The sequence below is a fragment of the Pristis pectinata genome, chromosome 9 (genome assembly GCF_009764475.1).
Source record: "Pristis pectinata isolate sPriPec2 chromosome 9, sPriPec2.1.pri, whole genome shotgun sequence".
Lineage (NCBI taxonomy): Eukaryota > Metazoa > Chordata > Chondrichthyes > Rhinopristiformes > Pristidae > Pristis > Pristis pectinata.
The window spans coordinates 13,246,196-13,471,458 of record NC_067413.1 but is presented as its reverse complement, the minus strand read 5'-3'; the positions used below and the strand labels follow the sequence as shown (position 1 = coordinate 13,471,458).

General features: G+C 40.6%; 2 protein-coding genes across 4 annotated transcripts; both read left to right on the top strand.

Annotated features, from left to right (window-relative positions):
- Nucleotides 1-10,903: 10,903 nt before the first annotated feature.
- Nucleotides 10,904-161,622, top strand: ankrd12 (ankyrin repeat domain 12). Of its 3 annotated transcripts, none has more exons than XM_052022995.1 (13): nucleotides 10,904-11,123; nucleotides 93,941-94,092; nucleotides 109,175-109,322; nucleotides 123,543-123,611; nucleotides 133,755-133,919; nucleotides 140,690-140,890; nucleotides 144,932-145,074; nucleotides 146,345-146,498; nucleotides 149,265-154,177; nucleotides 156,172-156,270; nucleotides 157,405-157,548; nucleotides 158,341-158,436; nucleotides 159,312-161,622. In XM_052022995.1, the coding sequence occupies exons 2-13, from the start codon at nucleotides 94,006-94,008 to the stop codon at nucleotides 159,495-159,497; spliced, it is 6,405 nt and encodes a 2,134-aa protein (XP_051878955.1). In that variant the 5' UTR covers nucleotides 10,904-11,123; nucleotides 93,941-94,005; the 3' UTR covers nucleotides 159,498-161,622. The 3 variants fall into 3 exon arrangements, with proteins under 3 accessions (XP_051878955.1, XP_051878956.1, XP_051878957.1); XM_052022996.1 differs by having other exon boundaries at nucleotides 10,922-10,963; XM_052022997.1 differs by having other exon boundaries at nucleotides 10,928-11,123; nucleotides 133,755-133,913.
- A 9,403-nt stretch (nucleotides 161,623-171,025) lies between these two features.
- Nucleotides 171,026-211,344, top strand: twsg1a (twisted gastrulation BMP signaling modulator 1a). Its single transcript, XM_052023199.1, has 5 exons — nucleotides 171,026-171,234; nucleotides 173,793-173,963; nucleotides 196,756-196,855; nucleotides 201,173-201,439; nucleotides 208,843-211,344. Exons 2-5 carry the CDS (start codon nucleotides 173,838-173,840, stop codon nucleotides 209,022-209,024), a joined length of 675 nt encoding a protein of 224 aa, XP_051879159.1. The 5' UTR covers nucleotides 171,026-171,234; nucleotides 173,793-173,837; the 3' UTR covers nucleotides 209,025-211,344.
- The last annotated feature ends 13,919 nt before the right edge of the window (nucleotides 211,345-225,263 follow it).

Genomic DNA, 225,263 nt, shown 5'->3' with positions numbered 1-225,263 from the left:
AGAGTTCCCTTCATCTTGAAACTGGCATTTCATCAAGTTAGAAAGCAAGGAAACTGCATATTCCGAAGTCAGTAAATTCATTTCACAAGGAATAGGTGCCATTTTGGGCAAATGAAGGCTAAAAGATCAACCACAGCATGGCACTACACTGTCTCCAAAGACAAAGATAACTCAAATGGCATCTTAATCCTCCACCACAGCTTTTTAAACTAGTGCAAATCTGTTACTACTAATTTTCAAACTTAAATCAATGATCAAAAATTGCAATATACACATGCTTTGTCAAAATAATTTATACACTACAGATCAGTACCTAATTATCAAACTTCTAGAAAGTTGTTTTTATTACTAGAATGTTCTCTATCCCTTGTTACTCTTGGTGTAGTGATCCACCCAAACATACTGCAGTCACTAATATAAGTATTTTTAAATAGAAATTCAATTATTTTCACCTACTTAAAATTAACATATTTAACTTCAGTCATAATGATGTGCAACTTGGAGGTGGTATTTCCATGCAGCATCTGCAGTTGTTCTTCCAAGCAGATAAGGGTGCATCTGTAGATGGTGCTATTAAGAAAGCTTCGAGTTTTTTTAAAAAGCGCCTCAGGTAGCTGGTTAAACTGAAGCCACAGTGCATTGGTGGCAGATAGTTGTCAAACATTATTCTTTGTGGATGATGACAGTTGATTGTTGCATCCGTCCAAGTGGGTGAAAGTTGTAGCTTCCCCATCACACACGTTTTCATCAGAAAGCTTCTGACCGCCAAAAGCTAAAGCACTGCTGTTAGAATTGAGCAAGTTAATGGAAAATCCTACAGTAATTGTTTAGGGTTCAATTAAAGTAACAGCATTGAATACTAAGGAGGGGCAGTCAAACTCTGGATACTGCGTGACACAGACAGTACATTAATTATTTGAGCCTTAGTGGGAGCCTGTTTCATTTTGTTATGAATGGAACTGAACACTGCAATCATTGGTGGACAGTCTTATTACTGATCTTGAGCACATTGTAGTTGAAGAAAGCTGAGCTTCAGGCAACATCCAAGAGTTGAGATGATCTTCATCCATTAGTACCAAGTTTGACATCAGCTGTGTGAGATTTCCCTCTAATCCCCATTGACTTTAGTTTTAAAAGACTTCTTTGCTGATCGAAAGCTTTTTTAAAAACGGTTCCTTTCACCTCCACCTAGAACCATTTATGCCCAGGTCTTATTCTATACAAAGTTTCTAACATACCCAAATCAAACTTCTGGATTAGACACACTGCTTGTGCACTTCTGAATTTCTGTAGTTTCTACAAGTGACTTCAATTACACAAATGTGATTTCTGAAGACTGAATAGGACATTCAATAATCTTACTTAGTGCTGGATTCTAAGATCTTAATATCTATGAGCTAGATCTTTCTATATACTTGCAAACAGGTGACTAACAACTCAAATAAAACTGATTCTGAATGTATTCCAAGAAGCTACAGACAGGTTTAGCAACATTGACAGTGGGGGAACTGACTTACAGATCTTAATTAAAATAGCTTATGCAACATGGTTCCCAGCATACTAGCTCATAGCATGCAGTTGGTCGACCCACAATAAATTTGTAGCCAGCTAGAGAACTCCAGATGTATCACTGCTGTATTAGCTTAATATTTAATCAGCCACTGTTGTCAATTTTTAAATCTGTATGGCTTTAAAGCCAGTCAAATTTGTTATTCAGCTGTGCCCAAATTTAGCAGAATCATTTGTCTATTCAATAAGCAAAAAAAAACTGCAGATACTTTATCTCCACAAATGCTGCCTGACCTGAATATTCCAGTAGTTTCAATTATAGGTTAATATACATTTGCTAGTGTACCATAAGGACCACAATTTACACAAATGCAGGGAATTTAAAATAGAGAGACAAGAGATTCTGCAGATGCTGGAATTTGGAGCAACACACACACACACACACACACACACAACACACACACACACACAGTGCTGGAGGAACTCAGCAGGTCAGGCAACATCTGGAGGGAAATAAACAGTTGATGTTTCAGGCTGAGACCCTTCATCAGGACTGAAAAGAAAGAAGGCAGAAGCCAAAATAAGAAGGTTGGGGGGGGGGGGGGGGGGGGAGGGAGGGGGGGCGGAAGCACAGGCTGGCAGGTGACAGGCAGAGTCCAGGTGAGAGGGGGAAGGGTAGGTGGGTGGGGGAGGGGGAGATTCAAGAAGCTGAGAGGTGTTAGGAAGAAGCAGCAAAAGGCTGGAGGAGGAATCCAGTAGGAGAGGGCAGTGGACCATGGAATAAAGGGGAGTAGGGAATAGATAATTAGTCACATGACATCAAAACACAGTGAAATGCATCTTTGCATGGAATGTTCTGGGGGCAGCCCACAAGCGTTGCCACACTTCTGGTGCCAACATAACCTGCCCACAAGTTCCTAACCCGTACGTCTTTGGAACATGGGAGGAAACCAGAGCACCCAGAGGAAACCCTTGCAGTCACGGGGAGAATGTACAAACTCCTTACAGACAGTGGCGGGAATTGAACCCGGATCACTGGCACTGTAATAGCGTTATGCTAACTGCTACACTACTGTGCCTGCCCATGATGGGCACATGAGGGCAGGGGAAAAAGGGATGAGGGGCCCACAGGAATGAGGGAAGATGGTGGTGGGGGGGGGGGGGTACTGGAAGTTACAGAAATCGATGTTGAGGCCATCAGGTTGGAGACTACCAAGGTGGTGTTCCTCCAACCTGCATCTGGCCTCAACGTGGCAGTAGGGGAGGCCATGGATAGCCATTTCAGTATGAGAGTGGGATGTAGAATTGAAGTGGCTAGCCACCAGGAGATCCTTGCTTTTGCAGCGGACAGTGCTCCAAGAAGCAGTCACCCAATCCGTGTTGGGTCTCACTGATGTAGAGGCTGCCGCACCAGATGCAATAAATGACACTCTTGGATTCACATGTGAAGTGCTGCCTCACCTGGACGGACTGTCTAGGGCCCTGAACGGTAGAGAGGGAAGTGTAGGGACAGGTGTAGCACTTAGTGTGGTTGCAGGGATAAGTGCCAGGAGGGTCATTGGTGGGGAGGGACAAGTGGACAAGGGAGTCGCGGAGAGAATGATCCCTGTGGAAAGCAGGGGAGATAGGGGAGGGAGAAGAAGATAGGGCTGGTGGTAGGATCCTGTTGCAGGTGGCAGAAGTTGTCCCCTTGTCCTCGGGGAGAGGGGAGAACAAAAAAGAGAAAATGGAGTGAGGGCAGACATGCAGGAAATGGAGGAGATGCAGGTGCGGGTAGCACTGTGGTGGATAGGAAACCCCATTTACTGACAAAGGAGGACATCTCAGATGTCCTGGAATGAAAAGCCTCTTCATGGAAACAGATGCAGCAGGGGAACTAGGAAAAGGGGATGGCATCCTTGCAAGTGACGGTGGGAAGAGGTGTAGTCAAGGTAACCGTGGGAGTCAGTAAGTTTGTAGAAGATATCTGTGGTTAATCTATTTCCGAAGATGGAGACAGAGAGATCCAGAAGGGGAGAGAGGTGTCGGAGATAGACCAAGTAAATTTGAGATCAGGGTGGAAGTTGGAGGCAAAGTTGAAGAATTTGACGAGCTCAACATGGGTGCAGGAAGCAGCCCCAATGCAGTCGTCATTGTAGTAGAGAAAGTTGGGGACCGTTACTGGTGTAGCTTTGGAACATGGACTGTTCCACGTAGCTCACAAAAAGGCAGGCATAGCTGGGTACATGCAAGTGCCCATGGCTACACCTTTGGTTTGGAGAAAGTGGGAGACAAAAGAGTTGTTGAGGGCAGGTACCACATCTGCCAGACAGAGGAGGGTGGTGGTGGATAAGAAGATATTTTATTAGTCACATGTACATCGACACACACAGTGAAATACATCTTTTTGCGTAGTGTTCTGGGGGCAGCCCGCAAGTGTCGCCACGCTTCCGGTGCCAACATAGCATGCCCACAACTTCCTAACCTGTACGCGTTTGGAATGTGGGAGGAAACCGGAGCACCCGAAGGAAACCCACACAAAGGGGAACTGATTGGGTCTGTTGTCAAGAAAGAAAATATTCTAAAAGCTATATTCTAAAATATAACTTTGATTTTACTATTCCATTCTATGTTCAGTGTCAAATGCTATATGGAAAAACTTGCTTTATGCTAACTGCATTGGCTTAAAGTGGCAGTTCAAGGACAACTATGGATTGACAATAAATGCCCGCCCTACTAACAATAACCATATCTGGTGAATAAATGGGAAAAGATATTCATCTGTAAAACAGCTAATGCATATCAGCATAACATTTAACATGCAATTATTCAAGAAGTGAATAGCCAATGCAGTTTTTACTTTGACCTCTAACAAGTTCATTATTTATAGCTACAGTGGTTTTTTTTGGTTGGATAAAATAGCTTGATAACCTTCATATACATCTAGAGGACATTAGACACAGAACAGAAGTGAATTGACATAACAGCAAACAAAACAAGCAACTTCCATGGGATTCATTGCAGTGCACATTGCAGTCCTTCATTTCTAAAACAAAAAGATTAGCTTCACCTTGGGGAATCATTAGAAGTGGTACTAAAGATCTTTTCATCCTTGGACGAAAGAAAATAACAGCAGATCACAGCTTTGAAGTGGAAAGAATTTGCCCTTCAATGAAAACAGTGACCCAAACGGAAAACAAAAATCTAGCCTAAAAACATTTGGCATTTGTTTTTGACAACGTTGGAACTAAGAACAATTTCAAATGTGATAAGTGGGCAATAGAACATGGAACAGTACAGCACAGGAACAGGCCCATGTTATGCTGAACTAATTAAGCTAATGACACCTTAAACCTGCTGTCTGCACATGGAGCATATCCCTCATTCTCTCCTTAAAGCACATACCCTCTAATCCAGGCAGCTTCCTGGAAAACCTTGTCTGCACCCTCCATATCCTTCCTATAATGGGGTGACCAGAATGGAATGCAATAGTCTAGTCATAGTTTAGACAATAGATATCGTGTTATTAACAGTCCAGACAATGTGCACAAAATGCAAAAATGCTAATTTTGAAATGAGAATTAATTTCTCCATATTAAAGCCTCAAAATGGCCTGTAGATGTACAAAATTCATACATTTTTCATGATTATTATACCATATTGTTTATGAATACTAGGCACAATTTGCATCAACACAGTGCCATTCCCAGTGGCTCCCATTTCCTCATGGTAGGGAATGGCTTTTTCCAATAACTTGCTTATTCCCCCTCCCTTAAATATGAACTTAGACATGAGCATCATTATAACAGAAATAAATGTGGGACCTTCCTAGTCCAGTGTTCTACAAACACTAGATTGTGTGTGTGCTAAGCTGAAAAGGGGAAAGAACCAGTAGTTTCTGATGGGAACAGCTCACCATCTTTAATGAAGTACCTAGTATAACAGCTGAAATGGAATCAAAATATGACAAATGAACTAATGCAACTATATATTTAGTTTTCATGACACATTGCACAAAAAGAACAAACTGAATACATTTTATGATACATAGGATCCAGAGAATGAGAGCCAGGTTTAGCCAGGACCACTCAGTTCTAGATTTGATCATAGCCTTGGTCCAAATACAAGCCATACAACCAAATTCCAGAGGATGACTGCCCTCGACATCAAGGCAGCATTTAATCCAGTGTGACATCAAGGAACAATGGTATACCTGAAGTTCATGGGCATCAAAAAAGATACTTCAATGGTTGAAGTGATATCTTGCAATAAGAGATGGTTAAGGTTGTTGGAAATTAATCACTACACCACTAGAACATCACTCGACATTCTCAGGGGACAGTGTCCTAGACTCAACCATTTTCTGCTGCTTCAATGACTTTCTTTCCATCACAAGGTCAGAAGTGGGGACGTTACCAGAACAATCCACTTTCAACTCCTCAGCAAATAAAACAATCCATGCCTGCTTGCAGCAGGATCCAGCATCATTCAGGATCTAATGATAGGCAACAAGTAATACTTCTGTCACAAAAATGTCAGACAATTATCATCTCCAACAAATGTCATCCACCTACTCTTGATAATCAATGCCATTACTATCTAAAGGTATCCCACTATCAACATCCGAAGGTCACTATTGACTACAAACTAAACTGTACCTGCCACATATATACTATGGTTACAAGAACAGGTCAGAATTTAGGTACTTTGTAGCAAATGACTCATTCTCCTTCCACCATTTAAAAGGCACGTCAGGCCAGACTGAATACTCTCCACCTGTCTGGATCAATGAAGCAAATTATCAGCATTCAGGACAATACCTCCCGCTTGATCGATAAAAGACACACAGTTGCTGCAATGTGCGCCATTTAAAGAAAAAAATGCTTCCAGGCTACTGCAACAGCACTTCCCAAATCTACAATCTCCACTACCAAGACAGACAAGGGCAGGTGGCACATTGGAACAACAATACCTAATGGTTCCCCAAGTCACACACAAGCCTGATCTGGAAATATTGGCAGTCTTAATTGTCACCGAGTGTAAATCCTGGAAGTCTCTCCCCAACAGTACTGTAGAAGTACCTTCACCAAAAGGACAGCAGCAGTTCAAGGTAGCAGCTCACCACCTTCTTTAAGAACAATCAAGGATGGACTATAAACATGTCTTGCCAGCAATACCCACATTCTAAAAATAAATGAAAAAAATTAAGTAACGTCTTCAAAAATATGGACAAATTGAGAGACTACATCGAGAGAATCCAAAAATGCAAGACAAATAGGAAAGAGGAAAAATAATTAATGTACAATAAATATTATAATGTCATCATTTCATTCAAGCTGTGAGCTAAATTTCTGCTCATATTAGCTTTAGCTTCACAAACGGTACACCCAAGTCATTAACAAAAACAGTGATCCTTGTACAAACCCCTGGGAACTCCACTTTCTTCCTTTTTTTAAAAAAAAACCAAATGCTTCAATACTACTGACTAGTTTCACTTAACTAGTTTTCCATCTATGTTGCTGCAGCTTCTACAATCTTGTGGCACATTAATAAATGCTTTTGGAGCATTTACCACATCAATTGCATTGGTACACATACATCAGCCACAATTCCCTTATCAACCTTCCCTTACTTCAAAGAAAAAGCCTCAATTTCCTTTTAATAAATCCATCTTGTTTTTCTCTCATCAGTGTGTTCTTGTCCAAGTTCTAATTCTATCCCCAATTCTTTCTACAGCCTTCTAGAACACAAGTGACAATGACTGGTTTACAGTAACCGTGTTTATCCTTACCCTCTTTTGAACAAGGATGCAACATTTGCAATCTTCTATTCTTGACATTATCCAACTCTACAGGTATCTGGAAAATTACAGTCAAGGTCTCTGCCAATTTCTTGCTTCATTCCCTCAGCACCCTAGGATGCATCCCATTCAGAGCATATGATTTATCCAGTTTCAGTGCAGCTAGATTTTCTTGCAACTCTATTGTTTAAATTTAACCCATCCAGAATCTCAACCAAGTCTTCCTTTACTGAAGCTCCAGCAACATTTTCTTCTTTGGTAAGGAAAGTGTCAATAATTAAAGAGGAAATATCTAAACATTTAGGAAAATTGTATGCAATCAAACTAAAATCAACATGGTTTTATGAAGGTCAAAGTCAAGTTTATTGTCATATGCACAAGTATGTGGATGCACAAGCGCAATGAGCATCACAGGACATAGTATCACATAAGCAGCATTCACAAGAAAAACATAAATTATACACAATTTTTACAAGAAAGAACACAATTAGAACAAGAAGTCCATTTTAGTCCAAAGTGATCAAAGTAGTCAAAAGGTAAATTATGTTTGACGATATGACAGGAAGAGGTGATAAAGGGGAACCTGTAGATGTAGTGTATTTAGATTTCCAAAGGGCATTTGACAAGGTACCACACAGGACGGTGGTGCATAAGTTAAGTGCGCAGGATGTTGGAGGAAGTGCATTAGCACGGATTGAAAACTGGCTGTCACATAGAGAAATGGAATTCAAATAAATGGGTCCTTTTCACGATGGAGGGATGTAACTAGCAGAGTTAGCCATAGATCGGATCTTGGCCCTCAACTGTGTACTATTTACATTAATGACCTGGAAAGAACAAAATGAAAGCTTTCCAAGTTTGCTGATGATACAAAAATAGGTGGAAGGGCATGCTGTGATAAGAACATTGTGATTCTTCAACAGGATATAAATAGATTAAATGACTGGGCAAAAACCTGGCAAATGGAGTTTGCTATGGGGAAGGGCAAGGTCATGGTCATGTACTTAAGAGGAATCAAGAGGCAGAATATCTAAATGGAAACTGCAAAATGAGTGGAGAGAGGTGTTCTCATGCACAAATTGCAAAGGCAGGTCCAACAGATGGTTAAGGCAACAAACAGCATGTTAGCCTTTAATGCGGAGGATGGAGTTTAAGAACAGGGAGATTTTGTTACAGTTATACAGGGTGTTGATGAGGCCATATCTGGATTATTGTGTAGAGTTTTGGTCTCTTTACTTAAAAAAAAGGATATAATAGCATTAGAGGCAATCCAAAAGAGATTAACCAGCCTAATTCCTGGGATGAAAGGGTTATTCTGCAAAGAGAGGCTAAACAGTATTACTTGGAGTTTGGAAGAATGAGGGGTGACCTTACTCAAACAGAGGATCCTAAAGAGCCTTGTTTGGGTAGATTTTGAGATGTTCTCACTTGAGGGCAAGTCATGAACTAGGTGACATAGGTACAAAATAAGGGTTCAGTCATTTAAAACTGAGGTGTATATAAGTTTCTTCTCTCAGAGGGTAGAGAATCTCTGGAATTCTCTGCCATCCAAGGGAGGTGAAGGTCTGATCATTAGATATATTTAAGGTTGAAATAAATATTCAAGTGATTGAGGAATTGAGGTTTGGGGAACTGGCAATGGACAAGGCCAGCATAAATCAGCCTGATATTGAATGGCGAGTGAGGCTTTAAGAGCCTAGTGGCCTACTCCTGCTCCTATTTTGTGTTCTCAGTTTTGTAGCTCAACCATGCCTTTTGCCTTCGTAGATTTCCCTTTCAGTCTCTGTTCAATGAGACCTGTCCTCTTACGGCCCTTTTTCTGTTTACCCGCCTGCAGAATATTTATGGAATCACTTTCACGTTTTAATAGTCGTTTTAAAAAGGGCATAAAAGGAAAATAATTGACTGCATCTCAACCAATTTAAAATGGTGTTTGCAGTCAAAATGAATTAAACATAAAAAATAAGTGAATGCAGATTGTCACTGAAACTCGGGCACACGTTTATAGATCGATTTTGTCCTTTTCCGAACATATTGTAATCGTTAAAAATGTTAGATGATCAACTGTCTGAAACCCACGTCAATATTAAAAAGAAAATCACAAGCCATGTTAATATTAAATTTTTTTTATTAAACTACACGGAACCATACAGGAAATAATAAGGTCTTTAATAGGCCATGTGCATAACAGGAAGTACATACTTTAAACAAAAACAAGTTTTCAGAGTTCAGCTAAAATAATTGCATTTTCCCCTCTACACGACACTGGCTTTTGTTTTGAACTATGGTAATCAAATACTTGGGGATTGGAAAACATGCCCTTAATTTTATTTACACTGCAACGACCACAGTACTCCGGATCAAGCCCGTGGATTGCCGTTTCACTTTCTCCACTGCAGACAGCCCAACACCGCACTCCCTTCCCTGCCCTGCCCGCAACACTCCCAGGGATCGCGCATGCGCCCCGCCATCCGGCCGCCAGGCTTCCCCCTCGCTCCGGCAGCAGTCGTCTCCAACACTTTCACTAAGATAACGCTTCATAAATAATTCACAAATATATTTCCGTGACATTTGAACGCCAAGCAGGACAACGAGGAACATCCACCAAGCTCCGCACTCGATCACCCCACCCACATCAATCCAGTCGGCGCCAGTTGATCTCCCCCACCCCGCGCATGCGCGCACCGCCGCCAAGAGCCGAGGAGGTTCGTGAACCTCTCTCCGCCCCCCCCTCCCCCAACGCTTGCCCCTGCTGCGCCTGCGCAACGCTGCGACAGTCGGACAGGACGCCCCATCCCCCACAACAGCAAGGCAGGCTACCGCCCTCCGCGCCTGCGCAGTCACTACTCCCTCGCCCCCACCTCTTCCCCCCCTTCCCCCCCCCCCTTCCCCCCCCCCTTCCCCCCCCCCTTCCCCCCCCCCCCTCCCAGTGAGTCTCCCTCCAGGGCTGGCAGCCGGCGCGCATGCGCACTCGCTGCCTTCCTCCCCACCCCCCCCTCCGCAGCATCGCCGACCACAAGCAAGCTACCGCATACAACAGCGCCTGCGCACATTCTTTCTACACCCCACCATCGACAGAGGCACAGCACAAAGCACCGTTCCGCATTTAATCCCCAACCGCGTCCTCAGCCCCATCTACACACATGACCGACATCAAAATCAACATTCATTTTTTTTAAAACCAACCGTCTTGCAGGTCAATCTTACCCACCGTGCCACCGAACCAACCTGCACTTAAAACAAATGCAAAAGCCACTTTTATGAGACAACTGCTCGGTATTCTTTCGGTCGTTGCAGAGCCCTTTTTTTTTCCCTTTCTAGAACTTTCCAGTCTCTTCGGAGACGTTACGTCACAAATTATCAAGCCCCGCCGATGAATGCCGGGAACTGTGGCCTGCTATCATAGTTCTTACACTTGTAAGAATACAAACCGTTTTAGAGGGGGGGGAATAACCGAGGCACATCCTAGAGAATTGAAGATTGTTTTTACATTAGGTGCTATTAAAATTGTAAATCGATGACAGGGCCCGGCTGACGTGCGACAGTCGACCAATCAGACGGCCCGTAACAAAAGCCTTGGGTTTGTGGGTCACGTGAGGGCGTTACGTCCAACCAGAGGAAACGTTAGGGCCGCGGAAAGTCAAAGGCCGTCCCGGAGATGGAACCTTATCAAAGGTCTCGCCGTTTATAATTTCTCTCTTTTTGATGTTATATATTAACAAAAAAATACGTTATAGTGTCCGTAGTGCGTTTTCCGGTGGGACTACAGCGTGTGTTGTTTGTTTGCAAGTCCGGAAATTTTTCAGCGCGTTTCCTCACACGTCCCTTCCACAAGGTAAAGGCCGAGAGCGATGTGATGTTTTAATGGAAAGAGCGAACGGAGGCCCGCAGCAGCAATCGGATATTGTGTGTTGTGCGGCTGGGACATGGCTGAATCAGGAGGCGTGTATGAGCCTCACCTACTCCTGTGCTGAACGGCGCATATCTACATATTTCGAGGGGGGGAGGGGGGTGGAAGAGCGATTTACATTGTTTAATGTTACCGACAGCTCGCCGTTCTTTTTGTATTTCCTTAAGGTCTTGCTTTGGTGCCTTTCCCAGTGGTTTAAGGGGCTTCTCTCGTGATTGTGGAGTACATATTTGCACGGATACTAATGAGTACTGCAGTGACTGCAGTAAAGAGGTAGATCCGTTTAAAGCTCTTTGTTGATTGAATATATGCTTAAATGCAGTCGAAGAGATTTCGAGGTTGACGTTGACAGAAGTGGTTTGGTGTCCTTTTTAAATGAAGCTAGTAAGATATGATTCAACAGCAGCTTCTCTTAATGCTGCAGCTTTGTGAGACACAGTGGTGGTGACGCGTCTGCAACTGAACTAAAATGGCTTTATGCTTGTAGTCGCTTAGTGGTAAAGCAGTATTGTATATGGGCTGTCCGAATCCTTTTGACAAATAATACCAGTAAAACAGTAATCCCATAATGACATGATGCTGGTGTAACGAAAGGAAGAAACGAAGTCTTGTCAACCATTTCCTTTTAAGTGTTGGATGATTGAGGCGCAGGATGGTTGAGACGTCGTGGTGGGTGGTGTTTGGGGAGAGGAAGGGAAAGTGATTCCAAATTAATCTGTTGCTAATTGGACGTACTATTTTATGTTAATAATGAGTGAAGTAGATTTAATTTAATTCTTTAGACTTAATTATGATCAGTAGTCCGGTAGCATGAAATACAATTGTCCCAGGAATGTAGACATTTTAAATCTCAAAAATCGTGATTTTTGTTTTTGTGTGTACATGTCTGTCTGTGAAATCGGATTTAGATCACGAAGGGAATCGGGACCAGTTTTACTGTAAACAGGAAATGGTTTATTGTTGCTTTTAAAAGCTTTTTTCATAGCGGCATAAAAATGTGCGCAAATAACTGCTCTTTCAGTGAGCTTGAAATGCAGGTTCTGGCTATGAAATAGTTCGTACTGCAGGCTTTAACAGACCCTGATGGCGTTAATTTATTTTCACCCCGCCCCCCCGAGAATACGCAAAGTGGGGCGGGGGGGGGGGGAAGAATATCTTGATACTATGATCGCGCATTTATTGTAAAGGATCTAATTAACAGATTTGTTAATTTCTGCTTTTTAGAACAATGCAAATAGCATGTGGAAATTTATGTGAAATCTTGTCTTTTGTCATTGAATAGCACATTTTTCCCACCCTGTAGCCTGTGGAAGAAGCCAAATTTCCTTGTCTTTTATTTTGAGCCACATTTGTCACTTCCCTGTGTCTGAGCACATTCGATATATATCAAGAGAGTTAATTTAAAGTGGATGTATTTGTTACCTATGCTGAAGGCTGTTTTCTTAAACTTTTATGCTTCGAGTGTAGTAGCATTTAGGTAGATTAGAAACCGTACGCATGGTTTCCTATTCACTTTTTTATATTACACCTTTCTGTCACCCACAAGCAATGTCAGCTTTTGTCACAACAGGACCCCAACTCTGTCTTTACCATTAAAGCAAGACCCTTACTTGCACATTCAAATATCTGATGATTAATCGTTGGTGAGTCAAAACTTAAACCAAACATTGGTAAAATTAATCATTTAATCTTGTGGTATCCCTCATACCAAACATGTGGATAATGTCACAATGGGCTAGAACATAAATAAAATGTATCTAGCTGTAGGAAGCAAAATAGATTGAACAGACCTTAAGAAAATCAAAAATACTTTAAAGGAGCATTGAAAATAAAAGGTTTTTAGTGTATCATTGAATCCTGGATGAGCTCATGTTTCTTTGACTGTAATGCTGATTAAAAATGAATGTTTCTCTTTGGACTGTGTATTTGCTTCTGTCATATGAAGCAGGAGTAGGCCATGAGGTTCCTTGAGCCTAGTCCTCCACCAGTAAGGTTATGGTTGATTTGATCTGCATCTCGCATTCACTTCCTTGCCTGTTTCCCTGTAACCCACGGAGCCCCAACACAAAATCTACATGGGCCTTAAATATATTTAATAATTCGGGCTCCACAGCTTTCTGGGTTGAGATTTCCAGAGATTCATAAATATTCCCAGAGGAAAAATTTCCTCTTCTGCTCCTGTCTTAAGTGTGTCCAACCCTTTTGTTCCAAAACAAGGCAGATAAGTTCTAGATTCTCCCATGAAGAGAAATGTTCCCTCAGCAAATACTTAGTCAGCTCCAAGTGTAAGCTGTATCTGCTAAGTGTTTAGCAATTGGTCAACTCCCTCATCCAGGAATCAACCTGTTGAACTTCTGATTGCTTCCAGAAGGGCCTTTTTTTTTGGTCAGTTTCATCGGTTTTATCATTCTTAATCCAGATTTGGGATAGCCACATTCTGTTTAAGTTTTGCATAAACTTTGTACCTCATGTTGTCCAAGGTTAAGATGCAGAATCATATAGTACCAACTGTGATCAGTAGTTTTCAATGTGTTGACTGTGCTAGTGTTGTCTTTCCATTATTTCCATGCCAGCAATTCATTTAGTCACATTCCTCTCTTTCTTCTCCACAACCCCATAATTATTATTTTTGCTTTGTGCTTGTCCAATTTCTTTTTGAAAGCTTTGATTGCTTGTTTCTATGAGTCCTTCCTAAGTGTGGTGACCAAAATTGGAAGCAGTGGAAGAATTGTGGTTTAACCAGTGTTTCATGAAAGTTGAACATAATTTCCTTGCATTTGTACTCTACATTTCTCTTAGATCCAGGAGCCCTTATGTTTTGCTAACAACGATCAACATTTTCTGCCATATTCAAAGATGTGTGCAAATGTGATTGCAAAAGCTATTTGATATTTACAATTAATTTTAGGATATTAGTAGAACATTTTTTGCAAAGTCATGGTATTGCTGATGAAATAAGTGTAGAGGACAGGTTGGTCCCTTTGATATTTATTGTGGTGCTCACAAAAGCTAATTACTTATTCCACTTCTCGAGAATGAGTTCAAAATTCAGTTTTAAAGGTATTTTTTCTACAGTTTAACCTGTGTGGATTTTAATTTCACGTTATATAAAGTCAGCGATAATAAATCTGATTCTGATTTCAATAGCACTTATTGTGATGTTGCAGATATAGATTGAATGCTGTGTTTGCCTTTGCAATGACTCTCGCTGCCTATGCTTCAGAAGTAGCTAATCAGGTTGCGATGTTTTGGGATGTTCTGAGATCATGAAAGATGTCATATAAATACACATCTTTTTATCCAAAATATTCACTTTAGATTTTACATTTATTCTAGAATTATGTTTTCATTTTGAACTGCGAATGAAACTAGAGTTAATCAGTATTGAGCCCAAGACAAATGCTACTTTAATTGTTCTATTTTTGATCTTTTTACCTGATCAAATAGATTGATAATTTGGAGTATAAACTTTTCTCTCGGCATAACAGTGTAGGTGTAGCATAGGATGTCTTGCCACAAAGTAGTTGACTTCTCCCAATTTATTTTAGTCCAAGATCAAACAAGGTGCACTGTTTGCATTTTTCATACCAGCATAACTTGCTGTCACTGAATTGCTGTTTTATGCCAAATTATTGTTATTCTTAGCTCGTAACTTCTTGCTACTGGATGTTAGCTATCAAAATTAGTTTCCTGCTGGACCCTTGCAGTGATTACAAAGATAACCTAATTCAGTCATTTCATGAGACCGATAAGACGGGTTCAAGTCTCAGAAAGGAAACTGTTTCATGTAACTTCATTTTTTTTTATTCTTCTGGATTTCTTTTGACCATTTTAATTACTTTTATAAGAAAATGCAATTGTTTACAGGGCTATTGTTGAAATCCACTTGAGATAGGTGGTAGTGTTTAAATAATGCAGGGAGGCTACATATATTTAGAGTAATCACGTTATGATGTATCACTTGCAGGTAAAGGAAGTAGGAATAAGAACGTAAGAAACAGGAGCAGAGTGGGCCATCTGGCCTGTCGAGCCTGCTCTGCCATTCAATAAGATCATGACTGATCTGGCCATGGACTCAGCTCCGCCTACCTGCCTTTTCCCCATAACCCTTAATTCCCCTACAATGCAAAAATCTATCTAACGGTGTCTTAAATATCTTTAATGAGGTAGCCTCTACTGCTTCCCTGGGCAGAGAATTCCACAGATTCTGGGAAAAGCAGTTTCTCCTCATCTCTGTCCTAAATCTATTCCCCTGAATCTTGAGGCCATGTCCCCTAGTTCAAATCTCACCTACCGGAGGAAACAACCTTCCTGCCTCTATCTTATCTATCCCTTTCATAATTTTATGTGTTTCTATTAGATCCCCTCTCATTCTTCTGAATTCCAGTGAGTATAGTCCCAGGCGACTCAATCTCTCCTCAAGCTAACCCCCTCATCTCTCTCAAATTTGTTATGCTCTAACAAATTAAAGAGAAAAATACTGAACATATGGAGAGGTACTGAAAATGATAATATAGATGATGTGTAGAACTCCATGCTTAGGGTGTTGCAATAAGTACATCTGTATCTTGGGAAATGAGGGAAACCCAAAATTCCCTCATTGAATAGTCTGTTATTAAAGTTCTGGTAACTTGTTAATTGGGTAAATTGACTTGACTGGGTATGTTTTCTCACTAACCTTTGGTTCAGTTCCTTATGCAGCATGTGTATACTGTAACTGAAATATTTGGCTTAGTACTATGTTTAAATCCTATTGATCTAGGCATTATGTGAAAGGAGATGGGAACCAGTTGGATATTTTCCTGTTTTACCTCATATAAACAGTGCATTCAAAACTGTAAAAATAGCATTATGTTTTGAAAGGAAAACTGCTTAATGTATGCATTAAAAGCATATGAGCACATTTGGTCTTCAATGCCTCATTCAGATTTGCAATTTAAGTAAAGCATAGGTGTTCAGTGTTTTAAAAAGACATTTAATCAGGAAGGGGATCACAGATGTTCATGTGCATCTTGTGTCTTTCAAACACTCAAGTCAAGCAATGATTTTCAGGTTTTAAATAAGTCAAAGTTTTACATCTTCAGTTTTCAATGGCACTGTTTTAATAGGTACTGTTGTATAAGATACGAGTTGTGTTTGTTAATTTGTGGAATTTCTTATTCTTAACGACACTTATAGAATAAAGTTATTTTTTTCTTCTTTTTGAGTGGGCATTGTTTGTCAGTGCAGAAATTAATTGCATTTTGTTTTCCTTCTATCTAGTCCTTTCATTGCTGTCTATACTCAGAACTCAGGAAATGTTTGAATATGGTTAGTATGATCAGTAATGATGTCAACAGAATTGCAAATCAAACTCATTTCTATCTTTGTCAAACATAGTAACATAATTAGAAGCAGGAGTAGGCCATTGGGTTCTTGGAGGATCAAGGCTGATATTCTTCCATAGCTCCATTTTCCTGCAATATTCCTATATCCCTTGATTCCCATAATACAAGGGCTTCCCGTGACACAGTATATATTGCATGAGTTTACTAATGGGTAGTGTTAGGGTGTTTATTCAATGAAATAAAAGAATTATTTCAAGTATGCGATACGATATGGGTACCTGTAGAAAATGGACGTTTCTGACTTGTGGAGAAGTTGACTCTTGGAACGTTCTCTGGAATGGAACCCAGGGACTGCCTGTATCATGAAATCTTTTGATCTCCGATTTGAGAAGATTGTCAAGTTTATTCAACTCTCTGGTAGAGAATTCCAAAGGTTTACCATCTACCAAGTGAAGACGCTTCTTTTTGTCTTAGTCGTACGTGGCCTACACCACAGGAAACTGTGACCCTGAGTTCTAGGCTTTTCAGCTTTGAGAAACATGCACCCTGTAAGATTTTTGTAGGTTTCATTAAGATCATTTCTCTTTACTCTAAATTCTAGAGAATACAGGCATAGTCTATGCAATCTCTCCTCAAACAGCAAATCCATGATCTGAGTGACCGTTCTGATGAATTAAACCAAGATTTTTTTCAAAAATCAGAACTGCACAGTTAATACTAAAAACGCTCAGCAGGTTGTGCAGTATCTGTAGATAGAGAACAGGGTTAATGATTCAGGTTGGAGACCCTTCATCAGAACTGGGGAAGTAAGAAAATGGGTTGTTTTTAACTCGTAGAGGGGGCTGGTGAGGAATGGTTAGCACAAAGAAAAGATTTGGTGGGGTAAGGCCGTGGTTGCCGAGGTTATTCTGTTTATGGAGCCGTCTGGTAATTAAAGAGGGCAGTGAGAGAGGAAAGAAACAACAAAGGGACATGTTAATGCTGTGCAGTGGAGGTCAGAATTCAGAACCGGGTTTATTATCACTGACATATGTTATGAAATTTGTTGTTTTGTTGCAGCAGTACGGTGCAAGACAGACAAAAATTACTGTAAGTTACAAAATAAATAAATAGTGCAAAAGAGGAATAACAAGGTAGTGTTCATGGACCGTTGAGAAATCTGATGGCAGAGGGGAAGAAGCTGTTCCTGAATGCTAAATCTAAAAGCAAAAAGAGAGTGCTGGAAATGATCAGGCACTGTCTGTGGAGGCAGTGAAGCCAAAATGAGCAAATATTATAGATGGATAACCTTGCAGCAGAACTGGCAAGTTTTGTACAAACAGAAAAAGCAATTAATGGAATTTGTTGAAATCAATATTGAGTCCTGAATGTTGCAACAAACCCAAGGGAAGATGAGGTGCTAAATTTTTTTTTAAAACTGCAGAGGCTGAAAATCTGAAGTAAAAACACAAATTGCTTGAAACATTTAGCAGGTCAGGCATATCTGTGGAAAGAGAAACAAAGTTAACGTTTCAGTCAAAAACCCTTGGTCAAAACTGGAAGAGAGGAAAAACAAGTCAAAAAGCCAGAGTTGGATGGAGAATTAAAATGTCAGGTAACCAGAAGCTTGGGGTTGCCCCTGCAGAGCCAGATGACTCTGTAAACAGCACAATTCCTTGGCAATCCTGGCCTCGCCCTTTTGGAGGTATTAATCTTTGTTTATCCATCCTTCCTCTACTCTCTCTGCAACTTAAAACTAACCTGCTTTCTTATTTTCCCAGTTCCAGTAAAGGGCCTTCAACCTGATGTGCTAACTGTTTCTTTCCACAGATGCTGCTTGACCTGCTGAGTATATCCAGCATTTTCATTTTTTAAAGGTTTTTTTTCCTTCCTGCTAGGCTTAACTCCTGAAGTTAACTGCATTCCCTTTGCTCTCACAACCCTGGTAAAACACTTCCTTCACATCACAATGTTTTAAATACCATTTTGGTAAAAGGCTCCAGTTGCTTCTGTGTGCTTTATTTAATAATCTATGTTGTTTCCCTTCTCACTACTATTCCACCTGTTGAGAAAATTATACTGCTAGTGATTAGTGTGTGACCACAAAACTTAAAAGGACAGGTTAATGTTTTCTCTGTGTAGAGTATCAAATTGTTTCCTTCCTGCTGATTTTTTTTAAATTGAGAAACCATGAAGGGAAAAAGCATGTAACACAAAAAGCTGCCAGAATGACTAAGAGTGAAAGGGAAGTTAGTATTATTGGGAAGTAGTGGAGAAGTAAATAAGCTTAATGTTTTTTTTAATCACAAAAGGATAAAAACAAAATGGAATCTCTCAGCTTTTAAGTGCTGAGAAGGTAAAAGGCTACATTTTAGTTTTGAAATCAGTAATGTTTCCTCTACACCAAATACAAACGATTGTTCTGTATTTACTTGAATATGAAACTGGGCTATCATTTATCTAATTCTAGCTGCTGTACATTGTAAACAACAGTTTCCAATTGGCTTAAAGCTGATACTTGGTGATTTTTCAGTTGAATTCCAAAATTGTTCCAGTAGGCTAGCATGTAAACAAGCCATTACGTTATTTGTGATGGAGTTCGCTAGAGTCCTGAAAAAAATCTATTTTTTTATTCTCTCCCCCCCCCCCACCCCCATTAGTACATGTGATTTAATGTTCCATAAAACCTCTACGAGACTTGAGTGCATGTTTGATCGCTTAATTGTCTTTCAGCTCTCTCTCCAGTTATTGGCAGAGTAGTTTTTGATTTTACTGGTCAAAAATTCATAAAGGATTAATGCAGAAAAGAAGGGAAAGTGGAAAATTGAGGATGAGAAAGGCAGTTATTAAATATCACAATTTTGAGGTATGGTTAATTTCAGCATGATGCAATAGCAAGAAAATGATTTTGTAGGAAGTTGAGCAGTTCAACTAGTAAACTGTCTGGAAAAGATGTTTTGTGAGATTGTTCGTTACCATGTGGAATCTTTCCTAAGTGACATGAATAGATATAATGGATCATACAGTCATGTTACTAAAGTAGAACTTAACTATTAGAAATTGAATGTGAATGAAAACTGCAGATGCTGGAAATGCTAGGCTGGTCAGGTTAGGAAGTCCAAACCCTATCTTGATTTTTAAAGTGAGGCTTGGTGAAAGGGTAAACAAAATTGTGTGTGTGGGGGTGGGGAGGGGGGCGCGGTGGTGGGGGTGGTGGTGTTGCTTTGAATGCTGTAAATTGAGCTTCAGGTTTCTGGTTGTCTGAACTCTCAGAACCTTGATCAGTTCCCTATTGAATGCTTGCAGAAAATTCGCACGATGTGCATACAGCAATTTATTCCAGAGGTGTGTCATTGCAAAAGAAATTTTTTCCTCCTCTGATCCAAACTAATATTATGCTTTTGAAGCTTGTACTTAGGACTTCATATTTTTTTTATGCCTGTTTGAGCTTAAATAGCCTATCATTTTGGACCATCTAATTATGTCATTATTTACATACTTCAATCAGAGCTCTGAAAAGTCTATGTTTGCAAATATGTATTTAAAATAAAGCACCCCTTAAAGTGTGAAGTGGTATAGCAACTACCTTATCTCGCCTAGCACCCTACATTCTCACAACAGCATTAACACCATCCTAAGAATAAATATGAAAAAGCTCAGTGATTTGTACTTGGAGTGTTGGAAAGGGCTTTCTATACGTGATTGGCAAGAATTCCAGGGCTAGTGAGTGGAAGGCAGCAACAGCTGCACACAAATGATACATTACTCAAATAGATTTCTGGAAGAAATTAAAACCAGTAGAGCATGAAATATTTCTTATGAGAATTCAAAATTAGCTCCATATGTACAAACAAAAAAAAGGATACTAGCTTTAAGAATCACTTTACAAAGAAGACTGAATTTAAAAGATTAACAAAATCAACAATCTGAAATATCCCTGAATGAGTGTATTACAGTAATATAAAAATGGCAGCACAAGCATTGTGTCAGAACTGTAGCATGTGGATATTTGTGGAGAGTGAACTCTTCCAGAACGGCCACACCTGTGGAAAATATCTATGTTAAGTCAGTTCAGCAGAGTTGTTAAGCTGAAGCACAAATTAGTCAAATCACAAAGGAGCTGGATAGGAATCTCTGGATAATTTACTCCAGATAAGAGTCTGACATACATGGATCTCCACTGATTAATTAAAGATTTTCCCTACTTCAAAAAGCCAGAATTGAGGTTGTTCACTGATGATTGAACAGACTTAAGTTTGATATGTAACACTGCATAATAAAGCGGCCCATGGCTATATGTAGCAAGACTTGGACGATATCCAGGATTGGGAGAATAAGATTTATGCAGCACATGATTACCCTTGACTTCAAAGAAGCATTTGGCATCGAAGATCCTTTATAAAGCCTTCTATAACGTATAAGTAAAGAGTGCCAGGATGAGTGCGGCTCCAACAGCACTCAAGAAACTCAATGGTATTTAGGACAAACAAGCTTGCTTGATTGTCACTGTATTTTCCACACACATCAGTCCTTGAATAACCTGAATAAAGTGGCTGCAGTGTGCATCATATACAAACTATACCAGGAACTTGCTAAAGTTCTGCAGCACTTTCTAAACATGTGACCTCTACCATTTTTAAGCACAAGGACATCAGGCACATGGCATCACCAAGCAACTGCATGTTGCCCTCCAAGGCACACAATGTTCTGATGTTAAATGTTATGATGTATTCTCTAGTCTTGGTGCTCCGTTGCTAACAATGCTGAGGGAATATCTTAACCACAGAGACAATTGTTCAAGAAATTGGCTGGTCACAGCCCTATCAATGGGCAGTAAATGCTGGCTGTGCCAGTATCTCCACCCCATCACCTCCAACATTTCCATTGATATTCCCACTAAAATCATACAGGAAGTGAGTTTTCAAATATTTACCCAGTTTTATCACTAAGCCAATATCCACCTCTGTAACCTGACTCCCTCCTTCCTCACATTAACTCACCTGATGTTGGAATGCTGGTCTTTGCATTCGCTTATCTCCTAGTCTTGAATTGCAAGCCTGGTCAGTCTCCCATCTTCCATAAACTTGAATTCATCCAAAGCTCTGACTATATCCTTGCACCAATTCCATTTCACTCCTTACTCCTCTGTTTGCTGGCTTCACTTCAGTTATTAGAATTCGCATTCCAGTTTTCAAATCATTTCGTCTACCCCTATTGCTGTTAAATCCATAATTCGTCTCCTTGAGAATCTTTGATTTTAATCACTCTTCTATTGGTGTTATGTCTTCACCTACCGAAGTCATTAGCTCTGAAGTTCCTAACACTCTCTGCTTCTCTTTCCTGTTTTACAACACCCTTTTCAAACCTTTTTGTTTGACCAAGCTTGGTTAAGTCCCCCAATAGCTGATTATTTGGCTTGGTGCTGAATAATAAAACGCAAATAACAATTTCAGTAACACCCCTATGAAATACATTTCATTAAATTAAAGGTGATGTATAAATACAATTGTTGACTGGGAAAGATGGGTTTAGTAATGGTGGTGGCATTAGATATCATAGCTGCTAGAGACCTGATAGTCGTAATAAATAGTTCACCACTTCACATGCTTTAATATTGCTTGTAATATCTGAACTTTAGTATCAGGTTGGTAAAATTGTTTGTTGGTTTCTAGATGGTGGAATGCTTGCACGTGTATTCTATCCCCACTATTATTCAATCTCTACTGTGATAGAATATTAACCAATTCCCTGGGTGGGGAGGAGGAATCCAAAAAACACTCATCTCAACAAATTTTATTGTTGGGCCTTTATTACATTCATGTTTGTGGAAACTTGCTGTGCCCATTAGCCACTGTTTCCTACTTCATAATAGTGGCTATAATTTAGAATTGCTTCATTGTTTGTCAAGTGCTTTGAGATACCATTCAAGTCCCTATTGTGATGAATATAATGTTCCTTCATCAGGAACAATTATTACTATGCACTGTCTATAGAATGGACTGAAGCATCTTGGCAAGGTTTTCTCACTATACTTGCTAAGCCCATGATGATCACCTAGAACAATAGGAGTAGAGTGGGCATGAGAACAAAATTACAGACTTCATTTATACTAAAATGTGGATATATTGTCATTCTTTTGTTTATTGCTGGTTCAAAATCCTGGAGCTCCAAACCAACAGTATTTAGAAGAATGTCTGGCTCACTACCACCTTGAAGATGTCAGCAACTATCATATCCTGAAATGATTTTTTAAAATTTGAAATGTTGCAGTAAGAGACTATGAAAACAGTGAGAGGGGTGGGGGAGAATGGATAAGATGGTAACAAATTACCTACAGAAATTGGTTCTGTTGAACTAATGGGTGAGCAACAAAACTTCAGAAAGATTAGAAGATTAACTAAGATACTGATGAGTCAGTTCTAGAGTGAGGTGAGTAAAAGAAGCAAAGTAGAAAATTTGTATTATAGAAGACTTCATCATAATGATGATGAAGAGTATTCTTTGCAGTTACAAAGATGACTAGAATTGTGTTGCTAACCTGTTATTGGGGAGGGATATCTCCCAAGCAACTGGAAGAAGTGGGGTTCCTGATAATGGTGTTACACAGTGCAATAGGTCTATTGCCAAAGACAACCAAGTGTGACTTTGTAAGTTTAACTTGTGCAGGCTATGTCATCATCTGAGAGAAATTAGAGCTCTTTGGTTGGAAACACCATCATGATTTGAGGATAATCTGTAAAGTACATCTACAGGCATTTGAACACTGAACAAACTTGTAACCTAAAGGACAGGGGTATCTGCTGGTCGAGGACACACCCCACTAAGAACAAAGAAAGGACGAAGACTCTTGAAGGATTGTGAGGTGGCCAGAACCTATTAAAAGGAAATCCTCAGTTGGAAAAAGCCAACCAACAACAACTGGACTAGACAAAATCCTTGCTGAAGTACTAAAACATAGCAGTCATAACCACCTTAAAAACAGGCGACTTCTGATTGCAGTGTTTTGAGAAGTTTTCCTGCTGTAATTGCAAGGATTTTCCTCAACTTCCTCCTCCCAGAAGCCTAAGAGTTCTGCCTATGCAGTGATACAGTGAACAAGATACTCATTGTGTGAGAAGTCCAAGAAAAATATAGAGAACAGCATCAGCTTTATCTTTTTTTTTAACTTCAATAGCTTCAACCCTCAAATGAGAGGAATTGAGCAGGATTCTTCTCCAATTTGTCATTCCACCTTTACATTATCCTTGCCAACAAATCCACTGCAGACTCAATCAGGTGCAGACAAGAGTCAAGCAAGGTGGTGTTACCAAAACAACTCCTGTCTCAATCTTTGCTGCAGTATTTCACCTCCCCTCAAGTAAGCTCCCTGCTAGAGTGGAGCTAATTTACGAGACCAGCAGGATGTTGTTCAGCTATTGTGGCCTACATTCCAGAATAAAATCAGTCCAACCTCAATCAACAAATCAGAGTATATAGACAATGCTTATGCACATGGACACCAAGCAAAGTTCTAAATCATGACTGGTTCTTCAGCTGTTCTTCATCAGCCTGCCTCATTGCAAAATACTATTCCTGATTATCAAGAAGTCTAATCAGATCCTGGTCAACTTAAGACTATTTCTCTATCTCACAAACCACCTCTCAGTGAGTACAGACATTGGAGATAGTGGTAGATTTCATCAGCAATGTGCCCTTCACCTAGCTGAAGAAAAATGTATGTGAAGGCCAAGACCTCCAGGCCCTGCACCAAGCTTGTGTTCTGCTGAGCAGCAATGACCCCTGCCCTCCTATATATGGAAATGATAGGCAGCTAACAGCATGTATTTCAAAGTACTAACTAATGCAGCTCCATAACCTTGTCAAAATCTGCTGGTATGATAGTCATACCAATGTCCTCTTCCTCCACCAGGCCAGTTTCTCCAGCATCAAGGCTCTGGATGCTTTCAACCAGCTCCTGATGCCCAGGCCACAATGTCTGTTTGCATATCAGACTTCTGAACCTCTATCACAGCAAACAATAGATTAAATACTTCAAGGACATCCTCAAAATCTCCTTGAAGGAATGCAAAATCCTTGCTCACACATTGGAAACCTTTGGGCCATAGCTATTTTAATGGAGAAGCATATGGGAAGACAATGGTGTCTCCAAACATGCGGACGCCAACCACAAACAGTGGAAGGAGCGCACAAGATTCCAAATAACCTACCCTGTCTCCCATTAAGTAAGTTCCACTTCACTCCTCTGCAACAGGATCTGTCGATCCCACGTGGGATTTGTTAGTCACATCAGAATAATAATGGATGCAAGTTGTCCTTGGTTCCAAGGGGTATACTAGGAAGAACAGTAATGCAATAAATTTTGAAATGGAGAGGTGGTACTGCAAAATTGGAAATGCTCATCAGACAGCGCCTATGGAGATAAAAACTATCGAGTGTTTCAGGTTGATGATACCTACTGAGTGTTTCTCATGATAAACTCAACATTGTTGCAGGTTGCATATTGAAGGCGAGGGTTAATAAATTGATTTATGTGTGGATGGTGCTTATCAAGGTGGTCAGTGGTTCTACAGTTACTTTGCATTGCTGATTGCAACTTGGCGTCAGCAGCAAGTTTTCTGGAGGTGTAAGCTTCACCCAAAGAAGTGGTTTTTGCGGTGCAGCTGAAAGCACTAGCTGAAAATAAGGGAGTCCATTTTTTCTGACAATTGTGTGCATGTCAGCAGGCAGTTTTCCTCTTGGTTGGCTGCAGGTCCATGCTTTAAAATATGGTTTTGAAGCAGCTTTGCTTTTGAAGACTTGTGGCTATACTATTGATTTTTCTGATGCTGGGGAATTTTATTGTGCAAAAGCAGTTTTATGCATTTGACAGCCTTCAGATTGCAGAAGTGGTTCTGTACTATAACTGCAAAATCAGTATCTTGCAATTCTCAGCACTCAGCACATTGCGATTTGCAAACATTTTTGTTTTTGTAGTACATCCTGGCTCTTGCTTTGCTTTAAACCATATTGTTGGAATTGACTTCTGATGGAGTTTACAGATATGTTTGGGAAAATCAACCACTATGTGGCTGGCACGTGTAGCTGTCTGTTGATCCCTCTGCATGTGACAGAAACATTGTAGTTAATAAGGGATTCTCTCCCCACTGTGGTTGGATTTAATTTTTGCTCTCCTCGTCTCTGTTCAGCAGCCAGGATGAGTGCCCATTGACTAGGAAGTCATGAAGATAAGACAAGTAGATAAGTAAGTAGTTTTGTGTTGGTTGGCCGTAAGGATTCAGAAATGGCAGTCACTCACATGGGTGAATAATAAACTCCTGATTTGTTATCTGCGTGGTGTCATGGATGAATGGCTATGTATGGGGGGCGGGATGGAGTTAAGTTATGGCCAACTGAAAGCACAGATGCATTAATTTTGGGTCTTCATAGAATCATACAGTAGTGAAACAGGACCTTCAACCTACCATGCCCAAGTTGAAGACAGTACTCATCTGCACTAATACCATTTTCTTGCAATTTCTATGCCTTCTCAATTCATATGCTGGATATTCAAGTGTTGTGAGAGTCTCTATTTCCATCTCTTCAGAAATGTGTTATAGATTCCAAACATACCCTGGGTGAAAACACAATTCTTCCTCACCTCCCCTCAAATTCTACCAGGAGGAAAGTTTTTTTGTTTTACTGTCTATCCTATCTGTGCTCCTTTATAATTTTGTATACTTCAATCAGGTCCACCCTCAGCCTCCTCCACTACAGGGAAAATAAATTCAGCCTACTTAAACCCTTCTTTATAATTGAAACACTTAATTCCAGGCAATATCCTGATGAGTTTCCTCTGCACTCTCTCCAGTACTGTAAAGTCCTCCATATAGTGTGGCAACCAGAATTGCACACAGTGGTTAGGCCACAGCTTGGGTAAAGTTGTATGAAAATGTACCATTAACCCCTCTGCTCTGATATTCTCTACTCTAGCTCATAATGGCATAGCCTTGTATACCAAGGTCGCTCTGTTGCTTAATACTCCCTAGGGCCCACCATTCATTGTGTATGTCCTAGCCTCCTTAGTCCTCCCAAAGTGCATCACCTCACACTTTTATTGGGATTAAATTCCATTTGCCATTGCTCTGCCCATTTTGCCAATTGGTCAATATTGTCCTGTAACCTAAGACTACCCTCCTCACTATCAACACCACCAATTTTTGTGTCATTTGCAAACTTGCCAATTGTACTCCTACATTCCCATCCAAATTTGTTAATGTATATAACAAGCCGTAAGAGTCCCAACACCGATCCCTGTGGTACACCACTGGTCACAGACTTCCTATTACAAAAACAGCCTTCCATCATTGTCCTGTGTCCTATTACTAAGCCAGTTTTGGATCCAATTTGCCAACTTGCTGTGGATCCTATGCCTCTTCCCTTTTAGACTAGTCTTCCATGTGGGACCTTGTCAAAAGTTGGTTAGTATTCCATAAAGATTCCCAAGTCAGAAAATAATTTTAAATGCATTAATGCTAGTTTATGGAGCAAGGAAAGATCAAAAAATAGTAAAAGGCATGGAGCTTGTTTTGATTATCCATGTGTTTACATAATGTTGGTATGTATCGGTTAGCGTAACGCTTTACAGCACCAGTAACCTGGGTTCAATTCCCGCCGCTGTCTGTAAGGAGTTTGTACATTCTCCCCGTGTCTGCGTGGGATTCCTCCAAGTGCTCCGGTTTCCTCCCACATTCCAAAGACGTACAGGTTAGGAAGTTGTGGGCATGCTATGTTGGCACCGGAAGGAAGCGTGATGACACTTGCAGGCTGCCCCCCAGAACACTATGCAAAAAATGCTTTTCACTGTGTGTTTCGATGTACATGTGACTAATAAAGGTATCTTATCTGAGGACTCCATACAATGCATGATGTTTGAACAAAGGATCTTCCTCCTATTCTTAATCAACATTGTACTTTGTAAATGCTGTTACATTTATTCCTACAATATTTTGTTCTTAAGTTTCCAGTACTTGGATTTATAGTTTTTCCAGTTTTAAATTATACAGATTAGAGTTTGCGGTGTACTTTGTTTTTTGCTTCCAGCTCACAACATGCTTGTCCATGGAATTGTTGATTTATGTTTAGTTCAGTGAAAAATATCATTTGGGCATCTAGCCTAGTCAGAAATTTCATCAGCATTCATACAGAATTGGAGATGATGGTTCTAGTGATTCCTCTACATCTGTCAACATGCTGGACTCACTTAATTGGGCCTGTGCCTCAGTCACTTCCACCACAGCAGCCTCTGGCACAGCATAAATAACTATTGGACATAATGATCCTTCACCAACACTGCAGTAGAATCAAAACTCTCTTTTGGCAGTTACAACTGAGAGCTCAGACTTCCAGTGTTTGAGTTTGTATTGGTGCCTGTGTAGAATTCTCAATTCTCTCAGTTGCAGCTGCTTCCTCCATTTGTGGAATGAATTTATAATAATGAAAGGAGTTGTCAAAAATCTACGCTTGCAAGCATCCAATGTAAATGGCACTTTGGTGTAATGCAAGACCATCACTTTTTGTACCATTGTTGCTGGGATATTAAATTCTTTGTATAATCATGCCTGCATCTGATAGGTAGATTGAAACATTGGTCTGTTAGTGAGAATATTTACTTCAATGCATTTAGACACAGACATTTCCTCTGAACAGCCCCATTATATTTTTTCTAGATCTTTCTTCAGGTTGTATAGAGGTTCTCTTTTTATTTCCCTGTTGAGAAATTATGAGGAAGGAGCAGTCTGCAATGATGTTGTGTAAGTCTTTACAGTGCTGAGTTGTGGAGATGTAATAGAGCATCAGGCCATTTCTTATTTTAATTTTACATGGTATAACAAAACAATCTCAGGATGTCTTTGTTTATATTTAATATTTAAGCTATTCGTTGCACAGTTCTTATCAGTAGATAATATTTGATAGAAGCATAAAAATTGTAAAATTTTTAAATTGTAAAATTATTAAATGCTTTGCCCTTAAAGTGCACCATTTAGCATTAATTCCCAATCTCATTGAAATTGGCCAAAAAGATGCTTAAAATGGTGCAAGGGTGGTTTACGCCTTGAAATGCATGCTGAAGTGAGACCTGGTGACTAGATGACATACAGATGCTTTGCTATGTTTCATTCTGAGAAGAATAGCAGCCCTGAAGTGTACACCCCATGACAGGCAAACAGCAGCAACCTGTGGTATGGCTGTCATTAAGAAGTCTGAGGCTGTAGGGGAGAGGAAGGGAATTTTTGCATTTATTTAAAGGGACTTGCAAATTCTAGTTAATCAGATACATGCTAGGAGGGAGGTCCCAGAAGAGTTAATGAGTGATTGCAACTTGGATCAGTGCTGCGTCCTTGAAATTTTGCACTTGTATATAAATGTCTTGGATGTAGGCACAGAAGGAATGTTTGCTATATAAATAAGGTGAAGCACGTGGCCAGAGATCTGATGAATGGGATACAATGTAAGAAAATGTGAAACCGTCCTCGTTGAAAGGAAAAGTATGTAAATAAAAAACATTACCTGAATGGCAAGAGGGTGCAAAAAGATCTCGTGCATGAATCACAAAAGGCTAATATGCTGATATAGCAAGTACTTAGGAAAGCTAACAACATTAATGTTACTGGAGAAGGGAATACCAAAGTAAGAAGGTTCTCATTCAGTTACAAAAGGGCATTGAGACCACATCTGGAGTACTGTGTATATTTTTGTCTGTTTGAGGAAGGATGTTAATGCATTGGAAACATTTCAGAAAAGGCTTGGTTCCTTATTATGTCATGGTAGGAAGCCATTTGGTCAATCAGTTCTGTCTTGATTGCTAACAGAGCAATATCCCATTTTCCCCATCTTTGTATCCCTGTAGCTTTGCAATTTATTCTATGTCACATGCCTATTGAGTCCACTTTTTAATTCTTTTTGCCACTTATCTATACCAAGAAGCAACTTGTAATAGCCAATGGACTGACAAACACACTTTGGGGATATGGTAGAAAACCAGATGTCAGAAACCCATGTGTTCCCAGGAAGAACTTGAATTTGGATCAAACCCAGGTCTCTGGAGCAATGAGGCACTTGCGCTATGTGCTCCACCTACATGCATACTAATACCAGGACTACTTGGGTTGTGGTACAAGGTAAGTTTGGACAGATTAGGCTTGTATCTGTTAGACCTTTTGAAGAGCAAGAGTCCTAGAATTATACACCATGGAAACAGGACATTTGGCACAACTCTGCCAACTAAGATGCCTATCTCAGCTAATCCCATATGCCTGCCTTTGGCCCATGTCCCTTTATACTTGTGACTTACTTGAAATATATAAGATTCTGATGGGTCTTGAGTGGTTATAGAGCTAATGTTTCCTCTTGTGGGAGAATGTAGAACCACGGGTCACTGTTTTAAAAATAAAGGGTCAGCCATTTAAGACAGCTGAGATTAAATATTCTCTTTTGGAGGTTCATGCGATTTTGAAACTCTAGTTGCATATTTTTAAGAGAGAAATGTAGTAAAACTCTAATATGCTATCCAACTATTTGGAAATCCAATGGTTTGCCATCTGGTTTACCTGGTGATATTTGCCACACTCTCTTTCCACTCAAGGAAAATGCTGGAATTGTTCAGCAGGTTAGATAACATTTGTGGGAGAGAAATAGTTAGTGTTTTAATCTTATGACCTCCTGCAGGTGTGGTATATCTGACAATTTTGTATTTCAACACTCAGAACAGTTGCAGTAAGGCATTACAGTTTGCCTTAGGATTCATTTATTCATGTTGAATAATCTGTTAAAGTGAACACACAAAGCAGTTTGTGAGGATTTAAATGTCGGTTTGGCCTTCTCACCTGGCCCTCCACGTTGGTAGTATTGATTTTGAGTACGGAGAAGGTCATAGGGTTTGCTTTAAGGACTATGATTTTGATGACTCATGAGCGTCTCCCCCCCTCCCCCCCCTCTCCCGAGAGAGAGTTCCTCATATCCTGTGCAGTTAATGCCTGCCTGGCTGGGAGATGAGGTCGTGGCTGCTGAGATGAGATGTCACTGCCAATCTTCCTGCTCTTTTGCATGGTGCTCTTTAGGGTCTGCTTTACGGTCCTTTGGTTACATGTCTCATTGCTGCACTTTCTCTGCCAAGTCTATTGTATTTGCAAGATTATGCAGAATGCCACAATGAAATCTCTGCATCCGGTAGTCTTAAACTCCATCATGTCCCTAGATTGTTGAAATAGCAGAATCTCCTTTGACAAGATATGTAAAATTTCCCCACAATAATTCTGGTACTTGCGTAGTACTTGTATCTGTGCTTGGCTAACATCTGTCTGTGTGCATTAGTGTGGAGCTCCAGAAGTAGAAAGAATCTCCTAATCCCTCCGAGTAGCAATTTAAAATGTCTGGCAGTACCCGATGAAGACATTATGTGTGCTTCCAGTGCAGGTTGCATAATTAATGAGGAATTATGATCCACAAAACACCTGCAAAGTGAGGTGCATTTCTCTGGTTTAAAAAGTCCAGGTTATTAAAACAGAGTGCTTCCTCCAGCATTTGCCAAGATAGCAGGCAGCAACTTGCTGCCCTTATAAGATCATTAATAAATCTATTCTCCTTTTTTCTCTCATCATGGGTGGATTGTGTGGATGCATAGAAAGGGAAACTATATTTATAGATGACTCGAGGCAGTTAAAAATAAACTGACAGGTTTAGGTGAAGATGGGTACATTTGTAATAAAACAGGAAGAATGGAATAAAGTGAAGGGCTGTTGCCATACAAATTTGGCTAAGTTATCCAATTTGTCATTTTTTTTAATCAGCAGAAGAATACTGTATTGAAAACTTGTTCTAACCTTATTGATGAGCTTTATTACATCAACAAACAATGGGCAAAACTGAATAGAAAGATGCGGGAGTGCGATGAATTATCAGGGAGCTATGAGTATGGTGTTGTGTTTGGAATATCCATCATTGAGCTTTTATTTGCAATTGTCAGTAAAGAGCTATTTTTGAGCAGTTTATACCAGTAGTACCATTCTTTATATCAACTGAAAATTGCAAGTACTAGCAAAATATAAACATTTTTCCTAAGGCACTTGGGGCTTTGTGTCATCTGTTTTTGCACCAACCTATTTGGAGATGACACAAAATATGGCAGAGTTGTAGATGGTGAGAAAGGTGTCAAAGAATACAGCAGGATATTGATCCATTGAAAATTTGGGTGGAGAAATGGCAAATGGAGATTACTCTGAACAAGTGTGAAGTGTTGTATTTTGGGAGGTCAAATGTAAGAGCAAACTATTACAGTCAATGACAGGACTCTTGTGAGCATTGATATTCAGAGGGATCTTGGGGTGCAGGTCCTTAACTTCCTGAAAGTGGCAACACGAGTGGATAGGTTGGTAAAGAAGGCGTATGGCACACTTGCATTCAACGGTAGGTGCATTGAGTGTAAAAGTTTGCAAGTCACGTTGCAGCTGTATAGAACTTTGGTTCGGCCACATTGGAGTATTACAGGATGTGGAGGCTTTGGAGAGGTGCAGAAGAGTATCACCAGGATTTTGCTTGGATTGAAGTATATTAGCTAGAAGGAGAGGTTGGACAAGCTTAGGTTGTTTTCTGTGGACCGTCAAAGACTGAGGGGCGACCTGATAGAAGTGTATAAAAAATATGAAAGGCATAGATAGGGTAAGTAGTCGGTCTTTTTTTTAATTCCAGGATAGAAATGTCAAAAACCAGAGGTCACAGGTTTAAGGCGAGAGGGGGAAAGTTTAAAGAAGATGTGCAAGGCACATCTTGAAATATGCACAGAGAATGGTAGGTGCCTGGAGCATGCTACCAGTGGAGGTGTTAGAAGCAGATACAATAGCAATGTTTAAGAGGCATTTAAGACACATGTACAAGCAGGAAATAGAGTGATACAGACCATGTGCAGGCAGGTGGAATTAGTGTAATTTGGCATCATGCCCGATGCAGACATGGTGGGCCAAAATACCTGTTGTGCTGTATATTTCTATATTTAGTTGTAGGACAGCCCTTTGTCTCAAGCAGCACACATATTGGTTTGCCTTTTTCTTAGTTTTTGAGTCATGTGAATAATTTTCAATTTTAATGCTAAGATTTATTTGTGTTCTTTTGCAAGAGTCATTTTCGTACATTATCTGTAGGAAATATCTTTAGTGCATGTCTTGCTATGCATTTGTCTGGTCTATTCCATTTTTCATGTGTATTATTGCTCAAATGATTGTCTCTGGGGTGGGAGGGCTGGGACTTGATTTTATTTTTGTATAATCAGCAACAAATAAATGACAGCCAGAATAATTTAATGAATCTAAGCAGATGTAAGTAGACTGCGTGCAACCTACTTAAAGCATTCTGTTTCTAGAGTTTTAATAATGTATTTAGTAATTTGATCTTGCTAAGAAACTCAGTAAAATCTAGTTTAGTAAATGTTTCATTAAGTCCAATAATGGCCCACCTTCTCCCCATGTCACCCTTTACCTGCTCAGCTATGGCCCTAAGAAGATTTATAGATTCATTTTCATCCCTATATCTAGCTGGGGCATAGTAGCAAAGTTCTTCTGTTCAAACCATTTAAATAATCTGAATTAAGAAGCTAAGTAGTGACCATGAAACCACAAGATTCGTATTAAAAGCCTGTTGATTCACTTGCATCACTTTTGTTTAGAGAAGGAAGTCTGCTGACCTTAACTGGCCTAGCCTAGATTTGACTGCAGATCCACAGCAATGTGGTTGATTCATATCCGTACCCAAACCCACTCCCCACCCCCTCCGCAAGCCAAATGACTGAAGCAAGCCACTGAGGATAGGTAATAAATGCAAACACTCTCTTTGTGGTTAATTTTTGAAAGAAATTCAACCCATGCCCTGACTTTCCTTCTAACTTCCTACAGTTCTATAAACCTTCCAGGACTCTATTCTGAAAGTTGTGACCTGTTGGGAATTCTCATGCTGTCATTTAACTTTCTTTTGCTTGGTGTCATTTTTTTTCTTGGTCAGCTTGCACTTCCTATTGTGTTTAAACATCCCATAAAAATACATGCCATTGTTTAAGGCCTAAAGTACATGTCTCAGCTGAATAGTCTTTAGTTGTTCAATGTACACTCTGCTCCTAACACATTTATTTTAAGTTAGTTTCAGATTTTTGGATCTCTACTTTTGACCTTCAATTTCCAGTAAGTGTAAATTAAAAATGTAATGCAAGCTATCTTTAAGTAAATTGGTAAATTTACTTTAAGATATTTCACTTTACATTCTTACCCTAACAATTCCTTCCTATGCTTCTGTTAGGAGCATGGCAGAAGCATCATTTTACTCATTACGCAGAATGTCCACTATTTACTCCATAGTTCATTGCGCATAGTACCCATGTGAATGCTATTGTGTTTGGTCTGATATGTAGAGAGCATTGTCACAGGAATTTCAGTAAGCCAGAGTGGTGAGCATGTGAATTTTTTGTCCAGTTGCACTTTATCCTTTTTGCACAAGCGGATTTAGACAAGTTTGCATGATCATGTAAATGCAACAATGATCCTTTCAAGCCACATTTAAAGTTTAAACAAATATTTCCATTAATTTGCATGTCACTGCATTTGTCAGTTTGAGATGTATAACTCAAAACTACTTTTTGGTGACACCTGAAAGTTGCGTGTGAGGAAAGAGCCAATTAAATGTTCTGCTATTTCTCAACTATGTATAAGTCACACGTCGTCTTGCTTCATTTATGACTTTGTTTCAGAAATAATAACTTTTCGGAAATCCATCTGGACTGGCCTTGTTTTAAAGATTTCGTATCAAATGTCCAGTAATTCTCCATCATATGAATTCTTTTTCTCTCAAATACTCAGTAAGCAGGCTAACAATTCTCTTTGGCTTACTTCAATACTGCTCTTATTTGTCACTCTACAGTGCTCTTGATTCTCTTTCCATATTACTTTGGAATACACAAAGTCTCTCTTTATATTCTTCACTATCCTTTCCAGGTACTCAGACCCAATGACATTCCCACTGATTTGTCTACCTTAAGTTTTAGTGATTTTTGTATCATTACACTCTGAATGATTTTCAGTAACTGGAGTATTCCTAATCTGGTGATACCAGAATCCTAATAGCCTCCTTTATAAATGACACTGACTATTTAAAAAAAAAAGCCTCCACTACTCGCTCCTTGATTACTTAAAAAAAACTTATTTCTAAGTATTACTACTGCAGTCTCTCAAAATCCTATCAATAATGCTGATAGATTACTTCATAATCTAATTTATAATACTTCTATTATATTACCTCTTAATTTTTTTGTTTTCCTTTCCTGTAGTTTGTCTGTATTTTAACTTGTCTTTTGTTTTATTCTACAATTTAAAAAAAAATTACTTTCAAAAACCCATACGTGATCTAGTTAATCCAAAAAATGGGTAATTGAATGGTACAATAAAGGATTATTTAGCCATCATTTTCTGTGCAGTGACAGAACTGTCTAATTATGCCCACTCCCTTGCTTTTCTCCATAACTTGCAAAGTTACTTCTTTTAGGGTTTATCTAATTTCTTTTTGAAAGTTCTTAAAATAATTTCTTTATAGAAATGTGTTCTTAAACATAGTGACTCACCAATTAATTTTTGTTTTTTACTCCATTAGTTATTTTGGTGATTTTTGTTTTTTAATAAATCTTTCCTGGTTATTGTCATTTCTATCACTGGATACTCATTTCCATTATCTACACCCATGATGAGTTTGATTACCCTTCAAATCATCTGAATCTTTTTTGCCAAAAGGAGAGCTCAGTTTTTACAGGTTCTCCACATAACAAAATTATCCTCCCTAATTCTAGTTCCCCTCTCTCTACCCCCCTCCCCGCCCAATTTCTCATTTCTTTTTCTTTTTTCCCTTTTCTTTGGAGCAGACTTGATGGGCCAAATGGCCTACTTCTGCTCCCTCGTCTTGTGATCTTGTGGGTCCAGTAAATTTTTAAGGCCTTGATGTAATTTCTGAAGCGTAAAGTCCAAAGCCGGACAGGATACTTCTGCTATGGTATAATCATTGAAGCAATAGCCACTTTGCTTTATGTATTCTTGGATTCTATGTTTAAACTCATAGATGTTGTAGGCCTTGTTAGTAGTTACTTAGCTTGTTCTGCCTTCAAAATCTTGCCTACTTGTATGCTTTGGTCCATCTCTTTTCCCAATCTCTTTCTTCCCCACCCTCCCACAATTTTAAATTCATTCATTGAAATTTGGTTGTGGGGTGGAGGGAAGGCATGGGTGATGATGTTAAAGGCCTTGAAAATTTAATAGATTAGAATTGATCTGAACAAACTATAGAAATTTAGCTTTTTTGTATTGCCTTTCCTCATTCACCTTATTAAAGCGAAATATGAATTTTTAATGCTAAAGTTCATGTGCCATTAATATGTCTATTTTTACCAGCCCTCCTATTGCCATTTTCCTTGCTCTATTATACATCCTGAATGATTGCGGCCCCAACAACACTTGAGACAATGCCCTCCAAGATAAAGCAGCTGCACTGATTAACATCCATCAAATGTTCCATCGTGGTTGCCGGATCTAAATCCTGGAAGTCCTGATCCAATAACAGTGTGAGAGCACCATCATCAAAAGGATGCTAGTGGTTTAAGAAAGTGGCTCGCCTCACTCGAAATTAAAGATGGGCAGTTAATGCTGGCTTTGCCAGAGATTTCCCCACATCCTGATAAATGTTTTAAAAATTGTGTTTTTGTGTCAGTTCCATAAAACCACCATAAAAAAGACTATTAGTATAAAACTGTTGATTACGCATCGGGCTTGGACATGTGGAGCCCAGTTGATTTTGCAAAGTTCACCTAATATTAGAGAGGTTTTACCAATATTGGAAGACCTCTCCGAAATTTAGAAAGCAACACCCTTTGACATAGATTAATAGTGATCAGGAGACTGTCGAACTGTTGTAAAAGCCCACTGATTCACTAATTTCCTTTGTAGAAAGAAAACCTACCACATGAACTCTTAATTTCCAGATTATTAGTCCAGAATATCATTATTATGTGATTGTTTGGTGAATGTAATATTGGTCATAGTCACAAAATAGAAAGTAGGAAGGAAGAGTGTAATGATGTCCCAAGGGTTCTTTAAAACTCTGGAATTATTCTGGCATAGAATCATTCCTATTTAGCACACATCACTATCCTGGTTGAACAGTAGGATAAAAGTGTCAGCATAATTGTGTTTAAAAAGGATATAATTGGAACAAAATCTTCATCTCTATTTTGGATAATGACAATATTGAGAATCCTTAATGTTGAATCATGCCAATCATGGACATGGAAACTTGCTTATTACCACATAGTACCCCATTTCCAGCTTGTGAATAAAGAAAGGTAGGACAGCAACAGGATATGGATCTTCACTAACTGCAGTATTCATTGCAACAAATAGCTTCATGATATCACTACAGATCAAGCTGGTCTTGTCTTTTAAGCCCAGCCTTGCAATTGTTTCTTTCAGTAGCTGGTGAGAAACCAGAGAGGGCTAGTGCAGTCCTACTTGACTTTGTACCAATCTACCTATCACAAGATTGACTGTCCATGTCAGTGTTTGTAGGAATGACTAGTTCCCAGTGGCAAGAGTCTCCTGTTTATTTTATTGTATTACAGTACCGCCATCTTAAATGAGAGAGATTGAGAACACTCAGGATCTAGAAGCTGAAAAATGGTACCATCCAAGAGGTACTGTGAGGAGCAGCAGCAGCATTCCACCACTATCTCTTATTTAACGGTTTGTCATATTCCTTCACTATTGCCATCAAGGCAGTGTACCACAATCACAGAATGAATAGAGCATGGCAGGAGGTCATTTAACTCCAAGTCTATGCTGGCTCTAAGCAAGATTGATCTGGTTAGTACCATTTCACTACCCTTTCCCCATAGCCTTGCAGATTTTTTTCCCATTCAGATACTTATCCAACACTCTTTTGAATCTGCCTGCTATATTGCCCCTGGCAGTGCATTCCACAGCTTTGCCACTTACAGCACACAAACATTTTTCCTCATGCCACTTTGGTTCTTTTGCCAATCAGCCTGTATCCTTGACCCGTCTGCTAATGAGAGTGTTTTCTTTCTCTTTTCTCTGTCCATAATTTTCATGATTAAATATTATCTCCCTTAGATCCCTTTGTGACCTTTTCCATTCCAAGGAGAGCAATTCTTGCTTCTCCAGCAGTAAAAACAGAAAAAAGGCTGCAATCTTAACATTTTGGCTTTCCACTGATGTTGCCTAACCTGCTTAAGCATTTTCATTTTTTTTACTTTGGATTTCCAACATCTGCAATTTGTTTTTCTTTTTTCCACTTCAGACTATCTACTTAACTAAAGTCCCTTATTCCCTAATTCATTTTGCTCAATCTTGGCTGCACTCTCTCCAAAGCTTCAATTTATCCACCAATAAGGAATCAGCCTTGATAATAGATCTTCCCAAGCCAGCAAAATTTGAAGTAAATACAAATTGAAACTGGCCTTGATTTTGCTGGACAGAGTCTAACATCCACACTCACAACTGACCTGCACTTGCCTGGTTTCAGATCTAAAAGTTGGAATTTGTTGACCAAAATCACCCTGTATTCTTCCAGTGAGGCCCTGTGCACTGTCGGGGCCTTAAGCAACATAATCAGGTTATTTAGGTAGACCAAACAAACCCTGTCCACAAAACTGCTGAGAACTTCAACAGATGCCCGCCTCTCCACCCCTATCCCAAATGTTACTGTCAAGCTGAAATTCAGAAACATATAAAGCTATTAAAATTATTTAAAAACTCATCTAAAAACACTAAAGCACTTTCCAATAAAAGACAATTACACAAAAAAAGTAACATTACTTTTTTTTTCTAACCACAGCTATAGAATCTCCCTTGAAATAAATGGGCGTGTGGATCCTGCACCAATTCTAATCTAGCGCTGAATACTTGCACAGGTTCCCCACTGGGTGCTGCAGAATCTCAACACGTTCAGCCTCTGCAGTTGAGCTCTGTGGAATGGCCAGACAAAATCTGTCAGCAAATTCAGAAATTCACAGTTTGGATGAATGTGTCCTGAACTTGCTTGCATCTTTATAAGATAAGATGTCTTTATTAGTCACATGTACATCGAAATACACAGTGAAATACATCTTTTCGCGTAAAGTGTTCTGGGGGCAGCCCACAAGTGTCGCCACACTTCCGGCGCCAACATATCATGCCCACAACTTCCTAACTGGTACGTCTTTGGAATGTGGGAGGAAACCGGAGCACCCGGAGGAAACCCATGCAGACATGAGGAGAATGTACAAACTCCTTACAGACAGTAGCTGGAATTGAACCTGGGTCGCTGGCGCTGTAAAGGGGCCAGTTCTCTGCCACAACTGCTGGCATTTACCAGCAGGATTTAGGAATCAAGCCCAACATTGCTGTAGACGCAAGAGACTGCGGATGCTGGAATCTGGAGCAATACACAAAGCGCTGGAGGAACTCAGCAGGTCAGGCAGCATCTATGGAGGGAAATGGACAGTCGATGATTCAGGTCAAGACCCTTCATCTGGACTGTTGGGCTCTGTGGAATAGCCAGGTGAAATCTCTGTGGAATAGCAGTATATTTCTGTACTCAAATTAGTTTGAACTTTGATAAATAGCTAATTCACATCTGCATTGAAAGTTGTTTCAAATTAGAGTTACATCCATGGAGAGCATTGTGTGTAGTTTTAAAACTAAATTAAAATGAGATAATTGTAAATTTGTCAGCAGTGTCCAGAGTATTGGGAGCTGTTTGAAGTAATTAAGATCAGTGCATGGACACAGCAATAATGCTTCACTTTGAGAGTTGTAGTGTCATGGATCAATGAGGATTAATTATTTTAAGTTACTACCATGCATTGCATTTATACATGAACTTATTCTGTAAAATACTTTGCAAAGTTTTTGCTTTAGATGTCAATTTCTGACTTAAGAGTTAGTTTTGATCTACTCACTGAGTGTTTTTTGTTTTTTTTCTGGGTCAAACACAATTAACATTACACTTAGAAGCTTTTGATTTAATGTGATCATTTTCTGTAAGTAATGTTTGGGTGACATTATCAAAAATATTTTGATTCAACTACAGTTCGATTTTTAATTCTAGAAAATCCACTGTAACTTTGATTCACTGAAGGAATATAATCATAACAGGAAAAGCAATTAGCTGATATTCCACATTGTGACGTGTGGCCCAGGTTCTCTGTTGCCTTGGCTAACTTGATCCATTGGAGTTTATCAATAGTAAATGCAATTGTCCTGTGTGGTTTATAATTCCTGCCCATTTCTTTCCTGCTTCTCCTTTTAATAAGTATTTCTTGTTGTGCTTTATGGTTCTAGCTATCCCACACCTTGTTCCACCATCTCTTTATTATGCTTACGGTACTGAATCAATGGTCTAGCTTGTAGCTTTTCATCAACAACCAAGATGTAATAACCCTAACAATATTTTTGGGTGCATATTTTAATGCTGTTGCTGAAAACAAAGTAAGGCACCCTGCTCCTCAAACCTGCCCCTGCCGTTCAATATGATCTATCCATGGCCCCAACTCCCACCACTGTGCCAGATCTCCATAACCCTCAAGCCCCTGATCTTTAAATACTTCTAATGAGCTGACCTCTACAACTCTGTGGTGTAGATAATTTATTACTCTGCAAAAAGACATTTCTACATAACTCTTTTAAGTGACTGACCCCTTAACTCGAAGCAATCCCCCCTTGTTTTAGACTCTCTCATGAGTGGAAATATCTCAACATCTACCCTGTTATGCCCCACCTTCCCTCCCCAGCCAAGTATCTTGTATTATTCAATAAGATTACTCCTTGTCCTTCTAATCCCCAAGGAATACAGACCCAACCTGTTTAGTCTCCCTTGATAGGTCAGTCCTTGCGTAAGGTGACCAAAATTGTTTGTGTTACTTCAGGTCTCACCAACAGCTTATACAATTATAACAAAACTTGCCTATTTTTGAATTTCAGCACCTCTGCAATAAGGGCCAATATGCCATTTTCCTCCTTGCTTGCTGCTCCTGCCCCTGCCCACTAACTTAATGTGATTTGTGCACAAGAACACCTGGATCCCTCTGTAATTAGTCTCTCTCCATTTAAATAATCTGCCTTTGAATTCCTGTTACTGAACTGCATGACCTTTCACTTTGCCACATTGACTCCATTTGCCAAGTTTTCACCCCTCACTCTATCCACCTTCCACCTATTTTTGTGACATCAGCAAACTGATACCTTCTGCTCCTCCAGATTAAGATCATTAGTAAGTAATTGAGGGTCAAGAATTGATCCCTGGATAAGTCTGATAGTTACATCCTTCCAACCTGAAAAATATCCATTAATTCCAACTTTGTTTTCTATGTGAAAACCAATCTTCAATCCATGTTGGCACACTTCTTTCATCATCATGAGTGGTGAACAAGTAAAGAGCTCTTTCACGTGGCACCTTTTGTCAAATGCCTTTTGGAAATCCAAATGCATGACATCTACAGGTTCTTCTTTATCTATTCTGCTTGTTACATCCTCAAAGAACTCGAGCAAATTTGTCAAACATTATTTGCTTTTCATGAAAACATGTTCACTTAGTTTGATTATATTAAGCAGAATTCATTGAGTTTTGGAAAAACTTCAACCAATAAGTCCACGACCTCTGCAGACACTTCCTTTTAAAGCACTTGGGTGCAGGCCATTGAGTGTTGGTGATTTGTCTGCCTTTAGTTCTGAGAGGTTTTTTTCCAATACTTTGTCTGTTGTGATTAGAAATTTTACAAATTCTTTGCTGTTATTTGAAGCTAGCCCATCTGTTATCATGGGGATATTTGCAGTGTCCTCCACTGTGAAAACTGATGCAAAGAATTGGTTTAACATTTCTGCTATTTCCTTGTTTCCTGATATTAAACATTTTGTACAGACCCCTCACTGTCCTTGGCCACTCTCTATTCATTGAAACTTTCACTGTTCATTTTTATATTACACACACACATTTTCTCAAAATCAATTTTCTGCTTTCTTATGAGCTTTTTGGTCTTTCCCTGATGGTTCCTAAAATAATTCCCAATGCTTTGGTAAACCATTAGCCCTTGCTACTTTGTATGCACTACTCTTTGATCTCAGCTCTTTTAATCCTTGACCTCCTTCCTTAACCCCAGATGGTTTGTCCTTTTCATGGAGTCCTTTCTAGTTGGGATAAATTTCCATTTAGCATCGTGAACTAGCTGTCTAAATAATCTGCCACTGCTCATCTATTTCTTAGCTTATTTACCCTATCTACTTTGAGTACTCCACTTTCATAGCATTATAATTGCCTTTATTGAAAATGCACTGGTTTTGGACCTGGTCTATTCACCTACAAACTGTATTTAAAATTCTACCATGTTATGGTCACTACTTCCTCAGGACTCTTTAACCACAAGATCTCTTATCAATCCTACGTGATTACACATGATTAAAATAGTATGTTCTCGGGTAGGTTCTGGAATATACCTTGACACACTTCATATTCTTCTCCTTGCCAGTGTGGTTATTCCATTGGATATGCAGAGTGAAATGTCCCATGATAATTGCAGTTCACTTCATTCGTGCCTTTTGATATTTCCCATTAATGCTCTGCCCTGGTAAGAGGCCATACTTTGGAGGCCTGTAGATTACTCCCACCTGTGTCTTTGTTTCTCTGCTATTCAATATTTCCACCTCTACCGATTCCATTGCACCTATATCACGATGAGACCACTCTGATACCATCCTTGATCAATAAAGCTACCAGATCACTTCCCTTTTAGCTTATGCTTTTTAAGCAAGCTTTGCTGTCTTGTGGTTTGGTTGACTTGTACAAAACTAATGTTACCTAGAGTGCCAGAATTTTATTTCTATCTTTCCAATCAGTTCCAGCCAATTCAATTTATAACAAGTAACAGATTTTAATTTCCCACTGAGACTTCATAAGAATAAATATACTTTGAATGTAAGTGGTTTTCCCCATTATAATATCATCCCATTCTATTTGTGTATGATTTAAGCCATTTTTAGCATGCCATGAATAGACTTTTATAGTTTTGCTTCACGTTGTTATGACCCCATTACATTAGAAATTCTGATTTCTCAAACTGAAAGTAGAATTCTATTTGGTAATGCGGTTCCCCTTGATCTGATTTGGTCTCCTTCTGATTATCAGCTATTGGTGATGGGAAATATAATGCAACTCCTTTGGGACTCCACTATGATTAGAAAAGTAACCACTAAGATACTTTTTGTTTTTGAAAAAATTGTCTTGGTTCAGAAGATTACAAAAACTTCTGATTATACTTTGATTTATTATTAGTCAAAGCTTAATCATGGCAGAATCAGAGACACATCCTTGATTCTTTACATATTTTTCTGCAGTCCAATTCTATTCTCATAGTGAGCTGTCACTTTTTTTTAGAAAGTAGTATAAGGCTTTACCAATGAATATCTTGACTCTGCTTCAACAATCATTTGGCAATGAATTCCACATTGAACGATTTTTTTTATAGCCTCACCTTTATAATTGATATTAAATTTATGCTTCCCACTTCTTATCTCATGGACTGGGGGACATAAGCTGCAGTTATGAGATCTTCAGCTCTGCTGCTATTAAAATGATTTGTATGATGTAATTGAAGACCAAATTTAATTTTACAGCAAAACTTTATTTTTTCTAAGTATAGTTTGACCTCAAGGCCACTGGGAAAATTGTCTGCAAATTTGAAACTAGATATGGTAAAATCTGATTTCAGATGAGAGTTGAAGTGTATTTATTGGATTGTAAGCAAATCATGAGGGCATTGTATCAAGTTCTATTGATCTGTAACTTTCGTTTTGCTGGGAGCTTCACAAATAGTCAGCTACCACTTGATCTGTTTCCACTGTACTTTTCATAGTTATGTTCTAAGTTGCATAATGAAAGGAAGTTAGAACTATTAGCTTTTAAATAGTTATGGAGAAGGATAAGACTGGTGCACAGGTTAAGGTCCTGAACTGGGGCAGAGCAAATTTTGGAGCCATTGGGCAAGATTTTGCAGGGGTTGATTGAGAGAGATGGTTTGCAGGGACAGGAGCATCTGACAAGTGGGAGGCCTTTAAAAGTGTGATGTCGAGAGTTCAGAGCCTGCATGTTACTGTTAGGGTGAAGGGCAGGGCTGGCAGGTTTCTGGAACTCTGGTTGACGAGAGATAGTGAGGCTCCGGTTAAGAAAAAGGAGGCATACACCACACATAAGCAATTGGGAACCATCCTGGTCATGCCATCTATTCGCAGCTACCATCGGGCAGGAGGTACAGAAGCCTGAAGTCTCACACTACCAGATTCAAGAATAGCTACTTCCCTTCAAGCATTTGGATCTTGAACCAACCGCCAAAACCCTAATCACCACTACAGTTTAGCAACACTATGACCACTTTGAACTAAAATGGACTTTGTTTTTGTTTTGATTTAATTGTTGTCTTCTAAAAAAAAATTGTTTACTATTTATGTTAAATTCATGTTTTTCTTGTGAATGCTGCTAATATGTGCCTGTGATGCTGCTGCAAGTAAACTTTTCATTCCACCCGTGCATACACATAGTACTCGACTTTGACTCTTGATGGCTACAAGAAGTGTAGGAGGGCACTTAAGAGAGAAGTTAGGAGGGTGAAAAGAGGATATGAGAAGGATCGGGCAGGCAAGGTGAGGCAAAATCCAAGAGATTTAATAGGTATATTAAGAGTAAAAGGGTGGCTAAGGAGAGAATAGGCCCCCTCAAAGATGAGCATGGCCGTCTGTGTGTGGAACCAAAAGGAAATGGCAGAGACTTTTAATGAATATTTCTTTTCAATTTTTACTGTGGAGAAAATGCTCCCTTTGCTGTTTGTAATTTATATAAACTATTTGGATGTGAATGTACAAGGAGGCATGGTTAGTAAGTTTGCGGATGATACTGAAATAGATAGTGTTGTAAACAGTGTAGAAGGCTTTGAAAAATTATAGGGGAATCAGCTAGGTATGTGGGCTGAGGATTGGGACCGAGGAGTTTAAGTGCATAGTTCGCTGAAAGTGGTGTCACAGGCAGATAGGGTGGTGAAGAAGGCATTAGCACACTGGCCTTCAGGGTATTGAGTATAAGAATTGGGAAGTTATGTTGCAGTTATACAAGATATTTACCGCACATGGAGTGTTATATACGGTTTTGGTCACCCTGTTATAGGAACGATGTTATTAAACTAGAAAGAATGCAGAAAAAATTTACCAGGATGTTGCCTGGATTTGGGGGCTTGAGTTGCAATGAGAGGTTGCATAAACTAAGACTTTATTTCCTGGAATGTAGGAGATTGAGGGGTGACCTGATAGATGTATATAAGATCATAAGGGGCATAGACAGGGTAAAAGCACACAGTCTCTTTCCCAGGGAGGGGGTGCTGAAAACAAGAGAGCATAGGTTTAAAATCAGAGGCGAGAGATTTAAAAGGGACATCAGGGGCAGCAGCTTCACTCAAAGGGCAGTGCATATTTGGAATGAACTTCCAGAAATAGTGGTTGAGGTGGGCATGTTAGCAACATTTAAAAGCCATCTAAATAAGTACATGGATAGGAGAGATTTAGAGGGCTATGGGCCAATCGCAGGCAGATGGGACTAGCTCACTGGGCAACACAGTCAGCCTAGACTGAGATGGGTCAAAGGGCCTGTTTCCATGCTGTATAACACTTGAAGTTTACACTGAGCATCAGCAATTGTTTCTTTAATCATTCTTCACCTTTGTTCCAAAATGGCATATGTACTATTTGAAAGAAAGTATAAGTGCACAGATATCAGTAGTATTCTTGCAGTTTTTGTTTAATGTTATGCTATGTTGATTGGCATAGGTGTGTAATGAGCATAGCTAGTTATAATTAGTGATTTTTTTACTGGAGATATCTTCAGTGTTGTATTATTTGCTCTCACTTGGTATGCATTTTTGTGCAAACCAGGATATATTATGTGTACATGTGGGAGTATTGTGTCAAAAATTGGCCATTGCTTTCATTCACTGTAAAGTAATCACTTGCACTTTAAATTCCAAAGCTGTGTAGAAATGTTGTGGAATTTCTGGTGTGGATTTGTGTAGTGCTTTTCATAATGCCAAGAAGTCCAATGTTTCACAGCTATTGAAGTTTAATCATTGTTATAATGTAGGGAAATGTGGCCATCCAATCTGTTCACAGCAAATTCCACAATGATTAGCAGTTGATAGAACAACATAGAACAGTACAGCACAGTATGGCCCTTCAGCCCATGATGTTGTGCCAACCTATATAAACCTTATCCCCATTCAATCTATCCCCCTCTCTACTTCACCTCCCATAACCCTCTATTTTTCTTTCATCCATGTGCCTATCTTATAGTCTCTTAAACGACCCTATTCTATCAGCCTCTACCACCACTCCTGGCAGTGCATTCCAGGCACCCGCCACTCTCTGTGTAAAAAAAAAACACCTTACCTCTGACGTCTCCCCTAAACTTTCCTCCATGCACCTTATACGGGTGACCTCTAGTATTGGCCATTGCCACCCCGGGGAAAAGGTACTGGCTGTCCACTCTGTCAATGCCTCTCATAATCTTATATACCTCTGTCAAGTCTCCTCTCATTCTCTGTCGCTCCAAAGAGAAAAGTCCTAACTCACTCAACCTCTCCTCATAAGTCATGCTCTCCAACCCAGGTAACATCCTTTGTAAATCTCCTCTGCACCCTCTCCAAAGCTTCCACATTCTTCCTATAATGTGGTGACCAGAACTGAACACAATATTCCAAGTGTGGTCTAACCAGATTCTTATAGAGCTGCAACATTACCTCTCGGCTCTTGAACTCAATCTCCCGGCTAATGAAGGCCAGCATACCATATGCCTTCTTAACTGCCTTATCCACTTGTGAGGCAACTTTGAGGGATCTATGTACTTGGACCCCAAGATCTCTCTGTTCCTCCACACTGCTAAGAATCCTGCCACTAACCATGTACTGTGCCTTCAAGTTCATTCTTCCAAAGTGTATCACTTCACACTTCTCCCGATTGAACTCCATCTGCCACTTCTCTGCCCAACCCTGCATCCTGTCTAAATTCCATTGCAACCTATGATGACCTTCTTCACTATCTACTACACCATTAACCTTTGTGTCATCTGCAAGCTTACTAACTCATCCTTCCACTTCCTCATCCAAATCATTTATAAAAATCACAAGAGCAGGGGTCCCAGAACAGATCCCTGCAGAACACCACAAGTCACTGACCTCCAAGTCGAATACTCTCCTTCTGCAACTACCCTCTGTCTTCTATGGGCAAGCCAATTTCGAATGCACACAGCCGATTTACCATGGATCCCATACCTCATGACTTTCTAAATGAGCCTACCATGGGGAACCTTGTCAAACGCCTTGCTAAAATCCATATATACCATATCCACCACACTACTTTCATCAATTTATCTTGTCACTTCCTCAAAAAAAAAACTAAGCTCGTAAGGCACAACCTGCCCTTCACAAAGCCATGTTGACTATCCCTCATAAGACTATGCTTCTCCAGGTACTCATAAATCCTGTCCCCAAGAAACCTCTCCAATAGTTTGTCCACCACTGATGTAAGACTCACTCGTCTATAATTCCCTAGATTATCCCTTTTTACCTTTCTTGAACAATGGAACAACATTTGCCATCCTCCAATCATCTGGTACCACTCCTGTGGCCAGTAAGGACTCAAAGATCGTCGTTAACGCTCCAGCAATCTCTTCCCACTGTAGCCTGGGATATAGCCTGTCTAACCCCAGGGAATTATCTAATCTAGTGCTTTTTAGTAGCTCCAACACTGCTTCTTTCTTAACCTAGATATGCTCCAACACATTTGTCTGTTCTATGCTAACCTCACATTCATCTAAATCCCTCTCCCTCTCCCTGGTGAACACTGAAGTAAAATGTTCACTTTAGGACCTTTCCTACCTCCTTTGCCTCCAGACACATTTCCTCCCCCCCCCCTAAAATTCCTGAGCGATCCTATCCTCATCCTAGTCATCCTCTTGTTCCTCACATATGTGTAGAATGCCTTGGGGTCTTCCTTAATCCTACTTAAGGCCTTCTCCTGTCCCCTTCTAGCTTTCCTAAGTCTCTTTTTAAGCTCCTTCCTGGCTCCCTTCTAACTCTCAAGAGGCCTATCTGATTTTTTTGCTTCCTAAACCTTAAATATGCTTCCTCCTTCCTCTTGACTAAACGTTCCACCTCCTCTTGTTAACCATGGTTCCCTCACCCTACCATCCTTTCCTTGTCTCAGCAGGACAAACCTATCTAGAACCCCACGAAAATGTTCCCTAAACAATCTCCACATTTCTGCGGTGCATTTACCAGAGAACATCTGTTCCCACTTTATGCTCCCAAGTTCTTGCCAATTGTAATTTGCCCTCCCCCAATTAAATACTTTACCATAATGTCTGCTCCTATCTTTGTCCATGGCTATGCTAAAGATCAGGGAGTTGTGGTCACTATCCCTGAAATGCTCGCCCACCAAAAGGTCTGTCACCTGACCAGGTTCATTGCCTAATACCAGATCCAGCATGTCTACTCAGCTGTCCACATACTGTGTCAGGAATCCTTCCTGTACACAACAAATTCTGCCCCATCTAAACCTTGTGCACTAAGGAAGTGCCAATCAATATTAGGGAAGTTGAAGTCACCCATGACAACAACCCTGTTATTTTTGCACCTATCCAAAATCTGCCTACTTATCTGCTTCTCAGTATCCCGATGGCTATTTAGGGACCTGTAAAATACTCCCAATAGAGTGATCACTCCCTTCCTGTTTCTGACTTCTACCCACACAGACTCAAGAGATGATTCTTCTATGATGTCCTCCCTTTCTACAGCTGTGATATTATCCCTGATTAGCAATGCCACTCCCCCTCCTCTTCAATCCCCTTCCTTATCCCTTTTGAAACATCTAAACCCCAGCACCTCAAGCAGCCACTCCTGTTCTTGTGACAGCCAAGTCTCTGTAATGGCCACAACATCGTAATTCCACGTATTGATCTATGCTCTAAGTTCATCACCCTTATTCTCAACACTTCTCTTGTTAAGGTAAACGCATTTCAACCCATCTAACTGATTTGCATTTATACCCCGTCCTCTGCCTATCCTTCCTCACCTTCTCTGTACACATCACATCTACACCAACTGATTCATCCTCTAATCTGACACTCTGTTTCCCATCCCCCTGCCAAGCTAGTTTAAACCCTCCAAACCTGCCTGCAAGGACGTTGGTCCCTCTCCAGTTCAAGTATAACTTGTCCCTTCTGTACAGGTCATACCTACCCCAGAAGAGATCCCAGTGATCCACAAATCTGAATCCCTGCCCCCAGCACCAACTCTTTAGCCACTCATTAGTCTGCTGTATTTTACTATTCTTTCCCTCCCTGGTGCATGGCACAGGCAGCAATCCAGAGATTACTACCCTTGAGGCCCTGCTTTTTAGCTTCCTAAATCCCAATACTTGCTCTTCAGGACCTCATCCCTTACCTTACCTATGTCGTTGGTGCCAGTGTGCACCACGACTTCTGGTTCCTCGCCCTCCCCCCTTAAGAATGCTGTTCACTCGATTTGAGATGTCCCTGACCCTGGCACCTCGGCGGAGGCAACGTATCATCTGGGAGTCTCATTCTTGTCCACAGAATCTCCTGTCTGGCCCCCCTAACCAATGAACCTCCCCATCACTATCACATTCCTCTTCCTGCCCCCCATCTTTCCCCCCCCCCCCCCCCTTCTGAGCCACAGAGCTAGACTCTGTCCCAGAGACCTGGCTGCTCTGGCTCTTTACTGGTGACTCATCCCCCCAACAGCATCCAAAGCAATATACTTGTTATTCAAGGGAAATGGTCACCGGGGTATCCTGTACCAACTACCTATTCCTTTTCCCTCCCCAAACAGTCAGCCAACTACCTACGTCCTGGACCCTAGATGTAACTGCCTCCTGGTAACTCCTTTCTATCATCTCCTCAGCTTCCCTAATGATCTGGAGTTCATTCAGCTGCAGCTCCAACTCCCTAATGCTGTCTGTATGGAGCTGCAGCTGGATGCATTTCCTGCAGGTGAAGTGATCAGGGAGACTGGAGGTCTCCCTGATTTCCCTCATCCTGCCGGAGGAGCATATTTCTGCCCTGACACTGTTCTGCCATTCCCACTGTTCTCTACAAAGAAAATTACAAATAACAGTGAAAGAAAGGGAACTTGCCAGAAGTCTCCACTTACCTACTCTGGCTCTTCATGGCGAAGCCTCAGCTCCCCACTCTAACACTGTCCATTCCAACAATGGCCAGTCTGGTTGACCCTAACTTCTTTTTACTGGCTAATTAGCTAATCAACAGGCCTGTCAACTCACCACAGCAACAAGAAGAACAACAACAGACCTACCTTTTCAAACCGCTTCCTGCTCTTGCTCTAGTTCTCGCAGTACTTACCACAGCAACAAGATTTCCCACTCCTGTACTCGTACTACTCAATGACAATTAGATTGTTTAGGAATTTGTTGAGGGATACATGGTGGTGTGGGTACTGAAAGTGCTGCTTTGTTCAGCTTTATACAATGCTGTGGAACCTTTGTGCCCAACTGAGAGGGCAGATGTGACTTTCATCTGACTGGTAAAGGAATATATACTACACAGTCTGGAATATTCTAACAAGAAATGATTATATAGATGGGCTATATTATTTGGTGAGGAATGTTTGGGCTGTCACTAATAGCAAACTGATTACTTTGTCATGATAATTGACTTGTTGAAACTTCATATTTTCTCTTACCCACCTCTGCCTTTCCCACTCCACAAATTGTATTAACTGTCTTGCTGATTAAGAATATCTCAATTTCCCTTATTCTGAACTCTGTTTTCTTTCCATTTGAAATTTGAGTTTTTTGTCATCAACCTTAATTCACTTGCTTTGTCCTTGAAATGTATTGTTTCTGAGAAACGGTGAGAAATCAATGAGAAATAAACTTTCAAGGACAAATACAACAATGGACTGCTGGAATCATGTCCAGCAGTCCCTGGGACCCTCTGGTCTGTCAATTGATGGCAACTTGGATAGGAAGCACTTTTTAAAATTCATTTTGGATTGTAAGAGCACAGCAGTATATTTAAATTATTTTTATAGACTGATTCCCTGGCAGCTTAATGAATATTCTAATTTGGTATTGAGGCTGGTCTCAAATTTTGTATATTCTTGCTGGGGTTATGGGAAGAATTACAACAGTTAGCTTGGGACTAGTGAGACATTCTGACTGAGTGAGTGGTTTCCCACTATTGCTGTCCTGTCATGTCATCCTTCTGAAAATTTGAAGGGTTGTTATATGGTGAGAGACCATTCCCAGAATGCTGTTGGATAGGAAATTCCATTATTTATTCACAGTAATAAGGAAAGAAAATGTATTTCCACGTCAGGGTGGTGTTTCACTTAGAGGGGAACTTTCAACCTGTTGTCCTTGTTGCTCTAAGTGTTTGGGAGGTAATGTTGAAGAAGTCTTGGGGAGGCAATGCATTGTGTTTTTCCACATGGTGCACCAATATTGAGTTGCAGCTGATTTTTGTCCTGCAGTTGTCATGTTGTTTCAGCATTGTTGAACAAAACACAGAGGAGCTGGAATTACTCAGTGGATCAGGCAGCACCTATGGAGGGAAATGAACAGTCAGCCTTGGGTTGAGACTCTCCAGTTGCTTTCAGTAAGCAAGTGAATAGACCTCCATTGCATTCCTGCCTTGTGTCTTGCAAATTGTGGCGAATTTGCAGTGTCACTCAGACTTTGACTGCTCTTATAGCTGCAGCATTTATGTAGATGCACATTTAAGTTCTTAGTGTACAGTAACTCTCGATGTTAATAATGAAGAAATTGACAATGATGTTGAATGTAGAAGTGTCCTGCATTCACTCTGAGTTTTACATTTTAAATGCATTCTTGCTAGCCAATTACGTATGTATAATCTTGTAAGATTCTGTAACACTCTACAATGAATGACTAATTGCATGAGTGTTAAAATGTCTGAAAGGGTGCATTCTTTCACATACCGTTTCACTTTTCTGAGATGTTCTTATTTTAAGAAATTTCAATGAATGATGAATATTGTAGCAAGACAGATGGCTTGCCATATGTTTGGGATTACTGTAGGAAGTTAATGCCCTGCAGTGCTTATGCAGGGTAACTCTGTCAGTATTGTTAATGGAAAAATGTATAATCTTTGCATGGTTATCAGAAATCTGCCTGCACATTTACACAGGATATACAGATGTCAAAAATTCAGATTTTTGTTTATAATGCAAGGTTGGAATCTACCATTAAGTTATACAGGAACAATGAGGTAACTTGAGCAACCACAGTGAAATTAGGAAAATGCTTCCTATCTATGGTATTTGTTCAGGAGCAACCAGTACTCATTTATTGGAAAAAGGAATCTAGATCAGGCTTAGCTCAGCTGGAAATAGAGCATTCTTACGTTGCATCTGACTTTTTTTCAATTTCAGGAATGCAGAGATGGTGAAGTTGGAAATAATTATATTTTGCATGTCGGAACTAATATTTGTTGCATTTAATTTTCAAACTGAATCACACAGATTTTCAATTAATAAAAAGTCGCATGGTTGCTTTAGTTGTCAATTTGGAAGCCAGGGACTTGTTTGAAGAATAAAGGAGTTTAATTTTTAAATTGGAGTACAGTAGGAGTAGCAAATGGAAATGAGTATCAAGTTAAAATGTATTGGCTTGTCATTCTTTGGAGAAGAACCATATTTCAGATATGGTGGAAGAGGAGCCATGCCTAAAACTTTTGGCAATGCTTATTTAATTACCTTTAAACTTATTAATTCTCAGAGTAAGTGTACAGCTGGCAAATCTACTTTTAGTGTTCTTGAGAATGCGGTGAATGGCTGCTTTGAATTACATTTCTAGAAAGTTCGTAGGGAGGCAGTTTCAGCGTTTTGAACCTGTGATGTTGAAGAAATTTGCATGTTTTTCCATAGAGACATTGCTGCATAGAAACAGACCCTTTTGGCCCACCCGGTCCTTATTGACCATTTGAGTACCCATCTAAACCAGTCCAATTTTCCAGCACTTGGCCTATAGCCTTTTATGCCTTGACACTTCAAATGCTTGTCCAGATACTTAAATGTTGTGTGAATCTCTGTCACCATAAGATGAGATATTTATTAGTCACATGTACATCGAAACACACTGTGAAATGTGTCTTTTTGCATTACGGAGAATGTCGTGGGGGCACATTTTGTACATCTCAGTTGGGTGTCACCTTGCCCTCCTCCGCTACAAGGAAACAAACACAGCTTATTCAGTCTCTCTTCATGACTGAACACTCCATTTCAGGCAATATTATTTGCAGCTTTCCAATGTAATCACATCTTTCCTATATTGTGGTGACCAGAACTTCACATAGTACTCCAGCTGTGGCCTAACCAATCTTTTTTAAGTTGTGCTATAACCTTTTTGCTCTTGTATTCATAGCTCTGGCTAATGAAGGCAAGTATCCCATGTACCACCTTCACCAGCTTGTATACCTCTGCTATCACCCTTTAGGGATGGTTTGACTTGTATAAAGATATAGTGCTCTGTTCCTCAATACACCCTCGGAGCCCTACCATTCCTTGTCAGGATGGTCTGCTGCTTGGAAGGAAACTTAAAGTTGACGGTGTTCCTCTACACCTGTTGCAACCTTTACCATCTAGAAGGACCAATGTAGGCTTGGGATTGTGGTGTATATATTTTTGTATCTATGTCACAACAATGATGTGAATGAATGTTAAGAGTGGTCGATGGATTGCTTGTTTGGTTGGCTGGAGGCTTCTTGAGTGTTGTTGAAGCTGCATTCATCCAGGCAAGTGGAGGCTATTTCACAACAAGCGTGGACTGGGGGCAGTCAACAGATGTCTCTTGCTACAGAGTACTACTGACCTGATCTGGTAGTCAAAGTATTTGAGTAGCAGATGTATTAAGTTTCTAGCCAGTAGCAAGGCCCAAGATATTGGTGGGGAATCAGACAATTTAATAGTTTTATGAATGTCAGTTGAAGGTTGTTAGACTGTCTCACTTGAGATCGTTATTGCCAGGTATTTGGCATTGAAGAATGGAAGCCACTGTAGACTTTCAAACCTGGTTTGATATTAAGATGGCAGGATTAGAGAAGCCTAGTTGATGAGGGATATTGAGGCCTTGGTCAGAAAAAATAAGGGGCGGATATAGGCAGCTGGGATCAAATTAGTCCCTTGCGTTGTAGGGGTACACTTAAGAAGGAAATCAGGAGGGCAAAAGGGGGACACGAGTTATCCTTGGCAGATAAGGTAAAGAAGAATCCTAAAAGCTTATATTAAGAGCTAAGGGACAACTAGGGAGAGAAAAGGTCCCCTTAAGGATCACTGTGGTAATCTACATGTGGAGTAGCAGGAGATGGGAAAGTTCTTAAGTGAATACTTCTCTTCAGCATTTTCCATGAAGAAGGTCTTGGAAGCTAATGAGTTCAGGGAAATGAACGCTATTGCCCTGAAAAATATTGACATTATGAAAGAAGAGATGTTGGCAGTCTTCAAGAGCATTAAGGTAGATAAATCCCTAGTGCCTGGCCAACTGTATCCTTGGATGTTGTGAGCAGCATGCGAATAAATTGCTGGGTCCTGGCAGAAATTTTTGCATCTTTGTTACCCACTGGCTAGGTACCGGAAGCTAGTTAATGTGCCTTAATTTAAGAATGGCTGCAAGGACGAGCCAAAGAGCTACGGGCTGGTGAGCTTGGCATCAGTGGTGGGAAAATTAATGGCAGGAGTTCTGAGAGAGAGAATCTAACTGCATTTGGAAAGGCAAAGGCTGATTAGGGATGGTCAGCATGGCTTTGTGACTGGGAACTTGTGTCTCATGAATTTGATTGAGTCTTTTGAAGAAGTGACCAAGAGGATTGACAAGGGAGGGTGGTAGGTGCTGTCTCTGTGCACTTGAGCAAGGCCTATGACAAGGTCCCACATGGTAGATTGGTCCAGAATGTTAGATCATATGGGATCCAGGGTGAGCTGGCCAATTGAATGCAACATTGGCTTGGTGATGGGAGGCAGAGGGTGGTAGTGGAGGGTTGATTTTTGGATTGGAGACCTAGAAGGGTGACTAGTGATATGCCATAGGGATTCGTGCTGAGTCCCTTGTTGTTTGCCATTATATCTTAATGTTTTGGATGAGAATATATGTGGCATAGTTATGATAACAAAATTGTTAAGATGAGATGAAGGTAGAAGAGGATGCAGAAAAAAGCCACAAGGGTGTTGTTAGGACTGGAGAGTTTGAACAATACAGCACAATAATACAGCACAATACAGGCCCTTCGGCCCTCCATTGAGTTCTAAGGAGAGACTGGATAGGCTAGGGGTGTTTTCTATGGAGTGAAAAAAGTTGAGGGATGACCTTGTAGAGTTTATAAAATCATGAGGGGCGTAAATAGGGTAGATAGTGAAGTCTTTTTCCTAGGTTAGGGGAGTCTAAAACTAGATGGCGTAGATTTAAGGTGAGAAGGAAACAATTTAAAGGGGACCGGAGGAGTAACTTCACGCAGAGGGTGGGTGGGTGAAACAAGCTGCCAATGGAAGTGGTAGAGCTGGGTATAATTACAGGGCTTAAAAGACATTTAGACAGGTGCATGGATAGGAAAGGTATAGAGGGATATGGGCCAAACATAGAGAAATGCGACCAGCTTAGGTAGGCACCTTGTTTGGCATGGATGAGTCTGTCTGAAGGGCCTGTTTCTGTGCTATATAGCTCTATGACTCATATGTATCTAAGATAACAACTGGTCCTGTGGGTCAGGTCCAATTTTCATCCAACCCCCATTTGGTGCCCATATTTAAAAATGCTCAAGAACTCAACATCTACAACCCTCTGAGGTAGAGAATTCCAAAAATTTGTGGTAATATGTATGGTACAGATGCAAGTTAAAAGCCCAAGTCAAAGTGTTGACTAACTCGTGATGCAGGTGCTGCAGCTGATGTTGGGCCGCAGATACTGCCTCGAGGAATATTTTCAACAGTGTACTGTGTGAAGTATTGCTTGACCCATTGAAGTGCTTTCCCCAGATCATATTGACTTCGCTTTTCCTTGTCCTTTGTGCCACACTAAGTCAGATGCTGCATTGGTGTTCAGAGCAATTAATTTCATATCAAGTTCATCTTTTTCCATTTTTGGGCCAGAGTTGAAATTAAATTTGGAGCCAGCTGATCTTGGTGGAATCTTAAACTAAGTTTTAGTTAGCACTTCCATTGATTTGAGCATAGACTGATGGGCTAGATTAAATTTGCCAGCTCATTGTTGACACCAGAAAAGATTTGAACTTTGAAAGCAAAACAGAAAATGCTGGAAACATTCAACAGGTCAGGCAAGAGAAAAGGTTAACATTACAGGTCAAAGAACCTTCATCAGAACTGCGAAACAGGAAACAAGTTAGTTTTAAGTTGCAGATAGGGTGGAAACCACCCTTTGAGATGGCGAGTTGGTGTTGTTTCAGAGAGGGGTCAAGTGCATGCATGTCCCAATGCATGGCATTAAGCATGGATCTTAGGATACAGTTAGAACAGTGGTTTGAAGAACTTTGGATAGCTTGAACATGCCTGTGATCTTAGGTAAATTTGAATTAAGGAATCTCTGGAATCAATTAGAGCTGAAGATGTTTGCTAAGGAAAGAAATGTGGCTGTAGAAGTGAGTTTTAGTCAACGCATTAAAAACAAGAAGGTGACAGAAACCAGTGAGGGTAAACAAGGCAAATGAGGCGGTTAGAAATCTTGACAAAGTGAAGTACCAGCTCTGCAACTTGCTTTTCCCCTTTCCCAGTTCTGGCGAAGGATCTTAAACTTGAAATGTGAACACTGCTTTCCTTTTCCACAGATGCTGCCTGACCTGATGAGTATTTCAAGCTTTTTTTGTTTTTAGTTCAGACTTCCAGCATTTGTCGTTTATTTGACTTTCAAAATTTGAACTTTGTTGGGTAGATGCTAATGTTGCAGGTATGCAGGAACAACTTGGCTAGAAGGGCAGCTAATCCTGGTGCACAATATCCAGAATATTGTCAGGGCTCTTGCTATATCTAATAATATAACATGAAACGGATCAATTTTTCTGAAGAAATGTGGGGACACTGAACAGAGTATGTGCAAGTTCATTGTTTTTCATTTGAGTTTGTAAATATGCTTGGAATCTGTGACAACTAATCTATTATAGTTCCCCTGATTTTATTAGGTCAAAAATTGCTCTACTAGTACTTCATCCACCTTGAGTCTGCACAATGCAAGGATCTGTGTTGTCAGTAACTATAACAGTGCGTTCAGCAGAATTAAACTTATTATGATTCCAGATTTTGTGGGGGGGGGCAATGTTTGGGTTGTGTATAATAAACTTTCATTTGTTGTGGTCTAAACTTAAAAGCAAATTTGGAAGGTTGTGCTATTGTTATATATCAAACTAGCTTACTTTTACTGTAACATAGTGGTTTTCCTAATGTAAAAGGATAATGGAATTCAATACTGAGGATGGATGTGTTAAATTTCTTTACATTGTTTAGATGTTAGATATGTGATCTTAAGAATTTGAGCTATACATTCCCACACTTTCACTGTGTTTGTGTCCAGCATTATTTATTCTGATTTACAGTATTTGCACAGCTTGTTTGAATTATCACTTGTTAATTATTAACTCTGTTAAACCAAAATGGTTGAGTGTAATTCTGTCTGCAAACCTTAGAGTGTAGTCTGTTTGCTTGGCAAATTACAATAAAGTTTTCTGCAAGCGGAGTTAGTTGTTACATCTGGGCTATATAAGGCAGGAAGTGAAAGATTCATTCAGTTGTTCACATAGTCCATTTATGGCAGCTGCCTTTGTGCTTTTGTAGCAAAGCCCAAAACTGCAAAAGGGTGAAAACATGATTTGTGTTCAATTCCCTTTAACAACATGAATGGAGAAAAGCCAGTATTTCCCATCTATTTTCATTGGAAACGTGTTCTGCTGGCTGGATGAAAATAAGCATGGTTCAGTAGTTTAAGAACATGATTGTCATTCTTTTGGGTTCTCCAAGCTACTGCTGCTTGGCAACTGCCAATTGCTAAATGTTGCCATTTATATAAAAAAAGCAAAACTGTGGTCAATAAAAGCCTTCCCATAGAAAATACAAATTCTGCTTGCAGTATTTTGTAGTTCCTTATATAAATAGATTGGATGTTTGAAAAGTTTAAGTGAACAGCCATGGGTTATAGCATGCTTGTTTATCTTCATAAATATTGCAATCTTTATTTTTGTATTAATCTCTTTTGATCTTGACTTTCCAGAGCTGCTTCCTGTTCAAAACTGTCTTGAAGTGATTATAATACTGTATTTTATTACTTATAAATACAAAACTGCGGACAAGGACATAGTAATATAGTGATCCTGTCACTGGATTCCTTTTCTGGAGTCTGTTCTGGGACCTCTGCTCTTTGTGATTTTTATAAATGACTTGGATAAGGAAGTGGAGGGATGAGTTCGTAAGTTTGCTGATGACAGGAAGGTTGGAGATGCTGTGTATCGTGTAGAAGGTTGTCGTAGGTTACAATGGGATATAGACAGGATGCAGATTTGGGCTGAGAAGTGGCAGATGGCGTTCAATCTGGAGAAGTGTGAAGAGATGCACTTCGGAAAAACTAACTTGAAGGCTGAGTACAAGGTTAATGGCAGGATTCTTAGCAATGTGGAGGAACAGATGGATCTTGGGCTCCAAGTCCGTAATCCCTCAAAGTTTCTGTGCAAGTTGACAGGGTGGTTAAGAAGGTGTATGGTGTGCTGGCCTTCATTATTCGGGGGATTGAGTTCAAGAGCCACAAGGTAATGTTGCAGCTGTATGCAACTCTGGTTAGACCACACTTGGAGCATTGTGTTCAGTTCTGGTGCCTCATTATAGGAAGGATGTGGAAGCTTTAGAGAGGGTGCAGAGATGATTTAGCAGGATGCTGCCTGGATTAGAGAACATGTCTTATGAGGAAAGGTTGGGTGAGCTAAGGCTTTCTCTTTAGAGTGACACAGGATGAGAGGCAACTTGATAAAGGTGTACAAGATTATGAGTGGCATAGACGGAGTGGACAGCCAGCACCTTTTCTCTAGGGCTGCAATGGCCAATACCAGAGGACATCAGCTTAAGGTCAGAGGAAAGTTTAGGGGAGACATCAGAGGTAGGGTTTTTTTTTACACGGAGAGTGGTGGGTGCGTGGAATGCACTACTGGGGGTGTGGTAGAGGCTGATACAATGGGGATATTAAAAACTCTTCAGATAGGCACATGGATGGAAGAAAAATGGAGGGTTATGGGCAGTGTAGGAGGGAAGAGTTAGATTGATCATGGAGTAGGTTTATATTGGTTGGCACAACATCATGGGTTGAAAGGCCTGTACTGTTCCATGTTCTATGTAATTAATTTGAAAAGAAATCTAATTCAGTGCTAGTATTGGTAGTGGTGACCATGAAATTGTTCAACTGTCATTGAAAATGCACATCTGCTTCAAACAGCATCCTTCAAGCAGGAAATTTGCCATTCTCCCCTACAGCCTGTAGGTAACTCTAGATCCAAAGCAATATGAATTGACTCTCAAATTGACCTTATGCACAATGAATGTTCAAACATTAGAAGTTGAAATAAGTTGAGTTGTAACAGAGAATTGTGCAACTAAACTTAAGCATTAATGTTTTGACAAATTTGATTTCCTGTGTCAGTAGGTTTGTTTGTCACAAATGAGCTGAAATTTTTATATTTTTGGCTTTATAAATGATACACCATATTGGTCTCAAACAGGAAAAATAGAAGCAGGAACAGGCCATGAGACCAATTAAACATGTTCCGTTCAATAAGATCATAGCTGGTCTGATCTTTGGCTGCTAATCCTCATTCTTACCAGGTTCCCATAACTCTTTAACCTTAAATTTCATATTCTACCTGTCTAGCCTTGAATATACTGTACTTAATGACTTGGCACCATAAATCACTGGGATGTGGAATTCCAAAAATTCACAACTCTGAGAGGATCTCCCTCGTCTCAATCTTTAATGAAGAGTGTCGAGTACTAGTTCTGGATTCCCACACCAGAGGAAACACTCTGGGCCTTTTCACAATCTTAAATATTTCAATATTACCTCTTACTGTTTTAAACTTCAGTGTATGGATCCTTTACCTTATCTTTCCTCAAGGCATAACTCGCATGTTGCATACAGTTGTAACAAAATTTACATATCTTCATATTCCTTCCCACTTGCAGGGAACGCCTTTCTAAATCATTGCTATACTTGCATGCTACCTTTGCTTCTTTAATAAGGCTACCAAAGTCTCTCAGAATATCAGGATTCAACAGACTCGGATGATTAAATATTCTGTTTTTCTATTCGTCCTACCAAAGTGGATAGCCTCTCACTTCTCCACAAAGTTTTGAGCACAGTTAATCTGTTCATATCCTTGTTTATGTGCATTTTTTTTCAAGATATGGCTGTTGATGACAAGGTCAGCATTTATTGCTCATCTTTAAATTGCTCTTGAAAAGATGGCAGTGAGACCTCTTCAACAGGCTGAAGTCCTTCCAGTTAAGATGCTTGCAGAATTGAATAGGGATTTCCAGGATCTGGGTCCAACAGTGATGACAGAATGGAAGTATGTTTCCTAGTCAAGACCAGTTGTGTCACTTAGAGGGGAAGCTATGGGTGATACACCACCTGCAGTACCTATATGCCTACTGCTTTTATCTTTGGTGAAAAGAGGTTGTTGGTTTTGGGGGTGCTGTCAGTATAGCCTAGAAGAGTAACTGAAGTACATTTTGTAATTGACACCGTAGTGGCCACTGTGTGCTGGTGGTGGAGGACATGAATATTCACCATTGTGGATATAGTGCCTGTTAAGGTGGCTTTATTGTCTGGGTGGTGTCAACCTTCTCAGCTACAAGTTTGGATTATAGTGATGACATGATGGCTAAATTTAGATCCCTCTATTCAGTGCCCCAACTAATGAAGACCAGTTTCCCATCTGCCTTCCTAACCCCATTATCTATCTGTATTGCCACCTTCAAGGATCTATGGACTTGTACTCCAAAGTCCCTCTGTTCCTCAGTACTCCCAAAGACCTACCGTTCATGATGTATGACCTAGCCTCATTAGTACTCCCTAAATGCATTGCCTCACATTTTCCCTGGATTAAATTCCATCTGCCATTTTTCAGCCCATTTCACCACCACATCAATATCTCTCTGCAACATCAGACTTTCTTCCATACTATCAACAACTCCACCAGTCTTCATGTCATCTGTGAACTATTATAAACAGCAAGGGTCCCAGCACCGATCTTGGTCATCACTAGTCACAGGCATCCGATTGAAAAGCAACTCTCTACCATCACCCATTGTTTCCTAATTTTGGATCTGGTTTGACAACTTGCCCTGGATCCCATGGGCCATAACCTTTTGAACCAGTGTGCCATGTGGGACCTTGTCAAAGGCTTTACTGAAGTCCATATAAATCCTATCTTCTTTCCTGCCCTTGTGCATTTTGTTACCTCTTCAAAGAATTCAGTAAAATTGGTCAGACAGGATCCGCTCATGACAAAGCCATGTCAGCTGTCTCAGATTCATCCCTGCCTTTTGATCCTGTTTAAGTATGCTTGGTGGTTTTTAAATACAGTCTTGGATTCCTTTACTTTTGGTGTTATTTATTTGGCTTTTAGTAAGTGAATTTAATGTGATTTGAAATTAATTTATCATAATTTCATTTTTTAACCAATAATTTTATTGCCTTTTTTATTCTGGGTTCTGAGTTCATTATACATGGTTACTGACTGCATCACTTTCAAATCTGCTCTATTTATTCATTTTGTCTCTTGCTACTGTTGCTGCTCTTTTTAAATTAGCAAGGGGTTCTCCCCTGCTGCAGTTCTTCTGGAGGAGTTAACTGATACGATGTTAGTTTTTTGTTTGTGAAAGTCTGGGGACTGAATTTCTTTGAAATCTCATTCTGTTATATAGAACAGAGAAACAAATGGATTGATATCTGTTTAGTAAAATCTGCGGATCTGCCAAAGATGAAATGAAGACATTTTATGTCTCTAAATTGATATGTCTGGTGATTTTATCCATTTCAGAGAGATGACAAATACCGTAAAATTGCCGGTGATGTCATCTTTAATATCATCAGCAAATGGTTGCATAGTTGCTTTTTGTTTTGATGTATTTGATTTGATAAACTATAATCTGCTGTGCTGTTTATTTTGGTTATTCAAGACTTGTAATAAACTTGCTCTGCAGTTTATACCTTGTTCATGTTAGTTTCACAGACTCTTAGAAGATTGTGAGAATGCTTGCAAGGGTTTTTGTTGAGCTGCTGAGAATTGCTGAAAGGGAAGGGTTCCCCCCCCACTGTTCACATTAAATCACACTTCAGTTTATATGTGAATTGAAGTTTTATAATTCTTGCCATGAAGCACAAGAAATGAGTGTGAATCCCAAAAATGTAACATTAAATGCACTCTGGGTTTGTTGCAGAAAGGTTTTTTGCCTGTTACTCGAGGCTCAGTTCAGCTATGTGCATCCATATCTCTGGGTGGTCCATATTGTGAATTGCAACATCGCAGGACTATTACTGCATTGATTTTTTTAAGGAAAGATGACTCGTTTAAAAAAAATTCCTTCTCTGACTTGTTCTGCATAAGGAACAAATGAATAATCTTCAGAAAATATATATTTTCTTGCATTCTACAGGGAAATGTGGTTTAGCTCTGTGTGAACTGTTTCCTGTTTTCTATGTCATATTGATTGCTACTGCTGCTTGTGCAGTCAGCTATGTCTGAGGAAAGGTTTTGTATAACACTTTAGCCTATTATGATGTATTTGATATAGGGGCGGGTCTTCTGTTGCCCTGAAATTGCTGGCCACCTGCCCCACGCCTTGCTGTTTGGTGCAGTGTTCCACTGGGTGACCAGCTGTCAGCACATTGGCATGGGAATGTCTCTGCTCGGATAGTTTGCTGCACTCGCAGAGTGGCTTTGGCAGCAGGTGAGGCACAGCTCCCAGATTCACTGGCTGCCAAAGCTGTTAGTTTAGTGAATGCTTGTCAATGTCTTGGGCTGACATTCAATTACACTATACAAAATAAACTTTTAAAATTTATTGATAAATGGGTATTGATAAATAGGTAATTTTCAAGTTTGCAAGCCATAACCATTTGTATGTCACAGGTTTCAATGCTGGAACTAATTTAAAAAATGAGATAGAGGCCATCCCCAGGTTACGAACACCCAATTTATTGACACACATACGAACGAGCTCCTGTAATATTATTAAATTTAAATGTCCGATGTACATAAAATACTTTTCATTCTTACAGACAGCAGAACTAGTTTTCTCTCTCTCTTCACTTTTAGTAATTTTTCTTATCAGTCTTGTGTGTTTTTGATGCCATTCATTACAAGACTGTGGAGGTACAATTACCATATTGAGTGATTTTTGTGTATTTTCTGACTTATTGACAAAATCAACTTATGGGCATCTGTAAAAACGGAACCCATTCGTTACCTGGACCCACAAAACCATTTCATATCAGTGTTTTCTGATGACATAAAGGTAATTGGGGAACCATATTATGAGAAGGATGCAAAATCTGTGACAAGATATAGACAGATTAAGTGAATGAGCAGAATGTGGCTAATGGAATATAACGGAGAAATATGAGATTCACTTTGGCAAGAATAGAAAAGTAGTATATTAGGGTAATAATAAACTATTGAATGTTGGTGTTTGGAGTGGTCATGGTGTCCTCATATCAGAAATTCGCATGCAGGTACAGCTAGTAGTTCGGAAGGCAATCCGATGTTGGCCTTTTATTACAAAGAAGTGGATTATGAAATAATGGAAGTGCTGCTACTAGTTTAAGCATGGATATACTTGCCTTTTGGCAGCAGTGCAGAGAAGTTTCATTAGATGTTGCCTGGGATGGAAAGATTGAGCAGGTTGATCCAATACGCTGCAGTTTATAAGTTTCAGTGTAAGCCGTTACTCATTTAAGGCAGAAATGAGGAGAAATTTCTTCTCTAAAATGGTTGTGAAATTTTAGAAATTTTGTATTACAGAATATGGTGATGCTGAGTCATTAAGTATATTCAAATTTGAGATGTTAATTTTCTCAGCTTTGGAAATGCAGGGTTATGAGAAAAGGCAGGAAATTGAGGTTGTGGCTAGGATCAGATCAGTCATGAATGGTGAGTAGGCTCAAGGGTCTTCATGAACTACTATTGAGTTCATTTCTTATTCTTTTCTTAATATGTTCTTGTAAAGTCTTATCACCTACATGTCTTATGAGGAGGAAGCTAGGAGGATGAGAGGCGACTTGATAGAGGCGTATAAGATTGAGTGGCATGGATAGAGTGGGCAGCCAGCACCTTTTTCCCAGGGCAGCAACGGCCAACACCAGAGGACATCCGTTTAAGGTGAGTGGAGGAAAGTTTAAGGGAGATGTCAGAGGTAGGTTTTTTTTTACGCTGAGAGTGGTGGGTGCCTGGAACGCACTGCCAGGGGTGGTGGTAGACGCTCATACAATAGGGACATTTAAAAGACTCTTAGGCATATGAATGTAAGAAAGATGGTTATGGACTGTGTAGGATGGAAGGGTTAGACTGATCATGGAGAAGGTTTATATAGGTTGGCACAACATTGTGGGCCAAAGGGCCCATACTGTGCTGTACTGTTCTACGTGCATGATTCAATTTCTAGGAAGCTTCTCCAGATGTACAGTTCACCACTGTTTCTTAAATTCTGGATTCTAGGCATTCTGCTTGCAGGATTTAAATTGCCTCCCTCTCTCTCTCCCTCTCCTCCCCCTCCACCCCCTTTCCCCTTTACATTTCAGACTCCTTCCACAGAATTAATTAATTTGCTACTCTGTTCTTATTTCTGTCAAGCTTGAGTTTTGTGTGGTAAAATGCGTGTTGCTAAAACACAGTAATAATTTATAAATCAGGAAAATGTTGCTACCATAAATTTAGCTATCATGTCAGCCACCTTATTTTTGGCAATACCAGACAGCTTGAAATGATCTTTGTACTAATATTTCCTGATTTATAGTATTTTGTTCTGGATGGATTTAAGACTTATTAAAGCCACCTAATATTTTTGTGCCTTTTTTTCTTTTATTTTACCTTGTAATTTGTGTTTTCAAAATATCTCAATTGAAATTCGTCTATTTTCGTTTTGAGAGGCAAGGTCCCTCTGATATGGAAAAAGTGGAAAATAACATGCAAATTATTCTATCATTTCAGCCAGTTCTGAGAATCCTGTTGCTTAGATTAATGCTTAGGAATTATTAAAATCAAATTTGTAAACACTTGCTACAAGAATTCATTTTCTTTTCTGGCTTTCGGGGTACTAGGGAATTCAATTTTGTCCTAAAATTTGGTGACTATCGTACACTCGATTTTTCAGTGGAAATAGAAACATAAGCTGGACTTGCTGCTTCAGGCACAGCTATCTTGTTTTTACGATTTTATATCTTTTATTTTCCACTGTCATTCCCAGTACAGTTGGGAGCAAGGGTGGCATTGCATGTTGTAGATACCTCGCTGGTCACCTCCATGGCTAAAGTCATCACTCTAAAGACTCATGCTTATTCAAGTTTTGCATTAACCTACTTTCTCAAATCTATGCTATCAAATTTCTAGCATTGGGTCTCTTTTGGAATTGGAGTTTTCTTCATGCATGATGCATAACTACCTAGTTTTCTGGTGTAGTGCTGCTTGTTTTATGTTGAAGCATGTCATGAGACAAATGACATCAGAGGTATGAGGAGGGAGTGAAGATATGATATTGAGGTAGAAGATCAGCCACGATAGTACTGAATGCAGATTAGGCTCGAAGGGCAAAGTGGCCATTTCTGCTCCTATTTTCTGTGTATTATATGCAAAATAGAAGGAGGAATTATTTTCTTTTTATAAAGGGTCTTTAGTACATTGATGCACAAGACCCCAAAAAGAAAAAAAATTCTTCAACTATTTAGGGATAATTCAAAAGTTCGGAGATCCTTCAATATGAACTTCTAGTGAAACTTATTAATATTGTGTCTTGTTTAAGCTGCTTGTAACTTTTTTTATATGCATAGAAATGTTATCTCATCACATTAACTAAGTAGATTGAGAATACAACATACAGTCCTCATGTTTTCCGCTCCCCCTCTTTCTCCCATCCCACCGACTCCAGCTACCACAATCTGGTTTGTTGTCCTTGATAATCTTGTGCATTTACCTTGCACATCCTCAGCCATTTGTTGGGTTGTGCCAAATTTGAGGGAGGAATGTTTTGACAATTTAACTAAGTCTTAGGAGACTCTTTAAAGCATTTTACATGATTGTGCCTAAGAATTATACATTTACACTTGATCCATTATGTAACTCCTTTCCAGTTCTGAACTGATGTCAATTACCTTTGTAGTTCATTGATTGTAGGCCAGAGATCATCCTTGATGTCCTTCGAAGTACAGTGCTTGGAACAATGTTCTGTATGAGTAGGGTAGGGCTAAAATTGTGCCAAGTGCTCCAAATAAGGTCTTATTAATATCTTTCATAATGCTATGATCATGCCTCCTAGTTTATCCCTGGTGGGACAGGGTGTGATGCAGCCTCTTAACATTGCATATGAACTTTGAGATTGGCCATATTTTCTGCCAGATCTTTTGACTCCTAATTTACTTTTGTATAGAATCTGACATGGTTTTCTGTGGTTCACTGTTTTGAAGATCAACAGCGGACATCTTGTGTCTTGGATAATATGTATCCCATAGTTAATGTTACAAAATAGATTATTGATTCATTACTACATTGCTTTTCATATGAGTTTTCTGTGTGAAAATTGGCCTCTGTGTTTTCCATTATTACATTTCTAACTACATTTTAGAAATATTTCATTGGCTGGAAAGCATTTTAAGTGCCCCTGTTTGCTAAAGGAGCTACATATATGTACCTCTGTCTTTCGGCCTTACACCATGACCTGTGTACATGCCTACATTGAAAGCCATTTGTCAATCTTGAATCATCTTCGTATGATCAGTTGTAATCTCTTCCTTTTTTTAAACATTTACAAACATTGTAGTTTTATCATCTGCAAATTTAGTGACTGTTGACTGTGTCTGTCCCCAATTTTTCATGAAAATAACTTGGCCAATTTCAACAGGAAAATGAAAAGCTGCTTCAACAACTTTTAAGCTGCTTTTTAGTTTCAATTTGAGGTAGTTTGGTTTAATTTTGTCTGCAGCAGCATAAAGAGGTTGCTAAAACTCTCCAATGAAGACAAAATGTCTTGTACAGAAATGGATGTGGAAACAGTGACATCGAAAGTATTTGTTGGTTGAGAGATGCTTTGGGACATCCTTGGGTCTTGAAAGACGTATCTTCATGTCTTGAAGTGGTGTGTCAGTCTTTGGTTTTTACTGGTTTCCAATCTCTTGATTTTCTGAGCTGAAAGTTCAGTTTGAAAACGGATAGAGAGTCCATAAAACTTTCCTCAAAATAGTGGTGGGAGTAGCACCAGGTGCACTTAAAAATGAGGTGCCAACAGGGTCAAGCTCCAGCACAGCACAATGTGTGTATATTATGCAACAAAAACAGCATTCTAGGCATGTAAGCAATCCCATAATCAGTGAATCAAAGCTCTGTAGTTCTGCCACTGGTAGTTGTGGATGGTGGTGGGCAATTAAACAGCTAGCAGGAGAATAAGACTAAGAACATTCCCATTGTAACTGTTGACAAGACCTGTTATATCAGTGCTAAAGAAAAAGTTGAAGCATTCGCAACCATGCTCATCTGGAAATACAGGGTCAGTGATCCATCTTGTTTTTTCCTAACATCCCCACTGTCATAGAAACCAGTTTTTAATTCAGTTCACTCCATACGATCTCAAGAAATGGCTGAGAGCACTGGATACTGTTACGGACTCAGTAAAAGTCCCTTTAAGATAGAGAGTGTGTGTGTATGTGTGTGTGGGGCGTGCTTACGTCAATAGAAGATAAAGGACGTAATGACGTGGTTGAAGAAGTTAGAAGAAGAAGGAGAGAGAGAGAGAAGGGAGAGAGACACCAGCCTGCTTGTTTTCTCTATCGATGGATGAGAAACAATAACTGTGTTTGCCATAGAAATCCATGTATGGAAGTTGGAAGTAATCCGGTGGAGTTCACTTTGTTGCTGACCTGTAGAAGGAAACAGGTATTTGTGTGTGGACGATCACGGTTCGGATGCTTTCGGGGTGAGGAAGTCACTACCGAGTAAGCACTGAAGTGTCGTTTGGGTTCCATCGTGGAACATTTGGATTTCGTATGTACTCTCTCTGTTTTTCTACATCTACATCTTATCTTCAGACAACGGTGGTTGTTGAAGAAGCCCTTGCTCATGTTTCACCTTATGGCTTGCGGAACTGAACTTTAAGAACCATTCCGGAACTGGGAGTTTTGGACTTTGTCACACACACACACAAAGAGTTTAGTTTTGGGGTTAACGTTCGAGGTTTAACATTCTTGAATTCTAACATACTAACATTTTTACTTTTATTTTACGTATTATCATAAGTAGTGATTAATAAAATAGTTTTTAACACTAAATCATGCTCAGTGTGTTTCTTTTGTTGCTGGTTCGTGACAAAATTGGGGGCTCGTCTGGGATCGTTCCCAAGGTTAACGAGATTCGTCCGGGATCCAATCCAAAGATTAACGAGTGTCGTCTGGGATCGTTCCCCAGATTGACAAGATTTGTTCGGGATTCAATCCAAAGATTTTTGAGGGAGGTCTGATAAATTCTTTTTAATTGGCTTGCGTGTGTGGAAACAAGCAGGCTGGTGTCTCTCTCCCTTCTCTCTCTCTCTCCTTCTTCTTCTTCTAACTTCTTCAACCACGTCATTACGTCCTTTATCTTCTATTGACGTAAGCACGCCCCACACACAAATACACACACACTCTCTATCTTAAAGGGACTTTTACTGAGTCCGTAACAATACACAAAAGGCTAAGGGTTCAGAAAACACCTCTGGTGTAGTATTGAAGCTTGTGTTTCAGAACTGAAAGAAGCTCTCGCCAAGTTGTTCCAGTACAGTTACAACACTGTCCTCTACCTACCGATGTGGAAAAATTAACCGGGTATGTCTAATCCACAAGTAGCATAGGAAATAGGAGCAATAGGTGGTCATTTGGCCCCTGTGCTTGATCCACCATTCATTAAGATTTATGGCTGAATTTTTTTTACCATGCTGCTGTTTTCTATGCTGCACTTTGTCCTAGATTATTTCACATTCTGTTTTCCTTTTCCTATCCATGATTTGGCCTTCCATTGCTGAATTCCTGAATTTTTTCCAATCCTTAGACTTGCTGGTTTTTTTTGTTGTAAAATTTACCTTTTGATCTAATACTAACTTTTATTTTCTCATTAGCCACAGTTGCTAAATTGGAGAAAGGCTAATTACAACAGTATTAGCCAGGAGCTAGGGGGAGTAGATTGGGAGCAGCTGTTATTGGATAAGTCCACATCTGACATATGGGAGCCGTTTGAAGGCCTACTGGTCAGAATTCAGGACCAACATGTTCCTGTGAGGGTGAAAGGCAACGATGGTGAGGTTCAGGAACCTTGGATGATGAGTTGTTGCAAATTTAATCAAAGAGGAAGCATATGTAAGGTTTAGGAAGCTGAAATCAGACAGGGCCTTTGAGGAATACAAAGGAAGCAGGAGAGAACTTTAAACAGGAAATCAGGAGAGCTGAAAGAAACTATGAAATGTCCTTGGCGAGTAGGATTAAAGAGAATCTCAGGGCATTTTATACATATATTTAAAAACAAGAGGGTAATGAGGCAGAGGGTAGGACTACTCAAGAACAAGGAAGGTTATTTATGTCTGGAGCTAGAGGAAGCAGGCGAGGTACTAAATAAGTACATGGCATCGGTATTCATCAAGGAGAAGTACTTGGAAGATTGTGAGATCAGGGAGGGGTATGCTGTTATTCCAGGGCATGTTGATATCAAGCAGGAGGAGGTGTTGGAACCCTTAAAGAACATTAAGTGGATAAGTCCCCAGGGCCTGATGGGGATCTGTCCTAGTTTATTGAGAGAGGCAAGAAAGGAGATTGCTGGGACTTTGACACAGGTTTTTGTATCCTCTTTAGCCACAGGTGAGGTCCCAGACAACTGGAGAATAGTCACTGATATTCCTCTGTTTAAGAAGGATAATAGAGACAAACCTGGAAATTTAAAGGCTAGTGAACCTTGTATCAGTGGTAGGAAAATTATTGAAGAATTATTGTAGAAAATTATTGGAGGATTCTTATCCTATCTCTAAGAATCTTCTCCAATAATCTTCTGGAAAAGCAGAGGCTTATTAGGGATAGTCAGCATGGCTTTGTGCAGGAGAGTTCATGTCTTACAAACTTGATTTGAGTTTTTTGAGGATGTGATGAAGGTGATTGATGTGAGTAGGGCAGTGGATGTTGTATACATGAACTTTGGTAAAGCTTTAAACAAGGTCTCTTACGGTAGGCTGATCCAGAAGATTAGGGCACATGGGATCCATGGAGACTTGGTAGATTGGATTCAAAATTGGCTTGGCCAAAGAAGTGGAGGGGTGTTATTCTGATTAAAGGTCCATCACCAGTGGTGTTCCACAAGGATCATGCTGGGACCTCTGTTTATGAAGCATATAAATGGATTGGATGAAAATGATTGGCAAGTTTGAAGACAACACAAAAATTGGAAAAGTTGTGGATAGTGAGGAAGGTTGTCAAAGGATTAAGCAGAATATACACAAGTTGAAAATGTGGGCAGAGAAATGGCAGATGGAAATTAATCCAGACAAGTTTGAGGTATTGCACTTTGGGAGGTCAAATATAGAAGTATAAATGGCAGGACCCTTAGGAGCATTGAGGCACAGAGGGATCTTGGGCTCCCTGAAAATGGCAACACAAGTAGCTAAGGTGGTAAAGAAGGTGTATGGCATAGTTGGCTTCATTATTCAGGGTTGTGAGTATAAAAGTCGGGAAGGTTGGTGGGTGGGATCAGAGGGTGGTGAATCTGTGGAATTCATTGCCACAGACGGCTGTGGAGGCCAAGTCATTGGGTATATTTAAAGCGGAGGTTGATAGGTCCTTGATTAGTAAAGGTGTCGAAGGTTACGGGGAGAAAGCTGGAGAATGGGGTTGAGAGGGAAAAATAAATCAGACATGATCAAATGGTGGAGCAGACTCGAATGGCCTAATTCTGCTCCTATGTCTTATGGGAAGTCATGTTGCAGCTGTATAAAATTTTGCTTAGGCCACATCTGGAGTATTGTGTGCAGTTCTGGTTCCACATTACAGGAAGAATGTGGAGGGTGTGGAAGAGGTTCACCAGGATGTTGCTTGGATTAGAGAGTATTACCTATAAGGAGAGGCTGGACAAACTTGGATTGTTTTCTCTGGCGCATCAGAGGCTGGGTGACCTGATAGTACATAAAATTATGAGAGATGTGCATAGAATTTTTTTTTCAGAATTTTAATGTCAAATACTGGAGGACATAGATTTAAGGTGAGGTGGAGAAAGTTTAAAGGAGTTTTATGAGCAAGTTTTGTTTTTACACAGTGGTAAGTGCCTGGATCGCACTACCGGGGAGGTAGTGGAAGCAGCTACAATAGCAACCAGGCACATGAGCAGGCAGGGGATGGAGGGATATATCATGTGCAGGCAAATGGGATTAGTTTAAAATGGCATCATGGTGGGCTGAAGGGCCTGTTCCTGTGCTGTACTGTTCTGTGGACCATTTGTTTTATGATGGGTTTTTGTGTCTTGGAGGGACACAAAATTAATTCTTTGAACATTAGCCATCTCTTGTCTACTATCGTACCTTTTTAATATAGTTCACAATGAGCTGTAGCTAGTTCGTGCTTAAACTTTGTGGTTTGCTTTATTTAGACTTAAGACCCAGGTTTCACATTGATAAGATCACTTTCGATCTTAATATAAAATCCTATCATTAGGATCACGTTTTTCTAAAATTTCTTTAACTTATTAATGAACCCCTTTTCATTGCACAATGCTTGAACTAAAATAGCCTGTTCCCTAATTGGTCCCCCAGTGTTCTGATCTAGAAAACCTTATTGTATGTTCGTACTCCACACTATTACTGCTGATTTGGTTTGCACAGTCAACATTGTGAATAAAAGTCTCCTGTGATTATTGTATTAACCTTATTATGTGTCTGTAATTTTCTGACTGATTCTATGCCCAATGTTACAATATCTTATGCATGCAATCTCTCACAAATGTGAAGGAGGGGCAACATGGGAGAGAATTGGGGAGACTGAGGAAGTTATTAGAGGTGGTATCTGGAGGTAATCATCACTAACCATGAACAGTTAAAGAATGTACTTGAGGGAAGACTACAACTCGCCAGCAGTAATTTAGGCCTGGTTGAGTTCTTTAATACCAAATCAACCCTAGATTTGACTTGATGGCTGCATTGTGCATGGACCTTGTGATTAGGAGAATTTTGTGCAAGTAGTATCAGTCAAAGTTTTGTATGCATGAGACATCACTACACATACCCAGTGATCTCTGTGCATATGGCATACAGATGGAGGACCGGATTAAAAATATAGATGTGTGCTGCCAACACACGTGTTGAGGTTCTTAATAAATTTCTATTGTGTAACAGCTAAAATTTTGTCTTGTGTGATAGAATTTCTTTGGCAGTGACTTTGCAAAAACCTACCTAGTTCCCAGACCTTGAAGATAAGTATATTTGAAACCTTTAGTTTAATAGCCTTTTGATCCTGCCTATTCCTGATGTCCATACATGAATTTCTAACAAGAATTACTAGATACCAAACAAGAGAAAGAAACCTAGCTGGCTCCTTCCCAGATTTTCCTCACCAATCTCTCAATGTCAAAGGTAAATGTTGCACTAAAATTCCTTTTTGGTTGAGTTTAACAAACTCAAGTGCTGGTTGATACCATAGGTCATTTCCATAGCCGGTAGGGTAGAATATGCTGTTAAGAGTGTGGGTTATAGTGATATGTCTGTTAAGCACCAAAACCATAAACTTGAAATTTGTCATCATTTTATTTTTTGCTTTGGACAGTGGGTGATCTTCAGGAATATAGTAAGTAATTTCAGAAGCATTCCTGTACGTCCAGCATGACCCATTTGGAAGAGTCTTTTTCAAAAGGAAATAAATCAATCATTTGTAGTTTGACAGAATATTGATTGTAAAGTTTTTGAATGCAACTTTGAATTTTTGTCAGTTATGTGGAAAAGTTGATTTTATTTTTGCTTGGACACAGAAGAGCACACCCTGTTTTCTATGGATAAGTGAGCTGGTATCCAGAAATTACTTTTAAAATAATTGACAAAGGAACTGAGCAGAAATCAGCATTGTATTTTTAAACTGAACATCATTTAGAATGCACTTCCTGAAAAGATGGAATCAAGTTCCGTAGAAATTTTTAAGAAAATTGAACAGGTACCTGGAAAGGATTGATTTGTAGAGTAATAAGAAAAGGTCATTGTCTGTGACCCTCAGAGAATACAGTCAGCTCTTTCAAAGAGATGGCACAGGTATGATAAAGAGATTGGGTACTGCAAGATTTCATGTTGCTTACTAGGTACAAATTTTTGTTGCAGCTGGTCTTGCCTTTGTTTCCTTCTTTTGTCCCTGTCTTTGTTGCTGCCACTTCCCCAATCTGCAGGATCTGTTTAACTTTAAAATTCATATTATATAATCAGAATTTCACTTGAGTTGCTTATTCTGCCAATTCTTGAATCAAGTGCCGCACTAACCAAAAAACTCTCTTTTAACATATCTCTGCATAGTTTGTAATTTTGCTGATAAAATGGACTCTGATGCTGGAAAATTCCAAGGGCAAGCATTCTTAGGTTTACAATTTTTAAATGAGCTCATACTAAAGAATACAGCCACACAGCCATCTGAAAGTGTGTTCTGCCAATATGAAATACACATGAAAAACATATACATATAGGAAAAATGGCATAATTCCTCTTTTGCAGTAAGTCCTGAAGTCAGACAGTTTGTGTTTGTGCCCCATATAAATCAAACTGTCATGCTTGTTGCAGGAAAAAAATGAGAGTATTATTTCGAACTTGCAGAATTTTGTCAGTATGCACTTTCTCTTTTGTGCTGTAGTTGCATTTGTCTGACTTAGCAATGTTTATGCTATGTAAACAAAAGAAGATGGAAAATGCCTATGTAGCAACATGAACCAAGAAAACTTCCATTGAAATTTCCTCTGCCTCTGCTAATTTGTGTTGACTGTAGACTTCAAGGATTGCAGCAACTGCAACAGATTTATTCTAAATCTAATGTCTCTCAGATGTGTGATACACCAATGCATGCAAATTGATTGACTTGGTATTTTCAAAGTTATGTTCGCAAGACATAGCCAATAGTGTGCAACCTTTTCATTGTGAATTTTCCATTAGCTTGACAGGCCATCTTGGATAAAATTTGAGGAATAAACAATCATGACAGGGGTAGGTTTAACAAAAGATATCTTAATTAGTCGTATGTAAACTGAGAAACGGTGAAATGCATCTTTTGCGTAGAGTGTTCTAGGGGCAGCCCGCAAGCGTCGCCATGCTTCCAGCGCCAACATAGCATGCCCATGACTTCCTAACCTGTACGTCTTTGGAATGTGGGAGGAAACCGGAGCACCTGGAGGAAACCCACACTGTCATGGAGAGAACATACAAACTCCTTACAGACAGTGGCCAGAATTGAACCTGGGTCGCATGCGCTGTAATAGACCGGCACCATCAAGAGCAGTTCAATTTTCAAAGGAAAACCTTATTTACTGTGTTAATTTTAAAATAATTTTTAGGAGGTCCTCTATAGTTGTTTTCCCTATTATTATTATCATTACTACACCACCATTCACCCTGAAGTCAATCGATTTTTTTTTCTACCACACAATCCTATCGGTTGCACACAAATCAAGTACCCATGCTTCGAAGTCCCAACGTATTTAGTTCATTTGAGCTTACAGATCACCCACACTCGGACCATGCCATTTCATCCACTCTGTTCCTAAGTGCAGCTTTCTATCAGGAAGCCATTTCCTAATTTATCTCATTCAAAAATAAATCTCCCAGGAATACTGGAGAACAGGGGGTTCAGAGTAAATGAGGAAATATGAGTTGTATTTGTGTTTTTAAAAAAGAAAGTACTGCCACGGAAGTTAGTAAGCCTGAAAACCACTATGTCCTAATAACCTCCATCCCAGAATTGCTATAGAAATAATGGATGCTCTGGTTATCTTCTTACAGAATTCAATTTTTCCTGCATATTGGAAGATAGTAAATGTAATGCCACTATTTAAGAAAGGGAAGGAGAAAGGAACCAGAGAGCTATTGACACGTTGGGCTGACAGCAGAAGTCAGAAGAATGCTGGAATTTAGATAATGAAAGTGATATCAAGGCATGAATATCAAAGCATGAATATGTCGAAGGGAAATCATGTTTGATTAATCCATTGGGGTTCTTTAGGATGTATCTAGTAGAGAAGATGTGGGAGCAGTTGATATCGTGTGTTTGGATTGCAGAAGACTTTTGAGGTCTCACACTGAAGGTTGCTGAACAAGATTAGGGAGTAATATATCAATGTGGATTGGGAGTTTAACCAACATAAAACTAGAAATAAATGGGTCTATCTAGGGTCGGCAGGCTATTAATAGTGGGGCACCATAGCATCTATGCTTGGGGCCCCATTGGTTTGCAATTTATGTCAGTGATTTGGCCGAGGGGATCAAATGTAACATTTCCAAGATTATTGTTGACATAGAACTAAGTGGGAATGCAAACGGTGACAAACATGCAAAGAGGCTTCAAGGGGGTATTGACAAGAGTGAGTGGGCAGATAGATCTTAAAGCAGGATAAAATGTAGGCACAACATTGTGTGGGCCGAAGAGCCTGTTCTATGCTCTATGTTCTAACACAGCAGATGTTCAGGAGTTCAACCCGGATAAATGTGAAATGATACACTTTGGGAGATCGAATTTGAAGGCAGAATACAAGGTTAATGGCGGGACTCTTAGCAATGTGGAGGATCAGAGGAATCTTGGGGTCCACGTCCATGGATCCCTCAAGGTTGCCGTGCAGGTCAATAGGGTTGTTTAGGAGGCGTATGGAGTGTTGGCCTTCATTAGTCGAGGTATTAAGTTCAAGAGTCACGAGGTGACATTGCAGCTCTATAGAACTCTGGTCAGACAACACTTGGAGTATTGGGTTCAGTTCTGGTCACCTCATTATAGAAAGGATGTGGAAGCTTTAGAGAGGGTGCAGAAGAGATTTACCAGGATGTTGCCTGGATTGGAGAGCATGTCTTATGAGGTTAGGTTGAGCGAGCTAGGGCTTTTCTCTTTGGAGAGAAGGAGGATGAGAGGTGACTTGATAGAGGTGTACAAGATGATAAAAGGCATAGATCGAGTGGACAGTCAGAGACTTTTTCCCAGTGTGACAATGGCTAACACGAGGGGGCATAATTTTAAGGTGACTGGAGGAAGGTATAAGGGGGATGTCAGGAGTAAGTTTTTTTTTTACACAGAGTGGTAGGTGCCTGTAGAGGTTGTGGAGGCAGATACATTAGGGACATTTAAGAGACTCTTAGATAGACACATGAATGATAGGAAAAATAGGAGGCTATGTGGAAGGGAAGGTTTAGATAGATCCTAGAGCAAGATAAAATGTTGGCACAACATTGTGGGCTGAAGGGCCTGTATTGTGCTGTAGTGTTCTATGAAATACTTTGTGGAAAACTGAGCTCGTCCACTATGGTCAAAAAAAACAAAACTGCTGAATTTTGTTTTAAATGGTGGAAGAAATGGAAACAATATTCAAAGGGACGTGGGTGTGCATAATTCACTGAAAGATAAAGCGCAGGTGCATCAGGCAATTGGGAAGGTAGATGGTATAATGGCTTTATTGCAAGAATTTGAATAATGATGTTTTATGACAATTATGTAGTACCTTGCTAAGACCCCACTGTATACAATTTTGGTGATCTTCCCTAAAAACAGAGAAACTTTCCATAAAAGGGAGTGCAGCCAAAGGTTCATTAGACTCATTCCTGGGCTGGTGGAAAACTAAAACTGCAGATGCTATAAATCTGATATAAAAAGATTTCTGTTGGAGAAACGGATCAGTCAACATCTGTCGAAAGAGGAGCAGTTAACTTTTCAGGTCGAAGACCCTTCATCAGAGCAGTTGACAAGAGATCTTTGACCTGAAACAGTTAAATTTCTTTTTCCACTGACGCTGCTGAACCTACTGATTTGTTTCAAACATTTTCAGTTTTATTTTTGGGCTGGTGGACCTCCTCACATAATAAGGGATAGGGTAGATTAGGCCTCAGTTCTCTGGAGTTTAGAAGAATAAAAGTTGACCTTATTGAAAGCTACAAAATTTGAGGACTTGACAAGGTACATGCAAGGAGGGTATTTTCCCCGCATAAGGAGTTCAGGATTAAGGGTGGTCCATTTAAGGCTGGAAAGGGAGAAATTCCTGCAATAAAGGGATACTGAATCTTTGGAATTGTATACTCCAGAGGATTCTGGAGGCTCGCTCATTTTTTGCATTAGGAACAAAGATTACTTCTGGATATTGAAGGAATCAAGGAACTTGAAGAGGCAAGTTGATGGTGTTTGGAGAAGTTAAATCATAATCTTGAATGGCAGAGCAGGCTTAAAGGGCCAAGTAACCTACTCGTGCTATTGTGTTACATTGACAAAACAAAATCTGAAACACATGGGTGCTATTTAAGCATAAAGTTTTAAATTCAGTCATTTGGATTTTTAATTACTTTAAAAAAAACAAACTCGCAGACACATCATAGTGAAATTAAATGAATTAACTCCAGTAATAAGATCCACCATTCAATAATGAAACCATTCTTTGAACTGCCATTTCTTTCTTCCTGATTTTTAGTAGGGCTTCTGTACTTGTCAGTTGAACGTGAAACTGGCTCAGTGTGCTGATTTTCCAGCACAAGAGCTGGGAAATTAGAGGAAGTTTGCACTGCCTGGTTAGATTCCATGAAGAATCTATCAGTACAGCACAGGTGTCCCTGGGCTGACACTTAACTAAATGATAAACTGCACTTCATTGCCCGAGGCTTACTCACTCTTCACAGACCCCTAACAGCAAGTTCAGCTACAGGATTAGTTAGGCAGCAAGCCAGATCAAGTTTACTCCAGCTCAATATATTCACTGTGCTGCTTCCTTGTGTGTGCCCCTTTAGTGTTTGCCTAATAGTGAGAAGGCCTTGCTGAAACAATTCTTTGCTGTGTGCATGACTGCTGTGTTGCTATATTATCACACTATACATTGTAGATTCTTCCTGCTTTCTTCTCTGCTATACTTTCCAAAGGTCTTGCTGATTAATCCAAAAGGAAACCTCACTCAAACCAAATTTTAAGTTGTAAGAAATGCTCACCAGGAACTTTTCAGTTCCCTATATTTATACTTTGCACATTCTACAAGGCACAAGCCTGGAGTATGATGCAATACTCTTCACTTGGCAGTGCAGCAGGTAATACTGATGCCTCACAGCTCCAGTAACCCAGGTGTTGTCTCTGTGGAGTTTGTGTGTTCTCGTGTGACTGTGTAGGTTTCTCTGTGTGGTCCAGTTTCTGCCACATCCTAGAGACCTGGTACTTCAATTGATTCTGTAAATTACCCGTCATGTAGGTGGTAGGAGCATCAGTTTTGATGGGCATGTGAGAGAGTATTATAGGGAGCTGAATTGTTTTTTAATATCATAAAGAAATATGGATATGACAAAATAGCCTGGTTTAATTTTAATATTTTGTGGGGAGAAAAAAATGGGTGTTTTTTCAAGTAATAATAAATAAATGGAATTTAAAGAGAAATTGAGAAATAATTGACCCATAATCAGACTAAGTTTGAGTTGAGACAAACCAGTGCAGAGTACTTAGCAGGGTCTAGTGATGAGCTATTTTTGGCACTTACTTTCCATATTGTAAACAAAATGGAAGAATAATGCCTTATACAGAATATTGAGTAAATTATTATTCCATTAATTTGTTTATTTGAATTGTATAAAACTGAAAACTTGGATCAAATAAATATTCCTTAAATTTCCCTTCAGTTGAATTTATAATCATGCTCTTTGTTCTCAATTTCACAAATCACTTGGCTAGCTGGTGATGTTCTATATCCTGTTTCTCTGAGCAGCCTGTGCTCTGCCTTTTCCAAATAGCTTTTGTTTTAATACCTTGTAAGATGTGCCTTCCTTATAGCAACTGCCTCTTTAATGACCTAGTCAAGATTATAAACTATGGAAAGCCTATTTAAGGACTGCAGTTTCCACAATGATGTCAAATATGTAGGTGTTTAATGCTTCCACATTTCTTGACTCTTTTTTAATCTTTTATGACTAAATTTTATTCTACTGGAAACTTTTAAAATGTTAAAACAAATTTAAGTCATTAGTGGGAGTCTAGTGGGACAGTCATGAACCAGGGGATATAGCTACAAAAAAGTGGTCGGCCACTTAATACTGAGGTGCATAGAGTTTAGTGAATCACTGGAATTCTCTCCTTCCAAGTATGGTGGAGGCCAGATGTTTAGATATATTTAAGGTGGAGATAGATTGATATTTGAAAGATTGAGGGTTATAGGGAACTGGCACAGAGACCAGCCTCAATCAACCATAATCATGTTGAATGGTGGGGCAAGCTTGTGGGGCCTGCTGGCCTACTCCTGCTATTTTCTTGTATGTTCCAGTTCCAGGAGAATTGTTTAATTTGGAACCACCTGAGTATCATCATGGATGCAATGAATTCCTTTCACAGGTTAGTATGAGGATGTTTGCATTACGGTATCTCATTTCTTCTTCTCCATCAATCATTGGAAACACAAAATACCACAAGAATCTCACACTTTGAGAGGCTAGTTTTTCTTTAGAAAATAAAAGATGGAGAAGTAATGTGATAGGCAGTCTTTGTTGGACAGACCATGTTTTCTTTCTGGGGGTAGTCTAAAACCATGGTCCATAAGTATGCCAAATCGTCTTTGACCTGAAATATCAACTATGTTTCTCTTTCTGCAGAAGCTACCTGATCTACAATTTCTGTTTTTTTTATTTCAAATTTTCAGTGTCTGCAGTTTTATAGTTTCGATAAATGGAAAATATTTACTACTAAATCCATTAAGGAATTCAAGGGAAGTTCCTTTATCTAAGATTTGATAGAATATAAAATTACCTCACTATGTAATTAAGATGAATATATCAGTGCATTTAAGTGGAATTTAGAGAATTTTTTTTGGAAGAAATGATGCAAGGCAGCGGTGGTGAAAGAAATGGAAGGATATGTTGACCAAGTGGAATGAGGCCACGTAGAATGTAAATACTGTAGATGTTGTGCAGCACAGATTTTATGAAAAAAGAATTGAAACCATTTGCAAGATTAGTTTGTAATTATAATTTAATCCTTTTATTTAAGGTTACTTTTTATGGAATCCGGATACCATTTTCTCATTTAATGGGTGTAAGGATATGGATAGGACAAAGAAACATCTCTGATAGGGTGAGGCATTTGGTAATGGGTGACAACAACTTGCACCTGTTCATGCTGGTGAGTGATGCTTCCCTCTTGCATTGGCATGTCAACAAAATCAATTTGGATAATTTCAGTTTAATTTTGAATTGGCACAAGTCTACAGCATTATTGTCAGAACTCATAATACACTCAATACAAAGTCACTTTGGAATTGTTATGGGTACCATTTGAAGTCACTGCTGTAGCATATTGATGAGGCAAAGTGAAAGGAGCTTTGTCCCACTGCTATCTTTTGAATTTTGTCTCTTATCTTACAAAGGAGGCTAAAAGGGTTAATAAAATAATTGATTAACAAAACCCAGGTGATATTCAACTGTTGTATAAACCATGAGCTCATGTGGCACAAAGTATGTGGAAATCCACATCTTGTCAAATTCAATTCTGCAGCAGCATATTTACTGTATTTTAAAAAGTGTCAAAGCTGTGTGAAACTGTAGAAATCCAAATAGTGATTCAATTTCTAAGTTGGTCCAAAACTACCTTAATCCTAGAGCCAGACTAATTTCCTTTGCCAAGCTCAAAATTGAGTGCATGTTTCAAAGAATGCAGCTAAAATGATTTTCCCTGTATTTGGCTTGGGTATTGTAAATGATCTTGCTAATGAAATTTCTCATTAAAAATGTAATTCTGGATGAAAAACAAAATCATGGCCTCACCTTGTATTTTCTTTTGTCCTATTCATATCCTTACACCCATTAAATGAGAAAATGGTATCCAGATTCCATAAAAAGTAACCTTAAATAAAAGGATTAAATTAAAATTACAAACTAATCTTGTAAATGGTTTCAATTTTTTTAATAAAATCTTTGTGCTGCAGAACGTCTACAGTATTTACATTCTACATGGCCTCATCCCACTTGGCTAACATGTCCTTCCATTTCTTTCACCACTGCCGCCTTGCATCATCTCTTCCAAAAAAAACTTCTCTAAATTCCACTTAAATGCACTGTTATATTCATCTTAATTACTCCACGACACAAGTTCATATTCTATCAAATTCTTGATAAAGGAAAAGGTCATTTTGGTTGTTTTAAATTTTTCACTGAAATTCTTCTAATAATTAACAGTAATTGTAAAAGGGTGAACTCATTTATGGAAGTAGTTGCAGTATTTCTCCACTGGCTTAAAAGTCAAGAGTATAAGAGTTTATAATAAAAGTTACTACAAAGATTGCCAATAGTTTGACAGAACCTGGACAGTTGTGAATACTTTAAATGGAGTTGTCAATTCTAATCCTATTTGATTGATCTTATCCTGCGACCTCATGCATTCCTTAGCAAATGCTTATTCAGTTCTCTTAAAATGTTGTTCTCTTTGCCCTCGGTGCCCATGTACCCTCGGCAATGCCATTTTCTTATATAAATAAGAAAAGTACTGGAAATACTCAGCAGGCCAAGCAGGATCTGTGGAGACAAACGAGGTAATGTTTCAGGTTAATGATTTTTTTTGCTTTTTGAGGCTTGTGTATAAAACACTTTTTTCTTTAAATTTGCTATTTACTTTTCGTGGATCAGTCATACATTGTGTTTTCATTGTCCATATTTCTCAGGTATAGAATCCCACATTTCTTTCACCTTCACCATTTTAAGACCTGTGTACGAGCAATTCTGAATATCTTTCTTCATCATGTCTAAGAATTTTGCCCCATAGACCACACATTCTTTCACTTTTTTCCCCAAAATATACACTCCTATTGACATCCACCTTAGATATAATCGCTGTGTACAGCTTTAACTATTAGCTGTACCTGCTCAAGTAAATAGGAAATATGTAAACTGACAGTTTTGTTTTCTAGTTTTGAGTGTATAACTCTTTAAATGTTTAACATTTGAATAATTTGCTCTATTTAGTTTTCATAATAGTTTTCATAATTTGCATGATATCACAAATATTTTTTATTGGTGTAGTGGTAAGATTGAAATCTATTGAGGCTGAAAATATTCCAAGGGATGATGTAAGGGAAGACTGTATCAATTGGCCATCCCTTGTTGTCCTGAGAGAATGGTGACCAGCCTCAAGTCATTGAAGTACCTATTTCTATTTCTGCATGTTCTGCCTTAGCTCATCTGCTGCCAGAGCTCACTGTTTCTGTTGTCTTCAGAATCGACTACTTAACAATGTTATGACGAACTTTCACCTTTGTATAAATTTCATTTCATCCAAAGCTTTCCTGTCCATGTCCTAACTCAAACCAAGTCTAACTCGCCCTGGTTTGAATTGTCATTCTTATTCAAATCCTTGATGATATTCCTCCTCCTTGGCTTTGTAATCTAGTCTTCCGAGATACCTATGCTCCTCCATTTCTGGCATGTTATGCAACCTCAGTTTTAAACACTCTGGCTTGTACCTTCAGCGCCAGTTTTTAGCTGCCCAGACCCCAAGGTTTGTAATTTCATCAAATTTCTCTCCCCCTTATTTCTCCTTTTAAGATATTCCTTTAAACCTACCATTTTGGTCACCTGCCATAACATCATTTTATATGACTTGGTGTCAAATTTTATTTGGTTAAGCATATTGGTGTTTATCTAATGAGTGTCAAGTTGCCATCACACACCTCGTGTAAACCTTGTAAACCCCATGGAATGGTTATGCCAGTTATTTCAGTGTATCTGAACTTGTTTCCATTTGTAGTCTTATAAAGAATAAAGCATTAAGCTTGCTGGAGCTGAGAACATCAGAAATCTTTTAGATTATGAGTTCTTTGTTTTCAGTAGAAGGTATAGCAGTAACAACTGACACAAATGTAAGTTAATTGCAATAAGATGTGGGGGATCAGAAAAGAAATTATTAGTTAAAGATTCATTTTTTGGAAATCTTAGCTGTGTTGTTAGTGGGGAGTTCTATCCTTCTGGACCATTATTGCCTCCATTTTTTGCTTTCTTTAATTTAATTGTTTACTTCTGCCTCAGATTCCTTACTATGCTGAAGATTTTCATAACCTAATAGGATGCAATGAAACGTCAATGATGACGTTCTAATGCCCCAACCATGTTAATGAGTGCAGGCTACTTGGCGTGGGGGAATCAAAATAGAAGCAATCCTGTTTTCACTTAAACCTAAATATTTGAGTGAATATTTTCAGCTGGAATCACTCAGCATTAATCATGGTTGGGAACCATTGTTTCCCAAGATGATCTACTACTGCTGCAACTTCATAGCTGCCAAACTGCTTTTGATCTGTAGTCACTGTTTAGCAAGCAGTTTGTTGACAGCAAACAGCAGAGATCTATGATATTGATTTGTGACTGGATATTAATCATGACACAAGGAGAAAATGCCATGCAATCTTTTGTGTCAACCCAACCACACAGACAGGACCTCAGATTTATCATGACAGCTGAAAGATGACCATTTGGGTTTTGTATATTGCTGATGGACTGCAATGAGGTGTTAACTTCTGTAATATGCTCAAATGCTAGTGTAAAGTTTGAAACTAGTATTCTCACTCAGAAATAAGCAGTTGAGCTCTATTGATTCTTCAGGGGATATTTCTAATTTGGAATGGGGAATTTTCTTTTCCTCATTGGCTGATGTATTGTTCATTATTTTCACTTGAACCCAATGATAACTAGGAGATTTGAAAATAATAAAAAAAGAGATCTGGTGGTACTGTGCTGCCATCTCTAATACTGTCTTTCATCTGAATGCCACCATCCCCTAACCCCATTTAAAATCTTACATTGTGTGCTAAACAGTTAGTTAATTAGGCTAGGAATCCATTGAAAATATAAGATCAAAGCAAGGAATTTAAATTTGGTTATAAATTTGAACTACCTGGTTGTTGTTCTTTTGGGGAACAAAAAGCATCTGATTCACTTTTGTCACATCACAAATGTGGTCACTTCTTAACTGAATTCTGAAATGGCAAAGCAAGCCATTGTTATAGGAAAGATCTACTACAAACTACAACATGAAAAAATCAAGTAAAACATTCATCATCAAACTCTGCACTAGATTTGATGAAGACCAAGACATTCCAAACCTAGAAGATTCTGTCTTCCCTTCTGACATCTAGGGACTTGTGACAAAATAGACATTAAAAAAAAATGACAGCCATATTTACACCTTCTAGTTGATATCTCAAACTCCTTGATGATCATCCTACCCCACTGACTGATCAAATTTGCAAGATAGCAACACAGTGGGATTAAAGCTGTGAGGGAATAGACCTGGGAATTTCTGGCATTGACCATTACCTACCAGCCCCTGGTTCATCCCTCCCTCTCACCTGTTTGTACTATCTTCCCTCTACACTCAGTCTGGATGCAGAATCTCAACCTGATACATTGACCTTCCTTTTGCCTCCACAGGTACTGCTTGACCCACTGAGTTCCTCCAGTTTTTTTGCTTCGGATTCCAGGTTCCAGTATCTGCAGTCTCTTGTGTACTCCAATGCTAATTCCTTCAAGAGATGCTGACTTCAAAGAAATTCTCCTCTTTTCGAAGGGAATTCTATGAGTTCCCCCCCCCCCCCCCCCCCCCCCGTTCTCCCACTGTTTTGATTCTCTTCAACAAGCACTATGGCTTCATTATCAGGATAGAGTCTGCATATTCTGCAGCAGGTTACTCAACTCACTTTATGAAGTTACTGAGTCCTGATGCAGCATTTCGAGCCAAAGCATCGACAATTTCTTGCCTCCCACAGATGCTGCTCGACCCGCTGAGTTCCTCCAGCAGATTGTTTGTTGCTCACTTTACAAAGTAATTCCATCATATGACAAGAACATCCTGAGTGTGTTACCTCGATAAATGCTCCTATAACAATTGAGCTTAATAAACAGTGTTGCCCAGATTGATTCCTAGGATGGTCAGTTTGTCGTGTAAGAAGTTAAGGGGTATTGGGTTGATATAGGAATGCAGCTTTGAATTTAAGGACCACTTGTAATTTTTGGAGTGGCAACAGGTTCAAGAGGCAGGAATGACCTTTTGTATCTCTTTGTGTCCAGGACTAGATAACCACTTGACTGGCATGCATCTTCTACCTGAAACATTCCCCAGTGCATCAGTTCTACCAATTTCATTGCAGAAACTTGCCAAGTCTGCTGTCCCTCCCATCTAGAAGGATAATAGCAGAGGCACGTGAACATCTTTGTGTTCCCGTCACCAGGTTTCCTAACTTGTCAAAAGTCGAGTTTATTATCATATGCACAGGTACATGTATGTATAGGTGCAATGAAAAGCTTACTTGCAGTAGCATCACAGGCACATAGCATAACATAAGCAACATTCACAAGAAAAATATAAATTATACACAATTTTTACCAGAAAAAAAATTAGAACAAAAGAAAACAAAGTCCATTTTAGTGCAAAGTGATTAGAGTGGTCTTAGTGTTGCTAAACTGTACTGGTAATTCGGGTTTTGCCGGTTGGTTCAAGAATCAAATGGTTGAAGGGAAGTAGCAGTTCGTGAACCTGGTGATGTGGGACTTCAGGCTTCTGTACCTCCTGCCCAACTGTAGCTGCGAAAAGATAGCATCGCCCGCACGGTGGGGATATTTGATGATTGATGTTACCTTCTTGAGGCAGCACCTCATATAAATGCTTTCGATGGGGGGAGGATGTGCCCGTGATGTATTGGGCAGAGTCCACAACTTTACAGCTGTTTGCGTTCCTGCACATTCAAATTGCTGTACGAAACCATGATGCAACCAGGCAGGATACTTTCAACAGTACATCTGCAAAAGTTTGGTTGTGTTCATTTCAAGCCGAACCTTCTCAACAACCTAAGAAAGTAAAGACGCTGGCATGCTTTCCTTATGATTTATCTACGTGCTGGGCCCAGGACAGGTCATCTGATATGTTAATGCCCAGAAATTTAAAGCTGCTCACTGTCTCCACCGCTGATCCCCCAATGTAGACTGGGGCATGTTCATCAGTATCTGTTCATCTTCCCTGATCAAGCATTCTGGAACTCCCCAACTCCAGTTTGGGAACACCACACAAAGCTTTGAGGAAAATTTAATAACTGGCAACAAAAAACATCCCCAATTTGTGGCCACGTCAACATCTTGTGTGATTTTTTTTTCCCACCAGAACTCTTCTTTACACCATCCGTTCTTGTACGCTATTGCAGTCAACACCCACCTTGTCTATACTAATCTCATTTACCAGCACTTGGGCCATAGCCTACTGTGTCTCAGTGATTCAGTGTTCGTCCAGATGCTGTGTGAATGTTGTGAAAGCACTTGCCTACACCACCACCTCAGGCAGTAGCAAAAATGTCTCAATATGCTTCAAAGCATTGTTTTCAAACAGAAGAAAATTACATCAGAGCACAAGGTTAATGTTCTCGATCTTGTATTTAAAACACTTCTTGCCCATCATAGATTTTTTTTTTGCCACACTAAACCTCTCTTGCCTTTCAAACATTTTTTTCCCATTACAATAAATTTAAAACTCTGTCACTTTCCATATGATTTTTACTGGTCTTAATATCTTTTTGCTTGGTATCAATTTTGTTGTGCAGTAATGACCTTGTATCAATGTTGAGATATCTAATTTTCACCACCATAGCACGGCTGGATTCTGCCCGTGACCAATCATGCCATTGCTTTGCAACTTCTGGACTGAACTCTTCTGTTACATTCCCAGCTGACCAACCCGGTATAAACTGGATGTTGTTCCAGCATGGTGCTACCTGTATCTCAAGTTGCTTCACCATACTTGTCTCTTTAAGTTGCATCTTAATATCAAACAATTTGACCAAGCACATGGTCATTTGCTTGGTGGAGGCAAGTGCTTTCACAACATTCGATAAGCATCTGGACGAGCACTAAATCACTGAGACACAGTAGACTATGGCCCAAGTGCTTGTAAATGAGATTAATGTAGACAAGGTCAGTATGGGCATGGTGGGTTGAAGGGCCTGTTTCTGTGCTCCATGACTCTGTGACTCTGTTAATTGATTTGTTCCTAGGTATTGCAAAGTATATGTCCATTAGCACAAATCAGTTTATGATAGGAATACGCTGAAGGGCAATGCACTTTAAAGCTTCTAGTTTTCGAATTTCTTTATTACAGGAGGTCATAGTTTCCACTGTGTGCAACTGCATCTAAGTCTGAGTGAAGTTCTAAGCTGTCCATGATTTCTGCTGACACAACCTCAAATCTACTTGTATTTTAACTACCACGGTAGAATCCTGTAATTTTAATGGCCTGGCTTCTTTCCTTCATTGATCTTGATGTATTAAGTTAAATTATATCTGGCAAGGTGCGATTTTAAGTGAGCATGTTGTATAAATCTTGGCAAACATAAATGTTGCCAATATTACAATGAAAGAGGAGGGGCACAGAAATTAGATGATAAAAATAGACATAGTGTTGATTAGGGATAGTCAGCATGGCTTTGTGCATGGGAGATCACTTCTCACGAATTTGATTTTTTTTTCTTGAAGAAGTAACCAAGAAGGTCAATGAGGGCAAGGTGGTAGAGGTGGTCTCTATGGACTTCAGTAAGGCCTTTTGATAAGGTTCCACATGGTAGGTTACTATGGAAAGTTGGATTGCATGGGATCCAGGGAGAGCTAGCTAATTTGATATGGAATTGGCTTAATGGTAAGAAGCAGAGGGCAATGATGGAACATTGTTTTTCGGACTGGAGACCAGTGACAAATGGTGTTCCCCAGGGCTCAGTGCTAGGCCAGTTGCTTTTGTCATCTATATCAATGATTTAGATGAGAATGTACAAGGCATGGTTAGTAAGTTTGCTGATGACACTAAAGTAGGTGGTGTCATTGACAGTGAAGATGGTTATCAGGATTTACAGAGGGACCTTGATCAGCTGGGTAAGTGGGGGAAAAATGACAAATAGAGTTTGATTCGGATAAGTACAAGGTTTTGTATTTTGGGATGACAAATAAGAGTAGAACTTTCACAGTGAACGGTAGGACCCTACGGAGTACTGTAGGACAGAGGGACCTAGGAGTACAAGTACATGGTTCCCTGAAGGTGGTGTCGCAGGTAGACAGGGTGGTGAAGAAGGCTTTTGGCATGCTGGCCTTCATCGGTCAGGGCATTGCGTATAGAAGTTGGGATGTTATGTTGCAGTCGTACAAGATGTTGGTGAAACTGCACTTGGAATATTGTGTTCAGTTTTGGTCACCCTGCTATAGGAAAGATGCCATTAATCTGGAAAGAGTGCAGAGGAGATTTACGAGGATGTTGCCAGGACTCAAGGGACTGAGTTATTGAGAGAGGTTGAGAAGGTTTAGACTTCTTTCAATGGGACATAGGCGAATGAAGGGTCATCTTATAGAAGTGTGTAAAATTATGAGGAGCTAGATAGGGTGAATGTGCCCAGTCTTTTTCCCAGGGTTGGGGAATCAAGAATTAGAGGGCATAGGTTTAAGGCAAGAGGGGAGAGATTTAATAGGAACCTAAGGGGCAACTTTTTCACCCAAAAAGTGGTCAGTATATGAAATAAGCTGCCAGAGGAAGTGATTGAGGCAGGTCCTTTAACAACATTTAAAAGGTACTTGGATAGACACAAGGATAAGAAAGGTTTAGAGAGATATGGGCCAAACTCATGCAAGTGGGACTAGCTTAGATGAGAATCTTGGTCAGCATGGACCAATTAGGCCAAAGGGCTTGTTTCTGTGCTGTATGACTCCATAATGGAGGTATCTAAAAGGTTGATGGTGCTGAAAGTATAAAGGTCACCCTGTGCAGATGACATGGATCTTTGTTCACTGAGGAAAGGAATAATGAATCTTAATTGAAGCTCTATCTGTCAAGGTTAAATCTTCCTTAGATGTGGAAGTGGCGCAGAGTTGCAGTGTATTTTTTTAAATATGGGAGCAGAAGTAATTATGGCCCAATTAGTCAAACTTTGGTGGTGGGGGAAATTTCTAGGAATCTTGGTCTTGTGGCTGAAATCCTTCGTCCCTGAAACTGTTCTAGTAAATCTTTTTGTATGGTCCCTATTAGGACCTTAATCTCTTTTCTAAAGTAAGATGCAATACTCCAATTGTGAGTTATCTAATGTTTTATAACTTAACTACACTGCTTTTGTATTCTTTGCCTGTATTCGTGATACTCAGAGTCCAGGTATTCTATACATATTAAGAAAAGATCAATTGGTATATGAAGTCTTCAGTAGCCATTGAAATAAAATCATCATCTGTAAATAAATGAAGACTTTTCAGCATGTTTAATTGCACAATGATGCCTCGTATGTAATTATCTAGCAGTCCAGCTAACAGTAGCATCCAATATTTTTTTCTGGCTGTGATCCACCTGAACAGACAAGAAATGTAGTTTCCCAGACATTTTGATAATTCCATGACCATAAATGAAAGTTGCAATTGCTTTTTGAATTTGCATTAGTGCTGGTGCCATGGATCCATCCTCCGTAATAAATGAAAAATTCCACAACATCGACATGTCTCCTGTAGAAATTTTCCATAATCTAAATTTGCCATTATTTTGTACTTATGCTATTTCAGTTTCTCTTTTGACATTGCAACTTTAAGCCTTTTTGGTTAGATTGTAAGAAGACTTGAAATGAATCATTAAAATAGTAAAGTGCAAAATAAATTGTAATTGTAAGTTTGTCCTGGGATCAACTTTATTTTGGATATTATAAATATATATTTCATACTTTAAAAGTGTGTCATGTTTCTAACAGTTAATATGTTGCTTATGTTGTATTTGGTTACTATAAATGGAATATTTGAAATGGATTTAAGAGTATTAGCCTAAACAATGTAATGTGTTTGACTATATTTTTCAGTCCTTTGCAAATTTACAAAGCCAATCCTATTTGAAGTTTACAGCTTTGATATCGCCTAACTTAACTACATCATGCATAAAACCTTGTAAAATCATGCATTGAACAATTCACCCTATTTCACCTCTGCAATCATAAAGTATTTATTCACACACTCCGTTTAAATAAAATAATGTTGACATATTAATTTATTAATAGAACATATTTTGCATGATACTTAATCCTTCCCTTGTGTATTTGCTGTAATTTACCAAGAAGCTATCAAATTATATCACTTTAGATCTTGAACAGAGCTTCCTCAATCAAGCAGAATTAATGACCTTAAATAGATTTTGCCCTTGAAACCACGTCTTACACTGCCTCTGACAATGAAAATGTTATTTTAGTGGGCCTTTCTACTTCCTTCAATTATTCATTATATTAACGTATCTGAAGTGAGAATGAGAAGCATTTAGGTCCTATAATTTGGATTATTTTTTCATGACTCACACTGATGGTTCTTTCACTTCTGCTTTGGTGTAAATTTTGGCTTGTAGGTAGCACTCTTCTGAGTTCAAGTGCCACTGGAAGCTTGTGTGTGTGCCTTTCCATTAAAGGTACCAGCTTTTCAAATGAGATTTTAAACTGTGGGCCCATCCAGTTGTAAAAGTAGAGAAACAAAGGACTGCAGATGCTGGAATCTAGCTGAAAAACACTATGATGCTGGAGGAACTCAGCAGGCCAGGCAGCATCCATGGAGAAAAGCAGGCGGTCAATGTTTTGGGTCAGGACCTTTCTACAGATCTGAAGATGGGAAAAGGGGAAGCCCAATATGTAGGAAGGAAAAGCAGAGCAGTGATAGGTGGACAAAAGAGGGGAGGGGAGGCGGGGTGGGCACAGGGTAGTGATAGGTAGATGCAGGTAAGAGATAGTGAGAGGCAGGTGCAGGGGAGGATGGGAGAGCAGATCCACCAGGGGATGAGTCAAAGGTAAGGGAAAGAATAAAGGTGGGTAGAAAAAAAGAGAGGGGCTAGGAAAGGGAAGAATGGTTGGTGGGGTGGGAGGTGGGGAGGGGTGTGCAAATAACTTAAAGTAGAAGAATTCAATGCTCATGCCATTATGCTGCAAGGTTCCAAGAAGGAAAATGAGGTGCTGTTCCTCCGGTTTGTGCTTGGGATTCTCCTGGCAGTGGAGGAAGCCGAGGACTGTCATATCAGTGATGGTGTGGGGGGGTGGGGTGGTGGTTGAAGTGACAGGCAACGAGGAGATGCAGCTAGTGGTTACAGATGGAGTGCAGGTATTCTGCGAAACGGTCATCTAGTCTGCGTTTGGTCTCACCAATATAGAGGAGGCCACACTTGGAGTACCGAATGCAGTAGATATTAAGGGAGGTGCAGGTGAATCTGTCCTTACGATGTTAGGAAGAATCGAGGACTCCTGATATCTCTTCCCTGGTTTGACCTTGTAGCTCTGGTATCTCCCATGGATTAAAGTTTTCACCTGTATCATTTGCATACTGCCCCTCAGCAACATCATCTGAAAACAGCATCAATTTCCACATATACATTGATATTACCCAGCTGTTTTTCACCATTACTTCTCTTGACGCACCTCTGTCTCTGGGTTGTCAAACAATGAGCAAAACTTTTTTCCCTAGTAAATATTATGAGCATTGAATCTATTGATTTCCAGTCTCATCACAATCTCCTTTCCCTACCCACCAGCCCATTCCCTGACATATATTTGGAACTTGACCAGACTCTTCTCAACCTTGGCATCATATTTGATCTTGACCATACCTGTGCCATCCCTAAGGTTGCCTTTTTTTCACCTCTGTGCCATCGAACTTTGCTCATCTGCTGGTGCAAAAAAATTCATCCATGTTTTCACTGTTTCTAGGCTTGACAATTCCAGTATACCTCTGACAGTCCATACTTGTTTTACTCTCTGGAAATGTGAGGTAATCCAAAACTGCCTGATCCAGTACCATGTTCAGTTTGTCCGTGAGTTTGTTTGTTGACTGAAGCTGTTCCTAGTTATGCAGCAGTTTGCTCTTAAAGTTCAAGTTCTTGTTTTCATAGCCTGCCATGGTTCATCCTTTCTTTTTTCGAAATATTTCCACCCTCCTACCTTTTAAACAATAGGAAATTTTGTCACCCACTTCGATTTAAGGTTTATATACATCCATCTACTTTTAGCTATAATTAATAGATCAGAAATAGTACCTACTGAAACACCAGAGAAAAGCCATTGGAAATGTGACTAATTATGTTATGAGACGTTCACAATGATGGTGATAGATTTCCCAAGTTTATTATAACAAAAAAAAGATAGATTATCATGCATTGATAATCTGTGTATTTCAGGACCAAAGATTTTTTAAAACAACAACCTTTAAATATATTGACTAACAGCAGTGGGGAGGAAAGATAGTTTTATCACTCTTGCTTCACCTCAGACTCCTTTTTTGCTTGTGGTATACAAAATACTTATCACGTTTATAGAAGATGTCTTTTTCTTGTTGTCTAATATAGAGAGCTTCATTTTGTTCATTTAAGAAATTATAAGCCTACCATCAAGGTGGATTTGGCAGAAAATTATTATTGGTCTTGGTTGCTTAGAAGAAATGGGGGAAAATGGTATGTTGAATCCCTGATGTGGGGAAATTAGAATTGGATTTATCTATGAGAAGAGAAATTCAGGACTGCAGATGTTGAAATCTAGATGAAAAACACTATGATGCTGAAGGAACTCAGCAGGCCAGGCAACATCCGTAGAGAAAAGCAGGCGGTCAACATTTCGGGTCAGGACCCTTCTTCAGGACTGAAGATAGGAAAAGGGGAAGCCCAATATATAGGAGGGAAAAGCAGAGCGATGATAGGTGGACAAAAGAGGTGGGGTGGGGTGGGCACAAGGTGGTGATAGTGATAGGCAGGTGCGGGGAAGGAGGGGAGAGCAGATCTACTGGGGTTGGGTCAAAAGGTAAGAGAGAGGGGAAAAAAGGCGGGTAGAAAAAGGGAGAGGCTAGGAAAGGGAAGAAGAGAAGCATGGTGGGGGGAGGGGGCTTGTGGGGAAGGGAAGGTGGGGATTGCTTAAAGTGGGAGAATTCAATGTTCATGTTGTTTGGCTGCAAGGTTCCAAGACACAAAATGAGGTGCTGTTCTTCCACTTTGCCCTTGGAATTCTCCTGGTTATGGAGGAGGCCGAGGACTGACATATCAGTGGTAGTGTGGGAGGGGGAGTTGAAGTGACTGGCAATGGGGAGATGCAGATCGCGGGTTTATCTATGTTGGGGCACATAGTAATTAATTCCCATTTTATTTCTGATCTGGAGTAGCTGATGGTTTTCATTTGAATTTTGAAATTTAGATGTCACTCAGAGCTAGATTCCCCTCCTGAAAAGCTAATCGTGAAAATCAAGTGATGTAATAGATAAACAAGTACTTAAGAACCTAAGAAATAGAAGCAAGTATAGGCTTTTTAGATACACATTTGGCTTTCACCTTTACACTTACGTGCACTAACCCCATATGTCCTGACACCCTTAATCGGAAATCTTTTGATTGCTATCTTGAATATGCTCAGCGACTGAGTATATTCAAGACTGAGCCTCAATAGCCGCCTTGGTTAGAGAACTCTAAAGTGTTGTTATCCTCTGGGGTAGCTAGAATCTTACTGATGAACAGTGCTCTTTCAGCTGCTTAGTTTTTACCATCTAAACAAGGGGTATGCACTTAAAGACAGAATCTGTATAAAGTTTGATTCTTTCCAGTCCATATCTTGACTTACTAGCCATGGATCAGTGCGATGCCTTTGCAGGAAAAGTAGAGAGTCATCAGACAAGTATTGACTTCCTACTTAGCTGAGATTCATTAATTTTTATGGTGATGGATTTCATGGGTCTGATACCAATTAATTCTTAAACATATTACCTAAACAATTTCCAACAAAGAGATTCAATTACATTCCATTCCATCAAGAAAAATGCAATTTGTATTTTCTGTTTTTCAGATAAAGGATGACCAAATTATTGCCTGAAACAGGCAGCTGAGGAGAAAGGATTAAAAAGCTGTAAAATGCCCAAATCTGGGTCTTCCAGAACAGCACAGACTGAAAGTTCTGATAGCAACAGCAACATGGTTGAAAAACAGACTGGAAGAAAGGTAAGTAATGCTTTAGAGTAGAATATTCTTGGAAATAATTCATTTATCTTTGTGATTCTCTAATAAAACTAAGGATATCTTAGACGTTTTATTGAAAACTTGTTAAGATTTGCAGACCTGGAATATAATTTTCAAATTTTGACATATTAATTTTTAAGATTAAGATATCTCTATTAATCACATGTATGTCAAAATGCACAGTAAAATGCATCTTTTGCGTAGTGTGTTGTAGGGGCAGCCCGCAAGTGTTGTCACACTTCCCAAGCCAACATAGCATGCCCACAACTTCCTTACCTGTACATCTTTGGGATGTGGGAGGAATCCCACACAGACACGGGGAGAACGTACAAACTCCTTACAGACAGCAACCAGAATTGAACCCGGGTTGCTGGCACTGTAATAGTGTTATGCTAACCGCTACGGACTTCAAAAATAAAATTTCATATTTAGTAACCTTCTTTCAATTAGAGAGTTACTAGAATTTACACTGTATCCTTTTCTGATTATTTGTGTAGGAATACTTGATTTGAGTATTCATTACTTGTTGGGATGACTCATCCAGTAGCAGATGAAAGTCTTTAATTTGTAAAGGGCTTGAATTAATATTCATATAATTAGATATACTGTTTCATTTCCTGTATGCTGGTTTCCAGAAATGTGTTTGTTGGTTTGGGGGGGGGGGGGGGGTGAAGAGAGAGTGGATAGAGTATTCAAAATGTTTACTCCATTCCACATCTAGAACTAAATGGATTTTGCAGTTTTTGAATCAAATATAATTTGTCTTCAAACCTTCCTAATAGGCCAAGGTATTTTTCACAGTTGTATATACCAATGTTAGATAAGTTCATCTTGCTTGGACATCTGTCACATAGACATAAGTTTCTAAATACAAGATTTTTCTCCAGTTTCAAATCCAATTGAATCTCTGCATTCAAACAGACTTCTCTTTCCCAGCTGGTCCCTGAGGGCAAGGATAACATCTACTCCAGTTTGTGGGTTCTGCAGTGACTGATGAGACCAATGTGGGATCTGCTGAATATGCCACAAGTGGGGCTGGATTGTTTGGTGGGATGGGTAAGAATGTAGTTTGTGAGGTGGTGTGTTCCTTTTGCCTTTTAAGCTGACTTTGTGTGTTCCTGATGCAAGGACTCGGTTCTTAGTGCTATCCATTTATTTTCCATATTTTCCTATTTTCCAACATGGAAGGAGCCCATTTAACCCATCAAGTCAATTAGGCTCTTGGCTCATTCCCCCTTTCATTCCTCTGTAACCTATTCTCTCTCGCATGCTATCAGCCCCCTGCTGATTCTCCAGTCACTCACTTAGACTGGGGGCAATTTACAGTGGCCAGTTAAATTATTAACAGATCTTTAGGATATAGAAGGAAACCAGAGCACCTGGAGGAAATATATATGGTCATAGGAAGAATGTACAAACCCCACACAGACAGCACCTGAGGTCAGTATCAAACTCTGGTCACTGGAGCTTTGCGGCAGCATCTGTAAGTGCTGCACTGTTGTGCCAACTGAAATATTTTGTATGCCAAATGCTCCTTCTCCACTTCAAGCACTCATGGGCCATAGATTCCAAGGAGTCAATGGGGATGTTGCAGTGTTTTCAGTGAGGTTTCAAGAGTATTGTCAAATCTTTTCTTCGGTCTACCTTGTAATCTCCTCCTGTGGTAGAGCTCAGAATAATGTGTTTGATTTAGGAGTCTGGCATTAAGCATTCAATTGATATGTCCTATCCAACTGAGGCAACTGAATGTAATTAGAGCTTCATTGCTGGGGTTCTTGGCCTGGAAGAGAAGGCTGACCTTTGTTTTCTTCTCATGTCAGTCAATTTGGAGGATTCTGCAGAGAAAATTGCTGGTATTACTCCCGTGCTTTGTAGGTTGTCCATGCCTACGAAGTACATGAGAAGGCATGGATCTCTGTTGCCATGAAGACCATTAGTTTCTTTTTTACCCCCAGGTTGACATCCTGATTTTCAAGCGCCTTTTTTGTCCCATGCTGGTGCATTGAAGGCAGTGGTAAATGTTTTTACAGACGTCTGCCTTTGCTCAGAGGTGGCTTCTGAAATAAGGAAAATATAGTAAAACTCCAATAACTGGTACGATCAGGACTTTGATACCAGACTGCCAAATTTTCTGGACTTCTGGATATTCTTCCTATTAATACTCCAATGTACCATTAACTTATTTTTTAAAGATGTAATACAATATTATAATTTATGAACTACAAAAAAAAATCAGGATTTCCAAATGGATAGTGGATTATCAGAGTTTTAGTGTAGTCAGTGTTTTCCAGAGTATCACTGGACCTTCATTGTTTGGAGGATGGTGTTTTCAAACTAGGCAAGTTGGTAAAGCCAGTGGCACAGCAGTTACTTTTGGCTCCAGGGACCTGGGTTCAATCCAGTGCTTGCTTCCTTGCTTATTATGACATGGAAGGCTGCCATACAGCCCATCTGGTCCATGCCAGCTCCCAACACAATCCAGTCAGTTCCATTCCCCTCTTTCTTTGTAGCCCTGCTGCTTATTTTTTTCACATGCTCATCTATCCCCTTTTTGCTTCTTGTGCTACCTATCTACATCAATATATTTTACAGTAGACAGTGAACTTACCAGCTCCTCTTCAGGACACGAGGAATCTGGAACACCCAGGAGAAACCCACATGTCTGTGGGGAGAACATGTAAACTCCACACAAACTATTTGATGTGCTGCAATATGCAATTTAAGTTACAATGTCAGTAAAATACTTTGAATGTCATGATTTGATGTGGGAGAACTAATCTCAAACTCTGCATTCGCTGTAATCTGGAACCAAAAGCAAACTGCTGAAGGAACTCTGGGTCAAGCAGCATCTGTGGAGGCAGAGGGATGGTCGTTTTGTATCAAACTCAGCTCTGTGATCCCTTAAGTAGCAGTATTCATTCCTAGGCCCAGATATGGACCCCACCATTGGACAAGCTGGATCTTAAGGAGGCACAGGAACTCAAATCTGTTATTAAACTAGACTTTATTAAACTGAAACAGAGGCTTAACGCATTTTCAATGAAGAGCGGGGTATGCTAGGAGTGGCACCAATTGAATCTAAAAGTGGTTTATTAACCTGACAAAAGTCAAGAATATCTGAACACTAAACAGCATACAAAATATGTCATCAGAATAGCTAAGTGATCTCACAGAAATGGATTGGATCAACATCCTAGCTATAGTTCTAAAAATTTGTTCCACAATAAGATGTGCTTCTAGCCAAGCACTTGTGGTAGTTTTACATCTCCGATTTGCAAAAGCAGGACAAATCCTGCAACAGGATGGTTGTGGTTGTTGGAAGCTAAATACCTTGATCCAGTGATATCATTGCAAGTTTCATTGTGACAGTTTCCTAAGGCCAGCCATCTTCAGCTAGTTCAAAATGAATTTCTGTCCGGAAGTAGGCACATTTGAAGAATGCAGAGTGTTCATTTCCATTTGTAGCTTTTTTAATAATGGCCTCCTTTGCCTGCAGGATGTAGACCTGGGTGTAGGCTGGCAAGTGTCAAATATCATTTACACCACAAAAGTACTTTGCTTTGATTATCTCTGACAGGAGATCCTGATCGCCCTCCTCTAGACATTCAATGGCATTGCTATTGCCAAATCCTCTTCAATCAATTTCCTGGGAGTTGTCATTTCCTAGTATCTTAACTGGATCAGCCACATAAATACCATGACTGCAAGTGTACATGTTGTTCAATAGCAAATGACATCAATCCTGACCTGATCACAAAACCTGTTTGTATTTGTGTTGTATCTTCCCACCAGAAAGCATATCAGGAATGATGAAATATCTCCACTTATTAGAACTAATGCATTATGACGACTTTTAACTAGTTCAACACCTGTCAAAAACAAAAATTATGCTTGATTGCAAATCCCACCCCGACATCCTCAATCTTGCATGTTCGCACTTAACCTTGTCTTGAAGTATCCTCTAAGATATACAACAGTAGCCTGAATAAACTTTTCCAACAGCATCTTTTTTTTAAACCTTCTAGAAGTGTAAAATTAGTAAGTATATTTGAAGATTACAGCATAAAAGTTCTCTTCCAAGTTGCACACCATTCTCTCTTTTAGAAAATGGGTTTCTATGCCTTTATTCTCACTGGGTTAGAATCCTGAAATTCTAGTATTGTGATAATACCTCATGCTGGAAGGCAGACGTGGTTGGTAATTAGTTTATTATTGTTACATTTACTGATGTACAGAGTGTTAGCATGCCATCCAGACAGATCATTCCATGCATGAGTACATCGAGGTAACACAAAAGGAAAGTGTAACAGCTACAGAGAAAGTGCAGTGCAGGTAGACAAAGTGCAACATACACAAAATGCTGGAGGGAAATAAACATTTGACGTTTTGGGTCAAGACCCTTCATCAGGACTGGAAAAGAAGAGGCAGAAGCCAGAATAAGGGCCAGGACAAGGCAGATTGAGAGATCAAGAGTTCATCATCTTTTAGTGTGTGAGAGGTCAGTTCGAGAGCTTTATACAATGGGATAGAAACTGTCCTTAAGCTTGGTCGTACACGTGGATAGCTCTTTTCCATCGCCCTGGACACAATAAGCTGAATAGCCTATATTGTAAGTTTTCTATGACTGCAGTAGATGAAGCAGACATTTTGCCACCCAGCTTCTCAAGAGCAATTAGCATTGGAGAATAAACAATGACGACTATGTTCCATGAATTGAAACTATCCAAAAAAAACACTTGGTTACATCTCCAGACAGCTTAATGATGGAGGCAATTGACAGCCCAGGTCTAATCTGACCATTCATTCTTTTCATTTGTGTACAAGAGCTATTCATAATATCTAATGGTGGCAACCTGCAATGAAATAGTTTGGCTGGAAGCCACTTCATTCTAGTGCACAATTTCTCAAAAGTGCACCTAGTAAGTTATTAGGGTCCATAGCTTTTCTTACATAGGCTTGATCCTTTTATCTATGATTGTGATGGGAATTCCTTGTAAACAGGAAAAGTAGAATTGCTCTCTTGCCACTTTTGATTTAATATCCTTGCAGAAAGTGGAGACAATGATAAATGAAAGAATAGGTTGAAAGGTGATAGCATTTTAGTATCCTGATTATCAGTATATTCAGGCACATTGGTGCTTTAGTTTTCAAATTGATCCCAGAACTATAAAACAGAAAAATCTGTAAAATGTTAGAATTCTCTGTTTGCTGATTTACAAGCATTACTTCTCTTGCTGGTGTTCAAACCATTTACGCTTGCCCAGAAACTTTCCAGCAATTTGAAAATTTCACACCTGTAGATTTAGTTCAGCATCTTTTCTTCAAACTGGGAATCCAAGATATGTAAAGAAGGACTTTTTTTATAGTGCAGTGTTTCTTCTCCTCTTGGACAACTTCTCAGGAATGAGGATTTCTTGCTTCTACTCCAGTTCTGAGGTGCCTGAAGAGTCCCAAGTGGGATCCCCACATACTACCCATTGCTGATTGTCACCTATATCAATCATTTGGATGATAATATACAAGGCATAGTAAGACAGTTCGTAGATGTCACTAAAATAGGTGGTGTCATTGACAGTGAAGATGGTTATCAGGATTTACAGAGCGATCTTGATTAGCTGGGTAAGTGAGCTGAAGAGTGGCAAATAGAGTTTAATTCAAATAAGTGTGCGGTCTTACGTTTTGGGAAGACAAATGGGGTAGGACTTTCACAGTGAACGGTAGGGCCCTGGGGAGTGTAGTAGAACAGAAGGACCTAGGAGTACGAGTACATGGTTCCCTGAAAGTGGCGTTGCAGGTAGATAAGGTGGTGAAGAATGCTTTTGGCACGCTGGCCTTTATCAGTTAGGGCACTGAGTATAGAAGTTGGGATGTTATGTTCCGGTTGTACAAGATGTTAGTGAGGCTGCATTTGGAATATGATCAGTTTTGGTGACCCTGATATAGGAAAGATGCCATTAAGCTGGAAAAAGTGCAGAGGAGATTTACGAGGGACTGAGTTATGGAGAGAGGTTGAGCAGATTGGGACTTTCTTCATTGGAGCTTAGGAGAATGAGGGGTGATCTTATAGAGGTGTTTAAAATTATGAGGGGCATAGTTAGGGTGAATACGCACAGTTTTTTCCCAGGGTTGGGGAATCTAGAACTAGAGGGCATAGGCTTAAGGTGAGAGGGGAGAGATTTAATAGGAACCTGAGGGGCAACTTTTTCACCCAGGGAGTGGTCAGTGTATGGAATGAGCTGCTAGAAGAAGTGGTTGAAGCAGGTACATTGACATCATTTAAAAGGTATTTGGACAGGTACATGGATAGGAAAGGTTTAGAGGGATATGGGCCAAATGCATGCAAATGGGACTAGCTTAGATGAGAATCTTGATCAGCATGGACTAGTTGGGCCAAAGGGCCTATTTCTGTGCTCTATGACTACGACAGGTGGGACAGGAGGTGTTTGACTAGCTGGGTGGAGTAGTATGATGTTCCTGTTTTTGTTAGGCTTCTGTGTGTTACCAACAAAGAGACTTGAGATTCTCAGTGCTTTCTTGGATGCTGCTGCTCCATTGTGATGGATAACAAACTAGGGATTGTTAGGAGTGGGTGAGAATGATACACTTTTCAAAAATGCTTTGAGGATGTTCTTAAAGCATTTTTTCTGTCCTTCTGGTAATCATGATAGAGCTTGGAATAGACTGCACATTTCAGGAGTCCAGTGTTATTCTTGCAAACATGTTTCAGGATTCTGGTATTGGTCATGAAATCAATGCAGCCCACTCGTCAGAGCTGGCTGATTTGCTAGAAATGTTGGTCTGGGAGAGTATGCTGATGTAGGTTTGCTCATGCAGCCAAAAGATTTGGAAGATCTTGCAGAGACAGCTGTGGTACCTTTCTATTGCTTTGATGTACTTGCTGTAGATAGTTCATGTCTCCAATATGAACAGAAGGATGGAGGTCACAGCTGCCTGGTAGACCATGGGTTAGTGCTAATTTTGAGGTCTTGATCTTCATATGCTGCTTTCCTCAGAAGTTCACAGGCTGTACTAGTTCGCTGGTAAATTTCGAGACTGATATCTATCTATGCTGAGAATTAATTTCAGAGATATATAAAGTGGTCTACTTTTTAAGGGTCTCGTCATGGACCTTGCTGTTAATGGATTGGGTTGTTTTTTTTTATTGTCACATGTACTCAGAAACGGTGAAAAGCTTTTGTGTATATTTATCTGCAAGAGGTTATGCATGTGAAAATTTGGAAAAGTAGTGAATTGCTGGGGATGCTATCCTGATCATGGCTACACCTGGCTTTGTTCCTACCCTGTTTTCTTTTACAGCCTATACTTCCTCCTAACAAAGTAACAGGAAACTTAATCCTGGATTAAGCTGTTGTGCAATAGAAACTGAAATTTCTGCAGATATAACAGGAGAACAATTTCTGGAATGACTGCCAATTCTGTCACCAATAATTGGGTCTAGAACTTTACCCATCAACAAGGCTAAATTGGCTGTTCAGTAGTGGACTGTAAACAGTTATTTGAAGGCAAATTAGTATTAGGGAGGCATTCAAGCAGTAGTGAGTGTCAAGAAACACCAAATCTTGATATCATTTTGTGTTGGGGAGCATATAGGGAAGGTTAAGACAAAAATGGGAAACCTATACTAGACACTAGGATTCCAGAAGCCCTAAGTGAATACTAAAATTGTCAGGTGAAATTAAAACTGAGATTAGAAAGGTAAAAAGTGCACAAAAAGGTTGTGATAACTAAAACTGAGGAAAATCCCAATATGTTATATGAATATGTACAGTAAAAGAAAACATTTATTGCAGCTAAATGTATCTTGGGCTCTTAGGAGAAACAAGTGTGGAAATGGTGGGCGTTCAATCATTTTTCAATTCTCTTCAGCGCCACACAAGAGTGCTGGAAGTCGAGGAGACAGCTGATAAGGTACCGATGTTTGAAAACGGAGTAAGGAATAGCCAAAACAATTATAAACCACTGAGCCTAATGGAGGTGATGAGCAAATCTCTGGTGAAAGCAATTACTTGAAGGAATATGTAGATAATCTTTTAGAAAGGCAGTTTAATTATTGACTATCAGTATGGATTTGTTCAGGGACATTTTGTCTGACTAACTTGTTCTCAATCTGAGGAAGTTTCGTGGAAGGTCAATAAAGCCTATAGATTTTCTGTGGATCATGGATTTTAGCAAGTCTTTTGACAAATTATTCCAAGGCAGGCTAATTGAATAATTAATAACACATATAATGTAGTGTTGGATCCAGTATTGGTTCTGGCAGAGAGCCAACACTGGATCCAATACGACTTTATGGTAATGGTCATTAGGAATTTAGTTGCCAGAAGATTGTATGCAACAGGGTTTCATAGGGCTTGGTACCAAGTCCCTTGTCACTCACAGTCTATATCAATTATTTCAACATGAATGTATTGGCGATAATTAAAAAGTTTGCAAATTATATTAAAATTGGCAGAGTGGTTGATGTTGAAGAAAATTTTAAGCTGTAGGAAGATATCAGTGGACTGGTTAGATCAAAAGAAAATGGAGAACAATCCAGAGGTAATGTGTTTGGAACAGATGTTTGAAAACAAACAGATTAAGAGATGTACAAATGCAGAGGACAGAAAAATCTTGGTGCACATGTCCACAGATTCCTGAAGGTGCCAAGACAGATAGATAACATATATCGTACAGAATATTAACCTTTAGTGCCACAGGCATAGAATAAAAGAGAGGTCATCCTGAAACTGCATAAAGTATATTCTAACAATATACTAATAATAAAAGCAAAATGCAGGAAACATTCAGTGGGTCAAGCAGCAATTGTGGAAAGAGAAATTGAGTAAATATATTAGGTTAAAGATGCTAGTTAGGCCACTAGGCAAATGGAGTTCAATGTGGGAAAGTGCAAGGTCATGCACTTCGGTAAGAGGAATCCAAAGGCAGATTATTACCTAAGCATTGTAAATGAGTGAAGTACAGAGAGATCTAGATGTTCTTGTGCATGAATCACAAAAAAAAAGCAGGTAGGTGCAGCAAATGGCGTATTGGCTTTTATTGTAAAGGAGTTGGAGTTCAAAAATAAGGAAGCTTTGTACAATTACACAGGGTGTTGGCGAAGACACATTTCAAGTACTGTGCACAGTTTTGGTTCCTTTAATGCTCCATCCCTCACCCACACTTTGGTAAATACGACCACCTCACTGTGCTGCTTCTGCCTGCGTACAGACTGAAGAGCACAGCACCGGTGAAGAGGACTACAAAGTGCTGGACGGCAGAGGAGCGAATTCAGGATTGCTTCGAGTCAGCAGACTGGACCACATTCAAGGATTTGTCAGAGGACCTAAATGAATATGCCACTGTCGTCACTGACTTCATAAGGACATGCATGGACGAGAGTGTACTCACAAAAACATTGAGTCTTCCCCAACCAGAAGCCTTGGATGAACCAGGAGATTTGTAATTTTCTGAGGGCTAGATCTGTGGCGTTTAGGTCTGGCAATCCAGAGTCATAAGAAGTCCAGGAACTACCTCCAGAAGGTGCAAAGAGGCAATTTCAGACTAAACTGGAATCACAGATGGAGGCTGAACAGCTGTGGCAGGGCTTGCACAATGTTACTTCTTACAAGGCGAGATCAGTTAGTATAAGTGGCAATGACCCATCACTCCCGGATGAGCTCAATGCCTTTTACATACGCTTTGATTGGAAGAACTATGACACACCCACACGAGCCCCCACATCTCCAGATGACCCCGTAATCTCAGTCTCTGCATCTGATGTCCAGGCATCCTTCAAGAGGGTGTATCCACGAAAGGTGTCTGGTCCAGACGTACGGACCAACTGGCTGGAGTATTTATGGACATATTCAACCTCTCACTTCTGCAGTCTGAGGTCCCCACTTGCTTCAAAGAAGCATCTATTGTCCGGTGCCCAAAAAGAGTGTGGTGAACCACCTTGATGCTACCAGATGATAGTCACTTGCATCAACCGTAATGGAGTGCTTCGAGGGGTTGGTTACAAATGAATTTCTGCCTCAGGTGATCTAGGTCCACTTCACTTTGCCTATTGCCACAATAGGTCAACAGCAGGTGCGATTTCTCTGGCTCTTCCCTCTGCTCTGGACCATCTGGATAACAGAAACTCGTGCATCAAACTGCTGTTCATCGACTGCAGCTCAGAGTTCAACACAATCATCCCATCCAAACTCGTCATCAAGATTCAAGACCTGGGCATCTGTACATCCCTCTGCAACTAGATACTCGACTGCCTTATTGGCAGACTTCAATCAGTGAGGATGGGTAACAGCATCTTCTCCTTGCTGACCATCAGCACAGGTGTACCTCAAGGCTGCATGCTTAGCCCCCTGCTCTACTCCCTGTACACACTGTGGCTAAGCACAACTCCAATGCCATATACAAATTCACCGACGACACCACTATTGTTGGACAAATCATAGGTGGTGATGAGTCAACTTACTGGAGTGAAGTAGGACACCTGCTTGAGTGGTGCCACAACAACAATCTCTCACTCAAAGTCAGTAAAACTAAAGAGCTGATTGTTGACTTCAGGAAGGGGAAGGAGAGAGAACGTGCACCAGTCAATGTTGAGGGATAAGCAGTGGAGGGAATAAGCAACTTTAAATTCCTGGACCCAGCACGTAGATACAATCACAAGGAAGGGGCACCAGCGTCTTTACTTTCTTAGGAGGTTCAGCTTGTTAACGAATACGCTACAAACTTCTACAAATGTACTGTTGAAAGTATCCTCACTGGTAGCGTCATAGTCTGGTATGGCAATTTGAAATGCTCAGGAATGTAAGAAGCTGCAGAGAGGAGTGGATTCAGCCCAATACATCATGGGCACATCCCTCCCCACCATTGGTAGTATCTGCAGGAGGTACTGCCTCAAGAAGGCAACATCCATCACCAAAGATCCTCCCCATCTGGTCCATGCCATCTTCTAGCAGCTATCATCGGGCAGGAGGTACAGAAGCCTGAAGTCCTATACCACCAGGTTCAAGAATAGCTACTTCCCTTCAACCACTGAGTTCTTGAACCAACTGGCACAACTCTAATCACTACAGTTTAGCAAGACTATGACCATTTTGATCATTTTGCAGTAAAATGGACTTATTTTTAATTCTAATTGTGTTCTTTCTTGTAAAGGTTGTACTTAATTTATGTTCTTCTTGTGAATGCTGTTTATCTGATGCTATGTGCCTGTGATGCTGCTGCAAGTAAGTTTTTCATTGCACCTGTGCATACACGTACTTGTGCAGATGACAATAAACTCATCTTTGACTTTGAAAGGATGTAGTAGCATTGGAGGCAGTCTGAAAGAGATTGACCTGGGATGAGAGGATTGCCCTATCAAGAGAGGCTGAACAGATTGGGTCTGTATTCTTTGGAGTTTAGAACAAGGGGTGATCTTATTAAAGCAAACAAGATCCTCTTGGGGCATGACAGGGTAGATATTGAGATGCTTTCACTGGTGGAAAAATAGTGAACAAGGGAATATAGTTTCAAGATAAGGGGCCAGTTATTTAACTCGGGTATATAGAAATTTCTTCTTGCAGAGGATGGCAAATCTCTGAAATTCTCTTTTCCAGAAATCTCTGCAGCATTAGAAGTATTCAAAATGGGGGTAGATAAATTTTTGAAAGATGTGAGGGCTGTGGGGAACTGGCACTGAAGAGGAGTTGAGGGCTGGGATAGATTAGCTGCGATCATATTGAACGATGTGGGGGGCTTGAGGGGCCAGGTGGCTTACTCCTGCTCCTATTTTTTTTGTGTTCTTTGTATTCATAGAGGTGAAGGAGGCTGAGCGGATTTAATTGACCTGTGTAAAATTGAGGCTTTGATATGGTGAATAGGAAACAGCTAAGCAGAAGAGGTCAATAACTCAAAGATGTAGGTCAGGTATAATTAATAGAAGCATTAGAAGAGGAAGTTCAGGATTTTTTTTGCATTTAATGAGCAATGATACTTTCGAGGTTTGGTGAAGACATGGCATTTAAAAAGCATCTGGTGTTGTAGCCTACGTGGCCACACTGAGAGCTTGGAAGAAGGATTATTCTAAATACCTCTTGGTCAGCATTGACATGTGGTCTGAATGGCTGTCTTCTGAGTGTTTCTGTGAATTTCTAGAATTCCAATTCAAAATTTTTAACAGCTGAACAATGAAAAACTGTTTTTACATAATGCAAATTGAATGACTAACTATAACATTTTGCAATTAAACATTCTAAAATTGAAATGTGTTTTAACCAAGAACTGAGAAATAAAGTTGATACGGATTTTGGTGGTAAAGGAATAATATTAATTTTCTGATGTTTGATGCATTCTACATTAAAATACAGTATATGGCTTTCCGGCCAAGATTAACTGTTTTTAAATTGGTGAAACTTCAAAACAAAGTCCTAGATGCTGGAGGTTTGAAATAAAAACAGAAAATGCTGAAAACATTCAGTAGACACACTGAGCATTCAGTAGGTCAGGCTGCATCTGTGGGAAGAGAAGCTGAGCTAACATTTCAAATTGAAAACCCTTTGTCATGCAGGTCTTTGACCTGAAATGTTAGGTCTGTTTCTCTTCCCACAGACTTGTTGAGTATTTCCAACATTTTCTGTTTTTAGATTGATGCTTGGATTGCAGGAAAGACCTAGTCCACACCAGCACCATTTTGTCTGTGGCTGACTCATTTGAATATTTTATTTTTGACTAATAGTGCTCTGATGAGTACCATGTGATGTGTTACAAATAGAAGACTTGGATATTATATTACACCTTTAACATAATAAAAATCCAAGTCGATGTTAAACAAGGATGTTGAAATCCCTTACAAATTGACAGAGTCCAGGGGATCCCCAAGTTACAAATGACCTGACTTACAGAAATCTGACTTTATGCAAATTCTCCCATACATTTTTAAAGCATTTTTCAAGCTAGTAATAATAAAATGATATTCATTAATGACTGGACACACATATTCTATTAGTTTAATTAGGGATAGTGTTAGGGTGATTATTCAATGAAATGAAAGAATTATAGCGAATGTATGTAGAGTGATACTGTATGGGTAGAAAACAAGTTTTTGACCTGTGGAGAAATTGGCTTATGGACTTTTCTCAGGAATGGAACCCTTACGTAACCTAGGGACTGCCTATAACCATTTTAATGTGTAGTGAATTACACAAGGAACTGCTACATCTTTAGGATGAGCTATTTAACTGTCTACCCTGTCACCTTGTTCTGATATTAATAAAGAATCACAAGTTGTTCAAGTTTTTGTTTCTATTTTCCCCTTATTAGCAGCATTCCCCTTGTATTAGCTCAGAAAAATCAAGTTTGCCTATTGTCCCAAGCTATGTTATATCAAGATGAGCACACGTTGCATTTATAAGTGCCTCAATTTGGAAGCAGTCTGTGTTTACACTACCTGCAATTGTAAAACAATTGTGCATATTTTGTGATGTACTCTCAAAGCTTTCTTAACTTTTAACAAAAAAAGTACCTAACCTGTCCCAGAACAAACAAGAAGCCTCTCTGTTCCTGTTTTAAAAGAAAATAAACACGCATATCTTCAAAACTTTAAATGTTCATTTATAGTATTATGGTAAATCTTACATGTGCTTTTTGTAGCTCCAATGATTATCCTTAATAATGCTAAAAATTGCAAGGAATACTCCCAAATGTGTCTTTAAAAAAAAATTCTTGTACAAATTCAGCACTATTGGTGTGCTTTCCTTTGAATTCCCAGCATACAGGTTTCTGATTGCTTTATTCAACATTTTTTTACTCTAGCTTTGTTTTGAAGTCCTTGAATTTAAAATTAGTATTGGTTTATTATTGTCACAGGTACTAAGATATAGCAAAATGTTTTTGTTTGCATGCCATCCAGATAGATTATTGCATAAATTTAGGCACTTGCCTCTGCTATCTGAGGGAAACTCGTCCACAACCACTATGTCTGTAGAGGCTGGAGCAAGACTAATGGAGTCATTGTGGAGCCTAAACTGAGGCCCTCTGGTAAGGCAGAAAGCAGAATAAGAGTTAAATTCCCTCTAGTGAGTGGACTTGGAGCCTCTGAAGGTTTACTGCTCGCGCTCTCATTCAGTTGCAAAGCAAAATTGCGTCTCAGTTTGCCAACTGAGTACTTAATAAGAATTTCAATAATAACTTGCATTTATGTGATATGAAAATTAATTATAGTAACCACTCTTGACAAAAATTGAGTATCACATTATCAGTGGCATTTGCTGTAATGTCAAGCTGTTTAAATGTCCTGCTATAAAAGCCTTATCAAGTATCAAATATCTTAGAAGAATCTCTATTTTTAGCAAACCAAAGAGAAGTTATTAGATGTATCAGAAATCACTAGTCCAGAAAAAAAGATTGCATTAGAAATTAAGAAATCCAAACTATTAGAGCCATTAAGGGTGGGGGATGGAGATGCATTTTGCATTATGATCTCTGAATAATGATAGTGCTCATATATTTAAAACAATAGATGAACACAGATTCAAAACCAGAAATCTGCATTCTTGTAGGCAGTTACTTGGCCACCTGTACAACAGAAGGGAATAATGGAAAGCAATACTGGCCCCATGCATTATATGTGTTAAGAGTGCAGATAACATCTTAGGATGTCACCATGCTGGAACTATAATCTTCTTTCCCAGTTACAAAAGGCATCCCTGGGAGAAGCACGCATAAAAGTAGCAGCAACAAAGCCATATTTAAAGGTCTCTAGACCAGGTATCCTCAAAAATGTACTCCAGAAGATGGAAGAAAGCCCATTGCTGAAGTGAGAAAATGAATTTGAGAACATTCCATACAAAATGGACACAGGTGTATTTCGACACGTGCCTACCAGCTGTGTCTTCTTGGAAATATTCAAAGAAGTTGGTGATATTGAATGAAAAGGCGTAATATAGTGTAATCTGAGCAGAGATTGGGTTTTTATCTTGTTTGTACTTATGAAATTTACCTTTCCATAACACTTGTGAATAATACTGTGGCTTGTTATTTGTGGTTAATTTATATAAATTTTGTCTCATTTTAGAATAAAGAGAAGGTTACATCCTACAACAGAACACCTAAAATAGACCGCAGTGAGTTGGAAAAAGAAGTGAAAGAGAAAACTTCTATGAAACGTAAACTTCCTTTCACTGTCAGTCCATCTAGGAGTGAGCAAAGAGAATCCGACACAGGTAAATCAGATGGTTTATGTGGAAATGTAACAATTTAACTTATTGTGCATTGGTATTTTTGTAGATGGTAGAGAAAATAAGCAGTTGGTGCATATTAGTAGACAATATTAAAGAATAATGTGGTGTTCAGAACTATGAAAGAAGAATTTAATCTATTTAACCAGCCCAAGGCAGCCAACTTTTAGATATTTTTGATCAATTAATTTTCCAGCTTGGATATACATTTGATTCCATCACAATTCGTGATGCATCTAGATTATTGCACAGTTATTCACCACCCTAAGGTAAAATACGTGTATCTAGTCTATCCATTCAGCTTCTCTCTTCTGAACTCTTTTCCTTCCTACACATTTGTTGTCTTTGGGCCTATGGTAAATCATTTCTCTGGTTACATCTTGTCAATGTGATGAAGAATCAGGAATTCCTTTTAAGATCCATCATTTAGCTTTTTAATGCAAACGTATAGCTTCTATTGCCTTCCCTACAGATCAAGTGTCTGATGCCAGGTGTGAGAAAGAATGGCATTTGCTGCACTATTGCCAATGCTTCCTGCATGATGGTAACCAGTCCTGCAGACTGTACTCCAGATAGAGAAACTTCTCTGCTCAGTGTCATACTCTTTTAATTCCATTTGCTATCACAACTAAGATCTCAATTGCATCTCCCACATTCCATGCAGATGGGTTCAATGATTTGTCCACCAATATTTCCAGATTCCTTTTCTATACTGTAGAGTGAGTAAGTTCCTTTTGAGAAGGAGAGATTGCAATTTAATGCAGTTTGAAAAAAAGATGAAATTGCAAACACAAATTTTACTGGAAGGTTTTCTATGTATTGGTATATATCTGCAACAACATTTACAATTGTATGCAGCCACAACAATGGCCTGCATCTGTTCAATACACTGAATATTTAAAGAATATTCAAAATACTCTGCAGTGTTGATCAAAAACCCCTGCAATTTATTATAAATAAGAACAGAAAAGACTGGAAACACTCAGCAGATCAGGCGGTATTTGTGGAAGGGAATCAGATAATATTTCAGGTTGAAGACCTTTCGTCAGAAAGTTGCCACCTTCATCTCGCCAGAGAGATTGGCAACCATTTTAATTTACTTTCCCATTCCCACCTTTCTCTCTGTGGCCTCCTGCACTGTTACAGTGAGGCCCAACACAAACTCGAGAAACATCATCTTCCATTGGGCATGTTGAAACTTTCAGAACTTGCTGTCTTCAACTTTAGGTAAGTCCCTCTTTCTTCTTCTGTATCAGAACTGGTTATCTCTGCCTGTCATCATTTTGGCTCAGTTTTTCCTTTTTTTTTCCTATTTGGTCTGCCCTACTGAGCATGCCCCACAGCCTTCCTACTAGCAGCACGTCACACAGACAAAGAAACTTAATCTGATCCTAACTGCTACCAGACTGCCACATTAAGTCATTTGGTCTCACTCCATGATATAACCTCTGTTCTATCCAACCCTCCCCTACCTTCTCTACTACTGAAAACTGACTTGTTTTCTCTCTTTCCCACTTGTGATGAAGGGTTTGGGACCCGAAGCATTAACCGTTTCACTTTCTACAAATGCTGCCTGACCTAATGAGTGTTTCAAGCATCTGCAAATTTTTGATTTTCATTGACAGTTTTAGAAAGGGATGGCTAAGCTGAGGAGAATGTCAGTCATAGGGTGAGACCAGAGTTCCCATTGGTCCTCTAGGCAGAGAGATTGATGGGGCAGTGGAGGATGACAATAGAGAGACAGAAGTATGACAGGGCTGTGATGCATGTTTAGAAGGCTATACTAATGAAGAGAAGAAAAACTGAGCCAGTGTCACTGGCTTAACAGAAACGGTCTGTTCTAATACAGACAGAAAAAGCAAGTTACCTGAAGTCAGAGAATTTGATATAGAGCCTAGTCAGATGATGAGGTGCTGTTACTCAAACTTACATTGGGCCTCATTATAACAGTGCAGAAAGCCAAGAACAGATGGTCCTAGTGAGAGTAGGTTGGAGAATTAAAATGGCAGGCGACAGGAAGCTCAGAGTCATTCCTGCAGACTGAACACAGTTGCTCTGCAAAGTGATCACTCGATCTGCAATTCACTTCAATGTAGAGAAGACCACATTGTGAACACTGAATGCAGTACACTAGATTGGAAGAAGTGCAAGTGAATCGCTGCTTCACTTAGACTGTTTGGGTCCCTGGATAGTGGGAAGGGAAGAAGTATTGGTTTATTATTGTCACTTGTACCGAGGTACAGTGAAAAACTTGTCTTGCATACCGATCATGCAGGTGAAGGGACCAGTGTTGCTTCTCTTGTTTTTGCATGGGAAAGTGCCATTAGAGGGAGAGCGGTTAGTGGGGACAAAGGAGTGGACCAGGTAATCACAAAGGGAAAGTCTCAATGCTGAAATCTTGTTAGAGCTGGTGGAAATTGCAAAGGAAGATCCATTAAATGTGGAGGCTGGTGGGATGCAAGGTGAGGATCAGGAAGAGTGGTGAGAGTGAAGGTGCAGGAAATAAATGAGATGCAGTCAAGGGACTTGGCTGCTATGGTTGAGGGGAAGTCACGGTTCACAAAAGAAGACTGGCAATAGCTTCAGTTTCTATAGCTACACTTTTGATCTGGAAAATGTGAATGGAGTTGAAGTTATTCAATGTGTAGAAATATTCAGCCAGACAAATGAGTGAGTGTGTGTGTGTGTGGAGGGGAAATGATTGGCCTCTGTTCAAGATGAAGCAGAGAGCCTTCAGACTCTCTAATGTAGTATGGAGGTGTAGAAGAATTGTACATCCACTGTAAAGATGAGCCATTTGGGACCAGGGAGTTGGAAATTTGTCAAAGTGGCAGAGGGTATCAGACATCTCATGGATATAAATGGGAAAGGACTGGACCTAGGGAGAAAGGATAGAAATTAGAAGAAAAAATTTTGATTGGGCAGGCCGAAACAATGGGACTGCCAGAACAGTCTGCTCGTGGATCTTGGGCAAACAATAGAACTGGACAGCGCAGGGGTGGGGTACAATTTATTATGTTCTTGGGCTGTCTCCCACCACAGAAAAACTGATTTCATGGTAATTTGTCTGTTTAACTAGCAAGCAAATAGGAGTCATTTATTACTAAATGCATATTTAAAAAAGGGAATCAATCCTTGCTGCATTCAAAATATTTGAACAACTTTCATTTTAAAATGATGTTATTGTTTGATTATATTTATTTTGGCACCACCTGGAAGTGTAGGAACCTTTTGAGAATGTGAAAGTATTGGGGCTGTAAAGAACTTGCTTGTCTACTTTTGTTTTCAGGCAGTTCTCACAAGAAAAGTTTCTCATTACTCAGCCACTAACTATCATCAGTTGTCATCTTATGGAATGCAAAATAACCAGCCCTGAAAAGGGTGTGATCTGCACAGGTTGTAAACATTTTCTTTCAGGCACAGCAATTGCAAACTAATTTTACGTTTATCTTTATATACATTGATACAAAACTTTTTTTAAATATATGAATGGATTTAATAATTGTGGAGGAGAAAGAACATGACTGAAAGCCAAATGATAGCATTTTTATCAACCATTCATTTTAAGCATGTACTACCTTCCTATAAGCCTGCATCAGAAAATATTACTTCCACCCATACAGTTATTATAGTAGCAAATTCGATTCAGGATATCATTGGCAGCAATTTTATGCCTATGATTTTAAATTGAATGGAATTTAAAATTTAGCATTAATCCTGCTTCACATGAGGTTTAGGAATTCATAAGTGACCCAACCTGTGCTGTTCACTGGTAAGAATTATTTTTGGTGATGTATAGCGAAAACCTGAGTTTCCATAATGTGCATCCATTCTGGTCTTCAATACTTAATGAACATTTTTTTTCAACCAGATGGCTTAAAGATTGCCATTATCTCTCAGAAGGTATTTGCTGGCCATAGAATGCAATTTTTTTATTCATTCAGGGGATGTTGGCATTTGTGATACTTCCAGTAATTATTGCTTATCCCAAATTATCCTTGAAAGTCATGTTGATGAGCCAGCATCTTAATCTCCTGTGGTCTGTGTGGAGACCCAATGTTTAAGATAGTGGATGGGATGCCGTTAAACAGGTTACCTTGTCCTGGATGGTGTTCAGCTTCTAAGTATTATTGTTGCTGCAGTCATTGACATGAGGAGAGAGTATACCATTACACTCCTGATTTGATCCGAGCTGATGATGGAAAGGCAAGGAACAAATCAGGAGTGAAGAGGTAAGTCGCTTACTGCAAAAGGTCCAGTTTCCAACATGATCTTGAGCTGGTCAATGGTGCAGCCCTCTACAAGATGTTGATAGTAGGGAATGTTGCAACGCTTACGCTGATGAATGTGGTGAGGTGGTGATATTCTTATGGGAGATGGCCTTTGCCTGGCTGGTATAAGGTAACTGTTATTTGGCACTTAGCATCCCAAGTCTGAATGTTGTCAAGCTTTAGTGCATGAAGACTGGATTTGCTTCACTACATGAATTAAAAACAGATGAGGAAGAGTCCTTGACCTGAAACATTAACTCCTTTTCTCTTCTCACATATACATCCTGAACTGCTGAGTTTTTGCTGTTTATTTCGAGTTTCCAGTGTTTGCAGTTTTTTTGATTTTCGTTACTTAAATAGTTTCCTGTTGAACAGGATACTACAATTAGTGGTAGATTTTGCCCTTTAGGTCATTGATGAAGCAGCTATAGGTGGTTGGACTTTGAGGAGTTACTGCAACAATATTGATCTGCATTGATTGCCCTTGAACAACCATTGCTAACTTTCATTGAGCTGGGTATGATTCCAGCAACTGGAGAGTTATCCTTCTGATTCCCATTGATTTCAGTTTTAATGGTACCACACATAAGCAAATGCTCTCATGATGTCAAGAGCAGCATTTCTCTCATCTCCGGTACAATTTGGTTCTCTTTTCTGTCAGCAGACTGTAATGATGTCTGAATTTCCCACTAAGCTTCAGCAAATGAGGGGGATCTCGGGGTCCAAGTCCATAGCTCCCTGGAAGTGGCAGCACAAGTAGATAGGATGGTAAAAAGAAGACGTATGGCCTGCTTGCCTTCATCAGTCAGGGCATTGAGTACAAGTCAGGAAGGCATGTTGCAGCTATATAAAACCTTGGTTAGGCCGCATTTGGAATATTGTGTGCAGTTCTGAATGATTTGGAGAGGCTGCAAAAGAGGTTTACCAGGCTGCTGTCTGGATTAGAGGGTATTAGCTCTTGAGGAGTTGGATAAACTTGGATTGTTTTCTCTGGAGCATCGGAAGCTGAGGAGAGACCTGATAGAAGTTTATAAAATTGAGAGGCATAGATAGGGTAGACAATAGAAGTACAACAAATCAGGATGTTAGGATAGAGAATGAGGTATATAGAAACATGTCTAAGATAGTGTGTAGTGAGGATGGTAAGAAGGACAGGCAGGTGAAAAGTCAGGATAGTTTGCTGAACAATAGAAGTACAACAAAATCAATAGCAGATACTGGACTAAATGTACTATATTTAAATGCACGTAGCATTAGGAATAAAGTAGATGACCTAGTGGCACAACTACAGGTTAATAAATACGACATTGTGGCAATCACCGAGTCATGGCTTTATGACGGATGTGATTGGGAATTGAATGTCCAGGGGTACACAGTGTATAGGAAGGATAGGCGGGTAGGCAGAGGGGGAGGTGTGGCCATGATGGTTAGTAGTGATATAAAATCAATAGAAAGGAAGGACATTGGGTCAGAAGAGGTGGAATCCTAATGGGTGGAGCTAAGAAATAGCAAGGGTAAAAGGACAATAGTAGCAGTTATATATAGGCCCCCTAATAGCAGTCAGGAAGTGGACAATAAGTTGCAGTTTGAAATAGAAAAAGCGTGCCAGAGTGACAATGTGAAGATAATTATGGGGGATTTTAACATGAAGATGGACTGGGAAATCCAGCAAGGCAGTAGAACTCAGGAGAGTGAGTTTGTGGAATGTCTATGGGACGGTTTTTTGGAGCAACTTGTTGATGACTCCACCAGGGGATCGTCTGTTTTGGATTGGGTGCTGTGTAATGAACCAGAGGTGATTAGGGAACTAAAGGTAAAGGAACCATTGGGAACTAGTGATCACAATATGATTGAGTTCAGTTTCAAATTTGAGAAGGAGAAGCTGATAACTGGTGTATCGATATATCAGTGGAACAAAGGAAATTACAGTGGTATGAAAGAGGAGTTGGCCCAAATTGATTGGAAGAGTAAGCTAGCTGGAGGGACGGTGGAGCAGAAATGGAAGGAATTTCTACAGGAAATAAGGAAAATGCAGGATAGATGTATTTCAAGAAGAAAGAAGGTTTTGAATGGAAAAAAGGCACAAATGTGGATAATGAGAGAGGTGAAGGCTAAAGTAAAAGCAAAAGGGAGGGCATACAAGGAAGCAAAAATTAGTGGGAAAACAGAAGACTGGGAAACTTTTAAAAACCTGCAGAAAGAAACTAAAAAGGTGGTTAGGAAAGAAAAGATGAATTATGAAAGGAAGTTGGCGGATAACATTCGAAAGGATACTAAGATTTTTTTTAAATATATAAGGAGTAAAAGACAAATACGGGTTGATATAGGACCAATTGATAACGGCACAGGAGAGATTATAATGGATGATAAAGAGATGGCAGAAGAACTAAATGAATATTTTGCATCGGTCTTCACTGTGGAGGACATCAGCAATATACCAGTTAGTCAGGGGTCTCACGAAATGGAACTGAGTTCAGTTAAGATTACTAGAGAGAAGGTGCTAGGAAAACTAAATGGGCTAAAGACTGATAAGTCTCCCAGACCGGATGAGGTGCATCCCCGGGTTCTGAAGGAGGTGGCTTCAGAGATAGCGGAGGCATTGGTGATAATTTTCCAGGAATCAATAGATTCTGGCATGGTTCCGGAGGACGAGGGTGGCAAATGTAGTTCCGCTGCATAAGAAAGGTGGGAGGCAGCATAAAGGAAATTACAGACCTATTAGTCTGACGTCAGTGGTGGAAAAGTTATTGGAATCGATCCTCAAGGATGGGGTTATGGAATACCTAGACGTGCAAGGCAAGATAGGTCCTAGCCAACATGGTTTTGTGAAGGGAAGATCCTGCCTGACCAACCTATTGGAGTTTTTTGAAGAAATCACAGGTAGGGTGGATAAGGGAGAGGCGGTAGATGTTGTGTATTTAGACTTTCAAAAGGCCTTCGACAAGGTGCCGCGTAAGAGACTGATTAATAAGATGAGAGGTCATGGAATTACAGGTAGTATAACAGAATGGGTGGAGCATTGGCTGGTTGGCAGGAAGCAAAGGGTGGGAATAAAAGGATCTCGTTCTGGTTGGCTACCGGTTACTAGTGGTGTTCCGCAGGGGTCGGTGTTGGTTCAGCTTCTTTTTACCTTGTACATTAACGATTTGGATGATGGAGTAAATGGTTTTGTGGCTAAGTTTGCGGATGACACCAAGATAGGTGGAGGCGTAGGGAGTATTGGGGAGACAGGAATGTTGCAGAAAGACCTAGATAGTTTAGGAGAATGGGCAAGGAAATGGCAGATGAGATTCAATGTTGAGAAATGTGCAGTTGTACACTTTGGAAACAGAAATAAGCGGGCAGATTATTATCTAGAAGGAGAGAAAATTCAAAGTACAGAAGTACAAAGGGACTTGGGGGTACTCGTGCAGGATCAGTGGTAAAGAAAGTGAATGCTATGTTGGCATTCATTTTGAGAGGTATAGTGTATAAAAGTAAGGAAGTGTTGATGAGGCTCTACGGCGCACTATTGAGGCCTCATTTGGAATACTGTGCACAGTTTTGGGCCCCATATCTTAGGAAGGATGTGCTAATGTTGGAGAGGGTTCAGAGGAGATTTACGAGGATGATTCCCGGAATGAAAGGGCTTACGTATGATGAGCGTTTGTCGGCTCTTGGACTGTACTCACTGGAGTACAGAAGAATGAGAGGGGACCTCATAGAGACATTTAAAATGTTGAAAGGACTGGACAGAGTAGATGCGGCTAGGCTGTTTCCCTTGGTGGGTGAGTCCAGGACCAGAGGGCACAATCTTAGAATTAGAGGGTACAGGTTTAAAACAGAGATGAGGAGAAATTTCTTTAGCCAGAGGGTGGTGAATATGTGGAATTCCTTGCCAGGTACAGCAGTGGAGGCCAGATCATTGGAGGCGTTTAAGGAAGAGATAGATAGATATCTAAATAGTCGGGGTATCAAGGGATATGGGGATAAGGCCAGAAATTGGGGTTAGAATAGTGTGTTTTGTTTTTGCCCCCCCCCCCCAATTTCTCATTTTTTTTCTTTTTTCCCTTTTCCTTGGAGCAGACTCGATGGGCCAAATGGCCTACTTCTGCTCCCTTGTTTTGTGGTCTTGTGATCAGTCAGAGTCTTTTTTCCCTAGGGTGGAAATGTCAAATACTGGAGGACGTATCTTTAAGGTGAGGGGGGAAAGTTTAAGGGAGACGTGTGGGGCAAGTTTTTTTTTTATACAGACTGGTAGGTGCCTGGAACACACTCCCAAGGGTGACTGGTTGAAGAAGATACGATAGTAGCGTCTAAGAGGCTTTTAGATAGGCACATGAATATGCAGAGAATGGAAGGATATGGATCATTTTCAGGCAGAAGTGATTAGTTTAATCTGGCATCATGCACGGCACAGACATAGAACATAGAAGAATACAAGACAGGAACAGATCCTTCGGCCAACTAAGTCGTTATTGGTGGAGAGAGTGAATGAGTATTGATGCAACACTTTCCCCATCTGGAAAACTTTACACTTTGTCGAATGTTGTTACTGCATTGGAACATCTTGGGTGCAGCTAAGAGTCTATCTGTGTAATTGGATGACCGCTGGTGAACTTCTGGATTGCAATTTAAGAATACAGTCTATTGAGTTTAAAACTTAGTACAGTGTGAATTTTCCAAACCACCAGAAGTAGCCTGCTGTGCAAATAACTGGTCTTGCTTAGAAATACAATGCAACAAATTAAAATAAAATTACTGATATTTTAGAAACCTGCTACTCTAATGCATACAAACACTCCTGACATATAAGCTATGCAATGCAGTTTAAAAGGGCATGGGATAAAAGGATTTGTTTTTATAACAATCTGAAAGCCATACTGACTTTTCTCAGAATGTACCAGAAATTCTTGATTGTTGGCCCTAATCTCAGAAGGTGACATTCCTGTAACTTGGGTGTGACCATTTAAACAGAGAACAAAGCGGATGTACGTTAGTAAAAGGTTTCCATAGCGTTACTTATAAGTGGCTGAGATAACACAGTATTCTGAACATGGTGATTCTTCACACTTGGTTAAAGTCAGTCAATCATGTTCTGATAATAAAATTACAAAAGCAAAAAATGAGCTGCTGGAGGAACCCAGTGAATCAGGCAGCATATGTGGAGGGAAAGGCTCAGTCAACATTTTGGGTCAAGATCCTTCATCTGGACTGAAAGAGTAGAGGGGGCATGGCCAGTATGAAGAGGTCAGGTGGAGTGATGCTGGAAGATTGCAAGCAATCTTCCAGCATCAAAGTCTCTTGTGTCTCCATAAAAATATAAAGTATTAAATTGAAATATAAAGACATTACTAGAAATAACTACATAAAATAAGTTTAAAATAATTGTACAAGAAATCCATACTTTTCTACTTCCACCCTGAGCTGTCCTTTTTCCTTTTTCTTTGACCGTTGTTTCCCTTGCACTTCAGTGGATAGGATGCTCTCCATCTTGAACATATTCACCGACTTCCTCTCCAACTGTCTGGGGTAGAGAATTCCAAACTGTCACAACACCCTGCAGAAGAACTTTCTCGTCATCTCTCTTAAATGTTCACCCCTTTATTCTGAATCTATGGACTCTAGTTCCAGATGCCCACACTAAAGGAACCTCCTTTTGGCATCCTCCCTTGCAAACCCTTTCTAAAGTTTCAATGATGTTACCTCTCATTCTTATAAACTCCTGTGCATACAAGCCAATCTGCATCACTTATCTATCAACCACTTCATCTCAGGAATGAACCTAGTGAACCTTCTCTGCACTGCCTCCAATACAAGCATGTCCCTCCTTAAATGGAGGGATCAAGTTCATACACAGAACTTCATGTGTGGTCTCAGCAGCACCCTATGAAGTTGCATCAAAGCTTCCCTAATTTTTAGAACATAGAACAATTGCAGCACAATTCAGGCCTTTTGGCCCACAAAGCTGTGCCGAACATGTCCCTACCCTAGAAATTACTAGGCTTACCCATAGCCCTCTATTTTACTCAGCTCCATATACCTATCTAACAGTCTCTTGAAAGACCCTATCATATCAGCCTCCACCACCATCTCCGGCAGCCCATTCCACGCACTCACCACTCTCTGAGTAAAAAAAAAACTTACCCCTGACATCTCCTCTATATCTACTCCCCAGCACCTTAAACCTATGTCCTCTTGTGGCCACCAATTCAGCCCTGGGGAAAAGCCTCTGACTATCTACCCTGTCAATACCTCTCATCATCTTATACACCTCTATCAGGTCCCCCCTCATCCTCTGTCTCTCCAAGTAGAAAAGGCCGAGTTCCCTCAACCTGCTTTCATAAGGCATGCTCCGCATTCCAAGCAGCGTCCTTGTAAATCTCCTCTGCACCCTCTCTATGGCTTCCACATCTTTCCTGTAGTGAGGGGACCAGAACTGAGCACAGTACTCCAAGTGGGGTCTGACCAGGGACCTATATCCCTGCAACAATACCTCCCGGCTCCTAAATTCAATTCCCAAATTTTGTACTCCAGTTCTCCTTCTAATAAAAGTGAATATCCCATTAGCTGCCTTAATTTCTCGCAGTACCTTCATGCTAACTACATTTCATGTAATTGGACCCCAAAACCCTTTCGTATTGCATAATTTTTTTTGTCTCACTCTCTAAATAATAATTTGCCTTTTCATTCTTTCAAATGGATACTCCATCTGCCAACTTTTAAAACAGACATTTAGCTCTCAGTATCTTTATGTAATATCTTCTTAACTTTATTGTCCACCTTTTTTTTAGCATCAGTAAATCTGAGTACAATGTACTCAGCCCCTTCATCAGAATAGATTATAAATACTTGAAGCCTCAGTACTAATCCTTGCCACAGCTTGCTTATTACTGATTGCCAGTCATTAAGTGACCATTTCTCATGACTTTTCTGTTAGTTTGCTTCTTCCCCCATCCCTGCCAACATACTATCACCATTTCTGTGCACCATAATTATTTTGTGCAGTGTGTGTGTGTGTGTGTGTGTGTGTGTGTGTGTGTGTGTATATATAAAAATAATCTCTTTTTCTACCCCCATTTTTTTTCTCTCCTTACCTTTTGACCCATGCCCCAGTGGATCTAGTCTCCCCACCTCCCCCACTACTACTTATCACTATCTCTTACCTGCATCTACCTATCACCACCTTGTGACCACCCTGCCTCACCTCTTTTGTCCACCTATCACTGCTTTGTTTTTCCCTCCTATATATTGGGCTTCCCTCTTTTCCTATCTTCAGTCCTGAAGAAGGGTCCTGACCTGAAATGTTGACCGCCTGCTTTTCTCCGCGGATGCTGCCTGGCCTGCTGAGTTCCTCCAGCATCATGTCTTTCACACTACATGTACTGTTTCCCTGTTATTCAGCCTGTTTGATACATCCTCTATCAAATTTGTCAAAAATGCTTTCCCTTTCATAAAACCATGTTTATTCTTCTTGATTGACCAGCAATTTGAACCATGCTATAAATCTGTTCTCTGGAGGTAAACAATGTACTTTGACCTTAGGATATTTTCCTTTAACTTTAATATGCCAATAGGTACAGCTGTAGTTATATATTTAGCAGGACCATATTACAAATGCTGAGCCCAAATGCTGGAGAATATTGATAATTATCCTAATAAGCCAAGAAGAAACAATTCATCAAAAATTGTAGATAACTAATCTGATATTAATGCTGATGCAACAGCCATAATTTAAGTTTTTAGATAATGTGGGAGCTAGAGGCTTAATTTACTGGAACCTTTTGAGGTTTCAGAACTGCTTTTTAGTCTATTCAGCAATAATAATATACTTGGTGAATTAGAAGGCATTTATCCAGAACTTTGAAAAGAAAATTAAGTCCCATAAAGTTACCCAGGTGGTCTGCTAATAGAAAGCACACAATGATCATCATGTTTTGTCTGGGAATAATGACAACTGCAATTACTCAACCTCTGTCCTAAATTCTCTGCATAGTTTTTAATTACTATTACTTGAAACTAAGTGGGGAAGCAAAGGGATGTGGAGCATTGAAACAGAACTAAGTAAATTAAAGTGCAGTATTGGATAGCATAATTAGTTTGAAGGCTACCCTTTTATAAGAACTATTCACTGTCAGATCTGGCAAGACCACAAAGTGCTGTCAGGTCCCCTCTCATGGCCAAAACTGCTCATTATTCCAGGATCCGTCTGGATTGTAGACAACCCTGACTTCTTTTCACTGTTGTAAACTATATCCTGACATTCCTCCCCTTCAACAAATCCAAGGCATATGTGGATATTTTGTCATCAAGTTTGAAACCATTCATTATCTACCTCAGCAGTTTCTCTCTCTTTCCCCAGCACAGAATTTACATTTCTCATGTTTTGCTATCTCCTCATCTATCCTTTCTGAGCACACTTTTTTTTAACAAAATACAGCTTTTGCTGTATTCCATATTATTAAACTACTACCCTTCTGACTTCCCATGTTACCAGGTATTATTTAATGCTTCCTTCTCCTGTACTGTTCTCATTCACATCAGCTGTTGAAACTCTTCTCAAAAAATGCCAGCCATTGAACCCTCACCCTTAACAAACTGGCACCCATCCCCAATTTTCCCTCAAGTGTTGAGTATGCTACTTCCTTTTAAATATATATGTATCTTCCTCAGAGCTCCATATTTTATTCCATCTAGTCAGATCTCTAACCCCAACACAATATGAAAACTGCTTATAAATTTGTGTGCAAAACTAAATGTTTTTTTCAACTGTAGTCTTTGACTTCTTCAACAATACCATTCCATTCTCATGTCTCTCTTCCTTTATCCATATTCATTTCTTATATGGCAAAGCAATTCTCCCTCAGAAAATGCTGGTCAACCTCAGCAGTTCAGGTAACATCTGGGGAAAGAGAAACAGTTAATGTTTCAGGTCTGGACCTTCATGGAACCCTTTAGACCTGGAATATGAAATGTTAACTCTTTTTCTTTCCCCCAGATGCTGCCTGACCTGCTGAGTTTATTTAGCATTTTCTGTTTTTATTTAAAATGCAATGCAATGTTTCTGCATTTGACATACTTGGGCCATTGCACGTAAGTGCAAGCAGCAATAAATCCAGTGTTCCTTCCCACCACGCCCACACCCCCACCTTTCTCCCCTGTAGAGCTGGTCAAAGACTCAGAATTTTCCAGAGCTTCGTTAAGAAAACTTGAGTTCATTTTCATGCTGTAGTAAACCACTGAGAAAATAGTTACAATTAATTTGCATCAGCATCTGTTATTTCTCCCAGTATAACACAAATGTTGCATGGTGTTATATTAGTGCTCTACATTTCTTTTAGGTCTAAATATACATTTTCTAGTTCAGCTTTACAAATGCTATAAATATGGAAAGTCCCTTGTAATTTAGTTTTGAGTCACGTGATCTGAATTTGATATTTGTTTGGTCATTCCACTTACCAGAATCACATGACTGGAAACTTTGGTTTCTAAAATGTTGGTCTGCAGGGATTAAAAATAGACATCATAGGAGTGCACGTTTTTAAACAATGTAATTTGACCTTGGCAAAGAGAGACTTCTAAGCTCGTGAAAAATACTGCAAGTTATTTTCCATTTCTTCAGCTCTGTAGGTTGAAGTTTTCAGAGCTTTCCTTTCAACATTTTAAAAAAAACACTTCTGTTCATTATTCAATGTTGCCAGAAGTTCCTAGCCAAATTTTCAAGTAGTTTTGCTCTGTTATGTGGGATTTGGTAATTGAAATCTGTTTAAATGTATGCACTCTCTCCATTGAAAGCTCACAAAAATTCTCTTAAGATGTTGAAAATGCTGTTTTTAAATAGATTGCCACCAAGATGGAAGTTCCTATTTGTAATTAGATTATTATTTAAGTGGAGAATTTCTTTGTAAAGGGTATGTTAGAAATGTTAAATAGTTAAATTTTTCTTACTCTTTAGATTCAGATCCAGGACACTCAAGTGAAACCTGGGGAGAACGATTAATACCACCTTACAGGACGTACTCAGGTAAATCCTGTTAACTTTTATGGACATTCTCTTCTTTCTCCAAATGTAAAGTGTGTTTGTATACACTGTTGATATTTTGTGTTTGACGTTCATTTACCTTGGTCAATTATGTGTGCTTCAGTCAGAAGAATCCTGTGGCCAATCCCATATTGCTCAGATAACCTGCTTTAATTGTGTACTGCATAGAGTGCCAAGAAAAGCTCTTGTTCAAACCTGTAGATCCAATGGCACTTCTGACCTAATTAGAGGGGGGGAAAAATGAGAACATCGCTTCAAATGATTGATTGCACGAGACACAGTTGTTGCTTGATAATGATTAGGGAAGATAGGCAAATCAGCTGTGCTAGAGAGACTGAGTTATGGAAAAATATAACCCCTCCAGCATCCTCATTAATTAATTAGTCCAAGAGTCTAATTTCAACAGCTTTAACACTTAAGAATTATGAGTTACCTCTTGTATTTATCCATGCAAAAATCTGCAGCCATTTATTCTCAATGGACAAGGGACCATAGCTCCTATTCCTTTAAATTCCAATGGTCATTGTAAGGGGACAAATGGTGCAGAACATTGCAGAAAACTGTGCATATCTAATGTGAAGGTTTCAGTCATTGTATTATTGTGCTCTTGATACAAAACCAACTCCTAAAAAGTAAAAGCAAGAAGATGTGTCTTGCTTCAAAGGTGCTTTGCAAACAAATTATTACAAGGCCACATTATCACTCACCCATAGTGCCTGTGGTTAGGACCATTCAACAAGCAAGAAATAATACCTTATAGGTTCAAGTTGTTGGCATCATGTATCCTTCAGCATTCCAATCAATTGTACTAAATAATCAGCGCCTTCTCTGGTAGATGACAGTGCTGTGAGAACTTGTCATTGCAAGTTTTTTTAATACCAGCTATTCACATAATGAGCCACTGTTAATCCAGTTAAATGTCCAGCCTCTGCACTGAATACAGTTTTTAAACCAATTAGTTGAAACACCAAGTTGTCAAAGAACTACACAAAACAATTCCTCTCTGTTCTGAGCCATTTGTTTTGTTGCGATCACTTCTAAGTGCCACTCTGATCTATTGAGCTCCATACTAGTCGATCGGAGAGAAGCATTATGTTCAGCAAGCCTCTATTTCAACATTTAGTATCCTTGTGCACAGTGCCACTAATATATAGACATTACCATGATTTGTGTGTCACAGCACAATCGTTTTAGCGAGTTTGGTAGATGAGATTGTGGTGAAACTAAAGCTGTAACAGTGAATCATCTGATGCTAGATTTTGGGTATCATAAGGTTAGAAATGTCATTGAAGCAATATGCACAGGATGTGCCTCTTACTGGGAAAACAGCATGATAGTGTCTCAACCCACAGTAGAATTAACTCTCTGCCTGTTGTTTTGACTGCATCATTCATAGAACTGAGTTTCCATTTCCTTCAGCTTCATCTTTAAAAACTTCCGTGACCATCTCTGAATAAACTACTATTCATTTAATTGCTCATCCATATTTCAGACCCAGTGTAAATTCCATTAACCAATCATCTATTCAGATTGTAATAGGTCATGCATCATGGGGCAAAGACATACTACATCCTTATTTCAGTAATAATTCCTGCATTTCACTCCTTTCAACAGTATTATAGAGGCCTATTTATGAGCAAGTATGGGACAGTCCATTAGATGCTGTCTATCAATGAGTTCAGAGGATCCTTCATGTTCTGTAGACTTTCCTTGACCTTAAACATTTGAATGAGGGATTACGGTAACAGTGAGTAGCAACATTGCAAAAGGCAGTAGTTTATATCTCGGTAGCCTGCAGAGGCTGGTTAAAGTGGACTCTTGGTGGCATAAAGACTAAAGAAAAATATTTTAATTACCATGGTGTTCTGGGACCTCTGCTGTTTGTGATATATATAAACGACTTGGATGAAAACATGGATGGGTGGGTTAGTAAGTTTGCAGATGGTACAAAGATTGGTGGCACTGTGGATTATGTAGAAGATTGCCAAAGGATACAGCAGGATATAGATCAGTTGCAGATATGGGTGGAGAAATGGCAGCTGGAGTTTAATCTGGACAAGTGTGAGGTGTTGCACTTTGGGGTATCAAATGTAAAGGGAAAGTACACAGTCAATGGCAGGAACTTCAACAGCATTGATGTACAGAGGTATCTTGGGGTCCAAGTCCATTGCTCCCTGAAAGTGGCTGCACAAGTTGATAGGGTGGTGAAGAAGGCATATAGTGCGTTTGCCTTTATTAGTCAAGGCATTGAGTTCAAGAGTCAAGAAGTTAGGTTGCAGCTTTATAAAACTGTGGTTAGGCTGCATCTGGGGTACTGCATTCAATTCTGGTCGCTCCATTATAGGAAGGATGTGGAGGCTTTGGAGAGGGTGCACAACAGGTTTACCATGACACTGTCTGGATTAGAGGGCGTGTGCTACAAGGACGTTGGACAAACTAGGGTTGTTTTTTCTGGAGCAGTGGAGGCTGAGAGGGAACCTGATAGAAGTTTATAAAATTATGAAAGGCATAGAGTAGAAAGCTGGTATCTTTTTTCCAGAGTCGAAATGTCAACTATTAGAGGGCATGCATTTAAGGTGAGAAGGGTAAAGTTCAAAGGAGATGTGCAGGGCAAGTTTTTTGTACAGAGGGTGGTGGGTGCCTGGAATGCAATGCGAGGGGTGGTGTTGGAGGCAGATACTATTGGTATTTAAGAGGCTCTTAGGCACATGGAAATTCAGAGAATAGACGGATATGGACTGTGTGCAGGCAGAAGGGATTAATTTAATTAGGTGTCATTAGCTTAATTCATTCAGCACAGCACCTTGGGCTGAAGGGCCTGTTACTGTTTTATGTTTTATGATCAATTATGAGAAATATACTTTTCCCTTGAGTGTCTTCAGCTTGGCTTGGAGAGCCTACCACTATGATGAAGTGCATAAACTGTAGCTACTGAAAGGCCATAGCCTTTCTCTTTCGAATATGAGAAATTTCCAAGATATATGCTCATTACCAGCTCTTTCTAGAAAGCTTGACTACTGTATACTGTCATGAGTGGCTGCAGTCTGGAATAACTGCCTGGGGATTAAAAGTGAACACATTGCCTGAATGCTGGTCAGGGGGAGGGGTGGGACGAGAAATGCTGACATCTTGATGAAAGATGGCACTTGTATGCACGCTAATGCCAGTGGCTCTCTTGGAACCGGGCAGTCAGTGGAATGTAGTTCTGCTGTGACAATAGTGCACAGCTTCCAGATCCATATCTAAGTCAGTGACTCTATCTCACATAAGAGTTGCCTGCTCTCTGAGGGCTTTGTGATCTTTCAGGAATCATTATCCAGCACTCTGTCCATCAGTACTATCTCTTTGTTTCAGGAGAAGAGGGAAGATCTCATGTGGGGCCCCTCTCTGTTCCCAGAGAACCGCAGCCCACTCAAGAATGGTATCTCTGTTTTCCCACAACAGCAATTTTCTCCTGTGTTAGAGTTAGCCAATCTCAATTGGGGTTGGCATGAAACTCCAGAGGCATGAAGACCTTGAGTAACCTTCAGCTCAACTTCCATGGAAGCTGAAGTGAGGCCTATTAGCTTGACCCTGGCACAGAATTTGTGTTACTTCAGTGGAACGGATAGCTGTGCCATACGATATAATCTCTCCTGAGAGGTTGAAAATTATCTCCCTTGTGTTGCTGACCATTTTGTGTGTGGTCAGGCAGACAGGATAACAAAGGCAAAGTCGAGCTTATTGTCATGTGCTTACAGGTGCAATGAAATACTTGCTTGCAGCAGCATCACAGGCGCATGGTATCATACAAGCAGCATTCACAAGAAAAACATAAATTAAAGTATACACAATTTTTACAAGAATTCAACATGCCAGATGTCTTGGCGATCATCTACACCAACCTTCTCGTGAGCACTTCCCTTTTCTTGTCCTTATCTGAATAAGGCAACGCTGTTGTGTGGACTTTTCCCCCTTCTGCAAGTCAGCATGTTAGCCTTTCTTTGCCTGTCACTTGAATGTCTAGTATCTTTCCTCATACACCACAAACTGCTGGAGGAACTCATCAGGTCAGGCACCATCTGTGCAGATAGAGGGATGGTTGATGTTTTGGGTGGAGACCCTGCAGTTTCTTATGTCTTCTCTAGTGGCTTTTGCTATTGTGTTGTTTAGAAATGTTGAGTCTAATAATGTAGTGTGTTCTTCGTCCTCAATCTTCACACTTATCCTTCACTTCTTTGTAATTGGAGTATGGTCATAGTTGTGGGAGTGGTTCTGAGGAACCTGTAATGATAAATAACAAAAGAATTCCATGGCAAGGCTGTGTGAATAGTACTTTGTTCTATTTACATGTATCTGTAGAAACAATTAATTCAATTAGGGGTAGGGAAATGAGTAAAGGACAAACAATGCATGCTGTAGCGTGGGTCTGGGTTGTCCTGGTTCCCATGAGGAAACTTCTCCAATCTGGTGAAACTATGATAGAATCTTTCCCTCCCCCCACCCTTTCTATCTACTGAGTCAACCTGCAATCCTTCATGACTTTGGTCTGAAAGAGAAAATGCTTTATTAATTGTTCACCAATGACATTCTTGCATTACTTGGTCTGTCTGTGTGTGTGTGTGTGTGTGTGTATGCTTGTGCATATTTGTTCAGGTCATGGTACTTATGTGGAAATGTTGCCATGACCAAAAACCCCTTTGATAACCTGAAAACCATCTCTCTAATGCCTGTGAATGAATTGGCACAGGCAAGCTGGGCAGTGTTTTAACACTCCAAATCCTACTCCCTCTCTGCTGCTTAACCTCGTGCTTTATGCTCAAGACAAGTTACCCTATTTTTTTTAAACTGTAAAGCCTACAAGTTGCACTTAAGTCGTATAATTTATAGACATTTACAGATTGTCATGCTATTTCTAACTCGGTGCAAACTTTAAAGGGAGGAACAGAATTCATTCTCCAATGTCAGGAAAATTTATTTCAAAAATTCCAGGGTAGTTTCCTGATTGTGACATAATGCACACAGAAATTTCTTAGGGCAGTGAGTCTCTCATTCTCTGCCCTTGAGGGTGGTGGAGGCCAGATCATTAGATATAAAACATTATAATGCTGGAGGAACTCAGCAGGCCAGGCAGTATCCGTAGAGAAAAGCAGGCGGTCAATGTTTCGGGTCAGGACCCTTCTTCAGGACTGAAGATAGGAAAAGGGGAAGCCCAATATATAGGAGGGAAAAGCAGAGCAGTGATAGGTTGACAAAAGAGGTGGAGGTGGTGGGGTGGGCACAAGGTGGTGATAGGTAGATGCAGTTAAGAGACAAGGATAGGCAGGTGTGGGGGAGGAGGGGAGGGCAGATCCACTGGGGGGATGGGTAAAAGGTAAGAAGAGGGAGGAAAAAAAAGAGGCTAGGAAAGGGAAAAGAACAAGCATGGGGGGGGCGCAGGGGTTTGTGGGGAAGGTGGGGTGGGGATTACCTAAAGTGGGAGAATTCAATATTCCTGCTGTTAGGCTGCAAGGTTCCAAGATGGAAAAAAAGGTGCTGTTCTTCCAGTTTGCGCTTGGGATTCTCCTGGCAGTGGAGGAGGCCAAGGACTGACATATCAGTGATGGTGTGGGAGGGGGAGTTGAAGTAACTGGCAATGGGAAGATGCAAGTCACGGTTACAGACAGAGTGCAGGTGTTCTGTGAAATGGTCACCTAGTCTGTGTTTAGTCTCACCAATGTAGAGGAGGCCACACTTGGAGCACCGAATGCAGTAGATGATATTAAGGGAAGTGCAGGTGAATCTCTGTCTCACCTGAAAGGACTGTTTGGGTCCCTAGATGGAGGTGGTGTAGGGGCAGGTGTTGCAGGTGGGGGCAGTGGAAAGTTCCTGGGTGGGAGCGGGATGGGTGGTGGGGGGGGGGTGGGAAATATATCATTAGATATATTTAATATGGAGATTGATATATATTTGAAAGATCGAGGAATTGAGTGTTACGGGGAACTGACACAGAGCATTGATCAGCCATGATCACATTGAATGGTGGGGCAGGCTTGAAGAGCCTGATGACCTACATCTGCTCCTATTTTCTTGTGTAATATATAATGGATGCTCTTCGAAGTAACTAATGCTAACCGTTCTGAAAAAGAAAATGTTTGCAAATATTTTGCTGAAATAGCATAATAAAAAGGCTTTGAGCCATTAGCCCAAATATTGTTGGCCTGGAAAAAGCACATTAAACATGTATTGTGCAATGAGCCAATGAACTCTTCTTTCTGAGGACACACTGCTGCAAAATTCTTTAGTGCATGAGACTTGAGCCATTGTATGTTTGTGGAAAAAAATAGAGAATAATAATTGAATGATGATGTGGGCAGGGAACTGGGACATACGCTTGGGCTATTAGTGGAGCATTGTGACCTCAAAGGTTACTCAGAACATTTAGGATTGGGGTGGAGGGGCATGGGAGAAATATGGTGCTACTGAATGAGTGATCAGGTTCACAGTTGACTGCTGGGAGCATGGACAAGTTCAAAACTGAGATCAGTTGCTAGGGAATGTTGGGATTGTAATTGGCTGCTTGCAGAACAGGCATCAGGACAGGTGGGTGGAGTTGTTGAGGGACTGGGGGGGAGGGGGGAACCACTGTCAGGAATTTTTTTATAACGTAAGGTCCCTCTATAGAAGCTGATCACTCCACTGGCTGGAATTTTGTCAGTTATATTCATTTTAAGTTGGACCGGAAACAGGCCTTGCATATCTTGAAGGCCTGCTTCTACATTGTCATCCACAGGCATGAAATTATTCTGCTTTCTTGGGAGGCTACTTACATTAACATGGAAGATCCAAGGATGCACAGTGGGTTGCATGTCATTGTTACATGCTAGATATGGATGAAACACAACGTACTAGAAATTCTGTTGGTGGAGCTGATTCAGAACACCACCGTTCCAAACAAAAATATAAAAGCAATGTTTTAAAAATCAGTACCTTTTATGCTCGTGTTCAGTTCTGTAATTTCATCTTTAATTATTATTTAAAGTAATTAATTGGCATTCCAAGAAAGTGTGAAGAATTATGTGAGTTGATGATGAACATTAGCAGTCTTGATTCTGCAGCTCAGATGAAAGATTGTAAAGACTATAAAACATCCTCTTGCAGGTCTAAAATTCAAAAGAGTAATTATGATCCAAATTGTGTCTTATGATACAGAGAGCTTGTACAGAATAACGTACTACAAGTAATCTAACATGTATATTTTGAATAATTAGTTCAGTGAGGCCTATTTCCTTGGTAATTTATTTGTGTAACACTTTCTATTCAGTGGTGTGCAATCTTTCCACGTATGAAGCCTCATAACGATCATTTCCAGGTTGTTTGATGCCACTTAGAAATCTGTGGTGAGTCATCTTTGCAAATCAATGTAACTCCTGCATCAGGACTATATAGGATGATGTCATTTTATAAGCAATGCTCTTTTTTTTGGAGCAATGCAGGGGTACTTTTTTTTCCCCAGGTGTTGCTGGCAAGGCCAGTGTTTATTGCATATCCTTAATGCACCCCTTGAGAAGGTGATGGTGAGCCAACTTGTTAAAATGCTGTAGTTGTTCTGATGAAGGTACTCCCACAGTATAGAGAATTCCAAGATTTTGATGAAGTGATGAAGGAGGAATGATAATATATTTACCTCGGGATAGTATGTGACTTTGAGGCCCTTGTCTGTCTTATTGGTAGAAGCCGTAGATTTTGGAGGTGCAGGTGGAGTAAGCCAAGCAGGTAAATGCAATGCATTTTTGGATTTCATTCCACAGTGTTAAAAGAAGTGTGGCAGATGTGGTGCAGTGATTTTAATTTTCCAAAGGTTCGGGTATGGTTTCTTTAGATTGGAAAATAACAAATGTAACTCCATCATTCATAAAAGGAGTGAGACAGACAGCAAGAGACTGCAGGTGATTTAGTTTAATTTCTGTCATAGGGAAAACATTAGAGGCTGTTACGAAAGATGGTATAGCAGTCCATTTAAAAAAAAAATCAAAATAATCAGGCAAAACCATCGTGATTTTGTGAAAGGGAAATTATTTCACTAAATTATTGGAGTTCTTTGAGGATGCACTGTGGATAAAAGGGAGCCAGTGGAGGTACTGTAGTTGGCTCTCCTGAAGACATTTGATAAGATTCCACATCGAAGGTTACTCCAGAAAACAAAAGCGCATGGTCTAGGTTGTAATATATTGGGATGGTTTGACATTGGTTGGCTAACTGGGGTAGGTGTCTACCTCCAGGCATAAATGAGTCTTTCTCTGGATGGCAAGATGTAACAAGTGATGTACAACATGGACCAATAGCAGGGTGTCTTGGAAGAAAGCATCAAAGGTATAGTTGCTAAATATGTTGATGAGGCAAAGATGGTAAGCTGTGAAGGGAGCATAAGAGGCTACAAAAAGACATTGGTGAAGTGAATTGGCAAAAATCTTGCAAGTGGAATGTACTTCGTATTTCCCTATGGCGTATAAGGAAGCTATTTAGACCAAATCAATGCTGGCTTTTGGAGCAATCCTGTCAATCCCACTCCCCCACTTGTTTCCCTGCAACTAGTTCTCTCTCTCATGCCTGTTAACATTCCCCTGATTCTGCCATTAGCTGCCTACACTAGGGACCAGTCAACCTACCAACCAACATGTTTTGGGATGTGGGAGGAAACCAGAGCACCCAGCAGAAACCAATGTAGCCACAGGGAAATGCCCATATTCCATACAGAAAGCACCAGAGATCAGAATAGAACCTGGGAATACAATGTTCAATCCTGATCCCCTTATTTAAGAAATGATGCAAATAAGTTGGTGACTGTTCAGAGAAGATTTGCTATACTGATGCCTAGAATGGACTAGTTGTCTTGTAAGAAATGCTATGCTATGCTATTGATATAGGGCATATTGAGATTGAGAAGGAGGAGGTGTTGGGTCTATTGAAGAACATTAAGGTGGATATGTTCCCAAGGCCTGGTGGGATCTATCCTGGGGCCTTGACAAAGATCTTTGTATCCTCTTTAGCCACAGGCAAGGTGTCAGAGCACTAGAGAGTAGTCAATGTTATTCCTTGGGGGATAGTCCAGGAAACTAAAGGCTGGTGAGCCTCACATCTGTGGTAGGGAAGCTATTGGAGAGGATTCTCAGCTGTAGGATTTACTTACTTTTGGAAAAATATGGACCTATTAGGGAATGTTGATGTGGCTTTGTGCGGGACAGGTCATGCCTTACAAACTTAATTGGGTTTTTTTTGAGGAGGTGACAGATGACTGATGAAGGTACACTGGATGTTAGCGTTTGACGTGGTCCCTCATGGTAGGCTGATCCAGAAGATTAAGATGCATGGTATCCATGATCAATTGGTAGATTGGATTCAAAATTGGTTTGGTTATAGAAGACAGAGGAAAGTGGTGAAGAGCCATTATTCTGACTGAGATCTATGACCAGTGGTGTTCCACAGGGATCAATGCTGGGACCTCCTGTTGTTTGTCATATACATAAATGAGTTGATGAAAATGTAGAGGGGTGGATTGGTAAGTTTGCCGATGTCAGAAACATTCATGGAGTTGTGAATAGTGAAGAAGGTTGTCAAAGAATACAGCAGGATTTTGATCAGCTGCAGATATAGGTGGAGAAATGGCAGATGGAGTTTAATCTGAGCAAGTGTGAGATGTTGCAGTTTAGGAGGTGAAATGTAAGGGGAAAGTATACAGTTAATGGCAGGGCCCTTAACAGCATTGATGTACAGAGAGTTCTCTCTCGCTCTCTTGTCGGTCTCTCTCGCTGTCTCCTACATGAATATAATACAGATTCATGGAACTTGTCATCATGTTAATCTTGTGCACCCTGGTATTATTCTAGGAGGATCTGTAGTGCATCCCTCCCCATCAGTATAAATTCTGTGAGGTGCTATAAAAGCTGAATTCCAAAGTGGAATGGTCTGACCAAGGTTGTATGTAATTGAGTGATAAATTTGAAATGATGGTAACTGTTTGGGACTTGTGATTTTTTAAAAATTGTTATGAGTGCTTTTCATCCATTGTATTTTTTTAGATTGTGCATTCATAAATTAATGCTGTCAAATAAGCCTTGAGTATGAGATTTTTGGCATGTAACATAACTTGCTATTTTTAAATTTCAGAAAAGGAAGGTCCTGAGAAAAAGAAAATGAAAAAGGAGCCTGGAAACAAAAAGTCTGTTCCTGTTTGCAAGGCCACACTTGGTGGCATACTTATTGGGTATCCACTGTCGGAACGTCAACAGATGGCTCTAGTGATGCAGATGACTGCGAGAGATAACAGTCCAGGTCATACCAACCATAATTTTTTTCTTGTCAACTTGTGCAATAATTCTGGGTTCTTAAGGATCAAATTTTTTAATGTGTTTAAATTTTCTTAGCTCAGATGGTATAGTCAAAATAATGCAAGCTATTTTGTTTTAAATAAGCAAACATGATATCCTATGAAAATGTACAAATACTTTCAAACGGGAGTTAAACTAAAAATGAATCAAGTTTTTCTTTATAAAACAGTAAGCTTGCTAAATTAGATATTCTGCATGGTATCTTGCATATAAGTGTTGAGTATGTGTGTCTGTGTAAATAGAATCATTCATATTTGCTTTATTGACTCTCTCTCCAGTTCTCTTCCCTTGTGAAACTGCTGATTCTCTCACAGACATACTGTCCTTGAGCAGCAGTTGCTGTGGTTTGGAATTGAATTGCCAGTTAAAGTTCCTTGTTCTAATTTACTAATGAAAAGTACTATGTCATATCTTAAAGTTTGGGCTATGGAACCCACACTCATCATGAATCAGCAGTTTCAATAGCAAGAACTTAACCAATGTTTTATCTAGTGAGCATTTTTGTCAAGACTCTGTGGTTTATTCCAGTTAGTATATGCTTCTTGAAGATAACTGTGAGTTTTTATTCCTTATGTGAGCTTTCATTTTCGTACATTATTGATCCTTGAGATCAAATGACTGCAATGTGGGAGGGATATCCTGTTTCATGTACTGCCATCATCTTAAAGGGGCAGGCCGGCAGCTCAATAAAAATAAAAGCTTACAAAATATAGGTCTGATTTGAATAACCCTTCAGAAACGGCTAGGATACAGAGATTTGCACAAACATCTGAAAAAGGTTTGAAATTTAAAAATACTTCCAGCCTAGCTTCTGCCACCTAAATATTTCACACATTATTTGGATATAGGCATTATTCTAGGTAACTTAGTCAGTGACTGACAAAAATAAGACTATGGATCAAGTCCATTCACCATCATTTACATTCTGCTGAGTATGCAAAATAAAATGAAATTTGAACAGGTAATATAATTTTGGCCTACCCAGTTTACCTTATTAATACTGAAAGCTTGTGATAATTGGGGAGTAAAGAACAGGTTCCCTGTGTAATCAGTAACACTTTCATCTGTGTCTTACATAACGGTTGGAGGGGTGGGGTAATTTGCTTTTTCCTGAATATGTACATCCAGATCTTTTGTTGCCCCTTGATCTCTTATAATATTGATTCTTCCTCAGTCAGGCTTGATTCCAAGCACAAGTTCTTTCTAGTCCATGGGTTCTTATTATCTTTTTTCAGGGGAGATGGTGGAGGGTGGAAATGCTGGATTGTATTTTCAAATTTTACATGGAACACATTTCCTCCCTGCCTTGTGGAATCCCAGCTTAACTTTGTGGAAATTAAGTTCTTTTAGCCTCTATCTCTCAGCTGATTATTAAATTATTTACTATACAAAGCAACAAATTCTCTTTTTAGTATTCAATTTTTGAATCTGATTTGCTTTAATTCTACAATTACTTTGTCTTTTCTACTATTTTCTGTGCCTTTTTTGTTGTAGTTCTGTCTTTAAGTTGATTGCAATGTAATAAACTCCATTCTTTACTGGATCTGCATAGTAATATTGATCATGTTTCTTGCTTCAGAAAATGTTCACTGACCGTAAATCTTTCTGTTATTAGGAGGTTTTTGCATGATTATAGCTGTCAATTATGACCTTAGCATACTGGGCTTCCTGAAACTCAGTTCCCATGCTAAAAGTTCATCAAGGTTACTGGAAAGGAATATAATCATTAATATCCAAATTCATTTCATCCAGGTGCATTGATTCCAAATCAATGTAATATGGAATGTTCCAGGCATTCTTTGCTGAACTTTATGTACCATTTTAAATTACATTCAAAGGTGCTTAAGTGGTATACTTGACTAATGAAGAAAAAGGTACAGAGAAAGTGTACACAACTTATCGTATGTTATTACTGAGAGTTTCTTTAATTTTGGTGTGACCTAAAGACAGTAGGTAGTAACAAGGCACAATGCAGACTCTGGAATGCACTCATTCATCACAGACTGATTACAGTGCCAATGAAGGGTGTCCAGCACTACTAGCATTACTACCCATGCAAATATGAGCACCAACCCAAAACTATGCCCACTAAATAATTTTGGCAAAAGCAAGTCAATGCCAGTACATGTAAAACACATTAAGCATTTTGAAGACATTTCACCTTTTTAATTTATTTAATTTATAATATTTGATAGAGGAACAGCAGAATAATTGTGGCTTTTTACTGCTTCTCCAGCATCCCACAAATTTAAGTTTGCAGCATTGTCTGGGGTTTTGTGAATGATATTTACAAAAAAACCTACTTAAGGCAGTCTTCATATTTACTTCACTACTTGTCTCATTAATCTATTCAAGGAATGTTTTGTGCTCAAGCTATCTTTGTTGGCCTCATGTTTCCTCCAGTATAATATTGTTGTTGTGGTAAACTGTGTTTGCATGATTATATTGAATAAATGAGGAATAACTATGTAGATTACTAACCAGAAGCTTAGTTTTGCTCAATATTTTGTGTCTTCACATACAAAGTTTGCTTAAGCCCAATCCTACTTTCTTGCTGATCAGCTGCAGCTTCAAGTAATATTGGTCTTATTTTGTATGGGGAAACCCTATTTTTATTTTATAAGAACATAAGAAATAGTAGAGGCCATTTAATCTCATTCCGTCTGTACCATTCATAAGACCGTGTCTGGTCTTCTAATGCTGTGCCATTTTCCTACACTAACCCCATATTCCTTAACTCCCTCAGTCTCCAAAAATTTATCTATCTGTGTCTTGAATAAACTTGGCCCCTAAGCCACACAGCCCTCTTTGGTAGAGGATTCTAAAGATTCATTCTCCTATGAGACTTCTTCCCATATCAGACCTCAATTGGCAACCTCTTATTTTAAGACTGACACTCCACCCAAGGGAAATATCATCCTTTCATCTACCCTATCATGCCTCAACGAGATGACCTCTCATTTTTCTAACCTACTAAGAGTATAGGCTGTCTGCTTAATCTTTTCTCATTGGATATTCCCCAGGATTCAATCTGGTGAATCTTCAGTGTACTTCCTCTGGTGTAAGTAATTCATTTTTCATTAGGGAGAACAGACCATGTTGCTTAGGTTTAATGAATTGTGTCAGACTGTTAAGTCTCGTCAGGCTTGAGGACCTTGATCTGCTGCTGCATAAATCAAAGCCACGAACTAGCCGAAATGGTGGTGAATTACTTGACTTAGTATTTGAAATTCAAAGCGACGATGTTTTTGAAGGTAATTTTCGACGGAGGATAGAGGAGGAAAGTTAAATTTCTGAAGAGTAATTCTTAAGTAGGTCATTTGACATCAACTGGCTTTCTGTCCTCACTGCTAATTTTTCATTGTAACCTCTTACTGTAACTTTGTTTACATTATTATGTTTTGTCTTTATTTTTCCATAAAAGAGAAAATTACAAAAGGAATAGCACCTTAGTAAATTTAGGGACTTAATTTCCTCATGTATTGAGAACATCTTTCAAGCCAGCTAATAAAGCATGTGAAAAATTCAACCTTGTTTCTAATAAAACATCATTAGCAGAATGGTAGAATTAAAGCTGAATACCGCAGCAACATTGCCAGTTCTGGCAACAGTAACTAATGCATAAACAGTCTTCCCTGTGCCTTTTTGAGTCTTAGTAAACTGGAACTTTGTGATCAAGCTTAAGCACACTTGTCTAAATGCAGAACAAACTTAACTATATCTGTAGTTGAAACCCCCACTATTCATTATACTTTCTAATGACAGACTGGTCACATCTTCCACCAGTAGTCGGTCTCTCTTTTGGCTAGATAATGAATTTAGTCTATTTATCTCTGTAGTAAAGGATGCAAGGGCATGAGAGGCAACAGTTGGGGCCTCAACAAAGTTGTTTATTTTTATGAAATGAGCTACTAGAAGGCATGTTACAGTGGGTTTTAACACTACTAAACTTGTGCATATCAAACGTGGAATCGTGTTGGATGGGGTTAAATAGCTTCCTAATTTAACTCAGTCATAAGATATAGTATGTTTTCATTTATACAAAACATTTGACAAAAAGCCAACTGTACAAGCTTGAAGTGCCTTGGGATATTTCATTACATTAGTTTCATTACATTTTAATGGCAATTTGTGTTACTATCCAATATTTACAAAGCCCATACAAATTTGCAGACATTACCAAATTGGAAGTAGTAGTTACATGTGGGGCTGTAACTAGGGAACTACAAATGGCAGTCAAAAACGTTGCAAGTGCTTGGGTAGCAGTAGTTAAAATTTAATATGGACAATGTGAAATACTACACGAAAAATAAGAAAATCAGTAATGTAAATCCTCCACTGGTTTTCATTTGTTTGATTGGGATAAATTTAAAGTGCTTTACCAGATTCAGCCTTAGCAATCACTGAGCTATGGGCAAATCTTAAAACACTGAAAGTTGAAGGGAGCCATGCTCTGGTCATTCTGACCTTCAGAACTGCCCCTAGTTCTGGGAAATGAGGCCGTTTGTCATACTCCAGCACCAATTTCGAGAAGAGCTGTATCAAGCTTTCCTGATGTCAAGAAGGTTAAGTTAGAACCAAAAATTGAAGAAGCATGGCCTTCTCATCTTTTGATAAAAGTGACTAAAAGGTGATAAAAGCATTTGCAAGATTAAAAATTAACTGTGTAGAAAGGAAGACCCAGAAGATTGCTTCAAACCAAACAATGGCTGTAGCAGAAGAAGACACAGTTCAAGCTTGTAAAGGGTGGAATTGACTGATTTATTGAGAATGTCAGTAAATAAACTTCTATAGAGTCAAAGAGGCAAACAGCAATTCCCTGACCCAACGTTATTCAAATATGATGCTAAAAAGGCTTTTGCTGGGTTTTTTTTATAAACCGCAGAGTGGAACAATCTGAACCATCATACCTCCAAAGAGAAAATGTATCATGACCAGAATGTGAAAATTCTTTCAAAGTTTTTTTTATTCCAATGATATTTAAATAAAGTTATCCTGAAGTTAAAATTACAGTAAGATTTGCAGCTGCAGAAGCAAGAAACAGTATAAATATGTATTAACATATTATTTTAACTTGCTCTTAGAAGTTATAATAGGAACATGAATGCACAAATCTTCCACTACAGTAAGATCTCCTTACCACTATGTAAATTAAGTAAACTAATACTAATAATCTCACTTTGATTGTAATGAACCTCAAATTGGTCAAAGCCCCATCTATAGTGGAACGTCTTTCAAGGGCCCGTCGGATAGAAATGCTAAATGTGTCTTTTGTTTCGAGAAGAAATTCCTCTGACATCAGTAATCTTTCTTTGCACGGAGCAGTGCAGTATAAAGTCTCAGTTCTAAAATTGAAAGTATGATGATTCCAAATAAATGTGTTCTCGTTTACCAAATTGGACCATATAATGATTGATTACGGAGTATTGTTATAAATTGGGATGTGTAGCACATCAAAATCACTGTAAGAACAGTTGGAATGATACTTCCAATTTGAGCAGCAGGCTGTCCAAGATACAATCATACCATAGTTAAATAAGTATCGTAAAGCAACTTTCACCTTTTCCAAATGTAGTATCTGGATGTGTCATTCCCTCTTGCCCATCTTCAACTTTACCTTCTAATTTCCCAGGTAAACTATTATGAGAGCTCCTCTCAGTGAATTTGTTAAATATTGGTCAATTGTTATTCTCGCTTATTCAATTTTCCCCAGTTTGAATGCATGGATGATTTCTCACCAAGGTGCAAAAACAACAGATCAGACCTAAGCACTGTACATTCCTACCAGATTTCCCACTTAGATCTTTTTAATGGTTCACTGGATAATCATTAAGAATAATTGTTATGAATAATTCACATTTTTCATTGGCCCAACACCTTCCTTGTGTAAATAACTGTGGAAGTCAATATGGAAACTAATGCATCTATATCAACAATTCATGCTCATCCTCCAGAAGAGCTTTACAACTGATAGAGATTTTGTACCATCAGCCTGAGCTGGGTTTGAACCTGGTTTCCAGAAGTGGCAGGATAGCATGCTCACGATAGCATGCTCACTTGCAGCAGAATTTAGTTACTGATAATTCACTGTTTAAAAATAAGCTTTGCATTAGAAAGGCACTTTATAGTTGTTGACTTAATTTATTGCTCTTATATGTCTCCCTCCCCACTGTTTGTGAGCTTCCTGTGTTACCTTTCTGCTTTCATTGCATATTCTCATTGATTATCCAAATTTAGCAATTGATATGAATTTACACACTTACAGTTCAGTAGTCATCTTGGTTGTGAAAAGGTCATTGGTGAAATTTCATTTATCTTCTAAACAATTGGTGTATGATTTTTTTCTAATAAAGTGGAAGAATGTGGTTTCACAGGAATTGATGTCATTGATGAAATATGGTTTACACCTTGTGCTTCATTTCACTGAATTCTCAATCTCAGATAGTTTTGGAGCAGTACTGATGGATGTTGGTTACCCATTCTATTGACCAGTGGTACTGCAGATGTAGGGGGAAGAAGTCTGGTAAGATGAAGCATAGAAAAATTGTAATATTTTTAGAAAATGCCTAAACATTATGCCCATCTGCTGGCTTTTCTGTTCCTCATGTTGGAACTCAAACCTATCTGTTGGAATAATCTTGCATTTGGGCAGCTTTTTGCATTGGCACAATCTACAACATCAACTGAACAAAGATTTTAATTTATTCTTATTAGATTCGACTCCGAACCACCCATCTCAGGCAACGCCAGGGCAAAAAAAGACTCCAAGTTCCTCATCTCGACAGAAAGACAAAGTTAATAAACGAAATGAGCGAGGAGAAACACCATTACACATGGCAGCCATTCGTGGTGAAACTAAGCAAGTCAAAGAGCTTATTAGTCAAGGTGCTGATGTTAACGTTAAAGATTTTGCTGGTGAGTCAAAATGTGACCTTGAGGATGTACTATAAGTGTATTGTATGGAGGTTTTTTGACATTTTGTTTCTGTGATGTCTTTCACTCTTTGATGACAGACTAGAGACTTTGGTTTCTCTGCCTCAATGAGTTCATCTTACTGATAACTGGGTCTGGAAGTTCAGTTTACAGACAAAAATGAATTGGCTGATCTCAGTAGTGTCAACATTTCATCTTCCTTCCTCTTTAATTGGGAGCAAAAAAATCAGCCCATTCCCAATTCTTATGACACGGATTCTTATTGGAATGTGCACGTGAATGATAGGATCAGAATTGCTTGTCCCCTCCCATAGTAAAGCAGCTTTTCAAACTTTCACATGAATAACAACTGCTTGTAATGGGTAATGGAGACCAAACAGTCTCTTTATACCTGTCCTTTCTCAATTTATAACATCTATTCATCCTTTTGAGATGTGTTACTTCCCTTCTAGTTGAAAGAACAGTATGTTTTTTTTCAGTACATTACACATTTTTATTGAAGTTTGTTTGTACAGTTGTTGTGGCACAGAAAGCCAGTCAACCCAGCAAGTTCATGCTGGCTGCCAGAAGAGCTATCCAGTCAGTCCCATTCCATCCCCATAACCCTGAAAGTTTATATCCCTCAAACACCCACTCTGTTTTTCTTTAAAGCCTCTGCCCTCGTGGTGGATGTGTTCCACTTGCTATGTTTTTTTAAAAAATCCTCTTTTTTTTTCAATATCCCCTTTTAAAAACCTTAAATCTTTATTCCCTAGTTCTTCTCCATCAGCCAATGGAGATGGCTTTTCTTTGTCTATTTTAAGCATGTCACAATCTTGCCCTTGTTGACAAATTTACGCCTACAAAGCACAGTAAGGAGTGTGATTTTAAAAACTGTCCACTTTCTTGGATGTGCACAGGTTCAACAATACAGAAATTCAACACTATTCAGAATAAATACCTTGTTTGACTGGCACCCCATCATCTATGTTAAACCTGCAATCCCTCCAATACAATGGCTATAGCGTGTGCTGCCTTCAGAGTGCAGTACAGTTACTTACCATAATTCCAAAAGCCACAATCTTTATCACCTAGATCACAGGCAGAAAGTGCGTAAAAGAACTACTTTGCCTCTGTACTAAATCACAAACCATCTTGACTTGGAAATGTATTGCATTTCCTTCATCTTGTTAAAATCCTCGATACCCTTAATTACCATTAGTATGGGAGAACATGCAGCATTTTGGGAGGCAGCTGACCACCACCTTCTCAAGGGCAGTTGGGGAAAGCAATAAATGTAGTCATGTTTTATGTTCAAGCTCTTTGAACTTGACCATTTTACAAGTGCTAGAACATAATAGCCATTAATGACTGAGAATCCTACCATTCTTGTTAAACTACTCAAGTCTGAAGAATTTATATGCTTTTGTGTTGCTATTGAAGTTTGCCAAGAGCAAACACACTAATTCTTTGGAATTAGCATCAATAGAGATGTCCTATCAATAGCAATAATTGGTCTCGCTTCTTTGGGTGCTCCACCAACCTGTAAGATTTGGCATTGTTGAACTCCATCCCTGAATCCTAATGGAGGCCGAGATTTCTGGGCATCATCTGTCAGACTTTTAAATCCTAATTGGCAGTGATCATTAACAATGGTTAACACCATTTATAGGACTTGTCCAGTGATGTAAACTCCATTTGTTATGATTGAAGGTGCTTTTTGTTCTGGACAATGTTAGTGAAATTCCCATTTGATTGCCTGCTGTAGGTTTAAAAAAAAGTATTAATTGGATTCAAAGCAGCATTGGAAATGCTCGTCACTTCCCAAACACTCATCAACTCTGTCTTCGTATTCAAGTGGAAGGTGTTATTGGTCAACACAGTGTTCACTCAGTCTTGTAGATTGTGTGCCCAGAGCTCACCACTGTATACTAATTGGGCTTGGAATTTCTTCTGAAGACAAAGTATAGCATAGTTCTCTTCCCTGGACATCTCTACTGCACCCTCTGCAGGCTATGATAAAATTTATTCTTCAAAATTTGAGATCTTTGTGTTCCTGAAGGACCCAAGGTACTGTGGAGGTCATCAAACTTCCATTTGGGAGCACAGATGCCTCTAAAGCATTTTGTTCAGCTGGTGGTTCTGTTTGGAACTATTCCTCATCCCCTTCTGATCATTAGTATAACTAAACCTTGAATGATTAAAACCTGAGGAGCCAGTAGTAATATGAATCAGAAGATTAAAAAGTAAACTTCCTGAGCCACTTAGTTGGACTTCCTGATTCACATCTGACCACATCCCAGAGATTCTCAATCTTGGTGGTTAACTTCTGACATTTGCACCAGAACTCTTCCTTGTTATTCCTCTTTTGCACTATCTATTTTGTAGCTTGTAGTAATTTTTATGTCTTTGTCTTGCACTGTACTGCTACTGCAAAACAACAAATTTCACGACGTATGTCAGTGATAATAAACCTGATTCTGATTGTGTAATTGGTGATGTGTTTCTACAGTCATGAATAGAGAAAGGGTCATGTGGCTAACATGCAACAAGATTTTTAAAAAATAAATCTTAAGCTGGCTTTGTCCCTCTTTTCTTCCTCCCTTCCTCAGTTTAAGATAAGATATCTTTATTAGTCACATGTACATCGAAACACAGTGAAATACATCTTTTGCGTAGAGTATATTGGGGCAGCCCGCAAGTGTCGCCACACTTCCGGCGCCAATATAGCATGCCCACAAATCCTAACCTATACGTCTTTGGAATGTGGGAAGAAACTGGAGCACCTGGAGGAAACCCATGCAGACATGGGGAGAACAAACAAGCTCCTTGCAGACAGCAGCTGGAATTGAACCCGGGTCGCTGGCGCTGTAATAGTGTTACGCTAACCGCTATACTACTGTGCCTGCCTATAGCTATACTTTGTCAAAGCCAAGTCAGCACTAATTGTTCACAGGAATTGTATGCTGCAGGTCTATTTGAGGTAATGAAACAAGTACTACAATGCAAGATTAAATTGATGGAAATAAGCTTATTCAGATTGATTTAAGAAAACAAAATCCAATTAATTGACATATTGGTCAATAAAGATTTGAAATTATTTCAGATTTTCATGAAAATTTTTCAAAGGTGCAGTTTTTTTTTAAAAAAACAATTAAGCAGGAAATTGGGTTTTGGAGGATCAGAATCACGTTTATTATCAGTGACATATGTCATGAAATTTGTTTTGTGGCAGCAGTACAGTGCCAGACATAAAGACAAAAATTACTATAAATTACAAAAATAAATAGTGCAAAAGAGGAATAATGAGGTAGTGTTCATGGACTGTTCAGAAATCCGATGGCAGAGGGGAAGAAGCTGAAGTGATTGAGTGTGGGTGTTCAGGCTCCTGTACCTCCTCCCTGATGGTAGTAACGGGAAGAGGGCATATCCTGCATGGTGAGGGTTTTGTTTTGTTGGAAATTGGGTTTTGTTTAAGGTAGTCCTTAACTGAGTAAAAAATACAACAAAATGAGTTTGATCAAAAATATGGTGCTTTTGGAGTTTTTAAATTTAAATATATTTCCATGTTTGTTGAACTACTACCAAAAGGACTATCGTGAAGAACAAATGGGCGCTTAAGAATATTTTAATCAGATTTCTTAATAATGTGGGATGATTCACCACTGTTTTTGAGGCATTTGAAATAAAATTAGATAGTTGTTTGAAAATGAAATTTTAAGAGATGAGGAAAACTGCAGAAAAATGAAATTTGGAGTACGTAGGTCCAGGTTGAAAAGTTAATGTTTACATTGGTTCAAAAGGCTGAATAGGAAACAGTATTTCTCTACATCAAAAACAGTGTACAGATTAAATCACTTTTATGATCCTGGCCATAATTCTTTGAGTTAAATAATCTGAATTTATTTGATGTCTATGGCACTGAATTTTGGAAGTCAGCAATTGAAACAGTGAATTTGAAGGTTTTTTTTTAAATATTTAGCTGTGCAGGATAATTAATTATGCTTTGTCTTGTTTGCTCTATCCCCACCCACATTACCCTAGGCTGGACCCCACTACATGAAGCCTGCAATTTGGGGTATTACGAAGTTGCTAAACAGCTGATACTTGCAGGAGCAGATGTGAACACCCGGGGTCTTGAAAATGATACTCCGCTGCATGACGCTGCAAGCAATGGACATAGAGATGTACGTATTGCAATTTATGAGCTGTTTATTATGTTGTATGAAGATAAATTGTAACTTAAATTAGAAAGTGCTAAAATTAAATAGAGGTAGTAAAAGAGCTCCAAATATTCATGAAAAGCAAATAAAAACTGTGGATCCTGGAAATCTAAAATAAAACCAGAAAATGCTGGAGACACTCAATGGGTTACACAGAATCTGTAGAAAGAGAAATGGTTAATGTTTTGGTTCAAAGCCCTTTATCAGAACAGAGAAAGTGAGAAGTTAGCTTTAAGCTACAAAGAAGCTATGGGAGGGATGGATAGGACAAAGGGGAAATCTTTTATAGAATAGGCTCAAGGTTGCTGTGGTGAGAAGTTGTTGATGAAGCCTACTGGTTGACAGATTAATGAGGGAAGTTAGAGCGAAAAAGAGGGAGATATAGAAAGCAAAAGTTAATGTAAATGGTACAATCTGCAGCTCAGAAGTGTGGGAAATGCCCAGCAGTTCAGGTGGAACTAACTTAATGAATATTGATTGTGATCATGCTGGGAAACTGAAAATAAAAGCAAAATGTGGAAATATTCCCTATGGATGCTGCCTGACGTGCCAAGAAACAGAGTTAATTTTTCAGGTCAATGATCTTTCATTGCACTGTTGCTTAAAAAATGAAATTGAACAGGGCAAGTTACTTTAATAAGCTTAACTTGTGAAGAAAATTAGACCCTCTCCCAAGGCATTGTGTATCGGTCTGCATGTTTTTAATGTTAACTGCAATCCTGCTTCAACCAAAATGTAACGAAATTGAATTTTATTACCGCTCTTACAGCTGTAATAAAACATTTTTTTTAAATGTATCATATGACTGACAAGGATAATATGTTCCTGATGCTATATGATACAGACCTTAAAGAGCTTCCACATGTAATCCTGTCAACCTACAAGTTTAAAACTTAAGAAGTACAAACTATTTTGTTTTGTGACAAAATATCATTTCCAGTTATTTGCATTTCAAAATACTGACATCTTGTTCTACATTCCACATCAGATTTTCTTTATTTATTTCATGCTTACAGATTTAATATTTTCCTCTGCTCAAAATATCTTAATTACTTCTATAAGTTACAAGTTGTAAGTAAACATCAGCTGTAAAATACTCTCACAATTGATGGTATTGTATACTAAGTTTTATGGCAGTCTTACACTGTTTTAAAAGTGTAATTTTGCTGAGTCTGTTAACTGTGTCTGAGAACAGGAATATTCAGTTTTTCACCCTGATACCCTTTTCCTTTAGATCGTGAAATTGCTTTTACGCAATGGTGGGGATGCATACCAAATGAATCATCGTGGAGAACGTCCTGTGGATGTGGCTGATTCAGATGAAATGGAACAGCTTCTGAAAGGGGAGCTTCCACTTTCTGATGATGAGGATGATGACAGTTGTACAGGTAGTGAGATAACCTTTCAGAATAAATATTCTAGCCCTGCTGTACAGTTTTACTATTGTAGGGGAAAAAAGTACAAATCCAGTTATTCATGGTACTTAGTGATTTCCACCTGTACATTCCAGTTAAATGTAATACACATAATGTATTAAATTTTGTTCAGTTTTGACAGTCTTAAATAAAAAAGTGAATCTTAAACTCTTCATATAATCTACAGAAATATTCACCAAAGTTGGTCTTTGGTCTTCTGTTCCTTTTACTTTCTTCTGTCGGTATTATTTCTAAAGTCACATACTTTATTTCCTCCTTCCTTGCAATTTTTCCCCTACCCACCTACAACCTTGCTTTTCGAGGATCTTTTGCCTCTTCTGTTTTTTTTTCTTTGATCACTATTTGTCAAGGACAGTAGGTGATATCTACAACCCAGCATCACACTACACTTAGTGTAATTATTTTCACATGCAATTGACTTGTATGCGTTATAAAGTTGTTGTCTTTGCAGTTACTCCAGTTATTTCTTATGGTGTCATCTGTGTTCATGACAAAAAAAAAGTCCTTCTCTAATCTATTAAATTTAAAGCATTTAAGATGCATCTTTTCACTTGCTTTTGCTTCCAAAAATATTATGTTCATATTTTTCTACTTAATGCAATTTGCCATCTATCTACACATTCTGCTATTTCCAACATTATCCTTTTACAGTCTTCATCAGCTTACAATTCTAATTGGTTATTATTTAACCATTTTTATTTTATTCCCTTATTTCCTGTGAGCTGATCATTAATATTTTTAATAAAAGAATATTGGTTACCACATCTATCCAGTCCATGAAATTCCCTTTTCTGTCTCAATCTTCATTGTACCTTTCTGTAGAGTTCCAAGACATACTCTATATTTACTCTTCTAATATCAGCCATTTATATGAAATGCATTTATTAACTTCAAATTTGATCTGATCTTATGAGCTGGATCTTGCTGGGACAATGATGGTGTTTTAATGATTTGTGTAAATTCAGCTCAAGGAATTAAGAATTGGGAATTCTTGTTGATCAGTTTTTTGGAAAAAAAAATAGCAGTTTGCTCCTAGCTTCCCTATTATTTTTAAGAACGCGCTGGATTTGCATTTTAATTCCTATTTGACCGTTTGGAAACTTACCTTTTTTTTTAAACAATCGCTACTAAATATAACCTTTGGGTCCCAAAAAGGTTGCATCTAGTCAATCCAAAACAAAATATTGAAGGTACTGGAAACACTCATTAGGTCATAATGTGGTGAGGGAAATTTTTAACTTTTTAGTTGATAACCTTTCATCAAAATTGGGAAAGTCAACGATAAAATGTTTTAAGAAGAAAAGAAAGGGGAGATTACAAAAGGGAAAGTCTGTGACAAAATGGAGGACAGGAAAGATTAAATGGCAAAAATCATGGAGCTGGGTGAAAGTGGGGGGGTAAATATATATAATGAACAGCAAGTTGCAGTATATGTTTTTGGAAATCTGAACTAAAATAGACAATTTTGGAATCAGTCAGCACAACTGTAAACATTTTAAGCTGCCAATTGCCTTTCACTAATTCTTGAACTCAATCCTGCTCCAATTTTGCTGTCTTCAGCCTCTTGTGCTGTAATACCGAAGCCCTATGTAAGCTCAGGGAACAACACCTTATCTTCCAACTGGATATATTACAGCTTTTAGGACCTGACATTGAGTTCAATGGTTTCAAATAATCAACAGTCTATTATCTAACATTTCAGGATTTATAATTTTCATTCATTCTGTTTTCTACTACTTACTCATCATCATCTATTTATACCACCCTTGTTCACTTGGTGCCATCGTGTGTTTTTCGGCATTTAATTTATCAAGTCTCTTGTGTAGCCTATCGCAAACATCCTCACTCCCAGACTGGTCCTCCCCTACCCACTATTCTTTGCATCGTAAGACATGCTTTCCAACAATTTCTGGCAAGTTGCAACACAGAAGAGAATTGGGTCTGATTCTGTCTGACACAGAAAGCTTGAACTGTGTGAGATTTCTTCCTCAGCTGCACAAAATAAAAAAAGTCTCATCAGCTACTTAAGTAATTACCATTGTCAATCTCTGATTTTGTTTACCAATACTTGTTCAGTTTAGTCTAGAAAAGATCACTTTTAATCTCTGTTTCCCATTCTTGTACTGGACTTTATTATGTTTATATTCAGTGCTTTCTAAATTTTCCATTGTGGAAAAGCAGGAAATGTGGTGTTTCCTTCTTGGAATTTCAACCTGTCGACTGAAAAAACAGCTCCAAACAGACTGGGAAAATAAGTTCCTCCACTTCACCACATTTTCCATATCCCAATCCAATTTTGGATGATTCATATCTTAACACCTTTTCCTGCTTTGTCTACAAAATCAATTCACAATATTTTTTCTCAGCATTCTTTAGAACCTTGCCAGTTGTGCAGCTGATCATTTTAATACTCATATTGTTAATTGAAAGGAATCCCCCGTTGTACCATTATATATTCTAGTGTTACGGTCTTTGTTTTGCTCCTACTTTGTGTGCTTACAGGAAAATGTATATTTTGGATAGATTGGGTTTGTTAAATGTTGAGTTGTAAGAAAAATATTGCACTAGCATGAGTTATGAAGAGAAAGATGTCTGTTGCTATGATCATACAGACATTTTCATGTGTTGTTATACTGTGCATGCCATTAGAAAATCTTTACAATAAAAGTTGAAAATGTGCACTTCTTACAATAACCTAAATTCTTTTTGTACCTCCAGAATCTGAAGAGCTACCTTCTGTGAACCCATCTAGTGTAGATGATAATGTGGATGATTCTGAAGCAGAAAAAGAATTAAAAACAGATACTAATCAGCAGTTGACACCCTGCAAATCAATTGCATCATCTGCCCTGGATGAATACGAGTTCAAGGATGATGATGATGAAGATGTTGATGAAGACGAAGAAGAAATAAGCAAGCTTGTAGATCAGAAACGGATTCGAAGAAGAGATGGTAAAAAGAGTGTTGTTAAAGAGAACAGCAGCTATTTAACACCACCAAAGCTAGAATTTCAGAAACCATTCAAAATTAAAAAGCAGAAGTCAGCAAGAGTTCTTGTTTCATCTAGCTCTGATAGCTCAGATGATGAACTGCATCAAGAGAAAAAGACTTGTTCAGCCAGCTCTCTAGAGATTGTTCCAGATAGCAGCAAATCAGATGCAAGGACTAAGAAAGAAAACTTGGTCACTCTTGAACAGAAAGAAAAAGGAAAGGGGAAGAAAAAAGTGAAGAAACAAAGCAAAAATAAAGAGAACCAGGAGTTCAAAGAGGAGAAAGAAGAAAAGGAAAATGCTAAACTGATGCTTTTCTCCACTTGCTCTGCTTTGGACTCATTAGACCGCTCAAGAGAGGAGGATTCGTTTAGGAAGTCTTTGAAAGATGATTCTTCAGGTCATCAGTTCCACCTTTCTACTGCCAAGTCTCCAAAGCATGCGTGTGGTTTAAATGAAAAACGAGCAAAGCCACTTAAACAGGAAAATACTAAAACCGCTCCATCTTCAGGAGCATCAGAAATAACTTTCCAATCTGAGGTTGTTCGATTTGATCACCTTACAGATTCCGACTATACTTCCGAGAGTTCCAGCAATAAGTCTTTTAAATACAATACAAAGACAAAGCATCACAAAAAAGATCTGAGTGTAGAATTTGGTGAAAAGTCTGGACAGAGGAGCAAAGAGGAGGAGACAGGCATATTTGATAACATGGAAGAAGTTTTTAAAAAGACTGACAAGGATGGCAAAGTTATAAAAAAGCATAAATTAAAGCATAAAGATAAAGAGAAAAACAAAATTAAGAAAGAACATGAAAACGAAAAGGGAAAACACAGACAAAAAGAGAGTGAAAAGATATATCCTGAGTTTGATAGAGAATACTGGAAAGAGAACTTCTTCAAAAATGATGACACTAATGAAACTTTCAAAGATGAAAATTCAAACTTGGCTCTTGCGGAAAAACCATTGAAAGATAAAACTCCCATTAAAGAAGAAAAAGTATCTAAGGAGAAGTATTTTAAGGAAGAGAAGCCTTTCAAGGAGGACAGAGAAAAAGAGAAGTCTAAAAAGAATAAAAAGGAAAAGCACTATAAAGAGGAAAAAGAAATTAAACTTACAAATCTGGAAGAAAGGAAGGAAATTGTGCTTGCAGACAAAGATGATTCACTTTACTCGGGTGTTTTTCTGAAGAAAGAGCATACAGAGTTGTTTGAGAAAGAAAAAGGCACAGATAAAGAGAAATCTGATACTCCAGATAAAGAAAAGAAGGAAAACAAGGAGAAAAGTGAAAAAAAGTCTCCGACTAAAGAGAGGGACTTGGAAAAGTTAGAGAGAAAATATTCTGACAGGGAGAAGAAAATAAAACATGAGAATAGGTCGGAGAAAGAGAAATCAGAGACTCATGAAAAAACACAGGAAAAATCATTTAGTAAATTACAAGAGAGTGGAGAGAGGACAAAAGAAAAAGATCGATCTGGGAGCTTGTATTCCACTTCAGAAAAAGTCCACCGTGAAAATGATAAATTGAAGAATGTATTCTCTGTCAAAAAACCTGAGGAAAAAGAAAAGAGCAAAGAGAAATTGGACAAAAAGCATGAGAGAGAAAAAATTGAAAGGGAGCGTCATTCCAGTGGCATAAAGGACAAAGTGGAAAAAGAGAAGCATACTAATGAGAAGAAGACTAAGTTTTCAGAAAAAGATTTGCAGGACAGCATTCTGAGTAAAGCAGACAAAGTTAAAGTAAAAGAAAAAGACAGAGACATAGAAAAAGAGAAGAAGAAAGAGAAATCTAGGGAAAGAGAGGGTGACCCTGTGACAAACTCCAAGCACTTGCATGATGAGAAGAAACGCAGCACAGTTGAGAGTAGCAAAGGATCTCACGATAAATTATTTTCTTCAAAGGATAAAATTAAGGAGGATTTTCCTAAAACTCCTGAAACAAAAGAGAGAGAAAAGAAGGAAAAAGACAGACAAAAAGACAAAGTACCAGTGAATACTTCTGTTAAAGCAAAGCTTAAAGAACCAGAAGCTGACAAATTGAAGTCTAAAGATTCCGGTGCCACAAAGGACGTGCGGCCAAAAGAGAAGAGACTAGTAAATGACGACTTAATGCAAACCAGTTTTGAAAGAATGTTAAGTCTCAAGGATCTGGAGATTGAGCAATGGCACAAGAAACATAAAGAGAAGATAAAGATGAAAGAAAAAGAAAGGCAGAGGCATCGATCTGGCATTGACCTCTCAAAAATAAAAGAACGAGAGAAACTGAAGAGTTCAACGACAAGCAAAGAACTTACTAGATCAAAAAGTTCAGATCCATCAGAGGTACATTTGAAAGACAAGCAGCCGAAAGATGTTAACAGTGTGAAATCACTGACCACTGATACAAAACAAAATTTGCCAGAAACTCCAAGACCTCTCATGAGTTGTGAAAGTAATTTAACTGCGTCCCCCAGACAAGAGCGTGATCGTATGGGACTTACTTCAAGGTCTATATCAATGATCTCTGTTGCAAGTTCAGAAGATTCATGCCAGACCTCAGCTGTAGCGACGCCACGGCCGTTAACAGATTATGATTCGGATTTCACCATTGAGGGTTCTGAATCTCAGTCTTCCTTTTCACAGTCCGTATTTCTCTCCAGTGCCAAATCACCTGCCGTATATGACCGAGACTCTGATGTTTTGGCTGATTTGCCAGATCGACTTAAATCGCCACATTCCAGTAAACTTTCAGGATCTTATCTGCGGTCAGTGTCTGCTGACAATGCGAGATGTGAGAATGAATGCCGGTCTGTAGGTGATGTTCGGAGATGCAGTATACCAGCTGTTGCAAATGACCATGATAAACCGTTCCACAAGCAAGTAGAAGTTAGCCTGCCACTTTCAAGTGAAAAGCAATATAGTTTTTCACCAGCAGTACAAAGCCAGGCCTGTACCTCTCCTCGATCAGAACCACTTCCAGACAGTGGCCCTGAAGAGGGCACATGTAATAGCACTTCCTGTTTACAGTCTCCTGCTGTTATTGTACCAAGCGACACTAATTATTTATCACAGGATGCAAATCCCAACAGCGTAGTAGTGCAAAGTACTTCTCAGCAGATGCCTGTGGTACAGCCACAACTAAACTGTTTGATTAGTGACATTCAGCCAGAAAAACCAATGGAAATATCATACGATAGGCTTGATGTTCCTTCACTTAGTAGTAACGATGGCTATACAACTACAGCAGCTTGCGAGAAAAACATTTTTAGCCCTTTACCGCATGTTCCACAAGAGTGGAGTTGTTCAGACCAGATAACATCAGAACTAGTATCCAAGTCTCCACAGGGACTTTGTAGTGAGTCTTCCCAAGCAGCAAATCTCCTTGAGGCACCATCTTATTTTTCACCTACACATTCATCCAATTCATCTTGTACACGATCACCGTTAGACAGTGACGGCACCCCTCGAGTACTCTTCTGGCCAAAATGTGGAGGAACTCAAGAAGACTTATCACAAACTCAAACTTTGCAAGATACAGATCAGAGTTCCATTTCATGCAAACCACACGTGGAATCTTCAGGGATAGCTGATGAAAAAGATGGTAAATGTCCTTCTCTTGATGTAAATTCTGATCTTGCAAGTCAAAAGACTGTGGAAGATCCAGCAAATGATTGCAAACCAAGTGAAATGCAAGACTTGGAAGAAAACTCCTCCACACCATCTGCAGCATTACCAGATGGCAGCAATGTTAATGAAAATCTTGTGGACCAAATAAGGACTGTACAGAGTTTATTAACTGAATCTCAAGAAAAGATGGAAGGTACAAAAAGTACAGTTTTAGCTAGTCACGAGCCAGCTTGTAATCAGGAGAGCTCACTGTTAGACACAGTGCCAGTAGCCTCAGTTGATGAAATGCAATCAGAGCCAAAAGAAGAACTGCCCGAAGCAATACCTTCCACGGAACATGCGCACACACATTCAGTAAGTGACCAATCTCAGTCTTTGGAAAGTAAAGCTCAGGACCAAGATTCCTCACTGGAGATGGAAGTTTCCCAACATTTCACAGCTGCTGGTCGGGACCCTGTAATGATGCATGAAGGAGCATCGGATGAACAAAGGCAGTCCATTGAATCAATGAAAGAGGAGTCAGAAGACCGAATGGAAGCTGACCGCACAGAGCAAGATATTCCTCAGAGGATTACTCGCAACAGAGCAAACATATTAGCCAATCAAAGCAAACAGTCTGCTGTCAACTGTGCACAGGTCTCTGATAAAGATACAGAATCTGTCACACCTGTGAAAAGTAAATCTAAGTTAACAGAGGAGGAAGAAGGCCAGGTACACCACCCACATAAACGAAAGTTGTCACGTGTTCCACATCCAACGCAAGTGAAATCCACTTTGCAGCAAGCTAAGGAAAAGACGCAACAGTCACTGGCAGCTATTGTAGATTCTTTAAAATTAGAAGAGATTCAGCCTTATCATTCGGAAAAGGCAAACCCTTACTACGAGTATCTCCACATTAGAAAGAAAATAGAAGAGAAGCGTAAAGTGCTATGTAGTGTCACTCCACAAGCACCACAGTTTTATGATGAATTTGTTACATTTACTGGATCGTACCTGCTGGATGGAAACCCTTTGAGCAAACTTTGTATACCAACTGTAAGTGTTATCCTTTAAAATAATTGCTTTGAGTTAGTCATTCTATATGACAAAGCCATAAATTCATTTTGTGTTGACTATATAACAATCTTGCTTCAATTATTCATTCAAGAGAGTAAAGTAAGTATGTGATAATGGTGAGCACTTTAGTCCTTAATTGATGATTTGCATTCACCATCCAGATGAGGCAACGTGCACATTCTAAGCATGGTCAGCCTTTCTGGCACATCCTGGCTATTAGTTTTTACCCCATCTGTTGTCTCCACCTCTTTTAATACTTTGTAAGAATCCCCTTCCTCGGCAAACATCAACGAGCTGATGTACCAGTCTGTATGTAAAACATCTCATCCTTAAAGATCTCCCATTGCTTAGCAGTTTTTCCTGTCAATGTTTGAATTTAATTTTACCCTGGCTAAATCCTCTCTCATCTCAATGAAGTTGACCCTCTTCCAGATTACACGTTATACTTTAAATTGATCCTTTGCTCTTCTCCATTGCCAAATCTAAATTTTATGCAACAATGATCACTTTTTCCTACGTATTCTCCCACAGACACTTGACCTTGGTCCCCATCTCCAGATCCAGCAATGCTTTCTTCCTTGATGGACTGAGAACCTATTGGTCAAAGAAATTCTCTTGAACAGATTTCAGAAATTCCTCCTCCTTTCTTTCCCTTTTATTCTAACAGTATACCAATCAATATTTAGGTAATTAAGGTTGCCCAGTATCGCCAGTGTAGTTCTTGCACGACTTTGTAATTTCCCTGCAGATTTGCTTTTTTCTCACGATTTGGAGGCTTATGGAATACCCTGAAAATGCATTGGAGCATTATTCATCACAACTCTAACCAAATAGATTCTTTCCTGGCCCCCTTAAGGATGCCACCAATTCCTATACCTAATTCCTACTTAAATGTCTTCACAAATCAGTACTATCACTCCACCTTCCTTTTGTCTTCCCTGTATTTTCTGAACACTCTTTAATCCATGAATATTGTGCCCAGTGCTGCACCTTCTTAATCTGCTTTGTTATTGTTACTACATTGTGTTCCCAGAAGGCTATCTGTATTTATAGTTTACCAATTTTATTCACCACACTTTGTTTACATTCTAAGTCTTTATTCCATACTAGGCTACTGCAATGCAATATTGGTACTACTACTACTTTCTCTAATACTATCTTAACAGCCTCACATCCTTATGCATATATCTGTAATCAGGTGCCTGTCTCCTTGCCAACTTGGCTTAAAATCTCCACATTTGGATATTAATGTGTCTTGGGTGCCAGGGTGTATACATCAATTATGAGATGGAAAATACTGTTACATAGGGCAAGCTGGAGAATTCTGGTAGAAATCTGTTTATCTATATAGTTTGAATTACAAAGTATAAAACATATGTGCATTTTCTGATGTTTGCAGTGAATGTTAAATTTTATGACACCACATCATGTTTTATCAATTGGGGGAGAAAAGTAATAGTTTGAATAAGTAAGTAAGTAAATAAATATGATGATGCTTACTAATAAGTAGTAAGCATTATCATATTTGGTTAAGTTGGGGTCAGCACAGTGGTGCACCTAGTAGAGTTGGTGCCTTATTGCTCCAGTGACCACACGTTTAATCCTGATTTTTGGTCTATGCGGAGTTATACACACTTTTCCTGTGACCTTGTGGGTTTCCTCTGGGTGCTCCATTTTCTTCCCATGTCCCAAAGATATGTAGAGTGAAAGATTAATTGGCCACTCAAAAATTGTTTCCATTATGTAACTGAGTGGTAGAATCTGGGAGAAATTAATGGGAATGTGGAGTGAATTAAAACATGGGGATTAGTATAAATGGGTGCTTAATTGTCAACGCAGACTCAGTGGGCAAGAAGGCCTTTTTTCCCCTTCTGTGGGTGACTCTATGACTTTAAATGTACCAGCATGAAATCATTTTTTTTTAATTTGCAAAACTTGTATTAATATTGATCACTATGATTTTTTTCTTAAAGATAACTCCTCCTCCATCATTGTCTGAAGCACTGAAGGAACTCTTCAGGCAACAGGAAGTTATTCGAATGAAGCTTCGATTACAACATAGTATTGAACGGGTACTGTTTTTGTTTTCAAAGGCTCTCTGAGCATTAAATTTGTCTAGCATTTTAGAACCTATATAAAGGATGGTCTTGAAATCATATGCTTAAAATTAAAATATGGAAAAACATGGCAGCATTTGCACACCTTGCCACAATGCTTTGAATTTTTGACTTTGTAAATGAGATGAGCAAGAGATTTATGAATTTAATGGGCTGGATTTTTGTGGTTGGTAGCTGCTCATTTCACTTGCTGACGGACTTTCCTGTGGGCTTTGAATTGGATTTCGTTATGATTAGAAAGCATTTTGGCACACTGCCCTCTACAGGGGATCTAGAACAGTGTGAATAAGGAGAGAAAAGATGTCTCTCCTTAACTAATCATGTTTACAGAATCATTAATAAACTGTGCAGAGTCTGAATCAGGCAGCTTCTAATTAAAGAGAAAGCTAAGTAAAAAGGGAGAAAGAAAGATGGACTTGAGAAATATAAGATTGTAAAAATATTAAGTTTTCTTCAACTATAATCGAAAATTGAAAGAAAAGCAACTCCATACTTGTAAAAGTTAAGCTTCAAAGCTGAAAAGTTGTCTGGCTGTAATTTTAATACTTACCGTGGTATTACAGTTTAGTTACACTGGATGTGGACACACCCTTATATTGTTGGAAATCAAAAAACTGCAGATGCTGGAAATCTGAAATAAAAACAAAAATTACTGGAAATATTCAGCATGTGAGGCAGCATCTGTTGAAAAACAAACAGAATTAACTTTATTTTTTATAGTTTTGGTGTGTTTTGATGGTAAATAACCATGTTAATTACATCATCTGTTAACTTGTCATTGCCAGGTCAATGACAAGTGTTTCAAGGAGATACTGAAATTGTCCAGCCTTTGGAGGAACAGGGGAATTCAGAAAGCAACTTTCTGATTTCCACCTTTAAATGCAACTGAACAATTTTCAGAAGATGCTGTTCAATAGCACTGAGAATTGACAGCTTCACTTTTGCTTACAAGTTACTGAACCAGTTTAAAAAATACTTCAACGAACTGATTGAAAATTGGTTGAAATTGCACCATGTCTGCTTCAATAACCTCAGTATGGAGAGGCTACCTTGCTTTCTTTTGAATGTATTCTTTGTATTTTCTTGCAGGAAAAGCTTATCATGTCAAATGAGCAAGAGGTTCTGAGAGTCCATTACCGTGCAGCAAGGACACTAGCAAATCAAACTTTGCCTTTTAGTGCCTGTACTGTGCTTCTGGATGCAGAAGTTTACAACATGCCTCAGGACCCTCAGGTGAGTAGGAAATTGGACTTTAAGATTTGCATGGGGGAAATTGTACCTTTTATATGAATTACTATTATAAAAGAAGAATGGGGCCGACCATCTGCGATTTGCACAGATCTTCAATGGATATGCCTGTGGCTGAGCAATTCCCAAAAAGAGGCTGCAAAGGAGCCTCCCACTTAACAGAGTGCTGGCCTCTGCAAACCTGCACTGTACTCATGGACTCTTCATGATGTCCAATAAGATTGCACGCAGTTCTACACGCCTCCCAGCTCAGGCTAAGAGATCCACTTGCTGAAGCTGTGCAACGTTAACCAGGCACAAGTAAAGCAGGCCCAGTGAAATGAATGTGAGAAATCTGTTGCCAGGAAAACGTAAAATAAAGCTTTGAATTTGATTTAATTAAGCTAGTGTAAGTGTTTTGAATTTTTTTAAGCTCTTGATTTTTAATTCTTTTCAAAATCTAATATTTCTAACAAGTCCTGAGCAATTTTTGAATGCTCATGAACATCAAGGACATTCACAAACATTGTAACTGGCAGCTTTCACAGCCCCAAATCCGGGCATGGAACGTCACCTACTGTTAATGCCGCCCTGTCAACACAGGTGCATGTTGGCACCCAGAAATGCCATGCACTGGTCGGCTAGGAAGCGTGGCCTCCCAGTGGGATTGCACCTTGGACCAGCTGAAAGATCATCAAAGGCAACCAGCAATCTCAGGGCAGCAAGAGATTGGCCCCTGTGTTTTGATTAAACGTGCTCAAAGTTGTTTCTGAAATTAACATAAAATCTTTGCTTCAGGGTGATGAAAACAAAACATCAGTGAGGGATCGATTCAATGCACGCCAGTTTATGTCCTGGTTGCAAGATGTAGATGATAAGTTTGACAAATTGAAGGTAAGTTTCCTTTAGGAAATATTTAAATATAGTATACTAAATATAACAATGAAATGCTGTAATGCTATTCAGAATATACTCTAAAGAAATAAGATCCTAGTTAATAATTTTAGGAGCTCCCTGAGCATGAGAAGTTCTACCTGGAAGAAGGTTAGCTGTATTTTCAAGGAAAGAGGTGAACCTGGAAGCTCCAAAAATACTAGGGCACTCTCCACATGGAAAGTACTTTAGAACATTAAATATGATATTGTTCGTTGTACTGACAGGTAATTAGTATAGATTAGTTTAAAAAAAAGTTTGCAATTCATTAATCAACTCCATGGAGCTGTAACTCTTAGGTTCAGCTTCCTCTTTACACATTCTTCCCTTCATATCCCGTGATTCTAGGGGGAAAAACAAAAGTCGTTAAATCACTATATAGACTGAAGTTAGGGATTTTTTTTGAAGAGACGTTTGTTTATAGAGAATGGACAAATGGATATGTGATGCAATTTATTTAGAGATATGACAACTGAAATAAACCCCAGCTAAAATCCAAAAACATAGCACTGAATTGAAGATACAAAATAGTAGATCCAAAAGCAAAGAAACCTGAAATAAAGACAGAAAATGCTAGAAATACACAGCAGGTAGAGATGAAATGTTATCAACCTAAAACATTAATCCTGATTCTCACTCCACAGATTCTCGCTGACCTCCTGAATATTTCCAGCATTTTCTGCTTTTATTCCAAACTAAAATAATCTTATCTCTAGAACATACTGTAAGAAGCTTGAAAATGCATTGTTTAAGTAAAGTCTTAGGTGAGATCTTTAGTTAACTGAGTACTGTAAGTGAGTTTCATCTTGCAATTAATTTTTTTTAATTCATTACAGACATGCCTTCTTATGAGACAGCAGCATGAAGCTGCAGCAATGAATGCAGTGCAAAGACTGGAGTGGCAGCTTAAACTACAAGAGCTTGATCCTTCCTCGCACAAATCTTTGAGCATCTTTGAAATTCCTGAGTTTTACATCCCACTTGTTGATGTTAATGATGACTTTGACTTGACACCAATATGATTGTGCATCTGTTCTGGAGGTTTTAAGCTAGTGCTTAATGATATAGTTAGTCACTGCTGAATGATACAGGACAGTTACAAATAGGCTTGTGTGTTTGGCTCCAGAGCACTTGGAAGAAAAGTGAGGAATTGAGGACATGGGTGCATATGGCAAAGAAGGTGCAGTACCATTCCTGCATAATGATGTGAGATTCAGCACTAACGCACTGTGACTTCCCATCACTGTTTACCAGTAACCACTACTGTCTTTCAGTAGTATAACAGTTGTAGCTGACAAATAGATATAATTCCCTCTTAATATCTGCCTGTACTTTAAAGTTTACAAGATGGGGGCATTTGCTACATTATGTTCGTACCAGCAGCGCTGGCAGCTGCAAGGTGACAGGGGCAAAGATACTCTGTCCCCAAGAAGGAGTTCATGGTACAGTAGAACCTCACCTTTGCACTCACAGCTGGAGTGCTGCCTCATTTAAAATATTATACATTGGCTCCTAATATCTAGGCTTTTCATCTTCCAAGTATAGGGATCTGTTTCTGGGTAACATTCTAACAAGAACCTAAATCTATCTATCTAAAATACCATTCTCTTCATTACTGTATCTATTCTTCTCCATTCAAAACAGAAACTACTGCATCAAGAGGCACTTGCTGGTTTTGTCAATGTTTCAAGAATTAATGGTATTTAAAAAAGTTTTCTGTTTACATGCCTGCACTTTGTTAAATTTAATCACCTTATAGTTTTGAGCACTTCAGATTCCTGTCATCGACTTGGTTTAAAAACACTTTACAAGCCTCATAAACCTGGTGTTTGTCTCTGAGGGACATTTAGATGCATCTGAAGGAATCCTGAGTGTGGGAAGTCAAAGCTTAAATTTGCCTTCCTACTAATTCTCTCATATCTCAAGTTGCTGGGAGTAACTGATGTGTTAGAGTACATCTTTAGATCAGCCAGCATTGTTGAGAACAATCCAGGCTCTTAAATTCAGACAGTTCAAACCAACAAAAAAAAATTAAAATTAAAGGGGCTGTTGTGGGAGTGTAGGGCCTTGTACAGCCCAGTGGATTACATTGGACACATCTTTCTTAAGCTAGCTAGCTGCTCTGAGTGTACGTTTATTATTTGTTCAGTTTATCAATTCTCTTTTCGGTGATGGCTTGATAATTTAAAGCAAAGCATTCTCCAGTGCTATTCAATATTTTGCTCTGCTGCTGCCAAATTATTCTAAACTGCTTTATCCATGCATCCACAAGTTTAGAGCTTCTCTAAGTAGCTTATTCTATGCTTCTTCCCTCTCCCTCATCCCCCTGTGATTCTTGTATGTGTCCTAACTCTTAGCTTCTCTCTGGATGACTCCCAAGTAGTATGTTATAGCTAGGCTCTATTACATTTCCTAATAAGCAGTTGATCATAATAAAATACACCTTGGGCCTTTTATTCTTTTACTGCCATAAAGAGGCAAGCACTGTACTCTGATTAATTTGAATTTTAAAAAGAATAGACAAATTAGTTTAAAAAAAAATTAGTCCCATCATTTTTACTTCAGTTACCAGTTCTGATCCTAGATACTGTACAGAATGTTTTTGTTTTTGGGGGTGGGGGGGAAATTCTGCACAGATGTATTATTTTGTCTTTTTTTAAAAATAAGTTATTTTATACATATCATTGCGCAGTTGTAAATAACATTGTATTTAACAATATTGTTTAAAATATGTATAAAGGAAATTATATAGTTATTTTGATTGTATAGCCCATTAATTGTCTAATGTTTCAATGGACCAAAGTTGCAATTGATAGTTGGTTTTATATTGATTGTAATGTGCTGTGGTTTGACCTTGTTTGTTAGGGCATGTGTTTGGTTTGCTTTTTACATTGCAGCAACTGTTCGAGATTACAATTACGATGCAATGCATGCGTTACCAGGTTATCTTGTGTCCTGTTCTCCTCCATCCCCTCTCCTCACATCCTGAAGAAAAATCTGCAGCAGAACCTATTTTTTCAGCACAAATGCTTTTTGAATTATAGTTCTAAAAGTGTAAATTGTTTATTTTAATATTTACCTGTTGATTAATATGTAAATACATGTAAATATATTGTTAAATAAATTTTAATGGTCATGTTAATTAAATAGAGTTGCATCAATGGCTGTTCAAATGGAATGGGATTTGTTTCATTGTCTTTCATTGTCTGCCTTTGAACCACAGATAACTGATTCCTATTTGTTTTAGTAGGAAGAACACTACTTTTAACTGCACTTAAATTTGGAGAGCTAGCATTCATTAATGATCGTCACTTAGGTTTGATGGACCTAAAAGTATTTTCTTGTGTTGGACTTTGTTCTGTAATGATAATCCTTACCTAATAAATAAAATTGTTTTCATAGAAATTGCATAGAATTTGCATAGAATTCAAGATGGTAACAACTTTGAAGCAACCAGTGTTGGTAATGGAAACAATACTAGGCAGCATTTGTGAAGCAAGAGTAAATGTTTCAGGTTGATGACCTGCTGACGATGAATTTCTGTTTTCATTTCAGATATTCAGCATCTGCAACTTTTTCTGTTGCTTTTTCAGTCAATGTTGTGTTTTTCTTTCACCAGCAATAGCTCTGGTGCCAGGTGCAGTTGAACCCTTCATTATACCTATCAAACCCTTTCAGCCATTTAACTATCTTTCATTATTTGTTTAAGACCTGAGTGTTCTGAGCATATTCTCTTTTTATTTTGGGTTATTTTTAGTCTTTTATTGGCATCTGATGGAATGTATTTACCAACAGCAGATTCTTAATTAACCTTTCCTTTACTTGCTCGACAATATTTCTGTTTAAGTGATAGAAGTTTGAATTTGAGTAAGAACACAAAACATTTGTGCATTTCTCTGCTCTTGATGAGGCTATAATTTGAAACAAAAGTCGCAGCTGTCAACTTTCCGTTCTATTTATTGAAATGAACACTATTCTGTGTTCTATCAACCTTTTCTGATGTCACCCCCATCAGTTTGGATTCATGTTGGGATATTCCCAAGTATCCCCAACAATTCCCCAACATGTTGGGATATTCCCTAGTTTCCCCAACAATTCCATCCTGGATGACCCTGTTCTGCTCACTCAAAGAATAGGTATAGTCCCCATTCTGGGCCTTGTTTAGGGGCAGAAAATGCTGAACAAAGTGGTTATAGCTTCAAGAACAACTGATTACAATTTTGATGTGAAGCCCCAAAATAAAATCATCACACTTGTGCTCCTTAACTCAAAGCTTTGTGCCACTCACACTTGGCTGTTTCTGCAGGGAATAAAATTTGTTTCTGTCAACGCAGATGTAAGATAGCTCCAATTATGTAAATAACTCCCTAGCTTGGATTTGGGACAACATGAAGATTCCATCCTTCATTGGATCTTGATTTCTGCGTGGTGTGTTCAACTGATTCACCGGAGCCATTCTACAGCAAATGAATCATGGGGAATAAGGAGTTCATGCATTATGACTGAAGGCCCACCAATAGCAACAGGGTCTGGGGGAGCAGTTGGTGGTGAACCCCAAAACACAATACTTGATCTACCTACCAGATGATTTCTTGGTCTCCAAGAAGACACACGAGGTAAGTGTGAGTCTCTTCAATAATCACAATGAAGCCTCCAATTAAAATGTTGATCTATGCAAAGGAATTTCTATCTCTAGAGTTTAGCAGCAGTACAATATTTTCATAATCTCCAAAGAAACTTTCCTTTTAAGAAATGCTTTTCATGATGAACATCTCTTAAGATGTACAGACTTATGAAAACAACAAAAAAAAAGTCTAGGATAGTTGTTAACTGCTTTACAAAGAATTGTAATATTGGTGGAAAATATTGAATGTTTATTGCAAGATCCTATCTAATTCATCTACAAAAATATTTCCATGTAATTCTTGAAAAACCTGTTGCCCACGTGAAAAGCTTTGTAATGGTAATTTAACCCTCATTTAATTTGTAATGCTAATTTACAGGACCTTTTTGAATTAGCTATGGCTGTAAGAATAGAGCTCCAAGGCTCATGTTTCTCCTGATCTCTCACCAACCAAATGATCCATGGATAATGTGGAGAAGGGTGCTTTCTGTAAAACAAAATTTTCTGACTCCATTAAATTATTTTTGGTGCTGAATATGGTGAGCATTCTAAGGAAGCACACACCATGCATGAAATGTGTACACATTGAAGGACTGATGACAAAGGTACATACGAGAAAGCTGAATATTATTCTGATGTTTTGTGGTAAAAAGAATTGTCCTTGTGAAACTCATATGAGGTTATTAAGTATTTGGATATATCAGGGATATTTAAACAGGAGTTGGAATTGTCTGTTTCTGTTCAGTTGTGCTCTTTCAGAGTATTGCTTGTAGGGTCGTGTGCCAACATCTCTAAATCAGCTACCCTTGTGGTAGACAAAATCTGCATATTCTGACATTTGAAGGCAGTTCTTGTGGTTCAGTGCCAGAAAGTTCTGAGCTTTTCAAGTTTCCAAATCTGCGGAGGACTATTTCCATATACCCTATTTTGTCCAAATAGGCCATGTCTGTGCCAGAATCAGGTTTATTATCACTGACTGTTTTGTGGCAGCAGTACAGTGCAAAGACGTAAGAATTACTATAAGTTACAAAAAAAATAGTGCAAAAGAGGAATAACGAGGTAGCGTTCATGGATTGTTCAGAAATCTGATGGCGGAGGGGAAGGAGAAGCTGTTCCTGAAATGTTGACTCTGGGTCTTCAGGCTCCTGTACCTCCTCCCTGATGGAAGTAACGTGAAGAGGGCATGTCCTGGGTGGTGAGGGTCCTTAATGATGGATGCCAATGCCTTGAAGCACCACCTGTTGAAAATATCCTCAATGGTGTGGAAGGTTCCCCGTGATGGAGCTGGCTGAGTCTATAACCCTCTGCAGCCTCTTTCGATTCTGCGCATAGGAGTCTCTATACCAGGCTGTGATGCAACCAGTTAGAATGCTCTCCACCGTATAATCTGTAGAAATTTGCAAGAGTCTTTGGTGACATACCAAATCTCCTCTAACTCCTGATGAAGTAGAGCTGCTGTCATGCCGCCTTCATGATTGCATCAATGTGTTGGGCCCAAGGTAGATCCTCTTAGATGTTGAAGCCCAGGAACTTGAAGCTGCCCTTTCCACCGCTGGCCCCTCAATGAAGACTGGTGTGTGTTCTCCCGACTTCCCCTTTCTGAAGTCCACAATCAGTTCCTTGGTCTTGCTGATGTTGAGATAAGATATATTTTATTAGTCACATGTACGTCAAAACACAGTGAAATACATCTTTGGCGTAGAGTGTTCTGGGGGCAGCCCACAAGTGTCACCACGCTTCCGGTGCCAACATAGCATGCCCACAACTTCCTAACCCGTACGTCTTTGGAATGTGGGAGGAAACCGGAGCACCTGGAAGAAACCCACGCTGACACGGGGAGATGTACAAACCCCTTACTAACAGCGGCGGGAATTGAACTCGGGTTGCTGGCGCTGAAATAGTTACTCTAACCGCTACACTGCCATGCCTGCGAGGTTGTTGTTGCGACACTACTCAACCAGCAGATCTCTCTCACTCCTGTACACCACCTCATCGCCATCTGAGATTCTGCCAACAACGGTGGTGTCATCGATGAATTTATAGATTGAGCTGTGCCTAGCCACACAGTCACATATAGAGACAATAGAGCAGTGGCCTAAGCACACATCCTTAAGATGCGCCTGCGTTGATTGTCAACAAGAAGGAGATGTTATTACATCCAGAGCCCTTCATACCAAGGTGAGTCTGAGAAGTGGTCTTTCTGATCTAATTATTGGTAACGTGGCTATATAATTCGTTTTGGCAGATATTATGAAAATGCTGCAGTTCTGTATCAATTTGTTCCCAGTCTATGTAGTCCAGGTTTCTGCATCAGTAGAATTGGATTGATTCAAGTTGTATAGTTAATATCTTGTTAGGAGCAGGTGTAATGAGCATATCCTCTTGTCCTGGTGCATTAATTTTGCATCAGATTTCTGGAGGACAGGGGTATGACAGTTATGGAGTCAAAGTCACAGCACAAACGGGCCCTTCAGGTTACAGCGTCCATGCTGACTTTCAATTACTCATCTACACTAAACCCACACACCAGCACTTTGTAGTCTTCTCAGCCTTGGCAGATCAAGTGCTTGTCTAGATACTTAAATGTTGTGAAACTTACCCATTTCTACCACCTGTCTGGGCAGTGTGTTCCAGACTCCAACCACACCCTGGCTGAAAATAATCTTCCTCAGATCCCCTTCATATCTCTGACCTATGCCTTCTAATTTTTGACACCTTTGTTATGGAGAAAAAATTCCTATCATTTATACTGTCTATATTCCTCATAATTTTGTATGCACTGCAAGGAATACAAACCCAGCCTGTCCAGTCTCTCCTCATAAGTGAAATGCCCCAACTTAGGCAATATCCTGGTGAAGTCTTCTGTGCATCTTCTCCAGTGCAATCACGTCCTTCCTATGGTGTGGTAACCAGAAGTGTATTATGTTATGGCTGTGGCCTAACCATAACCATCCTGTTCTCGCATTCTATGCCCTGGCTAATGAAGGCAAGAATCTCAAGCACCTTCTTCATCTTATCTACCTATGTAACCACCTTCAGAGACCCTTGGATATGTGCACCAAGGTGTCTCTGCTCTTCAGTATACCTAGGGCCCTTTCATTGTGTTTGTCCTACTCTTATTAGTTATTCCAAAGTGATCACCCAGCACATATCAGGATTAAATTCCATGCCCTATTTCTCTGCTTATCTTACCAACCAAACAATATCATCTTGTAGTCTCATTATCAACAACGCTGTCGGCTGCAAATTTACTAATCAGACTTTCCACGTTCATATCCAAATTGTTAAGCTACATGACAAACAGTAAGAGTCCTAGCACTGATCTCTGTGGTACATCAAAGTTCAGGCTTCCAATCAAAATTACAAACCTTTACAATCACATTGTCTATCACCAGGCTTATTTTGGTCTCAATTTGCAAACTTGCCTCGGATCCTGCTGCCCTTCTTGAATAAAGGTACTACATCTGCTGTCATCTGGTACCTCACTTGTGGCCAGTGAAGATTTAACAATCTCTTTCAGAGCTCTAGCAATCTCCTCCTTACCTCCCATAGCAGTCTGGGATATGTTTCATCAGGCCCTGATTATTATCCACCTTTAAGCCTACTAAGACATCTATTACCAGCATCATTTAATGCTAACATGTTCTAGAATTTCACCATTCTCCCTGAATTCTCCAGCTACAATGTAATGTCCTCCTTTGTGAATGCAGATGAGATCTTCATTTAAGACCTTATCAATGTTTTCTGGCGCATGGACAGTTTGCCACTTTAGTCCCCAATGGGCCCCACTCATTCCCTGATTATGCCCTTGCCCTTAACATATATATAAAACACTTTGGAATTTTCCCTAATTCTGCCCACCAGTGATATTTCATGCCTCCTCGTTGCCCTTGTGATCTCTTTGTTTAAGTATCCCCTTACATATTCTATACTCGTAAAGAGCCTCCCTTGTTTTCAGCTCTCTATACCTATCATATTCTTCCTATTTTTAAATAGAACCCTCAACATCCCTTGATGTGCGGGTTCTTTTTTTAAATTTCTTTTTAAATTTTATTTACAGCGTGGTAACAGGCCCTTCCGGCCCAACGAAGCCGCACCACCCATTTTAAACCCAAATTAACCTACCCGTACATCTTTGGAATGTGGGAGGAAACCGGAGCACCCGGAGGAAACCCACGCAGACACAGGGAGAATGTACAAACTCCTTACAGACAGCGACGGGAATCGAACCACAATCGCTTGCGCTGTAATAGCATCGCGCTAACCGCTATGCTACCGTGCTGCCCGTGGACTTGCTGTCATTTCACCCTTGCATGAACACATTGGCCCTGAACTCTCATTACTTCATATTTAAATGTTTCTCACTTGTTGGTTATCGACTTGCCTTCAGCCAACTGCTCCCAGTCTACTTTTGCTAGGTCCTGCCTTATGATGCTGAAATTGTACTTCCACCAATCCAGGACCTTGATTTCTGGACCTCCTTTATTCCTTTACACTAACTAGCTTGAAACTTGCAGTTGTGGTCACTATCTCAGAAGTGTTCTCTGTGACACTTCAACCATTTGTCCAGCTGAATTCCTTTGGATAACATGCCATATTAGGGGAGACCTGATAGAAGTTTATAAGATCATGAGAGGCATAGATAGAGTAGACAGTCAATCCTGACCTTGGGTGTTGTCTGTGTTCAAGGAGATCATGGGTTGGCTTGATAGGACCATTTAAAGTTATGAAGGATATGAGAGAGCAGGTATAAGCAAAATGTTTCCAGTGATTGAAGGGATGATTAAATGCAACTACTTAGATTGTCTGAGAGGCTGATGAATCCACCAAGAGTCATTGATGTGGCCACTGTTTAAATCAGTATTTAATGGGGAGAGGAAAGAAACGTCGAGATACATGAGGAGAAACATGGGCCCAATGTTAACAACGGAAAGCACTGGAAGTGCTCAGCAGATCAGGCAGCATCCATGGAGAGAGAAAGGGAGTCAATCAGAATGCTGTAATCTGGAGCAACAAAGGAGATGCTGGAGGAACTTGGTGGGTCAGGCATAATCTGTGGATGGAAATGGACAGTTGACATTTCAAGCATCTGTGGAGGGAAACATCCATTTCCCTCTACAGATGCTGCCTGACCCACTGAATTCCTCCAGTACTTTTCTTTGCGCTGAAGCATTAGCTCTCTTATTCTGCTGCCTGATCGCCTGGGTATTTGTTACATTCTTTTTGTCCTTGTTTCAGATTTCCAGCATGTGCAAGAATTTGATTTTGGATGAGATTGGATTTACTGCTTTCAAACCGAGGATAAATTTTAATACAGAATAGTTGGATTGAATGGGCAGCTTCTATTGCAACCATATAACATAATGCATAATAAAAATTGAAGGTAATTTCATTTAGGTTTTCATTTCCAAAGATGGGATAAAATCATAAACTGCCACCATCTGCCTTCTATGTCATGGGTTGCTTGTTCTTGGCATTAACTTTCTTTCTAGAAATCGCTAGCTAAAAAAAAGGCACATGGTGTTACCAAACTTCTTTTCTGTGCTTCTAGTCAGGGAGGACGATGACGCTGACTTCCTTCTGTAATGTCAACAGAAGCATGCTGTGATTACTCACTTGTAGGGTGTGAAGCTTATCTATTGTTTCAAATGAATGGAGCCATTATGCCTAATGGACGTAGGATGGAACATTTGACACTGGCCTACAGATTTTGGGGTTGGGAGGCTCCCAGCTCATCTCTATGCGCATGACTTTGTGAGTTTGTCTTCTCAGAACCCAGCCCCTGCGTCATAGCAACTTTCCACCACCCTTTGTGAAAGCAACGGGGAAAGCTTCTGACAGGACAGAACAACAGGTAGGAGACCACTGCATTTTTTACCATTTGATGTATTCACTGCTTAGAACATGGTCTTCTCCAGACCAATCATAGATCGGGTAACAGAAGACCTCCATTCAGTCTGCAAACATATCCTTGAGCTTCTGTCGCCTATCACTTTAATTTTCTGTCCTACCTCTGCCTGATCTTTAACAATTATACTACTGGGGTTTCCAATGGGACCAGTCTGAACTCCACTCTGCACTGCTTTCCACTTTGACCATTACTGGTGTTACCTTTCCAATTATAACAAATTTGCTGGTGTGACTTTATTTTCCTCGTGCTCAAATCTGCATCTCAGACTTGCTGTGATGAAGCACGAGTTTCTCAGACTCGTGCTACTGAAGGAGTCACATAATCATTTAATATTCTTGCCATCTCAGCCTTATCACTAATATTAAGTATGTGTGCTCAGTGAGTCAACTCTGAAGTCCATGCAGAGTGTACATACTTATGAGACATGAGAAACTCAGTCAATCTGTATGTAATTCATTCAAGAGTTCTTCAGACCATCTCTGGAACTTTCTACATTGTTGCAGACCAACAAAGTGTTAGTCACATGACACAGTCCTTAAAACCATCAAAACATTAAAATAAAAATTATTATTTACAACCAATATTACACATACAACAGACCTGAACCGTTCCAGGTCCCCCTGTTCTTCTACACTCTCAGGAAATGTGTCAGTAAGTTTAAATCGTCTCTCCTATTCCTTTGGCCAAATGAATCACCTCAGACTTCTCTGGATTAAATTCCATCTGCCATCTCCCTGCCCATGCTGCCAGCTTAACTATTCCTATTGCAATTGATGAGCATCATCCCCACTGTTTGCCAAAATTGGTATCATTGGCATATTTTGAAATCTTGCATTGTATTCCACATCCAAGTTACCTCTGTATAAGTGGTGGTTCTGGAACTGACCTTCAGGGAACATCATTGCCTATTATCCTCCAGTCTAAAAACAACTGTTTAGCATGGATCTGATGAAGTGTCGTGGTGTTATACAGCACAGAAACAGGCCCTTCGGCCCATTCATCCATGCCAATCAAGGTGCCTACCTGAGCTAGTCCCATTTGTCTGTGTTTAGCCTATATCCCTCTAAACTTTTTCTATCCATTTACCTGTCCTAACATCTAAGCATTGTAATTGTACCCACTTTTAATGCTTCCTCTGGTATTGGTATTGGTTTATTATTGTCATTTGTACTGAGGTACAGTGAAAAACTTGTCTTGCATACCAATCATACAGGTCAATTCATTACACAGTGCAGTTACATTGGGTTAGTACAGTGCACTGATGTAGTACAGGTAAAAACAATAACAGTAAAGTGTCACAGCTACAGAGAAAGTGCAGTGCAATAAGGTGCAAGGTCACAACAAGGTAGATCGTGAGGTCATAGTCCATCTCATTGTATAAGGGAACCGTTCAATAGTCTTATCACAGTGGGGTAGAAGCTGTCCTTAAGACTGGTGGTACATGCCCTCAGGCTCCTGTATCTGCCACACACCCACCAGCCTCTGTGTGGAAAAAGTTGCCCCTCAGGTTTCCTTTAAATCTTCTGTTAAACCTATACCCTCCTTTTAGACACTCCTACCCTGTGAAAAAGACCTTCATCTGGATTAATGATGTGTCCGGATGCAGGATCTTGACCCGAAACGTCGACTGTCCATTTCCCTCCACCAGCGGTGTTTTGCTCCAATCTCATTGTTGTTGGCGACAACACCACTTCCCTGGAGCAACAAACAATCTGCTAGAGAAACTCAGCGGGTCGAGCAGCATCTGTCGGAGGAAAGAAATTGTCGATGCTTCGGCTCGAAACCCTGCATCAGGAAACTCTGCCCGACATTTCCTCCCACATAATGGTTGGGGGGAAAAAAAGGCAAAATCCTTTGCTGGCTGAGAAAACGCGATAACAAACAGGGAAACAAAAGCAAAAAAAAATCCAATAAGTGTTTAAATTGACCCCTCAGTCCGGTCTTTGAGCCATCCCCGCACAGGCTCTCTCTCTGCATTGTTCCCAGGTTGTGTTGGTGTGGAAGAGGCGGGATTTGAGGGATTCGGTTCCCTTCCCCTCCTCCTGCGCTGCGCCCGGCCGGGGACTCGCTGCGCAGCGCAAACCTATGCAATCTTCACCGGCTGACACAAAAGAGGCGCTTTAATTTTATTTTACACATATATTGTAGTTGTTGTTGTACAGTCCCTTTACGGGAAAAAAAAGCGAGGCACCCCGGACGCCGCGGGACTGCAGAGTGGTTGGGGGTAAGTTGGAGAAAGAAAGAACCAGTTGGGGGAGAAAGTTGAACACAAAGTTTTGCGCGCCCTCCCGATGGCTGAGTGTTTGGGGGGAGTATTGTGTTGGGTAAGGGGGGGGGGGAAAGAGAGTGAAATGCTGTTAAAATAGGGCGGGGGTTCGCCTGGATCGCGTTGGATGGTTTCTTTCGGCGGGGGGGGGGGGGGTGGCTTTGGGGGAAGGGGGGAGTTTTGGTTTCTCAAACCCTTCGGTGATGGGGACGTCCCCGCACAACTTTCCCCCCAAGCCCCCATTTCCATGTAGTTTGTGATCTGCTGGAAGATTGGGGTCAGTGGATTCGGTTCCCGGGGGGGGGGGGGGTGGAGGGACGGCACTCCGCGTTCCGAGGAGGTGTCCCGGGACACGGGGGGGGGGGGGGGGGAGGGGGTCTCCAGGCTGGGTGACGGCGCTGGTTCTCTGCAGCTCACCAGATCTCCACAAAAACCGAGTGGGGGCGATGGGCAGGGGGGTTGTCCTTGGCCGCCGCAGCACCCCCCCCCCCCCCCACCACCACCACCCCGTGCCCGGTGTGGCCGCAGATTTACGCAGGGACAAAAAAAAAGCCCTGGCCGGGCGCCCACTTCGCGTTCACGCCCGAGTTCCCAGTGTTGCGGCCGGGCTGCCCAGTCGGTCGGAGAGGGGAGGGGAGGGGAGCCGCGGCTCAGGGTCGCTGTGAGCCAGGGTGACCGCGCTCTCGCCGCCGCAAAGGCCCAGACTCCAGGCGGTGGGGGTGAAGCCTCCTTTACAATTCCTCCCTTGCCCCCCACCTCCTCGCCCCGCCCCCCCACTCGCTCCGCCCCCCACTCGCTCCTTCCCCTTGCCTTGCCCCTCTCCTCGCCCCCCTCCTCGCCCCATACCCTCACCATCTCCCCCCACCTCCACGCCCTCCTCATCTTCGCCCCTTCCCCCTTGCCGCCTCCGCAACTCCCCCCCACATCCTTACTCCTTTCCCCTCCTTGCGCACTACCCTCCTATCGTGCCCCCTTCCTTGCCCTGCAGACCTAACCTTGGCTTTTCTCCCCTCTCCCTCCTCTTCATCCAGTCCTTACTCTCCGTTTCTCTTCTTCCCATCTCCCTCACAGCCACCCCCTCCCCCTTGGCTGCCTTGCCCACCCCCCCACCACTTCGCTTCCTCCCTCCACCACTTCGCTTCCTCCCTCCACCACTTCGCTTCCTCCCTCCACCACTTCGCTTCCTCCCTCCACCTCTTCGCTTCCTCCCTCCACCTCTTCGCTTCCTCCCTCCACCTCTTCCTACCATTCTGCCTTTTTCTCCCCCTCCACCCCTGCCTCCCCTCCAACCTTTCCTTTTGCATCCTTCTCCCTCTCAGGTGCCAGTCCTGATCTGGTCCCTCCCCTTGTCCAATGTTCTCGAAGGTCTGATATGGTGGGGGGAGAGAGCGATTTTCCTCTGGCCGAGGTGCCTGGTCAAGTGTCACTCCCTCAAGTCAAGTGGCAGCTGTTTTTGACTGAGACGAGAAGAAATTTATTCATCCACGGGATATCTACATTGGGGGCTGCTGAACTTTTGGAACTCTCACCGAGTTCATTAAGGACAGGCGTCAATGGGTATCTGGTTATTAGAGGAGGTGGGGGATTATGGGGCAACACACAAACTGCTGGAGGAACTCAGCGGGTCAGGCAGCACCTATGGAGGGAAATGGGCAGTTGACGTTTCGGGTTGAGACCCTTCACCTGATTATGGAATCCCTTGGGGATCAAGGGGATGGAGCAGGAAACTGATGTTAGTGGTAGAAATTCGGTTGTGGTCTTGTTGAATCGCAGAACAGGTTTGAGGAGCCTGTTACAGCTTTTTCCTTGTGCACTATCTAGGCCCCTCCTCTCCCTAGCCTGTCTGCACTCATTCTGCAGTATAGTGCTCATGAATTCTTTGTGCGTTGTATATCTTGTACAGGGGGCCTGAGAAATGGGCTGGGATTGCTGGTCGGTAGGAATGTGTGCCTGGAATCTGCTAATCCATGTTTGCACTGCAAATGTTACTCTGGAAGGGGCCAGTGGCAGACAAACAGGATCATTCACTGTTAGCTGTTAAATTTCAATTGATGGATTTGTTGAACACTTGGGATTATGGAACATGCAGCCCTTCCTTAAGTAACGTAGATATGTCTGCAGAATAAATATGTTGAATTTAAAATGTGTGACATCTGATGAAATTGAAAATTTATTTTGCTTCTGCTTTTTGAAACTAACAAAAAATATAATGCCATTTATACACCTGTAGCCGCAACAATCCACACTGTGTACGATAAAAACAGAAAGTGATATGCTCAGCAGGTCAGGCGGCATCTGTGGGAAGAGAAACAGTTAACGTTTCAGGCCGAAGACCCTTCGTCGGAACCCAGGGCCTTTGACCTGAAATGCTGACTCTTGCCACGGATGCAGCCTGACCTCCTGAATGTTTTCAGTATTTTCTTCTTGCACTGTACCACAGTACATGTGACAATAATAAACCAATTTACCAATAACTGTAGCTTTGTACAATTAAACTTTCCTTCCACCCCCTCCAGCGCAGCTTGGCAGTCCCCAGGCATTGATAGTTTCACCTGAGAAAGATGAAGCAATCCAGATATGTTGCAGTATTCGTAGTTGCTGCAATACTCCTCGTCAGTTGGATCACCAGTGCCAGTGCTTGCAACAAGGCTTTGTGTGCTAGTGATGTTAGCAAGTGCCTCATTCAGGTAGGTTGACTGTTAAATCACTGTGACTGTGGTTGATGGTATGATTGGCAAGTCTCATCATCTTCAATTTAAACCTTTAATCCAGTTGGGCATGTTCTGGTCTCTCCACTTGCGTAGTCAGGGGTTGACAGTCCTGAGGGAGTGCTGCATTGGCAGAGGTTCAGGTCAGAAGTTAAACAGAGATGCCCTTCCCTCACCAAGGTGTAATGGATTCAATGGCACCATTTGAAGAAGAACAGGAGACATATTGCAGGTGTCCCCAGTCAACATTTATCTCTGAACCATCATCACTGAAGCAGACGATCTGCTCATAACTCATCAGTGAAGCTTGCTATGCACTATTTACCTCCACGTCTGTAGTACTTCATAGGATGTGAAGCACTTTGGGTGGTCTCGAGGATGTGAATGGTGCAACAGTAATATTTTCCAGCAGGCTGAGTCTAATAGTATCAGAACCAAGCAGAAATTCCTGTTATGTGAATCTAAACATCATCTGTGGAGGAATCCCAGTTGAGCCCAATCGTATACCATCTCGTAGCCAAAATACACAATTTCCAGTGGGATGGGATGTGGAGAGAATGAAGTATTTCTATTTCATAACCTACAAATGAAACAAATGTTTTTTGCAGCATGTGTTAACATCTGTCATTCTCCAATATATTAATATGCATTAGATGCAATGTTAAACATCATCTTCTCTGGTCCAGTTTTGTGGATGAGCCTCAGAATAGCAGATATATTCAATTAATTTGGAAGTTCTAGTGAAATTTCTGTGTCTTCTCCATGCTTTTTGTGTTGTAAAATAAGTCTCAGCTGCAAATAAATATGCAAATTTGATTAATTTCAGGATCTGGGAACTATTGGGCAGGCACGGTAGTGTAGCGGTTAGCGTAATGCTTTACAGCGCCAGCGATCCGGGTTCAATTCCGGCCACTGTCTGTAAGGAGTTTGTACGTTCTCCCCATGTCTGCATGGGTTTCCTCCGGGTGCTCCGGTTTCCTCCCACGTTCCAAAGATGTATAGGTTAGGAAGTTGTGGGCATGCTATGTTGGTGTCGGAAACGTGGTGACACTTGCGGGCTGCCCCCAGAACAGTCTACATAAAAGATGCATTTCAATGTGTCTTTCGATGTACGTGTGACTAGTAAAGATATCTTATTGCAAGAATGGCTTTGAAACCAATTTTCACATTAAGTGTCCAAGATGTAATCCAGAGGGCCAGCAATTAGAGATTTTTGAGGCAGTCTCAACCAGAAAGGATGGAGGGGCACTGGTAGACATAGTTGGACTTCCAGAAGGTATTTGACAACATGCTTTTTGAAAGGTTAAGTCACAAAGTATGAGCATACGGTGTTGGAGGTGACATAGGGGCATGGATAGAGGATTTGCTAATGAGCAGGAAAGAAGAACACAAGAAAATAGGTGCCCTTCAAGCCTGTCCTGCAATTTAATGTGATTGTGGCTGATCTGCCCTCATCCTCATCTCTTCTGTGCCACTTCTCCATAGCCCTCAATTCCCTGAACTTTCAAAAACTTATCAACCTCTTCTCTAAGTACTCCAGTAATCCAGCCTCCACAGCCCTTCTAGAGATTCACTACCCCCTGCAAGAAAAAATTTTCTATGACGATACATCTTAAATGACTGTCCCATTATCTTGTAACTATGTTCCCTTGTTCAAGACTCTCCCATCAGGGGGAACTCCTCAACATGACCCTGTCATGTCCCCTTAGGATCTTGCATGTTTCAATAAGATCACCCCTCATTCTTCCAAACTCCAAAGAATACAGAGACAACTTCTTTAGTTACTTGTAATGGGACAACCCTCTCATCTGAGAAATTACCCTGGTGAATCTCCACTAAGACATGCCTCCATTGCTACTATATCCTTGTATACAGGGTCCAAATTCTCCAGGTGTGACCTTACCAATACCCTGTATATTGTAACAATACCTTCTTGTTTCTAATCTCCAGCCCCCTTACAATAAAGGCCAATGTGCCATTTGTCATCTTAACTACTTGCTGCATCTGCCTGTTAACTTCTTGTGATTTGTGCACCTAGATCCCTCTGTACTTCACTCATTTGCAGTTTCTCCCCAGTTACTGAAGTGAATGACTTTGCATTTTCTCACATTCAACTCCATTTGCTAAGTTTTCACTCATTCAACCTATCTATATCCTGGGTCAATGTTCTAATATCTTCATTACAATGAGCCTTCCCACCTATTTTAGTGTCATCAGCCAACTTGGAAGTAGCAAGGAGGGATAAGGGGGTCGTTTTCAGATTGGTGAATGGCGATCAATGCGGGGACATGTTAGTGACTTGGAGCAAGGAAGGGAACATGACAAAAGTAATGGGGGTGGCAAACTGATGGATTTCTAATCAGTAAGGGACTTCTCGGTTATGGGGAAAGGGCAACGAAGTGGACAGAAGGAATATTGGATCATTCCTTGAGTCCACTTAAATTGTGGACTGTAATTCTAGAATGGTGAAATAGGCTTGAGGGGCTGAATGGCCTACTCTTGTTGCCACTCCTTACGATCTTATGTACTGCACATGCAGAATAACAGGCTGCTTGAAATCTGTTAGAGTTTGAATGTTTTAATTTATCCCTGATCACTGCACATTTATTGCTGAATAATGATTATTGGGGATTAGAGCTAAATTATTTTTAAAAGAATCTCTGGGTTGGAAGACTGGTGGATATTTATATTGACTTTTCCTATCATGAATTGTAGTTGGTGTTAATATAGGCTGCATCTGTAGGGGCCAAGTTCGAAGGAGATATGCAGGGCAAGTTTTTTTTTGCAGAGAGTGGTGGGTGCCTGGAATGTGCTGCCAGGGGTGGTGGTGGAGGAAGATACGATAGGGAGGTTCAAGAGGGTCTTAGGCACATGAATGTGCAGAGAATGGAAGGATATGGAGATTGCGTAGGCAGAAGGAATTAGTTTTAGTTGGGTATTTGATTACTAATTTAACTAGTTCAGCACAACATCATGGCCCGGAGGGCCTGTTCCTCTGCTGTACTGTTCTATGTTCTATCGACTGGTTTATATTCACTATTGCTGTGATGAAACGAGCTCTTCTGATCTAGGTTAGGACATTTTCTTTTTTTTTTCATTTATTAATTATCCATAACTGTCCCTGTCATGCTCGACCATTTCAGGGGACAGAGTTAATCATATTACTGTGGGTCTGAGGTCACATTGAGACCAGACCATGTGAGGATGCCAGATTTCCTCCCCTGAAGCAGGTAGGTTTTTACAACAGTAAAAACAGTGGTTTTTGTGGTCATCTTTGCTGATGAAAAGAGGGTTTTTATTTGACATTGCAGATTATTAACTGAATTTAATTTCCACACTTTGCTTCATTACTGGTTTGGTAATTTAACCACAGAACTACCATCGAATCCATGATGCAGGTCATTACAACTGGTCAGTCCACTGGAGGAACTCAGCAGGCTGAGCAGCATCTGTCACAGATACTGCCTGAACCTCTTGAGTTTCTCTGCAGATTATTATTGCTCCAGATTCCAGATTATTGTTGCTCCCGTAACTCTATTAAAACCGGTCCCCTAGATTGTAGAGAGTGGGATTTCTCAGATTTTTATTTGTCTTTTGGTTGATGATGTACATCCAGGGAGCACATTGGTTTTGTGTGGAGGGTCAGGTTGTCAACCTGAATCACTTCTGAGGGCCACTGATATGAGTGCAGACATCCAGAGCTCCTGGAGAGAATCCTTGCTGTTATCGTTCTGACCACATCCATTGTTGCACTCCAGGAGGAGTCCAACGCTAAATTCCTGCAGTTTCCCAACGGTTATCTTGGAATTCCTGGGAGCTGAATCTGCAACAGGTTTATTCTCAGAAACGCTATCGTTTCAAGCCATCCAGGTAACTTTCAAGAGACGTACAGTTATTGAATCAATTGTGATGCATTTAATTGCTTTAAGAGGTTTCTAGCAATTGTTTCATTCAGTTGAATGTTTTAATGGTATGTCCCATTTTTGAATAATTTTAGAATACCTTGCAATATTTGTTAATGTCAGAACATTCAGAGACATCCAAAGTATTTTGACAGCTGGTAAACCTAGGCATGGGTTAGCTATCCTTCAAAGTGTTTCGGGAAGGTAGGGCTTGGATTTTAGGGAGGTGGGGAAGAAGTGGCTCTGTCCAGGGCCTCTGATTGGGAGCTGGTTACATGGGGCCATGTTCCCACTGCAGCTAATTGAGTGAGGGAGGTGGGGCCATAGGCCCAAATAATGGGTACTTATCGGTTCAAACTCACTCTCGTGTTCATTCCTACGCCCCTCTGTGTGAGTTACGGAAGAAACCTCTGCCTCTGTGGGTTCAAATCCCAGTCCAGAACCTTGCACAGAAATCTAGGCTGAAATAACTGTGAGTTACGGAGGGAGTGCCACACTGTCAGCAATGCTGGCTTTTGGATGAAATGTTACAATGAAGTCCAGTCTGCTGTCTTGGGTGAATGTAAAAGATCGCTGTTTTGAAGTGCAGAAAAGTTACCGTCTGTGTCCTGACTGCCTTTTCAGGTCAACTGATTGCTATTATATTGTTTATGGAATCTTGCTGTGCACAGAAATAGAAGCAGAATTGGGTCGTTTTGTCTCTCGTGCCTGCTGCAGCTTTCAGCAGGGTTGAGGCTGTTTCTTGCATTACTACAGTGACTACACTTCAGAAGTAGTCCCTTGGCCGTGAAGTGGTTTGGATCTTCTGAAAGGGATGTGAAAGGCACATATAAACGCAAGTCTTTAGACTTGGAGCCGGTTTGTGGGTAGTTTTATGTTAGATTTGATCAGGCTTTGATGTCCCGAGAATAAGAAAATGCTGAAAATATTCAATGAGTCAGACAGTGTCTGCAGAGAGAGGAAAAGTTAAAGCTTTGTTCTGTAACGTTTCATCTAAGACTTGAAATGTCAGATTTTCAGCAGCTAAAGTACTTTGCTCTTCTGTGATAGGTCCTTGTGATCGCACTGCAGCTTGCAGTGACATCCACGTTAATGCGTGTCTAACGGAGGGTATTGTTTTTGATGAGGATCATTTAAGTGAGGAAAAACCTTTTGTGGTCAGTGGTTTGGGTCTGGAATTCACTGCTAGGGATAGCAGTAAGGGAAGATTCCACCCTACACTTAAAAGGAAGCTAGATATGTACCTGAAAGAAAAGAAATTGCAGGGCCAAGGGGAGATAGCAAGGAAAAGGAACTGACTGGATTCATCTTGCAAAAAGCCAGTGTGAACTCAATCGACTGAATGACCTACTTCCTTGCCTTTGTGATTCTGTGAAATACTTGTCAAACTATCTTACAGCTGTTACCTTTGACCAACCAGCTGCTGTTTTGTACAAAATACAAACAAAACCATGACGAGCATTACATTTTAAGTGCTGCCTGTTGTATCTGTGTTCCATGACTAATGCTTTGAGTGCATATTGCGTGACTAGTTCAGCAAGTGTTTGCCAAATGTTTGAGAAATCTGACTGCGACATGGAGTTCCAGGTGCGGCTCTCCAAAGAAAGAGTTACACGTGGAAGAAGGTGTTTGATGTCTGTCTGCTGGTATTTTGTGCAGACTTGTGGATTGACGAGATAAAACTGAAGTGCAGCTGCGTCGGCTCCAGCTTCCTGGCATAATCACGGAATTCTGGATTAAGTGCTGGCAACTTGTGAAGTGTTGCTTCAGCCACGAATTGTTTGCTCGTGCCAGATTCCCATCCCCAGCATGGGAGGAGGCCGCCTTCTTTCACTGGTCTGCAGAGTTTTGGACTGCACTGAGCCTGAAAACAAAAGGGAGATTTTCTTGCTCGTCTGATGGAAAGTGCTGTTCAATACATGGATTTTAATTAAACACTAAATCATTGATTTGAATTGGAGGGCTTCCTGATTTGAGATTTTCCATTTATCCTCTGCTGCTTTCCAGCAACCTTAACCCAGTGCGGGCTGAGTCTAGAGAAGGTAGATAAGGAAAAACTGTTATAACAGTAACAACACAAAGGAGACTGCACCCCCCCCCCCCCCCCCCACTCCCTTCCCAGTACATGCCAGCTTTCCACAGCTGGTCCCACTTCCCTTTTTCTTTCCTGTAGCCGTGGAATTCTTTCCTTCATTTACTGATCCAATTTGAAAACCACAATTGAATCTGCCTCCATCAACTTATCATGCAAGCATTCCATCTGCTTGTCACTTGCCGTGTTTATACGCTGAGAAACCCTTTCTTTTCCACTTTGGTTCATTGTTAGTTCTTTAACCAACAACGTAAATCTCTCTGCTCCAGTTCTCTACTGTTGCACCAATGAGAACAATTCCTCTCTGTCAAGGTCCCTCATTATTTTAAACACCTCTGTCACTCCTCTGCTTTGACCTGTCTACATACATGAGTGGCTCATCCCAAGAGCTCTCTGTCCTTGGGTGGGGGGTGGGGTGCATTAAATATGCACCGAAGTTCCTGGCCCCACGGCCCCAGAGGAAGACAGATTGTTAAGAAGTTTTAAATTGAACTTTTCAGGATTTATGCTGGATCCCGAGTTAAGAAGAATGCTGAGAGCTGAAATGTTGGGATTCAAAGGGACAGCTGAATTGTATCTATTCAAAGTAATAAGAACCTTTGATTTGGGAAAGTAGTTCTGTTGGCTGGAGAGCTGGACAAGGACAGGATTAAAGACAGTTGCTACATTAGCTTTCAGAGAGTTGGCATGGATAGTGGGTCAAATACTTTGGAGACACAAGAGACTGCAGATGCTGGAATCTGGAGCAACAAACAATCTGCTGGAGGAACTCAGCGGGTCGAGCAGCGTCTGTGGGGTTGGGGGGGGGGGGAGGAGGGGAGTGGCGGGGAGGAATTGTCGACGTTTCAGGTCAAAACCCTGCATCAGGACTGAGAGTGGAGAGGCGAGGTGGCTGGTATAAAGAGGAGAAGGGGAGTGGTGGGAAAGGAGTACGAGGTGACCAGTAGACTGAGGAGGGGTGTAAGATGACAGGCAGGTAGTGCCAGATAGGGGATGGAGTTGGGAGACAGTGGCAGGTGAATGATAGATGGGGGCAGACAGAGAGAGAGAAACAAAAATGGAGAGAGAGATGGAGCGAGGTGAGAGGGAGGAAGTGTGAAAGTTGGACACAGCTGCTGGAGGGAGATAAGCAGGAACACAAACGGCTACCAGTGCTGGATTCCAGTAAAGGAGGTGAGAATGGAAACCATTAGGGGGGAGGCGAGTTGTAGATGGAACCAGAACCAGATGGTGGGGTGGAGTGTGTGTGTGTGTGTGTTTGTATAGTGAGTGGATGGAACCAGGAGGGGGAGGGTGACGAAGGTGGGTGAAGGCCATGGGTTAATGTAGGAAAGTGGAACTGAGATGAAAGATCAGCCAGGATCTTATTGAATTGGTTGAGCAGTCATAAGGTGGGTTGAATGGCCTTCTCCCAGTTCTATCAGTTCTGCTTCTTATGTTCTTATGTCTATTGGTCTCCTTATTTCTGTGACCACCCCCCACCCCCACCTCCACCCCAACATTAATCTGTTATCTCCAAGCACGCTCCACAACTCTAACCCTAGACTTGAGCGCAGAGTGGTGAAAGACGCACGGTATACTTGCCTTCATTGGCTGAGGTATTGAGTAGGAGTTGGGACGTGTTACACTTGTACAAATCATTGGTTACACCGGCATTGATGCATTGGCTACGTTGGAGTATTGTGTGCCATTCTGGTGCCATGCTGTAAGATGGATGTGATTAAGCAAAGAGGTTGGAGAAAAGATTCACAAGAATGTTGCTTGGTCTCGAGGTCTTGAGTTATAGGGAGCGATTGGATAGACTGGGACTGCTTTCCCTGGAGCAAAGGAGGCTAAAGGGTGATCTTACTGAGGTTTACTTAGAGGGGTATAGACAGGGTAGATGGTCAGTTTTTTTCCCATGTAGGGGAGTCTAAAGCTAGAGGACATAGGTTTAAGGTGAGAGGGGGAAGATTTTCCACACAGGGCGATGGAACAAGCTGCCAGAGGAGCTGGTAGAGGCAGGTACAATAACCACATTTAAAAGACATTTAGACAGGTACATGGATAAGAAAGGTTTATGGGAATATGAGCCAAATACAGGCAAATGATGGGATTAGTGCACATAGGCATCTTGGTCAGCATTTACTAGTTGGACCGAAGGGCCTGCTTCCATGCTGTATAATTCTATGAATCTACCCATTCCCTTTCTCCCATTGGTGATTATGCTATATTTGCCTTGTACCTGCACCCTTGAATGTCATCTATACCTTTAACAGTCCACCCCCCCCCCCCCTTATTCCTCTACATCTTAAAACTCATCTCTCCGACTCAACTGTGATCAAACTTCCTAATATTTAACCATTCAATTTTTATTCATTATCATTTTATTGAGCCAGTATTGTAATCTGATGTCTCAGTGAACAAGCTGACAGCCTCCAAACTTGCACATATGCAAGCATTGTCTGAGGCTGGGGTAAACTGATTTATTATTGTCACATTTACTAAAGTACAGTGGAAGAACTTATCTTGCATACTGTTCATACAGAGTGTAGTGCAGGTAGACAATAAGGTGCAAGGTCTTAATGAGATTGTGAGGTCAGGAGTCCATCTTAATGTACTAGGGAACTGTTCAATAGTCTTATAACAGCAGGGTAGAAGGTGTCCTTGAGTCTGGTGGTATGAACTTTCAGGCTTTTGTATCTTCTGCCTGATGGGAGAGGGGAGAAGAGAGAATGTCCGAGGTGGGTGGGGTCTTTGATTATGCTGGCTGCTTTACTGAGGCAGCGAGAAGTCCATGAAGGGGAGGCTGGTTTCTGTGATTTGCTGGGCTGTGTCCACAACTCTCTTCAGTTTCTTGCGGTCATGGGCAGAGCAATTGCCATACCAAGCCATGATGCATCCAGATAGGATGCTTTCTATGGTGCATCAATCAAAACTTGGTGAGGGTCAAAGGGGACATGCCAAATTTCTTTAACCTCCTGAGGAAGTAGTGGCGCTGGTGAGCTTTCTTGGCTGCGGCATCTATGTGGTTGGACCAGGTCAGGCTATTGGTGATGTTCACTCCTAGGAACTTGAAGCTCTGAACCCTTACGACCTCAGCCCTGTTGACGTAGACAGGAGCATGAAGACAACTTATTCCACTCCAGCGGGAGGCTTGCAAGTGATGAGGTGTAGCACTGTGGCAAGAAAGATTGAAAAAAGCGTAGGGGCAATGAGGTCTTGGTTGATAATTCTGCACTGAGATTAGTGCTATTGGGGACTGATTGGTTAGGATCATGACTCCAGATTTCAACAACTCTGGATGAAAGCTTCTTCCTCATCCTCTCTAAACTTCTTCCCCCTTACCCTAAACATGTGCTCTTTAGTTTTTGGCTCCTGTTATGGTGAAAAATTTCATACTATTTACCCTCTCTGTGCCCCTGATAATGTTTTATACCTCTATCAGGTCCCTCTTCTGCTCCAAGGAGAATAAATTCAGCCTCTGTTGTTCTCTTCATAATTGAAATGCTTCATCCCAGGCATCATCCAGGTGACTCTGCTCTGTACCCTCTCCACTCCAGTTGTGTCCTTCCTGGCAATAAGAACTGTACACAGTACTCCATCTGTGGCCTAACCTGGTCTTATATTGTGTAACCCAGTTAATGAAGACAAGTATCCTGTCTGCCTTCTTCATCAGCTTAATTACTGGTGCTGCCTGCTTCAGGAGTCCTTGGACTTGTAGACCAAGATCCCTCTGTTGCTCAATGCCCCATGGGGCCCTATCATTCATTGTGTATAACCTACTCTCCTTTGTGTCTCTACAAAGGCCTGTATTTCTTCCAAAAACATGGGGCTTAATTGTTTGTGTTTTGTTTGCTGGACTTTCTGATTTTGGCTTTAAGCTCAAGGTACATGAACTGTAGATGATTTTTGTTGCCAGACTTTTGTCCAGATTCTTCCTTGATTTTGTTCTTTTTCCTTTATTTCTAATATCCTCTATCCATCTTCCCCAGTCTGCACTTGTGACTGATCCTTATTTTCCATCACTTTAGAAACAAAATGCAATACTGATTTTTATTTTAACACAGGCCTATTCTCATTTATTTGTCTGCTTTTCTTTCTGTGGTTGGTTTTTGTCCATCTCTCCCATGTGACAGTAAGATGACCTCTAATAAATTAGTCCATGTGGGAATTATGTGCATTTGTTTGCAGCCAAGATGTTCTCTAAATGTTAAGACTGTTACTTTAAACAAGTCTCTCCCATCTTGGGGTGAGTCAACCCTCCACCCTTGGTCATGTGGGGGGTGGCAGGGGAGTTGTGGTGTTTGGGGGTGTTCAGGGTCTAAAGGTTATGAGGAAATGGGTGTTGGTGAATAGTGTCTGTAGCTCTTTAATCATGTTGGACTTAATTTGGATTCACAACAAGAGCAAAAAAACAAAATATACACGGCTGCCCTGGGTGGAGCTGTCCTTGGCACTGCAACACTCTATCTCTGTAAAAGGAGCGGCCAATGCCATCATTGGGGATTTGTGGTGGGGGGTGGCTACAATATGGAGCTTTCACTTGTAAAGGTTGGAAACCAGTGCTTTCAGCAACAGGAAGGTTTTGTCCTTCCAAACATAACTGCATGGTATAGCATTTTATTGCTGTCCTTTGTGTATGAAATATTTTCTATCTTTTACTGGCTGTTTAGGACAGTCCTCAATCCAATCCATTCTAACATTCCAGTGGAAAGGACCAGGAATACATCATGCACGTTTGCCTCAGCTTTTTCCAGTTTTTCAAAGATACTAGTCTGCACTGTGGCACCATATAACCACCCGTACCTTGCCTAGAACATAGAACAGTACAGCACAGGAACAGGCCCACGACATCCGTGCCAACCATGATGCCAGTCCAAACTAATCCCATCTGCTTGCACATGATCTATATCCCTCCACTCCCCACCTGTTCGCGTGCCTGCCTAATTGCCTCTTAAACAATGCTACCCATCACAAATCTGCTTCCACTTCCCCTGCCAGCACATCCCTACCACTCTCTGTGTAACAAAAAAACCCCCATAAATCTTTTACCGTCCCCTTCTCACCTTAAAAATTGCCCTCTAATATTTGTCATTTCCACCCAGGCGAAAGAGATTCTGGCTATACCTCACCATTATACCTTCATATCTTTGATTAACAATCTTATCAATCTCGGTCTTAAAATTTAATAGTTCATCTCACATCAGTTCCCATTTATGCAAGAGTTCCATCTTCTACCATGTTCTCACTCTAGAAAAGTTTCCCCACTCCACATCTAAGGGAGCTCGGCTTTCAATCACATGAAATAATCTACCGGCTCATGAGAATTTATTGAAAACTTCAATCCTTAACCATCCCTCCAAGTCATTAGAACCAAATTTACCCCAAGGAGCAGAGGACAATTTCTACCCTAATATCTTGCAACCTGTTGTTCATCAAGTTATATTGCCATTGTTTGCACCGTATTCAAAATTGGTTCCACAAATCATTCACCCTAGAACATAGGACAGTGCAGCACAGGAACAGGCCCTTCAGCCCACAATGTTGTGCTAAACTAAATGAACTAATAATTAAATGCCTAACTAAACTAATCCCTTCTGCCTACACAATGTCCATATCCTTCCATTCTCTGCACATTCATGTCCTACCTAAGAGCCTCTTAAATGCTTCTATCATACTTGCCTCCAATGGCACCCTGGCAGCACATTCCAGGCACCCATCACTCTCTGTGGGGGGGAAAAAAAACTTGCCTCACACATCTCCTTTGAACTTAACCCCTCTCTCACCTTAAATGCATGCCCTCTAGTACTGGACATTTTGACCCTGGGAAAAAGATACCGGCTGTCTATCTATGCCCCTCATAATCTTATAGACTTCTATCAGGTCTCCCCTCAGCCTCCACCGCTCCAGAGAAAACAACCCAAGTATGTCCAAACTCTCCTCATAGCACATGCCCTCTAATCCAGGCAGCATCTGATAAACCTCTTCTGCACCCTCTCCAAAGCTTCCGCATCCTTCCTATAATGGGGCGACCCGAATCGAATGCAATACTCCAGTTGCAGCCAAACCAGAGTTTTATAAATCTGCAACATAACCTCCTGACTCTTGAACTCAATGCCTTGACTAATAAAGGCAAACATGCCATACGCCTTCTTTACCACCACCTCAACCTGTGCAGCTAACCCTGTTCCATAAAGGTCTAACCTGGACCAATCATTATCCTCGCAGTTCAGAGCAGTAACACATGGGGCATTAAACAGAGCTGCATTTGCCTTTCCTGTGTTTCAGCTGCATGTTAAACTTCAATTGGCTCCTGATCTCCCAGTTTCTTAGCCCAAAATACCTTCCCAATCAACTCCACTTAAAAAGAATAATTGGTCAGTCATCTGTCCATGGGATTGTACAAGATGGCTGCAGGACAGCTTGTTATTTACTTGTTGCTCTGCAGTGGACATGTTTCTTCACCTTTTCTCGAGTGCCTCTGGATGCTGAGTTCCAAGCTTGCATGGTTATTACAGGGGTGGGCCAGGAATAGGAAACAGCTGTGTGTTTGTTTTATTACCAATTGCTAAAGTTTGAAATTCTATTCGAAAAGAAGAGAATGATCATTACAGGACAGCACCTTTTTCTGCAAGTTTGTGCTTTAATGCATTGATATTATGCACAGTGAATTCAAAGATTCATTCCAAAATGCCTTTTTTGAATAAACTATCATTTTTTGTAATCTGATAGGTTACTCTGGTAAGTGGCGGCCACACTTATTTATCAGGATAGGAATTCAGTGCTCAAGATGATTGCACTTCCCCTCTTAAGAGCTCTCATGGTATTTTTTGAGTTGATGAAACATGAGCATTATGCCTCTTGGCTAATTTAATATCTGACTTCAAAGCATATAAGGACATGGGTTTTGAACATGTAGAATCAGGAATATATATTTTTTTGACTGTAGTGAATTCTACTGCAGAAATTTGACCAGAAGATTGTTAGGTTATTGCACTGTGCTCACACTTTTCGTAAGAAGGAGGCCATTGTTTGCCAAGGAAGAGATTAGGCTGTGTTCATGTTTAATGAAGACTTAGAACAGTATAATAGTTGTTCTTCTAGACTTGTTCCTCTTTAGCGCGACACTATTACAGCGCCAGCGATCAGGGTTCAATTCCCGTTGCTGTCTGTAAGGAGTTTGTACGTTCTCCCATGTCTGTGTGGGTTTCCTCCTCGTGCTCCCACATTGCAAAGACGTATGGGTAGGTTAATTTGGGTTTAAAATGGACGGCGCGGACGCGTTGGGCCGGAAGGGCCTGTTACCACACTGTAAATAAAATTTAAAAAAATTTAACTGAGAGCTTTTTACTTGATCCATTGTAGGTTTAGTTCAGATGACAGACAGATATAGAAGCCTGCATGTGATTTTCTTTTAAAGCTACTACATCTAAAAATTCTTATCTTGCAGTGTGTTTATTTAAGAGCATTGCATCTTCACAATCACAGTTCCAACTGGTCTCTTGAGACTCTATCAGAATTGTTGCAGATCAGATCACCATGGAGTAAAGAGATGTAAGATAGAAATAGTGAGAATGGGGTAATATTTTTGGACTCAGTTGGAGATCATGACTTGTGTCCCTCAGGGATTTGCACTGAGGCCTCAGTTTATTACTAAAGTTACCAATAGCTTGCTTTATATCTAGTTTGCTGACAGTATTAAGGAAAGTGACAGAGTGAGATGGGAATGGAAGTTTGCAAAGGGATATTGATGGATTAGGTGAACAGGCAAAACTGGCAGATGGAGTTCAGTCTGGAGAAGTGTTCTGGACCCAAAATGGGTGGATCAGAGGTGGGAAGAGAGATTATATAAAATTTTGGATATCTACAAAAAATTGATTAAAAAGACAGTTGGAATGTAGACCTTTAAAATAACTTCCACTTTGTCTCATCAAAATGCTGTTTAACTTTGAGTTGAGATGCCATTTGGAATATGTATTATTTTCTGGCCATTATACCTTGGGGACTACTTCAGGCACTGATGCACAATTATGATACTGAGGTTAAATTATTTGGAAAGGTCGCACAGACTAAGTGTGTTTTGAGGATTAAGAGATGAACCAGTTGAGGTGTTTAATGGATTGACGGATTGGACTGAGCACTTCCTCTGCTGCAGGAGTTCAGAACCAGGAGGCATAAGGTTAAAATTAGAGTTCAGCTGAGGTCAAGAAATACTTCTCCACTCCCTTTTTCAAAAAAAAACTATTGAGTGAGGCTAGATCAATTGAAAATTTTAAATTGAAGTTAATAGATCTTTGTTGGAGAAAGGAATTCAAATTGGATCAGTTTGGTTAAATGGAGGCAGGATATCTGTGTTCTAACCGAATGGTGGAACGTGTTCTGGTCCGAATGAACAACTCCTGATCGTATGTTGCTGTAGATCTCTACGCACACAGTCGCTGCATCCTCTAAAGAACTGATGGGACAGGGACAGTTCACTGTGGTATAGGAGGCAGGCAGGATCTGAGAGTCTGGACATTGTGCTTTATTGCTGGAGAGCAAGGAGAGGGTGAAAAGTATGTAATTTACAAACCTTATACAGAAGTCGTGAAGCTCATGGAATACCAGAGCTGGATAAAGATGGGTGGTGGGTGTCACTCTTCATTGCGCTAAGCATCCATTCCCTTCACCACTAATTCACTATTCCTGTATCACCTACAGGATGCACTACCACAACTCCCAAACTTGTAACCTGAACCACCCAGAAAGCTGAGGGCAGTAGACACACAGGAACACCACTATCTGCAAGATCGCCTCCAAGTCGTGCACCATCCTGGCTTGGAAATGCCACTTTTCCTCCTTGGCCACTGGTCAAAATCTGGAAGTCCCCTGCCTGCTCTGTGGGTGTACCCTCACTACAATGGACTGCAGTAGTTCAAGAAATCGGCTCACTCTCACTTTTGCTAGGACTGTTAGGGTTGCCAGATGTTACCAGAAACGCTGAATATCTCATGAAAGAACAAAAGAATATGATTTGGAAAAAATTGTGAAAGGCATTAATCTGCAATAAATTCACAAAAAATATATGTTTGAAGGAGAAATATCCTTTTTAGAAAGTGCAAGTGTTGTTGATCTACTAACTCACAAGACCAGGGAATTTCATAACTAAGAAATGCAAGATATATTATAACTAAGCTGTCAGTTGTCACTCGATTATCTTCCTCCCTTTACTGACTCAGAGAAGCTGGATTCTCTTTGAAGAAAAGTCTTTCATCCAATACATTACCAAATCTTTTCGCACAGATTCTGTTTGACTGCTCCTCCCAACATTTTCTGCTTTCATCTGAGATTTTTGAAGCAGGTTGTGCCCTTTGGAGATTAAACTATCACCATTTAATTTTTCTGTTTAGTGGTGGGCAGAGAAGGAAGTTGCTGTCAACTAATACAGATAATGTAACTGTATGTGGGCTTTGGTGGTCCAAGCGACTTGTATATCTTGGGTTGTTTTGATGGCCTTGAATTAAAGAGAGACTTTATATTCTGAAAACACCTTGTAAAATTCATTGAGTTGCACGTAAGTGCTTTTTTCTTTTAAATGTGACAACGTGTAGTTCTAGAAAATGGACTGAGCAAATTCTATTGTTGCCGGGGAACCTGGACAATGTCGACTATTTCTTGTACATCCGGTCCTCATTTTTAACATCCTCCTCAATGTGAGGCTTGATGCAAAATTCATCCATACTTAAGGGATTCTCCTCTGGGATTGATGCAGAATTGCGAAAGTTTCAGGCTTGAGTCCTCTGATGTTGAATTTGTACCCTAATCAGATAGGGAGATACCAAAAAGAGTAACTGCATTATTACCATACCAATTGGTGGAAGAAGGTGGTGAAAAAGTGACTTATTGGCTCCATTGGGGGTGGGAGGCAAGAATAGTTTGGCAGCCAAATATTTATCAGCAATCCTGGCTGAAGAGGGTTGAATGTTAATATGTTTTAACAGGCAAGTATTAAAACTTGCAGCAGAATTAAGAAAATGGTTTCAGAACTCTGCTTGCTGATAATAAATGTAGAAAGATGTAGGTGAAATGCAACTTAAGTTGCATGGTTTAAGTTCTAACTCTGCAACAAAAAACAGGCAGAGTACTAAATTGGAAGAATTTGAGAAAGACAGCAAGGCTTTTCACAATAAATTTCAGTTATGCATAAATACTTCATGCAGGTTCTGTTTCAGGGACGGAGGTGCAATGGTAATTTTGAGACTTGGATGAGTGGTGGGGGTTGCCATACCTGGCATTGTGCACCTTGCTCAGTTTTTCCTTTTAATGAAGTCAGTGGAACGTGAAACTTGACAGCTTCTCTGCTGAATCTGAAATTGAAACCTGTATGTGGTTAAAACTTTACAATTACACTAAAGTTGAATCAGGCAGCAATGTTAAAGGATATGACTGCAGGCATATTCCTTCTCCCAAAGCTGTTGAATACTTAAAAGAAACTACGAAAAAATATTTTTTTAGCTCAGTGCATTGCATAAGGTAAATAAAAGACTTGTGTTTTGTAGTTTTACAACTTGGGGCATCCCAAAGAATTTTTACAGATCGTTAGGAACTTCTGAAATACAGCCACAGTTGTAATGTAGGAGGTGGAGTAGCCAGTTACACAGTAAGCTTCAACAACAGTGGTGCGATAATCAGAGATAACTTTGACAGAGGAATAAATTGTGGGCCAGAACACTGGGGAGAATTCCTCAGCTCTTTTCTTAGTGCAATGGGATCTTTTGCATCCATGTGGGAGAAGTGACCTTGGTTTGATGTTTCAGCCAATAGGTGCCACCACCAAAGGTGCAGCACTTTTGCAGAACTGCACTAGAATGGCAGCCTAAATTTTTGGCTGAAGTATCTCCACTGAATATCAGTGAAACTTGTACTGCATTGTATAACATCAACTTGCATTGGGCTGTTGGCCTCCTGTAGTAAATGCTCTGCACAATATTATGTATTCCACTGTCCCTGTAATCATTAATGTGTCAAACAGCAGCACTGTTGACTTATCCTGCTGTGTTCCATGAGGTGGAGATACAGCTCCAGCTAACTTGTCTATCCATGCTGCACTGTGATTATAACCACAAGCTTGTTGCATCTGTACATGCCAGCACACATCTGTTTAAGGACTACTTGAACACTTTCTCCAGGAAATGTAGCCAGTAATTTTATCCTTTATTCTTCTTGGTTCTTTAACTCCTTCCACTATAAATCTGACCTAGTTGCCTTAGAAACATTGGAATATCTTAAGATCCTTGGGAATGAGAGGTTAATTAAAACCACTGCCCTTGGCAAAATCTGGCATGTGTTGTAAAGTTCTGTTTTCAGTTATTGGAATCTGGAGAGTTCACTTTTCCATCTCCTCCTCTGCTGCAATGATTTTCCCTCCTAAAGCCCTTGACCAGCACTACAACCAGAGGTTCACAAGTGATGACTGCCTTGTAGCACCTTCCCCAAGTAGTCATTTGCACTTATGAATCTAATCACTGAAATTTGCAGGGATTTTGGTTCTGGATATAATACATTTTGAGCAATAAGTGAAGTGTGTCTGCTTGACATCCGCATATAAACTCCTGTTTAAGGAGGAGGTGATGCATAGCAATTCAGCATGGGAACATTGTTTTGGTTTTTAAATTCTGAATTTGGCAATAATACTTTAAAATGTTTAACTGTTTTCCACCCTGTTGTCAGTTTGGAATGCGTTGTAGGGAGATGATCTGGCAACTTAGCAAATATCTTTCCTTAAAGTTGATTTGTTCTGGATCTATTTGATATTAATCTATTCCATCAATCATCAGTTCTTACAATCAAACAAAAAGAAACAGGGAAAAATTAATACCCACTAGAATATGTGTAACTGTTTAAAAAAAATTGAATTGAGAAGCCTTAGTTCTCAAGGTTTTGAACAAAAGCCCTAGTGGTTCACAGTTGAAGTTCGCACACGCACGCGCGCACACACACACCAGAGGAGACAATACATTCTGCTATTTGTGGTCATGTAGGTAGAGTTGATATTAAAGGAAAAGTAATTTGAGAAGTTGAACGACATTCTCACTACATAGCCAGGTAGTTTAGGCAGCAACTATGGAAAGAGAAACCATTGAATTTCAGGTTCTAGGCACTTCATCAGAGCTGTGAAAGAGAGAAAACCAATTTAGTTTTCAGTAGCAGAGAAGGTAGGGGAGGGATAGGTAGAACAAAGGGAACATGTCTGGTAGGGTGAGACCAAAGCCCATTGTGCTGCTTTGTCTGTGTAATGCGTTGCTAATAACGAGGATGTGAGAAATGCTCAGAAGGTCAGACTATGTTAATAGAGAAAAACTGAGCCAAAATGACAGGGAAAAATGCTAGTTCTGACATAGACAGAAAGAAAGAGCGAGTTACTTAAAGCTGTAGAATGCAATGTGCTCAGCTGAAAATTAGGTGTTGTTCCTCAAGCTTACATAGGGCCTTGTTATAACAGTGCAGGAGGCCACTGATGAAACAGGTCAGAGTGGGATGGAGAATTAAAGTGGCAGAAAACAGAAAGCTCAAGGTTGTCCCTGGGGACCGAATGGAGATGCTCAGTAAAGTGCTCACCCAATCTGCATTTAGTCTCTCCAGTGTAAAGGAGAACACGTGTAGCTAAAGAGTCTCACTGCTATGGGGCATATAGGCCAGACTGCTTCATCTTTTCTCATTCAACAGGCCCTCAGTAGACCGTGGAATAAAGGGAAGGAGGTGGGGAGTAGGAGGGAGGTAGTGGGCAGGTCATAAGGGTGGGGGAGGGGAAAGAGAAGGCATGAAGGGGGCCACAGGAATGAAGGGGAAAAGAAGGGGGGGGGGGGAACAGAGGGGAGTGGTTACCAGAAGTTAACAGGCAGGAATCAATCTGGCCAACCTTTGCTGTACTCCGATTGCAAGTACATCCTACCTAACTAGAGCTGTACATGTTATTGCTGGTGTCTTTTCACCAGGGCCCTATATGATTGGAGCAGGACATATTTACTCTTGTACTCAAATCTTCTCTCAGTAAATCCAACATGCCATTTGCCTGCCTAATTGGTTGCTGAACCCACATGTTAATTTGTGGCTCATGTAGAGGGACACCATCACTTATGTTCCCACAGGTGGGAGAGAGGGGTGGAGTGGTTTCTAAAGGCAGTCTGGCCCTGCATGGGTCAGGGTTATTCTTTATCAGTGTTTTAATACGTATCCTTCCTGCAACTCTTTCCCTTGGTCAGTCGGTCCCTGCACCTGTGCTCTCCTGTATCACACTCCTCTTAGAGAGTATAGGTCCAATCTGCTTAATCTCTCCTACAGCAAGGGCAGTCTGTCCCTGCATGGGTCAGGGCTGTTCTTTAGCAACACACACAAGCTGCTGGAGGTACTCAGCAGGTCAGGCAGCATCTATGGAGGGAAATAAACAGTCGACGTTGCGGGTCGAGACCCTTCATCAGGACTGGAAAGGAAGAGGGCAGAAGGGAATAAAAAGGGAGGGGGAGGAGCACAAGCTGGCAGGTGAGAGGTGAGGCCAGGTGTGAGGGGGGGATGGTAGGTAGGTGGGGGAGGGGGAGATGAAAGGGAATGATGCAAGAAGCCAATGGGTTGAAGAGGCAAAGGGCTGAAGAAAGAATATGGTGGGAGAGCACAGTAGACCATGGAATAAAGGGAAGGAGGTGGGGAATAGGAGGGAGGTAGTGGGCAGGTCCTAAGGGCAGGGGAGGGGAAAGAGAAGGGGTGAGGGGGCCACAGGAATGAGGGAAAACAAAGGGGGGGGGGAGGGGTTACCGGAAGTTAAAGAAATTGATGTTGATGCCGTCAGGTTGGAGACTACCAAGACGGCATATGAGGTGTTGCTCCTCCAACCTGCGTCTGGCCTGAACATGGCAGTAGAGGAGGCCATGGACAGACAAGTCAGTGTGGGAATGGGATGTGGAATTGAACCAGGAGGTCCTGGCTGTTGAGGCAGACGGAGCGGTCACCCAATCTGCGTCGGGTCTCACCGATGTACAGGAGGCTGCACCGGGAGCACCGGATGCAATAAATGACACCCTCTGATTCACAAGTAAAGTGGTGCCTCACCTGGAAGGACTGTCTGGGGCCCTGAATGGTGGTGAGGGAGGAGGTGTAGGGTCAGGTGTAGCACTTCGCACATTTGCAGGGATAAGTGCCGGGAGGGTCATCAGTGTGGAGGGATGAGTGGACAAGGGAGTCACGGAGAGAGCGATCCCTGTCGAAAGTGGAGGAGGGGGGGAGGGGAAGCTGTGCCTGGTGGTGGTGGGATCCCGTTGTGGCGGAAGTTGTGGAGAATGATGTGTTGAATGTGGAGGCTTGTGAGGTAGTAGGTGAGGACAAGGGGAACTCTGTCCTTGTTATGTTGGGGGGGGGGGTGGAATGGGGTGTAGGCAGACCTACAGGAAGTGGAGGAGATGCGGGTAAGGGCTGCATTGATGGTGGAGATCTCCAGAGGTGATGAGGTCTCTGATGGTGCGGGAGACAATGGTCTGATGCTCCTTGGTGGGGTCCTGGTTGAAAGGCAAGTAAGACGAGGTGTCCGAGAGTTGACGTCTAGCCTCGGCAAGGTAGAGGTCAGTTCATCAGACTACAACAGCACTGCTCTTGTCTATGGGTTTGATGGTGAGATGAAGATTAGTACGGAGAGGATGGAGGGCATGAAGGATTGTTCTTTATCAGTGTTTTAATACATATCCTTCCTGCAACTCTGTTCCTTGGTCAGTCAGTCCCTGTACCTGTGCTCTCCCTGTATCAGAGACACGAGAGACTGGAAATCTGGAGCAACACACACACAATGCTGGAGGGACTCAGCAGGTCAGGCAGCATCTATGGAGGGAAATGAACAGCCGACGTTTCGGGCTGAGACCCTTCATCAGGACTGTATCACACTCCTCCGGAGGGTAATTAGTCACTAAATTAGCCATCAGTGAGGAGAAAAGGCAGAACAATCAAAGGGGAGTTGATGAGCATGTGAGAGAAAAATAAATCACAGAGAAAGAAGAAAGTGGACTAATGGGTTTGTCCTGTCGGGGGCTGGCATGGACCTGATGGGACAAACGGTCTCTGTTGCAGTGAACAATAGAATCTCAAACTTGTTGTTGGTTTGTATGGTGATGACAGCAAATGCCTCAATGTTTTAGTCAGTATTCCATGATACCGGTTATGTCCACCAAAAAATAAACTGCTGGAGCAATTCAGTGGTTCAGGCAGCATCTGTGGAGGGAATAGACAGTCAATATTTGGAGTCCAGATGAAAGATCTTGACCCGAAGCATCAAATTCCATCTCCCTCCACAGATGCTGTCAGACCTGCTGAGTTCCTCTCACAGTTTGTATTTTTTTGCTCCAGATTCCAGCATCTGCAGTCTCTTATGTCTCCAGTTATCTTCACCAGCTGCTAACCTAACTGGTCCTCTTTATGAGTACAACTCAGAAAAGATCATGTCTAAAAAGGCACTGAGGTCTTTTTCAGGTTAATTCCCATGTTGTTTGCTGATGACCCTTTAAATTCTTTTTCTGTGTTTTACATACTCTCTCTCTGAAGCTTAATCAGAATCAGGTTTAATATCACTGACATATGTCGTGAAATTTGTTGTTTTGTGGTAGTAGCATGATGTAAGACATAAAGACATAAAAACAAAAATTACTATGTTTCAAAATTAAATAGTGCAAAAGAGGAATAACAAGGCAGTGTTCATGGACCATTCAGAAATCTGATGGCGGAGGGAAAGAAGCTGTTCCTGAAACGTTGAGTGTGGGTCTTCAGGCTCCTGTACCTCCTCCCCGATGGTAGTAACGAGAAGAGGGCATGTCCTGGATGGTGAGGGTCCTTAATGATGGATGTCACCTTCTTGAGGCACTGCCTCTTGAAGATGTCCTCGATGGTGGGGAGGGTTGTGCCTTTGATGGAGCTGGCTGAGTCTACAACCCTTTGCAGCCTCTTTCGATCCTGCGCATTGGAGCCTCCATACCAGGTGGTGATGCAACCAGTCAGAATGCTCTCCACCGTACATCTATAGAAATTTGTAAGAGCCTTTGGTGACAAACCAAATCTCCTCAAACTCCTAATGAATTAGAGCCACTGGTGTGCCACCTTCATGATTGCATCAATATGTTGGGCCCAGGATAGATCCTCTGAGATGTTGATGCCCAGGAACTTGAAGCTGCTCACCCTTTCCACCGCTGACCCCTCAATGAAGACTGGTGTGTGTTCTCCCATCTTCCCCTTCCTGAAGTCCACAATCAGTTCCTTGGTCTTGCTGATGACAAGTACGAGGTTGTTGTTGTGACACTACTCGACCAGCTGATCTATTTCACTCCTGTATGCCTCCTCATTGCCATCTGAGGTTCTATAAACAACGGTAATGTCATTGGTGAATTTATAGATGGCGTTTGAACTGTGCCTAACCACACAGTCACGAGTGTAGAGAGAGTAGAACAATGGGCTAAACACTCATCCTTGAGGTGCGCCTGTGTTGATTGTCAGTGAGGAGATGCTACTATTGATCCGCACTGACTGTGGTCTCCCTGTAAGGAAGTTGATCCAGTTGCAGAGTTAGGTACAGAGGCCCAAGTTTTGAAGCTTGTTGATTAGTACTGAGGGGATGATGGTGTAGAATGCTGAGCTGTAATCGATAAACAGCAGCCTGGCATATGTTTTGCTGTTGTCTAGGTGCTCCAAAGCCGAGTGGAGAGCCAGTGAGTCTCTTAATCTTTGAAGTTCAATTCAGCTGCTTTCTTATTTGTTTGTCTGTTTTAATGCATACTTTTTTTTATTGCAGGAACTATGTCAATGTCGTCCTGTAGATGGAAATTGTTCATGTTGCAAGGAATGCATGCTTTGCTTGGGGACTCTCTGGGATGAGTGCTGTGACTGTGTGGGTGAGTCATCTTTTTTTTCCTCAGGCATTTGTTAGTTTAATCTCTGTGACGCAGCCTGTTAAACTGGAATAGTAAAGAATAAGAAACATACAATGCACTATTATCTGGGTCATGTTGTTATTGGAATAATTGCAGCTTGCTTAAGTTTATTTTGGCATTCCCTATATTGGATCGAGAGTTTAAAATTTCCCTGTACCAACCATGTTAACTTAGTTTGTTCAAGGTAATGTTTTAGTGACATTCCGTTATTAGTCTCATGAATTGAGCAATTAGTGAATTGTATATTAATTATAGATTGCACCAAAAATTGAATTTTAAATGTATATCGACCATTCTTTATAGCCGACATTGTAAAGGTTAATACTTGGGTAGACACTTTCAAACATTGTACATTTTTTATATTTGGGGAGGAGCATTCTGGGTTACATATTAGTGCATTTATTGGTCAAAGAAAGAAGAACTTGTATTTAACATTGAACGTTACAGCACAGTACAGGCCCTTTGGCCCACAATGTTGAGCCGACATTTTATCCTGCTCTAAGATCTATCTAACCCTTCCCTCCCACATAGCCCCCTGTTTCTCTATCCTTGAAATTTATATAACAAATTTCATTACTTCAGGACATCCCAGTGTTTTTTCCCTTTGCAACCAATGAAGTGCCTATGAAGGGCAGTCCCCTTTCGTGAGCCAATTTGCTCACACCAAACTCCATATATCCTTATGACAGGTACATGGAGGGGCGGGGCTTAGAGGGATATGGGCTGAACGCAGGAGATTGGGACTAGCTGGGTGGGCACCATGGTCCACATGGACTGGTTGGGCTGAAGGGCCTGTATCCATGTTGTATTGCTCTATGACTCTATGATCACAGAAACTGGCCCTTTGGCCAACCATATCCATGCCTTCTTAGGTGGAGCTAAACATCTGCCTTCTCAGATACATAAACCAATGATATTATTTCAAGGCACAGAGTAGTTAGCCCCTACTGCAAAACAGGTATAATCATTTTCACACGTTATTTGCAGCATAGTGGCACAGCTGGTAGAGCTGCTGCCTCGTGGATCAAGCTCCCCAGGTTCAATCGTGCCCTCTGATGCTCTCTGTGTGGACTTTGCACGTTCTCCCTGTGACCATACAGGTTCCCCCAGCTCCTCTGGTTTCCACTCACATAGTGGGCTGGTAGGTTAATGTGGCCACTGTAAATTGCCCTTGGTTGTGCAGGTGAGAGGTAGAATCTGTGGAGTTGATGGGAATGTGGAGATAGTAGTCTACAGAGAAAGCTAGTGGGGAAAGTGATTATTCTGTGTGCCACATAGACTGAATTGGCTGAAAAGGCCTCTTCTGTTTAGCTCCACCTAAGAAGGCATGGATATGGTTGGCCAAAGGGCCAGTTTCTGTGATCATAGAGTCATAGAGCAATACAGCATGGATACAGGCCCTTCAGCCCAACCAGTCCATGTGGACCATGGTGCCCACCCAGCTAGTCCCAATCTCCTGCGTTCAGCCCATATCCCTCTAAGCCCCACCCCTCCATGTACCTGTCCAAATGCTTCTTAAATGGTACTATTGTATCTGCCTCAACCACTTCATCTGGCAGCTCGTTCCATATACTCACCACACTCTGCGTGAAAAAGTTATCCCTCAGGTCCCTTTTAAATCTTTCCCCTGTCACCCTAAATCTATGCCTCCCTAGTTTTGGACTCCCCTACTCTGGGAAAAAGACTGTTACCATCCACCTTATCTATGCCTCTCATAATTTTAAACATTTCTATAAGGTTGCCCTTCATTCTCCTACGTTCCAAGGAATAAAGACCTAGCCTGGCCAACCTCTCCCTTTCACTCAGGCCCTCTGGTCACTGGCAACATCCTCGTAAATCTTTCCCACACTCTTTCTAGTTTAACCACGTCTTTCCTATAACAGGGTGACCAAAACTGTACACAGTACTCCAAGTGCAGCCTCACCAACGACTTGTACAACTGCAACATAATGCCCCAACTCCTATACTCAGTGCCCTGACTGATGAGGGCCAGTGTACTAGATGCCTTTTTCACCGCCCTGTCTACCTGTGATGCTGCTTTCAACGAACTACGCAGTGTACTCTAAGGTCCCTGTGTTCCATTACACTCCCTATGCCCTACCACTCATAGTATAAGTCCTACGCTTGTTTGACTTTCCAAAGTGCATCACCTCACATTTATCTGTATTGAAATCCATTTGCCATTCTTCGGCCCACTTCCCTAACTGATCAAGATCCCCCTGTAATCTATGATAACCTTCTTCACGACCAACAACACCTCCTAATTTCGTGTCATCAGCAAACTTACTGATCAAGCCTTGTACATTCGCATCCAAGTCATTTGTATAAATAATGAATAACAAGGGTTCCCACACTGACTCCTACAGCACACCACTAGTCACTGGCCTCCATTCCGAGAAACAACCTTCAACCACCACCCTCTGCTTCCTACCTCCGAGCCAATTTTGAATCCACCTAACCAGCTCTCCCTGGATCCTATGGGACCTAATCTTCCAGACCAGCCTACCATGCGGGACCTGTCAAAGGCCTTGCTAAAGTCCAAATAAACAACATCCACTGCCCTACCTTCATCTACCTTTTTGGTTACCTCTTCAAAAAAAACTCAAAGGTTCATCAAGCACGATTTCCACGCATAAAGCCATGCTAACTCCCCCTGATCAGACTCAGTCTATCCAATATATGATTCTATGTCTATGCACAGCTTCATTTACAGTTATAGAGAGATGCAGCATGGAAACTGATTCAACAGTCCAACATCTGCACTGACCATCAAGCACCCATTTACACCAATTGTACCCTAACCTGTTTTATTCTCCCCGTGTTTCCATCAATTCCTTGCCCCCACACCCCTCAGGTTCTACCACTCACCCACACTGGGAGCAGTTTACAGAGGCCAATTAACTGACCAATCCATACATCTTTACACATCACAAGGAGAATGTGCAAACTCCACACATCCTGAGGTCGGGATTAAACCCAGGTTTCTGGAGCTGTGAGGTAGCTTGTGAAAGGCTGCAAAGCATAGGATTTTGTGCTTATGTCTCGGGGAGGGCAACTTGGACTTGGGGGAAAGAATGTTACCTACTGAGCAATGACTGACACAGTGACGAGCAAATTTTGAGTTCATTACAGAATTCAGCAGTGTTGCATCATATCTCTAAATAAGCATTCCTTTGACTATATTTCTTCTGTTTTCTCTTACTTTTCAAGTTGTTAAGATTGCTTTGTAAGTTATAAATCCTGAGATCCCTGCAGTGTTTGGGCAGAAGGTAACAAATCACACACGTGATCAGTGATCTGGTGTGCAAGGAATTTAACTCTTAAATCAGGCAATTTGGTGGGTTTGCTTGGAGGGAGGCAGGTGGGATTCGACACAGAGAGAAAAAGGAGGGTAAAGTAGAGGGGATTTTGTCAAAGACTTTGGAACAATTGTGTAGCCCTAGTCTCTTGCAATTTAATTATTTCTCTCACTTGCTGTTCAGAGCCCATGTCAGTGTGGATTGTGGTGTCCAGCGTCTGCTACAGTACAAACATCTAAACTTGTCAAACCTTCCTGAATATACAAATTAACGAGTGCACAAGTTCTTCTTAACAAGGATTAAACCAAGCACTAGAATATAATTAAAATGTACAACAAGTCAGGCATCAACAATTGAAGAGCAAAGTTTTTTACATCCCAGTTGGATGGCCTTTCATCATTAGTATCATTTAAAACTGATCAAAGTTTTCAGGATAATATTGGAACTAATAGGATATGGAGAGATGAAAAACTTATTTCCACTTAAAATTAGAATATAAAATCAGGAAACACTTATTTACTGGTGGTAGAAGTTTGCAATACTCTTGATTGTATAGCAATTAGTACAATGTTGATTGTTAATTTTAAACCTATTGTTCTTGTTGATCAAAGATACTAAGGAGTCATATAACAGATCAGGCACGATCTAACTGAACAAGCTTGAGTGCTTAAGTGACCTACTCCTGTTCCTCTGATGAACTATTTGTTTTGAGCCTTTGTAAATTCTGCTATTTCACTTTTTCTTTGGCCCTGTCTTTGTTCCTTTGATCACTCTTTCAATGTAGTTTTGAATATTCTCATTCATTGCTTTTCTGCCTAAGGATTTGTAAAGATAAGTTTCCTTTTAATGTTACACAATGGCTATTGCAATAAAAGATTGCTGATCCCAGTAGACTTGTTTATATCTTGAACCAGCATCCTCTAAAAGAGTGAAATCTGATAGGATGGCACTGTGATGTTAATTTTTCTTTAATTCCCAGGAATGTGCAATCCCAGAAATTATAGCGACACACCACCCACATCAAAGAGTACAGTGGAGGAGCTTCATGAACCCATCCCGTCTCTCTTCCGTGCTCTGACAGAAGGTGAAACTCACCTGCACTGGAACATTGTCTCATTCCCTGTCTCAGAGGAGCTCACCTATCACGAGAACCTGGTCTCCTTCTTGGAAAGCCTGGACATATCTCCGCTTCAGAATGTATCACTGCCTGTAAACAGCCCCCATGTAGAACTTGAGGGTGAGAAAGGTAATATATTACCATTTGTTGTATGGTTGTGTTGAGTTAGGGAACTTTTTTTTTCTATGTCAGAACATATTATTTCTGCTTGTCTTTCCACCTGTGATTTTGGCCCAGTTTTTTTTCTTCATTCACAAAGCCTGGCCTGCTGAACACGACCAACAGCCCTGCTATTAGCAACACACAACACAAGCAAAGAAGCACAATCTGATCCTAACTACCACATTGACTCATCTGGTCTCGCCATACCAGGGATATTCCCTTTGTTCAACCCATCCTTCCCCCATCGTCTCTGTTGCTGAAAACTATCTTGTACCTCTCTTTCCCACTTCTGATGAAGGGTCTCAAACCTGAAACATTAACTCTGTTTCTCTTTCCACAGAATGCTGCCTGACTTGCTGAGGGTTTCCAGCATTTTCTGTTTTTTTATTTCAGATTTCAGCTTCTGCAGTGTTTTAGCTTTTCAAATGTTTCCTGTAATCTGAGTTATCAGCTGATATAAAACAACAGTGCTTGAATTATTTTAGTTTATACACTTCCTTTGCCATAAGCAATTGGAACAAAGGTTGTAAAGCCTGTTCTCCTGAAGCACAATACACTTTGGCTCTATCACAATGTATTATAGGAACAGTTTTGCTTAAGGTGTTTGATGAGGTGACTGGGTGGAGAGACTTAAATCTGTATGGAAAAGGGCACTGGTGTAGTTAACTGACAAGTTACAGAAAATGCTGTAATAGAAGTTGCAACACCTGCCCTTTTACCCCTTCCCTTCTCACCATCCGAGACTTAAACAGTCTCTCCAGCTGAGTCCTTGTAGCTTATATGATTGCCCCCTCCCTCTCTCTTCCCCACCGCACCCTCCATTCAGCTCAATGCGTTGTGTGAAATATTGTTTGCAAAGCACCATAATAAAATTATACAGTTAACAGAATAAAACTTTGGATCACTGCCAGCACTTTATAGCTATTCCAATTCTAGAGTTAGAACATAGAAAACCTACAGCACAATTCAGGCCCTTCGGCCCACAAAGCTGTGCTGAACATGTCCCTACCTTAGAAATTACTAGGCTTACCCATAGCCCTCTATCTTCCTCAGCTCCATGTACCTATCCAAAAGTCTCTTAAAAGACCGTATCGTATCCGCCTGCACCACCATTGCTGGCAGCCCATTCCACGAACTCACCACTCTTTGAGTAAAAAACTTACCCTTGACATCGCCTCTATACCTACTCCCCAGCACCTTAAACCTGTGTCCTCTTGTGGCAACCATTTCAGCCCTGGGAAAAAGTCTCTGACTATCTACCCGATCAATGCCTCTCATCATCTTATGTACCTCTATCAGGTCCCCCCGTCCTCCTCTGTCACTCCAGGGAGAAAAGGCCGAGTTCCCTCAAACTGCTTTCATAAGGCATGCTCCGCAATCCAGGCAGCATCCTTGTAAATCTCCTCTGTACCCTTTCCATGGCTTCCACATCCTTCCTGTAGTGAGGTGACCAGAACTGAGCACAGTATTCCAAGTGGGGTCTGACCAGGGTCCTATGTAGCTGCAACAATACCTCCCGGCTCCTAAATTCTATTCCACGATTGATGAAGGACAATACACCATGTGCCTTCTTAACCACAGAGTCAACCTGTGCAGCTGCTTTGAGCGTCCTATGGACTCGGACCCCAAGATCCCTCTGATCCTCCACACTGCCAAGAGTCTTAGCATTAATACTATACTCTGCCATCATATTTGACCTACTAAAATGAACCACTTCACACTTATCTGGGTTGAATTCCATCTGCCACTTCTCAGCCCAGCTTTGCATCCTATCTATGTCCCTCTGTAACCTCCGACAGCCCTCCATACTATCCACAACACCTCCAACCTTTGTGTCATCCGCAAACTTACTAACCCATCCCTCCGCTTCCTCATCCAGGTCGTTTATAAAAATCACAAAGAGTAAGGGTCCCAGGACAGATCCCTGAGGTACACCACTGGTCACTGACCTCCATGCAGAATACGACCCTTCAACAACCACTCTTTGCCTTCTGTGGGCCAGCCAGTTCTGGATCCACACTGCAATGTCCCCTTGGATCCCATGCCTCCTTACTTTCTCAATAAGCCTTGCATGGGGTACCTTATCAAATGCCTTGGTGAAATCCATATAAACTACATCTACTGCTCTCCCTTCATCGATGTGTTTAGTCACATCCTCAAAAAAATTCAATCAGGCTCGTAAGGCAGGACCTGCCCTTGACAAAGCCATGCTGACTATTCCTAATCATATTATACCTCTCCAAATGTTCATAAATCCTGCCTCTCAGGATGATCTCCATCAGCTTACCAACCACTGAGGTAAGACTCACTGGTTTATAATTTCCTGGACTATCTCTACTCCCTTTCTTGAATAAGGGAACAACATCTGCAATCCTCTGGAACCTCTCCTGTCTCCATTGATGGTGCAAAGATCATCATCGGAGGCTCTGCAATCTCCTCCCTCGCCTCCCACAGCAGCCTGGGGTACATCTCATCTGGTCCCAGTGACTTATCCAACTTGATGCTTTCCAAAAGTTCCAGCACCTCCTCTTTCTTAATATCTACATGGTCAAGCTTTTCAGCCTGCTGCAAGTCCTCACTACAATCACCCAGATCTTTTTCTGTAGTGAATACTGATGTAAAGTATTCATTAAGTACCTCTGCTATTTCTTCCGGATCCATACACACTTGTCTGCATGGGTTTCCTCCGGGTGCTCCGGTTTCTTCCCACATTGCAAAGATGTACGGGTAGGTTAATTTGGGTTTAAAATGGGTGGCGCGGACTCTTTGGGCCGGAAGGGTCTGTTGCCACGCTGTAAATAAAATCTTTTTAAAAATTTCCCACTGTTGCACTTGATAGGTCCTATTCTTTTGCATCTTATCCTCTTGCTCTTCACATACTTATAGAATGCCTTGGGGTTTTCCTTAATCCTGCCCGCCAAGGCCTTCTCATGTCCCCTTCTGGCTCTCCTAATTTTCTATTTAAGCTCCTTCCTATTAGCCTTACACTCTTCCAGATCTCTAACATTACCTAGCTCTCTGAAGCTTTTTTGACTAGATTTATTATAGCCTTGGTGCACCACGGTTCCTGTATCCTATCGTAACTTCCCTGTCTCATTGGAACATGCCTATGCAGAACTCCACACAAATATCCCCTGAACATTTGCCACATTTCTTCTGTACTTTTCTCTGAGAACATTTGTTCCCAATTTAAGCTTCCAATTTCCTGCCTGAGAGCCTCATAATTCCCTTTACTCCAGCTAAACGCCTTTCTAGTCTGTCTGTTCCTATCTCTCTCCAATGCTATCGTAAAGGAGATAGTGATCATAATTCTATCTCCAAAATGCTCTCCCACTGAGAGACCTGACACCTGACCAGGTTCATTTCCCAATACCAAATCAAGCACAGCCTCTCCTCTTGTAGGCTTATCTACATATTGTGTTAAGAATCCTTCCTGAACACACTTAACAAACCACCCCATCTAAACCCCTTGCTGTATGGAGATTCTAATCGATATTTGGGAAATTAAACTCTCCCATCACAACAACTCTGTTATTATCACACCTTTCTAGGATCTGCTTCCCTATCTGCTCCTCGATATCCCTGTTACTATTGGGCGGCCTATAAAAAACACCCAGTAAAGTTATTGACCCCTTCCTGTTCCTAACCTCCACCCACGGAGACTCCATAGACAGGCCCTCCAGGACATCCACCTTTTCTGCAGCCGTGACACTACCTCTGATCAACAGTGCCACCCCCCCCAACCCCCCCCCAACCTCTTTTGCCTCCCTCCCTGTCCTTTCTGAAACATCTAAAACCCGGCACTTGAAGTAACCATTCCTGTCCCTGAGCCATCCAAGTCTCTGTAATGGCCACCACATCGTAGCTCCAAGTATTTATCCAAGCTCTAAGCTCATCTGCCTTGTTCACAATACTCCTTGCGTTAAAGTAGACACATCTCAAACCATCTGTCTGAGCACGTCCCTTCTCTATCACCTGCCTATCCTTCCTCTCGTATCGACTACAAGCTTTCTCTATTTGAGAGCCAAACACCTCTTCCCCAGTCTCTCCAATTCAGATCCCACCCACCCCCCAACAATTCTAGTTTAAACTCTCCCCAGTAGCCTTAGCAAACCTCCTCGCCAGGATATTGGTCCCCCTGAGATTCAAGTGCAACCCGTCTTTTTTGTACAGGTCATACCTGCCCCAAAAGAAGCCCCAATGATCCAGAAATCTGAATCCCTGCCCCTCACTCCAATCCCTCAGCCACGCATTTAAACTCCACCTCATTCTATTTCTATACTCACTGTCGCGTGGCACAGGCAGTAATCCTGAAATTACTACCTTTGAGGTCCTGCTTCTCAACTTCCTTCCTAACTCCCTATAGTCTTTCTTCAGGACCTCATCCCTTTTCCTACCTATGTCGTTGGTACCAATATGTACCACGACCTCTGGCTGTTCTCCCTCCCTCTGCAGAATATCTTGGATGCAATCTGAAACATCTTGGACCCTGGCACCTGGGAGGCAAACTACCTTCCGAGTTTCCTTCCTGCATCCGCAGAATCGCCTGTCTGCCCACCTAACTATACAGTCCCCTATCACTACTGCCCTCCTCTCTCCTTCCCTACCCTTCTGAGCCACAGGGCCAGACTCTGTGCCAGAGGCACTGCCACTGTTGCTTCCCCCAGGTAGGCTGTCTCCCCCAACAGTACTCAAGCAGGAGTACTTATTGTCAAGGGGTACAGCCACAGGGGTACTCTCTAGTACCTGACTATTTCCCTTCCCCCTCCTGACTGTGACCCACTTGCCTGACTCCCATGGTCCCGGTGTGACCACCTGCCTATAACTCCTTTCTATCACCTCCTCATTCTCTCTGACCATACGAAGGTCATTGAGCTGCATCTCCAGTTCCCTAATGCGGTACCTAAGGAGCAGCAGCTCGACACACCAGGTGTAGATGTGGTCGTCCTGAAGGTTGGGAGACTCCAGGACCTCCCACATCTGACACTGAGCACAGAAAACCGCACTCATTCTACTTCCTTTCCTCAAATCCCCTACCTCGCCTCACCCCGTTACTGCCTAAGCCCATTGAGCCAAAGCCCAATCACTCTGCTCCCTCGCACTCTGCTGCCCACTCTGACGCTACCCGCTGGTTATGGCAGTTTTCTTTTTAAACTGCCCGCGCACTAACCGCTTACGTCACGTCCCTGCGCAGTCTTGCCCCGCTATTCCCGATTAGAGAGAAAAAAAACTTAGCTGCTCCGAAGTCTGCCGCAACGACCCAAAAACGGAAAAAAAAACTTTTTCTTAAAAGAGAATCTGACGGGTCAATTATGTTGCAAATATTGACTGTTTCTTTTGAGAATAAACGTGTTTTGGATTAGAAAGGCAAGTATAATTACAATTTTCAGGAGAATAGTAAGTTAATGCACTGGGAATTAATGCTAGTTTTAATTTCCCATTCAATGTCGCTGATACCTTGTACAGGTGATCCTCGTGTTTATGGCAGTTTGGGTAATGGATGTTCGCCCTTACGGAATTCACAAATCCCTGTCAAAACATTTGGGATACAGAATAAAAATTCATTCTCACGAAATTTATGTGAGGGAAGAAAGTAAATAATTTCAAAATTACTTTTTCAACTCCCATTTCTCGACACACATGCAGATGATGCGGCTTTGTATTACAAAAAATCAGGACAGGGACCGTTTTCTCATAACGTGGGCATTGCCTGTGTTACAAGAGGTGCAGTAAGAAGCCTTTCTCCATGGAAGGGGGCATGTGTTTAATGTTAAGGAGTGAGAGGTTGAAGGGGATCTGGGACACACTGACTGACTGGGTGGTGGAGGTGGGTACTTCATGTTTAGGAAACGTCTGAACAGATCATAGCAGCGCATTATGTTGCATGTTAACCATTACTTCTGGAGTACTATAGAGATTTAGCTTTGGCCCTTACTATTTTCCGAAAGCACAATGGTGTTCACCTGTATGCAGATGCCATCCAATTTTACCTCACGTTCACCTCCCTCAACCCACCAGTGCCTCTTGTCGTTAAAGCAAACAGCAAAAAAAAATCTTGAGCTGCTGTAAATCTGAAATAAAAACAGAAAATGCAAGAAATATTCAACAAGTCAGACAGCATCTGTGGAAAAAGTAACAATGTCAGTGACCTTTTTATTAGAGCTAATTTAATGAAAGGTCATCAGCCCAGAATGTTAATTCTCTCCACAGATGCTGCCTGGCCTGGACAATATTCCCAGCATTTTCTGATTTTACCCCTAATTTGTCATGCTGTTTGGCCAGTATCCAGGATTGGGTGGTCATTAATTTCCTTCGTGCAATCACATCTTTCCTATCGTGTGGCGATGAACACTGCACACAGTATTCCAGTTGGGACCTAACCATGTTTTATCAATTTGTACCAAGATGCTGCTGTTGTATTCTGTGCCCAGGCTAATGAAAGCAAGCGTCCCATATTCCTTCATCACCACCTTATCTACTGGTGCTGCCACCTTTATGGATCTATGGACTTGTACACCAAGGTCCCATTGTTCCTCAATACTCCCTAAAGACCAACTGTTCATTGTGTATGTCCCACCATTATTAAACCCCACCTCCCTCCAAAATACATCACCTCACAACTATCAGGATTAAATTCCACCTGCCTTTGGGAAAACTAAAGCCATTGTCTTCAGTCCCCACTTCTGTTCCCGGCTCTGTATCCTAGCAACCGAGTGCAATTCTTTGCAGTCCCGGTGTCATGATTGATGCTGAGTTCAGCTTCTGGTCTTGCATCCACACCCATACCAAGACGACTAATTTTCACCTCCATTACATTGCCTCAGCGGATATGCTGAGACCTTCATCCATATTTTTGTTATTTCTTGGTTAATTACTTCGGTGCAATACTGCCCACTGTCTCACTTTGCACCCTTGCTGAACTCACGCGAAGCAAAAACTCTGCTGCCCCATTTCCATCACCCTTGCATTTGTCGGCCTTTGTTTTTCTCTTTTTCTGACGTTGCCTAAATTTTTTAAAAAATCGTTATTCTTGTTTTCAGATTCCTCCATGGCCTTACCCTACTCTGTCTGTAACCTCTTGCAGCCAACACCTCTAAGATCTCTGTGCTTTTTCGGTTCTGGTCCCCTGCACGTTCCCAGTGGAATTCCTTTCCTTATCACTCAGCCAACCTCTTCTCCTTTAACTGCATCTTAAACTACCACTTTGAGCAAGTTTTTTCACACCTCTTTTATCATCTCTGTCCCAATAGGTCCCAGTGTCAAGTTTTGATTGCTAACATTTATATGAAGCGTCATTGGATATTTTGCCCTTTCAAAGGCATGTTCTTGTGTTTTAATAATTTTTGACTTTTTTTGTATTTAAATTACAGAGCCTCACTGCACAGTGGTCTACTTCAATGACTGCATGTCAATCCATCAGTGTAAAAATTCATGCGAGTCCATGGGTGCCTCGAAGTACAGATGGTTTCACAATGCCTGCTGTGAATGTATAGGCCCAGACTGCATTGATTACGGCAACAAAGTGGTCAAATGCATGAACTGCACCTTTTGAAGACAGGACTGTAATGTTGAGAAGGTAGCATGTAATTGCTGTAGAGCTAAAAATGGTGACTGTCTTTTTATGTGAAGTTTTATGTTGTTTTGCTATTTTTAAATTTTTTTTTGTTAAAAGTTCTGCACTTCATGCTTAAGAATGTATACAGATGTTGGATCTTCAAAGTGGATGTGAGAGTTGAAACTGCAGCTTTTTTTATGATGTAATTTACTGCTGATGTTGTGTAATTTAAAGAAAAGCATTCCTTTAAAATCATACTGACATGTAGATATATAGAATAAATCAGTTGTATCTTCTGTTTTTTAATTGATATACTCCTGCATCCACTTACATAGTTTTATGATTAAACTATTCTCGTAGGGGTGACGAGGGGTGTTTAGTAGTTAGTGCTACTTTTCTCTCTAGCTTATGTACATAGTACTTTAACAATAAAATGAATCCCAAAAGATCTACCTGTAGATCATGTTGGAAATGATCTAGCAGAAATATCCATGTTGCACAAAGTATTCTGTTGGCTTGGGTAACCATTGCTATTTTAGTAATTTGGCAAAAACTAAGTGATTTGTATGAATATTAGAAACCAAAGTAGGCATTTCAGTCCCTCACTGAATGTTCATCTTTCAAAAACTGCTTCACCCTTACTCCCCCCAAGCAGTCTAATGTGGAGCAGAATGCAAGGCTGTCTCTTATCATTAGAGAATTGTACTTGGCATATAAAAAAGACATTTCATTTCATTATGCTAACATACTTTGTGTCATCAACTGAATTCCTCCCCATGCTCTGAGCCAATACAGTCTTGACTTGGAACTCCTGCATAGTCTCACATAAATAATTAGACATACCTCAGTGATTTACAGAGATGTTTGAAACACAAATAAGGTTTAAGTCCAAAGTCTGCTCTGTTATTCAATTAAATCAGAGCTAAGTTGCTTCCCAACTCCAACTCCCAACTCCACTTTTCCACCTTTGCTCTTCATTCTTTGAAAATAGTTATCATTCAGCACACACAGTCCCTGTATTAATTGAACGGCTCAAGTGAACAGTGTGAGCTGTGGCTGAGTTGGGAGCACTTGCCCCTCTGAGTTAGAAGATGAAAGGTTCAAGACCCAATACAGAGGCTTGAACTTAAAAATAATAGATTTGCATTCCCATGTAGTACAGAGGGAGTGCTGCATTCCTGAAAGGCTTTCCCTCCTCGTTTGCTCCCTCAGGTTAGTTATTTTGAAGAAAACTTCCAAGCTTGATCAAATTTTACAACTAAAACAGATTGGTCATTAGCAGGAGCCCACTGTGTACAAATCAACTGCCATATTTCCTTCACTACAACAGTGACACAAGATCACAAGAGATGCTTTAAAAATCCAGATCTGCTTCAATCCAATATAGAACATAGAAAACCTACAGCACAATTCAGGCCCTTCGGCCCACAAACCTGAGCTGAACAGGTACCTATCCAACAGTCTCTTAAACGACCCCGTCGTATCCGGCTCCACCACCGTTGCCGGCAGCCCATTCCACGCACTCACCACTCTCTGAGTAAAAAAATCTCTGGAGCAGAATTGAAGAAGTTTTGCTAGAGGACTGCACTGGCAAGTAAAATGGACTGAAAGACTGAAGTACTTCTGAAATTCTTCCTCCCACCCTCAATACAAAGCAGTCCTGACATGGAGCTCCTGTGAAATCTAATGCAAACATCCCCTGATGTATGTACTTCTGTCAAATCTGCTTTACTTCAGAGGGAAAACTGGTCCTAACAGTTCCTTTCCTGATTCGTACCCTCTTCAAGGTGGAATGTTTTTTTCTCTGGTCACGGTGTTCTCAAAGTTGCCAAGGCTTCCTCATGTTTGTTCTTTGTGTGATGGTTATGCATGGAGTTTGGGTTCTTACTCCAACTTTTAAGACCACTGTTCCACATGTCCTGAATGTTCTATATTGCAAACAGTACTCTTCTGTTAATAATTTTTTTGAATGATCTTAAAATTTCATTTGGTAATTAAATTGCATATTATGGTAAATTTCATCAAGAATGTTAAATTAACAAATGAATTCTATTCCTCGGTACCTCTGTGACCAGGCTTTATTCTAATCTGAGAATCTAGATCACTTGTTAATGCTGCATATTTTAAGGCAAATTCACAGTCACGGTGGTAAAGCTGGTTTTACTAAAGTCCAAACGGAAAACAATTGGATTTAAATAGATTGGAAATTGAACAATCATTAACAACAATGAATACAATACAGGAAGCCTTGAAACTTGTAGAGTTGCATAAAATTACTCTAGATGATGTTTGGGTTCGATTTAGTGGTTTTGTGAAAGTTTTATTTAAACATGATCTTCATACCTCTCCCTAATATCACAACGAAACATGAAAATATGACAATTCCTTGATTTATAAATGATTTTACAAATTTTCACTAAGATGTTGTGACTCTTTGGGGTACATGGACAAAGCTGTTCTTGGCTTTAACAAATAGTACACTGTCCTGCATGCATGGGAATGTACTGCTAATATGGGTTTAATGCATTTTGCCCTGACTTCTTGATTTGTGAAATTTTATTTGGCATTTTCCAAGTACACATTTCTTTCTTAAATCAGGCGGCTATAGAGAGCTTGGCTTGCCAATCTTTTTGTACACACAACTTATCTCAATCCTTTTCACAGCACACGAAGGTGACATCAATGGATAATCAACCCAACAATAATTCCTTCCATTTATATACCACCTTTAATGTAGCAGCAACATCTCAAAGCATTTCATCAGAGTGTTGTTTGGCTTGATAGTGAGACTAGAATGCACAGATGTTGGGACAGACAACCAACTAAAAAGCTTGGTGAGTTTTAGGGAGCATCTTAAAGTAGTTGTGCATTTTTGGGATTGTGCATTCTCCGTGGATTGTCACCTTGTCGTGGTGGAGAAGCTTGTGTGGTCCTGAGATCCCGAGAGTGATACCGTCTGGAGCTATGCTCCTGGTACGGTCACCTGTGGCGGTAAGGTCAATGGTGAGGTCCCTGACAAAGAACAATCCAACCAAGACCTCAACGGTGGAACAGGCAGACGAAGTTATTTCGAACTCAACGGCTGTGAAGGCTGCAACAAATCCATCAGCTCCAATCGTTGTGGTTTCCATGCCATTGGAATCAGTTGGTTGATTTGTGAAGTATCGTGTGCTTTTTGTAGTGCAACATCAAGAACATGTTAAACAAATACACGCACAGGCGTCTTCGCTCTGTGGGCTTGAGAGCCCATGAATAGATCAACAGAACGAAGACCATCATCCTCGACCTCGAGGGATAGCCATGACGGCATTTTTGGGAAGTAATACTGGAGCTTAGGTTTGACACCTGAAGCCACAGTTGCCAATGCTTGAAGCACTTAAGCTTGAGATGAGCTGGAGACCAGAATTAGAGAAGCACAGATATCTCAGAAGGTTGTGGGGAATTTGAAAGATGGGGAGGGTCAAAAGAGGGAATTGAAAATAAGGATGAGAATTTAGAAAATGATTTGTATACCTTGGAGACAGTGTAGGTTGGCAAGCACAGTGGAAAATTAGTTTATTATTGTCGCATGTACTGAGGTACAGTGAAAAGCTTTGTTTTGCATGCCATCCATACAGATCATTTCATTACAACGGTGTATTGAGGGAAAACAATAACAGAATGCAGAATATAGTGTTAGTTATAGAGAAAGTGCAGTGCAGGTAGACAATGAGGTGCAAGTCTACAACGAGATGGGTTGTGAGATCGTGAGTCCATCTTGTAGTACTAGGGGACATTCAATAGTCTTATAACAGTGGAATAGAAGCTGTCCTTGAGTCTGGTGGTGTGTGCTTTCAGGCTTTTGTATCTTCTGCCAGATGAGAGAGGGGAGAAGAGAGAATGTCCAGGGTGGGTTGGGTCTTTGATTATGCTGGCTGCTTTACTGAGGCAGCGAGAAGTGTGGACAGAATCCATGGAGGGGAGGCTGGTTTCCATGATGTGCTGGGCTGTGCCCACAATTCTCTGCAGTTTCTTACGGTCTCAGGCAGAACAGTTGCCATACCAAGCCCTGATGCATCCGGATAGGATATTGTGTATGGTGCATTGATAAAATTGTTGAGGGTCAAAGGGGACATGCCAAATTTCCTTAGCCTCCTGAGGAAGTAAAGGTGCTGGTGCACTTTTTTGGCCATGGCATCTATGTAGTTGGACCAAGAAGGTAACTGGTGCGAGTTAGGACCAATGCAGCAGAGTTTTGAATGACATTAAGTTTACAGTGTTGTGGGAGCCTGACCAAAGTCCATTGGAGCGTGTAATCCAGAGGCCATGCACAAGTGTTTCAACAACAGAGGAGCTGAGGAAGGGAGAGAGTCAAACAATGTTATTGAGGTGGAAATTGGCAGTCTTTCTGACAATACAAATATGTGGTTCCAAGCTCAAGTCAGGGTAAAATATATTAACACGGTTATAATTAGGGTCAGATTTAGTTTCAAATGGTTGCTGGGGGAGAGATGAAGTCAACAGCTAGGGAATGGATTTTGGACATGAACCAAAGATCTGAAGATGATGGATTCAGTCTTCCAATGTTTATTTGGAGGAAATTTCTGCTTGTTCAGTGCTGGATGTTGTCCAAATATTTCTAATATTTGAGTTTAAGTAAAAGCTCTTCTTTCAATCAAGTATGGAACTTGGTTGAAAGAATTTTCCACAATGTTGGTCTCTTGTGTTTGAAGCATTGCTAATCAATGGATTAGCTATGTAAGAAAACACACACGATTCTTCCTTGGCGTCTCTGTACAGTCACTGCCACTGAAGTGTACTTTTAAAGTTGTTTGAGGACATGAATAGTACAAAACACAGAATGGTATAGCACAGGAGCAGGCCCTTCGGCCCACGATGTCTGCATCAAACACAATGCCCTTGTGCCTGCACGTGATCCATATCCCTCCATTCCCTACATATTCATTTGTCTATCTAAAAGCCTCAAACACCACTATTGTAGCTGCTTCCACCACTCCCCCTGGCAGCCCGTTCTCGGCACCCACCACTCTGTGTAAAAAAAACTTACCCCACACATCTCCTTTAAGCTTTCTGCCTCCCACCTTAAATCAGTTGCAACGTTTTCTGTACTTGATCGACCACCTGTGTTCGCTGTATAGACCCAGATGAGAAGCATGCACACTTTGGTATTTATTTAGTTTATCATTGAATTGAATCATTATGGCACAGGAGGAGGCCTTTCTGCCCATTGAGTCCTTACCTGCTTTAGAGAGCTGTCCAATCAGCCCACTGCCTTCATTCTCTCTCCCCCGCCCCCTGCGGCCCATCCTATTTCCTCTTTGAAAGCCCTGATTCACTGTTTTCATCATCGTTAAAGAGAGAGAGTGCCTCTTGGATGATTTGTAATTTTCTGTAGTAAAATACCTCCAACATGAATTCTGTGCACAACACCATGAGGCATGTATAGTGTTAATGTGTGCAAGGAAAGAATGTGGTTGCACGTGATAATATGTCCTTTGATCAAAGCCATCTGTATGCTTACTGGTTAAGTTTTGTTTCCTACCTGGCTCATTGTCTTGGTTTGCTCACTCTTTTTTCTTTTTGGGCAGGCACGGTAGTGCAGCAGTTAGAGTAACGCTTTACAGCACCAGCGACCCAGGTTCAAATCCGGCCACTGTCTTTAAGGAATTTCTACATTCTCCCTGTGTCTGCATGGGTTTCCTCCGGGTGCTCTGGTTTCCTCCCACATTCCAAAGACGTACAGGTTAGGAAGTTGTGGGTATGTTATGTTGGCGCTGGAAGCGTGGCGACACTTGTGGGCTGCCCCCCAAATCACTATGCAAAGAAGATGCATTTCACTGTGTGTTTTGATGTACATGTGACTACTAAAGATATCTTACATTGCGGGCAATATTTCAGTGGTACATGGATGCCTAGAAATTGGACCTATTTGAGCCATTTTTTAGTTAGTAGTGAAACAAAGGACTGCAGATGCTGGAATCGAGATGAAAAACACGATGATTCTGGAAGAACTCAGCAGGCCAGGTAGCATCTGTGGAGAAAAGCAGGCGGTCAGCCTGAAACATTGACTGCCTGCTTTTCTCCACAGATGCTGCCTGGCCTGCTGAGTTCCTCCAGCATCATCGTGTTTTTTTTTAGTTAGTAGTTTTGGTGTTGGTCACTCCAATGAACATCGAGAACTTGGCCTGGGTACCTCTGAGAGCAAATCGCCATGGCATGGATGATGTTGGCCTGGTATCAGTTGTGTAGCCAATGATACAGTCCATTCTGCATTGCCCATCACCGTGTTCGCTGACTGAAATTGGATGTTGAAGGTGCAACCCATGATCTATGTCTTTAACGCACAGAAGTACAAGCAGATGAGCAAGGGGATGTGACTTAAAGGGTCCAATGTACCTCCTGTCTCTGTCAGCTTTAGTCTTCATTCATCGCTGTAGTTTTGGGTGTCCTTTGGCATGTGGCTGCCCTTCCACATAATTCACCACACGGATACTTGCTCTGCTCTGTGATATGGTGATGAGCCTGTGCCTCTCAGTGGTGTGAAGCACTTGCAGAGCCCCTGTGCAGACGATCATGGGGCGGTTGGGAACTGGTCAGACACACCGAAGGAGTGAAGCCACTTCCCCTGCCGTTTCCTTCACCTCTAGGGCAACATTTCCTGCGATGGAGAGGAGGTTTTCTGTTGGCTTCTTTGTGAAGCAGCAACTTTGATCTCTGCAGGCAGCTGCCGCCAGGAACCACAGAAGTAAAGTTTTAAGGAAGAGACACGAGACTGGAGATACTGGAATCTGGAGCAACACACAGAAGGCTGGAGGGGCTCAGCGGGTCAGGCAGCATCTGCGGAGGGAAATGGACAGTCACGTTTTGGGTCGAGACCCTTCATCTGGACCTGGAGATAGCCAGTAAAAGAAGGTGGAGGGAAGGGATGGAGCAAGAGCTGGTGGGTGATAGGTGGATTGGGTGGTGGTAATAGGCAGATTGGGGAGGGGAGAGTGGGAGTAGTGCTAGAAGCTGGGAGGTGATAGGTGGAAGTGGTAAAGGGCTGAAGATGATGGAGTCTGATAGGAGAGGTGGAGCATGGAATCAAGGGAGGGAGGTGGGGAGGAGAACCAGTGGGAGGAGTGTGGGTGATGGGCAGGTGGAGGAGGGGAAAGAGGGTGATGTGGGCTGGGTATCTCAGGAGGAAAGAAAAAAGGGACAGAAGGAGTGCAGTTAAACTTAAGTTGGAGAATTCAATATTCCTGCCGCTGTGTTGTAGACTACCCAGGCGGAAGATAAGGTGCTGTTCCTCTAGTTTGCTTTAAGCCTCATCTTGGCAGCGAGGGAAATCGAGGACAGACATGTCAGTGTGGGAATGGGGAGGAGAATTAAAATGGCCAGCAGCCGGGAGATCAGACTGCTGCTGCAGATGGAGCGCAGGTGCTCGGTGAAGTGATCACCCAGCCTGTGTCCGGTCTCGTTGGTGTAGAGCAGGTCACAGGGGGAGCACCGGGTGCAATAACTAATGCCAGAGGATATGCATACGAAAGACTGTCTCACCTGGAAGGGCTGTTTAGGGCCCTGGATGGTGGTGAGGAAGGAGGTGTAGGGATAGAGGTTACACCTCTTGTGGTTACAGGGGAGAGTGCCTGGGGTGGGAGGGGGATGTGTGGGGAGGGATGAGCGGACCAGGGTGTCATAGAAGGAGTGATCCCTGTGGAAACTGGTGGGGAAAGATGTGGTTGGTGGTGGGATCCTGTTGTAGCTGGCGGAAGTTGCCGAGAATGATATGCTGAAAGTAAAGTTTTAATAAGAGGTTCAAACTGAAAACAACGCTATTAATTCTGAACCTGTTTTTTTGCCAATTTTGTGAGGTTTCTTTTCATTTTTGTACAGGTCATTTAATTGGGGTCACCCTTTCAGTGCACCAAAATGGATGGACAATTTCTGGGCAATTGAGTTAATAAATAGCTACTTATGCTGACCCGGTTTTGAAACAAGAGTCATGATTTTTGAAAGCTAAAGGTCACTGATGTGTCCAAAACATTTGGAGATGGGGATGGGGGAGTGGTTGAAACATTGGTGACAGGGACCATCTGCCATGACTAAAGGCTCCCACCACATGTGGAGCTGGTGACTGGAGTACTTGTTTGCTAAAATAATGTTTATATAAAATGAAACAACGTGCATCATTATGATCGCTGCCAGCCATTTATTATATCAGAGCACTTATGTAAAACCTGCATAAGCATTTCTTAAGGGTGGCAACTCAATGTTGGTCAGCATTTTCTGGCTACATTTGCTAAAAGTAAAGAAAATACTACAGGAACACGAGAGTTCTAGGGCAGACGGGCATCACAAAGGTAACAATGTGTGTGGCATGTGTTCGAGGCATGCGGCTCACCAATCTAGGAATTTAAATCTTGGCATTCCTAAATCAGAAGAAGGTGAGATTAGACTTGTTTGTACAAATGCTTCCTTACATTAAATAGCCTACTGAGACTCGCTGTATACTCCTTCATGACGGAAAAGCAATGGAAGACTGCAAGTTCCAATGGAACCATAACTGCAGCATGGTCGGAACTGATGCCTTCAGCAAAGGAACAGACAAAAGAGAAAGGAAGATGTAGAATAATTCATTCATCATATTTATCCTTGAAGCTGTCTTGACTTTTAAATATATTCAGGGAACCTTGTCCTGCCTTGAGTTAATAAAAATATTTTCAGACTGCACGTATCACCAAGAGAGGATGGAGGTTATAGGGACTGGTCACTCAGCAGAGGTGGGGGAGTGTAGCAGGAAATTAAAGAATTAATGCAGCAACAAACAATGTGCTGGGGTAACTCAGTGGGTCGAGCAGCATCTGTGGGAGGAAAGGAAGTGTTGACATGAAGGAACTAATTGTGTGATGGTGCTTTCAGAATCAGTAGAGGCCAGACCAGTCCTTGTTTCCCGAAGTCATCAGAGAACCTGTTGGGTTTTTATGACAATCTGTTTGCTGCTGTGGTTATTTCTTTCTGTGCTAATCTAGAAGCTATCAAGTTCATTCAATTTAAAAAAAACTTGCTGAGGTGGGATTTTAGGTTGCTAATCTACTTAATGAAAATTACTATGTTCACCCTTCATTGAAAGAAACCAGCAGAGGCAATAATGTATCTATTAAATGAACATTACATTTTTTTGTGTTCTAGCAACTTGATCTAAAAAACATAAAATGGAACAGATGTTAATCTGTTGATCTGGGAGTGAAGTATATCCTCAGAGTCAAATCCACAATTACTACACTGCATAGTACACTCAGAGCAGGCATCTGGAAGTGAAATTCTTTTGCAGTCACAGAGAAAAAAATCTTCCCCTTTTGCCAGAACCCAAAACACATGCAAATCCACAAAGAGAATAGTTGGCATTGTTTGAAATTTCTCAATACAAAACCTACGGTCCTGTTAGATCCCTCAGTTGTCCAGATGGTATCTGTCGATTCTGTGCCATGTCTAATACTCTCTGCTGATGCTTTCAATGAAAGGGCTCATTCTTCTGCAGCCCTTACAGTGAGGATGGGAACACACAGTGATTTGAGAACTAGATTATTTCACAAAATGTGCACTGCTGTATCTATAATCCCCCAAAGGAAAACAAAGGCCATTTGTATAGATTTTTCTCTACAAGTAAAAGTTTGCACAATGATCTCTTTGAAAAGGATGTCTGTGAGAGCAATTGCATATCATGTAATTTCACATTGCAAAGGCAGGATGCCAGACTGCAACAGGACACAGTGATCTAGGATTATTTTTATATACTGGATGCTATCATGAGAACTTGCTTATGTACATGAATTCTCTTCCAAAGTTATTTTGTTTTCTTTGTCACTATTATTCTGAAAACATTGACTCTTACTCTGACTTCCACTCAACTAGTCATATGCCCTAATTAAACAATACAGGGCTATGAGTGCTAGTAAATTAAGGTAACCATTGGGAACAAGGTTCATCCTGCACCAACTTCCGATTCCTTGGCTCCTACTGCCTCATCTTTACTATGGATGTCCAGTCCCTCCATCCCCCATCAGGAAGGTCTTAAAGCCCTCCTCTTCTCTCTGCAACAAAGATCAAACCAGTTCCCCTCCACCAACACTGGCATCCACCTAGTAAAACTTTTTCTTACACTGAACAACTTCTCTTTCAATTCTTCTCACTTCCTACAAATCAAAGATGTAGCCATGGGCCTAGCTATACCTGTCTTTTTGTTGGTTATGTGGAACAGTCCTTGTTCCAAACCTTCTTTGGCGCCACTCCTCAACTCTTCCTCCATTACGTTGATGACTGTATTGGTGCTCCTTCCTGCACTCGTGCGGAACTCGTCAATTTTATCACCTTCGCTACTAACTTGCACCCAGCTCTCAAATTCACTTGGACTATTTCTGACACTTCGCTCCCTTTTCTAGATCTGTCTCCATCTCAGGAGACAAATTGTCCACTGACACTTACTGTAAATGCACTGACTCCCACAGCTACCCAGACTACACCTCTTCCCCCCCCCCCACCCCCCACTGTCTCTAGTAAGGATACCATCCCATTCTCCCAGCTTCTTCTTCTGTGCTGCATCTGCTCTCAAGCTGAGACCTTCCATTCCAGGACATGAAATGCCTTCCTTTATCGGGAAAGGTGGCTTCCCTTCCACTGTGGTTGATGGAGCTCTCTCTCGTATTTCCTCCATTCCTCAGACCTGCTCTCATCCCACCTCCCTCCAGACCGAATGGTCCAGTTCTCACCTTTGTTTATTAGCCTCCACATCCAGCATATCATCCTTCATCATTTCTGCCAACTGCTACGAGGTCCCACCCCTAGCCACATCTTCCCCTCCCCACCCCTTTCCATCTTGTGCAGGGACCACTGTCTCCAAATCTCCCTTGTTCCCTCATTCCTCCCCACCTAACCCTCCCTGACCCCGGGCACTTTCTCCTTCAACCACAGAAGGTGCAACAGTTGACCCCACACCTCCCCACTCACCAATGTCCAGGAACCTTTCAGGTGAGGCATAGATTTACGTGCACCTCCTTGAACCTCGTCTACTGCATTCGGTGAGACCAAGTGCAGACCGGGCGACCAGTTTGCAGAGCACCCATGCTTTGTCCGCAGTGACGATCCCGAGCTCCTAGTTACAAACCATTTCAACTCCCCTTCTCATTCCCACATGGACCTGTCCATCCTCGGTCTTCACCACCAGGCTGAGGCCCAACACTAACTAGAAGATTCTGCCTGACTGGTCTACAACCCAATGGTATGAACATTGAATTTTCCAATTTCAGGAACCCTTACCTCCTGATCCCCCCCTTCCCCCCCCCACCCCGATCCACCTCAGCTCTTCTCATTTTTGTTCCCTTTCCGATACGCCCCACCGTCTAGCTCCCCGTCAGCCATTTTCATTCGCCTCCCTCTCCTGGTTCCATCACCTACTACATCCACCAGATCCCCTCCCCCATCGGCCCTTCATTTCTCTCTTAATAGTTCCCATTATCACCTTCCTTCCTTATATGATTCCAACACTTGTCGCCTTTGTGTCCCCGGTAATCAATCTCCAGCCTCTGTCTCCACCTTCACACTGCCCTCCCCTCACCTTGCTCCACCTGCCCCTTTTTCCCTAGTCTGCTTCCAGCTTCTCCACAGAAGACTTTAAATCTTTGGAACTTTCTGGCCCAGAGGGATTGATAAATCTTTGAATAGTAAAAGAATCAAAGGATACGAGGATAGGAAAAAGAATGTGGAAAATCACCAAAGATCTCACTGAACAACAGAACAGGCTAGAGGAGCCATGGCTACTATTCCTGTAGCTATTTATGTTCTTTTGGCTTAGCTGCTCTTTAGGAAGCTTCCATGTGGTACAGTTGAGTCTCTTTGGATCACCAGATATCTCTGATCTCCAAGGGTACAATGGGTTTAGCTGGGGGATCTCATTTGTATCAGTCTTCAGGGTATGTTCGTATCAATTATTTTCAAAATGGGCAAAAGGTTGATTTTTTTCCCTGTGTAAAAATTGATAGGTTCTTTTTGGTTTTAGTTTATTATTGGTATTGGCTGTATGTTTTTGTCATACAGCTACCTCAGGATACTAATGGTAAATCCTGATTAAGGTTAATTAACCAGTTTAATGTTCCTGAGGAAAAAGAATGTATCTCTGCAACGTCACTGCTAAATTTGTATAGAAGGCCGAGTGTTATTGTATGGTCTATAATTTGATCAGGGTTCCCATAGTTACAATCTGCAGAACTCCTAAAACACCTGTAGTGCATCAAGTGACTGCAGTGGCCATACCCAGTTTGAATCCAGTTAAGAACTTGCTGTGTTTTTTTATTGCAGAAGGTCAAAACCCAAAGGCTTCATTGTTAGGTTGGAAATGTAGATGTTTATTCATAGAATTATGGAAGATTCACAGCACAAAGGAGGCCACTCTGCCCATCTTCTTAGAGCTGCACAGCTCAATCCCATTGTCCAGCACTAGGTCCGTAGCCCTGCAGATCACATCTCTTCAAGTACACACCCAAGTGCCTTTTAAAAGGGTTTCTGTCTGCACGACCCATTCGGGCAGTGAATTCCAGACCCTCTATGCCGATTTGTTTAATTCCATCCTCCCGGGTTATTCTCACCTCTGCTAAGAGGAATAAGTCCTTCCCATTTACTCCCATGGTCTTTGTCCATCACAATCTTATATACCTCAATTAAGTCTCCCCTCAGTCTCTACGATTCCAAAGAAGAAAACCCTAGCTTACCCAATCATTCTACATAGCTGCATTTTTCCAGTTTTAGCAACATCTTCATGGATCTCCTCTGCACCCTCTCCAGTTCAGTCACATCTTTTGTTCATTGTGGTGACCAAAACTGTGTGCTCAAGCTATTGGAGAATACAGAATAATTCTTTTATCCTGTGCCTTACAAAAAAGGAAAGCATCCTATACACCAATTTAACCACCTGTCCTGCTACCTTCAAGAACTGTGGATTGTACTCCAAGCTCCTTCTGATCTTCCACACTATTTCATGATCCTCTCATTTATTGTATATTCCCTTTTTGCGCCTCTCCTAATGTACTAACTCATGTATCCCTGGACTAAATTCCATTTAACTTTTTTTTTTGTCCAATTAGCAATCCATTGATATCTTCCTTCAGTCTAAAGCTGTCTTCCTCACTGTCAGCCACAGTCATTTATTGGTTTCATCAGTAAACTTCTTTATCAGGTCCCCTGCAATTAGGTCTAAATCATTAGGGTATACTACAAAAAGCAAGGGACTGAGTACTGAGCTCTGTGGACACCCACAAGTAAAAGCCTTCCAGTCACAAAAACAGTAATTGCCCTTTGCTTTCCTGCCACTGAGCTAGTTTCAGATCCAATGTGCAATTAGCCTGCCAAATAGGACCTTGCTAAAGTCAAGCAGACTACGACAAAGTCATTGGTGTCATCTGCCCTCCTCCTACTTTCTTGAAAGTTTCAATCAAGTTAGGCAAAAGTCACTCCCACCTATCACCTCCCAGCCTCTAACATCATTCCCACCCTCCTTCCTCACCTGGATCCACCTATCAATCACCTGCCAGCTCTTGCTGCACCCCTTCCCCCCACCTTTTTATACTGGCTCTTTCCCCTCCTTCTTTCCAGTCTTGATGAAGGGTCTCAACCCGAAACGTTGACTGTCCTTTTCCTTCCATAGATGCTGCCTGACCTGTTTGAGTTCCTCCAGCGGTTAGCATGATGCTTTTACAGCACCAGTGACCCGGGTTCAATTCCCGCCACTGTCTGTAAGGAGTTTGTACGTTCTCCCCGTGTCTGTGTGGGTTTCCTCCGGGTGCTCCGGTTTCCTCCCACATTCCAAAGAAGTACAGGTTAGTAGCTGTGGACATGCTATGTTGGCACCAGAAGAGTGGCAACACTTGCGGGCTGCCCCCAGAACACTCTCAGTAATGCAAATAGACGCATTTCACTGTGTGTTTCGATGTACATGTGACTAATAAATAAGTATCTTAATATCTACTTTTTATCTTTGGTCTTTGGCTGTCCTGGAATTGGCAACATTTAGTTCAGAGAGCACATCATGATGGAGTTGGTGAGAGGGATATGGGAGGTGTTGGTGAACACGATGGCAATACTGTGCTCAAAGAGAAATAAATTATTGTAATCCTACAGCAGTCTTCATGAGTTCAGAACATCCCAGTGCGCTACAGCCAATAAAGTACTTTCAAGGTGTGGTTATTTATAATGTAGAAAAGACAGCGGCCTATCTGTACACAACAAGCTCCCACAGATGGTAGTAACCTGTTTAAATTGGTAAATTGGTTTATTATTGTCACATGTACTGAGGTACTGTGAAAAACTTTGTTTTGCATGTCATCTAAACGGATCATTTGGTCACATTAGAACACTGAGGTAGTACAAGGGAAAAGCAATATCAGAATGCAGAATATAGTGTTACAGTTGCAGAGAAAGTGCAGTGCAGGCAGACAATAAGTTGCAAGGCCACAACAAGGTAGATTGTGAGGTTGAGAGTCCACCTTATCGTACAAGAGGTCCGTTCAATAGTCTAACAGCAGGGTAGAAGCTGTCCTTGAGCCTGGTGGTATGAGCTTTCGGGCTATTGTATTTTCTGCCTGATGGGAGGGGGGAGAAGAGAGAATGTCCAGGGTGGGTGGTGTCTTTGATTATGCTGGCTGCTTTACTGAGGCAGTGAGATGTGTAGACAGTTTTCATGCTGTTGTTTGAGGATTAAATATTAACCAGGGCAGGAGTGATTCATTCCTTTCCCTTATTCACATTAGTGCCACAAGATCTCTTGTGCTACCTGAGGGAACAACCAGGCTTGGCCTAACATCTCATCCAAAAAGTAGCACCTGTGGAGTGCACCTCACCTGCCTAGGTTCTTGTGCTTGAATCTTTGAACCCATAACCTTATAACTCAGAGGGAAAGTTGCTACCAACTGGGCCTCAACTGGCACTAGATGTGCGCATGTTGAAAATTATATTAACAAGTTTGCTGGAGAAGTACACAGAAAAGGAATTCTAACCTAAAAATGTTCAAGCTGTGTAGCATTCAGTTTACATCGTTTTGCATTGTTCTTATTTCCTGGGAAATAGGTTTGAAGGAGCTTTTCTTAAAACTATTTTCCATCATGTGGAGAAAACATTGTGTTAAGCAAAGGAGGCCATTTGACCCATTATGTGCAGATGTCATTGTTGAAACCAGCTGGGAGCTTTCGTTCCAGTCCCATTTCCTTGCACTGGCTGTGGTTACATTTTCATGATACATAGGGATCACTAAAGTGAGTTTAGAGTCATAGAGTCATACAGCACAGACACAGCCATGGTACCTACAGGCACGGTAGTGTAGCGATTAGCGTAATGCTTTACAGTGCCAGTGACTCGGGTTCAATTCTGGCTGCTGTCTGTAAGGAGTTTGTACATTCTCCCTGTGTCTGCATGGGTTTCCTCCGGGTGCTCCGGTTTCCTCCCACATTCCAAAGACGTACGGGTTAGGAAGTTGTGGGCATGCTATGTTGGTGCCGAAAGCATGGTGACACTTGTGGGCTGCCCCCAGAACACTCTATGCAAAAGATGCATTTCACTGTGTGTTTCAATGTACATGTGACTAATAAAGATATCTAAGCTCATCCATACGAATCCAATAAATCAGCCATGATCCAATGGCAGAGCAAAATTGATGGGCCAAATGGCCTACTTCTGTTCCAATGTCTTATGGTCTTATGGAACCAAACGTCTATCTGAGCTAGTCCCATTTGCCTGCATTTGGCCCATATCCCTCCAAACCCTGTACTAACCATGTACGTGTCTAAATGTCTTTTAAACATTGTAATTGTACCCACCTCTGCAGCTTCTTCTGGCAGATTGTTCCATATACCCTCCATCTACTGAGTGAAAAGAGTTCCTCTCAGGTGCCTTTTAAATTTTTCCCCTCTCACCTTAAATCTATGCCCTCTAGTTTTAGACTCCCCTCTCTTCTACCAATTTACAATCTAAATTCTTAGATTTTTGTTCAGGTTTGTGACAAATGGATTTTGCCATAGAAACCCACAGAGAAAGAATAAGTAGTTACTATTGTAAAGTAGTACCAAGTACAATATGTACATCCCACTGATGGGTGACTATGTCACTCATGTGCTTTAACAGAAAAAACTAAGGATTTAGGTGAGCTCTATTGTGAGGAATGACAATTCTCTTAGACTCTTTGGGGCTGATTTAAACTCCCTTTCCCCATTACAA

What these genes read in the sequence shown, in the direction of transcription:
- ankrd12 (XM_052022995.1), top strand. Translation starts at nt 94,006, where the DNA reads ATGCCCAAATCTGGGTCTTCCAGAACAGCACAGACTGAAAGTTCTGAT. An exon ending in TACAACATAGTATTGAACGG is followed by an intron (nt 156,271 to 157,404) that starts GTACTGTTTTTG and finishes ATTTTCTTGCAG; the next exon opens with GAAAAGCTTATCATGTCAAA. An exon ending in ACATGCCTCAGGACCCTCAG is followed by an intron (nt 157,549 to 158,340) that starts GTGAGTAGGAAA and finishes TCTTTGCTTCAG; the next exon opens with GGTGATGAAAACAAAACATC.
- twsg1a (XM_052023199.1), top strand. Translation starts at nt 173,838, where the DNA reads ATGAAGCAATCCAGATATGTTGCAGTATTCGTAGTTGCTGCAATACTC. An exon ending in TTAGCAAGTGCCTCATTCAG is followed by an intron (nt 173,964 to 196,755) that starts GTAGGTTGACTG and finishes TTTTTATTGCAG; the next exon opens with GAACTATGTCAATGTCGTCC. An exon ending in AGAACTTGAGGGTGAGAAAG is followed by an intron (nt 201,440 to 208,842) that starts GTAATATATTAC and finishes TTTAAATTACAG; the next exon opens with AGCCTCACTGCACAGTGGTC.